Raw genomic sequence first — 227,748 nt, 5'->3', positions numbered from 1 at the left:
GTACTTCCTGATCTTTTCCTCGTATATTTTCTGGAAGTTACTGGTGTTGGGCACGGCTATGTCGATTAGGTAGGTAGCCATTTCCTTCTTGGGATTATGTCTAGTCTGTTGTGTGATATCATCTTATCCATTATTATGGCATGGTCCCAATATAGTCTGTGATTAGGGGTCTCTGGCATGGCCCTAGGCTAATACTTGTAATACGGTAAACTTTTTTTTGATGGGCTGGTGTTTTTGCACTAGCTTCTGATGTATTATCCTGGCTATTTGGTCATGTTTGTGAGTGTACTCCGACTGGTGTGATCACTCTACATCCTGCAATGATGTGCTGGACTGTTTAAGGGCGGATGGCATCGTCGACGTATCATCTGTTCCTCCAGGGTCCTTGGCGATGTACTTCCTGTAGTTCTTGGTGTTGATTAACTGATCTTGGATGGCGAAAATGAATCCTTTGGTCTTGGGGAAGAGCTTTCCTTTCATGAGCCAAGCGTCTACGCGCGTAGCACAGTGGTATCGTCACCGTCCTTCCCACACTGGGTGGAAAAGGCCCGGGTTCGAATCCGGTCGATGACGCGAGGAACTTTAATGGGCTTTTTTCACTCCGTTGCTGAGTTAGTCGGTCTCAGGCGTAGATAGCAAGGTTTTTCCCCAGAAACTGGGGTTTTTTCGTCCACTAAAACAAACAAATCGACCAGAGAACGCACGCTATTTACAGACAAAATAAATATATGGGTGGATGTAATCATTTACAGGGGTCCCTAATATCATAGTTTTTTTTTTTTTTTTTTCTTTCATGAGCCAAGCGTTGGAAGCCATCTTACCTATATAGCCTTGATGGAGGTCATTTGTAGCATCTGCCATGGAGTGCATTCTTCACCCATCTTTCTGTCGTTGTTTCTTCTGTCTGTGTGAGTGTGGTCTTGTTGAGGTTGAGTGTTGTGTGCCGTTTGTCTATCTTTCTTATGGCTTGGTTGGTAATGTGCTCTCCTAGAAGTAATCCCACAGGTTCTTAATCGCCGTCTTCTCTTGTTCAATTAGATGAGTCAATTCCATCCCTCCTTTATGGACTATGGTCAGTGTCTCGATGGCGGACTTCGGGCGGTGTTAGCGGCTCTTGGTCGTCATTTTCCTGGTCGATCACATAATCTCCTCCAGCTTGGTGTTGGTCCAATCTACGATCCTGATGGAATATATTAGTACAGGGACTGCGTAAGTGCGTTTACACAGTCGTGGTGGTATTTTTGAGCAGGCCGGACTTGACCTCCTTGTGTTCTAATTGATGGGCTTGCATCATTCCCAGATATTTGTATATCTGCCCCTATGTCATGGCTTCAATCTCTTCACCAGTCTTCAACAGGAAGTTTTATCTGACTAGATGTCCTTGATGTTTTCCATGGGTCTTGCATTTGTCTAGGCCAAATTACATCCATATGTCAATGATGAACTCTTCAGTGATCCTGAGTAGCTCATGGAGTTGATTCTCAGTTGCACTATAGAATCTGATATCATCCATGTACATCAGGTGAGAGAGAGTGTAGAGGTTCTTCCTCCCTTATTTCAGTGTATATCTGTACTTGCTGTTATTGAGCATGGTGGACAGTGGGTTGAGTACTAGACAGAACCATAGACAGGGCTCAGGGCATCTTCCTGGAAGATTCCTCTTCTGATGGGTATCGGTCTAGTCTTGATGTTCTCGACCGTGATTGTGGTTCTCCATTTTGCCATAGTTGCTTCTAGGAAGTGCGTCAGTGTCGGGTTGACTCTGTAGATCTTTCAGTGTCTCTGTGAGCCAGCAATGGGACACAGAGTCGAAGGCCTTGCGGTAGTCGATGTAGGCCGTGTACAGGTTGTGGTGCTTCTTGTAGGCTTACTCCCTAAATGCAGCGTTAATGGTCAACTGTTCCTCGTATCCTTTGCACATCTGCCTATATCCCTTTTGCTCTTCAGTTCCTTGTGTGTGTGTGTGTGCGTGTGCGTGCGCGCGCAGCTGAACTTCATGTACCAGTGGTGGTTCCTTGTCTTTGCGTTTTGTGTTATGTTGTTCTCTGGTTTCCCTTCCAGTCATCCTGGTGGCTGCTACAGCGGCACAGTTTCAACCACTTGGTGTGTAGTTTCGTCCTGTACGTTGTCATGTCTGTCTCTTGCTTCGTTCCTTTGTAGTGTGCTCACATGATTAATGTATTTATTTCTATGCCCCACTTCATGCATTGGCTTCTTCCTTCCTCTGTGGTCACTAGCGCAGTTGTGCAGGAAGCACTTCCAGATGGTTGGGCTGGGTGGCCTTAACCTTCATTCTAACCATACGGGAGACAGCGGCACTTGCTCCACTCTCGTCCGGGGGAGACTACAGCTGAACCTTTGCCACACTCGATTTAGTATGTTAGTAGTATAAGGTTGGGGTTCTAACCGAGTACGGCTCTATGAATTTTGGCGTCAATTTTCGTGCGTGCTGCCGCGTCGGTCGCTTGTTTTGCCGTTTCGGTTTTGCGCGTGTGCTGGTGAGGCGAGCCGAGGTTTAGGCTTAGCTGTTGCGCCGAGGCTTAGTTGCGGAGTCGGAGGAAAAAATATTTTAGTTCTTATTTCGCCCGCTAGATGGCGCCACTTATTTTTCGCATTAAATATATACATTTTATTTTCGCTTTGCCGAGGCTCGAGCCCATGTCGTTGCTACTGGTGGTCCGGTGCTTATCCCCACGGCTACCCTTTCAGTTGTAAGAATATGTGTAAATGTAGCTCTTATAGTTAAGAGTGGTGTGAGTGTGACGTAGGAAGTTGTATTTCGCCTTGTTCTGATTGGAGGGGGATATGAACCGATGTTCTGATTGGTTTGGGGGTATAAACCGACTTCGACTCTGAGTCTACCGGTGATTTTCTGGTCTGTTGATGCCGTAGAAATCGTCTGTTTTTGCCGCGTTGGTTTTCAAGGTAGCGTTGGAGGGTGCGCAATGAATTGTGGGTTCGCGCACGCACACACACACACACACAAGCCCGAGTTCTCGCGCGCGCGCACGCACACACACACACACAAGCCCGAGCTCTTGCGCTCGCGCACGCACACACACACACACACAAGAAAATAGAGCAGTAGACATTCTTTCCCAAGACAAAGGTTTTGGCGGGAAAAACGTGGACGCTGTAGACATACGGGCACTTGGGGGGTCACAAATGTTCGAGCACGACGATGGCCACGACAACAGAAGCCCACGAAACAGTGCCGCCATCTAGCGAGTCATTCTGAAAGCTGAAATCAAAGATTTTATTTTATTTAAGGTGTTTAAATTTTTTTTTTTCCTAGGTAGCTATGACTTTGCCGTTTAAATATATTTCAGTGGCTTTGCAATATGTGGCGCCATCTGTGGAAGCAATCTGAAAGCTGAAAATTAAAAGATTTTATTTAAATATATATATATATTTTTTTTTTCCCTACATACTTCTTGAACGGAGATTGCCACGACATCGTAACAACCAAGAAACTGTGTCGCCATCTAGCGTGTCATTCTGAAAGTTGAAATTAAGGATTTTATTTAAATATATATTTTTTCTCTCACATACGGATACTTGGTGTCACAATACTTCTTGAACGGAGATTGCCAAGACATCGTAACTACCAAGAAACTGTGTCGCCATCTACCGATCTATTCTGCAAGTTGAAAAGCTGAAAAATTAAGTATTTTTATATGTTTAATGTTATGTTATGTGTTTTTTTGATAGTTAAATTTTTATATGTATATATTTTTACCCATAACTATTTATGATGGTTCCTCTTCAAGTTGAATTTGTATCCTAACGTTTAGAGTCTATCTTGGAAAAAAAAAAAACCTGAAAAGTAAAATGTATTGATGCGTATATATATTTATTTACCTTCTTCGTGATATGGTGGTGCCATCTTCAGATTCTTTCCACAACTTTGAATTTTTTTTTTTTTTTTTAAAATCTATATTCGAAATCATTTCTTTCCTAAAAGTAAATTCTCAATTTTTTAAAAAAAGGTTATTGATTAATGGAAAATTAAAACTTAATTTCTACTTTCTAAGAAAAAAAGACAGACAATATTTTTCAAATAGACATGTTTTTATTGGTAAGTTTTACAGATGTTGTTACTAATCACAAAAATCAACACAAAAACTTACATATGCACATTGCTTTGATCAGAACGGATACTTCGTATATTTCGTAGTGTAAGCAGTTTGAAGTTCTTCGATCATCGAAACTACAGCATTGTACAAAGCATAATCGTTGAACTCAGTAACTACACCTTCTTTCGAACACTTAGCAGAAAAAATTTTAACACTTGTAGATGGTTCAGCATTTCTTACGAAGTAAGCATACACGTCGTTAAACGAAACATCGATAGAGCCAGTAAACACATCGTTCTTTATACGTTCTCTAACACAATCAAGATGTTCCAATATCGCCGTAGAAATTGTCTGTTTTTGCCGCGTTGGTTTTCAAGGTAGCGTTGGAGGGTGCGCAATGAATTGTGGGTTCGCGCACGCACACGCACACACACACACAAGCCCGAGTTCTCGCGCGCGCGATCTTAATTTCTCTTAATGCAATCAGTTCCAAACTGATTGCATTAAGAGAAATGCGGGTTTTTCGTCTTCTAGACGTTGAAGAAAAGAATCTATGTCTATGATTCTGTTAGATATAGCTTCAAGTTCAGAAAGGTGGAGAGTCATTCGTCGTTCTGCAGATAGCGAGAATTGTTTCCAATAGAAATCACAAACACCACCATCTGTATTGATTCGGATCCCCGGTAGATGGATTTCATCTTTAGATCTGGCTCTTACGGAAAGCAAGATATCAGTTATTTTGTTTTTGAATTCATCCCACTGGTTTCTGGATAGCATCATGTGCGTATTAGTTGTCTCAATCGTAACATGTGGCTCGAATTCATGGCAATAAACACGAACTGTGCTACTATGGCTCAGACGCCTGTAGAAAGTTACGTTTGGTCTTCTTATATCATCAAAGATTTCGTGTCTTGACATTCTGGATAAAAAAAAAAACTGCAACAGTGGAAAAATTTACAACCACACTGAGAAAGTTCCAAACTGTAAATGTGGTCCAAGGGCTATAACAGCATGTGTTTAGATTCTAGCCGTATTGTTACTGGCTCATAAACTCGTGACGTATCAGTAACAGGTAGAGGCATGTCGTACAAAGGTTATATAGCCTCATATAGTTAGCGCAGGTGTTGCTCCCAAGTCTTTGTTCAGATTTAGAACGCTAAAGCAGAAGATAACTCAACTTCAAAAGGCTTCGTTTGGTCACAGCTAGACACAAGACGTACAAAGACTAAAGGAGATACCACCCCTCCAAGTATGCTCTACCGCTCCCAGAGCCTTTGTACGACATGTGCCTGTGCTACCGCTCCCTAGGCTTTGTTCAAAATGTAGAGTGACAAAAAGATGGCGATCGGTCGGTCGGTCGGGAACTGGGTAGGCACATGTCATATAACTAGGGGTGATGTCAATCCCGAGTCTTTGTTTAAATTTAGAATAGTAAAAGCTAGCTCAACTTCAAAGGCGATGGTTGGGAACAAATAGAAACATGTAGTACAAAGGTTATATAACAGCACATAGCTTTAGCTGGTATCGTTCCGAAGGCTTTGTAGTAACAAAAACAAAAGATAATTCAGCTTCAAAGATTACCTTCAAAGATGTCACGCCCTTACTGATGATTAAGTATTTCGCTCTCATACCATAGTGATTTCCTATAGACTGTGACTTTCACTCTCATACCGTAGTAATTTCCTATTGGTTGTGACGTTCACATACTCTTGAATCTAAAACACAGATTGGTTGCCGTCAAGTAAAAAGGAGCATGTTAACTAATAAGTTGTTTTAGCAACAGTATTATATACGATAATTCCGATACGCCCCGTACTCACCTTCATGAACCCATCTCATTGGTTAAATTTTCACCTTTCCATACCAATCTGATTGGTTGTATTAGATTAACATTTGAACCTGTTTGAGTTTAAAAGGGCTAGTTTTTGTGTTTATTTCTTCATGTTACTCTCACGTTTTTTTTTCCATACAATGTTGTGTACGTACAGTTTATGCTTATGTTCGGGATCAGTTGTCACTTCTGATAAAAGTTCAGAGTGTTGTAACCCTTGGGTTTCCGACAGTGATATAGACCTTTGGGAAGTTGCTGACGGTTGTGAGTCCTTTGACTGCAACGACCCAAAATATTTTACGAAAATACGGAGTTCAACTCCCATTAGTACGGGGCAGTCCTTTTGCAATTCATCTCTATCACTGGATGATAGCCTTTATTCTGCAAGTTGGCATCCTTCATACGATGGCGACATATCAGCATCCAACTCCTCACGATCGACATCAGAACTGTCAACAGGATCGGCAAACGTTGATCGTGAGGCTCGGTCACCGGATATAATAGTCGTCGGGGAGTATGAAGAAGAAGAAGAAGAAGAAGACAATGATGTTGGTCCTTGGAATCCCTATGCCATTGACGAGAGCGGTTTTTCGACGTCCGGTGCTTCCACAGTGCCCATCATCTGGACCGATCAAAGTAACGACGGGTTGACAACAGATGATGGCTACTGCAGCGTGGTTATCTAGATTAGGGAATCTTTAGTAGTAAGTATTTTGTATCTTTCTTTAGTTTTTAAGAATAAAATAGAATATTCTTTTGTAACTTTTATCTGTGTCTCTTTTTTTTTTCTGTCGAAGTACCGTTTTCTGTCCAGAGAGACAAGCGTACTTCTCGTCTCCTTGAGTCCTCAGTAACAAAAGGGTTTGGCTTTACTTTCGCTAAACGTGTGGTAGGAGACGACACACACACACTCCAAGACACATAGCGAAAGCTAACCACCTAGTCATCATACTATCAACATTAGAAAAAAAAACCCAGTGAAATCCCCATGTTTTTGACACTAAGCAGTTTTTTTCAATGGCTACCTCTGGTGACGTCTCCTTTTTTTTTTCAGGATGTCGGCGAAGTCGATCGGGCACGTCTTCCCCATCCTATTCCCACCGACGTCACATTCGTGACGGCACTCGGATGGGAATCGCAGGGCGCCGGGGCGTGGGGGGGAATCGCGGCACCCCTACCACCCATCACGTTGTGATGGGCGCGCGCACGGGGGGATCGCGGCACCCCTCCCACCCGCCACGAAGTGTCGGGCGCGCTTAGATGGAGGAATACCCTTTTTTTTCCGTGTCAAGAATGGTTTCATGGAAAAGACAACTTCCAAAAAAAAAACCTTTTTCATAACTCACAGCTTTTTTAAAAAGGGGACAATGTTTCGTTTTTCTGGAGACGTCACCTTCTGTCTTTACAGTTGCTAGTCCTACCTCTCGCATCGGCGCGCGAACACACACATAAATACTTGGTCCAGACTCGAGCGCGATCATTTACATAATGTTTCACCATCCATTCACAGCGATAGTCTCGGGAGCAACACAGAGTGGAAAGACAACGTTTGTATTGTCGCTATTAGAAAATAGTGAAAGTTTAATTTCGCCACCACCTCAAAGAATCGTCTATTGCTATTCAGAGTTTCAAGATAAGTTTCGGTGTTACTCGCAAATCGAGTTCGTGGAGGGTTTAAACATCCCCGAATTCAATCCATCAGTAAAAAATTTACTTGTTTTAGACGATCTCATCAACCAAGCAAAGGATAGTATTGTCGTTTCGGAAATATTTATAAAAGGATCACATCACAGAAATCTGAGTGTTATTTTGTTAACACAAAACCTGTTTTCGCAAGGATCGCAGTTCCGTACTATTAGTTTGAATTCGCACTATCTGATTGTTTTTAAAAACCCTCGCGACTCAAGACAAATCTCACACCTAGCAAGTCAAGTTTTCCTCGGGAGATCACGTGTTTTAGTCGATATATATAAGCATGCAACACGTGATCCTCATTCATATTTACTGTTTGATTTTTGTCAGAACACTGATGATAGATTGAGACTGCGCTCACACGTGTTACCAAACGAAGGACATACGATTGTTTACATCCCCATATGGCTCTGCGTCTAAAAAACAATGCTAACTTTATAAGGTATCTGTCGGAAGTTCGACCAAAACAGGCAACCGCTTTATTAAGGAGTTCAAATCAAACACAAATAAATTCACTCTGTGAAATATGTAAAAACATAATCAAAGGTAGCATTCCGTTGACAGAGAGAGTGAAAAACAAGTTACAACGCAAAAAACGTCTGCTCAGAACACTAGCAGATAAAAAAGTAGCATTTAAAACTAGGCGGAAATTAATTCTTCAACAAGGAGGTTCACTGTTCCCCCTGATCGCAAGTATAGTGGTTCCGCTCATTACAAGTTTGATTAGAAGATGAGTGAATCTTTCCGTAAATTCATGCTTGTAGCTGCACCGCCAGAACAAAAACAGATGCTCTCTTTAGACGAGCAAATGTCTGCAATCTTAAAAAGACAGGATTTGCAGCCCGAGTCTAAAGTTAAAATGTATCTTCAGATACTACAGTCATATTTAGGCCTGAAAACTAATGCCGCAAAACAAGCGTCCTCGTCGGCATCAAGCGATATCGAGACCAGCGTATCGAACGTAACGGCGTCGCTACCCACAATCCCCTCTGAAGCGCAGGAGCAACGGTACTCCAAGAGCGAAGTTATAAAGCCTCGTAAGCAGGTCAAGCGCAGATATGCGGGTTTGATATCGCCTCGTCGTTTGAGACGTAAGCATACGTGGATTTCGTTGTGGTAAGTTTTTTTCAATAAAACAGACACTTTTTAAAAATAAATAAAATTTTATTTTGTAAGTAAAGGTTCAATTACATGTAATGTGGCTAACAAATCATTTGCCCACAAATCTTTACAATAATATTTGTTTACAATCTTTGACATAGAAATATTTCTACACCGATGAGTCAGGAAAAAAATACAATGTAGTCCACACGCTATAGATTCTGGATGTTGAATCACCACTTTGTTATAAGTCCATTTCTTACTGTTTTGGTTAAGGAACTCTGCAATGTCCGGTGTCGGCGGTCGTGCAAAGCTGTCGAAATATTGACTGCTGTTTTTTCCCAGAAAAATGCAAACCCAGTGAGTACCGGGCAAATACGAAAAGTCCGTATTAATGACTAACAATGCTGGTTTCCTCTGTATTCTTGACGGTAACTCGTCCCTGGCACAGACACCGATCAGATGTTTTCTCGATTCACTGTCTGCTTCTAAAACATTCAAAATCTGATCAGTGTTCATAATTCACGAGGATTGAATGGTCTTTAGTCACAGAAAGAATGTTTTCGAATTCGGCATACAAGATCACTGTTACGTTTTCGGGTAGAGGTTCTGCGAATTTCAGTTCAAGTCGAACACCGCCTCGCCGTAAAGAAGTGATGTGCGCGCCGACAGCGTTACTGTCGGGAGTTAGGTCGAAAGCATAAAGCACATTCCCTTCTGTATAATCCAAGATTGATATGTCGTTTCCACAGTCTGAATTCCATTTGTTTAGCGATGTGAAAAGAGACAGGTAGGACCGGGTATAATGTCCATTCTTATAATCGGGTGTTAGCGGAATGGAAGGATGCTGCACACCATCAGCCGTCAGAAGTAAATAGCACAGGTTGTAGTGACCAAAATTGAATGGGTTGGTTTTGAGGGAGCCATTGAAACCATCACTGGACACAATACCGACTATTAAACGAGTGGGGATCTGGCCTAGATATATATTGTCTCGGGTAGAGTCTGACATGCCTTTTGGTATTGAATAGTAACTTACATCAGCTCTGTTAATGGGATATACAAGAGGATGTTTTTCAAGAACACTCATGTGGGCTAACTGTATGCTGGGGTTAAGTTTAACTTTACGCACAAAAAGACAGGCTTCGCGTATATGAATTTTAGCAGTATTGTCGAGAGACAACAGACAGAACTCGGGCGAACTGCGAACCATTCTCAGGCGGAGCGATAAATTGTTAATAATATATTTGGCCTGATGGCACAAATCTAGTCTGAGACGACCCAGAAGTTCCACAGTTTTGGTTTTCGAAAAAAACTTCATACGTTGATTCATACCACTGTCAGGTTGAGAAAACATTTGCGAAACATCGGAAACATTGTCTTTTACAAACAGTTCTGTAGTGAGTTGGGATTTTTTTGCTCCTCTGTCAAAATTCAAAAGCGTTTCTAAATAAGCTCTATAGGGGTATGTATCACTGCTAGGATTTATTAATTTGTCTTGAACGAAAAGATCCACATGTTTAAACATGGAGTGAAAAAAGTTGTTGACAACACCTACACTCGACTGTAATTCTTTTCCATCGCTTTGAGTTAACTGTACTTTGAGTCGCAAATAAGTTTTTCCCAGGTCCAGATATTCTTCTGATGTTCCCGGTATGGAAAATTCTATTGGCCCCGGCGTATCCACTGAAGCTAAAGGCAAGAAAGTAATGTATGAAGATCGCTCGATGCATAGATTAGTGGCAGGCTGAGCAAACAGGTCTAGTTCTGACATCATAACTTCACCCATCATTGAAAGATGTCCTGATATTTTTTTTTCTTTCGACGCTTGCCTCCACTCTGACTACGGACTTTTTGCTTAATGGCATGTCCTACTTCAGAAGCTCGATTTATAAACGAGCGTTTCACGGGTGCTCCCGAAATGACATCATCGATCATATTACGACCTGCCGATAGCACTTGGCGACCGATGAACTTGGCTGCGGGCTTCAGAAGAGGAGAGAGAAATGTAAATGCAGATCTGAATATACTGCCTAAACCTTGACCTCTCTGGATCGCTGCTCCTGCAAAGTAGGGATTTCCCCCCGCTTGCACTGAGTAGTAATCAACGTACGCGTTCATGGGGGTCGAAAATGTAACTTAATTAGAGTTTTACCACCTCTGAATGGAAATAACTGACCACTGTCTGTGCGAATTTGAATAGAAATGGATTGAATGTTTGAGAGCAGTACAGGGTAATAATCCAAATGTAAGAATTCACCACTGTTTCCGAACGGTACTACTCGCAAAAGAGGCGCTCTGATATCACCCACAACCTGGCCTTCTATCACACTACTATAAACAAAATAAGAGCCTACACCTCTATTTATATCTCCGGGAAATTTCGATCTCGCTGTTCCTTCGAAACCATCAGGCATACGCTCAAAACCGAGTAACTCACCGAGTCCTGTCTCAGGGAAGTGAAGACGCACACCGCTTTCTATTTCGAAAGAAACAAAACCACGGGCATTAACAGAACCTTTAATTTCGGGGGCTATAAAAGTCATAACCTTTAGAATTTCGGAGATGTTATCGTAATTACCATAAGGAATTTTATGCTCGCGAACATCACAAGTCGGCTGTTGTACGAGTACAAGCTTCCTATCAGCACACTCACTGTTAGGCTTTAATGGTGGTAACACTATTTTACCTTTAGGTATCCACTTTCCTATGTACTCCCCTTTAAAAGTTCTAGATTTGTCAACAACTTCACTCACTACTACTTTGTGTACTAGTCCTAGAATTCTGGCAGTTCGTAAAGTCATACGCAACTCACAGCCATTTTTAACGCGAATTGTAAATCTCACTTTGAATTCTGTCTCTTCTACTTTAAGCTCTAAATTGGTATTAAGACCACACATATGTTCAATCAATTTAGACGAATTTTCGTACTCATCGTTCAGCATGTAAACCTCAGGGTTCCTAACTGTCGGTTCTTTCTGCAGAATTGCAAACTCGGCCCAACCTTCGGAAATATTGTCCCATGACTTAGGTACGTGTATTTCTGCAAGTGCTACCTCCCACTTGCCTTTGAGAGGTATAGTGTCGGGCAATATAATAGTAAAATTAGCTTGCGTATTCTGGGGATGGAAATCCATGCACGCATTACTCGGTAGTGTTAAGAAGAACATCTTTAGCCGAAACCCAACTGTTGTAGGAAGCAGGGTATCCTAGCCACTTAACACGGAATTGACGTTCTCCTCCCACACGTCGCTCCTTAAGTACTTTTTCAATAAGATACACGTCGATTGGTAAAGAGTCATGAATATTAACAAGTTGTAACTGTTGCTCATAAAAGGTACCTTCGATCGTGTCGCCTGTTTTGTCTTGTACTCTGTACACAACTGGCTTTCTTCGTTTCAATACTTGAGATATAGTAAAAATCTCACGCGTCCAACTGCCCCAGAATCCTTTGCGGAAAAGATTCGAACCTGTACTTAGAACGACACGATCCCCCACTTTAAATTTAGGAGTCTGTTCTTCGGTTTTTTTCAAGTACAATTTCCTGTAGACGTCTTCTTCATTATGCAAAGTGACATCGGCAGGTGGCATTCCTATAGCTCGATGTGGCGTTCGATTATAAGTAGCTACAATGTCGGGAAGAACATGCACATATTTCTTACTTTCAGAATAAGTTATCCATTTAAATATTTTTTCTTTCAGAGTTCGAATAAAACGTTCAGCGATTGGAGCCTTTTTCTCCGATCTAGTAGTATAAAAATTAATGTTGAGAGATTTAAATAGGGCCCTCACATCTTTGTTTATAAACTCTCTACCTCTGTCACTGTTAAGACTGAATGGCGTTTCTTCCTTGAAAATTGATTTGAATGCTTTTACCATCTGCTTCGATGTTTTATTTCTAAGTGTTCCCACCCAGGCGTATCTAGAAAAAGCGTCTATACAGACGAGTAAATAACGCACTCCACCATTAGCATCAGACAGATTGGAAACTTCTGCTAAGTCACACTGAAACGTATGGTGTATACCAGGAACTATTATTTGGTTTCTAGGAAAATTAACTCTTTGAGGTTTGTGTCTGACATAAGCAGGTTGAGATGACAAATACTCTTTCACGATACGTCTGGGTAATTTTGTATGTTTTTGTAATGCAATAACACCACTAAAACTTCCAACGACGCGCGGATCGTTGTAATCTTGTAACGTTTCTTTTTTTTCTTTTCCAGATGGACTTCTACGAAAACCAGGAGTACTTATGGCGCGACCCCTGTTTCTTTGCATCTTATATGGCGGGTTTGGATGCTAATGGTTAAAGATGGGGTAAAACTAGCGATGACCCCACTATCTTGTAATTTTTTTTTATTTTTTTTTTTTTATTATTTATCAATAAACATATCTATTTGAAAAATATTGTCTGTCTTTTTTTCTTAGAAAGTAGAAATTAAGTTTTATTTCGAATATAGATTTAAAAAAAAAAATTCAAAGTTGTGGAAAGAATCTGAAGATGGCACCACCATATCACGAAGAAGGTAAATAAATATATATAGACATCAATACATTTTACTTTTCAGGTTTTTTTTTTTTTCCAAGATAGACTCTAAACGTTAGGATACAAATTCAACTTGAAGAGGAACCATCATAAATAGTTATGGGTAAAAATATATACATATAAAAATTTAACCATCAAAAAAACACATAACATAACATTAAACATATAAAAATACTTAATTTTTCAGCTTTTCAACTTGCAGAATAGATCGGTAGATGGCGACACAGTTTCTTGGTAGTTACGATGTCTTGGCAATCTCCGTTCAAGAAGTATTGTGACACCAAGTATCCGTATGTGAGAGAAAAAATATATATTTAAATAAAATCCTTAATTTCAACTTTCAGAATGACACGCTAGATGGCGACACAGTTTCTTGGTTGTTACGATGTCGTGGCAATATCCGTTCAAGAAGTATGTAGGGAAAAAAAAAAAAAATATATGTATATATTTAAATAAAATCTTTTAATTTTCAGCTTTCAGATTGCTTCCACAGATGGCGCCACATATTGCAAAGCCACTGAAATATATTTAAACGGCAAAGTCATAGCTACCTAGGAAAAAAAAAATTTAAACACCTTAAATAAAATAAAATCTTTGATTTCAGCTTTCAGAATGACTAGCTAGATGGCGGCACTGTTTCGTGGGCTTCTGTTGTCGTGGCCATCGTCGTGCTCGAACTTTTGTGACCCCCCAAGTGCCCGTATGTCTACAGCGTCCACGTTTTTCCCGCCAAAACCTTTGTCTTGGGAAAGAATGTCTACTGCTCTATTTTCTTGTGTGTGTGTGTGTGTGCGTGCGCGAGCGCAAGAGCTCGGGCTTGTGTGTGTGTGTGTGCGTGCGCGCACGCGAGAACTCGGGCTTGTGTGTGTGTGTGTGTGCATGCGCGAACCCACAATTCATTGCGCACCCTCCAACGCTACCTTGAAAACCAACGCGGCAAAAACAGACGATTTCTACGGCATCAACAGACCAGAAAATCACCGGTAGACTCAGAGTCGAAGTCGGTTTATACCCCCAAACCAATCAGAACATCGGTTCATATCCCCCTCCAATCAGAACAAGGCGAAATACAACTTCCTACGTCACACTCACACCACTCTTAACTATAAGAGCTACATTTACACATATTCTTACAACTTAAAGGGTAGCCGTGGGGATAAGCACCGGACCACCAGTAGCAACGACATGGGTTCGAGCCTCGGCAAAGCGAAAATAAAATTTATATATTTAATGCGAAAAATAAGTGGCGCCATCTAGCGGGCAAAATAAGAACTAAAATATTTTTTCCTCCGACTCCGCAACTAAGCCTCGGCGCAACAGCTAAGCCTAAACCTAGGCTCGCCTCACCGGCACACGCGCAAAACCGAAACGGCAAAACAAGCGACCGACGCGGCAGCACGCACGAAAATTGACGCCAAAATTCATAGAGCCGTACTCGGTTAGAACCCCAACCTTATACTACTTATGTTCAATATTTCTGTTTCCCATCTTCATCCAGCTATGGAGGTGGATCTGTTTTAGCTTTGGCATTCATAGTGGTAAGTATGGGTGCGACACCAGGTGGCGCCACTCTCTTCCTCAGCTGTCATTTCGACCTTGGTGAAAGTAGATCCAATGAAGCGGCTTTCACTATTTTATTATTATTAAGAAGCCTAAAACCGTTACAGTCGCAGGGATTAGAAGGGTTCCTTCAAATAGAATACTGTTATAATTAATTAACAAAAACAGTGAAAGAATAATTTTCTATTACCGCCAAGCATTTTTTTTTTAATTAATGATTATTGGATAACGTTTTAAGATACTTAATGTATTTATTTTTCACAAATCCAAATTCGTGCGTTAGCTTTAGCAAACTAGGCACCTACGAGGAAACCTGATGAAGTGTTCAAGCTTTCAATAGATTGAATGAATAAATATATAAATTTTATGTAGGACGGCACCTGAACTAAAGTTCAACTCCGCCTTTGTACACTGTGATGATTACAGAGCTCTGTAAAAGGCCAGAAATGTGTGTAGTGTTATGTTTGTGCAGTGTGTGTGTGTGTTGCGTTTAGTTGTTTCTGGCGGTTTTGTCACCAGGCAGGGAATCACCTGGAAAGCCTGCCCAGTGTCCGTCCACACCACGGGGAGGTAGGCCATAACTACGCGTCTACTATGGCCATTCTCAACAGTCGCATTCAAAAGAACCCCGTGCCAGCAACCCAGCAACGCACACACACACGATCATTCCCGGGAGACAGGACAGCAGAAGACGAAGAAATAAAGAAGAAGACAGAATAAAGTAAAGAATAAATGTCTTTATCTAGTGCTGCCCAAAGTAGTCCACAAAGAGAAAAAGGTGTACAGTCGTAATTTCATCCAAAAACAAGATCAGCAGGAACAGGTTCTAGATATAAATCTGTTAATCTGGAGTGGTATCAGAAGTCACAGGTTGATGACGGTATCACTGTGCAAATGGAATGAATAAACAAACTGTTGATAGCATCCTTATTCTTTCCCGGACAAAACATGTAAGGGAACGTATATTTAAATTGAAGAACGGTGGTTTGCGCGGTATAGATGTGAAAATTTGCTTTCCTGGGACTAATTGTTAAGAAAACTTCCTCTTGGTGTCGTGGGAGAGAGTAGTTTGAATAAAATTAAAGAAATATATATATATATATTTTTTTTTTTTTTTTTTATGAAAACCCCAAACACGAAAGGTATCAAAACCTATAAGCAAAGTGGTGGTATTTCACCGGTTGATGAAAGTCATGGACAAAAGAGTTGGGCAGTGATTTTTTTTTTTTTTTTTTTTTTTTTTGTGGCTGATGTATAAGTACTGGAGCTCTGAAGACGTCCGTAGGGATCTACAGCCTTGCTATGCTGTCTAAACTGTGGAAAACCCTAGTAGCAGGGTTTTCCACAGTGTCGGAATAGATTACGGTTGCTTTGTCTATACGCCTCACTTCCCATTCCAAAACATCCCACAGGTGTTCATTTGGACTGATGTGGCGAATTTGGAAGTCAATCAGGATGGGCGAAATTTTTAGTGTGCTCCTCGAATCACTCCTGTTCGGTGCGGGCCCGATGACACGGCGCATTCTCTTCTTGAAATTTCCTGAATCTCTCAGGCAAGATGTGCTACATGGCAGGATGCACATTAGCATTAATAAAGGCATATGATGGTATGCGCGTGTAGAGCACAGTGGTCTTGTCACGGCCCTCCCCACACCGCGTGGAAAAGGCTCGGGTTCCATTCCAATCCCATCGATGATGCGAGAAATTTTTATGGGCTTTTGTCGGTTATGGGTCTTTTATGGGTTAGTCGGTCTCATAGACAACATAGTTTTTTTTTTTCCCAGAAAAATTGGTTTTTTGTCCAGTAAAGCAGGCAAATCGACCATAGAAGACACGCAGTTTACAGAAACAATACACATGAATATTGAAAGTATCTTTCCAGGTGAGCCTAATATAATAGTAAAACTAGTAGTAGAAGAGGCATATGATACAAGAAACCAAGCATGTACACCTTCAGCCAAAAAAAAAAAAAAAATTTCCATTTCACACATCCATTCGCTCCAAACGTTTGTCCGTATCTTCCATCGATTCATTTAAGCTAACTTTCACAACGACAGATGGAAGTTTGTTCCAGCAATCAACTACGCGCTAAGGGGAATTTTCCGCACATCTATTCTACAACTATCTTTGTTCAATTTCAATTTATACCCGCTCAGGTGCGTAATCTGAGCAAGAGAAAGAATCCCATCAGCATTGAGCTTGCCCAAACCATTGAAAGCCTTACACACCTCAATCAGATCACCTCGCAGGTACCTAGTCTCCAGACGCTGCAATTTGCAGAACTTAATCCTTTCTTGGTAAGAGCACCCCTCTGTTCCTGTCACCACTCTCGTTGCCCTTCTCTGTATTCGTCCCAGAAGCTCTACATCCTTCCTAAAATGCGGCCTCCAGACATGTATGATGCAGTACTCAAGATGTGGCCAGGGACGGCCCCAAAATTTGAAGACCCTGTTCAAGAATTATTTTCCAGTCATCCCCAGGAGCTCCCATCTTGTGAGTATGGGCTTGGCACAACCAAGGTCCTTATCTGGATATCATAATTTTCTCTTTCTTGGTGATTCCCTTCTACTTCTGCCATTTGTGCTCTCTCTCTCTCTCTCTCTCTCTCTCTCTCTCTCTCTCTCTCTGACAGGGTAACTTAGAAATTTGTTTTTTGGCTGGTGCAGCAAAAGCCTCAAGGCTTCCTGGCACCATATGGATAATAATAATAATTATTATTATTATTATTATTAATAAACACCCATGCAGCTCCAGTACTAACATACACCTTCGGGGTCATAGATTGGACTAACACCGAGCTGGAAGATATCATGCGAAAGACAAGGACAATGATGACCAAGAGCCACCAACACCACCCGAAGTCAGCAGTGGAGAGACTAACAATAGCTCGGAAAGACAGAGGAAGCGGACTGGACCTGATAGAGCAACAGAAAGGAGCGATAGTTAACCTGAAGGATTACTTCGAGAATAACACAGCACCACTCTACCATGCCATAAGGAAGATAGTTAAGTGGTATACCCACTGAACCTAAGCGAGGAACTCCCTCCCGCCCAAACCGCACAAGAAACGAAGTTAGAAAGATGGGCAAAGAAGACATTCCATGGCAGACACTACAATGACCTCCATCAAGATCACATCGATAACATTGCTTCCAATACATGGCTCACAAGCGGGACGCTCTTCCCCGAGACTGAAGGATTCATGCTGGCCATCCAAGACCAGGTAATTAACACCAGAAACGATAGAAAATACATCGCAAAGCAGCCCGGAATGTCAGATGACGCATGTCGACGATGCCACCTAGCCTCAGAAACGATCTAACACATCACCGCGAGGTGCAAGGTGATCACCCACACTGACTACACCCGTAGACACGACCAAGTAGCCAGGATAATACATCAGTAGCTACCGAGGAAATACCAGTTGACCAAAGAAAGTGTACCATACTACAAGTACGAACTCCAGGCACTACTAGAGACCCGAATTCACAAGCTGAACTGGGACCGCGCCATGATAACGGATAAGCCCATCCCGCACAACAGACCGGACATAACCTTTGTGGACAAGATGGAAAAGACTACGTACCTGATTGGCATAGCGGTGCCCAACACTAGCAATGTCCAGAAAACCCATGAGGAAAATAGGAAGTACACGAACCTGAGACATGAGGTTAACGAGATGTGGCATATGCAAGAAGTATCGACCATCCCGATCATCGTGTCAACCACCGGTATGGTGGCAAAGACTCTACGTAGCAGCAATAGGTCTCCAGAGAACACTTACAAGGAACTCCAGAAAGTCGCAATCCAGAGAACACTTACAAGGAACTCCAGAAAGTCGCAATCCTGAACACCTGTAGGATAGTCAGAGATTTCCTCGACAAACCTTAATACCAGACATTACAACCACCCTACGTACTTGGTAGCAGTACCCCTCACGGAGTGGAATCCCCCAATCAAGGAGAAATAATATAAGAGCAACAATAGTAATATTAATAATTATTATTATTATTTTAGTTAAAAACAATACAGATATTACTGACAGTGAGTATAATATAAAGACATTTTGAAATAGCTGCCACTTTATTAGGTACACATACCTAGTAGCGTGTTGAGACTCCTTTAGCCTTCAAAACAGCCTGAATTCGTCTATTCGTGGATTGAACAAGATGCTGAAAACGTTGTGCAGGAATGGAGTGCCATGCAAACATGAGTGTATCACGCAGTTCCTTGAGATTCGATGGAGGTGTAGGCCTGCAGCGAACAGCCCTTTCCAGCTCACCCCAAAGTAGGACTGAGCGGCCCACTGCAGCAAAGAAAAATCATTGTCATGTTCCCGGAACCATTCCATAGTGATTCGGACTTTGTGCACCGGCGCATTATCCTGCTGGAAGTAACCATCTGACTGAGGATAAACTGTCAACATGAACGGATGCACTTGGTCAGCAACGATATTTAGGTACGATGTGGCATTCAGACGCGAATATATGGGTATCAATGGACCCAACGTGTACCAAGAAAACATTCCACACACCATAACACTGCCCCCATCACCTTGCACAGTAGTCGTCAGACATGACGAGTCCATGGATTCGTGTTGTTTTCGCCAAATTCTGAACCTTCCATCAACATGATGCACAAGAAACTTCGACTCGTCAGACAAAGCAACTGTTCTCCAATCCCCCAGGGGCTCGCATCTGGTGAGTATGGGCTTGGCACACCCAGGGTCTTGAGCTGGATATCATCATTTTTCTCTTTCTTGGTGATTCCTTTCTACTTCTCTCTCTTTCAGGGTAATAGGGAAATTTTTTTTTTTTTTTTTTTTTTTGGCCGGTGCAGCATAAACCTCAGGCTTCCTTGCACCATATGGCTATTAATAATAATAATAATCCTCGATAGTCCAGTGCTGGTGTTCATGTGCCCACAGGAGGCGTGCTCTCTTGTTCTTCATTGATAACAAAGGTACGCGATGTGGCCGTCGGCTGTTGTAGCCCATTCGCGACAAAGTGCGACTAGTGGTCCGTTGCGATATTTTGTTCTGCGCATCAAGGATGTATTCTGATGTGATGTGCGACATTATGGCCTGTCTGTTTGCTTGCACAATTCTATCCATCCTTCTCTCATCAACAAGCGATTTTCTTCCACAGTATTGCCGTTGAGAGGATGTTTTCTGTTCGTTGCACCATTCTCGATACATCCATGAAACTGCGGTGTGTGAAAAGTTCAGGAGAACTGCCGTTTCAGAAATGCTTTGTCCAGCACGTCTTACACCCACTACCATGTCACGTTCGAAGTCTGTTAGATCACTTCTTTTTCCCCATTCTTGCTACGGTGTGTACGCTTAACTGATATTAGAAAGGTTGTTCTGCTGCATTTATATCCACAACTGTGGTCATGTGACTTGTAACGTTGTGGGACAAACCATTTGTGTGCACAGCAGGGGTGTGCCTAATAAAGTGGCAGCACAGTGTATGTTCGATATCAAACGAAACGTACACATGGAGAAAGAAGTATACGCTCTACTTCTAGCAATTTTCAAGTCAAATCACGCAAGCGCTCTTAAAGTGACGATAATATGGGTAACTAGACATAAAGACGGCGTTGATAGAAATGCGGAAAAACACACAGATGATATTATTATATAGACCATTTGAGTGCTGAGCCCTGTTTAACAGAACCGCTGGAACATGCTTTTGGCCGGCATTGGATGTGGCCTGACCATTGCCTTTTGTAGACATATATAGTATCTTCTGTACGGCAGCTCCATGAACATTAGTTTCACTCCGCCATTGTATTCTGTGATGATAGAAAACTCTGTAGAACAGCCATAAATGAGAACTGTGTGTCGTGTTATTTGCATAGAGTGTGTATATTGTTCTGTTGCTTCTGGCTTCTTTGCCACCAGGACGGCTATTGCCTGGAAACAGTGCCCGATGCCCGTCTACACCATGAGGAGGTGGGCCACAACTAGATGTAACACTTACTATCTTTGTCTGCCCTGAAGAGAGCAAAGTCTCCCACCACCGGAGGTAGTGCAATGCCAGTAGGTGCCAACAAAATCTCGTAACCACAGCTACCCAAAACAAGGGTACCGGCATACAAAAAAAAAATAAAAAATAAAGAAAGTAAATAAGTAAAATGAAAATAAGATAAAACAAATTTATAAATAGAAGTTATAAAAAAAGAGCAAAAAGATAAAATAATAATGGTAAATATAGAATAGAATAAAGGAAAAAGATAAAATAAAATCATACCCAGGGTTTCCCAGACTGGGATATCGGCTAAAAAAAACTGCCTTCAGTGGGTGCGGGACAAATCCCGCACCCACTGGAGGCAGTGCAATACCAGTGGGTACCAGCAATCCTGAGATTGCCCAGGCCTGAAGAGGAATAAAAGGGAAAAAAAACTGGATCAATGTAGGCTGGCCAGAGTGAAGCAGATTCTACTAGATGATTTCCATCCCCAGGCGAGAAGGTGTTTATATGGTCTTGTAGGAACTTCGGTAGGTTAGTAATAGAACAGGTGGTTCCAGTCCTCCAATTGGAGCCAAAGGCAAGAATCAGTATTACTTATTCTAAACTGAAAGAGTTTGGAGTTAAGAGAGCATGTCCAGTTATGATAATTGTCGTGTAGAGGTTTGGAGAGAACCATGGGGAATTTTTCTTGTTGGAAGTAAAGGAAACATCTGGCATAAATTGATATGTGGTTCTGCCTTTAGAGGTTGTGTCCCAAATGACCTTGGCAAATTTTTATTAATTCTGGCCAGATCCGGGCTTTTTCAGATTTGGTGTCTGCAAGGATGTTATACTCTATTCCGTAGAATTCTACGGAGGTTTGGTGTTTTTGGAAATAACAGAAGGCACAAGGAATATGCAAATCTAGAGGTAGTACTCCAGCCAGTGGCGTAGCTACCATATAGGCAGGCAAGGCAATTGCCTCCGGTTCCTTTAGGGGCCCGGCGTCTTTGGTTGTCTCCTCTTTTTGCAATTTTCATTAATTAAGTAGGAGCCCGAACATGTTCTTTGCCTCCGGGCCCGAAAAAGGGTAGCTACGCTACTGACTCCAGTAATGACCTGCAGGCATCAGTTGAGATAGCCCTTCAGGTGTGTAGCACTGTAAGAATCACGGATCTTTGCAAGAAGAGTAATTTTGATTTCAGTTTGACATTCTTAATTCTGTCATACCAAACCGAAGCAGCAGAGGTTGAAATAGGTATGAATACTGCATTGTAATATAAGAGAACACTGCATCTAAGCCCCCAGTCAGATCTCGTAATCCGAACAATAACCATAGTAAATTTCTGGATTTTATCTATCAAGTGGTTTATGCGGAGAGTAAAGTTGAGTCTTGTCATCAATGATCACACATGGATATTTCAAGTGTTTGACATATCGTATTTGCTTCTTAGCTACTTTCAAGATAGGAGGACGATGAATATTTAGTTAACCTTTAAAGATCACGAGCAGGGTTTTGGATGGAGAAATTTTGTTTGTTGGCAGTTCGATGTGATCCTTCAAGACCATAGACTTTGATGAGATCCCATTCGATGAGATCCTTCAAGACCGTAGAGGCTCTTTCTTGAATTTGTAGCCTGGAGTTGCCAGAGAGGACAATGACAAGGTCCTCGGCATATGCAAATGGAACAGCAAAATCAAAATGTCTGGTTAGTCATGTATTCAGTGTAATGTTCCAGAGGTGCAGCCTCAGAAAAGAACCCTAAAGACACCCTCTGTTGACAGCTTGTGTTATGCTGGAGATTTTTGAAGTAACCTGTATAGATATGTGATCAAAGTAGGCTCGGATAGCTTGGTATAACTGAGAGCAGTATGAGATGTTCCGACCATTGCCCTCGTGAGGAACAGTTAGTAGAATCGCCGCTCTCCCCACAGCGGATGGAAAAGAACTGAGATCGAGTCCCGTTGACGACGAGAGGAAATTTTATGGACCTTATTCGCAACGTGGCTGAGTTAGTCGATCTGAGGAGAGGTAGCATGTTTTTTCTCCCGTAAACTAGGGTTTTTCGTCAAGAAAACAGAAAATTGACCACAGAACACGAAATTTACAAACAATATACAGGAAGTAATATGGCTTTAGTCGCTAATGCCCTTAAAACTATACTACTACAGCAACAAGGCGTCATTGACTTGCCGCATTATAGCCTTAGATGCTAATGCGCCATAAAATCCTAAAACAAACAAACAAACAAAAGCAACAAGGAGTCACTGGTTAAAGAAGTGATGCAGGATCACTTAGACAAGGCTGCAGTAATAGTTCAGACACACCATGGGTTTGTTAAGGGGAATTGTCTGACCAATTTGATTGAATACTACAATGTGGTAATAAAGGAACTGGATGCAAAAAATAATTTTGATAACATATACTTGGATTTCAGAAAAACTTTTGATACTTTTGCACATGGAAGGCTGCTGTACAAATTTAAGTGGTATGGCATTAAGGGTAAGTTGCTGCAATGGATAAAGGGATGGTTCAGTGGGAGCCGGCTGAGAGTGGTAACAAATGGACACTTCTCTACGTGCACTAATGTTATTAGTGGGGACCCCCCCCAGAGTTCGGTGCTGGGCCCATTGTTGTTTTGTGTATTTATTAATGATATCGATGAAGGTATATCAGTCCAAGTTTGCAGACAATACAAAAATTGGCCGGGTTGTTAATGATAGTAAAGATAGTATGCTACTGCAACAGGATCTAGAAAAGTTAGGTTGATGGGTTGAGAAGTGGCAAATTAAGTTTAATATTGACAAATGCAAAGTACTGCATATGGGTAGAAGTAACCCAAGAGAAACGTACCAACTGTGTGATAATACACTCAGGGAGGTGGAGAATGAAAAAGACCTGGGGATAATTGTGCAGTCGAATATGAAGTTCTCTAAGCAGTGCAGACTGGCTTCCAGAATAGGTCATGAAGTTTTGTCAATGATATGTAGGAATTTCGCTAGCAGAGACAAGGAGGTGATTATACCTTTGTATAAGGCAATGGTTAGGCCACACCTTGAGTACTGCGTACAGGTCTGAAGGCCTCATTTTAGGAAGCATGTAGAGTTGCTAGAATGAGTACAGAGAAGGGGAAGAAGACTGATGAGAGGTACAAAGGGGTTCTCTTACCAGGAGAGGCTTAAATTCTGTAAGTTGAGCATCTGGAGACTAGGCACCTGCAAGGTGATCTGATTGAGGTGTACAATATCTTGAATGGTTTGAGCAGGCTCACTGCTGATGGGACACTTCCACTTGTTGAGATTAAGAACCTGACGGGGCATAGATTCAAATTGAGGAAAGACAGATGTAAATAGATGTGCGGAAGTTTGCCTTGTTCCAGCGGGTAGTTAATTGCTGGAACAGACTTCCATCTGTTGTGGAAGTTGATAGCTTAAATAAATTTAAGGCTGAACTAGACAAACATTTGGAGTGACTGGATGGGTGAAATGGGGAGTGTTTTTTTGTTTTTTTTTGGCTGATGCTTTATAAGCTGGCTTTCTTGCATCATATGCCTCCACTAATGCTAACAACAGCCTTATACAATGGTATAATCACCTGCTTATTCCTGATTACAAAAATTCTGTATATCATTGACAAACCTCATGAGCTCTTCTGGAAGCCTGGGTGCATTGCGTCAGAGAACTTCATATCAGACAACACAATAACCCCCAGGTCAGGTCTTTTTTATTTTCCACTGCCCGGAGTGTATACCCTACAGTTCGTACGTTATTCTGGGAGTTACTGCTACTCATATGCTGTACTTTGCATTTGTCAATATTAAAATTCAGTTATCATTTCTCAGCCCATCTCCCTAACTTTTCTAGATCTTGTTGCAGTAGCATACCGTCATTTCTGCGATTGACCACCCTTCCAACTTTGTATCATCTACAAACTTGAACATAAAGCCTGATACGCCTTCATTAATATCATTGATAAAATTTGAAAACAACAACGGGCCCAATCCTGGAGGACTCCACTGATAACATTAGTCCACGAAGATCAATGCCCATTGATTCCGCTCCCTGTCTTATCCCATTAAACTATGCCTTAATCCATAGCAGCAAATTGCATTTAACGCCATACTGCTCCAATTTGTACAGCAGTCTTTTATGTGCAACAGTATCAAAAGCGTTCCTGAAATCCAAGTATATGATATCGAAATTATTTTTTGCATCCAGTTCCTTTTTGACCACATTATAGTGTCCAGTCGAATCGGTAAGACAAGATTGACTTCCCCTTAACAAATCCATGCTATGTCTGAATTTTAATTGAAGCTTTGTCTTACGTTATCATGCAATACTTCTTTTACCAGTGACTTCACTTTTTTTCTTGGAACAAATTAAACTAACAAATCTGTAATAACTTGTGTCACCCTTTGATCCCCCCCCTTGTGAATTGCGGATACATTTGTACATCTCCAGTCTGCGGGGACTTTACCTGAATCCAAGAATGCTGATAATTGTGCTAAGGGTTCGCTTACTTCCTTTGCTGCCTCCCTTAATATAATTGGAAAGCTTCCATTCACCGCAGGTTCCTTTCTTATGTTTAACTTTAACAATTTCTCTTCCACTTTCCTCTGAATTATTACAAAATCATTTAGTTCTCTATTAGAATTTGATAAACTTCTGGCATCCCCTTCCCTAAAGAATTCCTCATGTGTGAATGTAGATGCAAAATACTTATTCAGTATGTATGAGCAGGATCAACAGTCAAACTATCAATATCAAGTGGACCAATTTGCTTCATCCCCTGCCTTCTAACGTTTACATAAATAAAGAAGTCTTTGCTGTTTTTTCTTTGCATCCATCGCAGAACATTTCTTGTAATCTGCCTTCGCTTGCCTAACCTTCGCTGCCTGAGTTAATCACTCTCAAGCGAGGGTAGCGTGATTTTTACTCCTGGAAACTAGAGTTTTTCGTCCAGTAAATAGAAAATCATCCAAAAAACACACGTTCCATATATGCAGACTGTATATACGGAGCAGTGTAGCCTTTAATTTTGTCGAGCAGTGTAGCAATAATAACGATTACCTCCATGGGTCTACAGTCATGCCAGACCGTGTCAATCAGAGATCTTTCTTACCTTGACTCTATTTCTTAAAATTCAAACAAATGTAGAAAACGCTGTATGAAGGGCATGCTTTATCTTGGTCGATAAGATTTATTCCCAAATACGCATGATACGCCTTTGAACAACTTATGCAAATATTTATCTTTTACTTTTTACCTTCATGGTCAATTGAAATTCAGAAGTGTTCAAGGTGTATCCACCATTGTTAACATTCAGCGAAAGTTGCCACACGTTATTATGGCAGAACCATCACATGGTTTTAATCATTTTACAACAAAGCTACCACAAATGTAGAAAAATATGTCAAGTTTATTTATCCAGCTTATATCCAGTTATGTAATGCAGACTGACGATTCTGTGCTATACAGTAGAACTTATAAGCACTGAAATGAGCATGGCCTTATTGAATTTTTCTAAATGGTCTGCTGCCCGCTTACATTGCCCTTCCATTAATGCTAGACACCTCTCCGTTCGTAGTTGCATCTTACTCAAGTACCACGAGTCAGACATAACTTGACACTTAGATGATTTATAGAGCTTCTTAATGTACCATACATTAAGAATAACAGTACATAACATTACATTAAGAAGCTCTATAAATCATCTAAGTGTCAAATTATGATATTTTAACAATTACCACTACACCTCATCTGCATGGCTTATCCTTCCTGTTCCCTGATGGATTCGGACATGCTAAATACAAAATCACACTATTCCAAAATACTTATTAAATACTTCACAAGCAAATTTCATATTTCATTCTTGCAAAAATGTCTTACCCACAACATAATTCCTAAATTCGCTCGTATTTTCACCAAGAATACTTGTAAAAGATACCCTCACATCAAACATCAATCACCATCGTTCAGGAAGAATTACATAAAAGATTTCGTAAAAAATACCATTTTTTACATCAAATACACCACCTTAGATTTAGACTTAAAAAAGGCATGTCACCCCAAACATGGTCAGAGTTCGTTGACTTTAACAACACACACATTAATGCAACACTCAATGTCGTGGAACAAAGAAATGGAACACCTTCATGCAAACCCCTCCGCAAACTTCCACCGTTAATAAAATTGAGGTGAGTACCGTCAATTAGGCTCTTATTGCCATTTTCATTATTAAGTCAGAAATAACTATAAATATACTTGTAGGTCTTCGCGAATACAGTAGTGTGATTGTTAATGCAAGATGTTGCGATCAATGGAGTTAACAGACTTCCGGTGCGGAATTATAATAGGGTACTACATAAGTACTTGGTGTATCCATGTCACTTCAGTGGTGCCAAATATCCCTAGTTCGCTTAATAGCAATGTGATCCGCAAATGGAAGTGGACTGGTGCTAAAACTCGCAGGAAACTACCCGGAAAACCCCCGAAGCTGTTGAAATGCGATTGAAGATCCCTGCAAAGAAATGGCTGCTAGGAAGCAGGTCAGTGTTCACTCAGCACACACAGGCAACCAGTGAGACCTTTGGGACATATATCAACACCTGTACAGTGCTTAGGATGATGCACAGTATGGGCTAACACGGCCGTGCTGCCATCCATAAGCCACTAATCATCCCAGTTAATGCCAGGCGGCATCTAGCTTGCTGTAAGATCTGCAGTTCTTGGACCATAGACCAAAACAAAGCTGGGTTTGGGGTGATGAGTCATGGTACCTAGACAGAAAAAGCTACCTGCTGGACTGTATTTTCCCCACAATGATGTTTGCAAGAGCCAGCCTGATGGTCTGAGGCTGTTTTTCATGGTTTGGTCCAGGACCATTGGTTGTTTGGGCAAAACCACAAATTCTGAGGTATGTAACATCCTGTTAGTGTTCAGGATGTCTGTCTAGACATTCTGCACAATAATAATGCCATTACCTACGATGTGGCAATATATGGGGAAGTCCCACACCTGTGTCACCAGGACAACTTTCCATGTCATACTGCTCACGTTATTACGGACTGGTTTGAGGTCATGAGAATTGAAAATTTGGGCTGCCTAGCCCAGAGCCAAAAATTCAATGCTTTAGAGAATCTCTGGGATGAATTGGATCATTGGGTGCATGTAAGGAGAGAGAGACCGCCCAAAAATTAGAGCTGAACTGATCATCTCTTTGAAGGTAGAATTGCAGAAAAATCAGAGGATATACACAAAAAATGGGAAATTCACAAAAAAGAGGATATTCACAAAAAACCTGAGTTAGTCGGGTTTTTCATACAGGAAACAGAAAATTGGCCTCAGAACACGTAATTTACAGACAATATATACGGAGCAATTTGGCCTTAGTTGCTGATGCTCCTAAAACCCTACAAAACAGTGCAGTCAGGTCGTTTGTGTTTTAACAGAAGTAACTGAAAATGCCCTATATGTTTTCTACTGAAGAATACAAACATATGCATTTTTGGTATGGGTTTTGCGACAGTAACACCAATGCTGTGGTTGAAAAATGTTGTCAACAATTTCCATGGCAAAATTCCAGATCAACTAGTGTTTATTAATGTTCGCCAAGTTTTTGAGAAAAAGTAACACTTTCCCAAGTGTCTCATTGGCAGGTGAACATTTAATATGACCAATTGTGGAGGAAAACATTGAAATAGCACAGTTTAACATCCAATGTTAGGACTTGAAGAAGTTTTGCCCGCCTTGCTATTTCGCACATGACAGTCTGGATCCATACAATATCCAGAGAATTCAGAAGCATGAACCTGCAAACGTGGATAACTAGTTAGATTTCTGCCATTGGTTAACTGTGTATCCCTGTTTGCATTACTTCATTTTGTTCATGGACGACACACGTTTTATTCACATTAGATTCAGAAACTCCAACTTGGCAACTTATTTGTTTTTCTGTAAAGTTTGGTCCCATTGTGCCCAGCTTGTACCGTGTGTATTTCGTGCAACGTCTAACAGGTGACATTTAGGACAGGATTTTTGCAAAACGAACTGCTGTACCATTCCTCTTCAAACACGACTGCGATGTACCACTGGAATGATGGAGCACACTTGCATTTATGTAATAATATCACACAGTATTAATGAATGGTTCTCTAGCCATTGGTTTAACCATGGAGGCATTGAATTGGCTGCTGCATTTACCAGATCTCAGACTTTTGAGACACAAGAGTTAACTTACTTAGGCAAATTGTTGATGTCACAAGATACATTGCTGCAATTATTATAAGGTTACACGTTCCCTAGTAAAACATAACAGGCTGTAAATGTTCATGGTGGACGTTTTGAATGATTACTTTAGGTAAAACTGTGCAAACTGCAATGCAGTAGTGGTCCCTGGTAGGGACTAAAGATGCTGTAGGCCCCCCTCATGATCAAAACAATATTGATTTCTTCATTGTTGCATATAATTCATGAACACAGCTTCAGCCCTCCCCCATATGATTTAACTTCCCCTTTAGAAAATCCTGGGACTGCCACTGGTACATTATAATAATTTTCCAGTTTGTTCGTTGTAATATACATCGTAATCTAAACTTTTTTTCTAATACCAGGCTCCTTTAGAATGTAGCTGGACTTAAATACTCATAGTTCAACAACCATAGATCAGCTGCCTGTAAGTTATATGTAACTTCGACAGTAGCACCACTCTGGCTGGCTTGGCGCCTCCGTGGCCAGGTGGGAAGGAGCAGCAGTGCATAGCACATGCTTCTTGATTAGACCGGGGTTCTAACCCGTCACCACCAAATATGGAGGATGCGGAAAGGTCAGGGAATGACCACCGCATATCCTGGAGCAATATGGCCTTAGTTGCTAATGCTCCTAAAAACCAAATAACAACAACAACAAAACCACTCTGGCTGATGCCAGCAGCTATATGGCTTTGGTCTTACTGATCCTTGAAAGTTGCATGTGGTATTATTCCCTGTCTATGTAAATCAGTAAGTAATATAAGTTTAGTTTTGACAACATAAATGTCAAACTAGTACATAAATTAATTAGTTAAACTTCTCAGAAAACAAAATTTGCACACATTATGAAACTGTAACATATACTGTTCCTTTTAATAGACACTTGAAGAAATCCTACAAGTCTCTTGTAGAAATACTCAACCTTGTTAAAATAAACTTTCAGAAGAAATGGCTGAAGAAAATGTAAGCTTAAAACTTTCCTTATAAAATATTCTTTGAAAATTTTCATAGCCGTTTGTGAGGGAAGGGTTATATGCTCTTATGCTTTATTTTATAATTATTGTTTTACATAGATTAGCAGAAATGAATACATGTTTTCTGCAAAAACAATTGAAATAGATCTTTTGTTACTGCTGTTCACATTTATCCATTCGACAAAGTGGTTATCAATGGGGACTACTCTCCATGGACTAATGTCATTAGTGGAGTTCTCCAGGTTCAGTGCTGGGTCCATTGTTGTTTTTAATATTTATCAATGATATTGATGAAAGTATATCAGGCTTAATGTCTGAGTTTGCAGATGATGCAAAGGTTGGCAGGGTGGTTAACGACAGTCATCAGGGTGAGCTACTGCAACAAGATCTAGGAAAATTGGATCAATGGGCTGAGAAATGGAAGTTGAAGTTTAACATTGACAAATGCAAGGTATTGCATATGCATAGCAGTAAACCCAGAGTAACTTATCAACTGTAGTACTACACTCAGGGTAGTAGAGAATGAAAAAGACCTGGGAGTAATTGTGCAGTCAGACATGAAATTCTTTGAGAGTGCAGACATGCTGCCAGGACAGCTGATGTTGTTTTTTTAATGATATACAGAAACTTTGCTAGCATGGATAAGGAGGTGATTATCTCCTTTCATAAGGCCAGCCATAGTTAGACCATATCTTGAGTACTTTAGGAAGGATGTAGATTTGCTGGAACATTTGCAGAGAAGGACAACCAGATTAGTGAAGGGAACAAAAGAGTGCATCTACCTAGAAAGTCTTCAGTTCTGCAAATTTCAGCATCTCAAAACTAGGCACCTGCAGAGAGATCTGATTGAGGTGTTTAAAGCCTTGAATGGATTGAGTAAGCTGAATATTAATGGTTCCACTTACTAAGACTACACACATGAGGGAGCATAAATTCATTTTGAGGAAGGATAGTTGCAGGATAGATGTGCAGAAGTTTGCCTTCAGCCAGTTAATGGTTGATTGTTATAACAGTCTTCCATCTGTTGTGGAAGTGGATGGGTTGAATAAATTCAAGGGAGAACTAGACAAATTCTTAGAGGGTATGGATGGGTGAGCTGTGTTTTTTTTTTTTTTGGCTGATGCTATATAAGCTTGCTTTCTTGTAACATTTGCCATTGCTACTACTAGATTCCTTCCATAATTTTATCTCCCAAAATAGGTGGAAGAGGAAAGCACTGTTGAAGAAACTGAAGAGGCAAAAGAACTTGAACCCATACCTGAACCTCCACCACCAGCAGGTTCTTATGAAGGAAGACTTATTAAAGGTAAAAGGAATGGTTATGGAGTATACACTTTTATCTCAGGAGCAAAATATAGTGGATTGTGGAATGATGGATTGAAACATGGCATTGGTCTCTTTTTCTATCCAGATGGCAGTTGGTACAAAGGTATGTTCTTTTTATGATTTACTTCTGTAGTATTGCCTGAGTTGTAATTAATTATTCCTGCCCCAGTGTAAAATAAAAATTTTGCAACCCCTAGCCCCCCCAAATAAATAATGAAATATTGCATAATGCATGTTGCACTCTATCATTTTGCAGTATTTCAAGACTTAAAAATGAGTAATATATACAGGATGATTCACTACCAGTGCGACAGACTTGCAGGAGGTGTAGGGGGCACAAAGACGAATCGGAATCACATAGCATTGCAGGGTCCGAAATGCCTTCGTCATGCGGTAGAGGACGTTGAACGGGAGGTCGCGTGAACAGCGATCCCGCTGGAAGCCAGCATTTGCGAACCGTTTCTGTTGAAGAAACCAAGTTGCAAAAGTCCTCCGGAGTGGATAATCGGCAGGCTCCAATGATTGGACGCGTTGCAGATGGTATGAACTCATTTGGTTTGTTGACAGTATCTTCCATACAGTGGATTGGGAAATACCCAATCGTTGGCCTATCGCTAGAGTACTCATACTCGGATTGCCTTCTTCAAGACGTAGGACATTCTCCTCATTGTCTGGCATCCTCGTCGTTCGCTCTCGATTCATGGCACCTCTCGTGAAACAACCAGTCTCACGTAACCTTCTGTGCACACATGCGAAAATCATATGATGAGGAGCACGCCTGTGCGAGAAACGTTCCTGGTACAAGCGCAGAGCGGCGCGCCCATTACAGTCCGCAGCTCCATACGCGAGGTGCATGTCGGCCAGTTCAACGTTTGAATACTCGTCCATCCTACTGCCTCGGGAACTGGTTCGCAAATGCTGACTTCCAGCGGGATTGCTGTTCACGCTACCTCCCGTTCAACGTCCTCTACCGCATTTCGGACCCTGCAATGCTATGTGATTCTGATTCGCCTTTGTGCCTCCTACACCTCCTGCAAGTTTGTTGCACTGGTAGTGAATTACCCTGTATATATATAGAAAATTTTTAAATCGTAAATTTCCCCCCAGTTTTAATGTGCCTGGGGGTACATCAAAACTAGGTGCCCCACTTGACCTACTCTAGTTTTATGGCTCTGATTACTGTAGTTAACACTAGTAAATGAAATTAAGGCATAGACAATCCAAATGTGAAGACAGTTTTAGGAGACAGGAAATATATCCTGGAGACTTGTATAATGTTCATCAAGGGTGATAACACTAGTAAATAACAAATATCTTGCCCAAACTCCCAGATGACATAGAAAGATGACAGTGCCGCAACTTTATTCAATGTCTATAGCTACCTAGGTGTGTTTTCAAGATGATTTATTATGATTTGTGTCCTCCTCTCCTCATTTCATTTGCAAAGGAAAGCTGATATCCAAACTGGTGTCATGAACCCATCAGTTGTATCCAAGAGCATGGTCTAAAATAATGTTCATGGGAGTGTCTGGATTCAGTTTTCTGGCCATTTCTCAAGGAGTGGTGGGGATGTGAGAGAGACAGAGACTATCAACATAAGGGCAAAGAATTGCCACAAATAAAATGAACTAGATGACATAATATACGCTGCATTTATTTACAGAGCAGTACAATAACAGAACTAAGACTACTGTTGAAATAGAGGATGAAATTCTTGAATTCTGTATCAGACATTTTAGGGGGATGCAGCAGGTCTCCAATGCCTTCTGATAGACGATGTGCTCACCACCCCGCACAGCACAACTGGTAGAAGACTTTCTTCTACTAGTTGTGCTAGAATAAAAATATTTTCTGAACAGAGTGGCCCCAGAGGTTTCCGTACCAAAATCCCATCAGGGGCATGTCGGCATATCAGATGCTCTAGGGTAGGGTTGGTGAACCCATGGCACGTGCACCCAAAGTAGCACACATGCAAATTTTTTGGGCACACAGAATTCAGAGCATCCCAATAAAATTTCAAACTCTGTGCAGTGATTTTTTATTATTATTATTATTAGCTGTATGGTGCAAGGAAGCCCGAGGCTTATGCTGCACCAGCCAAAAAAAAAAAAAAAAAAATTCCCGAGTTACCCTGAGAGAGTAAGAGAGAGAGAGAGAGAGAGAGAGAAGTAGAAGGGAATCACCAAGAAAGAGAAGATTGATGATATCCAGCTCAGGACCCTGGATGTGCCAAGCCCATACTCACCAGATGTGAGTCCCTGGGGTTAAAGTCGGAGTGGTGAGACATATTGACAAAATTGTGAAACGAAATTAAAAAAAAAATTTGTATATTATCCACATTCGGTATTTAGTGTAGCCTCCTTCATTGTCAATTACAGTTTGTATGTGGCATGGATATTGGAGATTATTCTTCATTAATTCCCATAAATTCTCTTAAATATTTTAATTGCTATTTGCCCTTTACAGATTGTTTAGAATGTCAACTCAACCAGCAAAGAAATAAAAATGTTAAAATGAAGAGGAGATTGAAAGATTTGGTATGATTAAGAAGGATAATAAAGCATTATGCATTTTGTGTGCTGAAGCACGAGAGCAGTTTTTTAAAATATTTAGCCAATTTTGTGTTCTAGGTTACGCCAGGGTAATTTTTTAAAAAGATTTAGCCAATTTTGGCATGTACCCTTAAAAAGATTCACCACCCCTGCTCTAGGGAAGCAAACCTGGAATCATCTACAACTTTGCTTATGAGTTATGAACCATCTGCCCAGAAAACCACTCTTCACTAATACTAGGATTCTCAAACACTCTATTAATGGTATGAGATTCTGTTGTGGGTGTTGCCTTGCTGTTGTGATTAATCACCTCACTCTGTTAAAGTTTAGTCTTCTCTACTGGATATTCATTATCACCTATGCATGAGCTAATTAGCCTGTTTGACCTATAAGTTCATACACTGTACTGTTGTGGGAATACATGGGTTGGTCACTTACACACTAGCAAGACTTTTGTGGATTTATTGGATGATTGTTTTATATAGCAACATGTTAGAGAGGCAACAAGACAAGCAGTACTCTTCGTCTGATTATCAGCAGGCAGCCATTTTTCATGCATTAAGAATCTACAGATAAAAGAACCACTAGGTGGCAGTTATCATAGTGTATTGATGTGGAATTTACTTAAAGATGTAACTGTCATCAAGGTTAGAGGGAAGGGCATTTGCTTTTGTAGAGCTGACTACAGTGAGACCAGCAGATGATGTTGGACCTAAACTGGTGTATTAGACCTGAATAGGCCTAGACTGAAATAGATGTCAGATTAACTAATCAGGCTTGTGGCAGGGAAGGAAAATGAATGAGATTTATATAAATTATCAGGTGATATAGAAGCCTGTGGTAGATATAAATTAGTTTACAATTAAATCACATAGGACTTAATTGTAGACTAATTAAGTTGCATAGTTAGGCAAGCTAAGGCAAATTATAAGAAATCTTTGGCAAGTGATGCAAAGAAAAATAGCAAAGACTTCTTTACTTCTGTTAACACTAGAAGGAAGAGGTTAAATCGTATCGATCCACTTGATGTTGATGATTTAACAATCAATGATCCTAGTCAGGTTTCTGACAAACTGAATAGGTATTTTGCATCTATGTTCACACATGAGGACTTATTTAAGGAAGGGGATGTTATTTTATAAATCCAACAGGAGCTAAATCATTTTGTGATAACAGAGAGGAAAGTGGAAGAGAAATTGTTGAAACTAAACATAAAAAAAGGTACCTTGAGCAGATCGGATGTTTACAATTATATTAAGGAACGCAGCAAAGGAGATAAACAATCCCTTATCCATAAATTTTTTAAATTCAGGAATGGTCCCTGGCCACTGAAGATGTACAAATGTATCTCCAGTTCACAAAGGGGAATCAGAGGCTGGCATGAGTAATTACATACCTGTTAACTTAGTTTCTGTTCCAGGAAAAACAATGAAGTCACTGGTTAAAGAAGTAATGCAGGGCCATCTAGACAGGAGTGCAGTTATATAGCAGTCACAGCCTGCATTTGTTACAGAGTAACCAATTTGATTGGATATGATGCAGTAACAAAGGAACTGGATGGAGAAAGTAATTTTAATATCATATACTTGGATTTCGTGAAGCTTTTGATGCTGTTGCACATAAAAGATTGCTGTACAAATTAGAGAAGTGCGGCATTAAGAGCAAGTTACTCTTACGGGTAAAGGAATGGTTGAGTGGGAGAAGGCTAAGGGTGGTTATCAGTGGGCTCTTCTTCAACTAATATTATTAATGGAGAATCTTGGGTTCAGTTCTTAGGTCCATGTTGTTTGCTTTATTTACTAATAATATTGATGAAAGTACACCAGTCTTAAAGTCTAAGTTTGCAGATGAAACAAAGGTTAGCAGGTTAGTTAACGACAGTCTCCAGAATGAACTACTGCAACAAGATCTATAAAAATTAGGAAATGGGCTGGAAAATGACAATTGAAGTTTAACATTGACAAATGCAAAGTTTGTCAATGTTAATCTATTGGCAAATCCCAGATTAATGTATCAACTGTGTGGTACAGCACTCATGGTAAAAGAAAATGAAAAAGATCTGGGGGTAATTATACTGTCAGATATGAAGTTCTGTGAGCAGTGCAAACAGGCTGCCAGGACAGCTCATTGAATTTTGTCAATGATATACTGGAATTTTGCTAGCAGGAGTAAGGAGGTGATTATGCCATTGTATAAATTCAGTGGTTAGGCCTCATCTTGAGTACTGCATACAGGTCTGAAAGCCTCAATTTCAGAAGGATGTGGATCTGCTGGAATACATTCAGAGAAGGACAACAAGATTGGTAAAGGTACTTACCAATCTTGTTGGTACTCTTACCAAGATACTCTTAGCAAAAGGGTGTTCCTACCAAAAATTCTGCAAATTGCAGCATCTGTAAAGTAACTTGTGAAGTGTTTTAAGGTTTTGAATGGACTGAGCAAGTTCAGTGCTGATGGCATTCTTTCCTCTTGTTTGGACTGTGCATATGAGGGAGCATAAATTCAAATTGAAGGATAGGTGCATAATAGATTTTTTTTTTTTTTTAGATTATGTTTTTTAGGCACATTAGCATATATGCATATTGCACTTGTTGTCTTCACAATGTCCATCTGTCTGCATGTAACAACTCGACTCCCATTGAGTGAATTTTATATTTGGATCTTTTAAAATGATTTATTGAGCATTCAAAATTGTGTTAAAATTGGACCAATAAAAATCTGGAAATTATTTTTTTTACAACCTGACTCTTAGCAGATAGAATGGACTTTCATGAAATTTTATATATCACCCTTTCAGAATGATACATCAAGTCTTCCCTAATTTCATTAAAATTTGAGCAGTTATTATTACTTTGTCCATCCACCTGCATTTAATAAATTGACTCCCAGTGGATGAATTTTCGTGAAATTTTATATTTGGACCTTTTAGAAAGATTTGTGAAACCCAGTTATTATTTCTTTGTCCAGCTGTCCACATATAAGAACTTGATTCCCACTGAATGAATATTCATGAAATTTTGTATTTCTCTCCTTAGAACGATTTGGTGGCCCTTCCCAAATTTCATTAAAATTGGACTAATAGTAATCCAGCAGTTATTTATTTTGCCATACAAAGCACGTAGGCTATCCATATACTGTATATTGTAGCTGAAGTACTGGTGTTTGTTGTCATGTGTTGGTTGGAGGAATGAATGAACAATGTGGTGGATGCACAGAAACAAACTTTTCTCTCTTCATGCATGAGTCATTGCTTTTTTTTTTTTTTTTTTTTTGTTAGAAATCATGAATTATTACTATTTGCTAATGCACCTGAAATGTAATGCACTGCATACATTGACTAACTTGTCTGTCTTTACTGTTGATGGAAACTATTATCCTTCCAGTGACAGAGCTTGGGATTATCCACACAAGATAGTAAAGACAGTATCTGAATTTAAAATCAACAGATTGTCAATTTCAAATTCAGATACTGTCTCAAAAAATTGAATAAGACTAGCATGATAATTAAATTTTCATCATGGGATGGGTAAGATACATTTTGGAATAGACACTGTCATATGTCTGGAATCATTTATAAGTACATATGCAAATACACTCAGTGATCACTGAATTGTGACTATCCCATTGGTAATGGACTATGCCACACAGCTCACTTTGTACACTAGAGCCGTGGTAATCTGCACTTGCAGTTATGGGATGTAGTAAAGATATCAAGGAATTTCAAAAAGGTATAATTGTGGGAGCTTGTGCATTGGGTGCTTCTATATCTTAAATTGCATGTCGCTTCGGTTTCTCACAGCCTACTATGGTGTACAAAGAATGTAGTCAAACAGGTCAAACTGCCTCCCATCAATAGAATGCCTCACTTCCCATTCTTATTATACAAAGGATTATACAAAATAGACGTTCGTGGTTAGCGAAGAGTGCAGCACAATGTATGGGCTCAACGTCAGATCACTGTGTGACAGCTCACATCACAACATAATATAGGAAATGCAGAACAATATCCCAAATGATGATACACTACACACTTAGATGTATGGGGTTTTATGGCAGACGACGCAAGATCAGCGGTGAGGAGAAGATACCTTCTCCTCACCGCTGATAGATGAGTCCAAATACCTGGTGCAACACGCCGACAGATGCCTTTGTATGTGTAGTGCAAGCAACACGAGTCCACTGACCCATTATGCATGGTGCCCACTATCCAGGTAGGTGGTAGTGGTTGCTTAATACAGGGTATGTTTTGCTGGCAAGAACTCTGACCCCTGGTGAATATGGACCATTTCAATGGTGAGATCTATGGCAGTTCTTAGGAGAGCATGTGCACCCTAGCACGTTGCATTTTTTTACTGTACAGAAATGGGATCTTCCAAGATGATAATGCACTGTGTCGTTGGGCCCACACTGTGCATGAGTGCTTCGAGGAACATTGTGAAGATATCACCCATCTTGATTGGCCTCCAAATTTGCCTGATCAATCCAATTGAACACTTGTGGTATGTTTTGGAACGGGAAGTGAGGCATATGTACATGCAGCCATCATCTATTCCGACACTGGAAAACATTGCAGGCAGCATGGCTGCAGATCCGTACAGATGTCTTCACATCTAGTGGAGTCAGTGGCTAGGTGAATAGCAGCTGTTATCCATGCGAATGGTGGCCCAATGCAGTATTAGGTGGGTGGTTACAATTTACTGATCACTGCACATATATAAAACAGTGCTTATTTTTTTATGTGGCTGTTGGCAGCCTAGGCTAAAGTGGAGTATATACAGCAATATAAATTTAGTAAATTTATACAGTAATACATATCATATAACCACTACTTAAAAAAAACTGCATATATTCCTTGCTTTTGTTAGAAAATCAGTGAGTGTGTAAATGCTGTAAGAACACTGAATACTACACTGACAGCTCATGTGTTATTTCTCTCATAAAGAAATTTAAAACTTGTCAGTAAACTGGAGAGCATTTCATTATAGAAATGCTGTTGAATTAAATATTTATCCCATTATTAATCTAAAATATTTCTTCATATTCAACTGGGGTAATAGAATAACAATAGTTAATTATTTCTATGTGATTACAATTTCAGGTTTCATATTTAGTAATTAGTTGTTGAATAATTTATACAGTGAAACTTCTCCTAACCGACATCTCTCTACAATGGACATTTTCAAATTCCCCAACTCACCTCCATTGGTTTTAACGTGTTTTCAGCTTCTGTCTAGCGGACATTCTCTGTAACGGATGCGGACAGGCAATCTGCACTGTTTCATTTAGATTAGCACTTAATTTGATCTCCCCATAACGGACAGCGGGCGAGCTCATGGCCCTTTTTCTAGGAACGTTTCTTCCACGTATTGCCTCAATTGTGTGTTTATTTTCTATTTCCGATTCTCTGAATTTTATCAAGGTTTACGTCGCGGTTCTAAACCCTTTTTCAAGAATTTTAAGGCACGTGTAAAACTTCTGATGAATTCGGTGTGTGCAGGGGGGGGGGGAGATATGGTCGGCCTTTCGTCTTTTCAGTGTCGTGTGAAGTGCACAGTGTCTTCTCGTAAACATTTAACTTTAAAAGATAAAGTCGAACTCATTAATGCTTATGATCGGCAAAAAAATAGTGTTCGCAATCTCGCTGCAAAATTCAAAATTGGGAAGACGCAGGTGAGCGACATCCTAAAGAAAAAAAAATGAACTGCTCAAACAATTTTGGCAACACGGAAATGATCAGGTTCAAAAATCATTCCCGAAAACTGTTGGACTTCAAATTGACAATGTTACGTATGAGTGGTTTTGTCGCGCACGTGCTAAAAAAATTCCCATTAATGGGCCTATTATTAGGGAAAAGGCTTTGGAGGTTGCAAAATCTATGGGAGTAAATGAGTTCAAAGCTTCTGCGGGATGGCTAGACAAGTTCAAAACTCGGCATAAAATTTCTTGGAAAACCGTAAGTGGTGAAGGTGGATCTGTTGATACTGGGATTGTAACAGAGTGGACCGTCAAATTGGAAGATTTATGTCGTGATTTTGAAGCTAAGGATATTTACAACTGTGACGAAACAGGGTTGTTTTTTAAAGCTCTTCCTGAAAAAACAATGAGTCTAAAAAACGAAAAGTGCCAGGGCGGAAACATTTCTAAGGAACGCTTGACTGTACTATTGTGTACAAATATGCTGGGAGACTTTGAACAACCTCTTGTTATAGGAAAACCACAAAATCCTCGTTGTTTCAAGGGCATAAAGTTGAATCTTTTGAATGTTGACTGGAAGTCTAATAAAAAAGCGTGGATGACACGAGATATCACCAGCGAATGGATAAGTCACTTTAACCAAAACATGATTCGTCAAAACAGAAAAATTATTCTTTTCATGGATAATGCTGCATCTCACCCGCACATTGAATTGTCCAACATTCAAATCGTTTTTCTGCCACCAAACACATCTGCAGAGTGTCAGCCCTTGGATCAAGGGATAATAAAAAATTTTAAACTTCACTACAGAAAACGTGTTTTAAGACATCTCATTGCAAACATGAACGATGTAACATATGCGAGTGACCTTGCAAAGAAACTCAGCATCCTAGATGCGATTAAATGGATTTCCTCTTCTCAAACGCAAAAATTGAAATTGGGAACAGCAATGTGGAGCACCAAGAAGAGCAAGAACTTCAACATCTATTGATAATGTACGATACTCCAGTTACAAGTGACCCTGGCTACAAAGATATAGACTTGAACCTCACTACAGAAGATGGTGCTCTAGATATCAACGACATTATCATCGATATTTTTCAAGAAGTTCCTCATGAGGATGAAGAAATGGAAGGTTATTCTGTCGAAGACATATTAACGACGAACCACCGATGAAAATAGAAGCAGTGCTCATACAAATCAATCGTTTAAAAATGTTTTTCGCCGCTGAAGAAGATACTGAAGGACTTTCGATGGTTTCTTCACTCCAAACAAATGTTGAAAACAAAATTATCAGCCGGAAGAAGGTGCAGAAGAAAATAAGTGATTACTGTATGTATTTTTCTTAAGATAAAGTCATAATATGCATAGCACAATTGTATGTATATTATTTACAAAAATATTGTGCAAAATCTGTATATAATTTAATTTAATTTTACATTAAACGTTTAACGATTTTTCTTTATCTCTTTTCTTTATGTAATTGTATATTATTTACAAAAATATTGTTCAAAATCTGTATATATTTTAATTTAATTTTACATTAAACGTTTAACGATTTTTCTTTCTTTCTTTTTTTTTCTCCCTCAGACTTCTTGTTAGCGGACACTTCTCTCTAACGGACAGATTTTCATTCCCCATGGCTGTGTTCCACAGGCTTTTCCGTCATATTATGCTCTTGCCTATCAATATACTAGTGAATCCTCGCTATAGCAAGTCAGCACAATATCATGTGAATTCCAGAAAAGCCTGGGTTTCGAATGATCTATCTAGTGGTTCAAATTAGGACAAAATCCTGCGCCCTCAAGTCTCACTCAACATGTCACAGTGAGCGTACTCGCAGCGACAGAATTGCGTTGTGTTTTTTCATCCCGAAACAACTCTTAGCTAAGGGCTGGTTCGAAATGCCGCCACAAATGATTCTTAAAAATAATTATTGTTCAGTGAATTGTATGTAATTTAGAAAGAATGATCAGAACGCAAAATAATAACAAACAAAATAAGTTTATTTAACATATATGTATACAAATGAGTACAATATAACTGGTAAATAAGTTAGATTAATTGGTATTTAATTGTTAGACAAATTAATTGAATGCAAGCATTATCTTGCTGTTAGCTATATTACAATGTTGTAATATTCTTCATATGGTTTTTCCACTAATTCCTTAGCAAGTACAAAATAATTAGTGTTTGTCAGAGCATACCACTGTTCAAAATATGAAACAGGTAATTATATTATCTTAATAGTGTAATTAGTAATTGACAATTAAATTAATAAGTCGCATTATCATTAAAGTTGAATACTAAGAAAATAATACAGTTGTCGGGGTATATTTATGTGAGGAAAGGTGTCTTATAAATGCATTAAAACGTATGCAGGTAATAGGTTGGCTTTTGGGTGATTTAATACAGTTTGTTATTAAACAATAAGGGTTGTCTTACCCGAAAATATTCTGCAACGCCTCGGGGGGGGGGGGGGAATCTGTTCCAGACATCAATATAGTTCTTTTCTCATCTTTTCCCTCGTAATTATTAATTTACATCTTCTTTACACAATGACAAAAATCGGCCAAAGACTTTCACTGCTCTTCTTGTCATGTTTTACTCATGAACTTAACTGTGTGTGTCCGTCTCCCCTTTTTTGTCTTTTTCCCCTTCAAATATATATATATCTACATCGCCTCGGGGGGGGGGGGGGTGAGAAATAAATTGATACTGTACCATGCACGGCGTCGTAGTGACAATTAATATCTTTATAAAGGTCTTGTTATGCAAGACCTGCTGTGTCTTGTTCTGGTAATTTCTACTCATATAACAATTCACCGTTCTTCGGACCTTTGCGTTCGATCAACATTCTTGTCCGCTCAGGAGAACGGGTGACATCACTGTAGTGTCCCCTTACGGCGACCGCATCCCTGGGGTGATTTGAAAGCGAAAGTAAAAGCTTAGCTGAAGTGATGCTATCGTATATAATTTAGTTGTACAGGCCGTGAAAAATATATCAGGCATTATTAGGCCAAATACCTCTTGAAAATAAGTGAAAGGGCTGAAAAGTGAAAACATGTTTCACACACCTTCCCCCTACGGATAAGAAATTCTGAGCGCCGAGAATTTCACAAGCTCAAAATTTCTCAAGTTTCTTTTTTTTTTTTTTTTTTTTAAAAAAAAAACGTGTAACATGAATTCTACCGGTGTAAAAAAAAATGAAGTGACAGACATCTTTCCTCTTACAGAATTCGGATTGTTCTCCACTATGATAAATGGTACCCCAAACACAAAGAAATAATGTGTCTACATACACTTTTCAAAATCTTCTGAGTCCTCTAATCCTACCTTGGATGAGCCAACAACTTGGTAATGTGTCTACATACACTTTTCAAAATCTTCTGAGTCCTCTAATCCTACCTTGGATGAGCCAACAACTTGGTCTGCAGACCTTAAACAAAATCCCATATTAGCAAGTAAATTTTCACAAGAGGTGTTTATCATATATGCAATGTATATTGTAGCAATGTTTATTTTTGTATTAACACAAATTGTCGTAGTATGTTGCACTGAATGTTCTCTACACAAACGTCTGAACTGGACATTTGAAGCACTGGAATACTGATAGGATTATTCATTGTTGGTCAGGGGAAAATACTGGAACTTCTTCTCAAAGAATTCTTTGGTAACATTTCCTTTATATCACCATTGCTCCACACAATAGTATTACATGCAACAAAAAAAAAATCAAAGAATCTGTATCTATTCTTTTTAACAAAATTAGTATAATATGACAGTAGATATACTATTCATTATGACAGTTAGCAACTGAGACAACACAAATGTTCAATACATATGACATCCTTTTATAATAAATGTATTTAAAAATATATCAAGTAAAAAAAATATTCTTCTAACAGGTGAACATTTATTTTACTTATTCTATCATATTTATTTATTTATTTACCCTTTTTTTTTAAAAAAAGAAAAACATAGCAAACATCAAACATTAAATGATTATATAATATAAATCCTCACATATAATTAAATTCCTGCAACTAATATACAGAATTTGCAATAAGAACAAAAAAATCAAAGAATACATTGAATAAATATGGCTGCAAGTACTAACTTATTCTTGCAAAGTTATAAGACTACAAACTGAACTGTAAAAAATTTAGGCAGTTATATCAACTGACCAATTGTATAGTTTTAACTATTCAGCACCTTCTGATGGTGCAACCATCATCTGTGGGGAATATCTCACTAACTCTCCAGACATAGAGAGAGTTCTTGGGTCCACAAATCCTTAAAGTTTAAGGCCACTGAGTACACTTGTCAGCTGTGAAGACTGCATCATATTCCTTGAGTGATTTCATGGAGATAGTCCTTCACTATTAACTGGAACACCATGTCAGAGCATGAGAAAGACTAAATGTTCACTACAGTTCTGAATGGGAGAACTTTTTGCATGCCTTCAGAGGAAGGACAACCATCATGCACATAAAACTGATACATCCTAAAAAAATATCCTCTAAGCAACTGAGCAAGAAGATAGTAAAATGTTAAGTGGATCTCATTTTCTCTTTTTGTCTTTCTTTTTTTCTTTCTGGACAATTTGTTCAACTGATAGATTCACAACCTTTATTCATCTTTTCAGATTTGTTTTGACTTGTAGGAGAGGGGGTGAGGTCTCATGCCATTTACCCTTCATCTATACACTTTCCACTCACTTTTCTTGTACTTGATCACATTCCAAAACGGTCACCTCCTTATTTCTTTTCAATAAATGGATTTTTCTCTCTATTTTCAAAACAGAAACACACAAGTCACTCATGACAGATTAACAAGATTCCCATAAAAAGGAATTGGAAACCATCCTCTAAATTTGAAAAAATGAGCTCTGATCTTCTCAATCAGTGCACTATTTTAATCATCAGCTATTTGGATTATCAAAGGCAAGAGCACAAGATTGATACTTCAACAGTTTGCTTTCAGTTCCCTTTTCATTGTAGTTGATATTGACCAAGTATGAGTACTATTCAAACTCTCCTTACTTTAATACAATATCATTTACTCTTCTAACGTCATATGTGATACAACTGTAATTAGTGGATATACTCCTTTTCAAAAAAAATAATTATTTATGGAACTACTACTCTGATTTATATTGTTTCAACTTTAACTCAGGATGAGGCTGAGTATTCTTTTTCAAAATGGTACAAGGAAAGATTCTCTTATCTTCATCTAGAAACACAGGTGTTACTATTTATTACACTCTACACTTCTCTTCGGAGGAACGACAAAACAAGCAGTAACTGGGCGGAACCAGCCGTCCTCAGGCCACTTATTTCATCCGATCTTCAAAAGAAAAAGCCTAAATATATATATAGACATATATTTTTTCCCAGAATCTTTTCTCTTGTAGTGAAATTTTAGTCAGCAATGAGAGAGGGAGAAAACAAAAGGAAACCAGGGGTGCACCCAAAAGGCCCAAGTATCCACTGTAACCTTCCTCTCTACATTGGCCTATAATTGCAACATGTTTTGTGGAAGAGGACTCTAATATAGGTTCCATAAGAAAATATTTTCCTCAATGGTCAAATTTGAATAAGAGTTCTAGTATTTATCTTCTTTTACCTTCTCTTTTTTTTTTTTTTTTTTTTAAAACAACTCCTGAAAATAGCTCTTGCTTTTAATTGAATTCCAAATTCTCTTTCCATGTTCTCTACCTGTATCCTTTAATTCTCTGTGCTCACTACATCATCCCTAACATAACTGCTGATAAACACAATGATAGAGTTTGATGAGAACTAACCTTTCTGTTCCCTTTATAAGTAAAGACTTCATGGGTCTGATACTCTAATTAATCAGAAACTTCATTTAATGTATCTCTTAGCTTATAATCAAATCATCTTCAACCGAATGCAATATTCATCTCATGACACTATGCATCAATTTAGCATGATACTGGAATCATTATTCTTATATAACTTTCCCTCTCCAAGAACTGACTTCTTTTCTTTAAAGATGGAGGAAACACAATAACAAACTTTTCCTCATACTGTTTTCTCTTTCTCACAAATTTCAATTTTGCTTCTTTATAGTTTTAATCTCTCCACGCATCTCTTATAAGACCTGCCAAATCAAGGCCTCTGTCATCATTTGGTGTATTTAACCTCGCGGTAAGTGGACTTCCCAACATCCACTGAATAGTCCTATCTAATCCACTGGGTTGATCAGCGTGATCTGCACTTCCATGTTCTTCTGTATTTTGATCAGAAGATTCGCCTCTCTGCATCTCTGTTTCATGAGAGGAGCTTCCATGTTCTGTTCCTACTCTACTGTCAGAAGCTGATTCGTGAATTCTCACTTCATTTTGTGACGGTGGATTGAGGGTTACCACATATGGTGTGTGAGTTACACGACTACGACTGCGCAAATTATAGTCATGTGTCTGTGCTGGCTTATGGGTAGATTCAACTGTCTCTTCAGACTGTTTTATCACTGACGGCCTATTTTGGTTCTCATTTGAAGATGTCGTCAAAGGTTCTGGAATAGGTGCAGTTCTGGTTGGCTGCAAATACACAGGTTGGGGGTCTATGGGTGGGATTAAATCACATTCTTCTATTATGGGGTCATCAAAGATCCATGTTTCTTTTGGCACTGTCTCTGTACCAGATTGATCTTGTATTTCACCATCTTCTGATTCTTCTGACTCTTCTACTCTAAGTTCAGGAAACACTTTTCTATTTACTACCTTTGTCAATCTATCAACATGCACTAACTGCTTGTCCTTAGGTTTATTTATATTCTGTATTTCAAAATTGACTGGAGAGGTCTGATTGATCACACGGTAAGGTCCTGTACTCAATCGAGCCAGTTTCTTCGTGGTACCGGCTTTTACCTTGGGAGTAAAAAGGTAAACAAGGTTTCCTACTCGAATATTCTTATCCACAGCTACTGCTGCTCTACGCTGTTCTTGTTTCTGCACTGCTTCCTCCAAATGTTCAGAGACCATTTCATAAGCTCTACGGAGTCGTGCACACATTTCTTCTGAATAGTTCTCTAAGGATGCGTAAGTTGGCCTTAATTTTGCATGCCATAAATCTGAAGGTAACACTAAATCTCTGCCATAGATTAAAAAGTTGGGTGTTTCTTGAGTAGAACTGTGAGTTGCAGCATGATATACAGCCACAGCCAATGGAATCATTTCATCCCAGTCAGTCTGAGTCTGATTTATGACATGGGATAATATGTTCGCTAAGGTACGATTTATACGTTCGACTTTTCCGTTTGCTTGTGCATGGAAGCTAGATGTATGTAGTTGATGAATGCTCAACTTCTCACACACTTGTCGCAATAATGAGGACATGAATTTTGTACCTTGATCTGTGAGTATGTATTTAGGAATTCCATGTCTCGCTATCACATTGTTTATAAATGCGGTGGCTACTTCATCTGCCTTCTGAGTTTTGAGTGGAACTGCTTCAACATAACGCGTGAAATTATCCACTGCTAACAATAAATATTTGTGTCCTCTCAAGGACATAGGAAGTGGTCCTAGGATATCTAATGATACTCGCACCCAAGGTGAACTTTCACTGGGAACTCTCATCAGAGCTGCTTTAGCTTTCGGATTGTACCCTTTTCGTTCCAAACACGATGGACATGACTCAATATAATTCTTAATGTCGCTGTAAATCCCAATCCAGAAAAAATTCTTTTTTACCTTCTCTAATGTCTTCTGTAGAGACCAATGGCCTCCGTTGTCGTGGCATGCTTTCAATACCTCTGTCTTTAGGCCAACGGGGACCACTAATTGTTCTGTTGGCTCTTCTCTTGTCGCTCCAGGGTCAGATAAAGTGTAATGATATAGTATTCCCTCTTTCGATAAATAGAAGGAATCTGGGATTTTTGCTGATGCCTGGGGTATTCCTTCCAATTGTTCAATTAAGTTTTGCAAAATTGGATCTTCTCTTTGCAGGGTTTTAATTAAATTTCTGGTTTGTTGCTGGGGCATCACCAATGATTTGCTGGGGCATCACCAATGATTCCATGGTTAAATCAGCTGATATGGGAGCTACTAACTCAGTTGTTTTAGCCTTTCTTAGCCCTTTTTTCTTTTCATCCTCTTCTAACACTGGCCTTGAAAGAAAGTCTGCGTTTGAATGTACTTTACCAGGACGGTACTGAATTTGGAAGTCGTATTCTTGTAAAAGCATACTCCATCTCGCTAAGCGGGGGGAAAGATTCTTCAGATTGAGCAAATAACTCAAGGGTTGGTGATCTGTTATCAGGGTGAAATGATTGGACACTAAAAAAGGTCTGAACTTTGTTACTGCGAAAACAATAGCCAAAGCTTCTTTCTCTGTCGTACTATAATTCAATTCTGACTCCTTTAATAGCCTAGAAGCATAGGCAACTGGCTGTCTTGTATCTTCATCCATCTGAAGCTCGAGACAGGCCCCTGCACAGTACGCTGAGGCATCAGTAGATAAGAGAAATGGTTTTGTAAAGTCAGGAAAAACCAACAGAGGTTCAGTTGTCAAGGCAGTTTTCAGTTGATCGAAAGCGTGCTGCGTGGAACAGTCCCAAACAAAAGGTTTTTCTTTTTTTGTTAGCGAAGTGAGAGGTCTTGCTATCTCTGCATAATTGGGAATAAATTTCCTATAGAAACCTGCCATTCCAAGAAATGATCGGACTTGTTTTACGGACCGGGGGGGCGTGCGTCTCGAACGGCGACTAAGTTTTCTCGATCCAGACGGATGCCTTCAGAACTAACTAAATGCCCAACATATTTAAACTGTTCTTTCAGGAACTCACATTTCTTAGGTTTTAGCTTAAGGTCGTATTCTCTCAGACGCTGGAAAACCTTTCGCAACCTCAAGAGATGCTCATTAAGGTTGGGCGATGCAATAATTATATGATCAAGGTAAGCGAAAATCGATTCTTCACCGAGTCCATGAAGCACTAATGATAAGGCTTTCAAGAATGACGAAAATCCATTTTTTAATCCATGTGGCATTCGAGAAAACTCAAATAAGGCTTCTCCAGTAGTGAAGGCGGTTTTGTGTCGATCAGCTGGGTGCACCTCAATTTGATGGAATCCACTTCGCAAATCAAGTGAAGAGAAGTAGCGCGCTTTCCCTAAAAGTTGGAGAATTTCATTTAAATCTGGGACAGGATATGCATCTGAAACCGTTTTCGCATTCAATCTCCGAAAATCAATACACAGCCTATATGATTGGTCCCTTTTGCGCACCAAAACAATTGGCGCTGAATATGGGGAGTTGCTGGGTTGAATGATGTTTGCCTCCAAAAGTTCATTCACCTGCCTTCGAACTTCATCTTTCAACAAGAAAGGAACTCTATAAGCTGTCTGCTTAACCGGTATGCTGTCCGTCAATTTAATTCTATGTTTATATACCTTTGAATTTCCTAGCTGAGCTGGACACTTGGCAAAAATGTCTCTATATTCATACAACAAGTCTGATAGTTTACGTTTCTGATCACCAGTCAAATGATCAAGATTAAAATCATTTAAAGTCACAGGAGATGTCTTATTGTCTTCTACTTCCTTACCTGCAAAAGTAACTGGATTAATTTCAACCCTTTCCAAACTAGCAATACCCATCCCCTTTGGAAGATATAAAGGCTCAGTTGACAAATTTGCCACCAAGACTGATATCAATCCATCGGACTGTACTTTGTCCACTGAACAACGGACAGCTAAGTCCTCATGACCAAGGTTATAATTAGGCTCTGTTAACACTAGTTGTTCTGTGGAAACAGCAAGCTGGTTACAATAGGCTGTCAAAACCCTTTCGGACGATCCTGGTAGTACATGTTTACATGTGAGTTTTGCTACCACGGGTTTAGAACTCATAATTCGTTCCTTAACACCTACTTCTCTTAAACAAATATTCAATGGGATTGAGCGAACCATTTTTTTACCTAAGTCAATTATGAACGAAAAACGTCTCAAAACATTCAATCCTAATATAACATTATATTGTCCGGTGAAATTTCCATTAGCTACCAAAACATTATCTTGAAAACATGCATTATCCAGTTTAATGTTTACTGTTATTTCAGTATGGATCGGCACTACATATCCAGAAACACCCGTTACTGTCAAGTTTGGAGCTCTTGGATTTAGAGATTTATCTTTTTTAATTTTATTAAATAAATCTGTACTAATTAAAGTTACGCTAGCACCTGAATCTACCAAAAATTTAGCCTCAACATTTTGAACTGATCCCATGATCAACGGCAATTGAGAATCGTTATCTAAAATATAAACTCCATGTTGCACATTTTTGTGGATGGCATACGATTTAGCTCTTCTATAATAATTTTGACCTGGTAACACATTTCTATGACGCAGATAGTCCCTTCTATTTCCTTCTGACATCCGTTTATGTCAGAAATACCTATCTCTACCTTGTCTGTAACTTACATTATCTACCTAGTTAATTTGCCTACCAAAAGTCGCTTTAGGGTGAGTTTGTACCTGATTAAACTTATTTCTAGGTATTTCTTTTGTTTCCCCTGTGTAAGAGTTCATATCTGTCCTATTTCGATTATTATAATACATTTGGTTTGCATTTTTCACCCCATTTCCATTAAAATTACCACTTTGTGTATTAACATAAGGCGGCCGATATTTTGGTAACGCAGTGTATTCACGTGCTCCGCGACTCGGGCACGGACGGTTAGAATAAGTTGGTGTCGGTCGGGAGCTGCTCGGACGACGGCAAGCGGCATAGCGTCTTACTGCCTGTCTTGCTTCGTACGTAGGGTTACAGTATACATGCTTCCCAGCATAGCACGGAGCAGGAACGCGTCTCTCACTTTGGGCGAGTTCATTGCTACTGACACCTGAGGGCATAGCGTCTCTTCGTTCGTCAGACTACGAATACGTAAAACTACTGGGCGCTCTGTTATTGTAGGAAGGAAAAAATGGATAAGCTGCAGTATCAAAATTTTGACATCGTTCCGTTTCGTAAATTGGCGTTTGTAAATTATTACAAGTCGCGTTACTTACAGCTAATGCTTTAAGTGATTGTTTTAAGTCCAGTATTTCATTTTGTAAAGGTTTAATAAATTTTTCAAAATAATTTTCCTGCTGGCTACCGACTACTTCATTATTAGATTGACAATATATGGCATTAACTGGTTTATGTTTTGTTTCTGTAATAAGTTCATTTGCTTCCTCTCGTTTCGAAATAATAATTGCTTGATGGAAAGTGAGGGGGTTTTGTGACAAGACTATCCTTTTAATTTTATTTGAAACACCCCTAAGAAATTGGGCTAACATTGCCTGATCTAAAATTGAATTTGCTTCGGGAGTTTCATTTTGTATTTTAAACGCCTTTCTTGCCAGGTTTTGAATTCGGGCTCCAAAGCTGGCGACATTTTCGTTAGGTTTTTGCACAGTATTAGCGAATTCACTTAAACAAGTGACTATGGGTTCCGTTTTTTCAAAGTGAGCTAAGAAAGCATTTTTGAACACGTTATAATTTTTTTCCTTCCGTAATTCAATGGATTGTGCTAGAAATTCCGCAGCCAAAGAACGAAATTTCGCTCGACAAATCGAGATGAGTTCGGAATCACGCCAATATGCTAGTTCCCCTACGCTTTCTAAAGTTTCAAAAAAATATTGGGCAGATGGGCCTTCGTCTGTACCAAAAAAAGTAGGCACCAAACTTAGGTAACCTGCGATATTAGCCACACGCAGCCTGCCTGTTTCGGGCGGGGATTGCGTTTGTTGCGTATCAAACAATGGGGCAGAAAGGTCGGTTGAAGTTTGTGGGATTTGTTCTTCCATGTTGGATTTATAAGTGTCTATGTTAAATTAGATGACACCATTAATATTTGAGTAAAATTCGGGGTGGGAAGGTCCCTCCAAAACAGTGTACTTACCTTTACGTAGCTGAAATAGAACTAAACTGTTAGTACTGAGCAATGCTAAAATCAAAATGAGTTTCTAACACATAGTAACTAGAATTTTTTTTTTGTAATTTATTATTATTATTTGTTTTGACAAATCAATTAACTACTTCTAGTTGCTTCTAGTTGTATGTATTACTACTGTGTATGTACTTGAGGACTATGTTATTTGTATTGCTGAAAAAGAAAAAAAATAATAATAAAATGTCTCTAACCATTCTCTGTATACACACAAAATCACTAGTGTTAGACGTTTCCCTTTTATTCGATCACCACATGAATCCCTTTATTTGTCTTCTATTCACAGTTACTCTTGTTGTGCTTTGCTCTTCAGTTTACAGTAATCCTCATAACTCACAAGCTTTCATATATAAAAAAAAAGAGATTTTTCATCCCGCAAAAGCACATTTCATCCTGGTCACGGCACCAGTGTTCCACAGGCTTTTCCGTCATATTATGCTCTTGCCTATCAATATACTCGTGAATCCTCGCTATAGCAAGTCAGCACAATATCATGTGAATTCCAGAAAAGCCTGGGTTTCGAATGATCTATCTAGTGGTTCAAATTAGGACAAAATCCTGCGCCCTCAAGTCTCACTCAACATGTCACAGTGAGCGTACTCGCAGCGACAGAATTGCGTTGTGTTTTTTCATCCCGAAACAACTCTTAGCTAAGGGCTGGTTCGAAATGCCGCCACAAATGATTCTTAAAAATAATTATTGTTCAGTGAATTGTATGTAATTTAGAAAGAATGATCAGAACGCAAAATAATAACAAACAAAATAAGTTTATTTAACATATATGTATACAAATGAGTACAATATAACTGGTAAATAAGTTAGATTAATTGGTATTTAATTGTTAGACAAATTAATTGAATGCAAGCATTATCTTGCTGTTAGCTATATTACAATGTTGTAATATTCTTCATATGGTTTTTCCACTAATTCCTTAGCAAGTACAAAATAATTAGTGTTTGTCAGAGCATACCACTGTTCAAAATATGAAACAGGTAATTATATTATCTTAATAGTGTAATTAGTAATTGACAATTAAATTAATAAGTCGCATTATCATTAAAGTTGAATACTAAGAAAATAATACAGTTGTCGGGGTATATTTATGTGAGGAAAGGTGTCTTATAAATGCATTAAAACGTATGCAGGTAATAGGTTGGCTTTTGGGTGATTTAATACAGTTTGTTATTAAACAATAAGGGTTATCTTACCCGAAAATATTCTGCAACGCCTCGGGGGGGGGGGGGAATCTGTTCCAGACATCAATATAGTTCTTTTCTCATCTTTTCCCTCGTAATTATTAATTTACATCTTCTTTACACAATGACAAAAATCGGCCAAAGACTTTCACTGCTCTTCTTGTCATGTTTTACTCATGAACTTAACTGTGTGTGTCCGTCTCCCCTTTTTTGTCTTTTTCCCCTTCAAATATATATATATCTACATCGCCTCGGGGGGGGGGTGAGAAATAAATTGATACTGTACCATGCACGGCGTCGTAGTGACAATTAATATCTTTATAAAGGTCTTGTTATGCAAGACCTGCTGTGTCTTGTTCTGGTAATTTCTACTCATATAACAATTCACCGTTCTTCGGACCTTTGCGTTCGATCAACATTCTTGTCCGCTCAGGAGAACGGGTGACATCACTGTAGTGTCCCCTTACGGCGACCGCATCCCTGGGGTGATTTGAAAGCGAAAGTAAAAGCTTAGCTGAAGTGATGCTATCGTATATAATTTAGTTGTACAGGCCGTGAAAAATATATCAGGCATTATTAGGCCAAATACCTCTTAAAAATAAGTGAAAGGGCTGAAAAGTGAAAACATGTTTCACAGCTGTCTGTTAAAGGGAAGTTTCACTGTATATGTTTAATCTTTATATGTTTAATTGTTTATATAACAATGCTGAATAATTTATAAATAGAAATAATATATTATTTCGTTATGTGATAACTACCCAAATTAAATCCACAGAATCAATTTTTATATTTTTTGTATATTGCTTTTTTATATGAAATTCTGATCATTAAAATTATTACCATTGTAATCAATTGTAACTTATAAAATTTTGAGTGGTTTTGATATTAAAGCACAAAGAGTAATCCTAAAAATATTTTTATTAAGGGCAATGGGAGAAAAATATCCGACAAGGGAAAGGAGCCTTTCATTATGCAAATGGTGATGTTTATGATGGGGAGTGGAAAAATAATACGAGACATGGATTTGGAGTTTACCAGTTTGAAAATGGAGTGACATTCTCAGGAAACTGGAAAAATGGTAACCCTAAAGGTCCAAGCAATGTGAAGATGGAAATGGGTGCTTATGAAGGCCATTTTAAAGGACCAAATGTAAACAACTTCATCTCTCTCTCCTGTTCTCCATTTAAGTTTGTATTCTTGTATTGCTTATATAAAATCAAAAATGCATGCTTTTAAATCATATTTTATTGACAATAGGTTAGAATGAGTAAGTCCATAAGATGGACTGTTCCTTCTTATTCCAACCTTATTATATATTGCTGGTATAATTTCTTACAGGAAAACAAATGCATTTGGAATAATCCTGATCTTTTGTTATTTATTACCCACTACTTGCATAAAAAGGCATGAGAAAATTTGAGAGTTGCACAAAAAAAAAGTGCAATCCACATCTGCAATAAGGCCTCTAAGGTTGGGATTATTCATACTACAAATTTAGACACATACACCAACCGTTTATAACTGATTGAATAATGAAATAAAATAAAATAAAATGAAATGATAAAAAAGGCTGTAAAATAATATTTACAAAAAACTTTTAATTATTTACAATAAACTAAACTATAACAAAAATAAAATAAATAAAATAAGTTAAAATGCATTAAAATATAAATATAAAAGAGATAAAAAGACGATGAAAACACTATTAGAGCTTTCGGAGGTGTCTACCTCCTTCCTCAGTAATAGTGAGACTTCAGCGACACATCCTTAAATACCAGGTTCACGGTACACGTGGATGACCAGGTGCATACTCAGCATTCCTTTCACTTGTACCAGAACCGGAAGTAGTCTGGGGACGTGGAAAACTAAAACGCTTATCTCTGGCCAAAACCACCGCCTCAAAAAGGGGGTGAAGCCTAACTCCCCTGTCTCTATTCATACTATTGTTGCCAGAGAATCCAATCCACAGACTTTCCAGCCACTTGCGGTCCCAGAATCTATGCGCCCGGTCAAGGATGACAGCGTTGTCGGGGGAGATCTGGTGTTGTTTTTCCCAATAGTGCTCGGCAATGGCGGATTTATTGAGCTCTGCGGTCCGTATCGCTCTTGAATGTTCCCCCAGACGATCCTTGAGACGCCGTCCTGTCTCCCCCACGTAACATTCCCCACAATCCGGGCATGTGATCTCATATACGACCCCACTACTAGAATCCCTAGTAATGGGGTCTTTGACCTGTAACACTACTGTGTGCAACCTCCGGCCCGGGAGCTGCACACAGCGTGTCTGAAAGTTGCGAAGCATCCTCGCAATGCGATCTGACAGGCCCGGATAGTAGGGAACATACACTGTGGTAAGCGGTACAGGCGGAACTACCCGGTTGGGCTCTTCCTCTCTATTGTATTTATCAATGACCCTCTGGGGGTAACCGCACCTCATAAGATCCGTCGTGATTTGCCTAATTTCCTTCTCCCCCTCCTCAGGGGTACTGCAATGTGTTCTCACCCTACCCAAGAGTGCTCTGGCCACACTATTTTTATGTTGGACAGTCTGTGCCGTCCTATAATGTGTGTACTGGCCCCTACACATTGGTTTCCTATAAACCTTAGTTCTAAGTCTGGGGCCTTCCCTATATACCATTATGTCCAGAAATGGGAGGGTACCATCTGTTTCTACCTCCGAGGTGAATTTTATAAAGGGGGAGAAACCATTGAGAAACGACACCACATCTTCCTCTCTCCCCTTCTTTACAATAGTGAATGTGTCATCAACATATCGTTTCCACTTACGCATAGGGAACTCCAATCTCGCAAAAACCCTATTCTCAAATTCATAGCCAGATTTGCAACAATGGCGCTGATTGGAGAACCCATGGCTGTGCCGTGAACCTGTTTATACATCACTCCTTGGAAAACCAAGGTTGTACTAGAAAGACATAATTCAACAGCACCACATATATCTTCTATGTTTAGATGGGATCTAGCACTTAAGGTATTATCCTTTTGTAAAGCCCACCTCACACAATCTACCCCATGTGCTATGGGGATACACGTAAATAATGATATAACATCTAATGACATCATCATCTCGTCCTCCCCTATTTCTTGACTCCTTACAAAGTTCACAAATTCCACGCTGTTTCCAATAACCAATGTGGACCGCCCCACAACCGGGGAAATCAGCTGCGCCAGATATTTTGATAAAGCATACGTAGGGCTACCAATACCGAGCACTATTGGGAAAAACAACACCAGATCTCCCCCGACAACGCTGTCATCCTTGACCGGGCGCATAGATTCTGGGACCGCAAGTGGCTGGAAAGTCTGTGGATTGGATCCTCTGGCAACAATAGTATGAATAGAGACAGGGGAGTTAGGCTTCACCCCCCTTTTTGAGGCGGTGGTTTTGGCCAGAGATAAGCGTTTTAGTTTTCCACGTCCCCAGACCACTTCCGGTTCTGGTACAAGTGAAAAGAATGCTGAGTATGCGCCTAGTCATCCACGTGTACCGTGAACCTGGTATTTAAGGATGTGTCGCTGAAGTCTCACTATTACTGAGGAAGGAGGTAGACACCTCCGAAAGCTCTAATAGTGTTTTCATCGTCTTTTTATCGCTTTTATATTTATATTTTAATGCATTTTAACTTATTTATTTTATTTTTGTTATAGTTTAGTTTATTGTAAATAATTAAAAGTTTTTTGCAATCCACAGTCAAATACCAAATTTACAAAACAATATAAATAAAACACTTTACACCTTAATTGTATTTTGCTGTTATTTTGGCAAGCTATTTACAAAGTATATTTCTTAGTGTGGTAATAATGAAGAATGTATCTTAAAGTTTTCTTATTGATTCAACGAAAGAAATTATCTAAGGTACCTTCAATGCCATATTAAGAGTCCCAGGGATCCTGGTGCATGCTTTTGACACCCTCCCCTCCCACTCATAAATGGAAAAACATATAGTGTATTTATCTGCCTGAACATTTTGATTTCAGTGAAAACTTGGAGATTTGGGGGACCTGCTGCAACTGCTTCCTGTTAAATCTAGCCTTGAAGTCCCTCATCCTCTCTGACTTCAAGCTTCATGCTTTTTTTTTTTCTTTGTTTGTTTTGGTTTCAATTGAAGTTATATTACTAGTTTCAGTTTTTATTAAGGGAGAATATTCATCATGTTGACATTGGTTTTTGTTTTGTTGACCATTCTATATTAATCAGCCAGTTTTCCTGCTCTTAACTATGTTTTACACTAAATTCTACTACTATAATAGTTCTTTTTTTTATACCTTTTTTTTTAACATAAATTTTTATTTATTAGTAATTTTTTTCCAAATAATTTTGAAGCATCCCAAATCCTCAGTCCTCCTACTGCTGAAGAAATGCAAAATTTAGAGCATCATTTTTTTAAAAAAAATAAATAATAACTACCTCAGCTTGTAGAGCAGTTATACTTCATGGACACTGGTTTTGAAAAATTAAAAACTGAAAACAAAGAACAAAAAATAAATCTTCCTAACCTAAGCGATTACTCACCTAAGCACTAACTAGGCTTAATATTGCATAAGCTTCAGTGATCAGACAAGAAGTGTACTCAATCAAATATAACAACTATTTGCTACTTACAAGTTACAACAGTTTTATTTGCAGGAAAATTCTGTTAATCTGTGATGACTATTTTTCCCTCTTATATATATCCCATTCACTTTTTGAAAAACTTGAAAGGAACAAGCAGATTCAGTCTGAATTTCAAAATGAAGCTTTACAAAGTGACAGAACGAGCTAATTACTGATATAATTTTCATATTCAACTATGATTTGGAAACATGAGGACATCCATTAACCTGACGTCGTTATAGAAAATAAAATATGTCAAAATTTGAAACTTATTTAATATTCATTTCCTAGTTAGTTCTAGATTAAGGCCCTTAGAGAAAAGAATAATAAAAAACCCAAAGTGAAGCCTTCTAATATTAGAAACCAAATAAAACAATTGTATTTCAGAACTTTACAACTGTATTTCAGTACTTGATTCTAATTTGAGAGTTCCGTTTTCTTGCCACAATGTTTTAGAACCCATAGCCAGTTGTTTCAATTAAAAGGCATGGGGTCAATCTCACTTAAGGTTTATTATGCTACTTGTTGTCTGGGCTTTATTTTTCATATTTGGGCTGAAATTTTTGAATCTAATATTAAAATTAAACTAAATACTACCATTTAGATTTTAGTATTGGTATTACTAGTGGCAAAGTATGCAAGAAAGCAAGCTTAAGCAGCATCAGCCAGAAAAATAAATAAAACAAATGCCACTTCCCCATCATCTGTCCAATCCTTCTAATAATTTGTCTAGCTCTTCCTTAAATTTATTCAAACTACCTATTCTCACAAACCAGATGGAAGTTTATTCCAACAATCAGCTACCTGCTGGTTGAAAGCAAATTTCCACACATCTATCCTGCAACTGTCTTCCTCAATTTAAATTTATGCCCACTCATGTATATTGTCTGAGAAAGAAGGATGCCATCCACATTGAGCTTACTCAACCCATTCTTTTTTTTTTTTTTTTTTTTTTTAATATGATAGGATTTTTGATAGATAGATTTATGATAGATTATATCATTTTTTATGATAGATTTTTTTTATGATATATTCAAGGCTTTAAACACCTCAATCAGATTTCCTCACAGGTGTCTAGTCTCCAGATGCTGCTATTTGCAAAACTGAAGTCTTTCCTGTTAAGAGCACCATTTTGCTTCCCTTGCCAATCTTATTGTTCTTCTCCACACCTGTTGGAACAGATGCAAAGTAAGGTGCAGATCTTACATCCTTCCTAAAAATGAGACTTCCAGACCTGTATGCAGTACTCAAGATGTGGCCTAACCATTGCCTTATACAATGGAATAAGGCAATGGTTATCACCTCCTTATCCCTGCTGGCAAAATTCCTGTATATCATTGACAAAACCCCATGAACTGTCCTGGCAATCTGTGTGCACTGCTCAGAGAATTTCATGTCTGACTGCACAATTTCCCTTAGGTCTTTTTCATTCTCCAATGCCGTGGGTGTGGTATCACACAGCTGGTATGCTAATTTGGGATTACCGCTCTTCTTAAGAAGTACCTTGCCTTTGTCAATATTAAACTTCAATTGCCACTTCTCAATCCACTGCCTAATTTGTATAGGTCTTGTTGCAGTAGCATACGTAGCTGATTGGTCAAGAGCGAGAGTGCAGCAACACATGCTGTCTGAGTGGACTGTAGTTTCTGTGATCGCTAAATACGATTAGGAGTTGTATTGATGATTTATTGTAAACTTGTCTCACCTGGTGGTCCTGCCAGAGTATAAACAAGAACATACCCTGATTACTGTGATCACCTACCCTGCCAACCTTTATATTATATGCAAACTTAAATATTAAACTTCTGATTTGCCTTCATCAATATCATTACTAAATATAGAAAAAAATGAGCCCAACACTAAACCCTAAGAGACTCCACTCCATCTGTTCCAAAATCTATCCCAGGAAGAGTAGTGCCCATTGATAACCAGTCTGTCTTCTCCTACTCAACTGTCCCTTTATCAATAGCAGTAACTTGCCCCTAATGCCACTGCTCCAATTTGTAGAGCAGTCTTTTATGTGCAATAGCATTTTTTTTTTTTTTTTTTAGCATTAGTAGAGGCATTTGATGCAAGAAAGCAAGCTTATGCAGCATCAGCCAAAAAAAAAAATAAATAAATAAATAAAAAATAACCACTTCCACTTCACCCCTCTGTTGTTCATTCGAAATACCTGTCCAGCTGAGCCTTAAACTTATTTAGGACATCAACTTCCACGACAAGGGATGGAAGTCTGTTCCACCAACCAACCACCCGCTGGCTAAAGGCAAATTTCTGCACGTCTATCCTACATCTGTCTTTCCTCAATTTGAATTTATGCCCTCTCAGGTGATTATTCTGAGCAAGAGGAAGAATCCCATCAGCATTGAGCATGCTCAAACCATTCAAGGCTTTATACACTCTATCAGATCACCTCGCTGGTGCCTAGTCTCCAGACACTGTAATTTGCAAAACTTAAGCCTTTCTTCGTAAGAGCACCCCTTTGTTCCATTCACTAATCTTGTTGCCCTTCTCTGTACTCATTCCAGCATCAAATTGGATACTATGATGGATACTATGATTGGATACTATAGTATCAAAAGCTTTTCTGAAATCTAAATATATGTCAACATTATTTTTTGCATTTGTTATTGTGTCATAGTATCCAATCTGATTAATCAGACAATAACATTCCTTAACAATTTCATGCTGTGATTGCAGTATAATTGCATTCCTCTCTATGTGGTCCTACTTTACTTCTTTAATCTGTGACTCAGTTATATTCTCTGATACAAAAGTCAAGCCATCAGGTCTGTAATTATCACTTCATCCTCTGGTCTCCCTTTGTGAATTGGGGATACATTTGTACATTTCCAGTCCATAGGAACTTACCCTCAATCTGATGCTCTCATAAATATGGCTAAAGGTTTGCTTACTTATTTTGTTGCCACTTTTAATATAATTGGATAGATCCCATACACCTCAGGGTGTCTTTTTTACATTTAGCTTCATAGTTTTTCTTTCGCTTTCCCTTAAGTTATCACAAAATTATTTATCTCCCTGTGAGAACTTGATAAACTTCTAGAATCCCATCTCTAAAAAATTCCTGTGTGAGTGTAGATGCAAAATATCTGTTCAGTGTTTCAGCAACCTGAGCAGGTTATCAACAGTTAAACCATTCATAATCTACCATACCAATGTTTGTTATTGTTATTTAGTTTTTTTTTTTAGGAACATTAGCGACTAAGGCCATATTGCTCCGGGATATGAGGTGGTCATTCCCTGACCCTTCTGCATCCTCCATATTTGGTGGTGATGGGCTTGAACCCCGATCTAATCAGGAAGCGTGTGCTACGCACTGCTGCTCCTTCCCACCTGGCTACGGAGGCACCTCATACCAATGTGATTCATCCCTTTCCTTCTGATGTTTACATAATTAAATTCTTGTGTGAGTGTAGATGCAAAATATCTATTCAGTGTTTCAGCAACCTGAGCAGATTATTAACAGTTAAACCATTCATATCTAGAAAACCAATATGATTCAACCCCTCTTTTTAGTGTTTACATAATTAAATAAAGATTTCTAAATTAAAGTTTTCATAATAAACTGCATAATATATATCTTCCTTTTTTTCTTAATAGGAAAGTTATTCTCCATCCTTTGTTTAGTTCAAACACATCAGTGTGCTCCTGAAATGAAAGTAAACCATTTTATTTGAAGAAAAAATATAATAATAACATAACATGTAGTGTGTAGAGACGCCTGGTCAGCGTGAAGAGGAAAAGACCAAACCCTCCAGCAATGAGAGCACAACAATACAAATGGCCCTCAGTTCCCAGCAGCTTTCACTCTCCCTCTTACGGCAGCGAGAGGATCAGAGTGGAAGCAGAGGGTGCTAAGAATCTCTGGGTACGACCAGGCTGCCATGCACGGAAATTGAACTTGGCCTGTTATAACGTACGATCACTCATCGGTGAAGACAGGATATTAGAGCTGGAAAAGGAATTAGAAAATGTGAATTGGAATATCATCGGTTTGGCTGAAACAAGAAGAAGAAATGAATCACTTATAAGTTTATCAAGTGGAAATCTGCTGTACACCAATGGAAACAGTGAAAGGAGTGAAGGTGGAGTTGGGTTTCTGGTCCATAAAGATTTTAAAAACAACATTTTGGAATTCAAAAGTACATCACCAAGGGTGTCAAGACTAATACTCAAGATTTCTAAGAGGTACAAGCTAAAGATTATAATGATTTATGCACCAACATCAAGCCATGATGATGAAGAGGTTGAAGAAATGTACACTGAAATTGAGAGTCTTCTAGATGAGCAGAAAACCCACTAAACTATTATTATGGGGGACTTCAATGCTAAGGTTGGAAAAAGGCAAAACAGCGCAGAAAGAGGAACTATAGGAAATTTTGGAATTGGTGAAAGACTTGTGGAATTTGCAGAATCTCAAGGAATGTCAGTAATGAACACTTTTTTCAAGAAAAGGGTGAACAGAAAGTGGACATGGAAGAGTCCAAATGGATTAACAACTAATGAAATCGACTTCATCCTCACTAACAGAAGATATATTGTGAATGATGTTACCGTCCTGAATAAGGTAAATGTTGGAAGTGATCACAGAATGGTAAGATGTACACTTGATATAGATGTCGGAAAGGAAAGGAAAAAACTGACTCGAGTAAATAATACAAAGGTCTTTGAAATAACAGAGGAGGAGAAAAAGCAGTATGTACTGGAACTTAAGAACAAGTTTGAGCTTCCGCAGACTGCTCAGGACCAAGATATCGACGAGGAATATTACAACTTTCTGAAAGTGATAAAGCCCAAGAAACCTACAGGGAAACAGAAATCCAAAGAAGAAAAAATTAGTCAAGAAACACTTGTCATGATGAACCAAAGACGACAAATGAAGAGCAAGAAAAACACTGACAGGGAGAAAATTGAGTATACTGAGTTATGCAAAGCCATTAGAAAGAGACTCAGAGAGGACATAAGAAGATTTAACACAAGAAAAGTAGAACAAGCATTAAGGGAAAACAAAGGATTTAAATCAGCAGCCATGAGCAGTAATACAGGAAGACAAATGATACTGAAACTGAAGAATAGCGATGGTGTACTTATAAACAGCAGAGAAGGCATAATTCAAATAGCAGAAGACTACTATAGAGAATTATACAAGGAGCAAGGGAATGATACCAGCAGTGGGGAAGATGGATTGCAAAGTAGCAACACATACGACATACCTGATATTCTTCCCGATGAGGTAGAACATGCATTGAAGAAAATGAAGAATCGGAAAGCCCCGGGGGAAGATGAAGTTACTGTAGAGTTGTTAAAATTGGGAGGAAGAGACATAACACAAAAACTGGCAAGGCTCTTCACAAAGTGCATTAGAAAAGGTGTGATGCCTAAGCAGTGGAATAATGCAATCATAGTTTTGCTGCATAAGAAAGGAGATAAATCAGAAATTGGAAATTATAGACCAATTAGCTTGTTATCCCATATCTACAAGTTGTTCACAAGGGTCATTACTAACAGATTAGAAAGAATACTTGATGAGAATCAACCGAAAGAGCAAGCTGGCTTTAGGACAGGATTCTCAACTATGGATCACCTTCACGTAATATCACAGCTAATGGAGAAAGCAAATGAATATAAAACACCATTATGCCTGGCATTTGTGGATTATGAAAAGGCATTTGACTCCATACAGCATAAGGCAATGTTTCGGGCACTGGAAAGACAAGGCATAGATACTCCATATATTATGATTTTGAAGAAAATATATGAGAGTGCTACATCCTTTATTAGACTAGACAAAGACAGTAGGAAATTTAAAATCGAGAAAGGAGCTCGACAAGGAGACACAATATCTCCGAAGCTGTTTACTGCTGCCCTTGAGGAAGCTTTCAGAAGATTAGACTGGTCGCAGAAAGGAGTCAATGTGAACGGAGAGTACCTAAACCATTTACGATTTGCAGATGACATTGTGGTCATAAGCCACGATTCCAAAGAATTAGAGGAAAATCTTAATCAGTTATGCACAGTTAGTAAGGATTTTGGACTAAAGATGAATATGGCTAAAACAAAAGTAATGATGAACAAGTATGTCACGGAAAGGGAAATAATGATTGAAGGAGCAGTAATTGAAAAGGTGGAGTCATATACTTATCTGGGACAAGTTATTAGCTCTAATAATGATAAATGGCTGGAAGTCAAGAGAAGAATAAATTTTGGATGGATAGCATTCAGGAAATATAGTCACATACTGAAGAGCAATATCCCAGTTTGTCTGAAACGTAAAATAATGAATCAATGTATACTCCCCACCATGACTTATGGAAGTGAAACTTGGGCACTCACCAAAAGAATGGAAGAGAAGCTAAGAACTACACAGCGAAGAATGGAACGAATTATATTGGGAATCAGACTGTTAGATAAGAAGAGAAACACATGGATTAGGCAGCAAACTCAAGTAAAGGACATTCTTATCAAAACTAAAGAACTAAAATGGTCTTGGGCAGGACATAGCTCGAAGACATGATGACAGATGGACTAAGAAAATAACAGAATGGTACCCAAGAGGAGCTAGAAGAAAACCTGGAAGACAAAGGCGGAGATGGATAGATGAAATTCATGAGTTTTTGAGTAGTAAATGGATGGCCAGTGCTCAAAACAGAAGGAACTGGAAAGTTGCTGCAGAGGCCTTCATCCTGCACTGGATTGAAAATGGCTGATGATGATGATGATGATGAGTGTGTAGAGACATGCTATGTGTTAGCAAAGTGCTAAACTACCAAATGCACATTTCCTGAAGAACAAACATCATATATAACTGTTGTTTGTTTAGTTTCCCCCTTCAAATAAAAAGGACTTGCATTCATTCCAGAAGTTCAACGATGATATGTTTAGACTAAACTAAAGACGGAAATAATTTTCCTCATTGAGTTGGGAAAAAAAAAAGCTGTTGATAGGCTAGATTTTAATTTATAAATCATAAAATCTAAACAATAATACTTAGTCCAATTTTAATACCAAACAAGCCTAACTATGACAAAAATGGACCAGATGACAAATAGCTTAAACCTAAAAATAAGTGAGATAGACTCCCTGTAACTTTTAATTGAAACACCCTGTGTATATGATTGTGTTCAGAAAAAGTGGATGAGATTCCTATATATGATAACATCTTCCAAGTCATGTCCTTAAAGAGTAAAAAAAAAAAAAGAATTTAACATAAATTCCTTATAGTATCTTTCAAATTGCTAAATTGCAAACGAGCAAGATATGCCATGCTTACTTACAATTACATTGTCTGAGTAAAATAAGCTTTCTGAAAGTTTTCCAAAAAAAAATCTGTTTCAGCATACTACCAATGGAATTTATTTTTGTAGGTGCTTAAATGGTTCAGAAGCTGTACATATGAAAAACAGCTGAGTGGGCAATGCAGAGGTACAGTAGTAATAAGTATTTGAGTTGATTGTGGTTCAAGTCCACATGCCCACTAATATGGTAATGGTATTCACTCTATCTTGTAAAATTACTCTAAGCCATGTAGGAGTCCTGGAGTACAAATGAAATATTTATTTATTTTTTAACCCTCTAGCATGCATAGCAAGCATACATAAAATAATAACAGCAGGCACATAGTTGTCTTCACTTCACCAATCAGTTTTTTGGGGGGAAAAAAAGGCAAGAAATAATTTAAAATGGGAAATTTTTAAATTCTGTTCTTAATTCTGGCAGTATGAAGATATTATTATTAGCCATATGGTGCAAGGAAGCCTGGTGCTTATGCTGCACCAGCAAAAAGAGTCAGAAGTAGAAAGGAATCACCAAGAAAGAGAATGATGATGATATCTAGCTCAGGACCCTGGGTGTGTCAAGCTCATACTCACCAGATGTGAGCCCCTTATCCCCTGCTATAGTGCTCTGTATTTTTGATACCCCCCCCACCCACTCTGTTCTCACAAAATAAATAGCACTACTCATTCCAGTTGTCTTGGGAGGAGTTACCCAATAGCAGGTCTTTGCAGCCAGAGAAGCCTTATTGAAAAAATAAAAAAATTTAATGCTTTTTAATTAAATTTTCCAATCGACTGCAATTCACTGTGCTTGTCTTCCAAGTGTATTCTTTGATTTAAATTGACTTTTAACTGATACTGTAATTCATGAGAAAATGACTGAATCGCCAGCCAAACTGGAAATGTCACAAAGCATTTCCGATTTTTGACAAGTAGAAATTTTGAAAGGTGTTGGTTTATTTTCCCAAAGTTATTTTCCATGCCCATTAATAATTATTCATCTCTGTGCTGATTTTCTGTAACTATTTGTAGTGTCGCAAATTTCCTGTATCCCAGCTGTAAAATGCCAGGGTCATTCGGTGCTATAAAGAATAATATATCAAGGCAGTCACACGTATCATTTCTTACATACAGTTTATATATTGTTCCACCCAGTAGTGTTATGGAAAGGGAGTGCTCTCCCCCTTCAGAGGTTCTAATTAACTGACGTTCTGAAGTTTATAAGCTGCACACTGAAATAGCACCCAGCAATGCTCTTTTCAGTTTAGTTTTGGTTTCCAGTCAATTCTGGTTTACATATCATTTATGTCTGCATAACTGATTTTAGTTTACCGCATAGGCAGTTTCAGCTTCTCTGTTTTTTTCAAAATGGCCTCAAAGATATCAAGTGAGTCGGCTAATGCTAATAACATGAAGCAGTTGAAAAGCTGTCAGAAAAACTTGTCATTAGAAACTAAATTGAACATTCTAAAAATAATGGATTTGGGAGAGCACCAAGATTTACACTACATTTAGTGGTTTTAAGTGATCTGAAAATTAACAGTACTGCAAGCTATTATTGTAAATACTCTAAAACAGTATGTGTAAGGTTCTGTAATTTTTAAGGTAAGTTTTCTTGCATTTTCTTGAAGATATCCTATATTTATGTTATACTGCATAATTTAAGTATTTCAAGTTTATATTTAAAGGTTTAAATGTTTCTTAATATTGTTATTATTATAAATCAACAGGGATTACCTTTGTTTTTGATATAGGAAGCTTCTTTTCCAACTCTCCTAGTCCAACTCACTAATAATTCTTGAGAATGGCGATATCTGTTTTGTAAAGCAGGTGGGACATCTTCCCCACTGTCAGAACCTTAGTGTTCAGACTGTGCGGTCTCAACAATGAGCTCTCATGGCTGCTGTCTACAAACACCATACTTCTGGCAGCATGGAAACCATTACTTGGATTGGCATAAAATTAGATTTTGAGGTCTAAACTGTTTAATAAATATATAGACCGATTATTTCTTTCGGTCCTATAACTGGACTTGTTTGATTTAGGGTTCTAATAAAATTGGATATGGGGGGGGGGGATTATTCTCTACATTCCTTAAGTCGGACTAGAACTTTTCGGGTGTCGTGTTCACGGAACGGAGCTACTCACAATTAATTTGAAACTTTTGTCTTATGTTGTAGTGTTTGTTCTTCACGCATGCATATAAGTGACCAATCGTTGGACAATAGGAATGGCCTACGGATATTGATTGAAGTTTCATGTAGGAAACAAAAATTATAAATATTCAGCACAACTATCACAAACTACTTATTGCAGAAACCTTAGAGATGAAACTACATGAAACTTCAATCAATCAATGATTGTGCAATGTAGATAAAGCTACCCTGCTTAACATTGATTCACCTAGTAGTGTTTTTATGGTCCTAATTAAGAACACTAAGCAGGGATGACTGTATTGTATAACAAGATCGAAAAACATCATTAGAAACAATGGTCTTATTGAGAAAATATTTCCCAATCTTTATGGTTAAAAATTGGTGGCCACAAACAGCTAAAATGAAAGGCAAAAGAAACTAAGTTCCCATAAAATAAGTTGGTTTTTTTTTTTTTTTTTTGACTTTTTGACATAAATGGTATCAAAGAATTTTTTTACAGCTAAACTTTTCCAGTTAAAAAATAATGTTGTACATTGAAAATATGTATTATACGAGGAATACTAAAATTCTCACGATTCTAACAGATATTTAAATTCATAAGTTTAACTGTTTCGGATGTCTCGAATACACCAGCATGCTGGCTAGATCATTAAAAAGAATTACAAAGATAACTGATTATGTTTTATAACACTTACCGACTATCTGTTTATGTTAATTTAATATATTTATCTCTGGTTTAGCCTATAGGAAGAGGAAGGTACATCGTGAATGGAAATACTGAAAGTAGTGGAAAGTTTATACGTGAATCTAAATCAAAAACTGATATATGGTTATTGAATGAAATTACAACAATCGAACCATATGAGCTAAATATTGAAAATATTAAAATGCGTCTCAGTGAACTAGAAAAGCCCACTGAATCTGAACTAGAACTGGAGACCTTACAGAAAGAAGAAGGTGCTAACTTGGAAGAAGGTGAAGATGTTTTACCTGAAGATACTGAGATATCTGAAGATACTGAGCCTGTGGAGTCTGAAGATGCCTAAAGTTTCTTTCATGCCCATTGCTCTTTCAGGAAAGTATCTCTTTTAGAACTGGACCAAACTTGTTATACTTGTTGTGTATTTAATGAAATGTTGATGTGAATTTTTTATTATATATTTAAGTTCTAATAAATGTAAGAATTAATTATATATTTAGATGTAAATGTTGTTTTACATTTAGAAATGAATCATACTGAAAAATAGTACTTTAAGCTAAATTACTACAAATTTCAAATTTTTTTTTTATAAAAAATAAATATTCTCAATCTTGCACACTTCAATAAATAAAAATTAGGTTGCTTCAAAGATCATGTAGCAGTAGAGGCATGTGATGCAGGAAAGCATGTGTATGAGCTTATGCAGCATCAGCCAAAAAAAAAAATTCACAAAACAAATCCCACTAAATGTTTGTCCAGTTCCTCCTTAAATTTATTTAACCTATCAACTTCCACGACAGATGGAAGTTTGTTTCAGCAATTAAGCACCCGCTGGCTAAAGGCAAATTTCCGCACATCTATTCTACATCTGTCTTTCCTTAATTTCAATTTATGCCCCCTTAGGTTCATAATCTGAACAAGTGGAAGAATCCCATTAGAATTCAGCATGCTCAATCCATTCAAGGCCTTATACACCTCAATCAGATCATCTTGCAGGTGCCTAGTCTCTAGCCGCTACAATTTGCAGAACTTAAGCCTCTCTTGGTAAGAGGATCCCTTCAAATTCCCCTCACTAATCTTGTTGACCTTCTCTGTACACACTCATGCAAATCTACATCCTTCTTAAAATGAGGCCTCCAGACCTGTATGCAGTACTCAAGGCATGGCCTAACCATTGCCTTATACAGAGGGACAATCACCTCCTTTTCCCTGCTAGTGAAATTCCTATATATCATTGACAAAACCGCATGAACTGCCCTGGCAGCCTGTCTGCATTGCTCAGAAATCTTCATATCTGACTGCACAAGTACCACCTGGAGAAATGTACCACACAGTTGGTACATTTCTCCAGGGTTACTTCTACCCATATGCAGTACTTTGCATTTGTCAAGGTTAAACTTCAGTTGTCACTTCTCAGCCCATCTTCCCAAATTTTCTGGATCCTGTTGCAGTAGCACACTGCCATTACTGTCATTAACAACCCTATCAACCTTTGTATCATCTGCAAACTTCGACACTAAGCCTGATATACCTTCATCAATATCATTGATAAATATACAAAACAACAGTGGACCCAACACTGAACCCTGTGAGACTCCAGTAATAACATTAGTCCACGAAAGGCAGCACCCATTGATTACCACCCTCTGTCTTCTCCCACTCACTATCATTTTATCCATTGTAGCAACTTACCCTTAATACCATTCTGCTCCAATTTGTACAGTAGTCTTCCATGTGCAACAATGTCAAAAGCTTTCCTGAAATCCAAGTATATGATATCAAAATTATTTTTTCCATTCAGTTCCTTTGTAACCACATCATAATAACCAATCAAATTTGTCAGACAAAACTTTCCCTTAACAAACCCATTGCTGTTTAACAAACTTATTGCTGCAGTCTTGTTTTAGATGATTGTGCAATGTATCTTTAACCAGTGACTCCATTGTTTTACCCGGAACAGAAGTTAAACTAACTGGTAGAAGAATGTCCTACGTCTTGCAGAAGGCAATCCGAGTACAAGTACTCGAACGATAGGCCAACAATTGGGTATTTCCCAATCCACTGTATGGAGGATACTGTCAACAAACCAAATGAGTTCATACCACCTGCAACGCGTCCAATCATTCGAGCCTGCGGATTATCCACTCCGGAGGACTTTTGCTACTTGGTTTCTTCAACAGAAACGGTTCGCAAATGCTGGCTTCCAGCGGGATCGCTGTTCACATGACCTCCCATTCAACGTCCTCTACCGCATGACGAAGGCATTTCGGACCCTGCAATGCTATGCGATTTGTCTTTGTGCCCCCTACACCTGCAAGTTTGTCGCACTGGTAGTGAATCACCCTGTATATCTTTCTTCCACTGAAATAGGCAGCTTTTTCTTTGGAGCAAGGGAATGTACCTGGGTTTATGCATAGGCAACAATCTAAAACTCCAAATTTTGAAGGTGTCAAATAAAAATTTTTACCTTCCCAATAAACTGCATTGTATTCAACTATACTATATCCAACCATGATATGTTTACACTGTTCGATAGTATGAATCAGAGCTATAATGCCCATTACGTTCTATGTTGATATCAATATTTGTAAAAGAATAAGAGAAGTTTACCTCAATATGATACATAGAACATTTCCGTATGATACTCTCCAGAAATTAAAATGAAAACAATTAAAAAATCTAAAATCTTACATTACAGTAAGAAATAATTAAAAATCAATCGAACACAATTAAAAATCAATTTAACGCAATTAAAAAAATTACTGTATTTTAATTGATTTTTAATTATTTCTTGCTGTAATGTAAGATTTTCGATTTTTTAATTGTTTTTGTTTTAATTTCTGAAGAGTATCATCATACTGAAGGGTTCTACGTATCATATTGAGGTTAACTTCTCTTATTCTTTTATAAATATTGATATCAATGTAGAATGTATTGAGCATTATAGCTCTGGTTCATACTATCAAATTCATTTTTAAACTCTTATTGACTATTTCATTCACTTTCTTTTTCTCCAGATATAACCTATCGATACACAGAATTATGGGGGATTTTTTGAACACCTTGGTGCAAAATTACATTAGATTAACACTAAGATACTCAGCCCAAAGTTACCATATTTCTTTTATAAAATATTGCCTTCAAAACAACATCGTTCCAAAGTTTGCCAGGGTCAATTTAAATCATAAAATTTCGAGTGTTAAGCAACTAGCACTGGCCACATCGCGTAATATAGTTAAACTTGCCTTAAGATCTCTGTATTCTAATAAACAAAAATACCTTTCCCAAGTTAGGAAACTTCACGACAAATTAAAAAATTATCTGCATCCTAACGATTGGTCTGTATTGAAGACCGCCATAGATTTGCGACATGAAGCACAGGCCTCAGAAATAAAAAAAAAAAAAAAAAAGACACGTTAACAAATTGAATACATTATCAAGAGTGTCAAGACACTTTCATACGAGTTCAAACACATTGTCGTGAGCTTGTGACCAAATGCATGCGAGTTGGGTTACAACCCCCCCCACATACACACAACATGCTACAACAGAATACTTCAGCTAGTTCACAAACACCCCCTCGCCCAACATTCAATGAACCGACATATCAACAGGTTACAAATCTTTCCTCGTATACGCTATCGCAGGACCAGATTTCATTTTTATCCAAAGGATTAAATTATAATTTACCACCTCAAAAACTATGTAAAAAACAGTGCACAATTGATATTGAATTTGGACTTTGCAATGTTCCACAAAAAGATTTATTTATTTATTCAACAAGTTAACCAAGTGGTGAATAACATAAAAGAAATGTGGCTTCCTAAATTGAATGTACATGACAGTTCAGCTTTACGTGAACTTCGGGAAAATAAAGACATTATTATTCAGAGAGCTGATAAAGGGGATAGTGGTAATACTTGCTAAACCTGATTATATTAATAAGTTAGGGTCAGTTGTATCAGACACCTCCACTTATCTTGAAGTAGACCCGGCACTATTTACCAATTTGGTCGGTCAATACAATAAAACGTTAACCACGTATCAAAAACACAACTACATTACTATGGCTCAGTTAAAGGAATTGAAGGCCAGAACATACAATATTCCTGCACTTTTCGGTCAGGTAAAATTACATAAGACCGGATTTCCTATTTGGCGTATTGTTTCCTACAGAAACTCAGCATTTTCATCCTTGACCACACACATATATATATATAGCATAATTTAATAACCCTAAGGACTGTAAACTTGGCAATAATGATATTCTCCCTAGACATTACCTCGTTATATACGAATGTAAACGTTGAATACACATTAGGTATTCTTTGAGATATGTTAAATAATAACTCGATACTGATTAATTATACAAAGCTTCCTATTAAGGAAATTTTTCACTTAATTAAACTCTTAGTTGAAGCCAACTGTATCATCTTTTGAGACAAGTATACAACAAACTTTTGGGTTATCAATGGGATTAAACCTGAGCAGCTTTATATTGGAGATCTACCAACGATTGAGCGTATACATTTGACGCCTTTTCTACCCTGTATCACATACTATGGGAAGTATTTAAACGATGTTCTAGTTATTACTAATAGTAGCACTATCCAAGACATTTTACATTTTTTTTAATAATATTCATTCTAGACTCAAATTTACATTGGAAAGGGAGAATACGGATACTAAGTCATTAAATTTACTCAGGACTCGAATAAAATCCAATTTAACGTCTATTGTAAACCTACAAACACCGGTATGCTTCTGCATTATAACAGCTGTCACCCATTCACTTACAAAAGATCGATTATCTTTAATCAATTTCTCAATGCTTATAAATATTCAATGACAGAATCTGCTTTGGGCTCAGAAATACAAATATTAACCAACAGATTCTTAAACAGGGGTTAACCCTTGCTACAATAAATCGAATTAGGGTACAAGCTAAGGATAGGATACAAAACACTACACCAAACAACAATAGTAACTTCAAAAAATACTTTATTTCTGTCCCATATGTTGAACAGTGGCACAAATAACTTAACAGATTCTTTAAAGATACCGAATTTAAAATTACACACTATTACTGAACAATTGCTTTGTCCTTTCCTCTTTCGCAACACAAATAAATGACCTGGTATACATTTCTTGCAGCGATTGTGACTCATCTTACCAAGGTTCTACGCAGTTTCCTCTGAATTTTCGTGTTAATCAACACACAGCCTCAGTTCGTGCTTCTCGTTCAGCAGTGTCAGAATTAGCCTTTCATGCCGTTAACAAAAAACATACTTTTTTATTAAATGAGGCCAAAATACTTAGTGTCCAACATAATTATACGAGACTATTAATTGCAGAAACCATCAAAATTAAATTTTATGAGAATTCTGTGTTAATGTTCACTGGCCATATCTAATCTCCGATTCGTGGCCTGCGCATGTATGAAGACAAATAATCCCTATTTAAGTTTCATGCTCACCCCTATTCGGTAATTTTCATTCCTGTGATCACGACATATGGGCGAAAAGTGTTGTCAGCATTTTGTAATTTTTTGTTAAATTAATTTTCTTACTTAATTTTGAATTGTGTTCGATTGATTTTTAATTATTTCTTACTGTAATGTAAGATTTTCGATTTTTTTATTGTTTTCATTTTAATTTCTGGAGAGTATCATACGGAAGTTTTCTACGTATCATGTTGAGGTAAACTTTCCGTATTCTTTTACAAATATTTACACTGTTCACGTTGCAAGCTCATTTCCATGAGCTTGCAACAGAAATTGTAGCCATGTCATTGGTTAGAATAGGCACCTGCCATAATTTTGTCATTCTTTGGCTGCTCATATCAGCCTAACATGACCACTATTTATTAAACCTCTGTTACTCACAGCCCTAAATGGAACAAATATACTATTGTGGCAACTGTCAGATGTTACTTTTTAATTACATACAATTAATTTTTTCTTTTGTCAAATTGAAAATGGTGTTTTATTAATCATGATTTATAAAACTCAATTATGAAATATCAAACAAAAATAAGAATACGGGCAACCCCCATATAACACAGTACTTCTACAACATGGTTTCGCTCTAACACCGTTTGAGAATTGCGGGAAGTCTTGCATAACGCCGTATTTTTGTGCTGGGATAATCCTGCTATTATGTTAGATGTAATTTTCAATGTTTCCATTTCTTTTTGTGAATCACTGCTGTCGACTCGCTAGTCGTTATCGCCTTCATTATATTTTTCTGAAGCACATTCCTGGAGGTCACTACCATAAAACAATAAAAACAATTTGCAGTTTCCAGTTTATTGGGCTTTCCTGTTAGTGTAATTATAAACAGGTAGTAAACTCGATCTTTTTGCATTTGCTATAGTACCGATAGCTATAATTCTGTGGGTTTCACGTTATTATGGTGAAATGTGTTTCCCCTTCCATGAAATATTCAATCATAAAAAACATAAATAAATTTTCAAACTCATTACTCTGTATCTCACTTGTGCGTATTGTGTTTGTTGTAACTTGTGCGTGTCATGTTCTTTGTTATTAATTGCTTATCATTTTTATTGTTTTAAATTTTTACAACAAAAAAAAAAAAAAAAAAAAAAGGTAAGCGAACAGAAATATCAATTAGTATGTACATATTACAGTGCATATTAATTAAGCTATGTATGTAAGGGTAAATTTATTTTTATTTTGCAAACTGGAAAATATTCTTCCAATTTTCATGTTTCATTTAACTTTGTTAATTGGTAAGGTAATAAAGTTAAATTTGTGCTTTATATCTTTAAAGTGGGGGTCCACTGTATTTTGTTGTGAGATCTCTGGGTTAGGTTCTATGCTATTGAACTTGTGCTTGTTTGAGAACATAAAAAATTGTGACTTCGAAGTATGACTTTGACAGAGAGCAGAAGGTACACAAAATCTAGATGCTGCAGAAGAGATTGTGCTTAGCAACAATCAAGAGGAAGAAAATTAAATGAATGTACATTATCTGACATATAAGTATCACAGTTTGTAAGGCAAGATGTTTGTTCAGTTATTACTACTATAAAAATTAAGGTTCCGATAGTTATTTAAAAAAAAGGTATATTTTTGTTAGCTTTTGGAACATAATCCCCCCATTTTGTACTGGTTTTTAGTCCCATATAACATGGTTTTGCATTATACAAGATTTTGTTGGAACCAAACTACCGTGTTATATGAGGGTTACCTGTAATAATTTTATGGTATTCTTTAGGATTTACAAGATCACCTATTCCCCAATGTGCAACAAAAAATTAATTTCTCATTATTCATAGTATATATAAATGAAAATAGAAAATATTGTGTAATCATTTGGAGATTATTAGTAGAGACAGTTACATGGGAGGATTTAATCTTGTTTTAAAAAATAACAGAAAATTTTTAAGAGGTAGCATCTATCACATTCCATAATGGTGTTGAAGGAGTAATTCATTATGTTTTACAGGAAAACAATTGATACATCTTCATATAGTGCTTATTGGTACCAATCTTGAATTCGGCCCTGTAAGAAAAGGGATGTTAAAGAAAGCTTAAAACTTATAATTATGGGAGAGACTTGTTTGTGTATGTGTTTTGGGGAGGTCAAATTTGGAAGCAAATTTCACAGTCAAAATCTGAGAATAATTTACTTAGCTCTAAGTGGTAAGCTGAATATATTAGCCTTATTACTGACATTAACCCTCCAATGCTTGCATGGCAACTGACAGATGCCATTTTTAAAATTCTTTTTTTTTAACTTGGAAATCAAATCATATCATCCCATGTACCTTTCTCTAACAATATTCTCTAAATGATTATGTAATATTTCTGTTTTTATTTCGATATACTATGAATTACTTTTTGTTTGGTGTATAAATTAATTTTTTGTTTTGGTATTTAACAGATACTAGGCAAGTAATAGCATTTGTTTCTTGTACAAGGGATGATCATTTAATTCGCAGTCTAGTACAAGATCTTATCTTAATTGTCATCATCTGAATCTTCTGTGGATTTCTCCTTCTCGAAATACTGTCCCTTGAATTTTATACACTTTTGCCACCACTGTACCCACACATTAAATGCATCTTGCAAGCCATTTTTCAAAAGACTACTAAGTGCTTCCATTGTGGCTCTGCAAGCATCATTGTGTCAGACACAATATGCTTGCTTTCCAGAGCTTTCTTCAGACATGGAAACAGGAAGAAATCACACAGAGCTAAGTCCAGTGAATAAGGGGAATGCGGCAGAACCTCGGCACCTGTGGCAGTGATCACTGCCTGCACAATATTAGCCATATGGGGCCTGGCATTGTCTTGATGGAGAAACCACTTCACACTAGAAAGTTCTGTCACATTGGAATATGGCCATCTTATCAAGACACTCATTACCATACGCTTCATTCATCTCTTCAACTGTTTCTGGTGCATTTAAGCCCCATCTGACACAATAACAAATCACATATCACTGTTCAATCTGTATGTCCGACATGATGCTTCAAAACGATCATCACAGACATACGGCTTAAAAACCCTCTTCACGCAATCGATCTTGTTCAAGATCGATTGCGTGAAGAGAGTTTTTACTTGTCTTGACTCTTGATCTTGTCAAGGTAGTGTTCCTCGACAAGTGCTGGCATGTACTTGTCAAGCCCTCGGCACTTTGGAAGCCGACTGATGGATCTACCAAGCCCAGGTAATGGCTAAATTCCTACAATGGAATTGTCGTGGATTCTGGCAAAATGCAGAAGACATCAAGGCACTCCTGAAAAAGCATGCACCATCTTGCTTTTGCTTACAGGAGACTTACCTAAGTACAAATGATGACCCCAGGGTGCATAACATTACTATTATTCATAATGATTTAACTTGGGGATGGCCCTATTCACATAGTCACAATCCTCATGAGAAACCAGACCCCATTTCAGCCTCTGCAACTTACAACCAGCAAACAGGCTGTAGCAATTCAACTTACAGTGAGGTTTTTACTAACCAACTGCTCTATATATTTGCCACCTGGGACTGACATCTCCCTGAAAGACCTTGATGATTTTGTAATGCAGTTTCCTTCCCCTTTCTTACTTCATAGGGATTTTGGAATGGGATGAGTCATAGAGCATATGACTCTTGGACGATGACCTTTCCCCACTAAATGTGGGAACAAACACCTTCTTCCACATGCCATGTTTTCTGCAATTGATCTTTCTATCTGCTCATCTTCTCTTCTCCCTTCACTTACTTGAGAAGTGCAGGAGAACCCATATGGAAGTGATCATTTCCCCGCAATAACCACCCTAATTAATGGGAGATCATGTCTTCCTGTTAGGTTACTGCAGTGGAAGATCAGGCTGACTGGAATGCCTTTTAACATCTGGCAAATTTTGACATCACCACAGTCAGTCAGGAGCCTATAAATACATCACAAAAAGTATCATCCATGCAGCTGCAATTCACAAATGTCCACCTGGTTTCCACCTTTTCCCAAACCATGGTGGAATGCAGATTGCACAGAAGCAAAAAAAGGCTCAAAACAAAGCTTGGAGGATATCCTAACATGGCTGGCCTTCTAGCCTTTAAATCTGCACAAGCCAAAGCATGCTACATCTGCCATCAGAGTCAAAAGGAATCGTGGATTGGTATCACATCAACTGGAAAAAAATCTGGAAAATGAAGAGAAAATACACTGTGCACCCCTCATCGGTCCTGGAATATAATGGATATGCTATTGCAGACTCTCTACCACAACAGCTAAACATTTTCTTACATCATCTTACTCCCCCAGAATTTCTGGTCTTTAAACACAGAACTGAAAAATGGGCCCTTAATTTTATATCAAAGGGCTTCCACCCATATAATGGGCCATATACCATCCACAAGCTGAAAATAGCCCCTATTCTTATGAAGACTACTACTGTTGGACCAGATGACATCCATTATGAAATGATCAAACACCTTTCACAAAAAAGTGAAGAGCAGTTTCAGGACGCCTGACACAACTATTCTTGCTTTTGCCAAGCCAGAAAAGGATTGCAAATCTCCTAAAAACTATCATCCTATTGCTCTGAGTGCAAAATATTGGAAAGAATGGTCAACACTCATCTCTTATGGTACTTAGAATCGAATGAACTCCTCTCCCACTTTCAGTGCAGCTTCCAAAGGAACAGGTCCACTTTGGACCACTTAATTAGACTGGAAACATTTATTTGAGATGCTTTCCTAAAAAGAGAGCACATGGTGTCCATCTTCTTTGATATCAAAAAAGCATATGACACATCTTGGAGATTTGGTATTTTAAAAGACCTTTATATCCATGGTCTAAGAAGTCACCTTCCTGTTTTTATTAAAAACTTCTTATCCCACCATCCTTTCCAAGTTCGAGTAGGATCTACCCTTTCTCAGCCCTTTTTCTGCAAGGATCTAAGTGTTACGCTTTTTGCCATTAAAGTAACTTACTGAACAACTTCCTCCAACTGCAAACAATGCCCTCTATGTTGATGGCTGCAGCATATATACTCTATCATGCAACATGAGGGTCATTGAGAGACAACTGCAACAAACCACTGACTGTCTTAACTCCTGGGCCATGACTAACAGTTTCAGGTTCTCACCAGAGAAGACTATTTGTGTCCAATTTTGGCCCAGTCAAGGTTGCAAGAATAACCTTCATCCCGAACCTGAAGTAAGACTTGGACAAAGAATCATTCCAGTAATAGTGGAGACAAAATTCTTAGGACTCATATTTGACAAAAAGCAGACATTCCTCTTAACACATTCATCAGCTACACACAAAGTGCATGAGAGGGCTTAACATTCTCCGTGCTTTCTCTTCTATCTTGTGGAGCACAGACAGATGCACTTTACTCCATCTGTATTGTGCACTTGTATGCTCAAAATTAGATTATGGGTCTCAGGTATATTCTTCTGCCAGAAAGAACATCCTTTGGTGGCTTGATCCCATTTACCTTCAGGCAATTCATATTGCTACCGGTACATTCACACATCACCTGTCCAAAGTCTGTGTCAAAGCAAATGAACCATCTTTGTGGCTCCGACAAAAACAGTTGTCTCTGCAGTGTGCCTTTAAGCTGAACTCTCTGCCAGACCATTCCACATGGACATCAGTTTTTGAACCATGATGGGAAAATCTTTATAACACACATCAGACTGCTAACTGTTCATTCGGTGTGTGTCCAAAGGATACTCAGTATGCTGAACCTCATTGTAGACAAGGTTGCGCTATCACCAAAGCAACCCCTTCCACTCTGGCATGTTCATCAAATACCAGTATACAACTTCTTCTTTAAGAAGAGGATAAAGTCTGATACCCCATCTTCCGTCTACCTTCAGCTCTATTCAAAACACTGAGCCGAACATTCTGATTTCTTTCCCATCTATACTGACGGCTCAAGGTCAGAATCATGTGTGGGATCTGCTGCTGTCTTTTCAGGACCTACTCTACCTGAGCAGATTCCCCCTGAATGCAGCATACACTGAAGAGCTGCACACTACAGAATTAGCCTTGGATCACATAAGAACCTGACACCATCAGTTTATCATATATACCGATTCTCTGAGCACAGGCTGCCAGTGATGAGATACACGACTCATCCAACTTTGTCCCAGGTTCAGCATATGCTCTCTCTGTGAAGGTGGATTCAATATCTGCTTCTGCTGGATCCTCAGCCACATCAGCATTATCAAAAACAGTGTGGCCAATTCAGCAGCCCCAACGAATAAGTTTGGCCTGTCAGTCCCCTCACATACAGACTACAAGCAAATAATCCGTAATAAGATTTATTTGCAGTGGCAATACTCATGGCATAGGCAAACCCTATCAGACTAAGCCCAAACAGTGGCAATCCAGTCTGCACAGGGATTATAAAGAGGAAGTTGTTCTTGCTCGGCTCCACATAGAACAATCACCTGACATTTTCTGCCAAGGGCCAATGATGCTCCGGTATGCAAGCAGTGTGACACTGTTTTATCTATTAAGCATGTTTTAACAGAATGTCAATTTTAGAATTGCATGTTTTATCGCTTTTAACCATCTGACTGAGCCAGATGGTTAAATTTTATCTGACAATGACCATGTGTCAGCAGTTAATTTTTTATGTGCTATCAATATGTATTGATGTATATAAAATAGGAAACTTATTTTTACTCTTATACTGCCATTTACTTATTGATGTATATACATATATACAACTTTTGACAAAGTAACCATTTCAAGGCTTGCCAAAATTTATTTTCTTGTAAATTTAAATTCTTCCTGGCACATTATAACCTTCTAAGTTTTTGTGCCATTAAAACCAAAAATCATCATTGATTCTGAATAGTCACAGAGCTATCTGTTTGGATATTAAAAAATGGCTATAGAATTTTGAATGGTGAAAAAAAAAAAAAAAAAATAGGAATATGCAGACACACTCAGTTAAATGTTTATTCATATGGGGTGTACATGTATATTCTGCTTATATTTATTATTTTTTACCATTCAGAACTCCATAGCTATTTTTTAAAATTCAAACAACCGTATCTCTCTAACCATTCACAATTGGAATATGTTTATATGCCTTTCTTTTTTATTATTTTGGACTCGAGATTATGTCCCAGAATATTTTTTACACTTCAGAAATATCCTGTATACAATTGTTAGTCCTATACCTGTAGCACTATGTGCCTCCTAAGTGTTAATATCTGATAAGATCTTAACACTTATTAATATAAATATTTCAACATTCTAAATCTGTTTTGTTTATATCATTTAAATTTTTCAAGCAGATAAAATATCCTCACTCAGTTCAGTGGTGTACTGTTAAAAACTAATAAATTAATTTACAAATACCTCTATCTGAGCAGAGTGATAAAGTGCCAGTTATGGGATGTAGTTAAGATATCGTGGAGTTTCAAAGGGCATGATTTCAGAAGTTTGTATCGAGTGCTTCCATATCAGAGAATTTCATCAAGGAAGTTTTTTTAATTTATAAAACAGAGGACCAGCATTTTGTATAACTTTATTCAAATAAATGATACCAAGATGAAGAATGCTATGAAAGCAATTTCTGACATAGATCAACACAGATTACAATGGTAACATCATATATAATCACAAAGTTTGGATTGCATGATTTTCTACAAGTTAAACGACATTAGATTTTTTTTTTTTTTTTTTTTTTAGTTTGGTCATATTCAAACTTTAAATGAGGATGAAATTACTGCAAAAACATGCAATTATCACTTTCACAACTCAGCATACATACGCAACATAAATACTCTTTTTGTAAATAAAATTACTGGTATGACACACATTCAAATATTCTCATTCATTAATCATGTTTAATCATAAACAAAACAGCGGGGAATGGCATTTCTTTCATGGAGATCAATGTGGAAAACATTAAATATGCACTGGACTACAGGTTTCTCTGAAAGATTTTATTCTCTTACAAGATTTCAAACAAAAGGTTTTCAGTGGATAATAAAGGTTAAATGATCAAATTCTGGTCAAACTTTGGTTTTATTACCTTAAAAAACATTTTCATTTTCTGCGTACCAGTCGTTATCACTTAAGGAACATTAGAATTGTTTTGGATAAGGTAATTATTCAGAATTGCATGTCAAATTCTGTACTGTGGTCCTTACAACAAAAGGAATCAAATGTTCTTCTTCCTTTGAAAATGGCGTATTTTTTAAGAAAACTGGTAATTTTGTTTCATCACTTCTGGTATAAGAGATATGGATGCAAAATGATATTATTACACTAGAACAGTAAATAACATAAAACACACGCAACAATCAATGTGAATTCAGTAAAAAGAAAAATGAAATGTCTATTGAGTTACAAGGTACTACTACCCACAGTCTGTAAGATGGCACAGGTAGTTTGGGTTGAAACTGCCAAGCATTTGAATGACATCAAGCGGAATAATGAAGCAAAAAATTGCATGAGTGATTACAGGAGGGGATGTTAAATTGAAGTTTAAAGATTCAGCTGCTGCCTAATTCATAGTATTCTTTTTATTAAATGGGATGAATTAAGAATATGTGTATAGCGGAGTGGGAGTGCAATAGCACATGTTCTGAGTAGACCAAGGTTCAAGCTCCTGACTACCAACAGTCGATCTGCCAACCTGCACTAGACCAGCATGGCAGATTATGGTCCATTCCCTCAACATGAATTATCGAGGAGGCTTCCATCCTGTAGTGGGTTGATAATGGCTGCAATTTACCTTTCCTCTTTTTACCCCAAATAGCACAATTTTGTTTCTAATTTGCATAACCCTTTATGAATGCTTTTTATGCTACATTCCACTGCAAGTAATAATTGTAGTCCTTATTTTTGCTGAAATCTACACAATGGACCAAATGTTGTTGTTGTTTGGTTTATAGGAGCATTAGCAACTAAGGCCATATTGCTCCGGGGATATGCGGTGGTCATTCCTCCTTTCTGCATCCTCCGTATTTGGTGGTCACAGGCTCGAACCCCGGTCTAATCAAGAAGCCTGTGCTACGCACTGCTGCTCCTGCCCACCTGACTACAGAGACGCCACCAAATGTTGTAAGTAGTATCTTGTAGTAAATCAACAGCCATTTCATTTTCTGATTTTCGGAATTCACATTGATTGTGTTGCATTATTTTCTGTATTCAGCATAACCATGTTATTTTGCATCCATTTCTCTGATACTGGAAGTAATGTAATGAAACTTGAACATCATTTTTCTTAAAAATTATGCCACTTTTGAAAAAACTTCTGAGAACATTGATTCCTTTCATTGTCAGTAACCCACTATAGAATTTATGACATGCAATTCTAAATTACCCTGTATATATGGGGAGGGGCAAAGAGGATGATCAAAAAGTTTCAAGAACTAGTTAAGTAAAATAGGCTATTATTAAAGTTTGTGGATCCTTAATAGCATGTAAGAAATGATAGATATCAAATAAATTGATTTTTTTGATTATTTTATTTTTATTTTATATATATATATTTTTTTTTGCTTAGCTTTATAGGTAAGAAAAAAAATTTAACTTCAAAAAAGGTTTCTTGGCAATTAAATTTTGGGTAATGAAAGCTTGCTGAACAAATATATAAAACATTGACCAGTTTTGTGTATTTGGCAAAGACTCTCCAAAGTATTTTACAGTGGTAAGATAGATGGCTTGCAGAATTCAAAAGGGTACAATTCTGTGTCTGAATAACTTTTTGAAGTGCAGTAAATTTTAGATTGCTTTAGTTGTGTTCAGAATACTGAAAGGCAAATATGTCTAAACTTGAAATCAGACTTAAAATATGCTGTGGAAGCAGTATGATAATAATTTTTCAAGAAAGAAAGATATTATGACTTTAGCATTAGTAGAGGGATATGATGCAAGAAAGCAAGCTTATAAAATAAATCAGTCAACTACTGAGTGCTGGGCACTCAGGATGAAGGGTCCGTAGTCACGAATGGTCGTTAGTGTAGTATCTCAAATAGAGAGCTTTATGGTAACTGAAAAAAGTTTCTAGTACTCTTGGCCCAAAACTGAGGAACTAACGAAATATTGTCTATTTGAGTCTTTCCAGTTGTTGTGAATGACAAGGGTGGGAGAAGCAACTCAGACTTCTTCTTGGAGAAACGATTAAAGTCTTGGGGAGAAGCAACTGGCAGGTGAGGGCCATGCAAGACTCCACGCAGCGTTGATTGTTCCAGCAATCAACCACCCACTGACTAAAGGCAAATTTCTACACATCTATTCTGCAACTGTCTTTCCTCAATTTGAATTTATGTCCCCTCAGGTTCATAATCTGAGCAAGAGGAAGAATCCTATCAGCAATAAGCTTGCTCAAACCATTCAAGGCCTTATACACCTCAATCAGGTCACCTCACAGGTGCCTAGTCTCCAGATGCTGCAATTTGCAGAACTTGAGCCTTTCTTGGTAAGAGCAACCCTTTGTTCCCTTTGTAAAAGCAAAAGAAGGGTTGTCCATCTCCTATAGACAACCTAAAGAATTTTTATGTGCAAGCATCTGTTAGAAATGGTTTGGCTATCCCTTTAAGGGTCTAATTTACTTTCTGCCTTGATTCTCAAGTTGGCATATTCAAAAATTTTAAACCAACAGGTATATAGCATTTTGGGTACCTTTCAGTATTATTTGATAAAGGCAGGAAATTGTTTAAAACTGTGCACTTTATACTATTAAAATAAAGAATCACATTAGAATGTAAGCAACATATACAAATAATTTTTTCATTGAGCAATATCACTTTTGGTACTACAAGTAAGGTCACTGCCAAATAAAATCTGAAATCCTTCAAGAAAAAGTCAAAAGGTGAAGGGGGTCCAACTTCTATAGAATCAGCAAAAAGAAATCTGTACAGCCTGCTTGTCTGTATGCTAATGCTAGGAGCATAGAAAAACAAATCTGATCAAATCTGAGGTATTGATTAAGTCATCAAATGTAGACATTATAAGGATATCAAAAACATGGTGCCACTCGGACATAGGGGATACAGAATTGGAATATAGTGAATACAATGTGTACAAAAAGGATACCCAATCAACAGGTGGCCTGCGTAATGTTGAGTCAGTTTGGTGTGACAAACTGAATCGGCATAACACTGGGGGCGGGGGAGAATTGAATAGGAGTATGTTATATGCCAAATGATTGTGATGACTATAATGAACAGCTAAACAAAGAAATTGAGTGGGCCAGTATAACAAAATGTCTTATAATGAGTGATTTTAACTGGAACTTAAAAGTTTGGCCACCTACACAGTATCAAGACTTTTCTGGATTTATTGAACAACTGTTTTCTACAGCAGCATGTTAGAGAGGCAGTGAGAGAAAGCAATATTCTTGATCTGATTATCAGCCATGATTCTTCCTTCCTGCATTAAAAATCTGCAAATAAAAGAATCACTGGATGGCAGAAATCACAGTGCACTGATGTGAGGTTTACTTAAAGGTGTAACTACTGTCAAGGGCAAAGCAAAGAACTTTTGCTTTCGGAAAAGTGACTGTAATGGTCTCAGATAGTTATTAAATTCTATGCATTAGGATCAACTGATGATGATATCAACAGAAAATTCTAAATGGGAAGCATTTGGGGAAGTAATTGTAGAAGCTACTAGGCTTTTTATACTGACTGAGAATTACGGTTCAAGGTTTAGAACTAAACGGATGTCGGATGAACTGATGAGACTTGTGGCAGAGAAGAAAAATGCATGGGATGATTAAAGTTATCAGGGGACACAGAAGTCTATAGTAAGTATAAACAGTCTGCAAGCAAGTCACTAAAGGGACTAGACAAGCTAAGACAGATTATTAGAAGCCTTTGCCTAAGAATGCAAAGAAAAGTAGCAAAGGATTTGTTGTTAATGTTAACACTAGAAAGGGATGAGGTACGTTGTTCCACTAGATATGAATGGGATAACTATTGAATCCTGTTCAGGTTGCTGACAAATTGAATATTCTGCATCTATATTCATGCATGAAGAAATTTTTAGGTGGGGGATACCAGAAGTATACCTAATTCTAACTGGGAGCCAAATGATTTTACGATAATTGAGAGGAAAGTGGAAAAGAAGCTGTTGGAACCAAAAGCAAATAAGGCACATGTGCTGATGGAATCTATCCAGTTATATTAAAAGAAGTGGAAGAGGGTTAAGTAAACTAGTGATAATTATGACAGCATTCTTCAGTATAGCCCCTCTTCACAAAGGGGGGGGGAGCCAAAAGAAAGTAATTACAGATCTGTAAAATTGACTTCCATGCTAGGGAAAATAATGGAATCAGTGGTTAAAGAAGTAATGAAGGACTATCTCAACAGGAACATGGTTACTGTATATGACAATCACAGAATGGATATATGGATTTGTTTAAGCAAACATAAGTTCAATCTGATTGGTTACTATGAGGTAATTACAAAGGAACTGGATGCAAAAAATTATTTTGAAATCATATTCTTAGATTTTAGTAAAGCTTTTGACACTGTTTCACACAAATGACTGCTGTACAAATTGGAGCAGTGTGACGTTAGGAGCAAGTTACTGCTATGGATAAGTAATAGCTGAGTGGCAGGAGACAGTGAATATTAATGGTCACTGCTCTTTGTGGAATAATGTCATTTTTAGAGTCCCTTGGTGTTTTGTGCCGGGTCACTTACTGTTTTCAATATTTATTAACAGTATTGAGGAAAGCATATCAAAGCTTAATATCTGAATTTTCTAATTATATAAAGGCAAGCACAGTGATTAAATGACAGGAATTAGGGTATGCTACTCCAACAAGACCTGTATAAATTAAGCAGATGGGCTGAAAAGTGGCAGCTGAGGAGGTTTAACATTGATAAATGTTAAACCTCCTAGAATAACATACCAATTAGGTGGTATCACACTTGAGGCAGTGCAGATTGAAAATGATCTAGAGAATAATAGTACAGACTGGCTGCCAGGACATCTCATGAGGATCAGTCAATCAATGGTATATTGGAATTTTGCCAGCAAGGACAAGGTGTTTATTTCAATGTATAAGGAAATAGACAATATCTTGAGTACTGCATATAGGTTTGGAAGCCTCATTTTAAGAAAAATGTGGATCTGTTGGAACAGATGCTAAGAAGCACGACAAGATTAGTCAGGGGCACAAATGAATTCTTTTATTAAAAAAGATTACTTCTGTAAATTGCAATGTCTCTAAAGTAGAATCTGCAAGGAGTCTTAATGGAGCATGTAAGGCTTTAAAATGGATTGAGTAAACTAAATGCTGATACATCTTTATTCCATCTACAATGACAAGGTGTAGGGACAAATTTTAAATTGGAAAATATGATTGTAGGACAGATTGTGCAAATGTTCTTTCAGCCAGAGTAACTGATCATTGAAACAAGTTTCCATGCGATGCTGTTGAAGTGAGTAGTGTGAATAACTTTAACAGGACGGCTCATAAAATTTACAACAGGGCAATAAAAAAAAAGCCTCTGTAGCTGAGTGGTCAGGAGTGGGAGTGCAGTAGCACACACTCTGGGCTTTAAATCCATGACTGCTGAATATGGCCAATCTGCCAACCCTTACTGGACCAGTGTGGCAGATAGATTAAGGTCCATTTCCCTTAACATGAATTGTTGAGGAGGCTTCCATCCTGCACTGGATTGATAATGGCTGCAGTTGGTCTCCATCAATTTTAACAAACATATTAGCATACCTTAAAAGTCAACATGCATGTATTCTCATGTTTCACTGTATCATATGCAATGTATCATATAAATTTAACTGTACTATGTTTAACTGTATCATTTAACTGTAACTGTTTCACTGTATCATATAAATTTAAATAAATTACAATTTAAATATATTGTAATTTATTTAAATTTTGTAACTTATTTTTATATAAAGATTATTTTTCAACAATGTTGCTGAAGTTTTTCAGAAATGATGATTATTTCCTTCTAACAGTACTTAAGAAAAAATAAATTTCGAAAAACAGTATCCATTTTATTGAAGGTCCCAAAGAACTTATTAGAAAAACTAATAATCCACTTTCAGCAATCAGTGATTTCATATCAAATTATATGACAGAAGTGCCAGATTACTGGAGACAGACTTGGTCCTGAAAACCAGAGAACCCAACTGCAAGACTTAAAGTTTGGTCCATACAGTCTTCCTTTCCTGGACTCAAGAGGCCCTCTTTTCAGCTGGAGCTACAGAAAAATTGCATCTGTCCCTACCAAGCAACCCTGCTGAAGTTCCCAGATGTACTACACAAGAAGCATCAACCAATAGTGTGGCACCTCCGTAGCCAGGTGGGAAGGAGCAGCAGTGCGTAGCACACACTTCTTGATTAGACCGGGGTTTGAGCCCATCACCACCAAATACGGAGGATGCGGAAAGGTCAGGGAATGACCACCGCATATCCCGGAGCAATATGGCCTTAGTTGCTAATGCTCCTAAAAACCAAATAACTAACTAACTAACTCAACCAATAGTGAAAGAAATTACACAATGTGCACCTTTTCCCATTAAGATTTTGGAAGACACCCAACCACCACTTGTGAATACTGCAAGAAACCAAGAAAATGCTATATTCAGTATGATAACATTATGTAAAATAGCTTAATATATTTGCCATCCTTAATATTCTTTGTAAATGAAATTATTTCCCCAAAATATGTAAACACTCTGTGATCACTGAATTATGACCACCCCATCCACAATGGACTATGCCACATAGCTCGCAATATAAAAAGCTGAACAGCTGTATATGCTAGAGTAGTGGTAATTTGCATCTGATCATGTAAGTCAAAGTGATAAAGCAGTAGTTATGGCATGTAGTAAAGATATCATGGAGTTTCAAAAGGGCATGATTTTGGGAGCTTATATCGAGTACTTCCATATCAGTAATGGCACATCTTGTTGGTTGCTCACAGCCCACTGTGGTTAAGGTGTTCAAAGAATGGTGTCAAATGGGTCAAACAACCTCCTGCCGACAAAACTATAAAGGATTACTTAAGGTGTATGTTTATGGTGAGCAAAAGGGCAGCACATTGTATGGGTCAACAGCAAATCACTATGTGACAGTTGACATTGCAATACAATATCCCAAATGTATAAAATATTTAAGAGCAAAGGCCTCAAGCTACGAGGTAGAATGACTAACATATAGATAGGTTAGTGCATTGGCATCATTTTGGTTATATCTCATATTGTGAATGCCTTCACAACGAGTTGCCATGGTAATGTGCTAACTCGAATAAATAACACTTCACCAGTGGAGAAGACTATTGTTATTTATTCTCAGAGGATACCACCACCCAGACGGCACCATTTCAAAGCTTGTTGGCATCTCTTCGGTGGGTGGGCAGGTACACTGGTGTTGCAATAGTGACAACCCAGTTATGAAGTATAACTTCACAATATGAGAGATGCCTGATGGTGTGCAGTGACATAGACTATAAAATATTTAAGGGCAAAGGCCTCAAGCTACGACTAACCTTTTGCACTAACCTATATGTTAGTCATTCTACCTCGTAGCTTGAGGCCTTTGCCCTTAAATATTTTATAGTCTATATCACTGCACACCATCAGGCATCTCTCATATTGTGAAGTTATACTTCATAACTGGGTTGTCAACACCAGGGTACCTGCCCACCCACCGAAGAGAAGCCAACAAGCTTTGAAATGGTGCCGTCTGGGTGGTGGTATCTGCTGAGAATAAATAACAGTAGTCTTCTCCACTGGTGAAGTGTTACTTATTCAAGGTAGTACAATACCATGGCAACTCGTTGTGAAGGCATTCACAATATGAGATATAACCAAAACAATGCCAATTTAATTAATTAATTAATTTAACTACTTTGGTAGATGGCTACGTTAAAATGATGCTTTTGCACTAACCTATATGTTAGAATATCCCAAATGACAATACACTCTACACTCAGACATTTGGGTTCCCCAGCAGATGACTCAAGAGACACCCTCTACTCACTGCTGATCATCAATGGCAAATGATGTGGTGTCAACAACATGCTAGTTGGATACTGAAGGACTAGAAACAAGTGTACTGGTTGGATCAGTCCAAATACCTGGTGCAACACACCAACAGATGCCTTCATGTATGGTGCAAGCAACATGAGTCCATGGACCCATTGTGCATAGTGCCCACTATCCAGGAAAGTTGCAGTGGTTGCTTAACATGGGGCATGTTTTGCTGGCAAGAACTAGGGCCCCTGATATGCATGGACCAATGTTCACTAATGAGGTTTATTGGCAGGTCTTAGGAGACCATGCCATGCTGCATTTTCCCAGACAGAAACAGGATTTTCCAAGACAATGCACCACATCATCGCTGCATATCCCTATGGACAGACATTATAGTCTACTAGTGGAGTCAATGCCTAGGCAAATAGCAGCTGTTATCGATGTGAATGATCACCCAACATGGTATTAGGCAAGTAGCCATAATTCAGTGATCACTGAGTGTATGTATGTATATATATTTACAGAGCAGTAAATTTTATGAGCTGTAATATTATTATTATTACCTATTCATTTATGAATAGTTTTCTAGGGTTAAAGAAGGATTTGAACAAACTGTTCGATGTAGAATGGACAAATGAAGTGGGGAGACTCCTCCCCCCTTTTTGGTTGATGCTATATAAGCCTGCTTCCTTGCATCATTTTTCCACTACTAATAACTACATCACTTTTATTATAGTCTTCCCAATGCCAGAATGCACTGACCCAGCCCCCTTCAATTTCACCAGATTCAACCTTGATCATCCAGAGAGGTAGATTATTCAAATTGATGACAACACACTGACCAAACAAACTCCTCAGGTCCGGTCTATTAGTTTTCCCCAATAGTTTGTATTTAGGTCCCTATTTAATTTGTCCATTTTGTCTTCCCAGTGACTTATATGCCCACGAAGATGCTTATAGGCTACGCATGAAAAGGAAACAGTAGCACAAACAACAGTAAACATATCTCACACATTCACTTTCTGGAGCTCAGACCACAGGATTTACGGAACCAAGAGCAACAGATAGGGTGTTGGCTCGGTCTGAATGAAAGATTAGTGGTACCTGCACAAGGCCAGGGATTATGCAAGAATGGTGACTCAATTGGAATTGGCGATTTTTCTCAAGTGTTTGTGTGCTTTTGTTTACAGGTACTTCTCCTTTCCATGAATAGAGTATAATTTACAATTTCTGTACCTGTGTACTCATTCCACATATGGCCATCCCTTTGCAATATTTACCAGAGGAGTTCTCCACCTTTGGACCCTTTCACAAAACACTTCTTTTTTTTTCTTTTCTTTTTTTTTTGTAGGTAGCCCCAGACCTGAACACAATAAACGAATGAAGAAAGAATGGCTACTACATGAATTTTACAGCAGCCTTCTTTCCTTCATTTAGGTCTGATGGTAAGATCCCATAGGGAACCTAGAAACATTGCAGATGTTAAGCAGGATTATTTTATTTTATTTTTTTAATATAGTAAAGGTATATGTGAATGCACACCATTATAATTTTTGCAACCAAATATTTAGCATAATAAATTCAATTTAAAAATATTTAATGTAGTGTACCAATGTTTCTTTTAACAATAAATTATCTAATATTTAGATCGACACAAATCTGATATCAATGAATTATCTAAACTACCTTTTTTGTACCTTTATGTGAACATCTGCAATATCAAATATCTATGAACAACTACCTCAATTTAAACCATTTGTACTTCAGTTTATAAATAACTTGGAGTGCAAAGTATTTGTAGATTATGCCCAACTTAAATACCTAGTATGCATACAGTCATGATACATTTATCCACAAAAAATGTAATTCAACATGTGGCAAAAAGTTACTTTTGTCACTTTATGCACTAAATTAATCAAATGCCATCAACTTCTAAAGCTAATGTGCCTCACATTAAAACATTTTTAAAATGGCATTTGGTATTTACATTTCTTGTGTGAGAGGGATATTTAGAAGAACTTCATTATAGGTTTCCTTTATAACCTGGTAGATTTCAATTGTTTTACACCCTCTTCTATACCTTTAGCATATTAAATTAAGTATTTTGTACATCTTAAGTTAATCCTTTTATTTCAGGATTTGGAAAACTACTATGCAATCATCTATACATAAGTAACTTGCCTGTAGAGTGCTGTATGTAAACTACCCATAAATAACTTAAATTTTACCACAATATCAATAATACTGTGTATAATTATGGAACATCATATTGCTCATTATTATAAATAAAATACCTCCTTAATTCAGCTGCACTATCTACAAGTGAATGTGTAGTCTACAAACAAAAGCTGTTTAAAGATTCTGAGAAAATATGACACATTGTGGCATAACGACTGCATGTAACATCAAGGTTTCTGGTTGGTTGGGTTTAATGTGGAATTCAGTGAGAGGAGTTAGCAGTGAAGTACTCTGTCCATGAAGCACCTCAGACGGTAGTAACTTTTCCTCTCATTCCCACTTGTTCCACTGTCCAGGCCAGCTGGACAATCATATGCTTTTAAAGATGGATAGTGCACAAACACCCACAAAGTCACCTTTAATCTGCTACTTTACACAGGCATCTTTCCACTCCATCTTACTCTTCCCTTTGAATTTCTCTTGTTTTTTTATTAGATTGAGCATTGTTCGATGGGAATACAGTGTCGTTTGTGCCACACAGTTCCCACTGGACATGAACACCCAGGTCGACACCGCCGATGACATTTTGAACGTTTTGGCTTTTTGCATGTAGGCCTGCAAGCAGGTGAACACATCATAAATACTTCTCCTCTGGGACACTGCCTACCTGTAAAAATGAGTCATCTTTTATTATCTATGCTCATGTTTTTAATAAAATATCATATTGAGAATAAAACTTATTTTTACTAAGTACAAATAAAAGTAAACAAGACATATTCATAAAATATATTTAAGATTAATAAAGATTTCTACTGAAATCTCAAGGTTCCAAATAAATAGAGAAAAGGGAAAATCATTTTATCATAAAAATTCAATAAAAATTAATCTCATTTTTACTGCAAGCAGCATACTAAAAATGAAAACTGATGGTTAAAAAAAAGAAACATAATAATTAAAAAATTAAACATAATTAATTATAATCTCAATAAATAAGTGAATCAATATAGAAAATAATAAAAAGCAAGTCATGAACAGCAAATATCAAAACCCATATTAAAAAAAAAAAAAAAAAACACTATTATAAATACGTAACTATTCGGCACACAATGTATGGATAAAGTAAAATCCCATAAAACAAAAGTTTTTATTCATGTAAAAGCACTATCACTACAGGGACTTCTTGCATCCTTCTGAGACAAGCACTTTGCAGAATTTAAGATGAAGCTTTTTTGTCCTCCCATAATTTATGTTTAAGTGCAAGAATAACTTACCAAGATTGGGGGGGAGACAAAAATCTTATAATGCATTACAAAGTTTTCCAGTCAGTTTGTCAGGCTTGTCTTTATAGAGACAGTGTCCTTGCCATGTAATCCAGTCTCCAGAACTTTCAGGTTACTGCTGAAAGCTCTGAAGATTGGATTACAAGCCATATACATAATCTGAAGAGAGTTCTAGTTATCATCCCTCACTATGAATATTTGGAAGATTGACATTGTGAGTTTGAGTGCTGTTTGTCTAAGCAATGCACTGAAGTTGTTCTTTATAGAAGAAATCCCTCATTCTCATGCATACAATTTTTGGGAGTTCATTAATTAGGCTTGGGAATAGGATTTGGGAGATCCCTACAAAGAAAAATGGCCTACCAGACTCATCTCCAAAAAGGTTAAGTGCCATTTTGTGAAATTAAATGCAGATTAACAGAAGACCAGTAAAACAGTCATACTAACTGACTATACCAAGTTTGAAAGTTGATTCACCTGATCACGTCATGAAGACTTTTAAGGACCAATTTATTTTCAGAGCTGACGATTACTGAGCATTCAAATAGTCACATATATTAAGTTTATAAGATAATATTTAAAATAATTAAATGCACTTGGCATAATACTTTAAGAGTTTAATATCTATATATACTCACTGAGAATAAGTAACAATAGTCTTCTCTATTAGTGAAGCGTTACTTATTTGAGGTAGTGCAGTATCATGGAAACTCGTCGTGAAGGCAGAGCACAATATGAGAAAGAGCAAATGATGCGCACAACAACTACTTTGTAGTTTTTTTAAGAGTGTCTATGGTGTATCTAAACACCGATATTATATATATATATATATTTTTTTTTTTAGCAAACTCTGTAACCAAATGAATGGAGGTAAAACATTAATATACATTATATCTAAAATTTTGCTTTAAGTTGGATTGTTTGGAATAAACCAAAGAACTGGAACCATAAGTGCCATAACATTAAATTGTTTATATTTGATGGTCCAGTTTCAGAAATAGTATTAAGGGCAAGCTAGCTGGTCAGCTATCTGAAAGATGTCAGTGTATTACAGTGTCATTTAAGTGTCCTAGTGATGCCAATGGGCAGGAGCGGATTAAGGTCGGTTGAGGCCCCAGGCGCAGAATAAAATATTGGACCCCTTAAAAAAAAGAGAGAGACAAGGAAAATAAAAATACATGTTAACCATTTTTTTAAATAAATAAAAAATATTATGTACTATTAATGTTTTATTTCCAATAAAATTTGAATATAATATATGTATAATATAATTAATAATAGCATAATAATAATCACAAAATTTTGAACTAATATGTTCAACTAATTTGTCCGGGTTTTGTGTGGCCCCTACAGAAGTCAGGGCCCAGGGCGCACGCCCGGTGCGCCCGCCATTAAATCCGCCTCTGCCAACGGGGCACTCTCTCAGTAAGCAACCCTCTCAAACCAGAACACTATTCAGTTTCATTCTTCCAGTGCTACCACCAATCCGTTTGCCTATGGAAAAAAAGTTTATTGGCTTAAAAAAACACTTACCCACCACCAACGAATGATTACCTCAATTGCAGCATGGAAAAAAAAAAAGTCCTTAAGTGTTCATCCATCCAAACCAGAATAGAACAAAGGTCCCTTCCACATTGTTAGGAAGAACAGTTGCAGCCACTATTCTAATTGCATGCATGTAATGCTTTGGAAAGTAAGGAGAAAGACCTAGCAACTTGGCCACTCCATGATCAGCTTACTTTACTACTCATAAATGTGTTTTTGCCTACAGGGTGTCTCAAAAATATTGGTACAAACGTTTAGGGGAGGTAGGTGAATCGCATAGGAACCCATAACCGGAAATGGCACAGAAAAGTAGTAGCAGAGGCACAAGAAGCAGAAATGACACAAGACAGTAATTAGTGGCAAACATTTTGACATAATATTAACAATGGGGTACGAGATGGATGCATTTCATGATGTTACAACAGATGCTCGAAGGTTCCACCATGAGACACGATGCATGCGTGACACCGACGCAGCGTGGATTGGCAGATACGGTCGAACATACCTGGAGTTTCTTTGACAGTAGCAGCAGCACAGATCCATTTCCATCTCCACAGGTGATTCATACACGATAGATTTGAGGGCCCCCACAGAAAGAAATCAAGGCTCGATAAATCAGGTGAGCGTGGGGGCCAGGCAACGGGTCAACCATGGCCAATCCATCAACACCCAAAATGCTTGTTCATATGGTCACGAACACACCTTCCATAATGGGCAGGCGCCCCGTCATGTTGAAACCAAATGTTGCATCTCATATTTGCTGGAACATCGTCAAGTAACCCTGGTAGAACTTGTTCAAGAAAGATCCGATATTTAGCGTAGTTCATGCGGGATGGTAACAGGTATGGGTGGGCTAAGCAGTCACCAACCATACCTGCCCACACATTTATTGCGAAAAGATGTTGTGCCACATGGGGGGGCACACCGTGTGGGTTGTCATGAGCCCACACGTGAGCATTGTGCTGATTGAATAAGCCTTCCCGAGTGAAATAAGCCTCATCCGTGAACAAAACATAGGCTGGAAAATTCAAGTCTTGAACACTTTCTTGGAGAAACCAGTGCGCAAAAGCCACACGTGCAGGATGATCTTGGGGGAGCAGTAACTGAACCCTTTGGAGATGAAAGGGGTGTAAGGAATCGTCGAGCCAGACATGCTGTACACTGCAATGAGACACTCCTAAGGCAGAGGCAACGGCACGTGTGCTGGTAGTAGGATTATTCTGGACAGCATTCAACACACTTTCTTCCATGTTGGGAGTTTGCGTTGAACGTGGTCTGCCCACACTACTCCTGTTACCTCTAAATGATCCATAATCACGCAAATTTTGATGCACACGCGCAAACAAACGGTGGTCCGGTACATGTCTGTCTGGGAAGCATTCTCCATAAATTCGTTGAGCGGCTCGTCCATTGCCCTCTGCTAATCCATACACTAGGTGCGTGTCTGCCAGATCACAGTTTGTATATGGAAGCATGCTCTTATTGCGGCGACTACTGCTTGAATAAGTAAACCAAAAATTTTCCCTCTCGGGAACAGATGAACAACGCTGTCTACTGAAACGGTGACGTTTCCGTAGACAGCGTCATGGGTTCCTATGCGATTCACATTCCTTTAGATGCTACCTACCTCCCCTAAACGTTTGTACCAATATTTTTGAGACACCCTGTATAAATTACATGAAGCTATGGACAGGTGGAAACATGCAGGACAAAAAAATAATAATGATAAATTTTTGAGATGGAAAACCTTGAATTTCTAGTGGAAAACAATGTAACCCTCATCAGAATCAAAAAAAAAAAAAGTCCTTGTCCAATGGCACAACTTTGTCCAGTGATGCAATGATGTGAACACGGGCAAGTGGCTGACCCAAAATATATTTCCATTTATGCTCAAACCAACAAAATTGTAACACTATAGTTTCAAATGGAGAGACAGTCAATTGTATAAATACAGTAAAGTTCCATTATAATGAACTTCTCATGGTGGACAAATCATATTTCATTATATTGAAATTTCATTCTAATGAATATCTGAAAATTATTTCAAAAGAATCATTATTTGCTTAAATAACTTCCTGTGTTTTTCAAATATACAGAAGTCGTAATTTCTGGTGTATTTTACTTAAATATTAACTTGAAAATCGATAATAAATAAATAAAAGCTAAAAATATATATAATACAAGAGTAAAAATATTTTGTTCAGAACATTGTTTCAAAAGCATATTTTATTTATAAGAACTACCAAACTTTCAGATTTATGGCACAATTGAGTCAACTTATTGTTACTTATCTCATATTAATACTTCAGTTATTGCTTTTAATGTTTAATCTCTTCCCACATTAAAAGGAAAGTTCAACTTTAGTACTATTTTCAGAATTTAACTTAAGTTGAAATTCAATTACTAATTCACACACTTTTTCTGCTAATCAAGTGGACCACTTTTGAGAATTTTGTTGGTATCATCAATGATAAGTTCTAGAATGTATTTTGTTGGCATCAATCACAAGTACTAAACTAAAACATATATGCTCATTTCATGAAATGTTGCACAATTTTGTTTCATGGGTCCATAATATATAAAGTCAGGAAAAGATTAGTCATCATTACATGTACCTGAAAACAATTCACAAAAGTGAACCTGATAAACTGGATTACTTTAATGAAACGCTTGCAATATATGAATCCCAGACTGAAGTTTTCGTGACCTAGTATATTCTTGTTTTGGAGATACCAGTTTCCTGGATGCACTGTTAAAGCAACCGATCACTAAAACAGCACATAACAGCACTGTCTTCATTAGCTGATGTATGAAATCTACCACATGGCTTATGTACACATTCTTCACTGTACCATCTGCCTGAAACTTATGCACCCTTGAAATGGCTATACATATTGGTGTTTCACGTTCAAATTAATATCTTCATACCTCTGCACATCTGTGATGTTCCCCATCATCATTATATGATTTTTGTCATGTGGCAGGCTCAATGACAGTCAGAAATCAATCAAGCGCATCTCTTGCTTTCCCTCTCCTCGGTTCAAAACACCCATCAGCCTCTTAAGTGGAATTAAAATTTATCCTGTTAATAACATAAAATCAAGGAGTGTAAGAACTCGCCCAATTTTTTTTTTTTAGGCACATTCACAAATGGATAAAATGCCCAAGTGTTCAACTATGTTCAACTCCCAGAGAACAGATTTTCCTGAAATTTTACATTTGAATTTTTCTTGGAAAGATTTCTCAAGCTATTCCAAATTTCAGAAAAACCTGGATAAACAGAAATCCAACTTTTTTTTCATAAATATCTTGAGTTATCTGTATATTATAAACAAAAGTTTAGTTTCTGATGTTAAGATATTGCTTGATAGGAAATGTTGAATCAAAATAAAATTTTCCACATATGTTCTCTTGGTAAGCTGTAGGCCCAATTATGAATCTGCAGCCTTCCACCTCTTCCACCAAATCTATATATATAAAAGTATGTTTTGGATGTTTGGGCATTGCTCAAGAAAGAAAGGTCAAATTAAACAAATATTCAGTGAATGTTTTGTTGGTGTGGAGAATGGTTTTAATCTTGATTCCATAGCCCCCAGTAACATTGCTAAAAATTTTGAATGGTAGTTCTGATCCTCTTGAAATCAAGACTTAGAATTTAGAATATTCTTTTAGGTCTCTATAACAAATTACATATTGGCAAGTTAACCAATTCTCCCTGTAATAGGTTAACCACCTTCTTATCCCCATCTCAAATAATGATAGACAAACACAACCTTATAATTACCCATCACTTGAACATCATGTGTTGAAAACATAACACTTTTTGTGTACATTATAAATTTTTAACTTCCAAATGCACTATTTCATAATCAAGCTATCCTTAAATATAGAACATTTACCTAATTTGTTGACATGAAGTCAAGTCAAAACTAGTCACTCCATGGATAGCATGCACAACTATTGAGATGTGGGGCAGAGAAGAAAAGTGTGTGGGATGAGTATAAATTATCAGGTGATACAGAAGCCTATGGTAGATATAAATTAGTCTGTAATCAAGTCATGAAGGAGGTTCATCAGGCTAAGACAGATTATGAGAAGTCTCTGGTGAAGAATGCAAAGAAAAACAGCAAAGGCTCTATGCTTGTATTAACAGTATAAGGAAGGAGTTAAATCACATTGGGCCAATTGATGTCTATGGGTTAACTATTGATGACCCTGTTCAGGTTGTGGACAAATTGAATAGGTATTTTGCATCTACATTCACACATGAGGAATTCTTTAGGAAAGGGGATACCATACGTTTATCAAACTCAACAAGGAGCTAAATGACTTTGTGATAACTGAAAGGAAAACGGAGAAGAAATTGTTGAAAATGGACATAAAAATGGCACCTGGGGCAGATGGAACTATTCAATTATATTCTGAGAGGCAGCAAAGAAGGGAAACATACCCTTAGCCATAATTATGAGAGAATCCTTGGATTCAGGGGCACTCCCTATGGACTGGAGATGTGTGCAAATGTATCCCAATTGATAAAGGAGGATCAAAAGGTGACATCAGTAATTACAGACCTGTTAGTTTAAGGTTTGTTCCAGGAAAATTAGTGGAATCACTGGTTAAAGAGATAATGCAGGACCATCTAGACAGGCATGCAATTCTACTGCAATCACAGCATGGATTTGTTAAGGGGCAGTCTTGTCTAACCAATCTGATAGGTTACTATGATGAAGTGATCAAGGAACTAGATGCAAAAAATATTTTTAGACATCATATACTTGAAATTCAGGAAAGCTTTTGATACTGTTGCACATAAAAGTCTGCTATTAAAACTGGAACAATGTGGCATTAAGAGTAAGTTATGCTATGGATAAAGGGATGGTTAAGTGGAAGAAGACAAGAGTAGTTATCAGTGGACACTGCTCTTCTTAGACTAATGTTATTAGTGTAGTCCCCAGAATTTGGTGTTGACCACTGTTATTTTCTGTATTTATTAATGATATTGATGAAAGTATATAAGGTTTATTGTGTACATTTGCAGATGATACAAAGATTGGCAGGGTTGTTAATGACAGTCGTCAGGGTGAACAACTGCAACAAGATCTAGTAAAATTGGGTCAATGGGCTGAGAAATGGCAGTTGAGGTTTAACATTGACAAAAGCAAGGTTTGCATATGGGTAGCGGTAATTCCAGAGTAACTTTTCAACTGTGTGGTACTACATTCAGGGTAGTGAAGAATTAAAAAGACCTGGGGGTAATAATACAGTCAGACATGAAATTCTCTGAACAGTGCAGACAGCTCCAGGGTCTTGTCGATGATATACAGAAACTTTACTGGCAGGGATAAGGAGGTGATTATCCCTTTGTATAAGGCCATGGTTAGGCTGCATCTTGAATACTGTATATAGGTCTGGAGGCCTCACTTGAGGAAGGATATAGATCTGCTGGAACAGGTGCAGAGAAGGGCAACCAGACGGATGATGGTAACAAAAGTGTGCTCTTACCTAGAAAGGCTTGAGTTCTGCAAACTGCAGCGACTGAGACTAGGCACCTGCAGAGAGATCTGATTGAGGTGTTTAAAGCCTTGAATGGATTAAGTAAGCTGAATGTTAAATGGTATTCTTCCACTTGCTGAGACTACACACACGAGGGGGCATAAATTCAAGTTGAGGAAGGATGGTTGCAGGACAGAGTGCGGAAGTTTGCCTTCAGCCAGTGGGTGGCTGATTGTTAGAACAGGCTTCCATCTGTTGTGGAAATGGATGGGTTGAATAAATTGAAGAATGCCTAGACAAATTCTTTGAGGGTAAGGTTTGGTGAACTTTTTTTCTTTTTTTTTTTCTGGCTGATACTATATAAGCTTGCTTTCTTGCATCATTTGCTATTACTACTACTACTACTGTTCTCACCTGGTAGTAGCATGTACCAAGATATGCCAAAGATAGCGCACTACCCCAAAAATTTTATAGTAAAATTTTTTGTTTTTTGCACAGAAAAGGATGAATTTGAAGGAAAACAAAATGCAGGAAAATTTAATCAATGCAGCAATTTAAAAAAAATAATCACTACATGTACTTAACACATACTGTGTACAGTAAAATCTCATTTTAACTAAATTTTTGCTACAGTGAAAATATTCCTAGTTTCCAGATGACTTCCCTTATTGTTAGTGCTTTGTAAGTCTTGTTTAAATGAAATGGTTCTGGTGAAAAATTTCCTCTTACCATTGGTGATATTTAAGTCTTATTTGATCTAGTAAAAAATTCAATACAATGACTTATTTTAAGTCCACTTTTGCTTAAATTTGTTGGTTCATAATGAAAGAAAAAATTTTTTGTAAGATTATGAGAACAGCATTGGTAACCAATATTGTGAATACAGTTATGGGAACATTTTCTTGAAAAAATATGTAAGTTTTAAAAAATATGGCAAAAGATTTGCAACCAGTATAGCATTCTTGCAATTTTTTCAGAAAAAAAAGGGATTATGAAATTTGGTACCTATAGTTACTTTTTTTTTCTTTATTTTTTATAGTAAATTTTTAAAGAATGCTCAAATCAATGAAAATATACAAAAAGCAAATTGGGGCAATAAAGAAATAGGCATAGTTTTTTCACAATTTCAAGCTCTTTCACTTACATTCACATCACCAGTTCACTTGATTTCCAAAACAAAGTAGCAGATTAGTAATCAAATTAAGTTTGGTGCTGGTTGAAACCATATATTTTCGACTGCACTAAACTTTAATTCCCATATTAATGAAGGGATGAAAGATAATCAAATTCAGCTTGGTGTTAGCTGAACTCACATGTTTTCAATTGAACTAAAGTTTAATTCCCATATTAATCCAGGAATAAAAAGTTTCAGGATTAAATTCAAAAATTGTTACTTTTCACATATTAACTATGATATGGACACAAATTTTATAAGAAGTAACAATACGTTGTGTTTAAAAAAATATTCCTTTTTTTAGTATGCTTATTTATTTTGTCATTTTATTTATTTATTATTGATTTTAAAGGTTGATATTTAGGTAAAATAAAGCAGAATTTATTTTAACAAATAATGATTATGTTGAATAATTTTCAGCAATATTTGTTCGAACAAAATTTTGATACAGTAAAATTATTTATGCACCCTGTGAAGTTCATTGTAATGGGATTTTACTGTATGAAGACCTACTTTAATCAGGCAAGCTGGGGGGAAAAAATGGGATGAACTTCTCACACACACACACACTCCACACTATCTTACCCATCCAAACTAAAATAGAAGCTAGAATTAAGTTTTTTGTATTTTCTATAATAAATTAGCTTTAATTTAATATATAACTAAAAGTTCAAAATTTTTGCTAAGATTTCAAATCTATAATAATACATAATTCAATTTTAATATTTAGAGGTGATTTTTTTTATTAAAAAGTAATTAAAAAATCAACTCTCACAATCAGATTTCAACTCTTCCACAATATAACACAAAGACACCAGCAAACCATTACATGCTATGCATCTAATGGAAATATGTGCTAAGATGCCCTTGCCCCAACATTATTCATACCTGTGATTTCCATTATCTTTTTACTTTTTTTTAACTATGAAATTTTATCTATTTTTGATGTGCTGTTTTCACAAATATCTATAAAATATTGCCCTTAATTTTAAGAACTGTGTTTATATGATAATAACACTAAGCAGCATTAATTAATTTACACAGTCTACTCAATTATATACTTGTTACATCAATATAAAAGAACGGTATAAAAAGTCAATGTGTGTGTGTGTGTGTGTGTGAGAGAGAGAGAGAGAGAGAGAGAGAACAAAATAATTCTCATACAGATCCCCTTACCTTTTTTCCTAACCTGACTTCTCAGTCAAATTTAATCAGATCGTTGAATTCATTTTGGTTTATAGCTATGATATGGACACAAATTTTATTAAATATTACTGACTATAATGAAATGATAAAAAAAAAACACTTACTGTCACAACCACTGGCATTTCTCCAATCCAATGTAACCCCCGCACGCCCACATTCTCGTGCATAAGCAGTAAGGGATTCACAATAGCACTTGTCTCGAGCTCGGCACTCACATGCATCTAACATACATGATCTGAAATGAATAAATTCATTTTTGAATATGCTTTATAATAATTTTTAAGTTAGTTATTTTTTTTTCCTAGTTGTATAAAACCATTAATATTTCAAAGAGTATGATCATTGAATGTAAACAGCTTTCATTAATATGGTAAGGAAATTTTATCTCAAGATAAAAATCCTCTGAGGATCAGATGTCAGTTAAAAGACGTGACCATTTCCCTCCTCTCCATTATTCCTCTCATTATTTAGGTGAGAAATTGCATCCTCCCATGTAACTTACTCCATTAATTTTTAAATGGTGAAATAAGGATGCATAGTCAAGAACCTCAGGAGAGGTTCTTGACTATGAACTAGGGGAGAGGGCGCTGACTCTCTTTAGAAAATACAGCTGCAAGTTACAGGCTCTGAAAAAAACGATAAGTGTTTGCTTTTTATTTACATAATTTGTTATTTTATATTGTACTTAATACGTAGTCTTATAGTTTTAATTACGCTGGTTATTTTTATTTTAATTTATATAAACAGTTTTTGTAGCTATACGTAATACTTTATAAAACCGTTATTTCGTTCGAATATTGCAGGCATTGTTTTTGTATATAGTGATAGGGAATTCAAATTTTTAATTGAGGTAGCTAGGTAGATCTAACGTAATTATAGAAACAGTAATACGCTTCACTGTTTCTATTAGATAGCGTGGTATTGACATTTAATTAATTTAATTTATTGATTTTATTAATTTAAAGTATCATGCCCCAAACTAGAGCAGCAAAGCAATGGGCACAAAGTGGCAGGAGTGCTGTGACTCGGGGGAGAACTGAGGGGGCCGATTCTCCAACGCATCACAGCTTAAAAAAATGTGCAACTTGTGAAATGTTTGCCGAACTATCTGGAACAGAACATGATATTGCCATGTGGGATGTCTTTGTGTGTGTGCGCGATGTAAGGAGTGTAAGGAAATCAGGCGACAACTCAGCATTGTTGTGGGCCTATATGAGAGTTTGAAGGACAGGGTGGATGCCCTCAAAAGATCTAAATTGAGGGGCCCATCAGGCTCTCAGCTGCCCACATCAACGCCAGAGCTTGCACTTGGTCATCACGCAACACAGCGGCAACCCCCAGGGCAGAATGCGCTGGTCCCTCAGGAACTAGTAGTTGTTGGAGACTCTATTGTCAGGGAAACGGGGAACATGCTATGTAAAAAGGATAGGTGGAACAGGACCAGGGTATGTCTGACAGGGACAAAGGTTGATGACGTTGTAGAGCAGATATCATCTTTTAAGGGCACAAAAGGTGATATAGTTGTACATGTTGGCACTAATGATATCAAGAGTAGGAGACCGGCAGAACTACTTAACAAGTACAGGTCACTGATGAAAAAAAGCCGTGAATTAGGGTTGAATTTGAAAGTGTCTGCAATTCTGCCCAGACACGATAGGAGGGAGTATATGATGAGAGCCTTGTCGATCAATTCGGCCCTGGAAAGATTGTGCAAGGCTCAAGGGATAGAATTTTTTTCAGCCTGGACTGCACTTGTTAACAGGAGAGACTGCTTCTACAGGGATGGGATACACTTAAATAGAAAGGGTGCAAGAATATTTGCTGATGCTATCGAGGCAATGTTGGGTGGGTCGGAAAACTGATAGTTTGGGGGGATACAAGGACTAATAGTTTAACAGTAGCCGTAGGCAGAGGTGAAGGTGATTCTTGCACAACTTCTATTAGAATAAGTAGCGACCTGGAGCGTGGGGTGTTGGGGGTTTCAGGGACGGGTGGCGGTCATCGTGGAACGGGTGGGTATATGGGATGTGTTAGGGTAACAAAAAATAGCAGTAGGAGCATGTATGCTTGCATATATACCAATGCTAGAAGTATAGTAAATAAATTTGATGAATTTGTTGGTCAAGACAGCAAAGGCGGATATTCTTGGGATATCAGAGACATGGTGTCACACTGATATAAGGAATGCCGAACTGGAATTTGGGGAGTACAATGTGTACAGAAAGGATAGACAGGATAGGAAGGGAGGAGGTGTTATGCTGTTAATTAAGAAAAACATAAAATCAAAAGAAGTGCATCCAGTTGATATAGATGAACAGTGCACTGTTGAGTCAGTTTGGTGTGACATAAGCACTGCGAAAGCAAAAATAAGAGTAGGAGTGTGTTATAGGCCTAATGACTCGAATGAGTACAATGAACAATTGTACAGAGAAATAGAGTGGGCTAGTAAATCGGAATGTCTTATAATGGGGGATTCCAACTTCCCAGATATTGACTGGAACTTGTGGGTTGGGCACTCACACACTAGTCAGACGTTTGTGGATTTATTGGATGATTGTTTTCTGTAGCAGCATGTTCGAGAGGCAACCAGAGAAAGCAATACTTTTGATCTGGTTATCAGCAGTGATCATTCATATATTAGGAATCTGCAGATAAAAGAACCACTAGGTAACAGTGATCACAGTGTACTGACGTGGGATTTACTTAAAGATTTAATTACCATCAGGGGTAAAGGAAAGGATTTTTGCTTCCGTAAAGGCGAGTACAGTGGTCTCCGACAGTTTTTAAATTCTGTACAGTGGGATCAACTGATGATGTTACCAACAGTAAATTCTAAGTGGGAAGCATTCAAGGAATTAATCGTGGATGCTACTAAAAGTTTCATACCTATTAAGAAATATTGTTCAAGGTTTAGGCCTAAATGGTTGTCAAATGAACTAATGAGACTCATAACAGAGAAGAAAAATGCATGGGATGCATACAAATTAACACGTGACACAGAAGCCTATGATAGCTACAAGTTGATCTGTAACCAAGTTACAAAGGAGGTTAGGCAGGCGAAGGCAGATTACGAGAAATCCTTGGCAAAAGATGCTAAGAAAAACAGCAAGGATTTCTTTACTTATATAAACTCTAAAAGGAAGGGGATGAATCTGATTGGTCCACTTGACATCGATGGTTTGACTGTTGATGACCCTGCTCAGATAGCAAACAAACTGAATGAATATTTTGCATCTACATTCACACATGAGGAATTATTAAGGTTTGAAAATGGCAGAAGGTTATCAAATTGCAGGATACTTAATGATTTTGTAATAACTGAGAGCAAAGTGGAAGAGAAACTGTTGAAGTTAAACGTAAGAAAAGCACCTGGGGTGGATGGGATCTATCCAGTTATATTAAAGGAGGCAGCAAAGCAACTAAGCAAACCCTTAGCCATAATTATGAGAGCATCCTTGGACTCAGGGGAGGTTCCCACGGACTGGAGATGTGCAAATGTATCCCCAATTCACAAAGGGGGATCGAAGGATGACACGAGTAATTACAGACCAGTTAGTTTAACTTCTGTTCCGGGTAAAATAATGGAGTCGCTGGTTAAAGATGCATTGCAGGATCATCTAGACAAGACTGCAGCAATAATTCAGAAACAACATGGGTTTGTTAAGGGAAAGTCTTGTCTGACAAATTTGATAGGATATTATGATGTGGTTACAAAGGAACTGGATGCAAAAAATAATTTTGATATCATATATTTGGATTTCAGGAAAGCTTTTGACACTGTTGCGCATGGAAGACTATTGTACAAATTGGAGCAGAATGATATTAAGGGTAAGTTGCTACAATGAATAAAAGGATGGTTAAGTGGGAGAAGACAGAGGGTGGTAATCAATGGGTAAAATAATGGAGTCGCTGGTTAAAGATGCATTGCAGGATCATCTAGATCACTAATAACTAATGTTATTAGTGGAGTCCCACAGGGTTCGGTGTTGGGTCCACTGTTGTTTTGTATATTTATCAATGATATTGATGAAGGCATATCAGGCTTAGTGTCGAAGTTTGCAGATGATACAAAGGTTGGCAGGGTTGTTAATGACAGTAATGGCAGTGTGCTACTGCAACAGGATCTAGATAATTTGGGCAGATGGGCTAAGAAGTGGCAACTGAAGTTTAACCTTGACAAATGCAAAGTACTGCATATGGGTAGAAGTAACCCCAGAGAAACATACCAACTGTGTGGTACTACACTTAAGGTGGTAGAAAATGAAAAAGACCTGGGAGTAATTGTGCAGGCAGATATGAAGTTTTCTGAGCAGTGCAGACAGGCTGCCAGGGCAGGTCATGGGGTTTTGTTAATGATATATAGGAATTTTGATAGCGGGGAAAAGGAGGTGATTATCCCTCTGTATAAGGCAATGGTCAGGCCACGCCTTGAGTACTGCGTACAGGTCTGGAGGCCTCATTTTAGGAAGGATGTAGATTTACTTGAGCATGTACAGAGAAGGGCAACAAGATTGGTGAGGGGAATGAAGGGATCCTCTTATCAAGAGAGGCTTAAGTTCTGCAAATTGCAGTGGCTGGAGACTAGGCACCTGCGCGGTGATCTGATTGAGGTGTATAAGGACTTGAATGGGTTCAACACGCTGAATTCTGATGGGATCCTTCCACTTGTTTAGATTACGAACCTAAGGGGGCATAAATTCAAATTAAGAAAAGACAGATGTAGATCAGATGTGTGGAAATTTGCCTTTAGCCAGCGGGTGGTTAATTGCTGGAACAAACTTCCATCTGTCGTTGTGGAAGTTGATAGTTTGAATAAATTTAAGGAGGAACTGGACAGGCATTTGGAGGGAATGGTGTGATTTTTTTTTTTGCTGATGCTGCATAAGCTCATACATTTGCGTTCTTGCATCACATGCCACCACCACTACTACTACTACTACTTATGATTCCCAGGGTTTGGAGCTTGGACTGCTCAAGATTAGGCATTCCCCCAAAAATGGAATAATTACATCCCCCGTTAGCGGTCATAAATCAGACCATCCACGTGTTTGAGGCTCCTACCCCTCACAGATGTCTCCTGTCCCTACTATCTTGGTTTAGGGGGAATGTCAAACAGTACTACCCTAAAAACAAGCTTCCTAGACAATCCCAAATAACAGAAATTACTATCTTCTGCCAACCCCCCCACACACTCTTGAAACCAAAGTATTCATCTATAAGTTGACATGCAGAGTACCACAATACTTATGTAAGCCATTCTTATAGAAACCCTAAATACCTTGTAAAATACCACATGGGATAGACTAATGGAAACAGCAATGGGGCCTTTCATGCAAATTATGAGAGCCACATTTTTGACCCCCAGAGTTTTTTTGATCCCCATCTTGAAACCTGGAATTCCAACTGATCAATAATCAGTTGGAATTCCATCTTGTATTCAACTGGTTATTAATCATCTTGTATTCTTCAACAGACTTCTAAGCACTTTCTTAGAGCTCTATTTCTTAATCTTCTCTCTATTCCCTCAAAGCAAATCCATTTCTTTGAAAAAATGGACTAGCTAAACCAGCAGTTTCCTGGCAGACAGAACAGTACTACATCATCTGGTTGAATTTCACCAACATTATGAATATTACCTGCACATTCTGATCACATTTTTTACCAACAACCATGTGTGCAATGCTATTTCTTCCCACAAATCTGCAATTTTGTTGATAGTCTTTAGGATATAGTAATCCTTCTAAAACTATTTCATGGTCAGCCTTATTCTAATCTATGGCCATAAGAGTCTGCTCGAATGTGCAGAAATGGTAGTAGTTTTAAAAATTAGACATGACTACTTGGTCCATTGGCTGGATTAACGATGTCATTTTTGGTGGCATAAACAAATAAATTTAACATTAGTTAATTGCTTGTCTATATCATACAGATGGCATAATTCATTATTCGATAAAATCAAAATTTTAAAATTCTGATTTTCCTTGATACACCAAATGTTTTAAATTCTGAAATGGTGCATGCAGAAACCCAATCTCAAACCAAATAGACTATCATCCAACATTTTCTGTAGAAATGCCAATGTACAGGATGGATTAGGAGTTTAAACTTCAGTTCTTCTGCTGCATTGCTACCAAAAAGATATGTAAGCCTACCTTTGCTAATTCTGAGATCTGGGGCAGTTTTCTGGGCTTTGGTGATACAGATTTTGCAGAGATGACACATCTAAAATAATTCAATCTCATCCACATTACAAACTTGCTTTGGAGAATACTCACTCAGAACTGATCTCAGTTGAATGATTGCCTTCTACTTTTTTTTTAATGCCAACAATATCTCCACTTGCTGCTTCCTTTCAGAGTGATATTGTGAAGATCAATGTGAAGCTTGTCTCCCTCAAACTAGCTTTGGCTGGCTTCAAAAGTCTCATTTTTTTGTGCATTCCAGCTTTGAATGCAGGCCTCTGAATAAGCTGTTTGTGTTGGAAAGAATAAGCATTATGCTTGAAAGCATTTTCATTGATCTGGTCTTAAATCCAAATGGAGAGTAGACTCCATTTTTTACCAGAAGCCTACTTTTGTTGCAGATCACCTGCTTTGCAATTGCTGGAGTTGTATTTTTGGCACTTTTTCCTTATTTTTGCAGCATTGTAGCAATGCTGCTCTTATTCCCTTACTGTGACACATGCTACCTATCAGAAAAATGACTGAGGATTCTCAACAAAAAAGTGACAACTTAATTTTAACAACACAAAATGTAATGTCATATTTTTCAAGGATGCAACTTCAAAACAATGCAAACCAAACTGATATAAATCCAGGTACTGGCATACCTATACATACATATGCAGAGAAGAGCAGTTCAAATCCATGCTCCCCCAACAAATTAATGTTTCTTTCTTTGTAAAATATGCAGGAATTAAAAATATAATCAATTTATTCTAACACTGCAGTGAGATTTCAAATAATTTTCAATCTTTAAAAGGAAGTTGAGATTTGCTTCAGAAACTTTCAAACTTCAATTTGCTACAGTATATATTTAGTTAATTTCTTTCTTTATTCAGGAAAAATCTAAAAAAGAAATATTTCTCAGTTGCTCCATACTATACTCCATTATCGTATCTAAACAGTTTTATCACATAAGAGATACTTAAATACTGATTTCTTTGCCAAATGTATTAAGAAATACAATATCCTTCTGTCAAACAAAGGTAAAAATCTTTTTCTAAATCAAACTGTATTCATCTTATGTTCCATCCTTCACCTACAGTGAAATATGAAATCATTCCATTTCACAATTACCCTAATTGACATTAAAATGATGATGAAATATAGGACCTTCTCGTCCTTTTTTGTGTTTTTGTGTCCAGTAAGACTTAAATCACTCAGTAATACAATGGGCTTAAGCACAAAAAAAAAATCCTTAGCACCAAGTTGCCTTTGTATTGTACTACTTTCAAGCAACTAGCATCACCTACAGATTAAACTGCCATTTATTGAAAAAAGTGAAGCACTACTATTTGGCAGCCTGTTTAATAATTTAGCAGTCCTCCTTCAAATAGTGGGCATTCTCCAGTGAAAAAATCCCTGACAAAAGCAGCCAGAAGTCATTCAGTGTGAGTATCATGCAATATGGAAAGTTAAAGCTTCAAAATTATAAAATAGCTATCATTATTTGAGCCTCTTTAAAATGATAAAAAGTAGTTTAGAGTTAAGGCTGCTGCATTAAATAGGTATGCCAGTGTTAGTCACAAAAACACAAGGGTGAAAAAGTCATCCTACTTTTCATCATTTTGAAAGACCAAAACAGCAATACCAATTTTAAAATTCATGTACTACACAGCAGTTCACTGAGCAGCTTCTCTACTAGGAAATTTGTCAGAAAGTTTTCATTAGAGACTATCTGCTATCTAATGAAGAACCAGAAAGTTCAAAACAGGCTACTATAGTATTCCATCTTTTAACTAAATAGCAGATTAACCTTTTCGGAATGCCATTTGATTGAAAGTATTGATATCAAAAGTATTAAGGTAGTTAAGACAAAGTTTGTTCTGCAATGAGCAATAAAACTATACACATTGCATTAAGAAATTTAATGTCTGCTGACTGAAAGACACAAACAGTTAGACAGCCCTCTTGCTTTTCATAATTTGGAAAGGACAAAATAGCATTATAGCATTTAGTTATTTTATAATTAAATGTTTAAACTAATTCATTAAAAAAAACAGTCCTAATATTGCCCTTAACAAGTAGCTAGTGGATGGATTTTGTTGGATAAATTATTAGAATTTCATTTTAATAATTATTCATACTAATATTGTATAAAGTAAATAACTCCAAAAAGCAATAACTTTCTAAAAAGCGGAATACCTAAAATATGGAAGTGCAGCAACAACAAGATGGCAAGGCCGAAAAAGAGCCGATTTCAGGATATTGCATTCCTTAATAGCCCTTATCCGTGTTTCCCAGTTCTTTCGACAAACAGATTCGCCAAGAACAGGCTGTGGACGTGAACACCTTTTCATTCTTCCAACCTACCAAATTAAAAAACATTCTCAGATATCCATGAAAGACAATGATATACAAATTGCAACAACTAGTATTAAAAAAGGTAGATCCTATGGTCATTGAAACTTTAAATTAGAATTTCTATATTAACGAAGTAAACGATTTCATTGCCGTGGAAAATATTTCATAAAAAAACAGTTTTGGTTCTGATGGAAATAAGTTAATTAACCCTTTTGATATCTGCACAAAAACTTTATTAAAAATTAGTTAATTAGTTAACTATTTACTAATTTTTAATAAACCAAGGAAGAGAATTTTTCATGAAGGGTATTAAGTTACAACTAAGTAAACAGAGGAGCATAAAAGTTTGTTTTAGAGCTCAAAATTTCACAAAAGGTTAATCAAATGGCAACATGTTATTAAGGAAGAATTAAACAGTCTGAAAATTGCTTCGTTTTAAAGTGACATCTTAAATCTGAAGTGCAAAAATCAGATTTCTAATTAATTTCATTTAAAGCATGACTGGAGATCTTTCAGTTAAAATTTTAAAGAACTGAATATTGTCTATATTATATTAATACACAATGTATAATAAAATAAATTGCCACAATGTTGTGAAATTTTCCCTTTTTTGTCATGCTATTTCATAAAAGAAAACTGGTATTGATTATTTCTTCAGGGAACTATTATTTTTTTGCTGATGCTGTTATGAACTTGCTTCCTTGCATCGTTTGACTACTAATCATTACCTAGGTGTGATAAACTATAAAAGCAATACTAAAAATCCTCATATTTAAAAATGCTTACAAAATGTAAATAAAAAATCTTGCCTATTTTTAACAAATAGTATCTTGTAGCTGAATTTTCCACTTAGCTAACACTAATACTATCATTACCGACTGCTATCTCATTACTGTTTTCCTTGTCTCGTTAATTTATATCCTAGACAGCAATGGCAAACCATCAGTACTGATGCCAAACTTGGCACCAGCTAAGGATTTCACTGGCACCCAGGACCACAGTAACAGGTCTGGAAAAGGCTACATCCAGCAAAATGAAAAAATTAATATGGTAATACCGAGACCTTTTATTGAATTGGGAGGAAAGCATTTAACTGTTTCTATTTAGGTGCTTCAAAGCCTTAGCATGGTTCTGTTGGCACTATTAAATAGCACCCATTTTATTAAAATCAAAATTGAAATGCATAGCTTATAACCAATTAATACCAAATCCTTATAGTAGTAACAAACTCTGAAATCTAGCATATTTCTAAATCCAATTAAAAGATTTTTGAGTGAACCAAAACTTGGCCTGAACTGATTTTGTAAAATTGTATTTGAAAAACAAAAAATTACAGAAAAGTGGTTCAGTTTCTTTTTTTAATATTATGACAGATCTCTCAAAGACCTGTTACACCTTTAAAATGAGTTCCTTGATATTACCTTACTTCAAATAAATGGCACTTCCCTATCTCAATAGAACAGTGCCATATTTTTAATGAAACACTAAGTTTGTGCCAAAAAAGGCTTAGTGCTCATCTATTAATAACTTAGCAGTTATCAATACATGAGTAAATATTAATCTTTCTGAGGTATGCATGCGCAGAATTGAAGAGAAAAAGAGAATTTAAGAACAAAAATAAAGCAACAAATATCTATTTTACATGACTACACTTACTCTCCAAGAATTTCCAAAATCATCGGGACTTGAAACTACATTTCCTTTTCTAGTAACAAAGTCATCATTAGGATTTCCATTATAATTACCACAAAGTCCACACAGTTTGTTTTTGAAGTGAGATGGAGCTGATACCTCCAAGAAACTGTCACCATCCCACAGCACTTTGATACCTTTGAGATAAAAAGCCTTCAGTCAATATGTAATGTAAAAATTTATTAACCAAGTTACTCAAAATATAAAGTTCAAGAAACAAAAAAATTAAAGTAGTTCCCACTGAATGGGAATTATAATGTTAATAGTTGCTCATTTTAACATAGCAAGTAACACCGTTAAACTGATTAACATACAAGTCAGATGATATAGTACACTGACATGTCCCAATTAACAACACATAAACCTTCCTATTTCTCTTGCAACCTTTCCATTTCGGACAAGGAACCCACAATTTGGATCGTGTAAATTCGTTGCAAGACAATTCCTTGTAAGCGACAATTCGGTGCGTTACAGTTCTATGTGCAAGACAATTTGGGAATGACATTTTGCTGTATGTGACCAATTGGTGTATGACAATTTAGTGAAAGACAATTGGTGGCTATGACAATTCAGTAAGTTTTTGGGAAAATTCAACATATGGCAAAGCAAGACAGAAAATGAAAACTTTTAACATGCTGTACTATAAATGGTGAATTTAGCAATCACAATACCATTCTTGATATTTTATATTTTTGATGGAATCTACTATCCATCTCCATTGTTTTCAATGCACATTCTACTTTTTTTTTAGAAGACCCTGTTAAAAAAGTGCCACAGACAGGTTAAAGATTGGGATCCAAGAGAACCTTGTCTGCACTTTATTTTGACTTCTGTTTGTTTGTTTGTTTTATAGAGTTTTATGGCGCATTAGCATCTAAGGCTATAATGCGCACTTCTGTAAGTTGCCCTTTTTAGGCAAACACACATAATGTGCATCTTCTGATGTTAGGGTTACAACCTGTACTATAGTTTTTATTGAAAGGAGTTAATGGTAGACTAGTACAACAAATGGATTAAGGGCAGGCTATTAAGCTTTTCTTTAAACTGTGTAGGGGTCAGAATTAGAGTCTACATCCCTTACATGGAAAAGCTGTCTGGCAAAGTGGCATTTTCACCAGAGCCTGTGGCAGTTCCTGACAATCCTGAATAAAGGATGGTACAATGGTCTATTCCTTTTAACCGGGTTTATACACCCATAATTTTCTTTTAACTTCCCAACACTCAACCAATTCAAGCTTCTGGAAAAGCAGACTTCAACTGAGGAGGCATGTTAAAAAAATTAATAAACAATCTTATCTGGATTAAAAAAAATTAATAAACAATCTTATCTGGATTTAAAAAAATTAATAAACAAACTTATCTGGATTAAAGATGTTACAATGTGTACAGAGTCATAGTCATGCACTCACTTTCCAACCTGCCTATTAGAACAATCAGCACAAATCCCTTTATATAAAATAAATGGATAAAAAATATATTACTTTCTTTTTCTAAATTTCAGCATTCCTCCTTTGAGTTTCCAAACTTTGTTTCCTAAACATTTCACTTCATTGATTTTGTTAATTTCTGATCTCTGTGTGATACACCAAATTGTCATACTCACTGAACTATCATAGCCACAAATTGTCTTTCACCAAATTGTCTCATACACCAAACTGTCACATACAATGAAAAATCTTTCCTATCCCTCGTCTACCAATATTTAATAAATAAAATATTTATGCTTATTCACTATGCAGCCAAAGCCAGAACAGTTTATATCATTGTAACCTGGGATATCTTTTATCCCATTTGATGCCCCTGACATGGAATTTTTTGGGGAGGGCATCTTTTTTAATTAACATTGTAACTTCATTTGTAAAGAGCTCTATACTGTGCTAATATAGACGCATTAAAAATTCACAGTAAAGTAATATTGACTGCATACTATCAATGGTTAATATACTGGTATGCAAAACTTAAGGACCAACACTATTTCTAAAGGTTACAACCATAAAATCTTTACTTAAGATACTCTTTACTGATGAGAGTAGATTCAGTCTCAGCAGTGATTCTGGATGTCAGCTAATCTGGCAAGAGGTTGGCACACAGTATCACCCGCAAACATCACTGTAAGGGATCGATATGGCGGTCGAGGTGTTCTCATTTGGGGAGGCGTTATCTTGGATGGACATACACAACTCCAGATACTGGAAGGTGATACTGTAACTAGTGCACTCTATTGTACTGAGGTAATCCTTCCCCCGTGCATCTGTTCCAAGGTGCCACTGGCCCCGAGTTCGTGTTTATGGATGATAACGCCACACCCCATCACGCTGCAGCTGTTGATATGCTTTTGGAAAGTTAGGATATTGTTCATATGGATTGGCCTGCCCGTTTCTCCCCCATCTAAATCCCATCGAACACATATGGGATGCTCTGGGGAGATGCCTAGCAGCATGTCCAAACCCACCAGAAAATGTTCACCAGCTGAAGGTGGCACTGACAGAGGAATGGACGATATTACTGCAAGAACTTATCAACATCATTGTTCTAAGTATGGACAGGCAGTGCAAAGCCTGCATCGACATTAGGGGTGGCCATATCTCCTACTGAGAACCACCTCTTCCCTTTGTTCCATCTTTGGCAGTGATGCAGCTGTATCATGGCAGCCAGTGCTATGTTGCCATTTTTGAATAAAATTCCTCTGTACCGTTTTGTTTCCATTGTTGTGTCGGTGTTGTTTCCTTCATTTCTGTACCTCATGAGGTTCCTTTGGTATGCTTTTTCCATATCCAGGCCACTCCTATGAGAAATTACAGGTGAAAACCTGACTAATCCTTAAATTTTGCACACCAGTGTACAACCATTCCCATAACCCTTTCTTAGATGCCAAAGAGATTCTGTGTTAGATCATCCCACATTCCTGAATGAATATAATTTTAAGCACATCTTCCACATTATCAATACTGTTAAACAAACTGAACTTCAAAATTAATAATGCCTATTCTTTTGGTAATTCAAATTTTTTTTAGTAAAAAAATATCATCTAAAATGAACTTATAGAATGATAAATATATTTTTCTTTACTATGTGAGATTGAATCAAGGGATTTATTCCCTTATGCCCCACCTGTGGGGGGGTTGAATTATCTTGTATGAGGTATTTGTTTCAATTTTCTTGTTGATAAAGCAATAACTACTTCTTAACAAGTTCTTTGATCTACAATCATTTATTATTTAAATAAGTATTGTATTGTATCATTTCCAATAATAATAATGGACATTAAAACTTATATGTATACATAAGGCATCCATAAAATATCTGAATGATTTCATTTTGGAATGCACCCAAAAGGTCCAGACCACTCCATCCCACAAAACCAAGAGAAATATGTTGGATTTAAACAAATAGTTTAAAGCAGTGGCATGCAACCTTTTTTTTTTTTTTTTTTTTTTTTTTTTTGACTATAGGACCAAAACAGATAAAACATTGATCGCAGGCTTTACGGGAAGGAATCACAGGCTGCAGCAAGAATTACTCATGTTTTACAATATAAATTTAATTTTTGTTACCAATAAAAATATTGATATATATTTGCTATAAATATCTTTATATTTATAGTTATTGTTTTTTTTACATTTAATACAGTACTTAAAGATGAAAATCCAACAATTATTATATAATACTAATACCATTCTTAGTAAGCATATGCTTACAACATTTTTAAATACTGAGAAAGATACAAAAAAAGCAATAAAGAAAAGTAGAATAATACTAAGGGATATTTTTAAAAATCTATGTGAAACTATTTGGTGACATGCTAGTTTTAAAACTTTTTTTAAAGTAGTTTTAAACTCGGGGGAGGGGGGCACTTAACACTTTAGGCTGCCTAGATGACCTGGGCCGCTCATCTCTAGTTTAGAGGATAAATTATGAAACAGATATTTATCCTCCTAAAATTTTTAACCCTTCGGGTGGTAGTTAGACTAGCTAGTCAACTATCTACTTTTGCCGTCCTCTCCCACAATAGGCGGTTCCAGCACCTGAGAGACGGACCATGCGGAAATATGGCTGTAATTGTAGCTTCAGTTAAACTTCAGAAAGACTTATCCATGGATCTTTGCGACAGCAAATGATGGCCAGATCTAGCTTCGCTGCTAATCACCACGATTTTGCGTTTCAGTGAATGCTGTTCCGTTCTGCAAGCGAGTAGAGCCGGCACGAATACGATAGACCTTGGTTTGTAGCAGGAGTTTTTTCATTTCTACTAGTGAAAAAAGTTCAGGTTAGATTACGCCCGAAAAAAGTGCATACTAATCATTAGGAATACCGTTTTTTGGCGGCTAGGATTGATCTCCAGAACTTGAGTACACCCGAGTCACCGCGTTGCGGGCATGGCCGAATTCGGGACGGATTCAAGCAAAAGTGTAGGCTTTCATTTTAGGCTAGTGAAAAAAGGTTAGGTTAGTCCACTAATTCGGAACGGTTGTTGTTGTTGTTATTTGGTTTTTAGGAGCATTAGCAACTAAGGCCATATTGCTCCGGGGATATGCGGTGGTCATTCCGTGACCTTTCCGCATCCTCCGTATTTGGTGGTCACGGGCTCGAACCCCGGTCTAATCAAGAAGCGTGTGCTACGCACTGCTGCTCCTGCCCACCTGGCTACGGAGGCGCCCATTCGGGACGGATTCAAGCAAAAGAAGCCACGCCCGAAAATGGGTACTGATGTTCTGGAATGTAACCAATAAAAATCGTTCGATTACTGATCATCCTATTCGCCAAATTCTAATTACCAATAAAAAAAAAATCTGAATTTGCCAAATTCAAAATCACCTATAAAAATACTGAAAACAGCTCAGGTGAGCTGGCTATACTTTAAATATGGCTTACAGTTCACAACTGAAAATTATTTCCTCTGATAAATATTGTAGTTCAGAACAGTTAAACCCATTATCTATTTTACATTTTCTACAAAAGTTCAATATAATAATATTTATGAAAACAGTAATTAATAACCGAAAATAACTACCGAAATCACTTTGGCAAAAAATTTCTACCTCCCTCCAAAAATAAAACTTCTTTGGTGATTACTGTTACGCCACCTGTCTCCTATTATTGCAAGGTTTCAAAAATTTCAAATAATCACCTATATTTGTCCTGACGACAACACTGAATCCCTCTTGAACTATCGACAGTACCCCAAGCATAACATATGGCAACTGGACAGGTTTTCGGTCTACTTGGATCTTCAAGTACTGACCTAGGCGTATTTTGGTGCCATCTACCTATGGGAAGACACTTGTAGAGTACCCGAAATTCTACAAATATTAATAAGAATATTTTGCACAGTACGTGTAAAAGAAACAATAAATTCAGCTTTTACAAACTGCTTAATGTAACTCTTAATATGCTAGCGGTTAGTTACCAATGTTAAAAAGCTGTACATAGAAATCTGTCTTGGACTGCATTTTAGGGTTCCTAACTGTTCCAGATTCGCCCGGTTGATCAGGAATCGCACAAACTTGTAGGGTAGAACTTAAGGTACTGAAAGTCCCGGAATTCTTTAAGGTTCTTTGCCGTTTCTGATAACGATAATATATCAATTGTCCGTTGCCAAAATAAATTATTTACATCACATTTATTGAGCAATACTGTAATATTATTTAATAAGTCATTACACTTTATTTCTTAACACTTGTTGAGATTTAACTTTATCGAATCCAACCAAAATTCGAGTATCTGGATCTAGATAAATGTCCTCAGGATTCAAATCTCGGAAAGCCGAGAACCCTACATTTAAGTCCAGTTTAAACATGTAAATATATCTAAACTTTAATTCTGAGTACAGATAATACTCTTCTAGAAAGAATCAGAGGACAAATGCTTAAATTTTGAAAGGAAACAATTGGAAAGATGATAAGGTATTCCGACTACTTCCTAGAATGAAACTTCAATCTCCATCCCAAATTGCGTAAATGATAAAGCATATGTACTCATATGCTTTATCATATGGGAAAATGTGAAGCGAAAGCATTTCATCATTCAGATCCCGGATGCAGAAAAAAAAAGTCGCTTTCTCTCAGAGTATCATTAAACATCCTGTGGTGTCTTTTATAATACGGCCCCGATTGAGCATGGCGTAATCTATTTAACAATGGAAATATCCTCCATAAGTCCTTGGCTAAAAATCAGAAAGCCGAAGTCATTCTCCTCTTCGGTTATAACTCATAAGCAAACGAATTTTTGGGGAGTTCAAAATTTCTCTCATGAGAGAGAGAGAGAGATTTAAAAATCAAAGATGTCCAATCATTCACAAAGCAAATAAATTTTGAGGTAATTTACAAAACTCCCTATGCACTATGAGGCATACAAAATACACTGTGTGCATGCTTCATATGTGTATGTATTAAAATGGCATAATGATGTAATGAAGCAAACTCATTATGCATCTGCCAAAAAACTCTCTCATATTATTCCCACCGTCAATGACATTCAATTCTTCCTTGAATTTTGTCAAGCAGCTCTCCGCCTCTGCCACAAATGAAGGCGACTTATTCCGACGTTCCTCAAAGTTGTTCCAATGTTGTGCCCTTTGGTTCTTGTCTTATTCACCAGTGAGAATATTCAGCCCTCGTTAATTTGACTAATGAATGAGAGGAATATTCTCAATAGCGAGTAACAAGAGGGCACAAACAGACTTCATTATGGTCGATCGAAGCCGAATCATACAGGACATCAAGAAATCAGTGGATTAGCTAGTAAATAATGCAAATCCTGCAATGCAGGTCAGGACGCTGCTCAAATGGATCTCCACAATAATCAGGAGGGTTATTTTTATAGTCTTGCAGAGAAGAGGCAAAAATCAAGGTAGGAATGAAACCACTGATTTTTTCTAATATAATGCAAAGAAAGTTTATACTGGTACTAATATCCAGGAAATTCTCTATAAAATATATTTTCAATACGTTGACTTAGATTATCTTGCATATTATAACTGAGGAAACAATAGTTTTTTTTTTACAGAAATTAAATAACAGATTAGACTACACAATATCTTATAACTGAAGATTTTATTATCAAAGATAACAAACGTTTCGCTCTATTATTATATTTGTCATAAACAAATAAATAAATTCTTTCTTAGTAAGTACAAAAATTGCGAGCGGGAGTGACTGAATTATTCTGTTATTTGTTAGATAAACTAATCGAAACGTGTTATTCAAAAAACATTATAACAACAATTTACTAATATGATTAATATTAGTATTTATATCTCAAGTCCAGTGTTGTGCATCATTAAAAATATAAGTTTTGGTATTTACATAATGAATAACGTTAATTTAAAAAATTAACCATTTTATTCACGTACTTGGCAAACTTCTGCACGTTCCGGCAGAAGTGGATTTACAGGGGCTACATGCAATGTTTTATTTTCTGAACATTACTGATATACAGGATATTTCAAAATTGCGCAGAACAAATGCAGGAGCATATTCTATAACTAAAAATGCGAGAAAAAAAATCCGAGAAACATGTCTTAAGTCTTTATCTCCAATATATTAAATATTAATCATAAATTACAAAACCGCGTACAACGGCAAAACATTTTTATGGTCAAATTTAAATCATAAAAACATGACTGTATAAAATGGGCTTTAAACAGAACAAAACACACACACACACACGTACCACCGCCGATATGAACAGCGTTGTTCTTGAAACAAGCCAACTTGGAACCAAAGTTCCACGTTGTGGAATTTGAGTTTCAAGTTCCACGACGACTGTCTCCTTTACAGTAAGGCAGTGTTTCCCAAAGTGTGGTAAGTGTAATCCCAGGGTACGCAAACGGTACACTGCAGCACTTTTTATTTTACTTTATGATCGGTTTTTTTAGCTGCAGAAAGCAATTCGTTAAAATTTAATAGTGGTTTCCGCTTAAAGGAATCATTGGTTAATTGAATCGGCAGCTTTACTGAATCAAAACATGAAAACCCGAACGCCTTTATACTTCGGGTGTGGAAAACCCTACTCTTTTACCGCACTGCCCCTTTTAATATCGTTTTCAACATGTATTAAATAAGAAAGATAAAGTAGCATTTTGTTACAATTTCAGTGCACAAATTCTGTCAAAATTAATAAAAGTTAGTGAAAAATCAAAAATTTTTTTCGTGATTTTTGAAGAAACCTGACAAACAGAAGCCATTTTTGAAATGGGCGTTAGAAAATGATTCAGACACACCCTTTTCTGAGAAAACATTAGTGAATTTTTTTTTTTTTTTCAAAATGCAGAGTATAGTAATCAGTGGATCGGTTGGAATGGCCCTATACAATGGCCATCAAGGTCACCAGACTTCATATCCTTCAATGTGGAGTTACATAAAATCCACACTTTATTAAATGTGTGGATACTTTATTAAAACTTTATTAAATTTTTAATGGTGTGGATAAAATCCACACCATTAAAAAGGCTTGAAAAGAGAAGACGCGCTAAGGATTCGTGGATTCGTCCACTGAATGCTGCATTGAACAAAATGGAGATCACTTTGACCAGCTGCTTTAGATGTTTTTTTTTTAATTCCAGTTTTGTTTTATGTGTTGTAATTTATGATTAATATCTCAAAAATAAAGACTTCAGACATACTCCTAAATTTATAAAAACTTTTTGTAACGGAACAAATGTGAAATATGCTCCTACATTTGTTCCTTGAAAGGTTGAAACATACTATATAAAAGTGAGGCTGCTGAGTAAAGTAATACAGTATATGTATTATTATTATGCAAACAAATTCAAATGTACTGGGACACCAAAAGTTCATATAAGTGACTAAAATACCATTTTAGGCCCATCTTTATCCTTCGATATAGCAGATACTCTACGCGAAATTTATTGCTAAATTTCAAATGGAAATATATCGCCATTCGTTGTGCAAGAAATCTTTTAATGCAGCATGTAAATTCGGCCTCCATGGTACATTTCGAACGCACCTCTCTAATTCATCGCACAGATACTCAACTGAATTATGATCGACGCTTTGAGCACGCCATTCCAGTGTAGCACCTTGCTCTCTTCAAAGTGCTGCACTACGCTTTATTGGTAGGAAGCACTGCCCTGATACCACGCGTTTAGCCTTTCATCGTAAAATTCCGCTAGAAAGGAAGTGCAGCATTGTCTTGAATATCATGACAGGTCAATCAATTCATTGTATCGTTACAAAAATCAGTGATAGAACACCATACCATGAAAAGTATCTCAACACCATCACGCTTCCTCCACTGTAATTCACAGTTGAGATGAAAGTGTGGAAGCATTTTCCAGGCTGTAATCAAACCAAAATTTTTCTATCAGATGGAAACACTGTACAGTGTACTAATAAATACTTTTGACAATATATTACACATTTTATTTTTTATGGGCGAAAAGTAAAAAGTGTTACCTTTGGGCCACTCGACAATTACCTCATCTACCCCTATCGTACGTCCATAATTTGCAGGAAGAAAAACCAGCGTTTCGGATGGGGAAGGCCTCGCTGTCCTCACCTGAAAGGGACTAACTCAGGCATTGTATAGAAAAAGAAAAAAAGTTCCTCGCATCATTTGAGGGATTCTAGTCAGAGCCTTTTCCAACTGGTATGGGAAGCATGGTGATTATAACCAAAGTGCTACAGCCAGAGAAAACATGGAAAAAAAAGTAGTTATAATATGGCTGCGCGACTACACGATCTCTCCGTAATATAATATTAAATTCCCCTCGAGGGTAGCACAGTGGTTATAATCGTCATCCTTCCATACTGAATGGCAGAACCTGACTCGAATGCCATCAATGACGGGAAGAATTTTTCTGGACTTTTTTCATAGCATGGATGAATTAGACAGCCTCAGGCGAGGTACTGAAGTTTTTCTCCCGAAAACTTGGGTTTTTCTCCAGCAAACAGCAAACCGAACGAATAATACACCATTACCGACACGCTATTCTAACGCCTCATAGCCTTAGTTTGGCATGTAATACACGCTTAACCATAACATTAAATTATTTATGTTCAAAATATCTGATTATTGGTATTTAGTTATAAATAAACGCACCTTTCGGTTAAAAACTCTACAACCTTCTAATTAGATCAATTAGCTCAACTATATGAAAGACTCCACGGTCTAGGTTTGAATTGTTTCCGTCTACAACTTTTCAAACCGCAAGTCAATATCGTACCGACTGAGAAAAAAAATGAAACCAAAAGAATGAGTCTCTAAACAAAACTAAATGTTATTACATGACTAGATACGGGTAATATCATAAATATTGTAATATCTTATTTTAATAACCTAACCTTGGTAACTTTATCTTCCAAAAGTTTACATATCAGTAATCTTTGCCAACCTTAAGTGTGACGGACTTAGTCCAAGAAAACGCTTTGGAGTAACGAGAGTCGTTTAGCACCTCCACAGTGAAAGACTTTTTCTTACACTCCCTGACCAGTACATATTTGCACGATCCCTGATAGTTGAAAATCCTACCATCAAATGTACGATAATGGGGATCTCCAAATACTGTGCAAACACCATCGTCTGAAATAAGAAAACATAATATAAAGTTACTTCGTATTAAAATGAAAATAATAACATTTCAATTATAAATTTTATTTTTAAGTAATTGGTAAGGTTTATAATTACTCTAATACACTCAATGGTCATCAAAAATGGATCACCATCTACAACAGTGAATGAACCATTCCATAATAATTAAAAACGAGCTGAGCATAGTTGCCGGTGTTCACTAAATGCTTAAGTGTGTAGCATTTAGCGAAGTTTGATTGTTGGCGCCAGGAGAATAAATCTTTCTTTGCATCTACAAAAGAGTACATCTAGTGAGTTTCTTTTCAGAAACCAACAAAACCGCCGGCCGCCATCACAAATGGAATACGGAAAGTACAAGTTGCCAGAAAGGTGGAACATTTTGTGTCTCCTCGCCTCGGAACGCTGACGTTCTTAGTCGATGCACTTGGTTAATTCCACGTCAGGAACAATCTGATTTGTGCTACAGCATCAAGAAAGTCACAACTGGACAGTCAACAGCCGAAAAAAATATTTATCCTTCTTTCTCTCTCTTTTGTACGTGGAGTCCGATGACAATGAAAAGTGGTAACAATAGTGCCGTGATCTGGGAGTGTTCCTGTTCCATCTCAACGGCAATGGCATCTTTCAACAGAACAACATCTCATATCACCAGGAGGGATATTGCTTTCTGAACGTTCGAAAGACTTCACTCTCCTTCTTTGGTCCGCCACTTTACGATATCAACACATCAAGCATTTGTTGGGCAATGTGTAAATTCTATCGACTACTGGGGCGCAAATATGGAACGTCCTGCGAGTCATATCATTCTCTGTAGCATCCATGCTAAGGCGAATTCAAGTCACCTATACTCGGGAGGCTTAGTTCACTTTAGTTGTCAGTTGCATGTAACTACCTATGAAGATATAATCTTCTAAATTTTCTGGAACTCCTTCGTATTTCACGAAGAACTGCATTTGATCAGCAGTTCCAAAATGCTCATATACTATAGTACTCTGCATAAAAACAATGAACATTCTGTCCATTGAAGCAAAGTAAGAAAGGCTTAAAAAGTATCATCATCAACCACTTTCAATCCACTGCAAGATGAAGGTCTCTCCAGTAACTTTCCAGTTCCTACTGATTTGAGCAATGGCCATCTATTTACTGCCCACGAACAGTTGAATATCATCTGTCCATCTCCGTTGTTGTCTTCCAGGTTTTCTTTTAGCTCCTCTTATTTTCTGTTATTCTCCATTATGTTATTTTCTTAGTCCATCTGTCGTCATGCCTTTGAGCAATGTGTCCTGCCCAAGTCCATTTCAGTTCTTTAGTTTTGATAAGAATGTCCTTTACTTGAGCTTGCTGCCTAATCTATGTGCTTCTCTTCTTATCCATGCATTTCTCTTCTTCTGATTCCCAATATAATTCGTTCCATCGTTCCATTCTTTTGGTGAGTGTCCAAGTTTCACTTCCATAAGTCAAATTGGGATATTGCGCCTCAGTATGTGACTATATTTCCCGAATGCTATCCATCCAAAATTTATTCTTCTCTTGACTTCCAGCCATTTATCATTATTACAGCTAATGACTTGTCCCAGATAAGTATATGACTCCACCTTTTCAATTACTGCTCCTTCAATCATTATATCCCTTCCTGAGGCATACTTGTTCATCATTACTTTTGTTTTTGCCATATTCATCTTTAGTCCGAAATCTTTACTAACTCTGCACAACTGATTAAGGCTTTCCTCTAATTCTTCAAGATCATGGCTTATGATCACAATATCATCTGCAAATCGTAAATGATTTAGTTACTCTCCATTCACATTGACTCCTTTCTTCAACCAGTCTAATCGTCTGAAAGCTTCTTCAAGAGCAGCAGAAAACAACTTTGGAGATACTGTCTCCTTGTCGAACTCCTTTCTCAATTTTAAATTTGCTACTGCTATTGTAAGAAGTATAGTTGCCCATAATTTAAATTCAACTAACATTTATTATACTAAACAGTAATTTAAACTTCGATTTTTTTAATTATAGTATTTGTTTATAAGTTAAAAGACAAATTCATTGCTCACCTTCTACGCATGAAGGACAACATTCTCCTGGTAGCACCTTTAATGTATGACGAGGTGGGCACGTAGTGTGTTTGATGCACTGTTCTACAAAACAACGAATTTCTCCGTCAGAACATTCGCAACGCGTACAACGTTCCAATTTCCAGGTGTGTCCACTCTAGGTTGAAAAACAAAGAAACTCCTACTAAGAATTGGAAGTTTTCCAAGTCAGTCAACAAAAACTGAAATATATTTTAAGTCACAACCTAAAATAGTTATCGTATGCCACATTAAAGAATAAAAATAATGAACAAATAAATTAAATTAGAAGCATAAACACATTAATTCAAATATACAATTTGTACTTGGGAAACTGACACTGTTATTCATTGGTAACTCTAATACTCTTTAACAGTCTTCTACAGTTAAAAGTTCTAGGACTGATTTTAACAGCAAAACGTAAACCTAATTCATTAATAGGGAGGCAAACTAGATTCCTTTTTCGACCTACGTGCAAGTTTTCATTACTTAATTCCTGTCACTCGAAATCCGCACCACTTTCTCACATCCACTTAATGGGCGAATAACAACTGGCAACTTAAGCAAGAATACAATTTGGAGCCCATCTGATGTAAAATTACACGATTATATTCGCTGCTCAACAAAAAACGGAAGTTTGTAAATAAGCTAATTTACAAGAGGCATTATTGTAGAAAAATACTTTATTATTATACTCTTTACGTTTCGAGGATGTTACCCATCAGAGGTTTCCAGATGCTGATTGTTAATATCAATGAAACTTAATATGGTGTTTCTTTTTTCCTATAACATAGTAGTGACGAGTATTATTAACAATATAAATTTATTCGGTTTATATATTCCCTCCTGAACAATCAGTGAGGAAGGCAAAGCGAGTACAATAACATTAGCATTAATAGAGGAATATGATGCAAGAAAGCAAGCTTATACAGCATCAGCCAAAAAAAAAAAAAAAACCTTCCCATTTCACTGATCCATGCATTCCAAATATTTGTCTAGTTCTGCCTTGAATTTATTTCAGCTATTAACTTTCACAACGACAGATGGATGTTTGTTCCAACAATCAGCCACCCTCTGGTTAAAGCCAAACTTCCACACATCTATTCTGCAACCATTCTTCCTCAATTTGAATTTGAATAATCCCATCAGCATTGAGCCTGCTCACACCATTCAAGACTTTATACACCTCAATCAGATCACTTAGCAGGTGCCTAGTCTCCAGACGCTGCAATTTGCAGAACTTTAGTCTTTCTTGGTAAGAGCACCCCTTTGTTCCCCTCACCAGTCTTGTTACCCTTCTCTGTACTCATTCTAGCAACTCTACATCCTTTCTAAAATGAGGCCTCCAGACCTGTACGCAGTACTCAAGGTGTGGCCTGACCATTGCCTTATACAAAGGGATAATCGCCTCCTTGTCTCTGCTAGCAAATTCCTATATATCATATCATTGACAAGACTCCATGACCTGCTCTGGCAGCCTGTCTGCACTGCTGAGAGAACTTCATATCTGACTGCACAATTACCCCCAGGTATTTTTCATTCTCCACCTCTCTGAGTGTAGTACCACACAGTTGGTACATTACTCTTGGGTTACTTCTACCCGTATGCAATACTTTGAATTTGTCAATGTTAAACTTCAGTTGCCACTTCTCGGCCGATCTGCCTAACTCTTCTAGATCCTGTTGCAGTAGCATACTGTCTTTATTGTCATTAACAACCCTACCAACCTTTCTATTTGTATCATCTGCAAACTTCAACATAAAGCCTGATATACTTTCATCAATATCATTTATAAATACAGAAAACAACAATGGGCCAAACACCGACCCCTGGGGGACTCCACTAATAACATTGGTCCACTGATTACCACTGTCTGTCTTCTCCCACTCAACCACCCTTTTATCAATTGTAGCAAATTGCCCTTAATGCCATACTGCTCCAATTTGTACAGTAGTCTTCCATGTGCAACGGTATTGAAAGCTCTCCTGAAATCAAAGTATAACTAGAAAGCATGCGTTATATTAAAGAGAAAAACCATTAAACAATATGTTACTATTATCACAACTTTCACACTTCCTCTATATACAGTCAGCTTTTCAATTGGTTTTATAATTATGGTTACATCATATATGTGTTAAGTGCCATAGCAGCTGTTTTCTGGATGAAAAACTAGAGTTTCCTGGGAGGAGAACCATCGTCCACCTCCCGAGACATACTACACTGACAGAATTGATATTCAGATCTTTTCCACACATTGTGGGCGAATTGGTGATAACAATCACTTTGCCACGCGCGAGGTCCGGTTTTCTGCTAATGTACATAATCTGTATGCATCGATGTGATGTTTATTTGATGAAGGATCTGCAACAAACAGTAAAGTTACAAAATATAAGGACTTTAATATTTGAAGTTATGGGTTACCCAAGCGATAGCCCATATACCAGTATGTTATGTCGGTAATAATGCATGTGTTATTTGTGTCGGTTTGCCAATTCTGCTAGACGAAACTGACTAATTCGGGTACGATGCTAAAAAAAAACAAGCTATAAAGTTTTTCACGTTGTTGATGGGATTTGGACCTAACATAAAAAAAAAAAAAAAAACTGAGAGTGCATTATATTCGTGAATTTCTTGTGTTCTCTGGTCGATTTGGCTGTTTTTCTGGGCGAAAAACCAGTTTCCGGTGGGGAAAACCTTGCTATCTACGCCTGAGACCAACTAATTCAACCACGGAGTGAAAAAAGCCCATAAAAGTTTCTGGTGTCATTGACGGGATTCGAACCCAGGCATTTACCACCGAGTGTGGAAAGGGCAGTGGCGATTCTACTGTGCTACCCACGCAGAAAAGGCCAAAACATAAAGACAAAAGGATCAAACTGTTTTACACATTTGGTTGGGTGGGTGCCACTAGCTGTTAGTTAAACACTTAAGTTCAAGATCGGCGCCGTTCATTCGAAGGCTCTGCTTACGTCACATTGTGTCGGCTTCCGTCACAGGATTCTAAGCGCCAAAGGAACCAAAGCTATAGAATAAAGCATCAGTATGTGTCTGTAACCGCGTTACTCTTCGGTCAGTTTGCCTTCTTCCTGGGAAACTGACCGAAACCGACATTATTGGCGAGATTCGAATTTGGGCCTGGTAGTAATGTGATAAAGTAGTTATAATAAGAAACATTTAGTACCTGTGTAGGACCTGTCATCAGATACGCATATGATTCTATTTCTTTGGCATCATAAACTGCTAGGGTGTTGGATGACCTCGCTAAGCAGTGGAACTTATCGAGCCTACTAAGAAATAATGATCTGTATTGATATAATGTTTCTGAACACGGCAGAAACCCATTACTATGTCATCCATTTCTGGTGCATTCAGTGACCGGTAACGAACTCCTACACGTAATCTTAATACTTTAATCCCGACTATCTAATAATCCAATCCTATTTATCTAACAATCAAATCAGAGACATCCAATAATCTAATCCTAATCCTAAAATACGTCTCCCCAAAATAAGGATTAAGATAATAGTGCTCATTTAATGAATTCATTTTAAAATGGGCTCAAGCATATGTTTGGATGTCACAAGTGTAATAATGATGAAAAAGCCCTAGACATACAGAATTAAACGCGGTGGTTTTATCTCTGTCGTGTAAAACATTTGTTTAAGTATGAATTCATAACTTGATATACACATCGAACTTACTGAAAAATCCACTCCCCACCACAGATCGGCTAATTGCAAACTTGTGGCTCGACGCTCACACGAAAGGTGCTAGATACTCGTATATATTGAAGCTATTTAACCAACCGTGCGATATTCCGTGGGAATGAAAACTAATCGAAAAGATAATTTAAAGGAAAACTTAAATCATTCTTATTTTCTGATAGACAACATGCAATAACTTTAACTACAGGAAATGTTAAGAGGGTAAGAAGAATAAAAAATTGCCGGTAAACATACTCGCCTCATACACTTTGCCTTGGGATACGCAAGCAGCCTTCCTCTCTTCTGCTTTTCGACACTGAGGACAGCATTCTTCAGGATCAAATACTTGATGCTCTGGCCAGCACTCAAGTGCAGGACATGACGACCTCTGACATATACTAGTAGAGTCCTAGAAAAAAAAAAGAGGAAATTTAAATAGAATTACAAAGAATACAAATGAAATCACATACACAAGTTTTTTATAACATTTTGAAAGAGATAAATTAACAGATATTTTCAAAAAAAAAAAAAAATCTTACATTGCAAGTACATTGAGTGCAGGAATCGTATGTGAGATGTTCACTGTCCCTATAGGCATGCATCCCTAAAAGGCATTTTCCATGTAGTTCAAATATTTTGCGGTTTCCTGAAAGAAGAATGGAGAATTTTATTATGAAACTCAATGATCTTAGCAGTGATGTATCATCCTATGGTGAAGGTGCAATTTCACCGGGACCCTGCGTTCACGAGAGGCAAAAAGTAAAAGAGCAAAATGAGAAAGTTACATTAAAATTTTACGTTGCACCACGGCCTAAGCTTGTGATGATACACCACTGGATATGAGTTACGCTGTTTGGTTGCATTAAAACACAAATTATGATACATCTGAGTACTGCGATTTTGTGGATCAATTTATTTATTTTAACACAAAAAAAACAAAAAAAAAACCCAGAGTTTTCCCATAAAATTCCTCTCAAATCGTCTTAAAACTTACTGTTGAGTTGGTTGATCTCAAGTACGTGGAATTTAAAAATTTATTGTCACTGAAAACAAGGGTTTTTCATCGCGTAAACTGCCAATAGATCGGATGCAATTTATAGATATGATATACGATTAATTGACATGAAGTATGGGACTACGGTTAAGATTCACTATTGAACGGGCCAGTGCCTTTGCACTATATTTTGTTCGTAGTGAACTGTCCAAGTCGATAATTGGCATCTTTTAATTGTATCTATATTGTGAATATCTTCACAACATGTTGTAAAGGTATTTACAATATGAGATACAATTAAAAGACAAGAGTTGTGAAGGTATTCACAATATACAAATAGATACAATTAAACGATGTCAATTATCAACTTGGATAGTTCACTACGAACAAAATATGGTGCAAAGGCACTGGCCCGTTCAACAGATCTGATATACGGATGCTTCATAACTTGGTGCTCTCGTGGTTAGCAGGGTTGATAGAATCGCCGTCCTCCCACACACACCGGCTGGCAAAGACCTGAGTTCGAGTCCCGTCGATTACGTGAGGAATTTTATGGGCCTTTTTCACAACGTGGCTGAGTTAGTCCGTCTCAGGAGAGGGTAGCATGGCTTTTTCTCCCGGAAACTCGGGTGTTTTGTCCAGTAAACAGAAAATCTACCCCAGAACACACGCAATTTACAGACAGTATATACGAGCAATATGGACATAGTCGCTGCTGCTCCTAAAAAACCTTTTTACAACAACATGACTTCAGTTGCTTAGACACATATCCTGTAAAACATTCCTTTCATCTTAACACAAAATTTAATTATGTATTTTATTGAGACAGAGACAGTGCCTTAACCTGTGGTTACAGTGAACTCTGTAAAATCCGGCACTTTACAATCCGGAACTCTTAAAAATTCGGCACATTTTACAATACGGAAATATGAAGAAAACAATCCGGTATTCGTAACAACGATTCACATTTTCTTTAAGAATCAATGTAAAAAAGATTGACATTGACATTTACTTCCATTTATTCCAATTTTTCCCGGTGAAAAAATAGTAATTTTTATTTTATAAAACACGAATTCAATAAATTTGTCAAATAAATATAACACGAAAAATCAAATCAATTAATGTGGTACTTGTTAGGTGGTACATGGCGAAAATAAATCACTAAAATTCAAAGGACACGAAAATTTCAAAATAATTAAATGGGCAATATTTCTGGCTGCACAAATTGTAACTAAAAGTCACTATTTCAAGTGTCCGCATTTTCGTTTTATGGTTCTCAGGTTCCCTTTATTTTCACACGAACCATCTCTTGATAGTGTTTCACACAAACGGTCTACTTGCTTGTAATTCTTTGTTTGTATATCGCAAACAAGATTTCAGGCCGCGAATAGGTTCGCCTAAATTGGTTCCTGACAGATGCTATTGTAATTGTAATTATAAAATGTTCCGCAGCTTTCAGGGTAGTCTGCAGCCATTAACTCAATCGTCAGCAGTTTCGCTTTACGGTTTTCACTTTCCCTTTATTTGTTTTTTTTCACACAGCAAGGCTCTACTTGTGGCTAATTCTTCCTTTGTATACCACAAACAAGACGGTTTGGTCGTAGCCTATAAACAATAAAAATAAATAAATTTTATTTATTTATCTATATCGTCAATACAAATATTTATCGTATATAGTAGTCACGGGCTTACACTCGGTCCACTCAAGGAACGCGTGCTATGCACTCTGACCCCTGACCACTCGGCTACGTCAGGCCTTTTTATTATATATGCAATGATGCATCTGTACTGTAATATTGAACGTTTGCATGAAGATAAGTTTAGAGGGCCTGAATGAGTTATCGGAAAAATTAATAAATAAGTGATTGATACGCATGCAAAGGAAAAAGCAAAGAAGAATAAGATTATTACGATACAGTACTTGCATGTTTGATTATAATTTGTATTTTTTTTCTTTTTTTTTTTTTTTTTGAAAATTTTAATTGGTGATTTTCATATTACAGGGTGTCCCCAGTATCCGAGTCGCCGCAGTTACGAGGATTTGAAAATTGAAGAATTAAAGCTTTTTTTCCCTTGAGAAAATTGACCAAGCACTTGAATATATTTTGTGAGAAAGATCTATCGTGCAGCAGATGTTAAGCGCGAAGACATAACTAAATGCTACAACACAATTTTATCTGACAAAATACGACAAAAAACAAACAAACTCTGGATTCATTCTTTATTCGTACAACTGAAAAATAGTGCAACTTCAATAAACTTTACTTAACCTTACATTGTGTAACATATTATAATAAAAAATGTCTAATAAAATAATTTTCTCATTTTTCAGTTCCTTAATCCATTTTTTACTATGTACAAGTACATAATAAACATTACTATATAATATCGGTGTAGAGATACCATATCTACTCATCCTTCACAACGAGTTGCCCATGTATTGCACTACTTCGAATAAGTAATGCTTCACTTGCAATACCAGGGTACCTGCCCGCCCGCCCACCGATGAAAAGCCAACTAGCTTTGAAACGGGGCCGTCTGGGTGGTAGCGCACACCGAAAATAAGTAACAATACTCTTCTCTATTAGTGAAGCGTTACTTATTCCAGGTAGTACAATACATTGGCAACTCGTTGTGAAGAATGAGCACAATATGAGATACAGATGAAATGATGCCTTTCACACTACTAGCGTAGTTTTTTTTTAAAGAGTTCTCTATAGTTGCATTTAGTTTTATTTAAATAATAAACATTACGAAAATTGGTCCCCGTTTTAAGTGGAATTTTCTGGAACCAATTATTCTCGGATAACGAGGATCGCCTGTATTAAACTGTGATTATTGTCAGTAACGTGGTTTTTGTGAACTGACTATTAGTATTTAGACGTTAAATAATAAATATTTCCTTTTGTTTCCTATTTTGTTTTCTCATATTCTCTTATTATAACATTCATAAATATATTCCCGGATGTTCGTTTGTAATTAACACCCAGGATAATAAATTTATTAACTCATTAATTAAAACCGTTTCTCTTACCTTCATTTGTTTATAAAAACACTAATGAAACTCCATAATTATGCACTTTCCCCATTATTGAAGTGTTACGGGAGTTCAAAGAAGTTAAAAAAGAGCTTAATGCAATTTGTGAACATCCCCTAACCAACATGCTTACTTTTCACATTGTATGATAATAGGACAATATATAAAAATATAAAAGACAAAGCAAAGGTTTCATCTGTTTATGCTTTAAAATATAAAAGGGATATTTATCAATAGGCCCTTATTTTATACCCAAAATATTAATTCGGTCTATACATTTACCTCTACATTCCGGACAACAGGATCCAGGCCTTTGTACAAATTTGGAAGGCGGGCATGGCAGTACGGGACAAGCAGATTTTTCGCACACTGTGTTGTTATTCTTTGATACGGCAGGAAAAAGAAGCAATCTTTTAACCAATTTGATTCACAAAAAGCTTTCAACATTTAAAATGAAACCACAGAAACCATTTTACTCAATAACGTTAACAGTTTAACCTTTTATATTTTTAATAAATTCATTTAATAAAAAAAAAGTTAATTTTTCACAGGAGGCTACTTAGGTTGGGATTGCAAATAATACACAATACATATATTTTTAAATATTGATAATATTTCTTTAAAATATATAAAATACTCGTTAAAATACAGTTTAAATTTTTTTTTTCTATAAAAAACATTTTCTGTCTGTCACCTTTGCACACGTGTTATTAGAAAATTTGTTTGAAGAAAGTTGTACAAGCAAACATCAAACATTAGTTACTTTCAAAACATTTAAACTCTACAAGTCACATCTCGAAATAAATTTAAATTAAAATACTTTAAAATGTTAGGTTAGAGAAGAGTAGCGTGCTTACCTGACACCTACAGTGAACACAAGGGTCACTCAGTGTTAACGGAACTTTTGATCCTTCCGGGTATTCTTTGCCGTCGACCTCGCATCCTAAATTAATATTAATTAAAGAAAATTTTAATTTAGAAGAAAATATTTATTGATTATCTAAGTATTGACGATAATAATTTAGGGTTTCACCTTGTGAATTGCTAATCCGAGGAATTTCTGTCCGAGTGCAGGTGAATCCCGGAAGATTCGTGGGTAGCACAGTTGGTAGAATCTCAGTCTTCCCTCCCACACACACACACACACATCGGGCGGGGAAGACCTGAGTTTGAGTCCCATCGATGACGTGAGTAATTTTTATGGACATATTTTCACAATGTGGCTGATTTAACCGAGGGTAGCATGTTTTTTTTTGTTTTTTTTTCCTACCAGAAACTTGGGTTTTTCATCCAGCAAACAGAAAATCGACCTTAGAATACACAATTTATAGACAATATACACGGAGCAATATAGCCTTAGTCGCTGATGCTTCTAAAATCCTACTACAATAACAACAACTGTTCGACTGCCGGTGAATTCCGGGAGACTTTTTTTGTCGCTATACAGGGTTGTTAAAATTAAAGTATCCCTATGTAGAGGGCTCTGGAGCGAGTTTTAAGGCTCGTACTGAAGAGAAATTTGGAGAACAGGTACAATAAAGAATGTGCTCCCCATTTGTTGGGAAAAAAATTAGTTACAAAATTTGTCACTGTATGGCGCGTAACTACCTTAGTTACGATTACGCAAATAACTTACGTTATTTGCATAATCTTAAGTTATTGCTATAGCACCACTACTCAGCTCTAGTGTACTGTATAAAAGCAAAGCAGTCTTTTCAAACCATACAGTAGATGTTTGCCTGCACTACAGCAGCAATACCAACAACGTTGCAGGAAAAGGAGCTATTAATGAAACTGTACTATCAGAACAGCAACAAAATGATTGCGAGATTTGAAGCGACAGAACATCTTGGTGTTCAACCAGGTAGATGTCGAAAACGAGTGGACTCCTCTCGTGTTGAATATGTGGCTATAGCAGTCGTGGATTTATCGAGTCAATCTCCATGTGGTAGCGCAAGTGTGCCAGCTGTTTCTCGTGAAGTGGACATGCCGTATTCCACTGTAAGGCTAGTAATGCGTCAGGTGTTGCGGTACTATCCTTACAAGATGCGCATGCTACAACAGCTAAAGCATGGTTATGCAGATATTCATTTCACATACGCACTTCAGTTTCTGGCGCAAATGACAGTGGATATCACTTGGCCATGGAACATCCTTTGGAGTGATGAAGCCCACTTCTGCTTAAATGGACAAGTGAATACGCACAACTATCGCATTTGAGCAACAGAAAACCCTAGAGTTATCGAAGAGGTCCCGTTGCATTCTCCAAAAGTGACAGTGTGGTGTGGATTTACGGCCACATTCATTATCGGGCCATATTTTTTTGAACAGGTAACACCGATTAGATCCCGCACCTGTTCCGTCACTAGACAGCGATATTATGAAATGTTGGCAAATTTCTAAATACCAGAGCTGCAACAACATGGATGCCTTCAGGATACCATATTCATGCAAGATGGTGCGCCATCCCACATCCACCGTTGTGTCCAAAGATTGCTGATGACCCGTTTGTCTGTAAAGGCAACACTTTACAGACAAACGGATCATCAGCCGTTGTTTCCAGACATCTTGTGGGTTTTTTATGAAGAACCAGGTGTATCAGGAAGGATGTAAAACTTTGGCAGATTTGAAAGACAGCATTAGACGTCATGTGCTGGCTATTCCAGTTGGCATGTTACGTTCTGCTGTAGAAAATTCTGTTGTTGGAAACTGTTGTTGACTGTTGAATGGAAACTGTCGTTGACAAAAATGGAGGACACATTGAACAATTGTAACGCTGTTCAAGTGATTTGTATTGCCACAGCGCCATATAGTGACAAATTTTGTAACTATTTTTTTCCCCAATAAATGGCGAGTGTATTCTTTATTGTACCTGTTGTCCAAATTTCTCTTCAGTACGAGCCTTAGAACTCGTTCCAGAGCCCTCTACATAGCGATACTTTAATTTTAACAGCTCTGTACATCTGACCCAATCAATAATCTTAATAAATTAATCCGAAAATTCGATTAAATTTATTTCTTATTTCAGGTTATACGATACGCTATAATTTCGTTTAATTTATTCAAAAAGGTTAGAGGAAAATTCTTTGATATGCTTACCACCTCAGTTGTGCATTACACAATTGGCTTAATGCGATGGTATCAAGTAAAAATTCAGTTTTTCTACAGAATCTAGACAACTCTTTTTTTTTTTTTTTTTAATGTAAACCCCAAACACGAGAGGTATTAGAACCTATAGTACTTAGTACCGTGCTTGGGTTGGGGGTTGAGAAGACGAAAGAAGATATTTGTTGACATTGGACTTGAACTTCTGCAGACTGTAATTTTCAGGAAATACGTATGAAGGAAAGTTGTTCCAGAAAACAGCAGTTCAATGAATAAATGAGGAAGATAAAAAGTTGGTTCTGTGGGTTTGAAGTTGGACAGTAAATGGGTGTTGGCAGCACGTGTTCGGACTGTTTTGAAAGAGAGAGCGGGAATTATAGAAGCCAATTCAGAAGAACAGTGCCCATGGAAGTATCTGTAGAAGAGGCATGCAGAAGAAACAGTACGTCTATGAGACAGCGAGTGGAGAGACTGTTGGAGATGAATCATTAATTAACCTAACTGCCCTCTTCTGAATGGAATCAAGAAGCCTGAGAGAGGTTTTGGGGGCACCACCCCAGATGTGGGAACAATATTCCATGGCAGGGCGGATTTGCGATTTATACAGAGTGAGCAGCTGTTTGGAAGAAAAGTAACGCCGAGAGCGAAAGAGAAAACCAAGTTTTTTAGATGCAGAGGAAGCAATATTTGTAATGTGCTTGTGCCAAGAGAGATTAGAAGTCAGGGTAATCCCCAAAAGAGATATATCATTTTGCTTAGAAATCGGAGTGTCACTAAAGATAAGCATAGGAGCAGAAGAATCCTTTTTGCGAGATATAAGACAAGATTGAGTTTTAGAAGGATTGAAATTAACTAAGTCGTCTTTGCCCCACTGGAGAATTACCTGAAGATCGGCATTTAAGGAATTGGTAGCAGATTTTCGAGAAGTTGAAGCTGATTGAGCAAGGGCAAGGTTTCTGAAAATGGAAAGTGGAATGCAATGTGCTATCATCGGCAAAACTATGGATAGGATTTCCAGTCAATGGAAGAAGGTCATTAATATACAAGAGGAAAAGAGTGGGAAAAAGAACTGAACCTTGGGGGACAACGGCATTAGTGGAGAAGTTAGAAGACAGAGAGCCATATACCATCACCCTCAGTGAGCGATCAGAGAGAAAACTGGATAACCAATTACAAAAAACAGTTGGCAAACCATAAAATGGAAGCTTGTTTAGAAGATCTTTATGCCAAACACGATCGAAAGCCTTTGAAATGTCAAGAGCAGCTACTTGTGTTTCACCGAACCTTTCCATTGAATTAGTCCATAAATAGGTAACATAAGCCAGAATATCACCAGTGGATCGACACTGACAGAATCCATACTGGCGATCGTTGATAAGACGGAAGGTTTCTAGGTAGTTTAAGAGTTGGCGGTTAATTTATTTCTCCATTACTTTAGAAAGAGTAGAAGTAATTGCAATGGGACGATAATTGGATGGGAGGGATTTGTCACCCTTTTTGGGAACTGGCTGGATATGAACAAATTTCCAAGCAGAAGGAAAAACACTTTTGGAATAAGAAAGTGAAAAAAGGCGGCAAAGAATAGGAGTAAGTTCAGGAGCACAGGTTTTGAGAACAAGTGGAGAAATACCATCGGGACTTGGAGCTTTCTTGGCATCAAGATTCGTCAAAATCCTTCTGACATCCTTTAGACGGAAGACCACTGGAGGCATTGAATGGAGCGCGTTGGGAATGATGGGAAGTGTTTTACCAAGATCATTAATACATGAGTTGGAAGAAAAATGGGATGCTAGCAGGTCACCTTTATCCTTGGTTGAAGTGACAACATATCCATCTGATTTGGACAGAGGTCGGAGCAGAGATGGGTAAAATTTGCGGACAATAGCTTTGGCAAGAGACCAGTATGCTCGGCTATCATTAGGGCCAGAAGCAAGTTTTCTACTCTTAGCCTGTTCAAAATCTAGTTTTGACTGATTAATAACTGCTTTACAATTGTTGCGAGCTTTGGTGTAGGTAGAAAATGAAACTGAAGAATTAGAAACAAGCCAATTACGATATGCAACATTCTTCTCTTGAACAGCCTTAGCACATTTATTGGAAAATCAAGGTTTAGATAAAGGACGAGATTTTAAAGTGGAGTGTGGGATAAAGGATTCCATTCCTGCAAGAATAATTTCACTGACACAATCTGAGCAAACGTTGACATCAGAAGTTTTGAAACAGTAATCCGACCAAGGAAAAGAAGAAAAGAAGTCTCACAGGTCATCCTATTTTGCATTCTTGTAATGCCAAACAACACGACGTTGGGAACAGCCATGAGATAAAGGTTCCATTGGAGAAGAGACAATCACCAGGTTGTGATATTAAGTGCCTAAAGGACCTCTCACTTCGACCGTGTACTTAGAAGGGTTGTTTGTGAGAAAAAGATCAAGCGTGTTGGCTGTATGATTAGGATTGTCCGGTATTCTTGTAGGTAAATGAACAATCAGTGCGAGGTCATTAGTAATTGCAAAAGCCTCAGCATCTCGACCAGATGGGCCGGTGTGGCTAGAAAATGGAAGCCAGCTGGAGTTGTGAACATTAAAATCACCAAGGAAAATTACCTCACTGTTAGGAAAGTTGGACTGGAGAAAGTAAAGTTGCAAAAAGAGGAAGTCAAAGAGCTCCAAGTGATTAGTGGAGTTGGGAGAATAGTAGAGACAACAGATCAATTTGACACAATGAGGTAGAGAGATTTTAATCCAGAGAAGATCAAAGATAGGAGATTCCAAATTGCTAAGTCTCTGACAGGGAATATCAGAACGGACATATGCACAAGTACCACCTTTGAGGCGAATGTAATCATACAGCGAATAATTTGGGCATCTGAGATGAGCAGTAGTTGAATCAACCGATAGCTGAGATTCTGTCAGAAAAAGTACATGGGGTTTGGCAGACTGCAAGTGGAAATGGACATCGTTGAGATTAGAACTGAGACCACGTATATTTGTGAAATGAATTAGGAAGTGTTTGGGAGGTTTAGATCTTTTCGCAGATAAGCTTGCTCTATTAGTTTGACAATTCATGGTGTATTCGATAGTAAGAAAAAAGTGGGTGGGACATGCTGTATGACGTAATGAAATTTTTGGATATGGCGTAAACATGGTAAGAATATACCCAGATCCTTGACATAACGTGGCCTCGACAATGCTCCCCGCATACACACTACTCGGACTCCCTCCAGTCGCTATCTGGCAGAGTAGAGGTAGCAAGATTATACACTAGCTGATCCGGAAGCCTCCTAGAGAGTTACCAATAGGTTCAGTCCGGTGTACTAACTAGCGGCCGGCTTGCGAACACCGTTTTAGAGCTGTACCCTCGAAATGTAAGGAATATTGGATCTCGCCACGACGTTCATCATAACCTCAAAAGTCATCAATCATACTGCATGATGGAAGAGATAGGGAAGGGTTGACGGGAACTTAGCTCTAGAGACTAAACATGGGTTCCACCACTTCAAGCCTCCAATAAGCAAAGTGGTGGTATTGTACCGGTTGATGAGAGTCATCTACTACCTAGCATTGGCTGGTAATGCAAAAGGGCGGCATTCCTCCATGTGGTGTGGGCGCCACACCTCGACCCTTGCTTTTATGTTGGTTCACACCTGAGTGGTCACCCACAGTGTGCTTGTGCATGGAGGTCATACCCAGGATTACTAACAATCCCACCATCGTGAAGGTGCAAGCAGAGGATTTGGCTGTCACAGACCGTCCGGACTTCGCCGAAATTGGGTCCACTTGACTTGAGTGTCACCCGAATATTAGTTCCATCAGCGTTTTAGACTCCCAGATAGCAAGTACAGCTTGTCTGGCATATCTGAGAGAATGTCTGTGACAACCTCATGGATAAAAACAAGCATGAAAATTATAAGACTAACTTCATTTATAATTAGAATACAAAAAAAAAAAAATTTACATAAAATTTGCATTGATCGTATTGTTTACAGATTAAGTAAATTCATTTAAAACAGCGTTGATTAAAATCTAATATTTATTTTTTAAATTTAAAATTGCTTCTTCCGGCATCTAAGATTTCTTGTTTTGAAACCAAAAAAGGATGGAAGCCATTGAAAGAAAAATTAAAATTTGTGCACACTTGGATTTCAACCTTGACCCGATCTACACTTAGCCTGTTTTGATTCTTAGACTAATTTTATTCATTCATGATACTGAAAATTCGTTCGCAGGCTGCATTGGACACTGGAATTGAAAGCAAAAAGCACATTTTTTTCAGTTCTTTGTTAACTTCATCATTAACTTTAGAAAATGATATTAACGTATCTTAAGTTGACCCGTTTAGTACTGGCCGCAACAACTTCACGGAGGCAATGAAATATGTTGTAGTTGTCATTTTGGTTTTTAGGAGCATTAGCGACTAAGGCCATATTGCTCCGGGGATATGCGGTGGTCATTACCTGACCTTTCCGCATCCTCCGTATTCGGTGGTCACGGGCTCGAACCCCGGTCTAATCAAGAAGCGTGTGCTACGCGCTGCTGCTCCTGCCCATGGAGGCGCCGATATGTTGTAGTAATATGGTTTTTAGAAGCATCAGCGACTAAGGCCATATTGCTCCGTATATGCTGTCCTAAATTGTGTGTTCTGTGGTTGGTTTTCTGTTTGCTGGACGAAACACCCGAGTTTCCGTGAGAAAAAACCAGCTACCCTCGCCTGAGACCGACTAACGGAGCTACGTTGTGAAAAAAGCCTATAAAAATTCCTCACGTCATCGACGGGAGTCGAACTCGTGTCTTTTTCACCCGATGTGGGCAGAACGGCGATTCTACCAACTATACTATCCACGAGGGCATGCTAAGAATTGCACAGAAGTATTCATATAGTTTAACTTCGTCAAATGCTAATTTTCGTGTATATCCAAGATTTCTAAGTTCATCCCATGCAACTTCCATTTCCATTTGATAATATATTCATGCTTTTAAACCAAGAACTCTGAAAATCTCGAGTTTTCGGAGGAAAATCCATGCTACCCTCGCCTAAGACCGACAAACTCAGCCACGATGTGAAAAATAACTACATAAATTCCTGGCATCATTAACGGGATTCTAACTTAGATCTTTTCCTGCCGGTATGAAGAGGACGGTGATTATACCAACTCCAACGGGTGTAATCCCCGTCCAGCAAACAGGCACACCAACTTCGGAACACAAACAATTTGGAGATATGACACTTTAACCTCGCAGCCGGAATTGCCTTAGTAACATTAATTAAAACCACAAACGTCAAAGTATATATATTTTTTATTTCGCTGTGAAAAAACGTTCAAACAGGCAGACAAGGTAAATAAAGATTACAGGCTTTAAAAAAACTGTTATATTATTGTTACTGGAGAACAACCTCATCCACTCATGTATATTATGACCATGAATTGCAGGTGTTCGCTGGTTAGTTTGCTCGTTTTTGAGTTTCCAAGAGAAAAAAACCTTGCTATCTTGAAACCGACTAACTCAGCCATGGGAATGAATAAAAGCCCATAAATCCCTCGCGTAATTAACGGGACTCTAACCTGGGCCTTTTCCAAAAATTCCTTTCCATTTGTGGGAAGGACGATGATTATAACCATTGTGTTACCCACGACGACAGATTACTGGTTTAAAAAAAAATAATAAAAATAATAGGGTTATCTAAGAAACACTGTAGGTTAGTCAACTTAATAACTCTTAATAAAACATTTCAAACCAAATTTAAAAAGACAGAAGATAAATGTAAACAACTCTCCATTGCCATTCAGACAGCATTTCTTAATTAATCCTGTTTCTATCTCGTTAGCAAAAATTCTTCTATCAAAATGCATTACCCAGTCTACTTGCAGACTTGATAAATATAAGATTGCACAACTTAAAGACAGTAAACCTTAAAATTGGCTATTCGCCAAATTTTTCATCGTCTATTCGCCAAATTTTTCATCGTCTATCAAGGGGATCTCATATGAGTATCTTAACGACCAATGACTACTAGCCATAAATGCAAATTTAGGTTGTCAGTTTACTTACAATCAAACACTGGACAATGCATAATAAAAATATTTACTTTCATATATATCATAAAGATTAATTAATTTCACTCTTTTCATTTTATTAGCTCTCTCTGCGTTCGGTTCGTTTAAAAATACGTAACCTCTCTGACCAACCAGTCGGAACACTACAAAAAAAAAAAAAAGACAACATTAATCAGACTATTCTCGCTTTTGATGTCATCTTGTCGTTAAAATAAATTCAAATGCTCCTTTTGTAATTATTGAAGATTATACTTATTTGCATTTTCGCAAAAGGCTACATCTAGAAACTTGGGACAAATTGATAAAGATCATCGAAAGTTTAAAGAAATACGGAAAAAATTGAAAAGAAGGATCGGGAAAGCGACGTTTCTTTAAATGATTAAAGCAGACGATGTTATCCTGAAGCAAAAATTAGCAGACGATGTTACCCTCAAAGCTTATTTTTAAGAGACGTCATTTCAACCAGAAACAATTCTTTGCTAGCCAAGTTCGGAACTTTACGGTAGAGTTAACTTTCAAAATGAAACATTGGACAGAAAGGAAGTTCAGTGTCTCAGGATAATGGGCATACGCTACAGTCAGGGAAATAGGAAATGGTTACTCAAACAAATGTGACGTTAGTGTGACTCACTGTCTTTGCTGTACTTTCTGTTGTGAGATTTGAAAGGAAGGAAGGAAAAGGCAAGTAGCTCCAGAAAAGTAAACAATAAATCTTTTACGTCACAGTTGCCACCAACTGATCCAGCTACCGATAAATAAATTCACTAGTGAGTTAAATGTATTAAAAACCGCAATTCATAGAGAGGATAACTCACGTCACAAACCATGATTGGAATGAATATAACAAATCACAGATGAGCATGTGTTCGGTTATTTGGGATTTTCACAGAGCTAACTAAAAGCAATGGGACGTCAGTACAGCGTGTCTCTAAAATGTGTGTATTATATGGTCGGTTTGTCTGTTTTGGGAATGAAAACCCTCTAAGTTTCCAGGGAGGAAAGGGTGTGCAAAAAATAAAAAACAAAACAAAAAAATCTTTCTAAGAGGTACAGCTCCTTTGGTAGGTGTCTTCGACGCCGTTACATACTCCTAATCGAATTTGAGCAGGAACGGATTACTGGGGTGTGTGAAGCTGGGAAACCAAATCGCTGTTCATGAGGGCAGTGCAGCAAAAACTGTAAGAAGATTCAACAGTAGCTACAAACAAGTGCACGTATCCCATCGCTTGGGTTCTTGAATCGTCAGACGAATTCCAAAACGGAATGATCAATGGATCAGTCGACTGACTACAGTACATATCAACGACTAAGATTTCAAGATCTACGATGGCCATAAAATCTTATGGCCAGACTTATGAAACGAATTTAACAACCAGTTTGTAATAAAGACGTCATTAACAGATAACTGATAGAAGCAGGGCTGTTTTAACCATCCATTACGCGGATGCTTCTTACACATCCCTATAAGCTATAAAATATTTAAGGGCAAAGGCCTCGTACTACGAGGTAGAATGACTAACATATAGGTTAGTGGGAAAGCATCATTTTAACGTAGCTGTCTACCAAAGTAGTTAAATTAATTAATTAAATTGGCATCGTTTTGGTTATATCTCATATTGTGAATACCTTCACAACGAGTTTCTATGGTATTGTACTATCTCGAATAAGTAACACTTCAGGAGTGGAGAAGACTGCTGTCTTCTCCACTCCTGAAAACTCAATTCAAGTGGTCTTATGCAAAGAAGCCAGTGGTTTGTATCCGATTAACTCCAAACCACCGCGGAGCTCCTCAAAACTGGTGCCATGAACATATGACTTGGAGCCCTGACAAATTGGGTACAGTTCTGCTCTCTGATGATTCCCGTTTTAGCCTACAAATAGATTATAGACGTTATTTTTTCTGGAGACAAAAAGGAATGCGGTACCATCCCGCCAACGTCAGACAAAGGAACACTTAAGGTGGAGGCCGTGTTCTCGTGTGGGGCGAAACAATGATCAACTGCAGCACCCCTTCATGTTTTTGTTAGGGGTAACGTAACTGAGCAGAGGTACCGAGAACAGATCCTCGAACCCTATGTGCGACTTTTTAAGGTTGCGGTTGGCCCAGATCGTCTTTTCATGCACGACAACACCACTGCAAAAGAGCTGAAGTGGTGGAGAAATATCTTTAAACTGAAGATATCCAACGACTATCGTGGCCAGGACGATCAGCGGATCGGATTTAAATCCGATCGTACATGTGTGGAACGCCATTGGGCTCCGCATTGCACGCCAACAGCCAACTCCTCGGTCGCTTGGTGAGCTAAAGTCTTCGCTGGTGGAAGAATGGGATTTGTTGACATAGAATTTTATAGACATCCGTATATCGAACATGGTTCACTGCTGTCAGGCCTGTTTAGCCGTTAGAGGGGATCACACATCGTACTGATACCATGTGACCATATTTTCAAGCATCTTGTATCGACTTCTGTAATGTGACCTTTTTGGTAATTCTTATACAACCCTATAAATGTCCCTCATACTTGTCCGAAGTTTCTCGCTGTCTCCTCATTTCATCGTTATTCTATGGTACACCATCATACCAAATTTTGTGCCGCTTCATCACAAGCTACACGAGTTACACCATGTGTGTACACAATGCTGATCTAAAAAGATCAAAGGAAATATTTCTAAAGTTTAAAGAAAAAATAAATCCATCTTACCTTTACATACGGGACAGCAATGTCCAGGAGGGGGAAGGGCTGGACTACGACAAGGGGTGTAACACTGCACACTTGTTTCTGTCACTACTCCTGACTGAAAAACAAAAATAAAAAAGTTGAAAATAAGAGTAATAAAAATAGAAAAATAAAAAATGTTTACAAAATATTCGAAACTTAACGATGTACAAATTGTTTCTGTATCCTTTAAACTGTAGTATACATTCACCACAATCTGAAAACAGCTGATCTAGATTAACAAGACTGGATTTCTTAAAACAAACATATTGGATGCAATCTTTACCTGACAAACAAATCGCCTACAGGGATCGTCACTATCTATCCATTCTTGTCCATTGAAATATTTATCTCCGTTATACAAGCAACCTGAAATTGGATGAAGGTTTTGTACATTTTGGTAACCACAAGTTAACATAAGATAAATGAAAATAAGCATTGCCTTCTAAAAGGAAAATCATTTAAAAATTCATTTCCCACCTTTGCATATCTCACAACACGATCTTTTTTCTTTATCGAAGAGAAGAAAATAGCATCCCTTCCCAGAAGAACAGCTTTCCCTCTGACATACTACTTCTTTGTTCTGAAAATGGAACAATTTTAAGTTACACATATGATTGACAATCAATGTTAAGTATAGAAGTACGGGGTAATCAAAATAAAAGTTACTTGACCATTTTTGAACTAGTGTTCCTATGGTGGATGCATGGACATGGAAAGGCATTAAATTTCTGAAAGTAATCGTACTTTAGAATGAAGTCGACAGGATTTTTTAAGGGGAATGCTTTTCATCCAAAAGAGGTTGTCGTTATTGGATTTTAGGAGCATCGGCGACTAAGGCCATGTTGCTCCGTATATATTGTCTGTAAATTTCGTGTGTTCTTAGGTCAATTTTCTGTTTTTTTGGACGAAAAACCCGAGTTTCCGGGAGGAAAAATCACGCTACCCTCTCCTGACACCGACTAACTCAGCCACGTTGTGAAAAATACCCATAAAAATTCCTCACGTCATCGACGGGATTCGAACTCAGGTCTTTTCCACCACCTGGTGTGGGGAGGACGGCGATCCAACAAACAGTGCTACCCACGAAGGCATCAAAAGAAGCCCATGGGGATATCCTGCATCATTCCTCTATGGAAGAAAACAATTATTCTGGTAAATTTTAGAATGCCCCGGGAATGAAGATCAAAATCGTAAAGTCTAAGTTTTAATGTGTGCCTTGCCTAGTTAAACTGATTTCAAACATTGTATTTTAATGGGTGGGAATAATAAATGTATGCATTCATTGCTTCCACCATTTTATAAAACTGTAACAGGATGCAAGTCTTCCGTTTGAATATTAATTAAATTATATGGAACTAAATATTTTCTGCCCTAGCGAGTAAAAAAGTTGATTGAATCGTCGTCCTCCACCCACACTCGGGTGGAAGAGACCAGAGTTCGAATTCCGCTGATGATGAGAATTTTTGTGGGCCTTTTTCACAACGTGGATGAGTTAGTTGGTCTCAGGCGAAGGTAGCATTATTTTTCGTGTGTAGAAAACAGACAAATCTACCATAGAACACACGCAACTTACAGACATAAGTCGCTGATGCGTCTAAAACTCTGCAACAAACCAAACCAAGTCTTTGCTACAGCTCCCTGGGAACCTGGAATCTTTCAAACAAAACGCAAACAGACTGTCGTATCGTAATCATTCAAAGTGATTAAAGCAGTTACCCGTATTTCTAGCATGCGCAAAAAATCTAAAATTGCTTGAAGTTCAGACTGCTAATTTAAGACTTGTAATTTTATTCGGATGTTCAAAAAAAAAAGAAAGAAAGAAAGAGTGTTTATTATTAATCGAATGGTGGCGTTGATTTTAGCACGTATTCCAAATTGTTCTGAACTGTTTCACACTGGAGTGGCGACCGAGTTACTTGACAACGAAGCCTTTCATTTCAACCACGTCATTTTAAAGCGAATAAAAAGACCACCTCGGAACATCATAAATATACTCACTGACTTGACGAACTTGTGACCTATAACCTCTCATCGCAATCTAAATTCGTGACCCCACGAAAGTCCTGACCTACCGGAGGTGTCTAACGGGTGATTGTGGGAGCACAGCACAGCTGTTAAGTTTCTGGTTACTCACTCAGACGGCTTGATTGAAGTAGTAGCGGCTAAATCAAAAGATATTTAGGCGCATTTAAAAATAACAGAACGCTATGGGAAGGGTAGTAGGGGAAGTATGAATTACGAACTTTATCGTATGACCCTTAATCGCTTTTTCACCCATTGTTTGTCTGCTTGTCTGTCTCCTTTTTTTCCCTCTTTTTTTTTTCTTTCGATGTTAACAAATATACGAGATTGGAAAGGGATTTCTTTTTTTATTCTCCCACTAGGTGGCCTGGCCATCAAAAGAAACATACGATAGCGGTTTAGAATCAGTAAAGGTGAAAGAGAAAACTTAGGAACACCTTGGAATGCTACTTATTCGGGTTACATCTGTCAGCAGACCACAACTGTATGTTGTGATGATTCACACATGTTTCAAACAGTTTATAGTGGGGTTATGATACTCGTTGAAAGATGCCAGAGGGTAGCCAATATCAATAACAGATCATATCTTGGAGCAGTAATGTGTTTTGTTGTTATTAAGCGAAATTCCATAAATTTTCCGTTTCAGGTGGCGAATATACGAATTACAGTATAGTTTATAGTAGTAAATCCTTAAGGATCCAAGTAGGCGGATATCCATTTCTAAACTTCTAGTTTAACCTTGAGCTCAGGGCATTGATGATGACGAGACAAATCTAGCTCTTCTCCCTGGCCTGGTACTCAAGTTATATTTATGGTTTTGTTTCAATTTTCTGATTATTTTAGCCTCGCGAAATGTACTTTGTCCTTGGGCTCCCAGAAGTTACCGTCTTGGTTAGATTCTAAATATTCAACCTGAATTTTTGATACTCAAGTCTGTTTTCTGTCTACATTGGACATTTTTTGGCAGTTCATGGTACTGTCAACACTGGAAGAAATTGCCACGACATCTCTCTGTGCTGTTCAGACAGCTCCTTATGGTGTTTCTCCCTATCTACTGCCGCTCCAACTCCTTGTGTTGGCAGTTCTCTTCTCGGCAGCTTCTTGTGCTGTTGGCTTTCCCAAACGGAGTTCCTGGTACCGATAGACTCTGAGCAACCAAAACGGATACAGCGACAACCAAAACAGATACAAAAGAAAAACTGAAAATAATCAAATTACACAAAAAAAATATATAATTAAATATCAGACAGAGTCCAAACTCTGGTTTCAATCAGCTCATCGCAAAGAGCTACACGGATTAATAGCTTTAGTAAACTGATTTTATTTCTTATATATATATATATATATATATATATATATTTTTTTTTTTGTTTTATTAATTTCAAACATAAAATTAAAAAAACAAACAAACAAAGACGTAAATTAACATAGTATAAAATATCATACGGTTTGCAACAAATATAGTTACAATCATGGACAAGTTTGAATTGTCAACAAAAGACGAAAATAATTTTAGAAATACAGCAGAACCCGGATAAGAAGTTTTTCAAGGGACTGGAGGTTCAGAACTTCTCACGCAAGAAAACTTCTTAGAAGGGAAAAGTGATCTAAGAGTATGAAATATTAACTACACAAATGAAAATGAAAAGATACAAGTACATAAGTTAAAGATCATTTTTAAGTACTGTTTCAAAATTTATAAATTTTTTACTCTGCCCTATGGGAAACATTTTTAAACTGAAGATTTCTAATTGCTTAACATTCTGCTACTGGTAAACTCGTTACCAAGTTGGAAGGGTGGCTCCTTTGGAGTTTCAACGTACCTTAAAAGGTCACAATTACGATCCACTAATTAATTCAGAACTCTTCACAACCATCAGAATTTAACGCTTAACATGGTCTATGTATCCAATTATGGATATCGATGAAAATAGTTGCAATATGTCACTTCTTATATCAAAATGTTTATACTCAAATGGTTTTAGCGCCGAAAGCCTCAAACTACAGAAAATTCACTAATCGAACAAGTTAGTGCTCAGGATCATTTTAGTTCGTAGCAAACCACCGAAGTAGATGAAATGGCATCGTTTCTGTTATATCTCATATTGTGAATGCTTCGCAACGAGCCTCCCTGATATTGAACTATCTCGAATAAGCAACACTTCGATAATGGATTCTCGGCAGATTCTACCATCCCTGTGTGGTGGTATCCGCAGATAATAAGTAACGTTAGTCTTCTCCATTGGCGAAGCGTTGCTTATTGGAGGTAGTGCAATATCAGGGCAACTTGTTGTGAAGCATTCACAATACGAGATATATCAAAAACGATAGCGAGTCACTTAATTCGGTGGTTTACTATGAACTAAAATGATGCTTGGCACTAACATGTTCGATTACCAAATGTTTATATTGTTTAATATTAAAAATAAATAATTTTCTATATTTAAAAAAAAAAGTATTAAGTGGGAAAACGTCATTATAATATTACACTGTGTATTCTTTATCAGGAACTTTTTACCCGGGAAAATAATATAGAGAACATTACAACATATAGAGATGAAATTGGGACTTCAGAAAACAAACCTAATAAAGGGGAACAAACTTCTTATGCGGTTTCTACTGTATATAATAAATGATAATTGGAATGTGGCTTTTTATTGTCATACTATATCGTCGCCTGATATCTTCTTTACAAACAAATAAAAAAAAAAAAAAAAAAAAAAACTGAAATAGCCTTCAGACCACCGGTACATCAATCTCGATAATTGTATGCGTCGTATTTTATTTATAGTATACTCCTTTTTCTTTTCTTATTTATAGCGAAACCCAAACACAAAATGTATTCTTAAATAAAATTTAATTTTAGAATAAGAGTAAGTGTCTAATTAAAACAAGATAATGTACTCAATGCGTTATATCTCATGCGTGTTAGCAAATAGTAATAATTCATGATTTATAACAAAGAAAAAGAAAAAAAATCAGCCGCTTTATGTGCGAACCGAGAGCATTTCGTTTCTGCGCATCCGTCACATTGCCCATTCATTCCTCCAACCAGCACAGGGCAACAAACATAATATCCAGTGCTTCAGCTGCAATATACGATGTGATATACTGTATAGGGAAAAAATAAACAATAATTGTCGGATTTCTATTGGTCTGATTTTAATAAAAATTGGGAAGGCTGCACATATCGTTCTAAAAGAGTCAAATACAAAATTTCGTGAAAATTAAATTTTATATTTACTACTGACAGTCAATTTATTGCATGCAGACGGAAAAAAGTTTTTATCTCTCTTTATGGGATTTTTTCCGCCCGGGATAGGTACTGATTCCAAATACATGGGGTGGTTGGTTGTGTCCGGTTAACTATTATTATTACTGTTAGTCAAGGAACTCGTACTATCCTACTGGTGTTCACGATCGCGGCTTTCTGGAGTTCCGTGTAAATTTTCTCTAGGAGGCTTATTGCTAATAGGTTCTTATGGAGACTCTTTGGCACCATGCCATTGGTTGACACAGTGATCGGGATGCTCATTGCTTATTCCATATGCCACGTTTCCTTGACTTCCTGTCTTAGGTCTGTGTACCTCCTGATCTTTTCCTCGTAGGTTTTCTGGAGGCTGCTGATGTTGGGCACCGCTGTGTCGATCAGGTAAGTAGCACTCTCCTTCTTGTTGATGAGGTTTATGTTTATTCTGTTGTGCGGGATTGTCTTGCCCATTACTATGCCACGATTCCAGTAGAATCTGTGAGTAGAGGTCTGTACTATGGCCTGAGGCTCGTACTTGTAATACGGTAAACTTTTTTTTTTTTTATCAACTGATATTTTTGCATTATCTTCTGATATATTATTCTAGGGACCTGTTCGTGCTTGTGAGTGTACTCGGTCTAGGTCAGGGGTCGGCAACCTGCGGCTCTTTTAACTTTTAGCCCACATCAGGCAAAGTTTGAAATTGATTTAAAAAATCAAGGGCATGTGAAGTGCAAGACTAAAATGCCTTAAAACTGAAATTGAGGATTTGGAGAGACAAAAGGCTGCCCTTGCAATTCTACATAAATGGATGCCGATAGATGAGTTGAAAAAGTAAGACCAAATTGTGTTCGATGCGTGGTGTAGCGTACCGGACACATAAATTTGAAAATATTTGCCGTTGACTTCTCTCAGTTTTTGGTTTGACGAATTTCTGCTGGCAAATATTTTCGAACATGAACTATATTAAAAATAAATCAAGAAGCCGTCTGAACAATGCGAGTCTCTCGGCATGTTTAAAGATTAAAATTACGGCATACTTCCCTGATGTTGAGAGACTCGCTCAGCAGCAAAAGTCACATTAATTAGAAATATTATTAATAAACAATATTTCAGAATATATATATATTTTTTTAATAAAACACCTTCCCACTCTATTCCATTTCTTAAAAAATTCCTTCCCTCCTTCCCAGCTTGAACTGAAATGCGGCTCTTCGGATTCTCTCTCTCTCTCTCTCTCTCTTTTTTTAATAAGATCAAAAATGGCTCTTCATCCAAAAAGGTGGCCGATCCCTGGTCTAGGTGATCACGAATGGCTCATGCATTCCCGTTTCTGTTTCCCCCAAAACAGTTTTACTAATTTTAATTAATTTCATATTTATGGCCAAAAATATAAATTTTATGATAATATTTTGAGACTGAACGTTGATTTTTTTTTTATATATATATATAATAAAAGTGTATTAATTATACCAGTTCTAAGAAAGAGAGTTATTCATTAAGAGAAAATAAAAATGTAAGAAGATAGTATGAAGCTGACATTACAAAGAAGTCTGCAAATTTTTTATTATTTTTTTTTTTTTTTCTGTTTTTGTCACCAGCATATCGACTTTCTAATCAGTAGACATACACACAGGGATAGTGTTGTACCCATACTGGGGAACATGACAGAACACAACCCTAGGCTGACAAAGTGCAGGTACAAAAAAAAGGTTTTTTTTTTTACTAAAAAAAACTCCCAAAACATCTGACATACACATCACATGTTCACACTAGTAACATGTGATTTGTATGTCTCGTGAGCGTAAAAATGAGCCATATTAGTACTAGGAACAAACTGCGTAAAATGAACAATTGAACATTATTTAAAAAAATTAAAATTCCCACAGAGGGAAACAGTATAAATTAATAGATAATAAATTTCTTTCTGTCTTTTCGTATCTCTAGGTATCGTAAAGCAAAAAAAAAAACGTACATATTCAGAAAATAACGAGACACAGGACTGCTAACTGTTCATAAATTTACGAACCATTAAAAGAATATAATAAATAAATAATAATAATAAATCGAGTATAACCCAACAATTACACTAAAAAATTTTCAAAGAGTAAAAGAATATCCAGTGGTTTCGAGTTGCATGTCATAAATCATACAGTGGGTTCCTCGTAGCAAAAGGAATTGAAAATTTTCTTAGCAGTTTTAGGGAAAACGGCATAGTTTTTAAGAAAACAGATATTAAAATATTTTGATGTCACTTCCGGTTTCAGGGAAATTTATGCAAAACGATGACTTTATCTTTCACTTTATCTACTGGAGTACAGTAATAACGTAAAACATACTTACGACATAAAAAAAAAAAAAAAAAAAAAACTGACGTTAATTCAGAAAAATAAAATTTATTTAAAAAAAAAAAAGTGAAATACCTGTTTATTTACAGGGTATCGCTTCCCACATTAGGCTATAAATAGGAGAATGGTGCAGGTTCCAGCAAAAACTTTCGCTGCGCGATAATGCAATGCAGCATAGAAAATATTCCCAAAATGTTATGCAAATCAGAAAGAAAATTAGCTTTTTGGTAATGTCCTGAACTCGGCCCAATGGAAAAGAGAAACAAAGTTCAAATTGTATGAATTAAGACAATACAGTAGTCGAATCTTTAGACATTAATTGCAAATTTTCTTGTGCGCGCTCATTTTAAATATGTTAACTCTTGTATTGTAGTCTCATTACATCATTCCATGTAATGAAAGGCTTACTATCGTTCAACTGAAAAAGTTGAATGATAGTAAGTGTTCTTAAACAGCTGCTTTTCGGGAATTTGCGACTAGGCAACTGAAGCCACGAGGAAAAGTACATCGTGTCCGTAACTCGCATGTATTCAATTAGCTGGTTTTTCCTGTGTTGTAGAATGAAAAATCCAAATTTCCAGGAGGGTAAAGAACGACACCCTAGACCGATTAATTTGGCTGCGGTGTGACAAACGACCACAAAAGTTACTACTGTCCCGACGGAGATATTTCTCGCGTCTCCGTAGCCAGGAACAGCAGTGCGAAGCACACGCTTCTTGATTAGACCGGGGTTCGAGCCCGTGACCACCAAATACGGAGGATGCGGAAAGGTCAGGGAATGACCACCGCATATCCCCGGAGCAATATGGCCTTAGTTGCTAATGCTCCTAAAAACCAAACAACAACAACAGAGATATTTCTCAACTGTGGTTTGCAACACGAATCGAATCCCAGCGCCTTCCATACGGTGTGAGCTTCTAAGAATTCAAACCACTGTTGGTAACAACGTTTAAGAGATCATTCAAGTTTTGAATGATCACCATTCAAACATTTTGAATATTTACACAATCAGGTCATACAAATAAACTAGTCAATAAAGGATGGGCTAATCTACGGCATGAATCCAGGGATACAAAATAATGCTAATTCCATTATAGTTGAATGCATGGATGTGATAAAGAAGAATTTAAAAGATGGTCTACAATGAAACTCTAATATGATTATGAAAGATTCCAGACGTATAAAGTTACACTGACAAAATTCTCACTGAAGTACGATATTCCATGATGATAAATACACTCCATAAGCAGTGCCATGATTGGAATATTAATGTCCTTAGGGAAGTGAAAGAGTACAAGGGAAGTGTAAACTTTCTTCACCCGCAGAATGGGAATTATCTTTTGAATAATTCATCGTAAGCGTGGATTTAATTTCCTGAATCTTGAAATACCTCCTTGTCCTTCAAGGTCATGGAAAACCCTTTTCAGATGGGTCTGTCTTAAACAAGAAAAATGATGGGGATAGTCTGGCGTGGGTGTAGGAATCCAGACACAAGGACGCCATGACTTGAACCAGCGCTGAGTTAATTGGTGCATTGCGTGTTTACTTTTGTAAATTATGGAAATAGCTGTGGATGTAACCTTTCCCCCTTGATGTCTTACAATATCCCGTTCGTTTACACCAGACTGAAGAGAAAAGCAAACTACGCGGTCATTTCCCCTGTGTCTCGTGAGCCATCTGTTTTTATATTCATCTCCGTTAGTGTGTAATTTTAACAATTACTGGCCAAGTTGCGAACTGAAGCTGGAATAATATTTTTTTAATAACAAAATGCATTAATCAATAGCATTTTTCAGTAACTGTTTTTTTTAAATTTTGTCGTAACTGTTTTTTTTTAAAACAGTTACGACAAAATTACCTTTAGAAGTACTATCATTTATGTTTTAAATTATGATAAAAGTGAACACCAGGTGGAACTGTAATCCCTAACAAAATGAGTGTTTGGTTTTCCCGAAGGGTGATTCATCGTTCGACTTTTGAATACTGCACTGGAAATTAGAAGAAAGCACAATGGGAGTTAGTCGTTTGCATGTATTATTCAGATAATCACTATTTTTGATTCCCAGTCACATGATTATAATAACACTAATGGTCGAAATATCTCTTTTATAATAGATGAGATCACGCAAAAGCCTGCAATACATTAGAAAACCCTTTCGGATTCAGAAGCATTTTCCGGAAGTAAAAGTTTGTAAGGATGCATGTATATCAAACTAAAATGTTTATTTATCTCTAAATGATATGCTCGTATTTCTTATAATTATCTCAATTAATAAGATTACTTATTAAAATTATTCTTTGTAACAAACTTTCGGATGCGCTTAGTGTTAGAATCTAATGAAATAAACTTTTGATTGCATTTGGAGTCTTTCTTCTTGTTTATTAAAGTTTCAAGTTGGGTCGATGTGGGATACAGCAGATGTTGCTCTTCACTATGATACGCTGGCTGTGCATTACCTGAGTGATTTGGGTAATTTACAATAACGGCTGAGGCAGATAATGCATTAATTCGTTCAGTGTTAGGTCTTCTATCGGGTGCCTCAACTAGTTACGAAGGTAATAAATCATTCCCAATATGCTGCAGTTAAAAAATCGGAAACCTGGCTCACTTTAAAGTTAGGTAATGAGTCGGGTCATTAAAAAAGTTAGATAGCAGAATATAAGTTTCCCGATTACGGGTTTCCGATACAAAGCCAAATAGCTTACGAGGATGTAGGAAGGGTAAAGAATTATTCCAGTCTGTTTGGTTTCGTATAACAAGAGCTACAAGCTACTTAAGTTCATGTCGATCATTCCTCATATGCCACTGTTAATTAGAAATTGCAATCATTATAAAGTTAAGTAGCATAATATAAGCGTTGTCCGTAGAAGGACAGTATGGGATCTGCCACTTGTCAATGTCCTGGGGTAGTCTGGGTTCGAATTCCTTCCGAGAATGGGGGAAGGGGATTCTCAAAGATTCTGTCAATAGAGGCTGTGGTTAAGATGATTTCAAAGGGAAGGAGAAGGGTATTTTTTTCTGCGAACTATTCCGTTTTTCAACCTGCACAAAATACAAATCAGCCCATGCACCTACACTTATATAGATATAGACAAGACACAAACTCGATAAACTATATGAAGTGGGTTTTTTCTTTTTTTTCTGTACCAGATGGTCCCTGCCAAATTCGTGCAACCTCGTCATATATACTTACAATACCATATATACAGTATTACTATGATCAAAAGAAGACTACAATGCCGATTGTAGTATTCCGATGAAAAGCCAACGTCATGTTAACAAAATGATTCCGGTCCAATCTGGATGTATCAAGCAAAAAAAATTAACACGGACAGTCCAAGATATTTTAACTGTATGTACTGTATATATAAAAATCAAAGCTATTCATATTTGCAGCTCTATGAAATAAAATGTTCAAATATAAACTTGATATTTTCATTAATATTGCATTTAAATTAATACTTTTATACGAAGTCAGATCAAAAGTTCCAGGATCGAATTTCTTTAAAGAAAAACAGTCATTCTTTCTGAGCGAATACAGTGATGCCAGCATCCCTGGTACTTTTAAAAGCACTTCTGGCACTTTTATTTTAGCATCGAGTTAAGCTTGCGCGTCGCGTTTTCAATAATACTTTCCACTAAAATTTTCGCCCCTTTAGGAAAGTTTCAGTTTCAGGAACGAAAAACAGAAGTTACAGGATGTCTAAGACTGAAAATGTCCTTTAAGGGACAAATATCTGAGGATGTAGAGGGTATTAATGAACCATGGATGCATATTGCTGGAGGGAAGGCGTAACAGAAAGGGAAGATCCCACCTTCATTTCGGAATATGTCAGGGATTATTATTCCCCACACCTGATTTTTCCTTATGGTGAAAATGTGCTACAGAAGATTAACAGCAAATTTGAATGGTCAGAAAAGTGGCAGCTAAGTTTTAATGCAGCAAAATGCAAGGTCTTATTACACTTTGGGGAACAGTAACCTGAAAATAACTTATATCTTGGTAGGAGCTGAATTAAAAACAGTAGACAAAGAAAGAGATTTGGGAGTTACGATTCGGTTGGACATGAAGTAATCCGAAAAAGTATTGACAAGGGGGGCAAGAAAGGCCTATGATGTCGATGATTTATCGAACAATAGCCTGTAGAGACATGGATGTCGTAATCTCACAGTACAGTCGGTCCTCGTATAACACGTGTTTGCATTACACGAATTCGATCATACACGATTTATAAATGGGGGAACGTTATCTTATATAACACGAACCGAATTCGCTTATGCACGATTCGCCTTTGTGTTTACAAGAAATGGCAGTCGAATGCGGAATCACCCCAACTGAACGCAACACGACAGGAACGAAGAAGATTCTGAAAATGTATTTGTGTTTTATATCAGTGAAGGGGAAACACATTTCACCATAATAACGTAAAAACCAACACAATTCCAGCTATCCATATAATCGCAAATGCAATTAGATGGAGTTTACTACCAGTTTATAACAGATTCCACTAGCAGAAACGCAACTGGAAATTGTTTTTATTGTTTTATGGTAGTAACCCCCAGAAATGTGCTTCAGTAAAATGTGAGGTGTTAATAGTGTATCTCGGCCTTTACGGTGTTGTTTATTCAGTTGCTATACGCGCGCAGCTTTGTTTATGTGTATCAAGCATGCCTCTTCGTTTTGTAATTGTGCTTTATTCCCTAAAAACGAGTAAAATACTTAAAAGGTGTGAAAAGGAAGCGTCCTGGCTAAGACACTGCAGATTCAGAGAGAGAAAAAAAAAGAAGCAATATCGATAAACAGAGGCGGACTGGATCAAAAATTCTTACCAGGGAAAATTTGTAGTGGCCTCGTACTACGGTTTATGGCCAAAATCACACCGGCCTCCGGCCCACCGTGGTTTCCCCCGTAAGGCTTATGGCCAGTCCGCTTCTGTCGATAGAGAAAAAATATGAAATTGTGAAACGCTTTGAGCGAAATGAAAGACCATGTGATATTGCACGTGCTACAGACCTAAATGAGGCAACGCGGAGAATTACAAAGAATGCAGAGAAAATAAAAACAACTTTCATAGCGGGAACAACTCAAAGTGTAATTAAAATCCATTAGATTAAGACACAAAGAATTGGAAGAGATGTTTGTTGTTTGTTATTTGGTTTTTAGGAGCATTAGCAACTAAGGCCATATTGCTCCGGGGATATGCGGTGGTCATTCCCTGACCTTTCCCCAGCCTCCCTATTTGGTGGTCACGGGCATTGGAAGAGATGGAACGGCTGTCATCTCTTTGGATAGAAAATCAAACAAAAAGCAAGTTTGCTTACGATAGAAGCAAAAGCATTAGCAATATTTTATTACGACTTACGTATTATAATTTATACTTACGTATTATAAAATACGTAAGTATTTTATTACGACTATTTTATTTAATATAATAAATTTTTTACGAATAAAATACTATTTTATCCGTAAAAATACTTTTTAGTATTAAAAAATACTAAAAATACTTTATTATAATATAATATTATTTTTATTACGTATTTTAATCGTTATAAAATATGTAAGTATTTTATAACGATTAAAATTACCCGATTATTTATTGTGTTTGGTAATGTTTTGGTTCCAAATGTGTGTTCAATCTTGGGTGGTCGGCACCTAACCCTACTTTTCCCATAGGGGCTGTTGTTTATATTGCACGATTTTGCATTGCACGAGGGTTTCTAGGAACGCAACTATCGTGCTATACGAGGACAGACTGTATAAGGCAACTGTAAGACCGCACTTGGAATATTGTGCAGTATGGAGTCCGCACCTAAAGAAAGACATCGAGTTTCTTGAACGCAGACAGGCAACGCGCCTGATGAGATTCGTCAATGGGACGTTCATATAAGGAAAGACTTCATATATGTGGGCTGCAGAGTTTGATAACGAAGCACTTTAGAGGAGCCCTGACTGAGGTGTACAAGAGTCTGAGGGGAGAAAGTAAAACGGGGTGAAATTTTCACTGATATAAATGATTCCAGAACTATAGGCCATAAATTCGAACTACGAGTGATGAGGTTTAGATTGGATTGCAGAGTTTTCTTTTGGCCAGCGAGCTGTTGATTACTGGAACAAATTTCCTCCATAGGTGCATGAGGCTGACAACTTGGGGAGATTTAAAGTATTTATTCAGCTGGATAAATACCTACGTCAGAAGGGAGTCAAATAGGTAGTTTGCATTATTTTTATTTTATCTTATTACTCTTCTTATTATTCTTTTGGCTGGTGCAGCAAAAGCCTCGGGCTTCCTTGCACCATATAACTAATATTAATACTAGCTTCATTCTAGATATAAAAGTATTTATTCAATCAATAAACAATGAAGACAATAAATTATTAAATATGCAAATAAACGAATACTCTACAAGCTTAAACAGATTAAATTATCTTGCCATCTGCACCATAATCTACAAGACACTTAAGCGTGAGGTTTCAAAACTGGCAGTCTTTCTTTTGGTATGTGCCGTTCAAATTAAGGATGGCAAAGCTCGGAGGTATCGTAGCCAGGGTTTTCCCAATATTTTGAAAAGGAAGGGACTAAAGCGGTGTTCAGGGAAATCATTAAGCTATAATCATTATATAGCAGTAAAAAAAATCTACATTATTTTGATCACAAGGGGAAGGTTATAGCCCCTTAAATCCCTACCTGGGACCGCCCAGTAGCTAAATAGCAGTCATATGACAGTCATAGACATGAAAAATAAACCAATTAGCCCAAAATCACACAAGTAGATTATGTATAAAAATTGCTTGTCATAAAAAATGGTTCCCCAGAGAAAGAGGTCCCTATTTAGGTGAAGGAAAAAATAAAAAAAGAAAATACATTCCTCAGTTGGAGTAAAGAACTTTTAAGAGAGGTTCTTTTGATGCCCAGTTACTTAGCCGTTACTATGGCAACCATTTACAGTAAACCCTCGATAATCCGAAGTAAATGGGGGGAAAGGTCATCCGGATTAAGCGATAATCCGGATTAGTGAAGAAAAAGATAGCCCTAAAAGATTAAAAAAAAAAAAAAAACTCAGAAACAAATGGAAAATTTAATTATATTTATTGTAGAGCCGATGAAAATAATTTTTTTAAAAAAATCAGTGTAGAGCCTTTATTTTAAAACTATGAAAAGACAATACATTTATCCATCGATAGAAGGATAAATGTTTTATCTTTTTTATACATTTATGAGATGGCGCTGGCGTCGCATTTCATTGTTGCTGTGAATACCACTGAAATTCAGCTTCTTCCAGCAACACTTCTTTTGGCTTTTTTTTTATTTTTTTTTTAATGTCTGTCTATTTGATAGACTGCTTTTATCACTCCCCACATCGAATTTTAAAGGAAATGTCTTTATAGATTCTTTTTGTGTTTTTTAATATCTGGCACAGCTTGTTGGCCAATACCAAATTCTTCAGCATTTTTTATTTCCAGGAACACCATTTTCCAGTTTTCTTATCACATTGAGCTTGTTAATGATAGTTAAAGTAAGATGTTTTTTTTTTTATTTCACTTTTAATTCTTTAGAACCCATAATTATATAAAATATGTTAACTTATGTATATACGTATAAAGAAGTACACAAATGAAGCGATATAAGCAATAGCATCCATCCGACTCGGAGTCAACAACGATACTGAACAACAAGCAAGTCCATGTAATGTATGTTCCGTCTCTCTCTGCGCAGTCAATCAGACAGCAGTGAGAGTTACTCATATGCCTTCCTAAATCCCGTGTGTCTTTCAAAGTACTCAACTGTGAATAGAATTTTTCATATTTCGATCCGGATTAACGGATTAGCGAGGGCTTACTGTACTAATAAAATTGTTCATACATTTTCCCAGTTATCTATTCTGTCCGTTACTATGGCAAAGAATGATGCGACAGACAAATTGACTACATACTATATCCATATTGTAATCCACTTTGCTATGCTACTTGCAAGAAACACTAATAATTTATTGTTTATAATGGAATTCATATACACGACTTTAAAAAATAACTGGTTCGATCACAGATCTTACCTGACACTGACAAGTGATACAGGGATCGTTGGAGATTCGAGAGATTTCAACCACCTCACCTTCGTTGTCACACTTAATTACTGATCCTATAAAGAAAATATCGAAAAATTTATAATCTGTTAAATTAATAAATAAAATAATCTCATTTCATTTGAAACAATTCTGAGGAAATATCAATTTTATATGGAGAAAAGTAAGAATACAACCACTCAAAGAACTGATTCGTGTAATTTTAATCCGTAATTATTGGCAGGCTATAGCACTTCACAAGGTATGCTGGAACAATATTATCATCATTTTTATTCACATAATATAAACAATAAACTCATAATGAGCGTCTAAGTGGGATCTGTCACCAACTGAAGGCTGCCAAGCTATCCCAGGGTCTGTACACCGTGTAGGAGGACCCAGATTACAGGTGTTATTTAAATTATAAAAGGGTCTCCCGGAGAAAGAGGTCCCTACTTAGAGATTCATATTTACTATCTGAAAAGGGGGGGGGGGGATTGATATAATGATCCGATGTAGCATTTGAAAAGGTAATACTCCCCGTCAGATTATAGAAGCTAATTAACATAAAGAACTAAATATAAGGGGGAAATAACGGGAAATCCCCTGACACCATCAAATTTGCAATTCCAATACCATTCATAACTCAACATCCTTGCAGAAAGGCCACTACAACGCCTTGGTGCTCACCTTTAACGTTTCACATAGTTCACCTGCCGATCCCAACTGCATATATCAAAACCAATCCACCCTGGGGATACAAAGAGTTAATCTCTGACCCGGAGATCTTAAGAAATAGAAAGCCAAACATTCTCGTCTCCCAATTTACTCAAGAAAATAACCATTCCGCTTATTAATATCTTACGTAGTTTCGTCACGAAACTGACAAAGCATTTCAAACAGCATCCTCTCTAATAGCAGAAACAGGACCTGCGTGGAGGTGGATGTCAAGGTTCAACGGTGACCTCCACGTTTTGGGCGGAGGTCACAGGTGGGAGTACAAATCCGGAACCGAATTATGTCGTCCAAAGGTATTTGTAGAGACCCAACGAAGTAATATTTTATGCCACCTACTATCACAATTTTGCCTTGGGTAAAAAAGGCAAGTTTTATACAGTCGTACAACGCTTAAAATGAAGCCAGTTTAAAAGGCAATAATCAAATAATACGCAAGCATGTAAGAGACATTTCCCTGAACAATTTAGCATTCAAAAGCAATTTTCCCTCTCTTTAATGTACATGTTTTGTAAAACTTGCAAAAGATGGCGCCACTATGTCTCGCTTTGACAGAAATTTAATTAGGCCAATTATCAGGATTGGAATTATTTGATATACTAAGATATTAACATACGCAGAAGTTCCTTAACGGAACATGTTCCTCTCATTTTCTACATTCTTATCCCCAACCCCCAACTCCTTTCCTCAAAATTACTGTCTGTGCCATCAATTTTACTGTTGATTTTATCTCTGTCGAAGGCTACCGGTTAGTTACTATAATTCTTCTAAATAATATGGAAATAATTCTTGTAATATAAGAATTATTTTTAAATTCTATTCTCCCTTGGCTACCGTCAGATGGCACTTGTGAAACATATCACAACATTACATTCAGTCACGCGTTCCAACACACGTGTCATATTTATGAGGAGAACTCATGCTTCTGTTTGTCATCGCTATAAATTTTCTAAATTTCCTGTCAACGCTTGATAACCTCGAACCAGCGCCTGTGGTTCGATTAACGAAAAGCAGGTGGCATTGTTATCGCTAAATCATCTATCAGCCACATTTCATATTCTTTTAAATAAAGAAAAGCACTGATTGGAAAAGTTGCTGCTATATTTGAACACAATAAATAATAAAAGCGTCGTTTTTATTGGCCCAAACTTTTACAAAATTATTTCTAGAAACAAAATGCTGCCACCTTGTATTTAATGTAATAGCGTGAGCGACCTGGGTGCTTAAAAAGTAATAAAAAAATTAAATGATTATACCCTTATCAACCTAACTCAATAAGAAAAGAATGGATGATCAGTCATCCCGAGGGCATAATATTTAATAATAGCGATGAAATGGTAAGTAGTGGCCAAACTGCTGATCAACTGATCAAAAAACTATTACGGAATTAGATGACCTACAGGAAGCAAATCTGGTTGAATGAGGCACGAAATTAAAAAGCACAACAAAAAATCGTGTATAATGGTATCAAAAAGATTAACATTGTGTAGGCAATAATCACAAAAAATCTTAAATACATTTAAATATGCATTTTTAGTTTCCAGCAAGCTGACATAAAAACTCCGATCAATAATCGGACGTCGATTATCCGAAAAGCCGATTATACGAATCAATCAAAGAATTAAAACAAATCCATACCCACATAATGCAATTTAATTTTCAGTTAATATGAAAGAATCGCTTGCATTTAACAATATCGGGGAAGAAAACCAAAATGAAATGATTTTATTCATTCTTTTAAGAATGATGTCATTATGTTTAAAGCAATATAAAGTAAATTATGCTTTCTGCTGTTATACTAAAATTTATATATCGGGGTGAAAGTTTTTGTTTATGTCCGGAATTCTGTTTGTGTGAAACTTGTTGTGAGGAACAGAAATTTTGCTATTATAGGAAGTAGGCTTACAATAATGCATTCAATAATGTGAACAAGAATGTACCTCTAACACTCGCCTAGGATCGAAACACAGTTGCACATGTCTAAGGCAGGCTGTATAAATAAGTCATGCTAGAGTAGCCAAGTTATGTTAATCGAGTTGTAAGAGGCCATGTGGAGCATTTTTCGCAATAACTGAAATAATTTTCGTAGCGTTGTGCGTACAGCCAGTAGATTACTGGTAAATGCAACGCGTTATTTCTGTAAATTAGTTTTGATAAAATTTCGCGACTCGTTTGGACCTAGCAATACCTAATGTGCTTTTATACACAGAAGCTACAGAAGTGAATTAATAACGTTACTTGGTCGATATTGACTGAATTGACCCTAATTTGTTTAATTCTCAGAATAAGGAGGAGGGAGTTCAGACAGATGCGTTATAGGTTGAAATGAAGTCAGTTGCACGAATGTGATTTCAACCAGAGTATTTGGTTATGCAATAATGGGAAGGCGATCAAAGCTGTTGCTATAAAATCTTATAGGGTGTTCGAAAAAAGTTTCAAAAAATCAGAAATAAAGGAGATCAAAAAGCTTTAAAAATCACTTTACGTAATATGTGACTGTTATATGATTATATAATGAACCACAGAAAAAGCTTCAGTTTTTTGTTATGCTTTTGTTTGTTTATTTATTTATTTATGCTATTTTCTCGTAATTTTTTGACAGCACATGATACTATAAATATGGATTACCTCAAGTGACTTATTTTTCGTATCTTATCAGTACTTAGTAGAAAAACACAGGAGGTATTCCAATAACGTCTCCCCTTCCCCCAAAAGATAGTATGATAGTATAACAGTTGGTCGTCATGCAGCTGGTGTTGGTGTGTGTGTGTGTGTGTGCGTGCTAATGTCATCTCTGACGTCACAAGGCTAGATGGCCAGTGCGCTACTACCGACCTTGAGCTTCCTAGCCCCACATTCCAATCCGGAGTTGTCTGCTAAGAATTTCACCTTCCCCGAAGCGCCAGGGCAGAGACCTCAGTGTGACCACAGCAGCAGCGAAAGGGGTTATACTCGGCGTCTCACAGGCCACACTGGGCGAGTAGGCGGAATTATCAAAACACATGTAGCAATCAGGTGAAACAACACGTAGCTACCCTAGCGTTCGTCACTCTCCTAAAGGAGAAAGATGGGGCTTCTGCTTTAGCCCCCTCTAATAGATGCTTTTTTTTTTTCAGCAGCTTTACCTTTTTTATGGTAATCTTTACAAGTATTTATAAAAGTATAGGTTATTTCTGACTATTCTTGACTCCTCAGTAAAGTCTTCGGCTGCTTTGGCGTACCAGGACTACTCCAAATTCGAATGCCTCTCTAATATATATTGTTTTATGAACACCATCCTTCTCCGTCTTATCTACCGCCCATTCTCACTCCTCGCTTTTTCCATTCAGATTAAAAATCCTAGTTCCTTCTGCTTACCAAAACTTACAAACAAGAAACATGGCTTCACCTTGTTTCTGATGTATAACCTAACTGAAAGTTACTATTGGATTACATTAAAAATGGTATGATTTCCGAGTTGGGGAGGATACGTCCTGTTATAACGAATGGGAGAGCGAGAGATATAGATAAATTGAGGAATTCTGTAACCACTAAGTGCTCGCATCTCTCCATGTACATCCTTATGAAGGTTTAACTTCTTGCCGTAATTTTGCGAAGTTATTCAAATATTTTAACTACAAGAGTTTATATATTCTTTCATCATTGTGTAATATATACATAAATCGTACCCCACAACAGATAAAACCAAAGTAAAGTTGTTCGGATTGTCAAATTATCCAATTTTATTTCTTTGGTTATCTGGGGTAACCAATAAAGCCACGTAGGTTTGCATAATAGTTCACTTAAAGAAACTTTTCAAACATATAATTCACAATTATTATCACAGGAAATGGATTTTTTCTGCACAGATAAAAATTGATTTATTGACTCAGTCTGACGTAGGGCACATTTAACATATCACATTACCGCTTCAGAAATTAATATTTTGAGTGTTATTTTATAATAATGATTTAATGTTATTTATTAATAATACTTAATGTTGGAACTCTTAAATTTCAGCGTTATAAATGGGACACTTTTCATCATGATATTCATTTATAACCTTTATAAATAGCAATGAAATTACAGAAAAATTCAAACATAATACACAAGGATTTCGCATTCAGAATAACTAGCACCATCTTCTTTCATCTTGATGTCGCAACAAGACCCCGTATCCCTGAAATTCTTTGTGCGACCCGCAGCACCGGAAACGGAAGTGCTTCCTATCGCCTCCGTAAATCACGATAAGTCTTGGAGATAGTGGTCCCAAGAAGACTTCACAGGAAGTAATAACCAACAGATACAAAGCCACAACCCTCCTTAGCTTTAAACGATAGTATTACCGCCAGTCATTTATCGTTGACCTATTTCCGTACGCCCTCACCTATCTTAGGTACATGCTCTCTGTGATTCGGTACGTTAAAGACATTTTTCCCTCTGAAGCTCGATAAGTGGTCACGAGTGGCAATTGGGAGAACAAAAAAGAAAAAAAAAAAAAAATCGCCCATTGAGAAAGAAAGTGAATAACGATGAGGATGATAATTCCTTTTCTTAGGGGTTGGGACACACAATGCCTGGATTTTTAGGGGTTAGTTGAAATCAATAAGGGCGATAAAACAAAACTTTAAAAATGGCTTAATCCAAAAGCGATAGCTTTTCAATTATGCGAAGAATGCCGTACTAAAGGGACTAACCACCAACAAAGGACAGGACAAAAGCCACACAGTAACATGAAACACTTCTACTAGCACCCATAATTATGATGCAACTCAGTATCCCAGAATACGGATGTTGAGTTGGAGCCATAGAATCTTCAGAGCTGACACTAATGGTAACGCGTTAGGCTTCAAGGTCTGCTAACAAATAATCTCGCTGTATTAGTCTGTCAAAATCATTTCGCCTGCAGGAAGTCCAAGTAGTGGTATGTGAGGGAACATGAGGCCATGTTTTTTTAAGAAAGGTATACGTTCTCGGGTGCATGCCATATCCGCAAATCCATTCATATTCCAGGTCTCTCTGAATATTTAATTCTAAACAATCATTGAACGTCAAACAGAAAGAGCACAATCGAAAAAATGAATAAACAAATAAAAATAAAATTTATCATTTTTTATTGAGCTCAAAAAAAAAAAAAAAAACTATAACCGTGGTAAAGTTCATTCCATTCAACAATTGAAAATCAAAAATTTCTTTTTTTTTTTTTTTTTCTACTCAACTTGGTTTGCTCAGCTAGTCGTCCTAATTACCAATGCCACGGTTCTTGCCGTTTTAAGTGCATGACCTCTGATATTCCTTGTCAGAACTGTCTATCTAGGATCTCATCTTTTTGACCTCCTTTGGCTCGATATCTCTTTACCCTATTCTGTCAAATACATGTGATGTCTTTACTGCTCTCCATGCTCTATAAATCATTCGGAACATTTGACTTTCCCTAATGTAATCTCTAAAAGTGAAATCATTTTGCCTGCTGACTTTAATATTCATACCTAGTTTCTTGCTTTCCAAATGTACTGATCAATTTGTAGTAATTCGGAAGCTATTGCTATCATTAATAATATTATACAAATGGTTCATTTGCTTAAGTGAATACCAGACAGTCCTAACACCTGACCTATCATTCAAACTTTTTGGAAAATCTGAAGCAGTCACTGAGATTTTTCAGAAAATAAATACACTTTCCGTGCATGACTGCGCACGAAGGAGAGAAATCAAGATCAGCGCCAGATCCGATAAAGCAGGAAAATCGATCTCTCAGAGCTCCGCACTTTGGCTGATAGCAAGAATAAAACTCTGCAGTGTTCAAATATTGGTAAAATTATAGTATAAAGTTCTAAAAACAAATAATAAATAACTAATTTTTCAGATAATATTTTAAGGGTCCCACTATTAACTTGATTACAAAGATTCTTAAAGTTAACAAATCTTAATCTCAAATCTTATTTCTTGGAAATGGTTTAGATCCAAAATTATCTCTTGATATTTCGCTATGCCAATCTGGTGACGTAATTAACAGAGAATAACCGTCTTCGATTTTACGAAATTTTCATAAATTTGAAATCTAAATAAGGCATTGACTTTCCTCTACACTGGGGGATTAAAGAAGAAATATGATATATCGCAAGTAGAAGTTTATTGTTCAACTTTACTTTGGAGAGTTCGCTTTACCATGGCCCTAAGTGGCACCACTATATGAATATATCAGTGTGGGAACTTTGTGACTGGAGTTGGAATTTGGAAGCCGGATCCGTATTCCTCTAATAGAGCGATTTTGATCCGCCCACTTCCCTATTTTCTTATCGCTCCGTTTTCTCCCCAAAACCGCTTAACCGCCGGCAGGGTAGAAAATTGCCTACCAGAACACACACAACGCTCGTTCACCGTAGCGGTAAGTCAACATTAAACAAGTGTTTGCTTTCTTCAAATGTGGTGTAAAGAAGTAGCAGAATAGGTTGAGGGACCCCTGAAGATGGTAAAGTGAAGCCAAAGAGAGGAAGAAAAGGAAAAGGTAAGCAGCCACTTAGTTTTAATTCTGCCTTAATGTACAAATGATAAAAACTGATTTTGTTCAACAATTATCTGTTGGTGAATGTTAAGGTAGTCTTTGTTGATATAATTCAACATTTTATCTTTGAATTCTGCTCGGAACGTTCCAGTGTTTGCAATCTTTATTATTCATTTTCTTTATTTGTTTCTTTATTATTATTATTTTTTTTAAATATAAGAGTGTGTAGCTCCACCCAGAGATGCTAGTACTGTAGTTGCAAGAATGAATTCCTTTTATATTATAGCAGGGCTGGTTTATTTCTGGATATTTTACTTGAGTTAAACCATATAGATATCCGTATAGCAGTCCCAGAAGTCTCTGTACGTAATTACTGTTTGCTCGTTTTGTATTCAAACAAAATTCTAAACTATCAAAATGTCATTCAACTCATAACAGGAGTGGACATTAAAGTAGTTAGGTTTGACTATTCTTTAAGTTTACCCTTAGGAAATAGTCCTGCCCAGTCACTAAGGCCTGAAGTGGCAATAAATAGTCTGCAATAATCTTTTATGAGCTGGAAAAATTTACCTCTTCATTGAAGAGACAGTAGTACTTAGGGCAGTTCATTCCAAAAAATAACTGTTGTTGTTTTGTTAATTCCATTTTAAATTACTAATTATATATAAGCAAATCCTGTGTACCCTAAAAAGTGGTTTATTTGCATCAGCGTGGTACAAGGACATTGAGCATAGCATATCAAAGCAAAGCAGGAACGTTTTAGGATGCAGTTTGGAAGAAATGAAAACGCGAAAATCGACTATGGGCACAAATAACTCGAAGTGTCTCTAACTGAATGTATACAATTTAAAATTTTTCTATTTTTTGAAACTTCTTAATGTTCTGTAAAGACAACAAATGAATCTCAAAATTAGAGGCAAATATTCTGGACTTACTATTAAAGTCTGTTGTATTAATACCATACCTTTGCACCTCATTAATAATTCCGGTGTTGACGTACGCGAGTGATCAGGAGCGAGAGTGCTGTAAGAGACGAGTGGACCGTGGTTCACGCCCCTGACAATATTGTTTAATACGACCGTATTCGTGAATTCTTGTGAACTCCTGACCTGGTGGGGTGTCGGAGTATAAACAAGAGCATTTTAGTGTATTGATTATTGTTAATTATTTTTGATTTAAACTGCTTCATTTGATTAACCAAATCATAAATACACTCTACAGCAAATGTATATACACAGTGGAGATATTAAATTGTTAATTCTACTCATGAATTATTTTGATATAAAATTAAATCTATATTCTTTTCAGTAAGAAACCAACTTTGATCATGAGTTGTTTTTTTTTTTTTTTTCCCCAACGTAATTAAATACAGCTGACATATTAGCCTTATAATGATAACAAAATAATTATACAACAGCATTTTTATCATTGCATACTTCTTTTATTGTAAATAAATATTGTACTTTATAACGGTGTTGAATAAAAATATAAAAGATATATAATATTTAAAACTACTGAAACTATAATTCAATATGCCTACTATACATCGAAAATATTTAGCAATAAAAGTAAATAGAAGAGATCATTTAACTCAGGTGATTAAATAAATAAATAGAGCTTGTTTTCTTTTTCTTTTTTAAATCAGAAATAATGTTTCAGTCTCCCTCTACCGGTAGTTGTTTGTATTAACTAATTTTTATGATTTAATTTAATACGTTGATTTCAACTTGTCTGACCTCTATTTGAACTGAATTTAGTCTGAAAATATATTAAGTATTAAAACATTAACATTATTTAATAGCGATATTTATTCGAAAATAGTTCTTGTAAACAATTTTACTTTTTTTTTTTTTTTTTGTTTTAACTCAATATAATACAACGCACTGTAAAACTTTTGTGAAATGTGTATCGGTACAAAATAGAGACTCTTCATTTGTTGTCCAAATGAACATACTAAGGAAACTCCAGTTTCAAAAAAGTCCAAAAAAAGAAACAAAGTAAAAAAGGGAGTGTAGAGGGGAAACATAGTTAAGGGCAAAGACCTGACAGCACTAAAGTAAAATAGAGGATTGAGCAGGTGAGAAGGGGCCTCGCTGGGGAAAAAAAATAATAAAAACCTTGAGGAGAGTTGGAAGCGACACCCCGTCACGAAATAGACTCATCAAGTAATCTGAAGTTCTTACAATTACTTCTAGGCAATCCTCTTCTCCTTTTAGTTCTTCATTTTTAATTTTTTAGCTTCTGAAAAACTTGGTGGTATTAAAAAAACACTAGTCAAAAGTTTCCATCAATTTTACGATTTTAAAAAGTTGCGGTGCTAAAAATCCTATAGATTATTGGAATATGATCAACACTAGTCTTAATATGTCTAAAAATCCTATAGATTATTGGAATATGATCAACACTAGTCTTAATATGTCCTCTACCCTCATAACTAGACCGCATTTTTAAAATCTGTTGTCGTTTCTGATTATAAACTACGTTAGGCCTAACATCTTCTAAATATCAGGCTTAAATATTAATTCCTAATTAAATAAGGGCAGCAGACAGTTTATTCATTAATGCTATTTGAATTCAGATCACTTATGCACCGGGTTAAGAGCAGGAAGCCAAGTCAAAAGTGGAATGTAAAAAAAAAAAAACATGGGCGCTGCACTTGTTCGAAAAAGTAATATTGCAAACAGGTTTGAAGATGGTTTACCTCAATTCATTACTGCAGTTTAGAATGGCTAGAAAAATCCGTTGACGACCTTTCCAATTAGCCAACAGTGATTGCTACTAAGAACCATAAAAATTCCTTTCTTTGAAGAGCCGATAAGACAATGGATTTTAAAACATCCTGATTACTAAGTACACCGAGAAAGGTACGATCAGGCACGCGAGCTAACATCCTTCCCATATATCCCTACATAAAGCGGGAAGTCGCACACAATACAGAGCCATTTTTATCATGCACTTTACCAGTTCCGAGCCTTTTAACAAAGTAGCAGAAGACCAAGTCGATTTGGCAATAAAGTGTGGTAGCATCCGCCAAGCGCTTACAAAACCGGACACTAGAGGGCAACTAAGATTAAACCTTATGTTTATTGCCGTTGGTAAATATTTTACACCACTCTACTTCCTTGCTCAGTATCCGAAGAGGGGAAATATATGGCACGGATAACAGTAATTCCCTATAGACATTATTAAGGAAGTGTAATTTATATAAAAGCGTCATGAACTTTAAAAGACACTACGCTCCAGAGAATGGGTCCAGTATAAAGTAACCGGCTGATAATCCCTAACAGATAACCTTATCTTGCTACAAGGAACACCGGCAACTTCACTGAAGTAGGGGTTATTGAATGCTAAGAATCGGCTCCCTGTTCAGCGCCTCTCAGCCAGTGCAAGATGCATGGAATGTAACTTCTCTGAATTCCTACTAGATGTTTTGCCGTACAAAACTAGCCTCAGGGGTATCGCCACCGAAGTCACAATCTCCAACTGGTTCCGGTGATCTAGTGGACATCACAAATGGGTCACCACATGAGTCGTGTGAACAGAGAAACACCTGAAGTACTTTGAGGACAGTAAGCAGAAAATAGTTCTATTTCTCCCCCCCTCCCCTTTGCCCATGCCGTCAACACCCCACTAAAGAGTTTTCAACAGCTGTCGCACATGCTCTCGTTGATTTTCGAATAACAGTTAAAAGCGATTTACATTAATTATTAAAAAAAAAAGTGCAATCTTAAGAATTTTACGTTTTAGTTTAGCGAAGTTTTTTTTTTTTTTTTTTTTTTCTTCTGGCGTTCACAAATATGTGTTACCTCTTTTACTCAATAGGTGGCGTAGTTAAGAAAGCCGTCCCAATCTGAGGAGTCACGAAAACAAATCAACCCTTGCATTCTTCGATCTACCAATATCTTCTTTCTTTTTTCCCCTTCTTTTCTCTCTTTCTATAAAAACACCACGATGTAAACTACAGTCCAATTAGACGAATCCAGTTTCTTCAGTTTTTCTTCTTTATTTTTAATTTCTTTTTCTTTTCCTCCGCCTACCCGAGTGAAGGTCGTGCATTGCACTAACGTTTATGTTGACGAGACATGCAAACCACCAGTATAGAGAAGGGAGTACCTAGCTGTAGGCTAACTGAAAGTGAAATGAAGTAAGCATCATAAACATCTTCGTATAACCTTTCCCTGCTCTTGTTTAACAATAGGTTTGCAGCTTATGGTGATGGTAGAGAGGACAAATATTTCAAAGGTGAAAGTTAAACAGAACTGTACCGTCAAGTTTTTTTTTTTTTTTTTTCATTTTATTTTGCGCAGTGATATACGTACTTTATATACAGAGCACACCAAAAGTAGGTAATCACGTTTGAACTAGAATAATGTTTTCTATCATCTTAAAAGCAAAATACACTTAAGGAATACAAATATAAAGTATATTATTATTATTGTATAGCCCTATATTATAATCTGACAATTAAAAGGATGCTTATTTTTTTCCCTTTACGCTCATACATTTTAGTCTAAAAGATTAGCATGTGTAAGCTTAAAAAGTTGTACTCATGCATTGTCCTGTATGCGCATGCGTGGTCTTCACTTAATTGGTAGGCCTGTTCCAAGGTGCTCGTTCAGCTAACTCACTTTTTTTAATTTTAAAAAAATTCCACTGTACCAAACGTCGTGCTAATGAATAAAGCTTTGAGTAAGTGACATCGCTGCCACTTCTGTTAAGTGAAAATCTTTCATAAAAAAAGTTGATTTTTTTAAAAATTACTTACGAATATGAAAATACATGTATAAGTTTTTTGTCTTTTTTGCAAGCAATCATATTTGTCTGGCGATGATAATTTGCCTATGAATTTACCTTTTAAATTATTTTATTTATAATACCTTCTTTAATTTCTTATCTGAAGAAGTAAGTCAGCAGTGCTGGACATGGAGGCGATGAGGGGCTAAATTCCCCAAGAACATTTTGTTTCATATTATTGTATTGTCACTTTTTTATGCTTATAAACAATACCAATGTGGTACATATGCGCTTCCCAAACATAATTTCTGGGTGCGCCACTGGAGCTCACTCTGCTCATTCTGACGAAGATGATATAAGTTCGTCCTCGGAACGTAAACGGTTAATGTTTCTGCGCTGTTTGTGCTGTAATTACGAAGACCAAAATAAAATTAGAGCTAACCAACTAGAAGGTACAACTTGAGAGTACGATTTATTATCACGCAATTATTGATTATATTCATCAATATAAGCACAGGCCCAACATTTTCCCATATCCATGGTAATTCTAACCAGCTAAATTCCGTTTCCGGATATGTTTTATCGATATCAGCGAGAGCGCAGTCAATGGTATCTGGAATATCCTCTGTTTTCAAAACTACGGTCACACGGACAAAAAAAAAAAAAAAAACTCGCAAGGTAAAAAATTAAACAAATAATAATTTCCTATGACTAAGAGGGTATCATACTTCATCATTCTGTGGCAGAGCCGGGAGGAGGTATTTCTGCTCCCGACGCATATTCAGAAGAGCACCCTTCTCTTAATCTATAATACATTATATGAATTAACACCATTAAATTTCTCAATTCCTGTGCTTGAGGCAGGTGCCTCAAAGCACAGGAATTGAGAAATTCTGTTTACATCACAGATAGTTCCTCCAGAACTATCTGTGATGGAGGAACTCTACCAAATCAGAGAAGACATTCTCCACTTCCTTTCTTGTAGGACAGAGTGGTCAAGGCATCATTAAGAGAAAATGTTTTTACCAGACGGATTTCGGCTGGAGTTCCTGAAGAAAGGGTCTCTCTGGGCTCTTCGTCGCCGCCACATTTCACTTGTCGAAGGCAGGCCTGATATAATCCTGTATGCTGATGACATCAGGATCCTTACGCTAGCTACTGCCAATGATGATTCTGTACTTCTCATAGAACTGACCCACACGAAGCTTCATGAAATGGCAATATGACTTAACGAATTCGGACTAGATAAACCCGCGGAAATAAGAGTGCATGCTGTTCTACCTTAATCAGATCCCCTCCAACATCCAGCCAACCCTCTTAGATTTCCAATCCTATTGTTTTTAAACATACTGATCCAAGAGTTATATCCAATTCCAAACTATGCTTTCGCCACCATCTCCAAATTGTTAAATGCATCAGACCGACTGCTCGCCAACACCTGCATTATGTCAATGACAAGAGATCATAGAAAAATACATCAATAGTTGTTTACTTGGCCTTTAGCCAGCGGGTAGTTGATTGCTGGAACAGACTTCCATCTGTTGTTGTGGAAGTTGATAGCTTAAATTTAAGGCTGAACTAAACAAACATTTGGAGTGACCGGATGGGTGAAATTAAATGGTAAGGTTTTTTCCTCTTTTTTTTTTTTTTTTTTTTTTTTTTTGGCTGATGCTCTATAAGCTTGCTTTCTTGCATCATATGCCTCAACTGATACGACTCCTATATGCCGCCGATGTATGGGCGTCAATTGCTCCCACCACAATAAAACCAATGTTTTCCGCTGAATTCTAGATTCTCAAATGGGATATCAATAAGCACAAAGCTTCCTTGCTCAGAATAGAACACCAATGGCCAACTCGCTCAACGGCTTTCTGCTCAAATAGAGTTCCGCTGCCTATTTACAACAGTTAAATTAATGATAAGAAAATTTTCTTAACTTCTTTTCTCAGGGGTAACATTTCTGGTGACATCCCGCAAGCAGCCTCAGATCAACGATCCTTAGATACTTCGCTTCTAATGCGCCGATCATCTTGACATAAAGTTTTAAGTCCATATAAATCACAGTTACGCTATGCAAATTCAGGAAAATCCGTTGATCTTTCTAGGTGGAGCAATTTCACTGACGAGTTGTGTGTTACATAACACGACATAGTAAAATTTCTCTTTCGAAATGCAAGCACTCTTCATTATCAAAGTATTTTTTTTCCAAACTTTGGGAGAAACATTTCTCATCTTTCCCTTCTGTAGTGACCACTGTTGTCCGTACTGTACATTGATTATTCCTATACCTTTGGATTTCTTTATACCCGGAAAAAAATCATAAGTAGAAATCTTTTTTTTTTGTTTTTTTTTCTATTCACACATTCACTCGGTCTTTTTTTTTAATTAATTTATTTTTTTAAGGTTTTGTTTTTGTCTTCTGATCACGTGACTTTCCGATCAGGGAACGGTCAAACTTTGATACCAAAACACCTTCAAATGGCAAAAATGCAGTCAAAATCAAGAATGCAGGCAACAAATGCCACCTGCTCTCGTTTATGTACCAAAATGGCCAAAGGCGTACACTTTTAGTTTTAATACAGAGAAATATTGCAGTTTTTCCTTCATAACTCGACCTCGATATTCATAAGGCAAATTGCGCCCTGCGGCTCACCAGAGGGCGTGACGGCCGTTCATCTGGTCTATTGTGGTAGTGGAAGATCGCAAGTAACCCAGATAAAAACGGGCAAACCATCGCACTCTGTTACTATGCCACATGAAATCTTGGCATTCACCGGTCGTTAGTTTTGCACTCGCCAGAGACCTTTCATACAGATAATGGTGCTCGAAAAAATCAGGGGCGCGAAATATCAGCGGTGTGTCTAATTTTAAATTCTCCTATCCTTCTTTTTTTTTTCTGTAGCTTAGTTGGCCGGTCCCAAAAAAACATGTTTCGATAGTAAACTCCCTTAATACGGATAAATTCTTGAAAGAAATGAATTTGTTTACGTGAGATAAAATCGGTCTCGATACTCAACTCAGGAATGTAATGCCCAAGTAATAACAAAACAGGTAGTAATTAATAATTCTGTCGCGCTTTTTTTTTTTTAAATCCTTTCTCCCTCTATAACTCTCTCTGCAGAAAAAGCACGTTTTTCTAGTCGTAAGGTTTATGCAAGTCACACTGATGTCCCCCATCGCTACTGTATACGAAGCTATTGCATCATTTCAGATTTTATCTTTATGTAAACCAATAGATGCAGCTTTAAAATTGAAAAATAAGTTCATACGTGGATACCTCTAGTGGGAAAACATGATCAGGAATTCATTTAGCAGTTCGTAAAGTCTTAGCTGTATCTAATTAAAAAAAAAAAAAAAGTAAAAAAGGCGAAACTCCACAAATAGTAAAGGATTTACCATCAAGGGGACTTGGGCGAGTTTTTATTATTGGGCATCGTAGCAAGTTGCAACTGGTTTCAACATGTTCGGTGACTCATTTAGAATTTCAATTGGGCGAAAATGAAAAAGAAATCCACGAAATATTAACCATAGCTTTTGGAGAAGATTCTGTGTGCCTTTCGAAGACTTTTTAGTGGTTCACAAAATTCAAAGAGGGTCGCTTTTCGTCGTCGAAGCTGATTCTCTTTCAGAAACCAAGAATTCAATAGTTTGTGATGTGATCACGAGTGATCGACGTTTAACTACCCCGAAGTTGCTAGTTCGTATTTGTCATATTAATCAACTTTAACACAAGATTGGGGAATTCTACGCGTTTCTTCTAAGTTTGTGCTCAAATCGTGGTAACGAAGCATGGCTGAATGGCTATGACCCTGGATCAAAGGCCCAGTCCCCTCCAGCGGAAGACTCCATCTTCTCCAAGGCCTAAAAAGCAAGGAAATTTCGATCAAATATGAAGATTATGTTTATCTTATTTTTTGAACTCACAGGGTATTGTTCATTATGAATTTTTTCCGCTTGGTCACAGAGTGAGCCAGGAATATTACAAAACAGTTCCACGGCTATTGGGCAATGCTGTTCGATAAAAACGGCTGGAAAAGTGGTCCTTAGAGAATTATCACTTGCATCGTGACAACGCCCCTGCTTTCCATTCAAGAATTTCTTGCGAAGCACTTCATCTCTGTGGTCTCCTCCTCATTCACCATACTGACTGAATTTAGCTTCCAGTATTTGTTTTTTCTTTTGAAAAGACTAAGGAAAGTATTCAGAAAGCGACAGAGGAACCATGAGAAATTCCAAATGGAGGCTATCAGAATACATCCAGAAGCTGCAGAAGCATTTTAATCATGGAAATGAAACTACTTCGAAAAATATTCCATGCGAATAGCCGGTAAGCTTCATCGTTTCCCAAATTTTAGCTCAGTCCCCGAATTTTTTGATCACACCTCGTATATTTTTAACTATACAGGGTGATTCACTACCAGTGCGACAAACTTGCAGGAGGTGTAGGGGGCACAAAGACGAATCGGAATCACATAGCATTGCAGGGTCCGAAATGTCTTCGTCATGCGGTAGAGGACGTTGAACGGGAGGTCGCGTGAACAGAGATCCCGCTGGAAGTCAGCATTTGCGAACTGTTTCTGTTGAAGAAACCAAGTAGCAAAAGTCCTCCGGAGTGGATAATCCGCAGGCTCCAATGATTGGACGCGTTGCAGATGGTATGAACTCATTTGGTTTGTTGACAGTATCCTCCATACAGTGGATTGGGAAATATCCAATCGTTGGCCTATCGCTCGAGTACTCGTACTCGGATTGCCTTCTGCAAGACGTAGGACATTCTCCTCATTGTCTGGCGTCTTCGTCGTTCGCTCTCGATTCATGGTACCTCTCGTGAAACAACCAGTCTCACGTAACCTTCTATGCACACGTGCGAAAATCGTATGATGAGGAGCACGCCTGTGCGGGAAATGTTCCTGTACAAGCGCAGAGCGGCGCGCCCGTTACAGTCCGCAGCTCCATACGCGAGGTGCATGTCGGCCAGTTCAACGTTTGAATACTCATCTATCCTACTGCCTCGGGAACCGGTTCGCAAATGCTGACTGCCAGCGGGATCGCTGTTCACGCGACCTCCCGTTCAACGTCCTCTACCGCATGACGAAGGCATTTCGGACCCTGCAATGTTTTGTGATTCCGATTCGTCTTTGTGTCTCCTACACCTCCTGCAAGTTTGTCGCACTGGTAGTGAATCACCCTGTATATTGTCCGTAAATTGCGTGTGTTCTGAGGCGGATTTTCTGTTTGCTGGACGAAAAACCCGAGTTTCCGGGATAAAAACCATGCTCTCCTCGCCTGAGACCGACTATCTCAGCCACGTTGTGATAAAGGCCCATAAAAATTCCTCACGTCATCGACGGAACTCTAATTCAGGTCTTTTCCATCCGGTGTGGGGAGGACGGCGATGCTACCAGCTGTGCTACCCACGATTGCCCCCGGTGTGCGGAGGACAGTGATTCTACTACCTACCTGTGCTACCCATGAGGGCGTTCCACTAGGTGACCGAGGGAGTCTAACACCAGATGTATTGTGGTCGGTAGAGAACTGCGAAGCTGAACTGCTCTTTCAACATATCCCATATATTCTCAATTGGATTCAGATCTGGGGAATTAGGTAGAAAGAGTAAATATTGGAAATTTTAAGAATGTTCCTCGAACCATTCAGATGTAATTTTTACACTGTAGACAGGTGCAAAAAACCCATCGCAATACGGGTAAAAATGAAGCATTTCAGAGCGAAACTGGTCCAATTCGATAGAAAGATATTCACTGGAGATAACACGCATTTCAAAGGTATGAGCGGACTCAGTCAGTAGCAAGAGAATACATCCCACGCCGTGATACCACCTACAATCGCTTGGGTGGAAGACACAAGACAGACTGGGTGCATGGCTTCATGGGGTTCGCGCCATACTTTCTCCTTATCATTGGTGTAAAAAAGCGTAAATCGAGTCAGCCCACATGATCTCTTTTCCACTGTTTCACAACCGAGTCTTCCCGTTGTAGGCACCAATCCAGTCAAATCTTTCAATTTTTCGCAGAAAGAAGTAGCTTTCGTATAAGAACACTACGACCTAATCCCGGATTCTCCAAATCTAGCCGCATAGTTTGGTTGGAAGTGGATCCTTCTTTATCTAAGTTGAATTTTTCAGTCATTTGCCGCACACTAGACCTTCTATTCTGATACACAATTCACTTTAAATTCCTGGGGTCTCGTTCTTAGAGTACCAACTTTCTGCCACATTTCTTCCTTTTAGAACTGCATTCTCCTTTCGTCTTCCACTTCTTGTATACTTTGGAGATGGTTGCTATCGACAGTAATTTCTTTTGTTTTCTCAACTGTGGCTTCTGCTAAACGTGCTCCAACAATAATACTTTTCTGAAAATATGAAAAAAACCACTTGTTTTATCCATGACCGGATCGATTGAGAAACCCTAGGAAAACGTACAGCGTATATATGATACCAAAGGAACTTGCGATTACACCATGTGACAATTTAATTTACATTTCCATACCGTACTTTTAATTATCTGTTGACGCTAATTGCAAAAGGTAAAATTCTTAATAGAAAAAACGGCCCCAGTCACACAAAATTTAATGCAATAGGACAGTATGAAAATTAGAAAATAAATACACACTACGTGAAGAACTTTTTTTGTTGCTGTTTTCACTGTTGTAGCGCTAGCAATAAAATAAATAGCAAAAAGAAATGATAGGTTTTGCTGTATCCGTGCATAGTTCAAACTGAAAACACCATAAATTTTTGATATATAGTTTTAAAGTATGAAAGAATATCATAAGGATGCAAAGAAAAACAGCAAAGACTTTTCTATTTATGTAAACACTAGAAGGAAGGGAATGAATCAAATTGGTTCATCTGATATCGATGGTTTGACTTTTGATGATCCTGCTCAGGTTGCTGACAAACTGAAATGAGTATTTTGCATCTACATTCACACATGAGGAATTCTTTAGGGAAGTGGATGCCAGAAGTTTATCAAAACTCTTCAGAGAGCTAAATGATTTTGTAATAACTGAGAGGAAAGTGGAAGAGAAATTGTAGAAGTTAAACATAAGAAAGGCACCTGGGGTGGATTGGATAAATCTAATTACATTAAGAGAGCATGCAAAGGAAGCAAGCTAACCCTTAATCATAATTGTGAGAGCATCTTTGGATTCATGGGAGATCCCCGCAGACTGGAGATGTGCGAATGTGTCCCCAATTCATAAAGGGGGATCAAAGTAATTGTTAGTTTAACTCCTTTTCCAGGTAAAAAAAATAATGGAGTCACTAGTTAAAGAAATAATGCAAGATCATCTAGACAAGGCTGAAATTTGGAAACGCAAGTTTGCTTTTAGCCAGCGGGTGGTTGATTGCCGGAACAAACTTCCATCTGTTCTTGTGGAAGTTGATAGCTTAAATAAATTCAAGGAAGAAGTAGACAAACTATTGGAGGGAATGGATGGGTGAAATGGGAATTGTTTTTTTGGGGGGGGGGGGGGCTGTTGCTATATAAGCTTGTTTTCTGGCATCATTTGCCACTATTAATGCTAATGATAATCATTTTTTTTTTCAACCCGGTGGAGAACAAATGCATGGGCATGACATGGGCACACGTGATCTGGTCAGAGGTCACTTACCCATAGATCCAATAACCATGACTACACCTGGCTGAGAATTCACATCGATTCATATGTGTATGGAAATACATATGATATGTATTTCCTTCATTTGTTTGCAATATGTTATATAATTTGTGGTCACAACCTGAACAAGGTGTAGGCACTTCTCCTAAACATTGTTCAGATTATCTTCCATTTCGGTGTATTGTGTATTTAGAGAGCATTACGTGTCTTCTGGTACGAACGATTTCCCACTAACGACTTACCGGCACCATAAGTCCTAAGTTACCTTGACGCTGATTCAAACGATGCTTATTTTTGATTGAAATAACACAGAAATATTTTACGCTTGCTATATTTCTTTGGTAATGTCGCAATACTGAGATATTTCACGTTCTTGTGCAATTTTTTTTTTCTTTTTTATAAAATGTTCACTCTTTATTGGCAAAAAGAGACCGTATACTTCACAGAAATAGAGGTATTAATCAGTTTAGTATTAGTAAGACCAGTTTCTCAATGACTTTCCCAGAGTATTCCACTGATATATTTCAACTCTCAGGCTTCAAGTCGGTTATTTGCCACGAACAAAGGGGTAATTTGCAGTCCTACTGGTAACTGTATCAGTGTCCTTCTATCGTGTGAAGGCGAATAAATGTAAGCGGCTTTACCGGACGGGGAACTTATTATCACCCACCTATCTAATCAGTGTCCCCTAGTCCCTGTGTTACATCAGAAGAGATGGCAAAGGGCCAAATGCAGTTTACGGTCTTTTCATGCACGTGGATGGCTTTCTTTTTAGGTCACGAATATACTTTTATATATGTTGCTCTTACGTTATCGGTCGAGATTAGCGTGCTAGTATGAGAGGTAGGCGTTATACACAACTAAAGTGGTCGGTTCCTGCTCTCTATACTGATTAAATTTATGGGAGGATGGTGCCATTTCGAGTCAACCCACAGATATATTCAGACATTGCCAATTTTACCCATTCACTTGATCTCATCGAACAGAAATGGCTACAGTCATGGACCACAGGTCGGATCTATAAATATGCGTACCAGTTAATACGCCGAGTTGAGTCCAGAGAGGGTGTGTCGGAGGAGATTCATCTCCGAGTTAATAATCCGGAATTAATTTCACCTCTTTTATATTTTTAGTATTCGGTGCGCAAATTCAGTACATTACGTGGACTCCAAACGGGACATTTCATAATTTAATATTCGCCTTATACCGCGGCAGCGTTATAAGGCGAATTATATTAAGAAAATATTAAGAAATATTAAATATTAAGAAAGTTTATATTAAGAATCGAATGTCTCCCTCTTTCCCTCTCTAAATAATTACTACCTTTATTAAATCTCAAGATCACATTAAAAAAAAAATAATAAAATAAATATGTTTAGGAGTAGAAATATTTTACTTAAAGAAACTTTTCTGAGAGTGATATTCAAGTTATTAACAAATAACCAAAACGCAAATAAAGTTTTAATTAGATTATGATAAAATGCACTGGAGGATTAAGACACTCTGAGTTATGCAAGACTTTGGGGTCACACTGTCTGCGGCCTCAACACCAAATGTTAGTTCGGGAAGACTTTCCCTCCCTTTCAGATGGGAACGTTCTCGTAAGTAGCAGGGTGGTTATAATCATCTTCCTCCCACAGCATGTTCTAGGTTCTAATCCCATTAATGACATGATAAACTTTTATGGGCCTTTTTTCACACAGTGGCTGAGTTAGTCGATCTCAGGGGAGAATAGCGAGTTTTCTCTGTCGGATACTCGGACTTTTCGTCTAGCAAAACAAGCAAACCGACCAGAGGACCCACGAAATTATTGGACATAATACATATGGGTAGATGAGTTTGTTCTTTCGGGTAACCTTAATATGAAATATTTGTTCAGAGGGAAAGAAAATCGTCTGAAGAATCCAATTTCCTTGAGAGCTTGCTTAATTATATTATGTACATGTAGTATAGTGGTTGCTCCAAGGTTTTGCTCATTGACAGTATAGCTGAATTCAACATAGAAATAAAAAAATAAAAAAAACTGTGTTAGAAAATAGCACTTAGTTCTTATGTGTAGGTTGTTGCTAGCAGTTGAATCATAAAATTGGGCGATTGTGCACTGATCTATATTTATGCATGACCAGAAAAGTTTCATATAGTCAGTGTAAACAAATTTAAAACCCAGAGTGAATGAAATATCATTCAGATCATTTACGTACGCGTTAAATAATAAAGGTCCCAGACCATTGGGGCATACCTGTATGAATTAAAACTGTTCCAGAATAGAATCCTAATTTTATAAAGTCTATCGGTCTATCTGATAAAGTCTATTGGAAGCTCACATACGGTACGATTGAACTTTAAGCTTTAAAAGTATGTGATGAACTGAATCAAAAGCCCTAGAGAGATCAGTGTAAAAACAACGTCAACCCAGCTTCTGTCAATTTCCGCAGAAACAAACTAACCTTGGAACGATTTTTGTAAGGTTTGCTTCCTTACATTGTTGTGCCATTTTACTGGTAATAGTAATACTAAATGTCCAGCTGTTTTCAAAGACATTTTGATAAGAGCTGGACATTTAGTTATGATAGAAAACAAAAATTTAAAACATATATACATCGATGAGCCAAAACATTATGACCAACGAGTCGTTATGCAAATCAAAGCAACTGCAGGTGAACTACAGCGCGTGCACGGGTCGAGACACCGTATAAAAAACAACTCATACTGAGCTCCGTTAATCAGTGTCTCTTGTTCTTCAGATGGGAAAGGCAACGGACTTAAACGAGTTTGACAAAGGCCAAATTGTAATGACCAGACGACTGGGTCAGAGCATATCCGAAACGGCACGGCTGGTGGGATGCTCACGGTCAATAGGTACTAACGTGGTTAGTACCTACCGAAAGTGGTCCGAGGAAGGAAAACCCACGAACCGCCGGCAAAGTGTTGGACGATCACGGCTCATCGATGCTCGAGGTGAGCGAAGGCTCTCCTGGATGGTAAGTGGCAACAGAAGGGCGACTGTGGCGCAACTCGCCGGTAATTGGAAAGCTGGTGACGAGAGTAATGTGCCACAGCATACAGTACATCGAACCCTGCTGAAAATGGTGCTGCGTAGCCGCAGGCAGGCCGCTCCGAGTGCCCATGCTAACCACGACAGCGCCTACAATGGGTACGCGAGCATCAAAACTGGACCTTGAACGATTGGGAGAAGGTCGTCTGGTCCGATGAATCACGTTTCCTGTTGCACCATGTGGACGGCCAGGTACGTGTGCGTCATTTACCTGGGGAAGTGATGGCACCTGGACGCACCATGGGACAAAAACAAGCCAGTGTCATGCTTTGGGAGATGTTCTGCCAGGATACCCTGGATTCACTCATCCATGCTGCGGTGTCATGCTTTGGGAGATGTTCTGGCGGGATACCCTGGGTTCAGTCATCCATGTGCCGGACACTCTGACATCTATCTTCCTGTGCGGGATGATTTTTTTTTTTTTTTTACTTTATTTATTTATTTTTTTTTATTACAGTATATACATATGGCCTTACCTTGACAGAGTCTATAAAAACTGAACAGAGCAACGAAGCGGAGATGAACTTATGTTCTAGGAGCTGCCCATACATAAAATACATACATACATACCTAAACATTATTGCCGACCAGGTACACCCTTTCATGGCAACGGTCTTCCCCTCTGGCGGTGCCTGTCTTTCATCAGGATAATGCGCCATGCCACGCCGCCCGGATTGTTCGAGACTGGTTCGTGGAACATGAGGAAGTCTTCCAGGTATTGCCCTGGCCTCCAAATTCCACAGATTCCCCAGATTCCTCTGGGCCCCCAGAGGAATCTGGCCCATCTTTTGCCAACATCAGGTGGGTCAGAGTCTCGAATTGAGACAGTGCGAGCTCCATTGAGACTGGCCCACCTTCCCGTGGTGTGGACGAGTACCCAGAATCATCTGTCCAGGTGACTGATGATTCTGGGTAGCCAAGCGGTCAGACACAACAACAGAATACACACAGAATACACACAAACATACACTACTTATTTCTGGCCCTTCTACAGTGGTACTGTTCTTCACAGAGATACGAGGCGGAGATGAACTGGCGTTCTAGGTGCCGCCCATTACAAAAACACATGTCCACATGTCCAGGTATTGCCCTGGCCTTCAAATTCCACAGACTTCAATCCCATCGAGCATCTGTGGTTTGTGTTGGAACAGCAACTCCGATGTGCGGCGTCTCAACCTTACAGGAGTTAAAGGATCTGCTGGTTACGTGTTGGTACCAGATACCACAAGACATTAACAAATCTTGTAGGGTCTATGCCTCGCCGGGTACGAGCTGTTTTGGCTGCACGTGGAAGACCAGCATCATATTAGGTGGGTGGTCATAATGTTTTGGCTCATCGATGTATTTCTATTCTATAAGGGGTCGCAATTCCACTAAGGACTGCAGCCCCTAGCGGCACAGAATGTTTGAAACTCTATTGTAACTGTTTTTATAGAAGGAGATAAAAACAGAATTTTTCATTATAATCTCTCTTTCAACAAAATCACAAATATATTTCCTACGATGAAACCATAAAAAAAATAAAAACGGTACTTTTGTTCTAGTTCAAATTTTAGAGGAGCAGAACTAGTTGATGCCGGGAACACGGGGTTTTAGTATTAAAGGAAATCGTTTAAAAGATGCGCGTAATGAGTGTTAGACAAAGCGTTATAATTAATTAAAATATCAATTTCCTCGTTCAGTGCCTACAGCGAAAAATTAAATCCAGTGCAAAACTCTGGCGGAAAAAAAAAAAGAACGAATTAAACTTGCAAGTGATAAACACTAACCTAATAATAGTGAAGATAATATCAGACTTCTTGGAGGTAAAACATAACCACACTCGAGTTTAATTCACCTTGAGAAGTATTTAAGTTCAAAACAAGTTACCCATCAAGGCTATGAACTTGTTTTTGACTCTCTGCGAAATACTTCTGGGAAAGAACAAACAGACAGACGGTCATTCCATCCAATTAGCTTCTTATCAGCACCGATATTACGTATACGGATACTACGATAATAATTTTAGTTTCCGCTCTGCCTTCGTAACTTGAAGGTTCTTTTGTGCCTACAGTGGGGCGGTGGGTCAAGAGAAACTGTGCGAGATGGAAAGTAGATGAGCACTGAGACTAAAATGACGTAGGAACTCGTATGGGACCCCTCACAGGAACACACTCCCTCTTTCATCCTTCATCAAAATTTGCGATGACATTAAATCACTGAAACAATTACTCTTTGAAGGACTTCTTTGACATCAATTGCTTCCAATTCGGCCAGCTAAATAGGGCCAGTTAATTTATGCATAAGCGCATGAAATACTAGTTGGGGTCCTTTGACAGAGGTTCCCAAAAATGATTTGGTGGGATCCCCTTGAGAAGATGTCTGTAGGGGGACCCATCTAGTGCCTGTGTGCATAGGGTCCCTTACAATCTAAATTCGCCCCTGCCTGCTGAACATTTATTGTAGATTAAAGTCTATTATTTGTAATTTTAATTGCATGTATCTTGGGATTTTCTAAAAGAACTAAAATTTTGAAAATTTTTCAAACTTGGTTCTGTTACATCTGTTCGACTTAAAAGAGAAGGTTACCATCGTAAGCCTCCAACTAGAGATAAATGTTAATCTGATCAGTGTCAGAAGCAAAGGGCCGTGTTAAGATGGAAGGCTGGAAGCTACTGCATCTAGGCCTCAGCTGTTACGCTGCATGGTTCCAACAAGATAGAAACCAAGTAATAGATGTAATCGATTCATGTCACAAAAAGTTTGGGGAAAGTTTAATTTCCGGAAATGGTCAATTCTTTTGTCTGCTAAACCATCTTATAGAAATCTGACCGCACCCAAATTTATTTTTGTAGGGCTGCTATCAAATTCGTGTATACGAAAGCATAATAAACGATTCAGAATTGGCCAAATATTGAACATGCTTTCAGTGGAATCAGCAAACTTTAACATGGCCATAATGAACAGCATTCTGTTGCGATACATACATACACAGTATTTAGGCTAATGGTACAAATCTCAAGAATGAGATCATTCTTGTGATTTGCACCATTAGCCTAAATTTAGTCTTGAGATTTGCACCATCTTTTTTAACCAAAACGTTTAATGATGTCTCCGAAATAAGTGATGTCCCTGCTTGAAATCCTTCATCACTCCTCTTAACGAACAGTGTGTACGTGTTCAGCACCAAAACAGCTACGGCCATGAGGCGTCAGTCTACAGTGTTTATATTTGCGTCTATTCTTTCATCGGTCAGGTTGCCTGTTTGGTGGACAAAAAACCGGAGTTTTAAGGGAAAAAACCATGAAATTCTCGTCCGAGAAGGACTAACTTGTCTGAAAAAAACTGAAGGTTCTAATCCCAAAATTTAAATTTCAACCCAGTGCCTCTTCCATGTGATTTGAAAGGATGGTGAACGCAACCTCAAGGCTAGTTCAAGTCCACAAGGCTATGTTCCCGGCGGCGACAGAAACAACAGTGTAACATTATTGTTCCCACTGCCCAAAAAAAGGGGAGGGGAGAAACCAAAATTGTTGGCAGCCTCCGGGCCAACTACATTTATTCCGCTCCTGATCTAGAAGAGAAACTACTTTCCTCTCCCAGACACAGTTCTTTTACTGTGAATTTTTTATCCAGCTAACTAGATGTACTACACTGCAAGATTACAAACCAAAGCCGTTTCAACATGTATATTTTTGTTTTTAGAATAACTGTATGTTTCATAATTTTTTGTTAGAATATTTATTATTGTAATAAAAGTTTGATTTAAAACATGAATTCAAGTAATTACTTGTTTTTTCCTTACTTTATTGCACCTAATTGTCATCAAAATTTCTTGCGAAAAGTTTTTTTTTTTGGAATACCGGTATCCCGGTTTCATAAATTAAAATTACCAAAATACCGGTATTAAGATTTTAACCGGTATTGTGAGCCCTAAGTCTGCAACCTGTAGACAGCCGAAACAGAATACCGCAAGGCCTTCGGCTCCGTACTTCATAGCTGGCTGATAGACACTGACACACTTCCCAGAAGCAACCATGGCAAAGTGGAGAACCACCATCAAGATCAAGAACATCAAGACTACACCGATCCCCATCTTGCTCGAAACGGAGGACGACTACAGAGCGCTCTCACGCTTCGCCCAAGACTTATTCTCCAGGAGAAGAACAGTGATTGCTATTCACGGTACCAACTAAACACAACTCGAACTAAATGAAGAAACAACACACAAAGGAAATTCGAAATTTGGGACGTTCCACTCCCTGGTTGGACATACGTATAACCCGGCGAGTCACACAAATTGGACCTCGAGTGGACCAAAAACTACCAACATCAAGACACCTCACCGGACGGGGCTTGCCCATGAATGACTCACAGTGGAGCTCCGACAACTGATATGGACTCTAACACTGACTGTGAAAACTCCCAGCTATGCTGACGCCATTGGCGATCTGTACCTCGCTCTCTAGTGAGGTGCCTCTATCTTTCCCCTTCCTGGGCGGGAGGGGAGGAGACGGTGTGCTGTCCCCTCCCCGCCACCACACTCTTCGCCTGGTGAGGCATGGGCCTCACTGATACAGCTGGGGCCGTCTTCCCTATTAACCCTATTCTTCCTTCCCTCTCTAGCTATCTCACTACAAGCGTTTGACCCTTGTCAAAACTACACAAGCCCCACACTCAAAATTTTTAACTCTACCCTGCATAACTTATATCTCTTTCTGTCTGACCTAATTTCTAGCGTTTCTCCCATTGGTTTTTTTTTTTTTTTTTTTTTGGTTCCCATTAGGGACCCAACAGCTAAAAGGCTTTATGAACAACAGTACAAAACATTGCACACCACAATATCCATACACTTTTAAACCTCTGGCCTCTATCATGACTACATATGGCTTCAAACGCATGGCTGACGAGCGGTAGGTAAGTCTTCCCCGGGAACGAAGGATTCATGCTCACCATCCAAGATCAAGTAATCAACACCAGAAACTACAGGAAATACATCGCCAAGGAGCCCGGAGTAACAGATGACACATGTCGTCGATGCCAGGTGGCATCGACGACGTGTCATCTTTTGTACTTCGCCGAGTTTCTGGTGTACTTGATATGCTGGATTGTATCAGAAGCTAGCGCAAAAATACCAATTGATCAAAGAAAGTGTATCGTATTACAAGTACGAACTCCAGGCCACACTAGAGTCCCATATTCATAAACTATACTAAGGCGGCGCCATAATAAATGACAAGATTTAACCCTCATCGATAAGAAAGAAATGGTTACCTACCTGATTGACATAGCGGTGCTCAACAGCAGCAATATCCAGAAAACCTGAGGTAAAGATCAGAAAGCCCTCAGACTGAAGACAGGAAGTCAAAGAACGTGGCATATGGAACAAGTAACTACCCGATGCACTTGTTGCTATTGGAAACAGTGGTGGCCCAATGTTTCCAATAACAAGTGTGTGGCACAGCATGAATTTCATGAAGTGTTTTTGGTATAATTGTAACCATTCTTCCAGCAAATTATGCGAACCTTTATTCGATACTGAATAAAAGTTCGTAATTTTTTTGGCCAGTGTGTGTAATTAAAAGTATTATTTAATGTTGGAAGAAATATTAACTATTGTTACATGTAGTGGCATTTACACTGTATATCAAATAGTGGTTATGGCACTTTCGGGTTCCTTGTACTCCAGTAACCTTATATCGGCTAAATAAATAAATTATTCTAAGGATTTTTTCCAGCGTTTTAGCAATTTTTTACAAGCAAAAAAAAGAGGCAAATTAAATTAAATTTTCTTATATTACACGTAGTCTTCTGTGACATTATAGTCGTTTCACCTCCTGTCACTCGTTTACAGAGGTCTGGGTTCGAGTCCTGTCATAGACTGGAGGAATTTCTAAAGTCCTCGTGAATAGGGGTTGTAAGTAGCCGGTAGGGTCTCCCCGTGAGTTATTTCGGATTTTTCAGATCGCACAACGTAAATAAATAAACAAAATTTCTGTTTATACTTCAAGACAACAACACCGTCAGAGGTGTTCACAAGAGAACGAGAGAGAGAGTGAGAGCACTGTCTTTAGCAGTCACGCGAGTTTGAACTACGGCCACACAAAGTGCGTGTACTTAAGCATCCTCGTGCTTGACCACTCACCTACATGTAAATCGGCCAGTGAACATACACTTATACAGATGTAATAAGAATGGCATAATATGGCCTAACTTACTAATACTGTATGTTTAAAACCCAACAACGTATTATACACCAAGTGCCCGCTATATTACGTATCGAATACCTACCCTATTCGATAAACGAAGTGCTCGTCCAATAAAATTATCATACGTTCGTATTATGCGATGTAAAGCATGTGTACAATATGTAGGAGAGGCTGTATGCAATTCAGTGTGAGAATTGGCAAGATGAAAGATTTAAGTGACTGGATGTGGCCTAGTAGTTGGCACTGGATGCACCGATATGAATATCTCGGAAACTGCAACCCTGCTGTGGTTTTTACGTACGACTGCGTCTCGGGTATATCGAGAAGGTCCACTAACAAAATAACATCCAGCCAACAGCGATCTTGTGGTTAGAAACATCTCGTTAGCGCGAGAGGCCAACAGAGGCTGACAAAACTTGTGTAAGCGTAGAAAGGCTGCAGAATAACAACCCACTAGAACAGTGGCGACCAAAGAGGAATTTTAGAATCCACACCTCGTTGTACTGTACTTTGTCACGGATGGAACATTGCAGCCGACAACCGAACCGGGTTCCATTGTTGTCAGAAAAAAACAGGAAGGTACAATTACAGTGGGTTCAGGAACGTCAACACCGAACAGTAGAGGATTGGAAAAACGTTGCCTGCTCTGATAAATCCAGGTTCCTGCTATTTCACGCTGAAAAAAGAACAAACAGAATATAGTAAAATATTATGTCCGTGGACCCACCCTGACAGGTCAAAAAAATAAAAAAATAAAATAGAGGCGGTGTAATGATGTCAAAAATGTCTTCGTGGCGCACACTGGGCTCCTTGATAGCAGTGAAACAACATTTCAATATCAAGGAATGTCTGAAATCGTTTCCGACGAGGCGAATCTCTTCATGACTGCAATGTATAGGCAACTTATTCCAGTGTTTAAGCGCTACCACAAGTTAAATTCATGAGAGCTAATCTTCTGTTGTTCCCTGAGATTTTACGTTTGTACCACCTCGTTCTTGTCTAACAATCTTCGAATTTCTGTAATTGTACAGAACTGTACTTTTCCAGGAACGTGAGAGTGAATTCAACCTACTGCGGTGGTCTTCAGATCTAAGTCCAATTAAGCACCTGTAAGATAAGGTGGAATGGGTTCTTTAGAGCAGAGATCTGCAATTATCTAATTTGCAACTGTGGGAAGCAATTGAGTCGACATGGACCAGCATACTTTGAGTCCATGCCAGGACGAATCCAGATTGTTATGAGAGATAATGATGGGTGACCCATTCGTTATCAGGTAGTTGTACCTAAAAAAGTGGTACACTCAGCGCACAAATATTGCACTACCTCTTGTGGGAATGACAGCATGCCACTGAAAGGCATGGTCAGTTTGCAATTGCATGTTTTTTTTTGTTGCATAGATCTGGGCAATCTGTGCATAAGGGATAAGCATCCATTGGTTTAGCACTACCTCCAGTGGATGCTGTTTGAGACTGGACACAGGCTCGACTCCTCGTTCCGATGGACGGGCACCGGGTAGCAGTTGTCCAGGTGATGGCTGCTCCCTGGTGGCAAAGAGGCTTGACATAAAAAACACACAGTATAATACATTCACTAATACATCACAAACACATTCACACGTCAGGCCCATTTTACAGAGTTCTGTATATCAGCACAGTCATACTAGGTGGAGATAGTTTATTTCTGAGAGCCACATGTAGAGACCTTTAAAAATTGCTCCAGTCACTGACGGATTCGAAGCCAGACCTCTCCAAGCGAGCAACAAATGACGAATCCGCGATACTGTCAAGGAGGATGTGTATCTATGTGTAAAGCGTCAAAGCAATTAAGGTTATGAGGCGTCAGTATATTGCATCTGTAAATTGCGTATATGCTGTGGTCAATTTGCCTGTTTTCTTGACGAAAAAGCAATTTCCGGGGGAAAAAAAACATGCCAACTCGAGTATGAGACCAAATACCTCAACCACATTGTGAAAAAAACCCACAAAAATTTCGTCATTGACGGGATTAGAACCCAGGAATTTTCCACCTGGTGTGCAAGAAAAGAGGGTGGGAAAGGAATTAAAATGGGGGTGAGGTTGTGTTGCTGGGATTTGGACACATCAGCGACTTAGACCATATTGCGCCATTGTGTATTGTCTGTACAAGTGTGTTAACGGACTAATTTGCATGTTGTGCGCCTGAAAAACCAGAAATAACTAAACAAGAAACTCTACTCCCTCCACCTAAGATGGCCAAGACGAAGAGGATTTTAGAAATTCTTCCAGTCGTTGATGAAAATCGAACGCAAGCCACAAGAACAAAGGAGTGGCAAAACCACTATATAGTACAGTACTGTCACTTAGAACTATGGGGGAAGAAGGTAAACAATGACCGCCTTTTGCACTGTGCATAAGTGAATGCTAAAAGTGAATTATATTTGTGTCATATGCCTGTATTCTCCGTCATGAGGCAGAGCCCTTCCAGAATGCCTTGTAAGTGAAAACAAGCATCGCATCCAGAAAACGAGAGTAAAATCCTTGTCTCATCGCAGACGATTAAATCGAGAATTTTTTTCTTTCACATGCTAGTGAGAAACGCTAAGAAGAGTACGTAACGGAGAAGCAGGAAGTAGGCCTCAGTGGTTGCACGAGGAAGCCGTCTTGATGAATGAGATCTGATTAAAAGCCACGCATCGGCACATCCCTTTACTTTCCACCATGTCCTATTTATATCCGCGGCTACTTTAATGTAAGCCAGTAGACCAGGTGGAGCACTCCGGCATCTCAACCTGATTCAGCAGTTTTGCACTAATGTACAGTAATCCCTTGAAACAACAGACAGCATCCATGTCGTATGGAGTTCAAAAGCCCAACTCTTTCATCAAATTGACTACTTTTAAGCCCAACCTCCTACAGTAAAGTAAATATATGTTCTTCTCTATCAGCACTACGTCCGACATTTCAAGTTGCAGTATTTCAGTTAGGATTCATTGCTCATGCATAATAACTAATCTAAAACGTTCTCTAGATTTAATAAAAAATTAAATATTTTTTTAAATCGCTTATATTTAATAATCATAATTAATTTAAAAATGTGTAATTATTTTATGAAGGATATAAAATATCGATTATCAGATAAATAATTTCCCTAAATTTATGAAATTAAAAATCAAAATTACACAACTACGTAATTACCTTATATTAAAAGGGCAAAAAAAAAAAAAATGCTATTTGCTGCTTTAAACATTACCATGGGAATATGCAAAAGCGCCATCTTGTGTTATAGAGTTTAAGCGAAAAGTAAATTTCTTGTTTATTTGAAAGTGTGTTTTCACATACCAAGTATTATAAAAAATATTATTCAAGTGGCTATTCTTTTAATTGGGAAATGAATAATCAGTTTTTATTTTTAACAAGATGACCAACAGTGTCAGTTAATGAATTTAAAAAAAATTAAACAGTCCCGTTGTCCTCGCGTGATCTAATTATTTATAATTAATAATTTGATAATTATTAGTGATTATTGATGACTACTAGCCGTAGTATAATTTACATAACAATAACAGAAAACGCAAAAATAAAAGTAGGTCATTGATATATTACGAAAATGGGATGTAGTACGGTAATAAAAAACAAACAAACAAATAACACTCACCACGAGACGGAAAGGTTGGTGTAAAGCAATTACAAATAATACTAGCAGACACTAACTCATTTATTTTAAAAGCTCTGATTCCTGTGGCTCCTTCACTGGATATCCTTAAAGATACTGTGCCATTCCTCTCTGCCACTTCTCATTGACTATTACATTCACTACGGCTGTTGTAGCCGACATACATACGGAAATTAGAAAAGCGGAGAGAATATTTACGACCAGAATCACAATAAACAAGTCGTATTGCAAAACCCTTTTGACCTTCGCAGTGCAAACTTGTCTGCAAAACTCACCGATGTAGTCCAATCAAAAAACCGAACAAAATTGAATGACATTCGTTTTTTTTTTTTTTTACCCCTCTCTTAATCATATAGTCGTAGAATATCTTTAAGACTTCATAATCCAAGTGAAAGTTCACCAGTGGTATTTGAACTTCGTTTATTATAATTATTGACTGTTTGGCGAACAAAAAAAAAAAAAAAAAAAAAAAAAAAGAAGAAAGAAAGAAACTGCTGGTTTAAAGCACCACGTATGTACAACAGAGTTTATTAAAAAAATAATAATAATAAATAAATATAAGTATCTAATTGCACTTACAACATCAGTTTAAAGCAATGGATTTAATGCATTCACTCTTTTCTGAATGCATGCTATCTGGACTCATTCAGAAATGTGGGAACGAATATAGACGGAAGTTAACGTACTTCTTTATACAATACGTTACAATTAAAGGAGTTTCGACAGTGATTATTCATTCATTAAGGATCTCCATATAAAGGAACCACTAGGTGGCAGTGATCACAGTGTACTGATGTGGGATTTACTCAAAGAAGGAAGTAACTTTAGAAGCTACTAGGCTTTTTGTTCCAACTAAGGAATACTATTCACGATTTGAGCCTACCTGAATGTCAGATGAACTATTGAGACTCGTAGCAGAGAAGAAAAATGCATGGTATTCATATAAATTATCAGGAGACACAGAAGCCTATGGTAGATATAAGCTACTCTGTAATCAAGTCACAAAGGAAGTTAGGTGAGCGAAGGCAGATTACGACAAATCTTTGGAAAAGGATGCAAAGAAAAATAGCAAAGAATTCTTTACTTATGTAAAGTATACAGGGAAAGAATGAATCAGATTGGTCCACTTGATATCGATGGTTCGATTATTGATTATCCTGCTCAGATAGCTGATAAACTGAACAAGTATTTTGCATCTACATTCAGACATAAGGAATTCTGTAGAGAAGTGAAGGCCACAAGCTTACCAAACTCTAACAGGCAGCTAAATGATTTTGTAATAACAGAGCAAAGTGGTGGAGAAATTTTTGAAGTTAAACATAAGAAAGGCACCTGGGGTGGATGGGATCTATCCAGTTATATTAAAGGAGGCAGCTGTAGCAAACTCTGAGCCGTGATTATGAGAGCATCCTTGGACTCAAGGGAGGTCCTTGTGGACTGGAGATGTGCAAATGATCCCCAATTCACAAAAAGGGATAAAAAGGTGACATGAGTAATTACAGACCAGTTAGTTTAACTTCTGTTCCGGGGAAAATAATGGATTCGCTGGTTAAAGAAGCGCTGCAGGATCATCTAGACAAAACTGCATTTATAGTTCAAACAGCATGGGTTTGTTAAGGGAAAGTCTTGTCTGACCAATTTGATTGGATATTGTGATTAGATCACAAAAGGAAAATAATGGAGTCACTGGTTAAAGGAGCATTGCAGGATCATCTAGACAAGACTGCAGTAATAATTCAGACACAGCATGGGTTTGTTAAGGGGAAGTCTTGTCTGACCAATTTGATTGGATACAATAATGTAGTCACAAAGGAACTGGATGAAAAAAATAATTTTGATATCATATACTTGGATTTCCGGAAAGCTTTTGATTCTGTTGCACATGGAAGACTTCTGTACAAACTGGAACAGTATGGCATTAAGGGCAAGTTGCTACAATGGATAAAAGGATGGTTGAGTGGGAGAAGACAAGAGTGTGGTAATCAATGGACACTCCTCTTTGGGACTAATGTTTCTAGTGGAGTCCCCCAGGGTTCAGTGTTGGGTCCATTGTTGTTTTGTATATTTATCAATGATATTGGTGAAGGTATATATCAGGCTTAATGTCCAAGTTTGAAGATAATGCAAGGGTTGGCAGTGTTGTTCATGACAGTATGCTACTGCAACGGGATCTAGAAGAGTTGAGCAGATGGGCTGAGATGTGGCAAATTGAAGTTTAACAATGACAAATGCAGAGTACTGCATATGGGTAGCAGTACCAACGGTGCGGTACTACAATCAAGGTAGTGGAAAATGAAAAAGACCTGGGGGTAATTGTTCAGTCAGTATGAAGTGTTCTGAGCAGTGCACACGGGCTGGAAGAATAGCTAATGGGATGTTGTCAATAATACACTTGCTAGCAGTGATAAAGAGGTGATCAAGGCGTGGTCACGCCACGCCTTGAGTACTGCGTACAGGTCTGAAGACCTATTTTTAGGAAGGATGTAGAGTTGCTAGAACGAGTACAGAGAAGGGCAACGAGATTGGTGGAACAAAGGGTTACTCTTACCTTAAAGGCTTAAGTTCTACAAATTGCAGCGTCTGGAGACTAAGCACCTGCGAGGTGATCTGACTGAGGTGTATAAGGCTTGAATGGTTTGAGCAAGTTCAATGCTGATGGGATTTTTCCTCTTGCTCAGATTAAGCACCTGAATGAGTATAGATTCAAATCACCGACAGGGGTAACCGGGTGTGTAAAGTGCCTGCCTGGCAACCTAAAGGTCGTGGGTTCGAATCCCGCCTCGGGCGTGGATCAGAGTAGAAAATGCAAAAAAACATTGGAAGGTGCAATATGGCCACAGAAGCCGATTCACTAACAAAAAAAAAAAAAAAAAAAAAAAAATTCAAATCGAGGAAAGGCAGTCGTAGAATAGACGTGCGTAAATTTTTCTTTAGCCAGAATTTTTTTGATTGCTGGATCAAACGTCCATCTGTCGTTGTGGAAGTTGACAGCTTCAATAAATTCAAGGCAGAACTAGACAAACGTTTGGAGTCAATGGCTGGGTAAGAAATGGGAAGGTTTTTTTTTTTTTTGGCCGATGCTGTATAAAGCTTGTTTTCTTGCATCATATGCTTCTATTAATGTTAATACTAATGCTAAAAGATAACGGGTTCTGACTCGCTTATTTCTTTTATTTAAATTATTCGTCATCTGGGCTTTTTTTGTCATATTTCGGCTGATTTTTTTTAATCTGATGTTAAAGCTGAGCTAAATCTTACCGTCCCGATTTTAAGACCTATAATTAATTATTATAATTAATTATTTAATTATTATAATTAATTATTTCCGCAATGAGAAAGTTGTTACCGTTCCTCAACTGGAAAAAACATCATCGGTATACTACTGAAACAAACATTAACCGATTTTACTTGAATAAAATAATTGAATTGCATAAATTGAATAAAAATACCTTGTTTACTTGAATAAAATAATAACAGCACAACAGTCGTGCCGTGAGGAGACGCGACACAAACTCCTTCGTAAAACCAGCTGTATTTGTTCTATTGTTGAATACTATTGGGTTTTTTGTTATTTTTTTCAAATGAAGTCGGTTTATGTTAATTTTAGAAGTACACCGATGACGTTTTTAGACTAAACCGAAGAAATAAAAGCTGCTGATTGGGCAAAATTTAAATTTTGACATCGTAAAATCTAAACAGTAAGAGTATAATTTTAACACCAAACTTTCAGCTCAAAACAAATGGTCTAAACCAAAATATAAGCGAGACGGACTCCCTTTTAACTGAAATACCCTGTATGGAGGAATTCGTTTTTCAACCCCACAGAAGGATATGACGACATACAAACATTATGTTGGGATGATTTGACTTCTGCGCCAAAACTAGCCTACGAAGCAGTGAAGGATCCAGGGAATGGGAAAATCGGGAAAACCACCAGAGCCTGAGTAAACTAGAACATATACAGCAATACCCCGCATAGCACTAATAATTGGTACCGAAACTGTTCCGTGTTATGTGAAACCGTGCTGATTGAGGTATAATTATAATGGGTTTTAAATAAATGCGTACCAGAGAAACAGTCTATAAACAAATTATAATAAATCTATACACAATTTGCGCTTGATAGCCAATTAAAAGGATTTGAAATAAAAAATACTGCAAAAATTTTATTAATGAAAAGGTAACATCATGAGAGATGAGAAAAAAGCTTTATTGTTTATTTGGGTATTTCAAAAATGAAGTTTGGTGAAGTCATCTCTTCTTTTTCTCGGTATGCAAGTCTTTGTAGCATTCAATCCCATCTTATAAAATTTGCCGTATCTGGATGCTGCATCCAACATTTGGATCTCCATTCATAATTGCCTTGCAATCTATGTCAAGCCCCGAAAAACTTTCTTCAATTCTTCTGTTGAAAATTCTTTTGGTGCCACTTCGGTGTTATCCACGTCAGAATTGTTTTCCTCTTCTTCATATGCAATTTTCTTATCAATTTCAAGGAGAGTTGCATCATCTAAGTTATTTGCATGTGAGTCAATGCAGTCATGTACATTGGCAGTGTCCAAAGTTTCGAATCCCAACTCTTTTCCGATCTTCACAATGTCTTCGGCAACTGTCTGAACTTCCGATTCAAAACCAATGAAATCATTTGCCAAATGGGGCAAAACATGCTGCCAAACATAACGCATGTTGTTGGCAATGATTTCTAACCAAGACGCAAACATATTTTCGATCGTATTTAGAGGGGTAAAAAATAAATTGTGAAATGAAAAGTTTGAAAAGCTATCATGTCGTCTCGTCAGGATGGAATTAAGAAAAGTGGACACTGTTGCCACTGATTGCCTGCCTGAGGGGACTACTGTCATATGTGCAGCATATATGAGACAACGCTACGACAACACAGCATATATGTAGAGTATATGTCTAGGCTATTGAATGAGTTTTAATATGTACAGTAAATTTTCAACTTAAATTTAATTGAAAACCGTGTTATAGTGAAACCCGTGCTGTTTGAAGCCGTGCTAAGCGAGGTATTGCTGTACTGCGTTTTACGATACTAAGTTGTTGTATTGGAACTAATCATGTATGCATATTATATAAAAGCTGATTTAAAATGCCAGTTATTTTCAATCTAAGAGCTTAATTTTCAATTACTATCAATCATATATATTATATATCATTATTATGTCGCCTGCCCTAGAAAAACAGAGTGGATCCGCCAGTGCTATGAGGAGTCAGTGTAGCGCGGCTATAACTTGAGTGAATTGCGTACAACCATCGCCCAAAATAGAGGTTTGAATGGAACCGGATGAACTTACAACGTAACATACTGTATACAACCCTCATCTGATACCGATTAAATTCGCCACGCAAAGCAGCCCATAAAAGTTGCTCCCGTGACTTTAATCCAGACCACAGCTAGCTTGATTGGCGGCAGTTTTATGAATAATATGTTTAACTGCATTTAAACTAGAATAGCAGCAGTAGACGCCGTACTATAATTGAGCCAGAACAAACCAGAACGTTGTTCCGGTTGATAAAATTGCTTTAAATTCAAAGTTCCGGTTGTTAAACGTCACAAAACAAAGTTCTCCGAAATATTAAGATAGTGATTGTCAATTAAGTTCGTGGAAAATTCGCAGGGGCGGATTGTTAAGTACAAAGGAGATCTGATAAATATTACTTACAGAGAGGGGGATCCGGAAATAGTTGGGATAGAACTTTCTTTTAACTATAGGTTAAAAAAAAGGTCCCTAATCCCCACACCAATCGCGGAAATGAGGGACTGATTGTGATCAGCAAAACCGTTAACCGGAAATATTTAAATTAAGGAAAAGAAGGGATTAGCGTAGGCGTATTAGAAAATATAGAAAAACTTTTTTTTTTTTTAAGAATAGAAATATGAAAAATTAGTAATGTAAATTATGTGCATAAAAATGATTAAGTGTTTACTTACCGGTAATCCTAAAAAGACCAGGCAGGAGGCATTACAAGGGCTAGGAGATGCTGATGAGAGGATTTGTGGATGGAACATTAGATGTAATGAAAGTAGAAATCAGTGTCAAGAATTTTGTGACTGAAAGTTGTGTATCTTCCTTTTTAATATCTTTATAGAGTTCTTCACACGGTATTACAAGAATTTCAGATATTTTTATCCCCAGAAAAGTGCAACTGGGCCAGTGAACACACACACACTTGTACAGACATAATACACAAAAAACAACGTACACCAACACACTGTGATCGAAACAGTTCATGCGACAAAAATGTCAAAAAAAAAAAAAAGGATAACCGTAATAAATTTATATATTTTTTGCAAGCATTCTTTCATAAATTTAAGAATAATGTAAGGTATGAAGTGTAAATTTTTTGCGATTATATATTCAGTAGGTCTTACTGCATGGAACTCCATGAGCAGGGAGTGGAATCCACCAAACATTTTCGTCTATCCTGGTGGTCCGATCTGCCCTAAACATTTATAATTTGTCGTCCAGTCATGCCACAACATGAAAATTCATGTGTAATTCTGTGGACAGGGCAGGAATTACCGAAACGTAATTACTCCAGGGCCCCCAACATCGCGAGGACCCGGAACAGTAGGATTACTGCTGGTACAGGGGCTCCCGCGACCTTATTTTAGGACCTTTAAAATATGTGCATCAGGGCCCGGGATTATCTAAAACTGGCACTGTGGATAAACTTGACATAAAAAAAAAAAAAAAAAAAAACAGCATTCAATCTTGTTTTTGTGGCCAAATGCGTTATTAATCCAAAATTACATTGGAAACTGAGATAGACATGTACAAGACAGAAGAGAGCATAGTGACAAATCTCGCCTTATCACATTTCGGAAAGATGTGTTTTCACCTCCTTAAAAAATCTAATAAAGTAAGACAGAACGCCATTGCAGAAAATGGACCAAAAAATGTCCATTTATTGCAGATGTCCGATGACCTGGTCCACAATAAACTTGCAGTATCATTCAGCAGTTGCAGAATATATCTCTAATCTATTCAATCCAGGTTCTTTAAAGAACAATAGGCCAAAAAGCTGAGAAACCGCCGCATTCTTCGAGAGCCTCCATAAATTTGTGCCTCCTTGCCTGAGCTAAGCGTATTAATCACACAATTCAGGTAAAAGAGTGTCTCATGCGTTACTAGTAATTTAGAATATAAAATGTTAATGGGCTAATTATTGTCAGCTAACTGAACGATGAACCGAAATTGAAAATGTCGCCATGTTTTTGTATCAGACAATTGATACACCGCGTGCATCTTGTAAGTTGTAAGGATTTTCTTAGGTTCACATTCCTTCGCAACCGACATGGAACCTGTTGTTTTAGATTATTTTAATATTTCTTAGCATACACAGTTAAGAAACAAAATAGCTCTCAGGACAGAACCATAAAACCGCTATAAATGGTACAATAGTGGTCTAATAGTCCAATAATCTTCAGATATTTCATTTTCTAATACTCCCACAACGTCATACGCGCGTTACCGTTATGTTCCTACTACAGCAACAGCAATTTTCCACTTAAATAAGTGGACATTTTAATCAGCTAAAAGGACACTACAATATTCTTCTGACGAACTGGTTCACTGCCTTTGTAAATAGCTTTATGAATTCTGTAAATATTTTTATAAAGTCTTTATTTTTAAATGTATCATTTGCTCATGAGAAACAGACATCTCACCCAACATATACATTATAAAGAAAATTCCTCAGCTGATGGAAATTTTTCTGATTTTTTATTTTTATTTTAGTGCAGTCAGGTAGCTTGTGGGCCTTGGTGCTTGATGGGGGCTGTTGTATTAATATAAAGACAATTGATATTGTCGGCAATACTAAGGTATTGGTGAAAATATTTATAAAACATCCCTCGCACAGTAGCGACACGTTGAATGCATTATTTTTCTAACCTCTTCCTTAGGTCAACTTTATCAAAATACAGCTATTGAAACATGGGTTAGATAACTGTTTGTGGTTTAAGCATTCTCATTTGTCCTTAATCCTAAAAATCAATTCTTCGACACAAATCACCTGTCGTTTGTTCATTCCGGGCCATTCAATCACTAGACTCAAGTTTCCTCCCCAACAGCTTTCTTTCCAGTGAGAAATAAAGCAAATAACAAAAAGGACGGTAGATACAGTTAACTTGCATGTGCCACGAAATGGCTATGTTTATAGCGTGTCTCTTTTCGTTATCTAGGTCACTCATCTTGCTAGCTAACGAAAGCAAAATTTAAATGTACCTTCGCCAGATGGATTGCCTCGGGTAGGACATTAAGGGGTTAAATAGGTAACCTATTAAACTTACAGAGTGATTGAGGGAAAGTGTTCAACAAAGGGTAGATTAGTAAAACCGCAGCATTTATCAAAGTTTCCATTAGCTACACTCGGAACATAAATTTATAAAAAAATCTTTACCAAACAGGAGACATGAAATTCTTCACTTCGATTTTCCTTCTCACTGTGGCCATAGTATTAAAGAATTTCTCTAAAAGCTGTAAGTGTAATTTACGATGATTCTATTTGAAAGATCCCATAACTCAAATTCACTGAGTTACAGTGACTATCATTTGATAATATATGCTGTGACATTGGTGAATTTACCTTATTTAACAATCTGTCCAACCACTTTCGTATTTTAATTTTTTATACAAGATTGCATGATCCAATACGTTGTCAGCCTTCCAATTCTGGGAATCTACTACTGTGAAGTACAGTATATAAGATCAAATCCAGCAGGTCAACATATTTGTGTCACTCAAAAGTGATTCTTTCGGACTTGATTTTGTCAATATTTGAACTAAATATACAGCCCTATTCGCTGATAACAGACTGCATAAGTTTCGAAGCCAAACACTGATATTACAGAAATAATGGAATAAAAAGACGACAAATTTCGGCCAATCAAATCATTAAGTGACCGAGATGTTTACAATGTAATGAAATTGATTAAGTTAACTGTTAATTATTATTAATATGATCTTGTACTGAAGTCAATGCTTCCGATTTTGATAAATCGGAAATGAATCGGAAGTAGATAAATCGATATCAAATCTGTTGCGATTTATTATATAAATCGTGGTCCAAAAATATTTAACTAAACAGACAAATTAGTATACTTTTGTAACCAGACAGTTTTATTCCCAGTCAGGTCTCATCAAGATCAGTGGAGATGTGAATTTAAAAGTATGAATGGCTACTACTAATGTCGTTATGCTTATTTCCAAAAAAGAATCAAACGAAAGACCAGCTAAATGGCAACTAAATCTCATATGGGATGAAAATATCTACGAAACCTGTCACAAAATCAACTTAGCAGTATACAAACAATGCGCGTACTTTTCTCTGAGTTTCGTTTTGTTCGGAGTTCACAAGTTAGAAACGAAGAACAGCTTCGGGTAGGTGTCGTCTACTATTTATAGCAATGACCCAAATGGAAGGAGTTGTTTTAATTAGAATTGATGATAGCAAAGACAGTTTCAAAATATCAACTGAACTAAATTTCTAATGTAAAACAAATCACAAGACATCAAATCGTCATAGCAACTGTGGGACTTGTCCAGTCGGCAAGCGCTTCATCCCGAAAACTGATAGGATAAACGAAAACAATGCTTATTTTGCCGATCCTTGGTGTCGTGCTCTCCACACTTTCTCGTGAAAGTAATCAAAAACATTCTGTTATTACTAACATTGAACATTCTATTACTACATACTGTATTACGATATTTTCAATGGCTTCCCCTGCTGACACATTTACCCATTAGGAAACGGGTGGTGAGACCTACCGATAACACCTGAAGATCGATGAGTTTTCTAAAAGGTCCAAATTCCGTGACTTCCGCTGGTGCGCTAATTAGATGCACATAACCAGAAGTGAGTCAACATCCGGGAATGTGCCGTTACACTTGTCGGCAGTAAATAGCCAGGCTACGAACGGCGGCATTTAAAAAGCCGTTAGGCGCACTGACGAGTACCTCTCAAGGTCAGAACTCATCGAAGTGCGGGAAAAACAACACGACAACCCCTTCGGAACCTCCCGACAAGGACAATTATAGTCTGGGGGAGAAACAGTAGTAGGATTAAGGGGTCTCTAATGGGATGACAAACCAAACAATGCTACTTACCCTCAATGAACCCAGCCGATAACACGGTCGTCGGTAGGGGAAGCAACAGGCACAAGACGATGAGGCAAAGAACTTGGTCCACAAGCCCGGGGCGAACCCGGCGCGAAGCGATGATCATTACGAAGTTTCTAGTGTCGCGCTGAAAGCGTGCGTTTCTCTCGAGGGACGAACTTGTGAACGAAGGAAAGCCTTGCCGTCCAAAAACCGTACCCTGGCCAAGTTGTACGGGCGTCGTTGAGGTGGGCGTTTCGAATAAATGACGTGCGTTTCAGCAGCGTCCCTCAAACGATTCCGAACCACTGATTGTTATTCTGGCTCCGACATGAGCTTGTTGCGGTGTAGAAGACCAGAGCGCGCGAGACACGCTGGCTGGTTCGTTGGTTGGCTAACGGCTGCATGCTCAATGCTGGCACGCGGCAACTCGTGTTTGTGTCGCAGCGCCCTCTACTTAGTAGAATCACGCACTTGGAACAGACCTGCGTTATTTTTTTTCTTTCTGTCTTTTTTTGTTTATTTGCTTGTGTGTGTATTTTTTTATTCCTCACCGTCAAATTAGCGAAACGAACGCTTCATCCGCTGGTTGTGCCGTACATCGCGTTTGCCCCAGTCAGGTCATCGTGGCGAAAGGAAAGAGTGAAATGTGTGGAAGGTGAAAGTGGCGAAACACTGACAGAGCTTTGAAACGATGTCTCTACCAGAGTGACGATTTGTCACAAAGAATGTCTATCTTCTAGGTCAAGACAGCATTGTTTATCTTGTAGAAAGAAGTCTACAGCATAACATCTCCCTTTCATTCAGGGAAAAAGAGGGAAAAAAACTGCTGGGTGGTGGATTTCTTTAAGAGAAGGATGCTCCCATCTCTTTGCGATTCGCAACTAGAATGATGACCCAAAGCGACTCCAAACATTAAAATTTAATATGTAGTTTTTATTCTTATAATGTTTGTCCATTTTTTATTTTATACGATTGCAAACTGTAGGAAAATAAGGGGGTCAGATCAATAAAGTTTAAAATAGGAAAATTTGAAACTACTTGTATCTGAGATACAGGTAATATTCCTAGGTGATTTCCGAGGAGTGAAACAGGTTATAGAAACCGGGGTAGTTTTTTCCCCACCTCTAGCGACACCAATTTGCTGTAATTTCATACTGGTCAATGCAATATTTTAATAAATAAAAAAACCATATGCAGAAATCATACCACGGGCTAGCAACCTTTGTAGTTAAATGTATGGCCACTTGGTGGCTATTGTACAACGTTGGTTTTGGATCAAACTTGGTCATTCTTCAGATTCTAATATCGCTACAATCAAACATAAACGTAGTAATTATTTCCAAAAATTAAAAATAATGTTGCATTAATTAATGGTAAATTGACACTAATAAATCGTAATCTTACTATAATTAATGGTAATTTTACAGGAAGGCATGCTAATGTTTCTGTATAATTGTGGAGTGGAATATTAAAGTAGGGAAGGTTGTAATGTGCAATATTAATGATAGCATACCCCACCCAACCCCCATCCCTCTGTGCTTTTTTTACAGATTGATTTATGAACGTTAATTAATCATACAGAAACGAAAAAAAATCCCTTTTTTTTTTAACAAATTGTTCTTTCGCCTTGGGATTTTAGCATTTGAAATTCTTATAACATTTCACAAGAACTTCGGAGCTTGAGCTGCAGTGAAGCCAGTCAGTTCACTCTTTGTACTCTCATCTGTCATCAGCAGCAATGATTTATAGTTATATGCCTTTTTTTATTTTTGTATTTTTATCCGCAAAGATATTGAGTAAACAACAAAAAAAAGTAGACAAAAGGAAATATCATACTCTAATTTATAAAAATCCTCGTATATTTCAGCTTTTGTTGGTAATCTTTACAGCGAAAGCTAGAAGTATATGCCATCTGGTGACCAAACCTCGAAAGATAGAGCGACTAAAAAAATTATAAACACATTTCAGCCATTATTAGGCTTATCTGAAATACTCAATACTAAGCAGGCAGCTAAGACCGATATCTGTGTGACGTTTGCTGTTTGCAGAGGATATCTGAAATCTGAAAAATATATATAAGCATGATCTCAAAAACTGAGTGAAGTAATTGCAAAAAAATTTAGATTATAATTCGATGAAATAATTTCAACATTTTGGATTAATACAGCGACATTTGTGTCCTTGAATTTTTCTAAACACGTAAATATACGTTACCATACAGAGAGGGGGGAAAAAGGACACTTTTATATATTATTTATTTATTAACTTCATCACAATGAAGCTTGTTGTAATGCACATCCACACAGACACTAAGAAACGGTAACCTTGGAAGGTCCATTGTATCTGCTTGCTTTCTAAGCGGGGGAGTTCCTAATTTCGAGAATTTTCAAGTATTTTTGTCCTTTCTTAGCCTACGGTCATCTTTTCTTTCAGCCGCTAATGACCAACCGACTTCCGCTGCCATGTAATTATCATCCCCGGATCGCTGAGGAGTGGTTTTAGTGCGCGAGGACCTACATATTTGACCTAATGCGAAGGTGGAAAGAGATAACCACGACTCTCTCTCTCTCTCTCTCTCTCTCTCTCTCTCTCTCACACACACACACACAACACACACACACACGCGTGCGCAATCGCGTTATCTCAAATCTCTTTTGCTTATAGTTGGAGACTGCTGATTAAAAAGCTGAATGTTCTTTGATTATTCTCCCTTCCTTCCATGTGTTTTTACTTGGTGTAACTTTCGTATCAACTGAATGAGGCGAAAAGGAGAAATTGGAGTAATAAAAAAGCAAACACTAGATGGCATACTGTATATGATATGTATAAAGTTCCAACAACAAGAAAACTCCCCACCATCTGTTTCTAAATACCGCAAGGCAGTCGTGTTCATGAATACACTAATACAATTTAGCTAGCTTCCAGTTTAAATTTCTTGGGCTGCGCTTTTGTATTCATGTTACAGACATATGAAAACGAGAAAAGGAATCATGGCTTTTTTCTTTTTTTTTTTGTGAATGGCTTTTAAATTATTTTATATTTAACCATTAAAAATGCATGAACATAATAATGTTCGTTTTCCATGCAAAATAAAAACACAGTCATTAATTTCCACCTTATTTTGTTCTTAAGATATGATCAGTTTGCTTCATCCTCAACAATAAAGCTGTTATCGATCCCAATATCTACGAAGGGTAGTCAAAAAGTTCTAAGAATGGGGTATACAAAATTTATTAATAAATTATAAATTAGATTAATTTGATAGCTTAATGTTTTATAAAAAAACATGAAAGTATTGTATGTCAATGTCTTATGCAGCAGTTTCTATTTCTTTAATTTCTGGCATTGGTAGATGGAAGAAGAATTAATATCCAGAAAATCGAGCATTATTCAGCAATCAAATTTTTAACAACAAAGAGGGCAGAATTCTAAAAAAATAAAAATAAAATAAAATAAATAAATAATAATAATAACATGAAAGAATTACAAGAGTGTTTGGGAAAGTATCACCGAGTTATGCTACTATTGCAAGATGGTCCGCAAAGGGGACGGGAAGTCAGTTGAGATGATCCAAGGTCTAGTTGGCCATCTGACGCAATCAATTCTGAAACAATTTACATCGTTGAATAAAAAAATTTAAAAGTCAGAAGAGTTAAAGTGTATGAACTTAAAAAAGTACTTAATATTTCCCACGGAAGCATTTTAACAATAATTCATGAGCATTTGGGAATGTCCTGAAACCATTCCGTTCATGACAAATATCAAAGAGTAGAGTCATCAAAAGAGAATTTAAAATTAACTGTAGCTAATCCAGATAGAATTTTATTCGTTTGGTAACCGTTGATGAAAATTGGTTACGTTTTATGATCCTGAACTCAAATTAAAAAGGGTGATGGACGCACAAGGGATTTCCAACACGATAGTTTCGAACCAAATCATCAGCTGGAAAGCTGTTGGCCTCATATTTTCTGGGAAACAAAAACGATTGTTGTTAATTGATTACCTTGTACCTAAAACCAGAATAAGAGAGAAATATTATGCCAGCCTTATGCCAACATCAAAAGTTGTAATTCAGGAAAAAAGCCGAGGAAAGTTGCGTTATCGGATTTTACTCCTCCACGACAATGCACTCGCGTACAAAGCCAAGACTGCACAGGCTGAAATACATGAATGTGGATATTAACAATTAAACCATCCCCCAAATAGCCATAAATGGTCTCGAGTGACTGTTCTCGTTTGTTCAGAAAAAACAAAAAACCCTCTGGATTTTTCTCAATTCTTCAAAAAAAAAATTCTTTTTGAAAGGATTAAGCTTTTTGCAGATTAAATTCAATAAAGGTATTGAACTTCAGGTTGAATACAATGAAAAATAAAAAACACACAGAATTTTGTACATGTTTATTACACTCCATCATTAGAACGTTTTGGCCAGCTCTCGTATGATATTCAATGACAGAAGCTATAACTATCCTTAGGGCTACTAGATGCACCATAAAACAATGAGCTTATTTTATTCATGTAGCTTCGTGGGCGTCCAGATGCACGAAGTGGACGCCTAACAGAAGTTATTGGATTTTTTCATATTAAATAAATTAATTTTCTATTTTTAATCCGGATGGCCACATAAAGTCAGAGGCGCATACTAGATACAGAAAATGCAAGAACGTATCCAAATATGAATCCAATAAATAGTTTTTGGGATTCATCATCACTGAATGTTTTCTTCATAATGACAATGCGCCAAATTTTTCTTAAGTTTAAAAACTCAGCGAAAAGGAAAAGTTTTCTCCAACAATTAAATCCAGAAATATTTCTGTGGCAGCATCCTTGGTTAACGTGTAAAGCTCCGTAAGGGGATAAAAATTCCATAAGAATATACGTACTTTGAAGGTAAAAATACATTGATAGACAGCAATAGCACAGAAATCAAAGCTGTATTAAAAATATAAATATTTACAGAATCGCCAATTAAGTTCAATTATCAAGCTTCATATATCTGATAATTAAATAGAAATTGATGCAGAACAGCATCAATAAATGTGGCCAACAGAAAAGATAATTATGTACAAGAGAGCAGTTGAATACTTCAACAGAGGAAGATTGAACGTAGCGCCAAAAAAGGCAAAACGTTCTTTTCAAAAAAACAACATTTTGAAAGCAGTAGAAATTTTAAACAGGAAAATCAATAAATGCAAACAGACTGGTTGGTAACACAATGCTTTTCAATAGTATCCAATATAATGTTATTCAATAGTAATTATGACTATGGAACATTCATAAAATAACTCTTGTGGACTTCCTCTAAAACACTAAAGAGTGTACATTATTATTATTATTATTATTATTATTATTATTATTATTATTAGCCATATGGTGCAAGGAAGCCTGAGGCTTATGCTGCACCAGCCATAAAAAAAAATTTAAAAAAATTCTCGCATTACCCTGAGAGAGAGAGAGAGATGTAGAAGGGAATCACCAAGAAAGAAAGAAAGAAAGAGAAGAATGATGATATCCAGCTCAGGACCCTGGGTTTGCCAAGCCCATACTCACCAGATGTGAGCCCCAGGGGATAACATCGAACATCTGAAGCTACTGCAAGATGGAAATTGGTACTTCTTCCCTATCCTGCTTATAGCACAGTCTGTAGAGGCTATGCTCCCTGAGACTTAATTCATTGGTCCTCTCAAATAATTTTCTATAGACGAAACATTTTAAACTGATCATGATGTCTGGAGGTTCGTTGACGGCTGTATGAATGAAGTGCAATTTTCCAATATATGCCATAACTTTTACACTGGCACAAATATGGACTTGGGAGACTAAGAAAATAAGCGTTCTTTGCCTGTGTTGCTACTTTCAACATTAATAGCAAGAAATATTAATAGATTGGGCTAATCCAATTTCAGAAAAAATCTTAACAAGTATTAACTAATTATCGCTTTAATTCTAAGGAAGCCTTTTATCTCCTGTAACTATCTAAATATTCTAGTGGTGATATAATACCAAATATTTGACTCGTTTTTCATATAAAATGTTTTATATAAAATGTATAATAATCCAGAAAGATGCTTCGTCAGAGAAATGAGGCTAGGGTATGTAAAACACTTGAGGTATAGAACTGTCAGAAATTACCATTAAGAACATGAATATGATGCATTACATTTTACTTTTTACCTTTCGTTTGCAGATACAATGTGAACATCACAGATTGTATTTTGGCATTTTCTTACTAACTGCGTGTACACTGCCAGTCAAAATAATTAGGAAATGCATCTTATTAGGAAAGGGCAGCAACGTTTATGGATGTAGGGGATCAAACGAATGTCCTTCTTGCTCTCAGCTCAGAATGTCGAGTCAGCGATACAGAAAACTAAATTAACAGCTCGCATCGCACCATAAACATTGCTGCCAAGGCTCTAGCGTCACACACTGTTGTGACGTTTGTTCTCTTTTAGTTCTTGAAGAAAATTGTTTAAACGGTAACGCCAATTGTGAACAGACACCGTAGTTCTGACGCTCCTCGCACTGAACACAAACATCAAAATGGCCCTTTCTGAGAATTAAAACTATTCAGTTATGGTAAAAGGTTAGTCAAGTCCCTAATGTTAAAACATTGATCTTTTTTGCTTAACTTACAAATAAGAAATATTCCCTTTACAAACTTTCTTTTTATTCATTTTAATTTTATACTTTTAAATATTAATGATTTATATTTTTATTTCAGGAATTAATTTTTTATAAACATTTTTTTCATTTATTTTATTTTTTTTGCCATTTTTTAAATATTTAAATATTTTTTGATAATTTTGATTCCGTTTTTTTTTAAATTTTTTTATAAATTCATAAAATCAATTTCAAATTTCACTTGATTAAATTTATAAATTCATAACTGTTAAGGGATTTAGTAGACGCCTTTTTATTTTACTGGTATACAGGTGTCTTTGTAGTCCCAGGTACCTTCATGTCCATTCATTTTGCTCATCAGTATGAAATTTTATTGCACAGTTTGCTTCTTTACAATATATAGTGCGATATTCGCTTCAAAATGCATTTCGCATGCGTCGTGGATATTATCCTTATCTGAATAAGGATACTTAAACTGAATTTCGACTGCATTCAAATATTGACAGCTTTTCCTTTGATATGACTCAACAAACTGTTTATTCTGCATGATCCGACTGGGGTTTTTGTTAGCCAAAGCAAGGAGGTCCGATACAGAAAATTAGGGCATATAAATGATTCAGGTAGTTATGAATTATTCTGTATGATGTACCGAGACTACATCATCGTACAAAAATTTTCCTGCGCGCCATGTGTCTCCAATTCAAATTCCAAATAATGTTACTGAATGTGCAAATATATTGCTTTATTGATTCATTTCATGAAACTTCGCTCGAGACTGGCTAACTCGACCACGGTATAAAATGACACTTTCCCCTCTCCGAAGATGAAAATATGACTTAAGTGGTACATTCTAATAGTATCTTTGAATGAATGAAGCAATAGAAAGTGTGCCGACTGGGCTAGCCAGGTGGGTAAAGTGCCTCCCTGGTAGCCCAAAGTTCCCGGGTTCGAATTCCGCCTCGGGCTGGGATCAAAGTAAAATGCAAAATCTTTGGGAGGTGCATTATGGCCACAGCAGCCGAGGCGCTAACAAAAAAAAATAATTAGAGTGTTGTAAATATATGCCTTTTATGCAATTAAATTATTCTTTTAATAAATAATTTTATTTAAATATTTAATTAAATTAATATTAATCTAACTATTTAACTAATAATCATTAACAATTAATTTAAAATTAATTATTAAATATTTAAATAAAAACTAGTTCTTTAAAAGGATTATTCAAAATTAAATTTGTTAATATTTAATTAATTATACTAATTTACTTATACTAAACTTGTAGAGACGGAAGGAATATTTGACATCGTGGCCGAGTTAGTCGGTCTTAGACGGTGGGTTAATACATTTTTCCATCCGAAAACTAGGGTGTTTCCTCTAGCAAAACAGGCAAACCATCCATAGAACTTTCGCCATTTACAGTTATTGTTGTTATTTAGGAGCATTAGCAACTAAGGCCATATTGCTCCGGGATATGCGGTGGTCGTTCCCTGACCTTTCCGCATCCTCCGTATTTGGTGGTGACGGGCTCGAACCCCGGCCTAATCAAGAAGCGTGTGCTACGCACTGCTGCTCCTTCCCACCTGGCTACGGAGGCGCGCCATTTACAGACATGATATACTGATATCTCGTGGCCTTAATACCAGTATCAAAATTTTCATTAGTTTAAGAAGAACAGCATGCGCCATATCCTGGTGTCCCACCATTTTAGGTTCAGTGACAACCTTATGCGATATTATTTAAAACATAAGATATTAAGAAAAAAATATGCATTTGATGGAATTCTATCAGATCCTTTTTCGAATGAATATTATAAGACCGAGAAGCCTCAATTTTCATGAATCGTAATCATGAGAGTGTGACTACCCAAAACAATGTCATCATTATCATTTACAGAACTTCAAGTCCAAGCGGTACCTGAACTATTACTCAGACACGCTTACAAACTCTAATCACAGAACTTTTAAGAATTTTCAAAATACTTGTAGAAATCTTAGCCCCATACTACGGCCAGCAAAATCAGACCCCCAATGAGTCGGGTTAGCTACAGCCCATACCTCGGGGCAGCAGATCTTCCACTATCTAGTTCTTCAATACAATTCACACACATGCATTAGGTGACTGCACAAATAAAGATTCTTTCTTTCTACACATCTTCTACATCTAATAGCTTATTCGAATGTATAAACGAAAACAGTATAAATACAACTGTAATATATTATTTACAACGTATACCTTTACTCCTATTATACACACTAGCAATAAATAGCAAAAAAAAGCTACATGTTTACACTTTATCCCATATATATAGTTCATGCGCCCAAAAGAGACATTCTGACATTCCCTAAACTTTCCTTCAGAGAGTCGAATTTAGTGTTCAAATTCGACTCTCTGAAACACCTGAGACATGCTTAATATGTTTCAAATCAGGAGATCTGGCTGGTCACTCCAAGACGAACGTTAAAGTTCAAAAACGTCACTGATCAGCTTGAGCCCTATACAGAGGAGCATTACGGATATGAAAATGTAGTTAAAATTTACTACATTTCTGGCCCTCGCGGGTAGCACAGTTGGTAGGATCGCTGTCCTCCCGACACCATATGGAAAAGACCAGATTTCGAATTCCGTTGATGGAGGGAAGAATTTTTCAGGGTCTTTTTCCCAACGTGGCTGAGTTAGTCGGTCTCAGGCGTGGGTAGCATAGCTTTTTCTCCTGAAAATCTGGTTTTTCGTCCAGCAAACAGAAAATCGACCTCAGAACACACGCAACGTACAGACAATATACACGGAGCAATATGGTCTTAGTCGCTGATGCTCCTAAAACCAGAATACAACAACAACTACATTTCTGAAAAGCATCACACAGGAGATGTGTTCCAGGATCTTGTCCCTATATTTTTGAGCAGGCATTATAGCTTCTTCAAAGAGGTGTGGCCATTTGTCATGATGCCCAACCTCCACACTATCAGATAATCTACATGATAATTGGTGTAATGTTCTTGATTATTAGAAAGTCTTGATTTTCGAAAATCAATCATCCAAAAGCATCGAAAATCAAGATTAAATCGACTTATACCTGTAAAGCGAAAACTGGCTCAGTAACCTTGGCTCCAAAGATGAAGTTGTCTGAATCAATTCAGGTAGACTGCTCTGTAGAACAAAGTGGGGAAACATAAAACATGGTCAATCGTACATAGCCTCTCTTTTGTATGGGGCCTTTTGTACACAGTTTCCTTGGAACTATCGTTCTTGTAGCCATTGACAGCGCGAAGGATTTTCAGGGCTGTTTTCTTCCTATGGAATCTCACTGCCAGGTCGGATGGCGGTCATCGCAAGTATTGTAACCATTGCCTGAAAGTTGGCTTCGACACTCATCTTCTCTCTCCTGATGCTGTTTTTCATTATCTTGAAATGGCCATTCTTCAGACATTTAAGCTCTGGCCATCTCAGCATACGACTGTCCCACTACACTGGTGAGCAAAATTTAAGGACCAGTCAGGTTTTCACCTGTAGCTTCTAGTTGCCTGGATATGGGAAAAGCATACCAAAGGAACATCGTGAGGTACAGAAATGATGAAGGAAACAACACCGACACCACAACGGAAGCAAAACGGTACAGAGGGATTTTATTCAAAAATGGCAACATATGGCTGCCATGATACAGATGCATCACTGCCAGAGATGGAACAGTGGGAAGAGGTGGTCCTCAGTAGGAGATATGGCCACCCCTAATGTTGATGCAGGCTTTGCACCGCATGTCCATACTTAGAACAATGTTGTTGATAAGTTCTTGCGGTAACATCGTCCATTCCTCTGTCGGCGCCATCTTCAGCTGGTGAACATTTTCTGGTGGGTGTGGACGTGCCGCTAGGCGTGTCCCCAGAGCGTCCCATGTGTTCGATGGGATTTAGATCGGCGGGAACGGGCAGGCCAATCTATATGAACAATGTCCCAATGTCCTCACTTCCCAAAAGCATATCAACAGCTGCAATGCGATGGGGTGTGGCGTTATCATCCATAAACACGAACTCGGGGCCAATGGCACCTCGGAACAGACGCACATAGGGAAGGATTACCTCAATACAGTAGCATGCACCGGTTACAGTACCGCCTTCCAGCATCTGGAGTTGTGTACGTCCATCCAAGATAACGCCTCCCCAGACGAGAACACCTCGACCGCCATATCGATCCCTTTCGGTGATGTTTGCCGGGTGATACTGTGTGCCAACCTCTCGCCAGATTAGCTGACGTCCAGAATCGCTTCTGTGACTGAATCTATTCTCATCAGTAAAGAGTACCTTAAGTACAGATTTTGTGGTTGTAACCTTTAGAAATAGTGTTGGTCTTTAAGTTTTGCACACCAGTGTATCATCTTGTCGATAGACATCTATCGCGCAGGTGGTGCTGATTTTTTTATCTCGGCTATGTGATACTTTTCGTAACATGTTTGAGTTTCGCTGTGAATGTTTGAGTTATTTTCCCAACATAATTAAATAAGGTTTAACTACGTTGCCTTTAGAAAAGACAACAAACGTTCTTAAAAAATAAAATCTATTCAAAATAAGTACGCGAAAAAACAAGTGACACTGGCGAGACTACTCCGCAGTTTTCGGTGGAGCATCAAAACCGCGATACTAGCAAGTGTTTCCCCTAATCAACCCTATATTCTTCAAGCTAATCAAGGAATATTATTTTTAACTGACGCAATTGATATATACAGTGATCACTGAATTGTGACTACACCATCCGTAATGGACTATGCTGTTCAATGGACTATAGCTCGCGGTATAAAAAGCCAAACAGCTTCCTACGCTAGAGCAGTGGTAATTTGCAACTGGTCGCGCAAGTCAAAGTAATAAACCAGTAGTTATGTGACGTAATAAAGATATCACGGAGTTTCAAAAGTGCATGATTGTGGAAGCTCGTTTGTCTGGTGCTTCCATATCGGAAACGGCACGTCTTGTTGATTGCTCAAGGCCTATTGTGGTGAAGGTGTACAAAGAATGGTGCCGAAAGGGTTAAACCACCTCTTGCCGACAGAACTGTATAGGATTACTCAAGGTTCGTGGTGAGCAAAGGATACAGCGCGTTGTACGAGCTTAACAATAGGTACAACTTTACACTTTACAACAACTGACGTCGCAGTACAATATGGGGAATGCAAGAACAATGTCCCAAAGGACGATGCGCCGCACATAGAGACGTATAAGTTATCACATACGTCTCAGTGTGCGACAGCGAATCGTCGACAGTGAATGCTGGGGTGTCAGCAACACACTGGTTAGACACTCTCCGACTGGAAAGGAGTGTGCTGGTAGGATGATGCTAAATACCTGGTGCAACACGCTAGAAGACGCCTTTGTACATGGCACAAACAACACGAGTCCATGGCCCCATTGTGCTGGTGCCCATTATCCAGATAGGTGACGGTGGCTGTTGAATAGGGGGCATGTTTTGCTGGCAAAAACTAAGACCCCTGGTGAATATGGACCAACTTTTTACTGGATAGGTCTACGGCAGCTCTAAGGAGACCATGTGCACCCTGCCATGTTGCACTGTTTCCCGAACAGAAAAGGCGCCTTCCAAGACGATAATGCTCCGGATTATTGAAATCACACTGTGCATGAGTGGTTCGAGGAACACAGCGAAGATATCACCCATCTTAATTGGCCTCTAAATTCTGGACAGCTGTGAGATGTTCTGGAAAGGGAATGGACACGCAACCGTTATCTATTCCGACACCGTGAAAAAAATGGCTGTAGATCCCTATGGACGTTTTCAGACGTGTCGTGGAATCAATTCCTAGGCGAATAGCGGCTGTTATCTGTCCGAACGGTGGCCCAAGACGGTATTAGGTAGGTGGTCACAATTCAGTTATCATTGATTAGTTCTGGCTTAATGATGGAATATGCTGCTCAGCTTAGGGACATTAGGAAGAGAGCTCCACGCAGTTTTTTTAAGATAGATGACTATTGAAAAGGTATTCAAATGCTTACACAGGAGGTATTAAAAGTAAAGTAAAGTAAAGTGCAGCCATTATCAACCCACTGCAGGATGGAAGCCTCCTCAACGATTCATGTTGAGGGAAATGGACCGTAATCTGCCACACTGGTCCAGTGCGGGTTGGCAGATCGACCGTATTCAGCAATCAGGGGCTTGAACCCCGGTCTACTCAAAGAGCGTGTGCTACTCACAGGAGGTATTAGTTGGCACCAGATGGTAAAATAGAATATAAACAATTATTTTAATGACATCTGAGGTGTTCGTGGTCGTATCCGTATTTTGTGTGTGTGTGTTTTCATGGACAAATCTGCATGTTATTTAGGCCGAATGACCCGGAATAACTCATGGCGAAACACTCCATCTAAGATCGGCTAACTGCAGTCCCGATTGAAGAGGATATATATATATATATATATATATTTATTTATTAAGGTCACACAGAATTTTAATTCAACTACCCATATGTATTGTGTCTGTAAACTGCGTGTGTTCTCTGGTCGATTTGCCTGTTTTTCTGGGGAAAAAACCTTGCTGGTTCCGCCTGAGACATTCGGTCTCAGACTGTGAAAAAAAAAAAAGCCCATTAAAGTTCCTCGCGTCATCGACGATGGGATTCGAACCCCGGCCTTTTCCACCCGGTGTGGGGAGGACGGTGACGATACTACTGTGCTACACGCGCAGACTGAAGAGGACTTAACAAAAATTCCTCCCATAGTCGACGGGAATGGAACACAAACCTCTTCAAACAAGTGGCACATGGTGCTGTATCGTACCGACTTCGCCGCCACGGAGAACACTGTATGACAACATCACCAAAGATGTGACATTTATGGTTGGCTAAACATTCAGAGACAAACAATGCTAAAGCATTATCTCCAGTCAATATTAAAAGATTCGGGGGGTTTTTAAATATATTGAAAATAACCTGTACAGTAACTTTAAAAATAGACTTAAATAATAAAGTGGATGGATAAAGCAGCATAATTCAGGTTACATTTAGTACATTGTGCTATAAGTTTGGCATATTCGTGTTATTATTGTTGGTCACAGAAGGTTACTCTTATTTATGACTTTACTGCCATTAGTAGGTTACAAAGTGGCACAACACACAAGCACTACATCCCATCGTTAGCCATCTCCTTCCAACACAAACAAACAATAGTCACTTTTATTTTTCTCAATTTGCTTAGGATATTCATCCCCAGGGTGCGCGCAGAGTTGTTTTGGAATTTCTATGCATTCCAATGGCTGTTCTGATGCTATGGCATTTTACAGAAATTACTAGGGAACAACTGCACCAAAAGGATCACGTTACAGTCTGTACATAAACACGCCTCCTTTCCTCTATTTTCTTTTCTTTTTTTTTTTGTACCGACATCCTGTGGTGATTAATGTGAAAATTTATCATTCACTCACTCCTGGAAACAGCTTCATTACAAAAGGTGAGAATGCAAAGAGCGCGGATTGATGAGGAGCGAAATATCTTAGGCAACGAGAGATAATAGATTGCATTCTATTGTATCCACTTTGTATCTGTGGCCTGGCGACATGCCAATGCGAACTACGTTGGCGATCAGTCGGACTAAACATGTGTGTGTCGGTATAGACTTCGCCTCGCCATTTCGTTTTTCTTACTCTTATACACATTTGACATTTCAAGAAGTGACCTACATTTAAGATATAACATCTTATCTTCGCTTCGCAGCCTACGCAATGCTCTTTTCAATTCTCTACTGGCACACCAGATGCACGTAGTGAAGAAACATTACGTCCTCTTCAATCTCCCCTCCCTTTGCTCAAAGAAGCCAAATTGAAATGGAAGAAGTTGGGCTTCTTCCATTCTAACAGTCAAACTGCTACGTTGTTGTCATTTATCACCATTTCGTAAATTACCCATAACCCGTTTAACCCACTGGAGCGACGCATTAAAGAAAGATGTTACATAACTGGATATATCGCACAACAGAAAATATTTTAAGAAACAGTGTCACTTCTGTAGTTACAGGACCTATCCAGCACTCTAATCCCTCCTCTGTATCAATGTTTTGCGTGGCCATTCTTCTCAAATATACTACAGTGGCATATAGTTATTATGTGCTAGTGGAACTATTCTTATCCTGGATCAGTGTTAACACAGAAACAAGCTAGTTAATGTAAGTAGTGCGTTGAATTTCAGGTGCGTTAGCAAATAGTAATTCATGATTTACAGCCAAAAAGAAACAAGCAAAAAATAACGCACTTTTATGCGCGAATCGAGAGCATTTCGTTTCTGCACATCCGACACACTGTCCACTTATTCTTACATGACAACAAATATGTTATTGAGTGCCTCAGCTACAATATACGGAAAACCTATGTGATATCTATGAAAAAATTAATAACTTTCGAATTTCTATTAGTCCAATTTTAATAAAATTTGAGAAGGCTCCACAAATCGTTCTAAAAGAGTTAAATTGAAAATTTCATTAAAATCCATCCGTTGGGAGTCAGGTTATTACATGGGGACGGACGGACAGAAATAATAATTTCCAGATTTCTATTGGTCAGATTTTAATGAAATTTGGGAAAGTTCGAAATGTCGTTCTAAAAGGACCAAATATAAAATTTCACAAAAACTAATCCACTAAGAATCGAGTTATTATATGCGGACCGACAAAGAAATAATAAAGGCTGGATTTCTATCGATCCAATTTTAATGAAATTCCTAACAGATCGACAATTTTTTAATAGTCTCGAAAGTAAACATAGCAGGAAAATTCATCCACTAGGAGTCAATTTATTACATGCTGATGGTTGGGCATGGTGAAAACAATATGCGCATTAAGCATATATGCTTACGTGCTTAAAAATACGGTAAAATTAATGGTATGTGTTTCTAACTAAAGGAAGCTGAATTTTTAACGTTTCTTCGTGCTTTTTACTGAAGTCACTAGACGCCTACATATCAGTATACTACATTAAGAAAAACAAGCTTAAAAGCAAACTGAATCGGTGCAATAAGCAGCCGAGGACAAACAGAATATAGTTCCTTTCGGAATCTAAGGCAAAACATAAAAACAACTATGTTTTGCCTTAGACAACAATTGGTTCCCATATTGATTTTCAATTAGGTTAGCGGACCACAAAAGTTCTTCGCATCGAGACTGGATTCGAACTCAGCAATGATCAGAACATGAGAAGTCGGGAAGGTATTGCTTGAGTGTAAAATAGGTTCAAGATTGTCGCTAAGTAATTGGTGTTATTTAAGATGTTGTGCTCCTTCCACGGTACTGACCAAGGTAAGATGTATACAGAAACTCCCGTTATTGTGCTTTCGAAGGAACTGGCCCTAAAGAGCACTATAAGGGGACGAGTTGTAATGGGAGTTTACTGCACGAGACCAAAATAAAAGGGCGTTAAAAGCGAGACAGCGCTATAAGCGGGATCGTTATAACGGCAGTCTACTGTACTTTATTAATGGCGTAAGCCATATAGTTTTTCTAACAGCTTACCTTGTAAATACTAGCATATATTTAGGTGATTTAAATAAAAATTTAATCGAGTAAGTCGCTTCCTTCATTGGTGTTCTACATTAAATTGTATTGAATTTTTTTTATATAAATATAGTGTTTAAAGAATATTTTAACTACATTAAAAATGCCCCCAAAAGCCATGTTTACCACGAATTAATATTACAACACATCATATATAACCAAATACACCCTACAATCAGAATACAGTACTGCGGCGTTCAGGGGTACGAGTATGTCGACGTGGATCAGTAAACTAAATCCTGTATACCAAAACATCTCGTGCAACACATCTCGTAAATCACTTGTTAAACTTAGAAATCGGAGGGATAATGCGTCATGCTTTGTTGTCATAGACTGATCACTGCTGATTTAATAATTCCGTGAGGATTAATTATTCCAGGAAATTCATTATCGAGTATAACAAAGATTATGATATGAACAGTGCTTCGCAGTAGGGAATTCTCTATAGTTCCAACTAGTTATACAAGAGCTCATGGGCTGATACAGACCAGATGTTTACAAAGAGCGAACTAATCCATTATCACAAGACATCTTGTGTCTTGGGAGAGAGATGACGAAGCTTTACATCTAGTTAGTAAAAGAGGTTTTTAATAAAAAAAAAAAAAAAATGGCCCGTCGATAATGAGCAGGAACTTGACTATACCTCTAAACTCAAAGACGACGAAATAAGAAATGAGTCATGTTTCTTTTCTTTCGAGACCTGTCTAGTTGTTGGTATCCTTAGCAATGAGTATTTCACTTCTCGTTGTAAGACCCTGAGTCATATGCAGACGGTTACACGAAACGTGCAATGACGTCAACCAGGAAAGAACGCATGTTATCATTCCACTGGGGACCGTTCGGAGGGACTTGATCCGACATCGCTATATTAATGCGAAACACTACACCGCCTGTTTAATCATCATGTTAGGGTAGGTCGGTCACTTTTGTGGCGCCATCAGAAGAGAGTGAACGAATATTATACAGTTGTAACAACTGACAATCTATCTTAGCACTTAAGAGGTGTGGAAAATGTCTGTTCGATTTATACCATTTAGAATAATGTCATAATAAAAAAAAAGGGGTGATGCATCACTGGTGATATCGCCTCTGAAAGTCCTCTCATGTAGCCGCAATAAAATCTTTGTTACCATAATGAAATTTTTATAAGGAATATATAAATTGCATTAGAGATTTTATATAAAGAATCAAGATATCCACTCTAAAAGATAGCTCGTTCAAGAATAATAAAAATCAAAAACAGCCATACCTTTTTGTTAGTCAATAATATATAAAATTCACTATAGGTTTTATATATAAAGAATCAAGTCATCCATCCTAGACGATACTACGTTAAAAATAATGATAAAAATAAAGATAATAAAATAAAATAACCGCACTTTGTTATTCCATAATAATAGTCGGGGGAAAATGGCTTATCCGCATAACTGTTAAGTGCTTCAGAGTAGCTACCATTGCAGACATCGCATCTGCAGAATATTCGACTGTAAATAATGGACACTCTTTGTGTTCTGAATTATAACAGATTGAACTGTAACTTTATCTCCATAATGACTTTAGAAACAAAAATGGATACATTACTTAAATGCGTAAATTCTCACTTATTAAATCAATTTTGTACAGTTTTTTGTTGTTTTGCTTCAGATCTTTAAAGCAGCAATTAGCGCGCCCTATCAGATGTATGAAGAGTGTGGAAAAGATTTTAGAGAAATATATATATATATATATATATATATATATATATATATATATATATATATATAAAAATAAGAATAAAAATAGTAGAAATATATGTAATTATAACACGCGAAGCGTGTAAAAAATAAAGTTAAAAAATGACAATTGGTGAATGAGATACACAGATTTGAAATAAAGCATATATTTATGAGAATTATCATAACTGAACTTAAACCTATTTTGTACGCCTGTTTTGTCAACTTGACTTCGCGCATAATAGCCATTGTTGCTAATGCGCCAGAAAAATCCTATACCATACCACACATTTGTTGTTGTTTGCTTTAGATCTTTAAAGCAACAATCAGCGCGCCCTATCGGATGCATGAAGCATGTGGAAAAGATTTTAAATATATGTATATATAAAATTAAATCAGGGACTTGAACTACGGTCAACTGAAACTCGTACTAATGTATCCTCGTGCTTGACGTACGGGGCTAGAGGTGCGGATGTTTTCACAGCACCTGAGCAATATTTGAAATTAAATAAAACTAGAATTTAATTCAGTATGTCAATTCAGTTTTAATTTAAATTCGATTTAATTCACTATTAGAAGATTTTTATTGATAATAATATTCATGTTATGGTTTTTATTGTTTCAGGTATTTTAGGTGTAATTTTTAAATATAAATGATGCCGTGTGTAGTAATGAACAGTATAATAATTACGTACATTGGTATTTTAAATTAAAATATTTTCGTTTTATAATGGTACTTGTTACATTGCTTCTCTAATATTAATACTTCACTTTTGGAGACTTCGTACGCTCGAAATAAAGAAATTCTTTTTTAAGAATTTCTTTATTTCGAGCTTCTTTATAGTACAGTCTACAAACATAAAAAAGGATAGAAGACAAACAAAAAAACGAAAGGATCACGCACCAAGATTCCTCTCTCTCATAGGAAGACATTCAGTCTAAAAAGTTTGCGGATTGCTGTTCTAAAAGACATGCGCCTCCTCTAAATCATCATGATTTGTACCACCAACGTGCGAAGCTCTTGGCTGCAGAGCTGCATTCTTGGCTGTTTTGTATGCCCTTGCGTATCCTTTCCAGCTTTCTTTTAAAGTGATATCGCCCGCTTGAATTAGCTAAGTTTTCATTGTTCTAATGACTGGTTATTTAATGTTATCACCTTTTACTCTGTGCTTAACTTTGTACCTCTAGATTTTTTTTTTTTTCTGGAGTTGTGGTTCTCAAAATGTGAATCCAGATCCCTTCACGGTTACGAGCCCTTTCTTGAGGAAGGGAAAGTTAAAATAAAATTATACTATAAATTAAGTTCTTAACCTTGGTGGTACCGGGCTTGAAAATCGGTGTAGGTAGGAGAGATTTTCTGAGTGGTACGAAAAACGATCAGTTAAAAGAAAATCGATATTTTTTACGCTTATCTATGAATCAAGATGACTTTCGGCGTCTGGGCAATGAAAGTACGTGTAATTGAAGTGTACAGGAAAATGGGGGTGTTAACGTACATACCACTATTATTACACATTTTAGAGGCTAAAAATAACCTTTATTCGTTTATTTATTTGTATATATAGATCATCGCATATCCAGAGAGTAAAGATACTACAACTGAGTCGATGATGCATCAGCGTATTATGGGTGAAAAACCCGATTTCGGGAAAGTTTTTTTAAAAATACGTATATCAGACAAATGTTTCGTTGAATTGATGGAAAACCATACAGAGCGTTCTCGCTCATGTACTCATATTGCTTGACTAATACGCACAATTTCTTTAAAAAAAATTACGGCTCTCTTGAAAAATAAAATGCAAAAAGTCTTATATTTTCCTTTTGTCTCTACGTATGAAGGCATTCTTCTCAGAAAAGAAGAATCATACGCGATAATGGTTGTCTCTATGGAAACTAAATACAGTATCTTGCACGTATAAAACGCAGATGTGACTTTGTGACGTCATGCTGTTTCCAATTATTCATACAACTTCCTTGGTTATATAAGAATGCTAAATCTTCCTTAGGTAACTTATAGTGCTTGATGCTGAGATTTATTGAGTGAGGAAGTAGCGATCCTCTAAAAGTTTCCATTTGTCCTTAAATATAAGAAACACAAATAAAAAACACTATATTAGCAGACAATACTGGTAACAGTTCTAGTAGCGGTCTGATGCGAGTTATCACCCTCTTTCACAGTTGATTCGCACCCTCTGTTTTTCCAGTCAGAAACTCAGTGAGATTGCTTTATATATACAGTGTAAACTTGTAAATTGTTTCTGTTTGTTACAGAAGCATGATATTAAATAATTATAATTGTAATTATTCTACAGTACCATTAATACTCTACTATTTTATAAATATCGCCTCTAGAACGGTTGTTATGATCGCTGTCCTTCCGCACCGTTTGGAAAAGCCTATGTTCGAGTCTCATTAAAAAAATAAATAAATAAAAAGCCCATAAAAGTAACCCCAGACTGGAAGAAATTTTATGAGGTTTTTTTTTTTCAAGCTGTGGCCGAGTTAGTTTTCCCGGTGATGATTGCATGGCGCCCTTTCCAGAATTTTTGGTTTTTCATCTCGCAAAACAAAGAATGTCAAAGAACACATGAAATTTACAGGCATAATAAACTGACGCATGAGGCAGAAAGTATTACATCTGTAAACTTCACAAAATCAACCAATGTCGTTATCATCAGTGTTCTGCTCAAAGACAAATCCAAGCATACAACTCAACAAACACTTCTCTATACCTACCTATCCTCCTTTTCTTATCCCAATATCGACCATACCTCCCCTCTCAATTCATCAGTCATTGTTTTTCTCAATCTCCTTCTGGAGATTTAGAAAAACGATAACAAACAGTCTGATATTTAGTAGCTAAATATCAGATATTTATTTAGTTCCTTGTTCTGTCATTTGCAGGTAACTGACAAGCATCCCATTGATTTTCCCCAGTACTCTTTTGTTAAAGAAACTGCTTTTATCTATCTTTTTATTTTATGTTACTGTGGCTGTTCCACAGGGGGGGCAATGACTGCTGTGGTACGGTTGTTAAAGATCTCGTAAGGTATTATGCAATCTGGCAGGGATAACAAGAATTTACTGTTTTGCAATGCTTCCATACTATTGTTGAATCTGATTTTAAACTTGACATAAAAAAAATACACGTTATTAGGCAAAGCTCCCATTGTGCAGATGCTAAACACTGGTACACTAGTATTTCGGCAATTGAATTAAAAGTATAATGATGTTATTGTTGTAGTAGGGCTTTAGGAGCATCGACGACTAAGGCCATATTGCTCTGTGTATACTGTCAGTAAATTGTGTGTTCTGAGGTAGATTTTCTGTTTGCTGGACGAACAAACTATGGTACCCACGCCTGAGATCGACTAACTCAGCAACGTTGTGAAAAAGGCCCATAAAAATTCCTCACGTCATCGAACTCAGGTCTTTTCCACCCGGTGTGGGGAGGACTATTCCTTGCATCTAAAAAGGTCGAGGAATAAATTTCAACACTTGTTCGTTCCGAAGTTTCTAACGTTAAAGTTAGATGTATAATTAACTTCCTATTGCCAAAAAGAAAAGTATTTTATACATCTTTGATACCAAAATTTCCCATTTCTACTGTTTAAATATGACTTGACTTTATAAAAGTGTACGTAAGCCTCTCCCATTCAGAATATTTTAGGCGTATTAGCAAACATGAGTAAATCACCTGTTATCTTCATGATATCCGTCCATCCATCCACATGTAATATCCGTCCACTCAGCGCCTAATGGATGGATTTCATAAAATTTTATATTTGGTTTTTTTAGGAAGACCTATCGAGCTATCCCAAATTTCATTAAAATCGGACCAATAGAAATCCGGCAATTATTATTATTCTTTATTTATTATATATATATATACTTATATTTGAATAATGTTTGAAACAATTGAAAACTGAATCTTACATAAAAAAGGGGTAAAGCATATATCAGAGGCAGCAAAAAGCATTTTCCTCTACATGATGCTTGAGATATAAACTTAAGTGAGAATAATGATTAAAAAATAAAAAATAAATAAAAATGCCAGCAGCATGGCAAGACAGAAGAGCGAAAATTGTGAAATTATACGTAACGATCAAACCAACAGGGAGGGAAGAGAATAAAATTATTGCAGCAGAAACTCTCGAAGATAATTTAGAAAGTCTAAATACAAAGATAATAAAATATAATCAATTAAATTTTGAATAGCCAATTAAATGAAATTTAACGGCGCCCCCTCTGAGGGGCACCAGGTCCAAATGTATGTGAAATATCACGGGCAGAGATGTGAACAACTACAATAAAATAAAATAAAACAAAAACAGAAATAGACTGACCATTATGCCCCATCTCAATAGAGGACCACAAGGCCAAATCGACGCAAAGGCGAATCGATCGAAAGACTGGTCCACCATCCGATCCGCCAATGCAGAGGACTTGAATATCGGTGGTCCTAATGCAGGGAAAATTAAAAATAGGACAGATACTGTCCTATGGTGGACTGATCTTTCGATCGATTCGCCTTTGCGGCGATTTGTCTAGCGATCGAAATGCAGCGATTCCCTGACCATTATTGGCCTTGTGGTCCTCTGTTGAGATGGGGCATAATGGTCAGTCTACTTCTGTTTTTGTTTTATTTTATTTTATTTTATTGTAGTTGTATCCGTGTATCGTGTATTGTAACTAAAGCACTGGTTGGAAGAATGAATAGACAATGTAGCGCATGCAGAGAAACGAAATGTTCTCGGTTCGCACAAGGAAGTCTTTACTTTTTTTTATAAATCATGAATTATTACTAATTACTGCGCATGAAGTGTAACTCACTGAGTATATTAACTAACTTGTTTAATTAATATTATACGTTATTTTTCAACAATAAATCCAGTACTTAAGATAAATAAAATGCATGGTATATTGGGAAAAGTTTGTTTCTATCAGTTATAATTTTTGTTTATAGAGAAATTATAACACAAAAAGATGGGTGGGACCCACCCTACAGGTGTGAGTAGTGATTTTATATTTATGAAAACTTGCAAAAGTTAATAAAAATTTATCGTCAGAGGGCTACTACAGAAAAATTTCCTTAACTGCAGGAGAGTTAAGGCACCACATCATATATCAACTTCAATTCGAAACTTGAAGGTTGGACACTATCTTATACGGAAACCACTGAAACGATGTATATACACTAAATTTTCCAAAAAAATTCAGCTTATTTTGAGCTATTCTGTTTTTGTTTTTGCGCTAATGTATATAGGATGATTCAGAAATGCGCTGACAAAGTTTGAGATCGTTTAATCCACATTACCGGTAGGTCTTTTCAATAATTCTGTATATGTAACTTATTCATTTTTACTCGTCTCTGCATATCTAAAAACGAATTAGCTTTCCCTCCCGTCTCTTTACATCATTCTGCTCACATCATCAGCGACCAGAATAACAAGACTAAAAAAATTCAACTGGACCCAATAGATCTATAATAAAAGAAGAAATGAAGTGGAAAATTGGTTAAGAACAGTTTAAGTACTACGCATGTTTCTTTTACGCAGTGTGTTGACCTAGTTCAGCGCGACCCTAGACTGTCTTGTCCCTAATGCAGTCCTATGTTTATTGCGCACTAATAATTGTTTTTAAATTAAATAGAAAAAATTAATGGCTTGAAATTAGGTTACACAAATCTATTTATCTTCAATAACAGTTAACAAAAGAAAGTGTTTTGCAGAGTGAAAAGGAAAAGATCCCATTAGCAATTACAGAGCATCCCTTTTTTCAAAATAAATGATAAAGAGCCAGTTACTGAAAGTAAAGTTGCAAAACAATAATTTTTAAAAATCTTCCAAGGTAACTCCAACTTTCTGAGGTTCCAAAGGAACTCTCTATTTTTTTCCCTTTGATCTAAATAGCTAAGAATTAAAGATGCATAGTTTTCAAGAATATAACATCAAAATTTCAAGATTGAAATATATAAACGAACAAAAAAGGATCTTCAGAGCGTCCTCAATCTATATATATATATATATATACATTTTTTTTGTTTGTTTGTTTTTTTCATAACGCTTCATAGTTCCAGCAAAACAGGCAAACTGCATACTTCCATTTAAGCTTTTAAATTAAACAAAATTTGGACGAGCTTATATAAATCACATATAGGACTCTCCAACTTCATTACCTTCTGACAATATGGCACTATACTGTTTATTTCAACAAGAAGTACTATCCACCTTCACAATGAGTTGTTCTGGCATTGCGTTATTTGCCCTCGTGAGTAGCACAGTTTGTAGGAGAGCCGTCCTGCTGTCCTAACCACACCGGGTGGAAAAGGCCCGAGTTCGAATTCCGTCAATGACACAAGGAATTTTTATGGGTCTTTTACACAATGTGGCTGAGTTAGTCGGTCTTGGGCGAGGGTAGCAGGGTTTTTGCTCCCGGAAACTCTGGATTTTCTCGTCCAGCAAACTGACCACAGAACAAACGCAATTTACGGACATAATATATATGGCACAATATGGTCCACGTGGCTGATGCGCATAAAACCCTACAACAACCAACCACCAATTGCACTATTCGAAATAATCAGCGCTTGCCTATTTAAGACAAAAAGGAGCTATTTATTTTAGTGTGGAATGCTGCCCGCCTAACAACGAGTTGTCTCGGTACTAAACTACTTCAAGCATCTCTCTCTCTCTCTCTCTCTCTCTCTCTCTCTCTCTCTCTCTCTCTCTCTCTCTCTCTCTCAGTATGCGAAATACCTGTTCCTTCGCTTTCTAATAAAAACCATGGCTTTTTCATTGAAATTATATAAAACTAAGGCATTTGTGCACGTTCATCTTAAACTAAATAAATAAATTTTCTGTTTATTCTCCGGGACGACCACACGGTCAGGGGAGTTCACAAGGTAAAGAGAACACAAGAAACAGCGCCGTATTCAGCAGTCGCGGGCTTGAAACCCGGTCACTCAAGGCATTAAAGAAATAGATTATCGTTAAAGAAACTGCTCGGTATGATCATGACCAACGCTGGTTAACTTGTTCTGCCTTTGCTTTGTCCATCCTTAAACACCAAATATTAAAAGTGCAACTTGACCTTTGTTCTTCCCACAGCAGATTCAGAGTGCGTTATGTTTATTTTAAATTCTTTATTCCAGGGATGACTGTAAGATTTTATAAGGATTCTTGGCGGATCGCGCAGGTAAATGCTCTTTCTTTGAATGTTTATATCGATAGAGACGGTCCCAATCGGTGTCAGGCTGTTTTATCACTGACTTCTGAAAATTACTGAAGTTATTTTAGCATTAACACAACAGAAATAATGTG

At 37.4% G+C, this 227,748-nt stretch overlaps 2 protein-coding genes across 2 annotated transcripts; one reads left to right on the top strand and one right to left on the bottom strand.

Moving 5' to 3' along the window:
- Positions 1-29,886: 29,886 nt before the first annotated feature.
- LOC150086671 (uncharacterized) lies at positions 29,887-67,872 on the top strand. Its single transcript, XM_090371511.1, has 4 exons — positions 29,887-29,972; positions 31,184-31,412; positions 53,641-53,864; positions 67,519-67,872. The coding sequence occupies exons 1-4, from the start codon at positions 29,958-29,960 to the stop codon at positions 67,822-67,824; spliced, it is 774 nt and encodes a 257-aa protein (XP_090227637.1). The 5' UTR covers positions 29,887-29,957; the 3' UTR covers positions 67,825-67,872.
- A 23,383-nt stretch (positions 67,873-91,255) lies between these two features.
- Positions 91,256-202,925, bottom strand: cv-2 (crosveinless 2-secreting protein). The gene is made up of 16 exons (XM_090371510.1): positions 202,564-202,925; positions 159,937-160,022; positions 144,741-144,843; positions 144,547-144,629; positions 144,246-144,339; positions 133,244-133,329; positions 132,669-132,768; positions 128,895-129,001; positions 128,615-128,764; positions 124,634-124,790; positions 122,383-122,570; positions 117,157-117,295; positions 111,993-112,165; positions 110,178-110,341; positions 101,916-102,046; positions 91,256-91,780 (listed from the first exon to the last, which is right to left on the bottom strand). Exons 1-16 carry the CDS (start codon positions 202,679-202,681, stop codon positions 91,605-91,607), a joined length of 2,055 nt encoding a protein of 684 aa, XP_090227636.1. The 5' UTR covers positions 202,682-202,925; the 3' UTR covers positions 91,256-91,604.
- Positions 202,926-227,748: the final 24,823 nt, after the last annotated feature.

Source organism: Mastigoproctus giganteus, chromosome 4 (genome assembly GCF_048544385.1).
Source record: "Mastigoproctus giganteus isolate SK-2022 chromosome 4, ASM4854438v1, whole genome shotgun sequence".
NCBI classification, from domain to species: domain Eukaryota; kingdom Metazoa; phylum Arthropoda; class Arachnida; order Uropygi; family Thelyphonidae; genus Mastigoproctus; species Mastigoproctus giganteus.
Note: the sequence above shows the minus strand (reverse complement) of the source record. Positions and strands in the feature narration are given on the sequence as shown.

Coding starts and splice junctions, on each gene's coding strand:
- LOC150086671 (XM_090371511.1), top strand. Junction 31,413..53,640: donor AGATGGCAGTTGGTACAAAG/GTATGTTCTTTT, acceptor ATTTTTATTAAG/GGCAATGGGAGAAAAATATC. Junction 53,865..67,518: donor GCCATTTTAAAGGACCAAAT/GTAAACAACTTC, acceptor TCTCTGGTTTAG/CCTATAGGAAGAGGAAGGTA.
- cv-2 (XM_090371510.1), bottom strand. CDS start 202,681: ATGATCATCGCTTCGCGCCGGGTTCGCCCCGGGCTTGTGGACCAAGTT. Junction 144,844..159,936: donor GTATCACTTGTCAGTGTCAG/GTAAGATCTGTG, acceptor TTCCATTTTCAG/AACAAAGAAGTAGTATGTCA. Junction 132,769..133,243: donor GTGTTCACTGTAGGTGTCAG/GTAAGCACGCTA, acceptor GCCGTATCAAAG/AATAACAACACAGTGTGCGA.